The sequence below is a fragment of the Anguilla rostrata genome, chromosome 10, assembly GCF_018555375.3.
Source record: "Anguilla rostrata isolate EN2019 chromosome 10, ASM1855537v3, whole genome shotgun sequence".
Taxonomy (NCBI): Eukaryota; Metazoa; Chordata; class Actinopteri; order Anguilliformes; family Anguillidae; genus Anguilla; species Anguilla rostrata.
The window spans coordinates 40,883,036-41,171,393 of NC_057942.1; the positions used below are offsets into that span (position 1 = coordinate 40,883,036).

A 288,358-nucleotide genomic window follows, 5' to 3' on the forward strand; every position below is an offset into this window, starting at 1 on the left:
CAGAGAGCGATGCATGGCTTACGTTTGCACATGACCCTGAAGTTGATTGTTAGGGTATTTCCATATGCTTTTGGTAAATGTGAAATTTACGAACAATTTTTCTTTCATCATCAGATACACTTGGGATATGCACAAAAACATGCGCACGTTTCACAAATCCCACATTGGCTATATGAGGGAAATTTTCTTAAGGAAAAAAGTAAGAGGAATATAAGAAAGGTTTTGTAAATGAGGCCCATTGACTTTTCCAGAGGAACACGTATTAAATGGTCAGGGGCTGGCTGACAATATGGCCAGGCAAGAAAAAAAATATTCCGAACATTGCACCCAATCAATGAGACAAAATTGGTATTCTTATTTATTTCACATTTGTTTGCAAATGTGCAACTGAAATAGGAGTATATGAGACAAAAGCTGCAAGCTGTTCTTATGATGTGAAAAAAATACAAAAACAAAGCTGAAAAAAAAAGTATATGTGATAGAATGTCACTTCAACAGTTTACAGTTTGTCTTGACTGTTCAACAGATCCACGAGGAAAGGGGGCGGAGCCAATCATATGAAATACTCCTTCTGGGATTCGCCCAGGATGTTCGGCAGGTTGGGGTCGTTGTTGAAAGCGGAACGAGGGCTGTCGTCGGCCTTCACCCCCTTCCTGCTCCTACTCTGAAGGGACTCCTTCAGCCGATACAAAAACCGCACCGTTATCGCCAGCGCGCAGATGAAGACGAATATCGTAACCGCGATGACACCTGCAAAACAAAAATGGCGGAGTTGGAGTGACGGTTGGCAGCACTAAAGCAAAGCCAAAGCCTTGCTCCCACTTATTTCAAAAGGAGTTACTGAATTTGAGCTCACTGTTTTAGATCTACTAAGTTTTCAGCACTCAGCTTAAAGATCAAAGAGAATTATGTAACCTGAGACTGATAGAAGGGAGTGCGTCATCTTCTTATAAAATATACAAGAATACACACTTAATTACGCACTTAATTTTCACTGTTTGAACGCACGCAATTTACAGCCCGCTTCTCTAAGGCCTCTTCCACCGCCGTTCTCTTCTGCTGCTCCGTTAATGTTATCCTATTAATTTATTATGCAGTGAAATTTAATTATATGCTATGACTGCGGCATTGTGTCTGTTATTCATGAGCTGCTGTGCTCGGCATGCTTAATTATGAAGAGAGGAAAATGTTAAAGGGAATTGGACTGGAGTGCCAAAACAAAGCGCAAGTCTGGATTTAATGTCAAGACAATTTCAGAGTTCAGAGCGAAAGAAATGCTTTGGAAAAAAAAAAAAATAGATTGATTGTCAGAAAGGGCAAATTTAAAATGCAAAGTGCAGACCAGAGGGTATGCTTTTCGATGTAAATATGTATGTTGATTGTTGTGAACATACACACTAAAATTCCCTGGGTGGCACCGTGGTCAGTCCAGGTCACGTTTGACCCTCAATGGCCCTCAAGATTCTATTTCCTATTCCGAAGGTTCTTTTGATGGCTACAACGGTGAACACCCTGAAACGCATCTCCTCTATAAAAGGGTCACCAGTGGTTAAACGTGCCAATAGGAGAAGTAAGCTGGTTGCCTATAAAATCCCAAGACACTTAATTCTCATTCCACGGCAGTCCAGACAGGACAGGTTCTTTTGTTAATCAATTTGTTAATCCACTATTTTCTTTTTGTCCTCCAATCTGTAAAGCCTAATCGAGTTTCGAAAGAACATTCCATCGCTGCAACGCCAACCGTTAAAATAGGGAGACAATGAACAATGTTGTCCAAGGTGTGTGCCACCAGTCTCCACTCTGCTCTTCACTTCCCAGTCTAGCAGCTGAGCTGCACACTCATGCGCTAACTGTGAAGCTAATGTAGGCAGGCTACAGATGCCCAATCAGCAAAGGGGTATCTCTCATGCATCATCACAACGAATGGTGCAAATCTAATGCAGATCGCAAGGTTGTTTTGCTTTTTGTTTTTTTGTTTTTTTTTACTTATGAACAATATTAAGCAAAAATTGGAAATTAGAAACTCGGTTTTATGTTTAAAATCCAAAGTGAGAAAATTATTTTCTGAGAACACCTCGACCTTTCCATAGCCAATTCAGTCGTGCACTTTCAGGGCTTAGCAGGAAAATAGGAAAGCAGCTAACCAGAACCACAGAATTCTTATTGAAATTCTAACTCTGGGAGCAAGGGAGGTTTTTCATTTTGTTTTGTAGCATATGAGGTATATCAACCTCAAAAAAAAAACATAATAACAACATTTGGAGTGGTGAAAGATCACACAATTAGATCTAAATAGAGAACAATTACATTTAAATAGAGCTCAATCTAGTACCACCCACGGTTAATTTGGGAGCTGCCTAAGGTGATGTGATTTGAGGCACTGCGGGGGGTCATAGGCAATCAGGCTCCCTTCAAGTTTCTGTAAAGTTTTTCTTTTTTTGTTCTGAAGAAAGGAAGGCGTGTCTTCATAAGCTAAAATAGGAAAGCTGTAATTATCAACATAGAGTCAGAAAACATGAGAGATCATGTGGCATACTCAAGATGATTTACGAAATCACACATAAAAACTGGGTTCCATCATGATAACTGAACTAAGCAAGAAAGTGCACCTAGCAAAATACTGCAAGAGAAATGCTTTTCTTTAGACAAACCTGGTGTTCCTTCAAACATTTCAAGGAAATATGCCAATGGCAAATTGCATGAGAATTACAGGAGTACTGCACTACAGTCTGAACTCTCCCATTAAAACTTTATGAGCAGAAAATCACAATTTGATGCATGCAACAACAACACGCATGCAGCAACACACACTTGTATGTATAAAGCAGTATTTGCATTACCTCCTATAAGAGCAGATTCACTCCTTATTGCATCAACTATTGGTTCACCGATATCTTTTGTACCAGAGTGATCTAAAGGAGAAACAGAGGTTAAAAATTGTGAACACTCTTCAACTTTAATCAAGAAAGGTGATTCGTCTTTATATATGTTTTGTTTCAGCATGCAATATACCACAACTTGCGATTTAGTATATATTTTTTTCCATTTCATTTAAGTTTGAAAGCCCAAAGAATGTTATGTGAAATGTGATATGAATGTAAAATTATCAGTTCTTTTTGTTTGTTTCAGGAATTACTACACAGAAAATTCTTAAATGTGAACTGACAATGGACCTTTAACTGATTTTTTCTAAACTGACATTAACTTAAAGCTGAATTTAAAGAAATTAAGAGTAATGCAAAGACAGTCAAAGACCAACAAAAATGCACGTTCCCCTCATAGAATTCTCTCTGAACTATTCTATCTTCTTGTGAAGTAGGGGAGCAATAAAATGAGCAACTGCACTCATGCAATGTACACTAAAGTTTGACACATTCTTGCAAAAAAAAAATAAAGGAGTCTTTCTCCAGTCAAAGAAATCACACGTTGCATCAACACCGCAAAACACTTCAAAGTTCACCTTTTCAATTTTGCAGACATCAGCAAAGACAGATAAAACTGTGACAGGTCGTGGGTATTTTCCAGAAAAGAAATCAATTCGTGAAGTACTTTTGGAGGAGGCTTTCTTCATGGGCTTGCAAGTCAATATTTTCCACAACAAATGCTAGGCACTATGATAGAAGGTTTAAATGCAAATAAAGAGAGGTGAATATCTCACTGACAGAAACTGCTGTCCTGGAGCTAATGTTAAGTGTTCGTTTTACAGTTCAAAATGTGAAATTACTGTGTCACTCTTGAAACTTGTGTGATCCTAAAATGCAAGTATTTCTTTTTTAATAAAAACCTTTAACTGTGAAATACAAGCCTACCAAACCATCTCCAGCAGAGCAATTATTTAAGGTTAATATGATAGCTTTTCCCTCCAAAAAATATCAAGGACGACACAACCTGTCAGCCATGTTTACACCTATAGCTAAGTCACAAAGGATGACACTTGGGAGTGTGTTCACTCCAATTTTGTCCTTAATTTTCATTCACAATTAAATGAAGCATTGTGTTTTTTTCAATACAACTTGGGCAAGTTCATGCTTGGCAAGATGTGTTAGTGCAGAAAGCAAAAAAATGGCTTTAAATCTGAGTTAAAGTAACTGACTAAATCTAACTGAATACAAACTATCATCTCTCCTTTCAAGTCTTAATGATGCTCTTAATGATGGGTCCATTTCTGCTCAAACGGTCCATTTCTGTTTCCATTTCTGATATATATATATCCTCAGTCTCATTTTGTATATTCGACCGGCTGGTCTTCAGACCCGTACCTGAGAGAGACCTGATGGTGTTGCCGTCGAAGGGCCTGGAGGAGAGGCAGCGGGACTCCTTCAGCGTCCCCGTGACGACGACGCGGCTGGAGGGGGGGCGCCGGAGGGCGGCCTTCAGGGGGGCGACGCCGTTGAACTGGACCGCCGAAATGCACCCGCTGAACCCCAGAGGACCGAGCCGGGACAGCACCGGGTCCAGCTCACCGGCGTCTGGGAAAAAAACACACACAATCCAGGACATCGACAGGAGGAAGAGCAGGAAATCACCATGACTGGAGAAAATAAATAAATAAAGGGGGGGATGGTGGTGTACTCTGTTTATTCCCATCACTCTCTTTCTGCGTTCTTAAGCTATTGAGCTGGGATGTTAAAACATATTTTCCAATAGGATGGGCACGCTCGCACACGCACACACAGACATACACACACACGCACACACACAAGAAAAAGAAGAAGAAGAAAAAAAAAACAGGAGCACTTCCAAAGTTCACAAAGTTTTTGTTCTGCCAAACGTCACAACACTGAGAGGAACGTCACAACTGAGAGGAACGCCTAGAAACATACTGTGAAAGATTAAAAGAAAACACTTATCCAGGGGAAACAAAATTAGACCCTTAAACTCAAATTTTAAAAGTATCACTTCCCTAAAAGCACTGCTTAATATATACTTGAGGTGGGGAAAAAAAACAACCTGAATATATTTCGTCCAATTTAGTATGTACAGTAAGCCCAGTCAGTTTCTTATGTTGATCATTGATAGGCCCTGAGGGGACTAACACCAAAGTTTGAGAAGGTGGCACTTCTGAAGAAATCTAACAGTGTCACTGGCGCTAACACACGTGGTTCCTTATGAAACTAAAAAGAACACCTAAAAAACTATACTGAAGGCACATAGAAAAAGAAACATACTCTTGCTCTTGTTTTTACACGGACTTGGTCTAGTTTACATTTCAAAAAACATATTATACATAGCGAACGTATAATTTTCTGAAAATTGAATACAATATTTTTTGAGGAAATTCAATTTCAAGAATTTTAATTCAATACAATTTATTTGCTTTTACACAGCCAGAATCCTTGCTCACCCAAAATCTTTCCAAGAACAATAGACTTGATGGAATTGAGTTCTACGTCAGACATTACTGTGAATTCTTCAGCTGGGAACTGGTCAATCTGAGAGAGAAAGAGAGAGAGCAAGAGACAGAGAGAGAGAGAGAGAGAGAGAGAAAGGAGAGAGAGAGGGAGAGGGAGAAGAATTTTGAATAAGCCACTTGCTTTTTCTATTTTATGGAAATCAGTTCCGACTGATCAAGGCAAGCACCACTACAGAAACTGGAACAAAGTAGCAACAAACAGTACTGTCTGTAATCAATAACAGGCAATAGAAAGGAGAGCAACAGGCAACGTTTTTTATTTTTAATATCCCCTGTGAAGACATTGTATCAGCGCGCCGCAGGGGTGTGATGTATTACCTGAACAGTGAGCGTTTCCGACTCCCGCCCAAAATGCACCGCGTGGAGCAGCCCGTCTGCCATGTTTCTCTGGCTCGTCTGAAACACCTCTGCGTCTCGGTCCTCTTGCAGCTTGTATATGACATTCAAGTGACCTTCAGAAAGAAACTCCTCCGTCATTTCATTAAAACATTAACTTGGGATTATTGTAAATCTATAACATATTAGTAAAATAATCAAAACGAAAGATATTTCCCACAAAAGAACACACGAAATAAGGTTAATTTAATATTAAACCAGTCCTTTGATACACTTTCGAGGAAGATGAATACTTAATTTGTTTTTAATATCATTAATGCACAGACAGAATGTATATGAAATCTAAAATACACAAACTACCAGAAATGTAATTCTCATCACCAATGACGAATACTGGGCAGCATTCATAGAAAATGCAGTCGTGTGTGTCATGCCAGTCTAATACCCCATTGTGATTCCCTGCACCTGCCCACCTCAGGAACTAATTTGACAGTTTATCTCACTGACCGCCTAGAAAACACATTAGAGAGCTTCCAACTCCTGGTTCGGCGGTTGCATCTAAACACAATGCATGCAACATTCAAATCAAATTTCTTGTCACAGAGTGACTTTGGTAAGATTTTCCCACAGTCAGGGTGGAAATCATTAACACCCCAAGACCACACTTATAATATTATGCCATTATAGACAACCACCCCCCCATGGTCACATCTAATCCCCCCAAAGAGGAGAAGGCCATGCATTTTAACTCTCTTAACATGTTATTTAGAGTGCTCATTTCTTTCATTTAAAATTAGACTGGCAAAAATAACATTTTAATCGAATCCCCATTAATTTTTCACCATCAAAGGAATCCGCTGTCATCCATTTGCAGTGGTACAGTATATATAGAACTGGAAATGCTGTGATCCCAGGAGTGAGCTCACCGTATCGGTTGAGGAGCGCGGCGATGTACTCTCGGTGGGAGGAGCTGACGTACAGCAGCGGCGCCGGCGACTGAGTCGTGCGGAAGCTGAAACTGACGCTCTCCCCTCGAAGGCTCGTCGTCGAGGACGACTGCGCGCTCCCGTTTCCGTACAGCTCCTTTAAGTAATACGTCACGGACGTCCCGGATTCAAAATAACCGGAGACCTCTGGGATGGGGATTTGAGGGAATTGGGGGGGGGGGGGGAAAACAAAATGGAAGAATGGTAATTGTTGATTTTGTATTGCTCTAAATAAAACTGCTTTAAATGCTTCCAATGTTGCAGTCACTGTTTTGTCAGCATATCTGCAATCAGTTTCACCAACGTGCTTCTACATTACTCCAAGCATGCTATCCCTGCTTTCCAATTCAGGGAGGAAATGAATTAATGTGCGATTAATAAATGCACTTTAATGTAAGCGAGCTGGATATTGACGCATACCCTACGGAGCCCTCGCAAATGACCTGTTCATTGACCCCCCCCCCCCCCCCCACCAAATAGGAAAACCCAAAATAAGACTTATTGACTCAAGGGCACCACTGACCAGCTGGCTGGAAACTACTCAGAATAATAATAGAGCCGCAAGCGGACAACGCGTGACCTTTTTTAATGCAAAAAAAAAAGTCAATCGATAGCCTACATTCCAAGGTTATGCGTTAGTCGATGAATACGCGTAATAATGAACGCGTTAGCGCGCGGTACCTGTCGTGCAGAACGGGCCCGCGAACGCGGACGCGCCACAGTCGCACGAGAACCCGGCGTCCTTCTCCACGCACGCGCCCCCGTTCCGACACAGCCCGCCGTACGTGCTGCAGTGCCCGGGGCAGCCGGGCCGCACGCCGGGCGTGATCTTGGCCCGCTCCTCCAGATCCAGGGTCACCCCGTTCAGCTGCAGAGACCGAATGCACCCCAGGAAGCCCTTCTGTCTGGAAGCGGTGCCTCCTGCAAAGGACAAGATGGAGGTGTTATTGGTTGCACCGCATCAGCGGGGCCAGCCCTACAAACGCAAATGTCTGTGAGTGACTGACTGACTGACTGAGTGATGAAGTTACCCTTGTCCGAGTATGAGTTACTGGTCACGGATCACGTGTGTTAGGTCCAGCCATATACTAGGTTTCAACCTGGTCTTGTTTTTCTCAACATTTTATTTCCGTGGAGGGCACTAACACTATGGATATTTTGTTTTAGAGAAATTTTTACCTTCCCAAGAAAGCAAGTTAATGTGAAATCCATTTAGCATTTAGTTAATAAATCACGATAACCCATAGGAGTGAAAATGTTCGAAAAGTGACAATCCCTGGTGCCTGGGCAGCTATAACTGTAAACTACAGCATAAGGAAATAGGAGTGTAGCAGAGAAATGAACATCAATCAAACAAAAAAACAGAGAAATACAGGATGGCGCACACAATAAACCAATAAAATCGGCCATTGTTTAAACAGGTTGCAGGAATACATCATGAACAGACACAGACTTGCATGTTGAAAGTGAAAAGTAAATGGACATGCGATAAGAAACATGTTATTTATATATTTCAAGAGGTGCATCTATGATCTTGAACTTTGGCCTAATTACCTGAAAATCAATAAGGTTCTGGGAAACAAGAAGGATAACATTGGTGCCAAGGTCCATCAAAATCCATGAAGAATTGACCAAGTTAGAGCCAGGAAACCAATAAACTATTGGAAGCTTCTGGGACTATGACCTTTAAACTTGTAACCCTGACATTGAAATCCATATTTATATCTATGTCATACCATATCATGTATCATGGTTCCTGTAAAGCCAAACACAACTGTCACAATAGGACCCTGTGACCTCTGTGGAATAATTTTTCACCCAGTTTGACCCAGTAGCATTTGTTATCCCATCTCATTTTCGTAACGTCCTCCATCACTTCCAGAAAGCAGAGTGCGGACTCGCACTCCAAAACACCAGCCTCTGTCTGCTTCTTTCCACTCACCGATCCGCCCAGTTATTGTGTCAGAGAAAAATCTGCACGCAGATCGCAGGTCCCCCTCTGACCAGAGTGGTTGCTCTTGTTCACCGAGACAGAGACAACCCCCAAGCAACCTCTACCCTCCCTCCCTGGGCGAAATTACAGCCCTGTGGGGTACTGGCTGCTGTCAGTGCTGGTGCATTCAGGATCTGAGACCGAACAAAAGGGTTTACCACACACTGATATCCAGTGTATTGGCGGGATCAGATTCCACACACACTGCTAGCAGTGCTCGAACATGTAAGCTGCGTTTGAGATGGTACCAGTGAAGGTCCACGCAGGCGTGAATTAATGGCAGCACAGCTCACAGCAATGCCTCTCAGCAGAGCATTAAAAATGAATGTGAATTGAACTGTGTGACAGGGGAATTTATTCAGACCTGGCTTTGTGACACAAACGTGTACTTACATTTCCACCGGTTAGCGTCACATTCGCTCGCGGTAGTTCCGTAAAATTTAAAGCCTGTTGGCGTTCTCGCTCGATGACTCCTGACGCTCTGTTGAACATTCAAGTGCTCTGAGTCGCCTGCGTTCTTCCCATTGTCAGTTGCCCAGCGTCACACTAATTCAAGCTGAGTGGTCTGTTTGTTTTCATAACACCCCCCTCCCCCCCCCCCCCATGCATATTTTTACCTGATCTTCCAAAGGGGCTGCTGTAATTGGCTTCATTCACAACAGAGCCTCTTGAGTTCTGGCCGTGGAGTGCATTGAGCTCCAATTTAAATGGCAGTCATTGTTCGGGCAGTGAATACCATTTAGGGATGATTTGAAAACATTACTTGCTGTGCTGTCCACACAAAATTAAATACTTTCGTCTTCGTCTATTGTTGTCGAATGAATTTATATCAAATGCATGCATTGTAAGACAATGTTTACTTATGACATTTTTTTTTTTAATCCAATGATGAAATGATGAAACGAACCCATGACCGTCAGGTGACAAGACCAGCTCCGCACCCATTATACTGCACTGCCGCTTCTACTAAAGAGTGTCTGTCTAACACAGGGGGAAATAATGTCCCTACCTACAAATAATTGGCTGTTGAGCTGCAGGTGAATGTGCCCGTCTATGGGCGCCTTCTGCGTCCTGGCGGGTAACCGGTCCACCTGCAGCGATGCCTCTTTCAGGTTCCTCTCAGCTTTCACGCGGTGCCACTGGTCGTCGTTCAGCGGGGACGGGGTCACCACTCTCATCTCGAAAGGGCCGTTTCCCACGTCGTACGAGAACAGGACATCGCTCGGCGCTGTAGAAACGGAAAACATTTCAAAGCGTCTCGGAGGCGGACATTTTGAAATTTTCAGTTGAGCCGGTTTTATGGAAGGTGAAGAAGGTGGAAAAAGACAGACAAAATGCCTGAATACCGTACGACTCTTTCTGGAGGTCTACACAAAGTTCTCCACATCATCCAATTTGTGAAAGTCTTTGTGTGACACCATTTGTCACTGTCATTTCACTTTGTGAAAAAACACAATGTATGAAACAACAAATATTAGTACATTAACTAAGTTAGATGGACTGTTTTAACATTAGAAAGCAGTGATGGCTCAAATCAAGGGAGGGACACATGTTGTAGTGTTGAGGTCTGATTCCTAGTGATGTTTATCTACTGAAACCACAGCAACATTAAAGTTCTCATACAAAAAATGTGAGTTTAATAGCATTCAAGCTGTTAAAATATATCAGGAATATACAGCAGATGCTAGAACACTGACAATGACATACTGTGGCTACAGAAAACTGCTAATTGATCCTAGAAAACCATGCTTGCCCACTGATGAATAATATTCTTTCAAAAATCTAATTTTCATTTGCCAAAAAAAATGCTTCTCTGACAAATCCTCTTCCAAAAATCTAATTAGTTCAAGCATCTCCTATCTTCCCGCTTGACAGAGTTAAAAAAAATAAATAAATAATTACAGTTCAAAAAATTAGTAGCGTCTTAATGCCTAGCAAGTCTCCTATGCCTGGAATGCACTGTATTTAAATTCTGATACATGTTCTTACTGTCTAAACATCAAAGCGACCTCACACCATGCGATTGCAGAAAAGAATAATGAACTTGTAGCCTCTTCTCAAAACAGCAGGCATACTCAAAATAATGAACAGAGAAGCCTGGCACAGGTTAAGCAAATTAAAATATGACTGCAAATATTATGAATTAATAATAATGAGTATGAGTATAACACAATGCAGAGAGGCTCACAGAATTCTCACCCCCAACTCTCTTCTCACCGTTCTTGCTATTTCCCATATGTTTGACAGTAAGCCTCTGTGCTCCAGCACTTCGCAAACGAGCTATGCCAATTACCGTTAAAAAAAACATTAGTGTCCTTCACACAGTTCACTCTTCTTCACCGTCCCCAGCTTTAGTCTAAGGCTTTTCTGCCACACCACAGGTCGGCAGAATTTCATGCTCCACTGGAAAAAAAAGTACGCTTCTCCAGCTTCTAGCATAGTCCGTGGTCTCATAAGTCTTTTGAACAAAAGAAAACTCAATAAAAGTTTTTTTTTTTAAGTTCGTCAAACAGGAACAGGCAGCCCTTTGCTCATTTTCCAAATCGGATAGCTTGAGAGTGCCTGGCCCAGTCCAAAATCGCATTACCTTAAAGTAATATAGCAACTCAGGTGTCATAAAGGAAGTACATCTGCCACTGCCCGAGGGGGGGAGGGGAGATCAACTGAACCGAAAAACACGGTGGTGTGCGGGGCAGTGAAAGTATTCAGGCATCAGACAAATCACAAAATTAACAAATGAAGCTGCCTATTTGACCAGCAATTCTTTCCCATAAGTAATGTAAAATCTCCCCAAGCTGACACATGACATTTAATGCATTTAAATGCACTTATTAATAGTAAAATTGCAAAAACGAAATGACATTATAAAATGCGATCAGAATTGTTTTTCATTCTTAGTTCCTGCAATAATTGGCTAAGTGCACCTATTAAAGCACACCAAACGCTTTGACATTTAAGTTTAGCCATTTCATTTTTATAAATATCTACTCATATATTTTTCAAAGAAACTTGAATAAAAATGAAAGATTAATCTCCCATTTCAAGTTTAATGACTTGATTCATAAACTTTATAAACTTTTCAACATTAGATGAAGAAATACGAAATATATGAAAAGTCCTCACAATGCTTAATAGGTTTCCTGCGTACCAGTTAAGCCCATAAGTGTTCCAAATAAGCCTACCTCATGAATTATTTACAGATTTTTATTTCTCATTTATTTAGCATAATTTAAAAAAAATTAAAGATCAAATACAGGGTCTATGGAATGTCTATACCGCTAGAATCTTTTGGATATTTTGTTGTGTCAGTGCCATATCTTTTCCCCCACTTGTCTACACCACACGCCACATAAAATCACATGGAAAATCACATTAAATGATTACGTAAATACAACATAAGAACATATAATGATGAGAACAGTCTGCATTACTGATTCCCAACTTTACAGCCAACCGATCCCCCCCCCCCCACCCCCCAATCTTTTAGGAGCAGTAATCCTATGACAGCTTTTTTTCCTCAGTCTTACAGTGGCTTCCATGCTAGTGCCTCTCTATCTCTTTTTCTACCTTCCCTTCCCTTTGCTTTTCACTTTTTGATTTTGACCTCTGTCTCTCTCTTCAGGGCCACAAACCTCTCAGCTGTTTCACATTCTCGCTGTTTTCAGAGTTTCCCTTCCCACAATCCTCTCCTCCACTTCTTGCCTCATTAAAAACACTTCTCACCTGAGGATGTATCCCTTTCAACATTTTAAACCGGCTTGCATTACAATGTGTCTCGAAAAACTCTCAGCATGCCCCAGGCTCCCAAAACAGTCTATTCTGTCTCTTTCTATGTTTTCAGAGCCCGTGCCTCTCCACATCCTCTGCTCTGAAATTGGATTCGTAACCTTTCAATTACCCAGAATCCCCACTCTCGGCCTGATCAGCACTGAAATCTCTCTTCAGTCTTTAGCAGATAGTTTGATATCATGTTAATTGTAATCATCGAATGTTAATGATGTAATGAGAAGGTGAGCGTAAGCAATTAACTGAAAAGCTTTCAGCGTTGGTCATCACTTTAAAATGAATATGGGAAGCTTGAGAAAAGTGGGTTTATATACTGTAATCTCTGGAAAATAAAAGTCTTCACAAGCCTGCTGAAACTAGTCACTTTTTTTTCAATGTGCCAAAAAAACAACAGCTACCTCAGGATACTTGCCAGGCACGTAGAAACTGTAAATAGCCAGGGGGTACTGACAATGAGGTCTGGGGGGGAGGGATGGGGGGGAGGCTACCTCTTGGTTTCTGAGGAATTTTTACAGAACAGCTTGTAAAAAGTGAATTTGGGGGTGGGATGTGTATGTGTGTGTGTGTGTGTGTGTGTGTGATTGCTTCCTACACCATTGATGCTGGGCATTGGTCTTAAAACCCATGTCCATGATTGGTACATATTTATATAAATTAATCTTATGTTCCTCCCTTGCGAACAGTAGTTGAGACCAGAGAAGCCCTTACAATACAGTAAATTAGGTTGGGAAAAAAAACGAATCACAAAAAAAGATGTTATTTTACACTGTTCGGGACAGCAGTTCATCTAGGGCTCTTTTCTCACCTGCAATTCACTCGTTCGATATCGTTCGGTTAGAGTGACAGAGCCGCCTCATCAGCTGTTTATCACAGAGCCCTGCCCCACTAATCCACATCAATCCCCGCTAATTACTCACAGACAATGACTGACCGCGAAGTTCCCACACTGTCAAGCGCGGCCTCCAGTGGGCAGAACAACATCAGACGTGCGCCAGACGTTTTTGTGCGCCGTTGGGCGAAAACGTTTTTCTCCGTTTTTTTTTTTAAAAAAGTGACATTATATTCCCTGTACAAAAATTGTCTCAGACCTCCCCAAAATGTCAATGCAGTGCTTAGGCCTTGTGTTAATAATAAACTAATTCAGAACCTTGGTCTGTCACGCTGCTTGGAAGCGTACTTTGACAATGCTTGAATACCTTTTTGACTACTCCCACATTTTTATCAACTCTTAGATAAGCGCTGGCCAAAAAGCGAACACACAATGCGATCGTTATTGCATGTCAAATGAACTGCATTTGGCATCAAGCTTTTGAGAGCTTCATTTGTATTCTTTCAACTTGCGTTATCAAGGACAAATACCGTTACACTGATGAAATCAAGGACCTGTCCCTCACCTTGGATGGTACCACAGTGTCACCACAGTTGTTTTTCTGCTAATAATCTCAGAGTGCTGCTGGACAGCAATCATGGCAGGCTGTCGCACGTGCAGATTTTTCCCGGTACAACCTTTGGAGACTACCTACTCAACCCAGCACACAGTCCAGGCGCTGGCCGTCGCCCATCTGGACTCCCAGAACTCCCTCCTCTCTGAACCTCCCCGTCTCTGCCCAGCTCATCCAGAATGCTGGTGCATGTCCACGGCCTCCCCAGACTCAGCTACGTCTCGCCCCTTCTCATCTCCGTACCCTGACTGTACCACCAGACCTCTCCGCTCTGCTACATTTGGGCTAGCCTGCTCTCCAAAACTAATAGTGAAGCAGTAATGCATTGATAAATACAATTGGCCGATTCCAAAATGGAGAGCATTTTTGCAATGACCTTTCAGACAACAGTGCACACATGCATACCCTTACGTACACACACACACACACACGTATACGCACACACACTTAATGTATACTCACAGCTCAGCTCAATCCGAATAAAATCCTTAATTCCAAGATTTTCCAAAAAAACACCGGACGAGGCGGTGGTTTTGAACAAAAATGATATATCAGCGCTCAGCTCGCCGTGGAACGTAGGAAAATGCAGATAGGATGTCTCTTTGTTGAAAAAAGCTGAATTCCAAAAGTTCTCTGATCAGTAAAACACAAAAATAAGTAAATAAGACATTGTATTTACATCTGATTGACCTTGTACTTTATCACCATGTCTACTGCTTATTGATAATGAAGGATGATGATAATGAAGGGTAATTATAATGAAGGCTGCTATAGCAATTACATTACATTACATTACATTACATTACAGGCATTTAGCAGACGCTCTTATCCAGAGCGACTTACACAACTTTTACATAGCATTGGTGAGGCTTGCACTGGTTGTACAATCTACTACAGGGAAGCAGGTCACGAGTTCAAAAATCAAACTGACTAAATATTTTTTTTTAAATAATGACTAACCATACATCCCATCTATCCATTTCAAAGGAATTACATTTGAATATAAAATTGGCGAATTATTCATAGATTAATATTCATCAGCCAATAAAAAAAGTAAGAAATGTATGACTCACTGTCGCCATGGCACTGTAGATGCCCTACTTTGAAGGCCGCCTCCGACCCCGCCCGGTTCAAACCGCCAAAAGCGATTTTGGTGATGGGCAAATGGTCTCTAAACGACAGAAGGCCTGAATCGTTCGTCCTGAATTAAAAAGAAGGAAACTGTTCTGAAGATATGTCACCAGTGCATGCATTATTTTACAGTCTTTATGTTCTACTCATTCCGTTACAGTTCTGCCATTTCCAAACAATCATAATAACACTGAAAGCCAAAGAAAAACTTCAACTTCACTTCCAGTTAATTCTAACCATGCCAGCCGAGGATGATGTGTGGAGTTTCTAATGCGAACCGAAATACTTTGAATGCACATTTACACTGATGTTAGATACTGTATATAAAAGAAATGCACATTTTTAATGATAAAATGCCGCCAAAAAGTTTAATAAGGACATTACAAAATGTTTTCCAACAAGGCCGCATGTTTATACCGAGAACTTTAGGGATTTCTGGGAACTTCCCTTGGGGGGGTGAAGGGGCAGGGGAGTAAACCTACCATTGCTTTTCGTCGGTGTCACAGGTACAGTGCCGGTCCGGTCGAACGCAGTCCTCCGGCTGGCCGCAGGAGCACCAGCGGGGGCCGGCTGCCCCTCCAGTCCGGGACCTCTGCGCTCCGTCCCCCGCTCCCACCCTCCAGCTGAACTGGGCTCCATCTCAAAAACACACACAAAGCCTTACAGCGCCTCAACGCTAGCCGGGACAGGGCCGCATCGCGAATGCAAGAGCACCAGCAATTCCATCATCAAAATCAATATTTCATATTGCAGCTTCAATGCGTCAGTCAGCCACTCCAAGTTCCAAGTAGAGGACAGTCTATTTATTCTCCTGCTTTTTTAAGGAAACTTTTTTGCAGATCAAATGGTGACTTTTAAAGAGACAGTCACATAGTTCTACTTAATTACAATAAAATAAAATAAAATAAATCGCAAAACAATGTGCTTTGTCCACAACTACCAAATCAATTGATTGCAATAATTTTATTTACATATTCTTTTTCTATATTGACAAAAATAGCCCAAAAACAAACAATCAAAAGTTACCAAGTATAAAATATGCAGAACAAAATGACTGGGTGAATTATAATGATCATTCTCAAAGCATGTGTATGTTACGAATGATTTATGATTGATGTGGCTTATTTAGGCTCCTGCACACCAAAAAACAACTGGCAACAACTAAATAAATCTGGCTCTAGAAAAAAAAGGTGACTTACCAGGTGAGTTTAAGAGCCCCGGCTGTTTGCAGTAATAGGTGAACTCCTGCCTGCAGTGTTCTGCTTGATTGATTATGGCTGCAAGCTGTTCAGTGTTGACAGCGTAACTGAAGTAGGCAGAATGGTGATTTGTCCCTTTGTAGGATTTTAATTTGATAAGTTCGGTGTTATTGTGCTGCACGACTGTCCATGCTTTATCTAGAGGAAAGCACAGAAAGATCAAGTCAATTTAAAACAAATTGCAATTGTCCACATGAGGAAATCTTTTTCTTTTTTTTCATTTTTAGAGAAAAACACACGCACACACACATCCACAAATAAATGATGCAAGATCAAGACAGAGGAAGAATGAAACGTTAAAAATGTCAAACAAAAAATTCTGCACCTCGTGATTATAGCTCGGAGAAGAAAGTTCATTCACCACACAGAAATAAAAAACAAGACCCAGTGCAGGTTGAAACGTCTTTTTTTTGGGGTGGTGAATGAGTCTTTTTTGGGAGCAGTGTAGCAGTGCTCATGTTGCTCATGTCATGCAGACTTTATTCCTCATTCCAGAACACACAGAGAGATTTTTAATACGTTACAAGTAGAGGATTACCTAGGCACCCCAAAGGGAGTGATCTAATCCTGTTGTAAGGCTCTAAGCTATGTATATAGCTATATGAACTTTGCTCTTTGCGTAACTCTCGAATTTCCGACAGACTGTATAAGTAGTCCACTCTGCAGCATTTAATGGTATTGCCCACCAAAAAAGAATATTCTTTTAAACTGAAACATGCTGACCGTGCCTTTATTTATGAAGATTCATATTCAGTTGCAACAGTAGTTTCAGATACCCATACAGCAAAAGATTAATAAAAATACAATACTGTTCTTGCCATTGATTTTTTTTCAAATTTGCCAAACACACACTTACTATGTTCAGGGTAAATTGCAAATTCAATGCGCATACATTTTACAAGCACACGAGTTTCAGTCCCTGTAAACGTATTCAATTTCATTTAAACATACATGTTATATAAAGTTGCCATTAACAAAAAAAACCCAATCAGTGTACAAGTTAAACCAGTGGTCTCCAGCCCTGGTCCTGGAGAGCTACAGGGTCTGCTGGTTTTCATAGTGACTCTGCACTTCATGAATCAATTAGAGACGTTGATTACACAGTAAACTCAACTCACCTGGTGTCTTGGGTCTCAACCGGGTGCTGATTTTAAGGTGAAAACAAAAAACCAGCAGACCCTGTAGCTCTCCAGGACCAGGGTTGGAGGCCACTGAGTTAAACATACGCGTGTGGCTTGCATGATGTAGTTATCGATGAGTCATACTTAAGCAGTAAGGCTCGAGAGGCCGTGCACAGCATACCTGTCATGTTGCAGAAGACCAGCTGTGGGCCGAGCGGTCCGCTTCCATCCACGTCGACGTGATAAAACCCGGACGTGTTTCCTCTGTGCTTGTACGCCTCGCACGACTGTTCGTAAACGGCTACAGAGAACGAGGGGGAGGTTTATGAGAACCCGGGGATCAGGCAGCAACCATATTTCAGTATCAAAGGCCATGCTTATAAATCACACCAAACAAACCACGCAATGATGCAAATTCAATTTAGGAAAAAAGCACTCTTTATGAGCCATTTCAGTATCATAGCACCTGATAGACATTAACGTGACAAAAAAAGGAGATCGAAATGGGTAATATCCAAATGCCAGGGGAATCATACAGGCTTCCTATTTGCGAACATAACTGAGAGCATTTGCTCTGTCTGAAATGGCACTGCACCATCTGTCTTTTATTACAAAGTGATGGAATGGCATTACGGTTAATCTAAAGGTGAGAGGTTACCAGTCTCCCGTGTGAATGCCAGGGCAACTTAGGATCTTGGCACTTTCACACACACATCAGCATTCAACAAGCGCAGGACCTTTTAAGTAAGCTCAATCAGTCAATGATCATTAACGCCCTCTTATCTCGGTTAATGCGAAGGAATCTGTTTCATCAGCGCACAACGAACGTTTTAAACCATCGCTAAATACGTGAGCCGTTACATTTGACAGACAAGAGCTCATTTCCCTGCGAAACCACTTCACGGTTTTTTTAATGACCGTGACTCAAGCATATTGAAATTGCCGCCTGGGATAATTATCACATATTCTTCAGGGCCATTGATTTCATCCGCTGAAGGGCTGTCAAAATGGCCGGGGCATCAGCCGGGAGGAACTAAAGAATTAAAAAACGAACGGGAGGATCAAACGAGAACCCCGCTCTGGCGTCCCGGTTTTCAGACGCCTGTGAGGATTCTGGGAGATACGTACAGCTGTGACACGTTGCCCCAGTGTAGCCGCTGTCCGAGCAGTTGCAGTAGAACATGTTCCAGGACTGCGAGCACGTTCCTTGATGCTCGCAGTAATTAGGCGAGCATCTGTAAAAAATAATTTAAAAAATAAATAAAATTTAAGTGACAGTAGGTATGAACCAAAATGGTATGTAAATGTGAATTCAATCACATTTACTGTAGCAACTCTTAAATGTCTGAAATCTCAAATTTTTGTCTTTTTTTGCATGTTGGGATGTTAAAAAATTATATGTCTATACTTCTAAACAACAAAAGAACTTTCAATCTTATTATATTTTTTCTGCAAAGTAGTTAGTGAACAGCCAATTAATTAATTAATTAAATAGTACAAACAATGTTGAAAACAAAGAGCACAGTAACTATTCAAAATGCATAGCTGGCTCCACCAGACTTCCATCTTAGAAGTTAGGCCTGCCATGTTTGCTGTTTATATTTCAATTAATATACTGTGTCACACCACATTTGTGCAAATTTATACAAGAAAATGTGACTCCATATCTACTACTGACCTATCAATGATGCCACATGTGTCCATCTGCAAGTCACTGAAGTTTCCGATGACAGTTTGGGGCACTTTGGTCAAATCTACAAGATGGCCGTCAATGCTGATGAGTCTCATGCACCCTTGAAAAATGGCGTAGGGGTTTCTGCATTCCGTCTTATATGTTTGCTCGGGGCAACCTGTAAACAAAATGACAAGCTGTTGTCGAGAGAAAAAACACACGTCTCCTCGGATACCGAATCACTGAATGGTGTGTGAGACAGTCACCAAATTTTAGGCATGCCCTGCAGGCGTAGTAGTCTGTGTCTGGTTGTGGGAGGCACATTGTTGACTACTGATGCAACCGTTAATTACAAATACAGAGATGTGAAGGGAAAAAGTTCATAAAGCAAATCCATTACGTCCATAATCCTTTTTTCTTTTTTTTCCCAAAACATCACAGAAAGTGTGTGGGGGGAAATTTATTTAGCACAATGCTGTAAAATTAAATGAAACATTTGTACATGACCTTACTGTTTGAGGTCTCCAAATGAGGGTGGAGGGAATCAATTTATAATGGGGGCATCTTCAAAGGATTACATTCGGTATACCTTTGAGATTTAGAGAAAAGTTCTCTGCAGTGCGACACAATTTCGTACCTTATTATTTTCTATGACAGCTTCCACGTTCTTGCACAGTATGTAGCCTTTTTAAAAACGCATTTAAAAGAAACAGGGGACAATCCTCCCTGTGTGATCACTCTGTGACTGTGAAAACATTGCCTTACCAGTTTAAAAACAAACTGGATAATAATAATACCTAACTATCAACAATCCACAGATGTCTTGATGAAAGTAATTTGGTTCTATAAAACAACACATTCACTTTTTAATCTGAACCTGAATGCCTCGCTGTTTTTCATCGCAAGGCGTCGTGTTAAACCTGTAAATGGTGAGACCGTGAGATCGCAGCATTTTTTTAAAAAAAAACATTAAAACATAGTTAAAATCGAGGAGAACGCTCACCGCCAAAAAAGTAGCTGTTTCCAGGGGAAACGCGGAAGGGGGAATTGGCGTGGGCAACCAGGGCTTTCTCTCTGTCAACGGTTACACGAACCAGCCCTCTCGCCACGGCCAAATCCACAGAATGCCACTGACCATCGTTTAAACTGGATGCTGTAGGCGGAGAATCAGCAGGCTATAAATATACAGAATTATGCCCTCGGCCTTTTTGGATGTGTCAGGCTAATTATACACAAAAACAGAACTCTAAAGAAATCTGTCGCACTTATGATAACTTACATGAGGAAAGGTCTGTGATAAACAAAGAGGAAATCAAAGTGGTGGACACAAAAAGAAACGTTACCGTGATAACGTAATGTCATTCAAGTGTAAATCGGGATGTTCTCATAAAGATTTCTCACAATTTTTTCATCATTTCAACACCACTGCACTATTTGCAATTATTTAAAAGAAGTTAAATGTATTTGGAAATAGCACAAAGGAAAAAGCAAAACAATGCAAAAAAAAAGTATGCTACTGTTACACTGTTTCACAATATATGGTCCCAAGGCATCTAAGGCTGTTCCCTGAATTGCTTTCTGTAATCAACTTCACACTTAAGCAATACGTCTGTATCGCTCAGTTAACATCTCTTGAACATCTTCCTTTTTCCAGCTTTTTTTCCCCCATAATTTCTCTAACGGCCAAACATGCAGCAGTAATGTTCCATCGTTGCTGTGCCGTCCAGTAATGCAGGGGGATAAAGACTAGCATGTGCGTCAGCTGAAACACATGCAGCCAGCTGCCGTCTGTTTCACCCCACTTCACCCAGTCAGGGCATCAAGGTACCGCCTTACCCGTGCTGCCGGCAGTGCCGCAGGTGCCTGATCGACGGTCGATAATACAGGGTACGCCCTGCCGAAATCCTGTGTGTGTGCGTGTGTGTGTGTGTGTGGTGTATGTGTGCGGTGTGTGTGTGTGTGTGAGAGAGAGAAAGAGAGAGAGAGAGAGAGTGTATATGTGTGTGTAAGAGAAAGCGTTTGTGTGTGTGTGTGTGAGAGAGAGAGACAGAGAGAGAGAGTATGTGCGTGGGTGTGTGTGTGAGAGAAAAAGAGTGTGTGCGCGCGCGTGTGTGTGTGTGTGTGTATGCGTGTGTGTAACTGACGATCCAAATGAGAGCCAGGGATGGTGTTTAGGTCATTTCTGTCCTTTGAATACTTGCGGTGTGCATCTAATCATAAAACCATTACAGGCGCCTTTCAGATTAACATTTTAGCATGAAAGAGAGGATGCACAATGGCATTTTCACTAGCTCTTACTATGAGCTCTTCGCGCCGCGAAGATTCGACAAAAAAAACCAGCACGACATTTGAGAATATAAGGCACAGGAACACAGTGTCCTATTAAACGGCTTACCAGCTGTGAGTTCCGCCAGGACTCTCCCCGACTTGCCCATCCGTAACCTGACTTTACCCTCGCCGATGTGAAGCCAGAACGTTCCGGAATCCTGCCGCAGTTCCGTGGTCATTAGCAGTCCTTCTCTGTTCCAGGTTCTGAACTGCAGGCTGACGGACAGGCCGTCTTTCTCCTCCTCCTCCTCCTCCTCCTCTGCCCCCGCCGCCGCCGTCGCTGATAACTGGAGGTAGCTCTCGGTGCCCATGAATGTCACCGGGGCATCGGGCCGCTCGGAACAAGCAAAGGTCACATTACCCTGAAAAAAAAAACAAAAAAAAAACACACGTGGCAATTATTGTGGCTTCACAAAGGGAATTAAGACTAAGATTTAATTTGCCCTGGGGATGGGGTGTAGGGGGTTTGGGGAGCGGTGTGTTGAATAGTAGAATCGTAAAAATGGAATGAGTAAAAATCTCAAGTGATTCGGGCCCACTTTAATTTCAATTCACAGGGATTTATAAGGTTGGGGGCTTATTTTAAATGTAATTCGGCTGAAATATAAAATGGCCGTTCGCGGTTTTATAGAGCCCGATAGTGGCGCCCTTTAAAGAACTCTCTAAAGGCCTGCGCCTGTTTGTCCTGCCAGACATCAATATCCTATTATCAGGGGAAACGTTATTATCCCCGCAACATATTCGGCGGTACTGCTTCGTAATGACGTCGGGCCGCTAATTCACCATGATATCTGTTTTAAGACGAGCTGAAGACTTGTCCCCCCGCGCGGCTCAGTCATTTATAGCACTCACCTTGAGCTCAGGTCTGGCACCGCAGTCAGAGGTTCGAGCATCATTACATAGCATGACATTACAGCGTTCATTAAGCAGAGGCTTTTACCCAGAGCAGCTTTCAATATTGGCGAAACATTAATACACTCACTTGTGTGATAAGAGCAACAGTGCCAGTTTCAGGCTAGTAGTATTCCCAGGCCAGTGAGCAAAGATAAAGCAATAATATACTTAAGAAATGATTTTTAAAAACAAAGCAATAATTTGGGTTAACTTTGATAACCAAGAGCAAACGTACAAACGCTAAATGCGTACAGACTACATCCATAAAAAGTCATAAGAAGAGAATTATAAAATCATAAAAAGACAAACTTAAAAACCATAAATATGCCATAACCTGAGTTATTATTACAAAAGGTGAGTCTGCTGCATGGTGGGAATGGAAGGGGGACCAGGATGCCACCTGATGAAGCGGTCTATGTCAGAAGATTGCCTGTGAATCCACACTGGGCAGCTCATTCCAGCACCGCGGGGTCAGTACAGACAGACATCGTGTCTGGGAAGAGAATGCACGGAGAGAGGAGAGGAGAGCCAGCCGCCTCGACAGCGCGGAACAGAAAAAAAATCTGGCAGGAGAGCAGGGTTTAAAGATTGACTGAAGGTACTGCGAACCTGTTCCATTCAGTGCCCCGTGGGCCACTAATGAAGGTTCTAAACTTTACGGGATTCGTAGCAGGCGGCCAATCAAAAGAGATGAGGAGAGGTCTGACCTGAGCACGCTTGGGAAGATTGTAGAAACGTCCTGCGGCTGTGCTGTATTAGGAGCAGGGGTTCAGGGGCACACACAGGGAACTCCAACAGACCCAGCATGAGGGTACAAGGGCCTGGATTACGAGCTGAGAAGAGTATCTGGTGACAAAGGGAAGTTGTCTTCGGATTTACTGCAATGACACAAGAGCGAGGAAGACAGCCGGTGATTTGGATTACCCTATGGCTTCTCGCATAAGACGAGTTCTGAGTGAGCTCTCCTGTAGCAGCTAGGCTAATCCTTTGAAGAGGAGGTACTTTGGAATGTTTTTCTAAATTGCAAGACAGTGCTCTAGAACTCTGCCGCTTTTAACTAGCGGCAGCGATTGTTACGCAAGCATTAGAATGTTCGGTTAGGAAACAGTCCAATCACGCATCGGGGATCTTGCGTACGCATTAAAGGGGGTAAAGGAGAGGCCTGGCAATGCCCAGGGACCTGGGGAGGGAGACAGTGCAGCAGCTCGGCCTCGGCCGGACTGAACTTAACGAGGACCGGACGAAAAGGGCCTGCCGTGCGGCCAGGGACTGTCCTTCAGGCGAAGCCGAGATGTGAAGGCAGGGCTGAGAATCAGAAGGGAGAGAAAGAGAGGGAAAGGGAGGGAGGGAAGCTCAGTACAGTCCGGGCACGATGACATAGCGAACGTACGGCGGGCGACGAGAAACCCGCGAGAGAGTGCAGGTGACAGAACAAAGAGCGGGAAGGCGTCTCCACGGACACCCGAGCAACGGCTCGGGCGCTAAGACGAGCCGCCGTCGACTCGGCGAAGAGCGGCGTCTGAGACGGCGTCTGCTGCAGAAAGGTCCGGAAGGATTAGAACCGAAAAGGGGGCGGGGGGTGGGGGCGAGACGCTCTCGCTGACTGAAGTGCTCCGGTAAGGAGGAGAAGGTTGGCCTCGGCGGAGTGAGGAGCCCTGAAGCCAGACTGGAAGGGGGGGCGAGGAGGTCACTCCGTGACAGGAAGTAAGAGATTCTTTAGCTTCTGTTATTTCATTAGCCATGAGCAGACTACCGTGCAAAAAAGTCCATATTTGGAAGGAAAGAAAATTGTTTGGGAAGGATGGATTGCCCACAGTGCATGAAACCAAACTTCTCTCTCAGGGCAGAGAGAACTTTATACAGTCAGTCTGTTTACAAAGTAACTTTAACATTTACAATGTTTAGACTGAAGGAAGGGTCAGACAGTGCCCTTCGAAAGCATGGTAACGGTAGAGTCAAATTTGAGATCACCAAAGATGAATATGTGACAAAAATATATGCTTTACCATTTTGCAGAAACAGCTGTTTTTTTGCTGAGTCCCCCCCCCCCCACCCCCATTTACAGGAGTGCAATATTAAGCTAGCGGGTGACTGACAGGTGTTAACTGTTGCTCATATGTTCCTTTTCGCACGGCTTGTTCACACATGTAAGAACAGCGAGCGTCTTGGTCTTGGTTTTAGCCTTTGTTTTCATCTGCAGAGATTGTGGCTGAAGTTAGAGACACGCGCCACCACGAAGACCAGGAAACTAACTACGGCCGAAAAGCAGCTAATCTGTGAGCTGAGAGCAACTGAATAATTCATAGAGATGGATAACGCGGAATCGCCAACAAATACACAGACGAGCCAGATCTAGAACGGAGTTGACAGACGCGACCAAAATAAGCCTTTTAGCAAAGAGATGAAAAGCAGTGGAGAAAAGGGAAGGAACAGCCCATGATCCAAAGCACACCCTTTCATCTGAGAAACATGGAGGAGGTGCGCTTATGAAAAAAATATGAAATATGAAATTTGCCTTTTCGCATGTGAAAATCACAATTTCACACGTTGCATTTAAGCATTTTCACACGGGAATTAAAATACTCACGTGTCAAAAGGAAACGTCACGCGTGAACCCCAATTTTCACGTGACAATAAAACACGTGACTTGCAATAGCATAGGTTATGTTTCCCCACTCTGGTCTTATAAGTGGGATTATTTTTATAGTTCACATAGCTAACTGAAGGGTGGATGACATGGTGATATATCTCCTTTATGGACAGGCATTAGCTGTCTAACAAACAAAGTTGGTAACAGAGGAACTAGCAAATCTGTGCATATTTCCTGAGGTACATTTGAATACATGTACTGGCGAAGTGAGGAACATAACCAATACAATTTGTAGAACATTCCAATTTGGATAATTTTATAGGACAATTTGCAAGAGGATACAGTTGTATGTTATCACATGAAAATAATTATTTTCATTTTTTCTTGTCAGCTTGGCCGGTCCAGGTTTTCTAATATGAATCGAAACAGTGGGTTCTCTCTTCACAACAATGTATTTTTCAATAAGTAATTTCATCCCATTACAGTGTGCTGCAAGCAATTTCCTGTTTACAAAGCAGGAAAGTGGCGAGGAAGAGACAAGAGAGAGGAGGAGGAGTACAAGAAGATGAGCCGCTAAGTTTCGAACAAAGTTAGTCATTTGCGAAGCGAAATGCCTTTTCTGCTACACTGCATTATGCATGTCTTTGGTCCTCCAGGGGTAGTAGTGAGCATGCTTTGGTCTTCTGAATATCCTCTCCTTCCTAATCTGCTAGAATTTAGGAAGCACCTGCCAGCAGTGGTGTGTGTGTGTGTGCAGTGTGTGTGTGTGGGCATGTGTGTGAGTGTGTGTGTGTGTAATTTTATGTGTGTAATGTCATGTTGCATTTAAGATGAGGTGTTTTGTGCATCTGTCGATTGTGTGCTAGCAGACACTATTTCCAAATTATATTTTCACTCCCACATAAAGTTATTGGGGAGGAGATTTATATCAAATGACACATCCTTGCCAAAGGCTTTTCAACAGTGTTTTTTTATACTGTACATTTGATCTGTTACTAATTATTTTTAAATTAAATATCTCACTGTCACAATGTGATTTCTGCTTTGTGGTGCCTCAAAAATTTAAGACTTAACAGCTGGCAATAATTTCATTCAATCCTCAGGATCATTAAGGATTTTTGAGGTTTAACCATGCTTGAAATACCAGACAGGTGAGACACTACCCTGCTACCACAAATATTGATAATACATTTTAAGGACAGCCAATACCTTGTAGTATTCAAATAGTACTTTTATAAATCCATTCTACTGCTGTTACCAAGCCTTTTCCGTACATTTGTATTATGATTCACATAATAATCCTAATTATAGGCATGTATACCTTTTTTTTGTATTTCGAATTAACAGCACAGTACATAAACAAATATGCGAACGGTTGGTTCTTTGGAATGTCAGACAGTGACAGCGAGTCAATATGCAGATGAATTCATTAGCTGTGGCTGGACTTACCGTGACAGACACCTGATTGTTCTGCTTGGCGAAGTCTATGACATTTACATCGTTGTAGACCAGGTTCTCCAGACACCCTTGGAAATTTCTCCTGGAAAACGTTTCCAGCTTCCCGTAGTCTGGGGCACCTCCAAAGCTGAGCTTGTGAAAGAACATCATTACAATGTTAAATTTCCCAGGGGCAGAGTTCTCTGCATTAACATTCATTAAAAAAAAAACAGGATTAAAAACAGGGCCACATAGTTATAACTGTCAGTGGCCTCACGGTGGCGATTCTGATAAGCAAGAGTAATACGTCTTGAAAATTGCTATTTTATTAGCACCTGATACCAGTTAATAACCCCTATAAATATTATTTAATATATTTCATAGCCACATTATGCTGAACTAAATCAGATATTTCCCAAACTGCATTAAGAACTTTGTACATACAGGCATGCTTATTCATAACTCTGCAATTATGAATTATGAAAGCATGCAACGGGTAAAAATAGTGCACAGTTTACCGATGAACACTGAAAAGCATGAAACTGACCAGAAACAACACACCTCATTATTTATATCCGAGTGAGTGGAGCCGCCCTTGATTTCGAACTGACGCGTGATCCTGTCCACGGTAAAATTGACGTTTCGGTCGATGTACTGGACTGCCACGTAGTGCCAGTGCTGGTCATCCAGCAGGCTGCCCATGGTTACCACAGAAGCATCATTTGACAAAGTTTTCCCTGAAAAAAAAAAAAAAAAAAGATGACATAAATAACATTAAATTTGTACTTTTTCACAAGCAAATACATAACCGCATAATTCAGATGGAACACAGTGGGAGAGATTTTTTTTTAATGTTGCAAAATGCATTACAAGAGTGATGATGATGATGATGGTGATGATGATATAAACAACTTCTTCCATTCATGGCATTAAGAGGCTGTTGTTATTGGTTGTGTGTCATCATTAGGGCTTAATGATATCAAATGCACAGAGCAAGCCGTAGCCGTTTCTTTCTGTTTTTTATCTACAGACCTATCATACACACCAGCCCCTGGGCCCCACATTTGTAACCTACAAGGCCTGCTGGAAACATTACACGCATTTATCTTCAGTAGGGTCTCATGACCACAGGGACTGTACACAGTAAAATGTCCAGTGTTAATTCAACTCTTAACAGACAACATTTGGTCCCACATTCCAGAGTGGGACCAAATGTTATCTCTTCAGAGTTGAATTAACACTGTTAAGAGTTAACACTGGACAATTTACTGTGTAGGGGGAAGACTACAGCATCCCTTACAATCTCTCGGACCATCTCAGACAGACTGGAAAATGTTTTGTTTCTTCATGCAGAAACGGCTGATAAATTTAGCTCCCAGGACACACTGAAGGCAAACCAGAAGAAGCTGCTTCAGCCATCTGCTTATTTATTTCCTGTTTATTTTTACTTTCACTCACTGTTTTTGCAGCAGTGATCTGATGCTGATACTGAACACTTTTGATCATGCGGGTGCAACAGTCATTTTTCACGTTCGGGGGCTTTCAGTTGCATTACTAAAGACAAAATATTAGTAATCAGACACAGGAAAACCCGTATATTAATCTGAAGCATAAAATCAAGCCATTGCATCAGGGCTGCCCAAACCTGCACCAGGAGATCTACCGTCCTGCAGGTTTTCACATCAACCCTAACACAGCACACCTCACTCAACAGCTAGAGCAAGGCTGCCCAACCCCGTTCCTGAAGATCTACTCTCCAGTAGGTTTTCACTCCAACCCTAACACAGCACACCTCATTCAACAGCTAGAGCAGGACTGCCCAACCCTGATCCAGGAATAAGTGGATATAGATAATGGATGGAAAGATGTTCCTTCCCCATATGACAACAGGTGAACCTATTGAGGATAATTGGGCAGAATTTGATCATGGAGAGCATCAGTCCACTGAGAACTAATGTTTTAGCAGGACCCATAAGTCCTGCTAATTCTTATACTTGCATGAGAACAGCAGAGGATGCTTAAATGTAGAGAACACAAAACAACTAGAAAAGCCTAATATTTTTCAGCTTCTTTTTACTGGGTTTCCAAATCAGTTTTGCCTGTATATTTAACCTCCGAATAACTTTTTTTTCTCTTTCAAAAGTAGGGTGAGTGTTTATATTTTCAAAAATGCAACCGGTGAGCTTATTCTGAGATCCTGAGAACAATTCAAGCACTATATCTCACATTAAGCACAACAGCTTTATTTCACAAGTTCGTTTCCCAGATGTCAAGACATGGCAATGCTTCCTTATTTTTTATTTTTTTTAAATAGAAATACAGGCCCCGGCAGATACATAGATTTTAGGTAAATGGAACTGCGTGTCATTAAATTGTTGGTTCACTGGAGCCAGGGCCCCGGGGTCCTGGATTTGTAGCTTTCCCTGTCATTTAGGACATCATTAAGCCACCGGGTTCATATCGGTTTAGTTACAAAACCGCCCAAAAAAAAAATCGCCGTAGCAACCAAGTAACTGGCAGCAGAACATGGCTGTGCGGAAGGAAGAATGAATGGTTTTCATCGCAGAAAGAAAACAGGGAAGGTTAGAGGCAGAAGCGCTGATGTACAGTTAAATATGTTTCACAGCCGATTTAGATATATATCCGGAGCGTACCCCCTGAATGCTCCCAGCTTCTGTTACATTTCCAGCACAGCTTAAGGGATTCAGGTAAACGTTCCGTGGCTTTTAAAATGCCATTGCTCGACATAATGCAATCGTGCTCAGTATGTGAGCTTGCGTCTCCGACAGCGTTCTTCACCGAAAGTAATTTGCTATCAGGGATTCTGTTAACATGTGAACACTGATAAAGAATTACCAGCCGCAAATACAGAGAATAAAAACACACATCAATGTTCCCACTGACACATACTGTACTGTACGTACTCTTTATAATTGTTTTCTCACCATATACCACAGTACATGGCAAATAATCAAATGTTTTTTATAGAAACATACAGTTTTGTTCACTGATATTACGCAAATAAAAAAATGCTCCAATTTATGAATACATTTTCTTTAATTGTGTTTACACAATAATACACTACTAAAAGAAAAACATTGTCTGAGAAGGATACTATTCACTGTACAATGATAAAGATAAATACGTTTATTTATACAGTGTATATATATCAAGTATAAATATGTATATATCAAGCAAGTTATTTTTCTTGATTTGGCTCTGCACTCTACGATTTTGCATTTGTAATAGAAAAATGATGAGTGCACATTCTCAACTTGTATTTTAAGGGTGTTCTTACACACTTTGGTTTCAGCACATACAAATTACAACACTTTTTATACATAGCACCCCCCCTCCTCCCCCCCCCCCCAATTCTATTATGCCTATTATTATGCCTTGGTATCTGTGTCTATTTTTTTAATCAAAGCTGTGACACATAATTCCATGCAGTCTGCACGCAGACACAGATGAGAACTGTTAAGAAGAATACCTATTCTTAGCAGAAGCTTCCCTTCCAGTAACTCCAGGGTTAAGACATCTCCATGCTGTCCGTGACCGTGTACGAGGGTGCCAGAGCTCTGTAGCGTTTTGAACTTCATGGAAATAACATCTTTGCTTGTTTGACTTGCCTTTTGATCGAACCTGTAGAGCAAGGAGCTTCTGCCATCAAAACTTGCCACATCAGACTCTGCAAACAACACATTACAAGTAAAAACTCCATAAGGTGCAGCAAGGCCTATTTTCACACAAATTATCATGTGCGGAAATGAAAAGTTCTCAGCAAACCAGAGCAAGAATGAGTGCTTCCGAAAGTGTGAACACATTATGAGAAATAAATATCATATAAATTTATATCACTCATCTAAGTTCATAATTTAATGAATAAAGTTATTTTAAAAGCAATCATATAATCGCAAACACTATCACACATTCATTCACTCGCGCACATATTGAGTTTTTAAATCATTCATGATTTGCATTACTGGCAATACACTGTGTGTTGTCGGCATGGAGAAATTAATATATTCCTGCCCTTTGTATCCATTTGTCCCATTTAACAGAGGCAAGATCTGTTTTGCCGCTGGTTTATATTTTGCGCTTACAGGGTATTTTATGGGCTGGGGAGGTCAGCGTGTATCAGGATGCATTGTTTTATAGGCTGAGAACTGAAGGGTAAAATCCGATGAAATACCTGCACTTGGAGCAATACTTCAAGGTCACCGCATTTTAAAACTCTCCGTAAATTGTGTTCAGGTTTGAGCCTGCACTGTACAGTGGCTCATCAATTACGCACAGATGACAAGTGATTACTGGAAATGGTTCCATTAATATGGACGGCATAATACTGGCTTTCTAATATTGGAATGATGTTGTGCGCACTCCCTGGGAGAAATAAGCACACAAGCGCCTGCACAGGAACCATAGCATCGTATACCCAGACGATGCATCTCCCTGCACGGACTACGCAGCCGTACTACCAATACCCACCTCATTAGCTGGCCTTTTATAGTTCTCCTACAACAAAGCACCCCCACTGGGTTAATGCGCGCTTGTATAAATAATTCATACTTCAACTCATACCGAAGTGAATGTATATCCTGCATCAAGAGACATTGACTGTGGTGTCTAGACAATGCAGCTGCGACTTTGAGTGTGTTTCGGAGAAATGCAGAAATGCGAATATGTGGTAGCTTACTATAATCGGCACACACACTCTCACACACACACACACACACACACACGCACACACACAAATAAGACTAAGTAATACCATTGCGTCATCCTATATCATTTCCTGTAGGTATTTTTTTGTTTTTCAGCAGGAGTTGGAAAGCCTGCAGTGGCTGACAGAAAGAGCCAATATCACGCATGAGGGAAGCTACAGCCGGCTTGCGGTCGGAAGCGTTCTCTGTACTTACCGTACGAGCACCCGTAGATTTCGACCCGCAGGCCAATCCTCCCGTTTGCGTTCCACTGAAGGGGGACGAATCGCAGGAACCGGGCGATCACCGGCTGCTGTAGCCGGTACTGGACAACGCTGTCTGCGTTTGAGTTTCCCACGAAACCCTGCGAATCCCGAAAATACGTGTTCGTTAGGGGTTTATCTTTTCATCCGTGCAGAAATGTCTACACTTTCAGTGCATACGGGGAAAACAAACATTGTGCGTGAGGGTCTGTCGTCTGACAGGATTGCGCGCACAGCTCAGGGAAGACTGAATGAAATTTAGGACCAATGGAAGTTTGCACTTCTGAGGAAAAGGAGGGGGTTTATCTTTGCCCTCCCAAACTGATCAAGGACACTGTGCTGATGGGACAGGTCAGGAGGGGAAAAAAAAGAATGATAAATCATAATTTTCCAGTTGTTAAAACCAACATGAGATACTTTCAGAAATAGTGTTTTATGAGCATAAAACAACTCATTGAATTAAGGCAACTCATTAAAGTTGAATCTAGGTTTGAAATAATGAGCCCTCGATTCTATAAATGTTTCGTTATTGTATGTGAATTTGGGTCATGCTCCATTGGGGTGTGAACTTATTTCGCTAAAACAACATTCCTTTCCTTCACCTTACAAACTCCACAGTCCGTAACTTCAATTTTCTAAACGCGACTGTGCGTGCCGCCTCTGACAGCAGACCGCATACTGTTTTCAGAAACCCCATTTAGAGACACATAAACAAACCTGGAGCACGAACGCAATTACCATCTTCCTGACAAACAACTGTATCTTCTGTGCCCTATTAGACGTTAACTGTGGTGACATCCAAAGACATGCAGGTTAAGCTACTTGGGGGGGGGGGGGTGTTGCTGAAAAAGAAAAGAGCATATGTGCTCTGTCAACCCTGTATAAATAAAGGTCAATAAATAAGTAACATGATAATGTGGCACGAAGTACCCTCTTGTGCGGAAGCTAGTTATTAATACAGCATGTTGTCAGGTAACGTTGTCCATGACTGATCTTTCATAAGCACTACGCAGACATTCATAAATCGTTAGCCTACTATATGTCAATAAAGGAAAAGAGGCAAATGGCACGTCACTTGGTATTTCATGGTAACGTCACCAGTAGTGACATAACACACCACATGTCTATTTGTGGAAAAATGACATTAGATTGCATGAATGATTATATAGTGCTTATGAACATGCTTTATACTGCTTATAAAGCAGTAATACAGCTCTTATTAAGGGCCAGTCATACAACGTGTTGCCTATTACTTTTATTTGGTGTAATGCACATTCCTTATATTGACTCTTCTATCACGCTTGCTTATATTTAAATCCATGTTCAACAGTATAGCACACAAGAAAAAACTACTGCAAGCAAACTAATATCTCTTGTTGATATTTACAGGTGCTGAATTTGTCATTTCTTTCCAATGAAGAAAAAACATATTTCTGTTGAATATGATAATTGCTGGCTGTGATGAATGGCTGAGTGGTTATTTGAGTGATCTGCATGTTGTTTCCACCAAAAATAATTTTTTTTTTTAAAGTACAGATTAAACATAGGCCAAACAAGGGAAAAAAAAAAAAAACGGTTTCGCAAAAACATCTGACACAGTCATTCCTACTGACACAGTCATTCCAATTAGCGATGCCTGAATTGAAGGCAATGTAATGACTGCAGTGTCTCACAATTACGTGCAATCCACTGCAGTTCACAACAAAAGAGAGGGTAGACGTAAGTGGTAGACTGAAGATAAAACAGGACCCAGAACGACTAAGGCGGCGGGCACCTGAAAACGAGAAGGGAAATGCCTGGGAATAAATCCAAGGCTTGCGACTGAGAGAAAAGCAAAAGCTCAGAAAAGCAAACACGAGACTAACAGCCCAAGCGAGTTGGATAATGAACATCTTATCTAACCGGCTCACATAAAGAACTTACATAAAGCATCGCAGAGCACTTCGGATCACAGACAGATGTGCTTCTAAATGCTGCGCGTAATTTGCAAAGTACAAAGAAGAAGAAAAAAAGAAAGAAATAGCTTGTGCATGACATTTTCAGCTTGGGTACTGACGGCTATCAAATTCCTCGCCAGGATAATTGACTTGGTATGTTGGCCCTGATGAAGGTCGTGTGAGGCTGCAACGCATAGGCACATAAAAAATTTTCTTGCCATGTTTCCGCCATCTATCCATTATCTATGCCCGCTTATCCTAGGCAGGGTCGCAGGGGGCGCTGGAGTCTATCCCAGCGTGCATTGGGTGAGAGGCAGGAATACACCCTGAATAGGCTGCCAATCTATCAGTCACCATTCATCACACACACTCATACCTATGGGCAACTTAGAGTCCCTAATTAGCCTACCAGCATGTCTTTGGACAGTGGGAGGAAAGCGGAGTACCGGATTTGAACCCAGGACCTTCTTGCAGTGAGGCGACAGAGCTACCCACTGCACCACCATGCCATGACTGGCAAACTAAACCCTTTCTGGGTTTAGTTTGCCAGTCCTCTTTCCTCCTCTTTCCAAAGAGCACCTTTTTTGGCCATTATCTTTGTCTGTTAGCGTTCCTTCTCTAACTTCTTCTTTTGCACTCAGTAACTTGGCCCCTTCACTTTTTGGTTAAGCACCTGTTACAATGTCTGGCCTAACGGTCCGTCTGCCTCCAGACTGCTCGTGCGCGTGGACTGCAGGCAGCTATTGATTGCGGACATGCATTGATCGTTGGGTCATTGCCCACCTGTGGCGAGCACTATCCATTCATTCTGTATCATGCCCGGCTCTATTCAAGAATGATTCCTGATGAAAAGGTTGCTCACTTCCTCTCCGTATGGTTTCTATCTTTTCATCAGTTGCTGAGCAACCACTCCATAGTTGTGATTGTTCATTTTACTCAAGTTGAAGTAGACCATCTCTAAATAATTCAAAATGCAGTAAATTCAGCATTGTGGCTATTCTTGACTCAAATAATATGCTAATGGGAAGAATCACTTCTAATTTGACACATTTCTAAAGAAGAAAAAAATAAGAGAAAAATGCAAAGACTGTGTTACATAGCACTCCAAACGTCAACCAGCATGTGTGTGCGCGTAAAAAACTAAACTTAATTGTGTTTTAATGATTTTACTAATAATTTAATCACACGATTATCAAACTAAATGGGGTTTAAAAAAAAAAAATGAAGTCCTCTGCAACTGAAATCTAATACACTATAAAATGTAATAATTCTATTTGGCACTGCTCATTAATCTGTTTTGACAATTTACTGTCCAACCGCCTTCAACTCTCATTGTACAAACCCTTACTAAAGCTGACATAAGTTTAATACATTGGAATTTATGCGTATGGTGATTACCGAGGTACCAACATAATAAACATGTTCCCATTTCATACGGAGAGAAGTGTAATGCACTTTTCCATGTGATTAAATTTATACAGGCTTATGTTATGCTTATCAATGTAATGGCTCTTTAATTGCATCCATTACCTCCAGGACCTTCTTTATGGCGAGATAACCACATCCCACCCATTTTTATGACAGGCAAATGTGTACTTACTCCATCATGGGGTCCTCTGTACCCAAACCGCATTTCAGAAAGAAAGCAGCCCTCTCCTTCTTGCATAATTCATGCTAAAAGCATCTTCAATGCCTCTGAATGGGTCAGTTCTCTTGTGTGAGGCAGAATGTTAAGCCGGTACAAATTATGCCGTTTCGTGCCGAGATCGTTCACAGAAAGCATCTCATTTACTTAATATGCCCCTTGAAAATAAGCCAGAGGCTAAGATGCAAATTCCCGACACCGTGCCTGACAGCCCTACTCTTTCACAGCCAGGCGGCTATATCCCTGTTAGGACTAAATGCGGTTAAGGTGCAATGGAAAAAGAAGAAAGAAAAAAAAAAAACTACTCGAATGTCAAATATTGTCAACTTAAATGGAAGCGAAGCAGGAATGATTGACACCTCCTGCCAGCAGTATTAAAGCGTGATGTGGAAAGCTTTCATGATTTTAGTGGTGTTGCAGAAATTACACGTTAGGAAGCCGTCTAAAAATAGGAGCCTTTGAAAATTGCACTTTCCGCCTTTCACAGAGTAATTAATATGTTTCCAATAAATGTCATTTTATGTTCTCTTCAGAACCATTGTAATGCGTTCACATGTGCATTCACATGTGCATTTTAAATGCTTTCAATGTGCGACTTGAGCTAAATGGAACTTCATTAAGAACACTAAATGTCTGCAAGATCAAAGATACTAATAATAGCGAGTGTAAGCATTTGGTATGCTATAGAATAGACCTACCCAGTAACTGGCTGTCTAAATTGCTACATACTGTATACTCACCTATTAAATGAATGACTCATAAAACATTATATTCCTCTTGCCATAGATAGAAAGAAGCAAAAATGTGATGAGACCAGGCTGGATCTCATGAGCCAAATGAAATAAACCAATGTTGACTAGGTAATGTAGCATGACGATGTAGCATCAGCTCTGATAAATATTTTGTATTGTAAAGTCCAGACACTGGGGCACACACCACATTTTCAGAAACGATTCCATTGATTTGTGGTCGGCTGCAATGGGCAATGCTAGACACTGTCTCGAGAGCACAGCAGTGTGATTGTTATGAATGTGTTGTGTGCAATATCCTTTCCCACATACTCGGGGGATTACATTATATTTATACCAGTTATCACAGGTGTCTATCTGGTTATATGCACTGTAATTCTGCTACCAGAGAATAAAATTACCATGGCGTGACTGTCATCTGCAAGAGGTCATCAGAAAAAAGCGACATATTTACTTTTAATACATTTAACCTGCATTTACCCCGGCATTAAACATCCGTGGAAGTCGCGGAACTCACCCAAGTGCTTCCCTCTTGGCGATACTGTTTCCAGTTCCTGCCGGAATCGCTGAACATCAGGAGGTAACTGGTCACCCAGTCTGAGCTGCCATATCGCCCCTGGGTGGCGACAGCTCTTATCTCAGTCCTTTGGCCAAAATCAATTTGAAGCCACTGATATCTGTTAGACTCCAGTGGGGACCATCCGCCCGCGCCTTATAATGGGGAAAAAAAGAAACATGAAATGCTCCAGGGGAACGGAACAGACCTTAATTTTCAGAGAGGGCAGGGATGGATTGAATAAAAACAATGGCACTGTTTGGTTTTCAGAATGACACAACTTTTTTTTTTTTTTTTTATAAAGAGAGCTGTTTTGCTTCAGAGAGAAGCGTCGAGATGAGATAAGATTTTTACACACAATACAGTAAATGACAGATACAAGATTCAAGATCACAGACAAAGCATAAGACTTTATGTGGCGTATCAAGCACTATGTTAGGGTTCCACAGATGGATTTTTCCAGAAATAGACACTTTGGGAGTTTAGTATTTGCTCCAAACTTCTGAAGTCAGCATCATTACATTACACTACATTTATTTGGCAGACACTTTTATCCAAAGCAACGTACAATAAGTGCATACCGAAGGTCATTGGAGCAATTACAAAACACAGGTCCGATAAGGTACAATACTCATTTTGTACAGTTATTCATAGTCATGAACACATCAAGTCCAGTCCACACATCACAGTATCAGACGCCTCATCACACAACAAATACATGTAAATATTATTAATCGATAAAAAACGAAAGATTAACCAGTAACTTGTTATTGATGACACTGCGACCTGAGAATAACGCTGTGGACAAAATTGGATTTTAAGATAATTGGATGGAGATCTCCAGACAAAAATCGTGGGTTTATAGTATTTCCTAAACACAGATTTAGTAGGAGAATATATTAGTTCAAGTTTCTTTCCAATAAATGTTAAAAGGTAGAAAATGGTCTTAGGAGTTTCAAATAGAACATGGAACGTGTCCACAAGCCTGTATCCAGCATTAATCATAACCCTTTCACCACACGAACAGCTAAAATGAATTTAAATGATTTTGTCATCCACCTCACCCAACTATAGTATGGCTTACCTGTATTTATCTATTACTGAATGCACTGTATGTGCTATATCCGAAATCCATAGTGACTTTTAAATTAAATATTGATTTAGACTATGATTTACAACTGTACTGAGTGAATACTGGTAGCTTCTGATGTAAATTCTGAATTTAAAGACTGCATGTACTTTTCAGTCAAAGCCATATAACTTTGTTCTGACCACACAAGCATGTTGTTTGGTTTAGGAGGGAGATGGGAGGCTGCTGTGATTTTTAAAAATTGATTGATACTGTATGTCCACAATGAAATGGCATTTTTATTCTCACACAATATGCTTGTACACAGTAAAATGTTCAGTGTTAAATCAACTCTTTCAGAGTACATAATGGCTCCCTTGGACTCAACTGGAGTTTAATTAACACTGGGTATTTTTTTTTTACTGAATACTGAGGCACCAAAGAAAGGGAGAAAATGGTGTATCCAAAAGCACAAGACTGCAACAGCAAACAGCACACAGTCAAATGTCCAGAGTTAATTCTGCTCTAACAGTGTACACAAGAGTCCGATAGGGACCATATGAACTCTGTAAGAGTTGATTTAGCACTGAGCATTTCACAGTGTAATCCTTACACATTACAGGTGTGGGGGGGGGGGGGATTTATGGGTGAAATAATTTATGGTGACTCTCGAGTATCATAATAATGGGGGATGGTAACTGTACAGAAGTACGCGTTGATTCTGTAAATGGAAAACCTGTGCATTATTCCGCTCCAGGCTATCAATTTAAAAGAACAGTGGGCAGCTTTGATTTAAATTTGCTGTCAAGCATGAATTACAAGTTACATCAAAAATTCCAATTAGTTCTTTTGCCTTCATACAGATTAGTATGAAGTCATATACCAGGCACAATGACTGAACTTCCTTCCTTTATTGGAGATCATGCACATACCCTTAGATTTTAACGATCCACAGAAGTCATCTAGCCTCTAGGCAAGGTAACTATTGCAAATTAAAGTGAATAAATGTACTGACGTCTACTTCATGCAGATATCGCAGGCATTATTGTTACAACACAGTAGCTGACTTCACTACATGTATTATACTTGCAAATGAATATCCTATGCAAAGCTATTTTAACTAATCAAAGGTGTATATGTAAATACTTTCATGTACTGGCCATCCATAGGTAATGAATTAAAATTAACCTTGGCACCACTTAGTGTAAAGTCAGGTAGAAAGTATGGTAGTGTATACTTGTACTTATATACTTGTGCGCGTGTGTGTGTGTGTGTGTGTGTGCATGTGCGTGTGATGTTTATGTTGAAGTTATCACACACTCCATGTAAACTCTATTGGTACTATGCTTTTCCACAGAAACTATATTCTTTTACATGAACTGATAAGCCAGTGTTGAAGGCGTTGGTGGTGCCAATTTGTACACAAAATTTGTACACAAACTATTATACTGTCTCTCTATTGGGTTTCGATATATTGGTGTGTATCTCTGGTCAGCCTTGAGTAAACATGTGCAATAGGCTTTGTGTTTGTCTCAGAGAGATTTACTTTTCAAGTATATCTAATCTGTGACTGTCCTTCCTTGCAAGGTGCCGGGTGATAAATATTTATCAGCAGAGTGAAAAATAATTAAATGGGCATAACCCATGGGATGCGGAGAGCTCCCAGTTCAATTCCCCCGTCTTGCGCCTCCTACCCCTCATTATAATGTATATGAATGAGAGAGGATAATAAACACTGCTTTCAAACAAACCAAAGCAGGTTGCAAATGCCAGTGAAACGGCATAGAGTTCTATGTGCTGTATCTATTTCTGAATTAAATTAATAGCACTGCGCAGCCAACACAGAAAAAAACTAGAAATACCGCCTCGCGGATATAAAATGTCATCATTTTATCCTATTAAACATTTGTGTGAAACTTTGTCATAATTAGCATATGAATTCTTGAGTTATGGCCAAAAACGTGTTTTGTGAGGTCACAGTGACCTTGACCTTTGACCTTTGACCACCAAAATCTAATCAGTTCATCCTTGAGTCCAAGTGGACGTTTGTGCCAAATTTGAAGAAATTCCCCCAAGGCGTTCCTGAGATATCGCGTTCAGGAGAATCGGGACGGGACGGATGGACGGATGGACAACCTGAAAACATAATGCCTCCGCCCACGGCTGTGCCGTCGCGGAGGCATAAAAAGCACCGAAAATAACGCTGAACCTTCAAACGCGTTGTCAGTATGCAGGGCCTGTTCAGAGTGAACCACAGTGTGCAAGAAACAGGGAATACACAGCAGCTTCCTGTAGAGTGAAAACATCCTTTTCCCCCCCCTGTAATCGGGGACGACATCTCAGGTACCAGTGAAGGACCCACGTTTGTGGGGGCTTAGGAGTAATCTCCCCACATTATTCTAAAGCCCAGGACAGGGCTCCACATTACACAGTAAATCTCGCCGTGTGATGTAAAATGAATCTGCACTGAGGACAAATTGGAAAGAAAAGAACAAACATAGCGCTGGTTTTATTGAATGCTCAGGCCCTGCATCTAAATGTTTGCACAAAGTGTATTTGCTACTGTCCGTTGCGTTACAAGAAAAGTTGATTTTTACATATTCGTGACATTTACTTGACATTCCGGATAAAAAATTAATTCACAAAACTGAAGCGTTCACACTAAATAAATATCACCCCCTAGAATGCAAATGTGTTTAAAAACCACATGAAAGGTCCGTTTTACCATTTAGGTGCCTTGATCTGTTGATCAGCTATTCATTATATGATGTTACAAATTCACAACAGGAGATGTAAGTTCAAGAAGCATTTTAAATTCAGCATTCCCTCGGACTCTGCAACGAGATAAATAATGTATCGCCACCGGTTTTGAAGTGCCCGTCTTTCGCCACGGTACCATTTCATTTGTAATACATTTAATTTGTGTGACACAATTCACACAGCGGATGCGCTCGGTGACACAACAGGTGACGGTGTGCGAGAGATTTACCCTCATCTTGATCTGCGGTCAAGAGCTGGATAATATTTACAATAGAATATATGAATACGGTGCCTTTCATCTTATTTTTGGATCTTTAAGCACTTCAAAAAAAAAAAAGGTGGTGGTGGGTGTGCGTGGGTGTATATGTGTATGTGTGTGTTTGTGTGTGTGTGTGTGTGCAGGGAAGGGGGGGTGGATTCATTGCAGCCTCCACCCCCACACATCAAAGTCATTCTTATGCCAGAAAACTTGCCACACATCTGTGGAGAGAGTTATTACATCGATTAAACTGGGAAATTATCACTTACAGATGCCCAGACTAATAGAGTCGGTGTCGGAATTTGGCCCGGACAGAGGGGACCCCTTTACCATTTGTTATTAGTGTCATGGGATCATTTCCACAGTAAACCTCAGGAGCTCAGGTTTAACTTTTAACCTCGGCTTTTAACCTCCTACAGCACATGACATCACTGCTATTTCTCCTTCACTGTATTGAAAAATTTCAAACAGATATACTGCGGCTCTGGTCAGCATAATTCATCATTACGAAGAAGCAAGCTTTACTAACACTGAACACAATACGAAAAACGTAAGCACCATTTTCTTGACAAGCCTGTACGCTCAATGTTCAAGTTCTATTAACGACCTTTAATCATACTCACCATCTCTTCTGTTGAGCTTGGCGAATCCAGGGCCATGTATGTTGGACAACTGTGACGAGCTGTTGAACGAAGACTGAGGCAGACTCGAGACAAGATGGCCGTCACAATTATCTGTTCGGAGAGACGCAAAGAGCCATTCAACAACAGAGCCGCATTGCTTACCCGCACTGTTTACATCTGACAAGGTAAATTACATGGCAAAGTCATAAAACTACATATTTTCTCCCCCTACTCCTGTGTGGCTCAATCAATAAAGGCCCTTACCCACAAGCACAGCCACAGAGTCTTGCCTAAATGGCGTGGATATGGCTAGTTTTAGCCTGGACTACCATATTGGACCATGTGCCCCATACTGTGCAGAGCCCCGGGCAGCACAGGGCGCGTTTGGCGGGTCCGGGTGAGCCTCACGCCGCTGAAATATGAATGTTTTATGATATTCATGAAGTTGCGCGGCGGAGTATTCCGGAGTGGGCCTTATCATTCCGGAACCCGACCGTCCTTGTCAAACGGGCCGAGCCCGGGGAAATTCAGAGACTTTCCCTCAGAGTAATAAAACGCAGCGCAAAAACGGTGTCGCAGTGCGCCTTTTATACAGTCTTGACCCCTAAAAGACATTAATAAAGATGTGGAATAACATTTGTATTCCTTCACGGGAATGTCGGTGATTTCGCTGTTCAGAATTTGATCGAAAAGCGAACTTTTTTTAACTGATCTGTTCAGTGAAACTGAAGTTGTGCCGTTGCTGTTGCTGATATTTTTATGACAACTGCTGAAGTAAATTATACTGATACAGTCACTCCATTTCTGATTGCCACTGTCTTAGCTACCTCTTTCAACATTAAATATATAAATACATGAGGAAGATTGTGCTTAAAGGGTTACTGCATAACTCACCAGGCACTGAATATCTTATTTAATTTAAATCAAATGCAATTCTTAACTTTGCTTTCGAATTCACTATGGACTTCCCAATGATCAAATTGCCAGTGTACCCATGGGCAAGGCACTGAACCTGAATTGCTTCTGTAAAATATCCAGCTGTGCAAATGGATTATATGTTAAAAAAACAAAAGTAAGCTGTGGAAGTCGTTCTTGAACTAGAGCATCTGCTCAATTAATAAAATGTAATGTAATGTAAATTAATACATTATTCTACCATTATAAAGTATAATATGCCCTTAAATAATCACTGGAAAAACAACAAGACTTTGTAATATTGTTTTTTTCACAAACAATAAGACTTTTTTCCCCCCACAGAGGTAAACATAAATGATCATTTGTGAGGGATTGAAAAAGCAGCACTTTTTAGTTTCTTCAGCAATTTTAAGGATTGTGCACACTATTTTTGGGCTGAATAAAGGTCATGATGTATATTTCAGTAACTATGCTGGGAAAAAAAGCTTTTATGTACCTCTAACCATTATTTTAAGTACTGTCAATGTTGGAAGGGAAGTGTGGAATAATACGGAACATTTTTCACTCAAGCAAATTATCTTTTTTTTTCATTGTTCTGTTTTGGGCAGAATTACTGTTCGGTAGGCTGAAATGACAGAGCAGTCCATGAGACTGAAAATAAGGAAACATTTGGCTCATTCAGATGCTTTTATGAAAGTATTGTATTTTCTCAGTCTCTGAGTTCCCTTTTTTCCTGTTAATGTGTGTGTGTGTGTGTGTGTGTGTGTTTGTGTTTTTGTGCTGTTTGAAATATGTGGTTTGAATACTTAAAACATGAGGCTTGTTAAAATATAGCACTACAAACACAGGCTCGCAACTTGAAAGTACATTTGATGGTGGCTGTATATTAAAGACTTCAAGTTCTTGAAACAACGTGTTTGGACCAACAATGCCTGAATATAGTCTCAATAAAACAAGGGCCATTCTGTCTTTGCTCATAATTTGCATTACCATTTTCAAGGAGTAATATCCATTGGAATTATTATGGGCCTAACTGTGCAATAATGTTGTAAGAACTCAAACAACACTCCCGCATGCAGCACGGAGGTTAATATTTATGACAAAAAGTATGTAATTATGTATGAGACAAGGAGCTTTGGAGTCTATGAAACCCAACTGGAATATGACTAGGCCAGTTACACGTTGATTATTATAGTAAATGAAAACTATTCGCAGACTTTAGTCTCATATTTAATCAAACATCATCTTGGGAAAACATTTTCCAGGTCCTCCTAACAGAAACTAAGATGTAACATAAAATATATAATACATAACCACAGCCCATATTCCGTGAGCAGACTTCACCAGAAGCAACAATGGAAAGAAAATAGCCACTGGGTAATTTACCCAGGAATCTTGTGAATAAGAACATCCATCATTATGTGGAAATTCAAGGCAGCATACATGCTCATTTGCTTTAAATTGCCTCCACATTAAGAAACACAATGGCCTGAATTGAACATTCATCATGCAAAAAAAAAAAGTTAAATAAGTTGCAGTTAAAAATTATTTATGAAATATACATCAGTCCCCATCTTCTGCTCTGGCTTCAGAAAAATGTGGACATAGCCTCTTTCTCCCTGATTACTGCAAATAATCTTGCTAAAACTACTTCCTTTTCAAAAACAAAATATACATATAAAAATATAATATAATATGAGTCAAAATTTTCATTAGCTCTACCTCTTTCTTTCATTCCTTTAAGCTTCAAGTGAGGTTTTGATTGCAAGAAAGGAAGGGACCAACCACACGGTGTGTTCCTCAGCCTCCATGCAGGCTGTTAGGCTATTTAACTTTACTCATACACAGGAACATAATTTCATAATTGTCCAGAATATGACTAACTGTAATATCCTCTGATGCAACGATCCACCCTTCGGGAACATGAATAATGTAATTTTCAGTTAAAAAAATACTCAGGCAGCTGTTACCTTGACTGCGATCCACACCAAGTCAAAGAAACTGGTGTGAAAATTCTTCACTAATTGTGAGTATAATTAATTAGCAAATTAATCTATTAAAAATAGATTAATTTGGCACTTGGTTCTGTCTAATTCAGGTAACAGAAGAAAAAAAACAACCTCAGTGCCACAGTTCTACTAACATGGAAGCCGTCTTCCCACAGAGGTGCCATCCCACAAGCCAATCACATCGCTTGAAAAAATAAATGTCCATCTATGGTTGTATCACCTGAGGGGTTAGCAAATCTGTACATACCTAAAGTTCCCTTAAACATAACATTAATCATTATGAAACATGTGTATGCCGTAGACAGATGTACTTGTGTTTCTACCTGTGTTTCTGACGGACTGTATAAATGAATCTCCACATGAGGACAAATAAAGCTCTAATCCAATCTAAAATTGCCAAAGAAAACAATAACCACTTGAAAATCCTCTCAGACACTATTATCCTGATATTTTTTAATAGCTTGCCAGGGGATAGGCCTATACACATACAGTACTGTATCTAAAGGAATGACAGTTAAATGTCAGGAATTAACTGATGAACCAGCAAAAAAAGGAATGAGTGTTATGTTGTGCAAATAGGTCTAAAAGCTTTGCGGTCAGTTTAAATGAGACCCTTTGCATCACTATCTGTCAATATTGTTATTCTAATGCACATGCATACAAACACACTCCTCCTACACACTACACAGTAACATTTCCAGTGTTATTCAGATAACATTTGGTCCCACTCTGGTTTGGTCCACAGTGGGACCAAATGCTATCTGTCAGAGTTGAATTAACACTGTTAGAGTTGAATTAAAACTGGACATTTTACATTTTTACATCTTTAGTAAATAAATCTGACAGCTTCATAATATAATTCTGACCCTGAAATGTTTCATGTGTTAATTCAAGACAAACGTAATTAATCAGTGTCAACAAAACACAAGAGAGTGCAAATTAAGCATTTGTTCATGCCACATCACAGGCTATTCTGATATATCAGCTACTTGCACATTGTGTTGAAATTAAAATCAAATTAACAACTCATTAACAATTGCTGGTTTTCTAACATAATAGCAGAACAATGAACTTGCACTGACATAAAAATCACTGAACGCTGTGTTGTGATAAAGTGTAAAATAATATGCCACGTTAGCATTTTCTAGAGCTGTTTTCCTGTGGAAAAAGTTCTGTTTCTGGTAGATGTCAGCATGTTTTGTTTTTTTCCCGGAATATTTCTCTAGGATAACAAACTTGCTTTTATTCACTTAAAGAACATCAATTGGACAAATTGTAGGCCCACACATTAAGCCCTAAACATATGTGGGGGAGAGCAAACAATCAATCAGCTCTTCTGCATTATAAGGCTCACATTACCGGATTACAGGAAGTATCCTACACACACTTTTACACACACACACACACACACACACACACACACACACACTTGGCGCTTGCATCCTGGAACAGCCGTTCTCTTTTCAAAGGTTCCTAAAGGAGATTCTAATGTCCAATGGGGCTGTAGCAATAAAACTGTTAACAAAACCACACAGGTTTACCAATGAGATTCTCGTTTCTAAATGCGTCCTATTTACAATCACCCAAGCAATACCCACAAAATGACTTCCAGAGTCAATCATAATTGACCCAGATGTGCAATCTCTTCAATACTCTGATCGCACATCACAGTCAGTTATGATCTGGGAAATCTAAACCAAGCTCTAAATAAGATATTTTAGTTACTTCATTGGCATTTAACTTGCCAATTATTAACTTGTCATTTCTCTGATATGGCAGGGTTCATTTTATAAATATAATAAAAAATGTTTCTATTTTCTATCGCTCCCTAATTTGAAATCAACAAAAGCGCCTCCAGTGATGACACCGTTCCAGCTGAACGGGCGTTCTCTGATGCGCTTGCCAGAATGCCAGAGACGGTTTGAAACCACAGGCCACACGGCGCTTGAGAAGAGGGCTAATCTGAACCTGAAGACAGCCATTAATCTCGCCGATGACAGCCGATGGCCTTTTCCGATTTTCTGGCACTGCCCCGGGATATGAAGGGTATGAGTGCAGGGGAAAACCTGCTACACCCTGGGCGGGGTACACCCCAGGCAGGGCACTGCCAGCAGTATTGCGCTATCGCCTCCCCCCCCCGCGCGTCGTAGTTGGCTAACGACCTGCAATGTCTCAACCAAAGGGCCTAGCCTTGCGCTTGTGTCATGTGTATATTTTTAGCCACTTGGGAAAGTCTTTGGGCAGCCCTGCTCTAGCTGTTGAATGGAGGTGTGCTTTGTTAGGGTTGGAGTGAAAACGTACAGGACGGTAGATCTCCAGGAACAGGGTTGTGCAGTTAGGCTGCCACTCGGGCAGATGAACCTGTTATCCCATCAGGATATGAATATAATATGTTTGTTGTCAAATTAATTCATAAGTTTCATGAGAGATCATGTTGTTATTAAAGAAATAAAACAATTAAGCGGGCCTCTTATTAATGCTTGTTAGGCCTGTCCTGGAGGACTATAATCCAGAACCGGGGGGCGACATAGCTCAGGAGGTAAGACCGATTGTCTGGCAGTCGGAGGGTTGCCGGTTCAAACCCCGCCCTGGGCGTGTCGAAGTGTCCTTGAGCAAGACACCTAATCCCTAACTGCTCTGGCGAATGAGCGGCATCAATTGTAAAGTGCTTTGGATAAAAGCGCTATATAAATGCAGTCCATTTCATAATTGGGATACAAATTTGTGCTTGGCTGGGAAAAAGCTAACACAATCCTACAGAGAGAGAAAAACAACATTTCGGGAGCCGTCAACAGCAACTTTGCGGCAGCAGAGCTGAACTAAAATAATCTCATCATAAATTCGACCATTAATTTTCTCAACTTAATCTCGATTTAGTGTTATTTATTCCAATAGTTCTGATAGCTGGATTTCCTGAGCCTCAGAAGAGGAAGAGAACAGCTGTGAATAAAAAAGTCTTAAGAATTCAGTTTTTTAATCAAATTTGAAAGATAAGATATGAGTGCCAACCACGTTGAGCTGGTAAAAACAGTCGCAGTCAGAGTGGGTCTGCGTGAGAATTTATATTCCCTGTGTGCCAGACAAGTTTAAATTAAGTTGTTGTCTGCTTTGCTCAAGCTATAATAAGATATAGGCTATAATTTACAATCCTGTAATGCAGAACATGCTTGGACTCAATCAACATTTGTCTTTAAAATTTAACAGCCGGACAAACACAATGACATTTTCATAAGCGCAAACATGTTTTTGTTCATCTTTGCCCTAATCGAATTATGATATGAAGAAAAATAAACACTTGTATAAAATAATGAGTCAAAATTGATTGAATCTAGGCAAAATGCAAATCAAGGTGAGCCACAAGACTAAGGTACCAACTGAGTGAATTAATTCATAGCCGGCAAGCCATGACATACAAAGAATGGTCATCAAGGATACATGATATAATATCGAATTGAAATAAAATGACACAAAAAAATTTTAGTCATCACATATCACATGTGGAATGAAAGAGTAGAAGTGAAAGTACCTCATAGCTTGTTATGGCTGATTGAGCCAGATGCTGCTGAAATGTATAGTTCCCCTGGGATCCTCGACATGAATTTTTAAGCGTGTTTATAGAGTTAAGCTCAAGCTAAATAAGCACATACCGCTTAATTGCGAGCGACTCACGATGACTGCGCTGACAGGCATGTTTATATAGGGCTACTGAAACGCCTGGGTTTTGGATAACGGTTCATGTGCAGGGTTATGCTTGAGGTTAATGGTAAACTGCACTGCATGACAGGCACATTCAAACCTTTATGCAATATTCCACATGAAACCCAGACCATGAGCAGTTTAACCAGGCACAAAAAAAAAACAGCATTTCTACACAGCGGAGCCAAATTTTATTACGCAGGCAAAGCACCTGCATTTCCCACAGCTCCCAAAGTTATTTGTGGTTTCAATTAATAATTTTTATTTGTTATGGATTTTTGTTTTATTTCAATCTGAAATAACACTGTCTTTTATCGATTACTTTCACTTAACACAGATTTGATTAAATTCCCATTGATTAGGAAAATTCCTTTAGAACTCTTCAATTAAGTGCTCCCCATCCACAGTCAGCCAAGGGCTCTGTTATCCACGTTGGTTAATACACACATTTCAGCCACTGACCGCCATATCGTCATGCCATAAAACATTACACCAATTAATAATAATATTTCCAATGGAAATGGGCGTAATAGCAGTGCTATACCGCAATCTCTATCTCGCAACATTACGCATTTTAATAAATAACCACTTTCAACAAAGCAAAAGCTTAGGACTTGCAGACACCACACGTGTGAGCTGACGACTGTCACGGACTGATGCGTGCTGTATGACAACCCAATCTTTTTTTTTTTTAAATAATCACATGTTCTGAAAGCAACGAGCAATGTGTGAGCAATGATTAGTGATTGGACAAGCCAAAAAAAAAAAACTGTGTGTGATTATGTTGGTAATACTGGACTCAAGCATATCTGGAGGTGCACATTTACCACTAAGGTATCAAACATCCTGCAGTCTTCTCTTTTACAGATAAGAGTAAAATACATTCAGCTACTCAGAAGCTGTCAACTTATGGAAACTGGAATCTGGGCACTTTTTGTGCGCGCCTGCTGGTGACTCACGAAGGCCCGACAGAAAGCTTCAGCATTCTTGGCCTTCGACAGCTCTGACAGCACGGGAAAGTGAGAAAGGTCAACTTTTTTCAAAGCCCGCTGATTCGATAAGGCAGGTTTGGCAAGCTAAATAATGGTCTCCCAGCCCTCTAGAATGTTCCTGTCGGGCCTCCAGAGGCACTGATTTGTCACGTCGTAAAAAAAAAGGCATAACATATCTTAAATGTAGACCAGCGACTCTCCAGCTGATTAAAGGGGATTTTGCGGTTTCTCTTCGATTTTGGTCCTCAGCTTCAACAAAGCGCTCTTTAGACCTTTCCGCGAGAGAGACGTACGCCGCAGCGTGCAACAGGAGAGTCTCGAGTGCTTCGCTTTCACGGCACCACAAAAGGCTGCGTTGACAGCTGATTTACTTTACGTGCGAGTGACTATTCCAACAATCGTCATAAATGCTGCCTCGGGGTCCCCAGACAGTTATTTTTCCTGTCGGGACCTGACACTTAACAATGCGGTGAAATATTGCGCAGGCACAAACAGGAGCCTTTACATTCAGGGAGCGCTCTCCTTTGTTTCTACACGCTAATGAGGTTGCTCTATCACAACAAAGCACGCAACATATTCAACCAGCTCACTATTCTTTTGAATTTCTTTCCTTTAAAAGAAAATGTCCCTTTGTGGTGAAAATACTCAACGGCTGGCATCACTAACGTGTGGTGCAGTTTTAAAATATATCTCACCAATGTATAGTATCACGCAGACTATGATGTTGTGTGGCATTTCTCTGTCTTGATTAACAGTGGGAATCACGCAGAAGCCCTGGCTATATTTATGCTTGTCATTTTAAATTTAAAAATAAACATCTCAAAAGTTGACTGGCCCATTTCCAACACCAGTTAATATCATTCCGGAGAAGAGATCCCATGACGTTCATTTGAACATTTAAAGGAAGTTTACCTCCTGAAGTTTTCTTAATTTGTTAGGCCCCATGTTGCTTCTCCCCCCCCCCCCCCACCCCAAAACAAAGTCAGTCAGGCCCATCTGAAATCTTTCTCTCAACGTGGAACCACAATCTCCAACTGAGGATCTTGGAGACAGACTGCAATTCCGGGGAGGGAGGAGGATGCAGGATAACACTGAACCACTGATGGCGCACATTCTCGACTCAGAGACTTCGGACCACGCGCGACACTAGCTGACTTGTTGCGAGTTGTTTATTGCTTTTGTCTGGCCTCTAATTAGGCATAGGGTGAGATTCACATGAACCAAGCTGCTATGTGATAGCCGCTAATATCTCCCCAACCCTTAATTGTACACATACAGCAACTGTGTGTGTATGTTGCCATTTGTTGATACTGTGGCTTCATAATAGATAGAATGTCAACATATATCAACACCTGCATGGAACACAGCATCAAAAGATATTTCCCAACCCTAATTCTGGTACAGCATACACACGTGGTGCTACCATAGTGCTCTTGCGCACATGGTGATTTTAGATACTGTTCTCACGAAAATGCACAGGTAAATTAAACACATCCAAAGAACAACTTTTGGCTAGATAGTAAATAGCTCTGGACTGTGATTTAAGTTTTCACAGGAAAGGACATATTTAAAGAACACATTTGTATTCCAAAAAAGCATTAAAACACAATGGGTTTGTAAAATCTACAGCCTAAATAAAGTTTCTCTTTAGGTAATGAAAAGTTTGTTAAGTTTTAGGGGTGGAATTTAGAACAGTGGACCTGAGAACAATGTCCAGAAGCCTAGTGACTCAAGCACGCATTCAATATACTGTCATAAAAACATACATGTTCTGAGGCAGTTCCTGGGTCCTAATAACAGAGTCAATACTGCAGTATTTAAATTATTAATTTTTCGATTAAATATTAAACCCTGCATACTTGACAATTTAGCTAGATGATGGCAGGCTATGTAGCATTATTAAATTCTTCATTGTGATAAGAAGATCACATTTGTGAGGATGTCACTGAGAATAATTATATTTTTGATCAAGGCACTAGCGATGTATTTGATTTGCAAGGGCAGAAATCCATATTACAGCTTGGAAACAGGGGAGTACTTGAGTTTAATTCAAGATGGGAAAATAAACCAGTAACTTGGATCTTTAGCTATGCTGACTAACATCTTGAAAAAGTTAACATTTAAATACAGTGCAGTCTGCTTTGTAAGAATCAGTCTTGGATTTGCCACAGAACAAATGGAATGAATAAGTTTGTATACAGAAAACATTTTCATCAATTACAGGCATATTTCATTAAAATAATATAACTGAATAAAGTTTTGTTTGTTTTAACACAGCTTTAAACTAAATAAAGTAGTTATAGCATTGCACACTGAAACAAAGTGCTGTACAGAGAATGTATTATGTTGATTATTCTACAGTCTTGCAGAAAATTTTGATAAATTTCACATCATTACTGTAAACAGAAATGATAGCCTAATACATTTAATAAATGAATGTACTTCATGCACTAGGCAGTGCCTATGGAGTATTGGTTGCTAGGGAATTATATTTACTGTGTTAGTTTCCCCCAGTTTTAAAGATGTAAAACTAACATAGTAAATATGCCCTTGTCTAGTAACCATTACTCCATAGTGCAGAGGTCTTCATTCATGGTCCAAAGATCTTCATTCATGATCCCGGAGAGCCACAGGGTCTGCTGGTTCTTGTTTTCACCTTAACATCAGCAACCAATTCAGACTCAAGAAACCAGGTGAGAGGAGTTATCCGTGTAATCGATCACTTTACTTGATCAAGCCCCTGTCGACTTTCCAGGACCAGGAATGAAGTTCACAACCATAGTGCATGCACAGACAGTGTAGAGTGTGCACATCAGTTCACAATAATGTCCACTACCAAATACTTCCTAAATATACTACAACATGTTTTGACGTCACTATTTTACACTTTATGTTCAAATTTACGATAGTTTCGCTGAAACAGTAGAACATGTATAAGTCTTACACTTTTCCAGCAAAACCATGATAAATCTCAAAATTAAATGGAAAGTAAGGATACCACAAAAATTCATTACAGAGCTAAATAACTCTTCCAGGGTAATCACCTAATCATGATGCATGGGGACTAAGCCAGATAATGAATAATATTCACAAATATTCATAAAAGAATGGCAATAAATTTCAGACAAAGTAATACAAAATATGGTGGGTGAAAGTGTTCTACTCCAAGAGCAAAACACCATCTATAAGGAACTTGTCAGACATACTATGGTAGTATAGATTCCATTCAAATACCATTCTTAAGAGGATTTATTTAAATACTAAATATACCACAGACAGTTACAAAGTTCCACAGATTGTATGTTCCTGATACAATATCACACATTTTTCCAAGGCTTATTTACATGTTGGATTTGCAACCATTTACATAATTAGCACCTTCTTATAAAGTGCAGTTTTGTATTTGAACAAAACGTTTTACACATCTATGGATCTTAGATGTCAGGGTTGAAGTGTTTGCACACCTTATGTGCAACATGCTACTAACTGAATCCTATTTCCAATTTGATCAATTTGCATCAAATTTGGTATGCAAGTACTAGACTATGTGTGCCACCATCTCGGTCAGTTAAACCCATCAACTACTCAAAAAGCACCTCAAGTATATTTGCACTAATAAGCACGTAAATTGGAATTAAATCATGTTTTTTTCATTTGAAATTTACAGTTATGTGTTCAAATAATATAACCACTAGAGCCATGACATTTAAGATTATTTTAGCGTCACTTTTTCACAGAAGATATCCAGAGTTTGCAACCTCTCTGCTTGCATTTGGGTACCAATGGCATGGCTAAAAAAAAAGTAGTGTGTCTGTGGAATTTAAGGATCAGGAAACACAGATTTTCAGGTAATGCTGAATCCTAATTGTTCCACATTTCATGAATGAATTCTCTGTGAATCAATTTGTACATTTATAGGCGCAACAGCAAGCAGCAGTGTGGCACTGTAGAACAACCGATATATTTGCTTTGCGTATTAGTGCATAGATAGTCAGAAATTTACATTTGTCTGAAGGTGAAAGGTGAAACCAAGTCCTTGAAAGATTTTACTGTAAGCCAGTTAGTACTATACTGTAAGTACAGTAGTACAGGCAGATGCAGGATGTTGCGTATGCAATAAGGACATATCTCAATGTAACCTAATCTAAATCTGCCTCTCAAGAAATAACTGCTAAGACAAAAGAACAAGAGCTATTTATATTGGAACAAAATTCAGGCTTATTCGATTCGTGATAAAGTCGACAGAAGCGTTTCAGCATAACTAGCCGATGCTCTATTGGCAACTGTAGGCTATATATAAAACTGTATGATGTTACCATAATGGTTAAAAAGGATCAGGCATTCGCAGAACCTCTATCCACAGCTAAAACGGCAGCATTCATTGTGAAAAGGCAATATGCCAAAAGCTTTAATCTTTCCAGACACAAACACATTTGTGGCAAACATAAAGAAGCAGAGCAGAAAACTGGAAGTAATTGTTTTCTGCAGGAGACCAAAGAGCCAATAAGCTGTAGACAAGTGATGACTCCCAACCAGCACAATGCACATTTAGCAGAACATTCATTGGAGTTAATGCCCAGCGCTTTCCATTTGTGACCGGCAGCAAAACCAAAAACTACACTGCAGATTGATGCTACCAGTTGTTTTATAAATCTCTCTTTCTTCCCACAAGTTCAGGCATGAACAGTTTATGGCGTAGCAGATATTTAGAACTGAATCTTAATGATTAATCTTCAATGTATCACCAAAATCAATGGATAGTCTCCTTTTACCCCCAAAAAGAAACTTCCCTAGATGTAGGCCATGGAAGCCCCAAACTGCCATCTTTAAACTAAGTTGAGCTGAAAAAAAATGTGTTAATAACAATAACATATTTTTTTGTTTGGGAAAAAAAAACCCTCAGTAGTGTTATCCAAATGGCAAGTCGTCACCTGAATTGAGAAGAGAATAGCACATTCATAGTTGTGCCCTGCAATGGACTGGCAAACTGTCTCTCACTCAATGCATGCTGGGATAGGCTCCAGCACCTCCCGCAACCCTGACCAGAATAAGCAGTTACAGATAATGGATGAACGGACATTCATAGATACATTGGGCCTCATTCATGAAACATCTGTACGATCACATTTGATCGTAAACTGTGAGTAAGAATGTTTCCAAGAACATTTCAGCATTCACCTTTTTTTTTTTTCTTATCTGTATTTGTTAATGGCTGTTTCCTTATGCTAATCGCATAAACAGGATTGAGCATAAAATTTAAATCACATGCACCTGGGATATGCACAAACAAGGTCTGCACATGTGTCAAAGTTCTGAAATGCCTCCATCAGCACTGTACAGGTTTGATAAGTTGTGAATAGTTTCAGGAGGTCCAGTGTTGAGACGTTATGAAGATGGAACACTTGGTGGCAGCAAATTTCAATGTTAAGTGTCTGTTCAATTTCTTTCATGTTAATAATTCAATAAAGGAATATTATTTTCTTTTGCTCATGACAATGCATTCACAAGCTAGCTGGATACCGACTGCAGCTAAACCACTGGCATCAAACCACAATCATCAAACAAAAATGATTTTGGGAGAGTTAACTGTATATTCACTAAGATTATTCATCTAACTAGAGTAGTCAGTGATACGACAAAATGCTTATTTTATATATGACTGCAATCCTGAGTGTGTGGGTGCTGGTGCCAGGCAGGATCAATATTACTGTTTATATTGCGAAATGAAACAGTTTTTTCACAGCAGCAAAGCTTTTACAGAAATTCCAAAACAAATAATAACACACTAATTTATTTTAATCTGCTAACGTACGCTTTTTTTCCAGCAGCCGTGCTCATTACTGCGGGTAAAGCGCATCGATGTCGAGCCGATGGCGCCGTTTCAGTCAAAGCCCCATTGACAGTCGACAATTATATCCAGTATTATTGCTCTCGGCGCTAATGTTGCCCTGAGAGAGGCCGATTAACGCAGTTGAGTCTGCTGAAAGTGTCAGCGATGAGCGAGTTCTTCCATGAGTCACATGGTTCATCAGCTGTTTTGTTGTTATTACATCACTGGAAGTGGGTGGAAAGGTAAAGCAGTGGGTAGCGCGATCACCTCACAGTGCCAGGGTCCCAGATGTGGGATCAGACCTCTTGAGTGTGTTGATTTTGTATGCATGAACGTTGGGGGAGTTTTTTTTTTTTGTTTGTTTGTTTGTCTGTTTCTTTGTTTTTGTGGGCTTTTTGGTGTGGCACTCCAATTTCCCCCCACAGCCCAAGGTCAGTTTCAGGTTAATTGGCATATATGCATTGTTATGCACCTGTATGCCCGTGTGTGCCCTGTGATGGAGTCACATCCCTTCCAGAGTGTGGTCTGTAACATTGGTCGTGGTCCAGTGCTAGGATCTAGTGCTAGTGGTGTTACTCAGTAAGAGTGATCCTCTGGTAAAACAATCGATCATCAATCAATCGATCAAGGCAATTTTTTCATGTTCACATTTTCTCTGCGCTTTGAAAGAAATTTAAATTTTGAACATAGCATCTTCAGTGATTCATGGTTTCAGTAAAATAGGCAATGAATTTAGTTCTTTCTATCATAATAGCACAACTTTAATAAGCAGCTAATATTCACTAGTTATAGTAATTTAAATTCGTATCTAAACGAGCATCTACCATTTTGAACTACTGAACAGACATTAGATTTTATGCCTAAACTATTTAACATTTACTTTGAACACACTATAGAGAATCATACCACAGTTTTTTCTTTCTTTCTCTCTTTTTTCACTTACGGTACCAAACGATTTATTATTTCCTTCAGGAACAGCATTTCCGGTTGTCTCTGCACGAGGCACTCAGTTATTGATTGATGAAACATCACGAATTGATCCGAAAGGATCAATGTAAAAAAAAGGAAGATTATGTGACTTTATGTGGTTTTGTATACCATGCAAACCGCGCATAGAACAAAACATTCACTGATCAGTACCGTTATATAGAAACTGCATTATAGCTATGTTATAATAACATTTCTCGTGACTTACTGTGGCTCATTCTGTAGACGGGTGAACAAAACAGTACCACCTTTTTGCTCAATAATGCGACAATCAATGATTTAACTACTCTGGCGGCAAAAACAATTACTGTCACAACTGCCCATTAAAAGGAACTTTATATTGATAAAATTCTTCAGCTTGGAGGACGTTAAATGATCTCCGCACCGATCTCACTCCGAAGGAAAATATTTGTCCTGCGGTATGAAGACTGTGCTAAACAACTCGCTGAAAATTAATAATTTCTGTAATAGTTATTCGGTGTTTTACGAATGTCATTTTAATGCAGTGTTTTGTCTTATTATTATTATTATTATTATTATTATTATTATTATTATTATTATTATCCTAGTATGCGGGAACGTTAACACAAGAAGCCATTCTGGCACATGCAGCGGTCCCGAATATGCAAATATATGTACAAGAGATTGTGGGGGTGGGACTAAAGAACATATAGTTTTTGTCAACATCTGGGAATATTCTGCTAACGTCCATAACATTATTTGCAATTTAAACAACTTCTTCCCCGATTACCCAATATTCTGCGCTCGCAAATAAACCGGCTACCTTTACGCAGAAAACCATGCGTTCAAACTCAATATACAGTGGCTCGCAACATATTCATATTAGTAAGCGCATATATCCATACTTTGTGGTAAGTATCCACGTTGCACACATATGTATACATAATACAAATCGGCAAAGTGATTCCAGGAGTAACTGACATAGAAATTAAGTTGATGAAGAGCGAACTTATTTCCCTGATATTTAAATACTTTCCAAGCTTTTTCGATTATGGTTCAATGCACTGAATGAACCGCAGTGAATCAATATTTTTAGAATAGCGCCGATACTCACCATTTCCATATGCTCCGGTCAGGCAGTAAGTGATACAGGACAAAAGTGCAAACATCCCGGTGTGCTTTTCGAGAGCAAAACCCATTTCCAATAAAAATGTCACGAGAGGAGTCTCTTCCCTTCTCTCGCGCCTCTACGCGTATCGCTCTACTGCCTTACCCCAGCGCGGCTCTCTCACGCCATCCTGCTGCTGAATGCATTTTAATATACTCTGCATGTTCCTCTCAGACACACCTACGGTCCTGCCTCCGCCGAAACGACCCAGGCAGAAGTAGCCTACTCCGTTTTGTGAAACTGCGCTGAGAATTGAGCTGTTTTAGTGCGCAATTTCATGATATATTGCCCTGGCTAAACCCCTTGATAACAGTGGACCTCCGCAAGATGTTTTCGCGACGCCCTCCAGAAAGTAGGGCGATTTGACGGCACAGGTGACACGGTTGGTGAAACGTCTATATATTATTTTTCAATTCCCCCATTTTCAGGAACTTGGCTGGCTTGCGCAGTTACTGTGACAGGTAAAACGAAGTCTCAGAAATTACTGACAGGAGAGCGATATGGAGAAGGGCTTGAGGCAGTCGCTTAATTGAACACGTTGGTAGACAGTTTCCAAGTTCAGCTTCATCGGTAAAGTGGATGAGACCAAGGATAATCGACTGACCAAGATAGAACAATCGAAACAAGTGAGTGCAATAAGCTCTTTGGAGTGTGGGTCACTTGTGTCAGTGTTTGCTGTCAATGCCTTGGGTAGCAGTATCTCTCCAAACTTCCTTTTCAAATTGAAGACATTTTATGTCTATTTTGTGAAAAATGGGCCCACAGGGGGCAAAAATACGGTCAACGTGTCAGGGTCGAAACAGGATGAGGATTTAATAGCCTTGATTAAAAATGTCCCATTTAAATTTCCCCCCTCACTGGCCTCGCAAATGTATGGCTGGACACAAGACTTTATGGCTCCCCAAAAAAGCAGAATGAATTCTGAAGTGCACTGAAGCATCTTTTATGCTCAAGTTCAGCCAAACGGCTCCAAACTCTTTGGATCATCCTACGGCAAGACGGTGAACCCAAACATACTGCGAAAGCAACAAACTGGTTTTTCAAAGCCAAATGTTAGAAGATTCTTGATTGGCCAAGTCATGCACCCAAGCTGAATTCAATTCAGTTCTTATGTTTAAGGCAACTAGCCCCAGAAACAAGCAGGAGCTGAAGATGACTGCAGTACAGGCCTGGCAGAGCATCACCAGAGAAGATAGCATAGGTGTTTTATATGTATGTATATATATATATATATATATATATAAGCAGCTGGCATTATAGCTGTATTATAGCTATCGAATGTGACAATGTGTGACATACATACTTTCCCACTTTTGCAGTGGATAAACAAGGCAATTTGACTACACCTAATGTACTCATTATGCGCGTGTTATTTGTAACGTGCTGTATTTATTAGCAGGTGTCTCAGCATTGCCGTCATGACTGTCAGGACACAGACAGATGTGCATACGTGTCGCATTTACAGGTAAGAGCAAAACAATCTGACGGCTGATCGGGTTGCCACGGGGATTTTTCGCCCCGGGAAGTAAATGCTGGCTTCAGACCAATCAAACCGCAGCATATTCAGAATTCTGACTGCTCATGACGGGGGGGGGGGGGGGGGCAATAAAATCCATTACCAGGCAGGCGTGAGACACCAGACAAAAACCGGAGGGAAACCAAATCTCAACAGCCTTACTGAGAAAAGCTTCATCAATGGCTTTATAAAGACATCAGGTTTGTATACACACACATAGCCTTGAGTTCTCCAGCACACTGACCCCCCTTCTGTGTGTTTCTGACAGTCTGCAGCACCACATCTGAACCTCTGCACCCCATTCAGGTGGTCCTTCTTTGGCCTTGGTTCAGTAAGTGCAACGCAAAAACACACTGTGAGATTTCCAGTGTTCGTTTAACCCTGGGAGATTACACACGAGTCAAATAGAGACCATACTGTGTGTGTGCTCTGCAAGAGGTGATTTAACACTGAACATCTTACTGTGCCTAACACAGCTTGGCGAGTTCAGAATTCACCATAATGTGTTGTCTCAAGGTCTCAGTTGCCAAACTGAGTTAATGAAGAAAAAGAGAAAAATGTAAATTAATTTGTAAGTCAAAGTTAAGGTTAAATATTGATTGCATAGAGACCATACCACCCTCCGTCTGTTTGTTTGACACACTCACTATTGGAAGCTAAAATTTGAAACACTAAAATTTAGTTAATTACATTAATATCACTCTGAATTGCAAAAATAATTATAATGAGACAGGGATGGCAGATGATTTTACTATTTTTCTACTAATGATCTGTTGGTGAACATACCAGGCAGTCTGCAAACTACAAAAAATATACAGCAACAAATTTGCTTGTGCGATGGCCTTGCAACTTAGTTCGCAACAAAGGTTTGATGCAATTATAATTTATAGCCATAAAGTGTGGAGCTAGAATAGCTGAGGATCAGGAGAGGGACCACGCCTCAGACGCCACTTTCAACAGCGAACAGCTGCTCAGTAAACAAACCGCCCGCGTTCACTTGACGTTGTGATACCTCACCTCGCGCGAACGGCTCCTTAAGACCCGCCGTTCTAACCTTCCCCCGCATTCCGTGCGCCCCGCGGTCGTGACGGCAGTCCCGTCGTACAGATGGTCCGCGCCGCCCGTCTCTTCGCGCAATTAAACACTGTCATTCGCAAATTCATGAGATTTAAATAAATAATAAATACATTTTAAAAAGAACATCTTGCCTGCAGGACATATCAGAGACCTCAGCTTGCAGTTTTTGGAAAGCTTCGCTGATGATTATCAACTTACCTCGCAGCCAAGGGAAAGCTGGGAATCGTAGTCAATGTCAGTTCTCATCCTTTCGCTGCCCTGCATTACAGTATTTCACATTTAGTCAGACTAATTAAATCAGACAGAATTAATTTTTAAAAAAGACCAGCAGTCCTATCCCACTGATTTACCACCCACTCTTATGTACCCAGTAGTCATTTTATTAGCTAACCAGCTTGCTTAGTCTAATCTATAGATTTACAGAATTTAATAGCAAATTATTAAGAACACAATGCCTCTATCAAAGTTAAATATTTCTGTTAAAATATTCCATCTCTCATATTAGCAATATTTCTTTCTAGTAAGCAGACACTCCCTGTCTATACACAACAACATTGTTTAAAATAATGCCATAATAAATATATTGATACTCATATCTCATTGTGAAGGGTGCGTATTAATTCCAGTTAATATTATCAGTGCAGGCTAACTGAGAAGTGCTGTAACAATTACAGCAAAGAGGCCGTACAGCAGGAGCTTGATGGATAAGTGAATGCTTAATGCACTGGGAGCCAATGAATATGGAAATTAAGAGGCTGTTTGAAGAGGTGAGTTTCCAGTCTGTCAGAATATGGCCAGTGCTAGTGCGGCCTTGCCTGCTGTACATCTCTCCTTCCACCACTAGGGGGCAAGGTCAGAGAAGAGCCACGATTGGAGTTGATAGCATGACTTCATAAAACAAATCACAATTTGGGGGTGGTAAATTCATAACTGGAACAGCGGTAAGAAAACACTGTTGCTGAGCATTTGAATCACTTGGAGGGTTTCCCTGCTTTAACTCCAGGAATAAAGACTTCCCTTAGATAAAGCAGAATTAAATCATTTCTACCCAATGCCATTTTATGCACCTTAACCACATCACGCGCAATAGCGCAAATGTTAATTAAATGAGCCTTGGATTATGTTAGCTTCAATTATATTAGAACATTTCTCAGTTTGATTGCATTAGCATTTATTACAAAATCAGGAGGTCACGGGAAAAAAGTACCATTATCCCACTGTGTGGACTTCCTTCAATTTTATCTCTCATTCCCACTAAACACTGCTGAGAAGCTGTGAAACTTTCACTCCACTGCTCATGGTTGATTTTTCCCTTCTGCCACGGTTTCATCAATATCTTCACACAGAAATACCACATCAACAGGCCAGAACTTGCATCATGTTTGGTGACCAGTCCTTTATGATCAGTCATTGACGATCAGGTGAATTATGGCAGTTATGTATTCTTAAAACACATATTTGAAAAGTGTTTCAAATAAAAGTTTGAGGAGGTGCGACTTCCTTGGGAAAGCTCAGCCTGTCTGGTTCAGTCTTCATAGACTGTATTAAAGGTGGAAGATTACCCATTTAATTTTACTGTGGTAAAGAGCCCATTACAGACTTTTGGCTCAGAACCGCCTCTAGAAAATGAAATGGAGGTGAACGCATTATACGTGACAATCACTCGATTCTCGAGAGAAAATTGTTTGCGGTTTTGTGCTCGGCACACACTGTCCACCCCACTCTATGTCATAACTTTTATCCGTGTAATCAGTCCTTTATTCTTATGAAAAATTGTATTAAGAGTGCTGAAAGCGTGGCTCCATTTGCTGCTATGTCACACCCAGCTTATTACAGAAAATTTCTTTGCAATGTCTTGGGGTTCTGCCAATTCGCATCTTCAGTATGAGAAGACTAATGATGCATGCGCTGGACATGAAGCCAAGAATTAGATATGCAAGCAAAGTATGGGTATCACCGAACACCAGATCACTAGGGGCTCAATAGGACACAATGAGGCTTATAATATGCAGAAAAATACAAGTTTATTCTCAGAATGAGGTGAGACAAAATGTCTGATGGCATATGGTTAACTTCTGTTGAGAAGTTATGATGAAGAAATTCATTCAATCGGTAAAACACACAGTCAACCATCCAAAATGCTAAAATTCAAATAAAAAAATCTTAAGCCAACCAAGTTCAAATACTGTATCTGCCTATTGCACACACAAACAAGTGTTTGGTCACATCAAAACAGTGATATCTAGTCTGCTTCACCAGTCCCTATTGGCGTAATGATTGAAGGATCCTGCAAAGTTTCCTTGTTTGATGGTGAGGAACATTTGAGGTGTCTTCCAATCAAGATAATTTGAATAGCCTAAAGAATAGAGAGAACAACAAGCCATGCTACTGCCTAAATTCTCTCATTTTTGATCACAGGAAAAGGTTTTTAAAAGTTATTTCATGCTAAAATGAACCCTTGAACTTAAACTACTGTAAGTAGGTAGGTGTGTATTTTTTTAATCCTACGAAATGTGATTTCTGAAAGCTGGTAATTGTCTGTGGGGGAAAACAACTGTGCTTAAGCAGCTACAAGTGCCTACTGAACTTTGTGGACACACAGACCGAGAGTCAATCAAAATTAATGTTAACTTCGAGATAAAAATAAAGGCAAGCGCTATTTTATTTTCCCCAACTGTAGTGATTAGAGGACTTGCCATTAAATGTTTGTTATGACGCTGACAGTTTTATTTTTTGTTAGTAAACACTGAAGACAAATGTTCCATTTGAAAACTACATAGCTGTAGTGGCACACATGAAGTAATCACTCTTCATTGATGACAAAATTGTTTGGTGGATTGTCCTATCACAATAATGTTTAACCACACACGACTTGACTACACATATGTGTAGTTATGCTAAACCTTGAACAGACCTTTCCGGTCGCTGGTGTCAATGGAACAATGAATGTTAAGCACAATTTCAAAATATAACAGGCATAGTACAGTTCTCAGCAAAGACACCGTATTGCATTAATGTACAGTTAGCGCAAAGTTGACAGGTTAAGTTTTTCTTTTCAAAGCAAAGTTTTCCTTTTAAAAGTTAAGTGATAACCTGACAGCGAAGAACAGTGGAATTTACAACGTGTCACATTCGGTCCGACAGGGAAACGGATTTGTCTCGGTCACGCCGGCTGGTGGAGAGAGCACGCGCACCTGGGCTGCGTTAACCAATCAGCGCAGGTGCTTAAAGGTGTGTTCCTCTCCACAGTCCAGGGGCCGGGACCGGGAGCACACACCGAGAGAGCGAGATTGAGTTTTTGTACGTTGGTGCACAAGTCGGCTGAAAAGTTGGCCAGCTGATCCCAGCAGACAGCTGAAAAACTGTCGCTGGGTTTTTACTTTCTTTTGACTTCGTTATTTTAGTTTATTGTTTTAGTTTATTATTTTCACCCAGAACCCCTGAGGAGGAAAGTTGACGTGTTCATTTATTTGATTTTGTGTTTGTGTGGGGTGCTCTCTGTCTCTCTCTCCATGCGGCAACCAACAGTCCCGGAACTGCCGCATCTCCCCCCCAGGGGTGTCACACCGGCGTGTGACTCAATGATTATTGTCTATGTTCCTCAACGGAAAAAAGTAAATTTGGATACCAACAGTTAATTGTGTAGTTAGCCAGGAAACAGCCCAACATTGATCGTTTCCCATGTTCTTCCTGAACTACAGTACTAACCCCTGTACTATTCAACATATGTACTCTGCCCCTCAAATAAAGGCAAAAGATGGAATCACGGTATGTCTTCACAAAAATAATTAATTGGACTGCTAAGCTCCAAATGGAATTAAGGATAAGTCTGACATCTTGTATGTAGCGGAAACAGAGGGAACGCAGCATTCCCAAAACCAGAAAGGCTCAAATGGCCAGTGATTGCTTTTACTGTCTCGGGTATCAGAAAATATTTTAAACGAGCTCAAGGGTCATGCTCTGGAACTGTAGCTCCATTACCCTTCTCCAAAGCATGACAACCCAATGAGTGGTGATTTTGCTAAATAGCTTATTTTTTTTCTTTAATTCCACTAAAATTCACTGAGTTACCACTTGTCACATTGTTTGATTGTGAGTCAAATTTAGAGACAGAAGCCTGGGGTACATACAGCACGTTCACATAATGTCAATAGTGACTAATGACTTGACTCTCGTTGGAATTAGTAATTAATTTTCATGGTACATTAAATTAAATTTGGTTCTTACAATGCTCATGAAACTCATTGTTTGTTTCCAGGTTTATACGTTTCCAGAAAATGTTGAGAGGGCCAAGGAAACTTTTCGGGAAATTATTGATTTCTAAATCTAGTTATCTGATATCTCTTCTCATAATATTTACTGTAAGCCAAACCACCGTACATATATAATGACATCATGGATCAATTCAATCAAATAATCTCCAAAGCAGCAACAAGATGGTAAACTAATCACCATCAATGATTAAATGTCAAATCCGATCACATGCGATCTTCAGCAAACAATCTTCCCACCAGTCTTCTTATAAGTGGTTCATCTCATTATAGAAGGCAACTCAGAGTTACTTTAGTGGTGTACGATGGAGCAGTGTCTGAAACACAGTGGGAAATTTATGAATGACTGAATCCCCTTACATCAAAATGGAATATACTGCAATATATTGTGAATGCATGCACTTTCTGGAAAATATAGTCATAAATACAGTATATTTTACAGCAAAGTATTTATTTAAATGCCGTATATTGCAACATGAAAGTTGAAGGTTACAATACAATGTGTATATTTGTGAAGTTTTGGAATCCTGACAAATATATTTGACTCGTATTTTATATTGATAATTTATTTTACAAAATATATTTTACAATATATTTGCCGTATTGTGCATTTGTGCAAGTGTCAAAAATTCCAAGACCCACAAGAGTGAAAAACAGCTCAACTGTGAGTACAGGATGTCACAGTAAACTAATTTACCTCTGTCCTTAAGGCTTTCAAGGTATGTGTCCATGAACTCCTTATCCTTGAGATTCTGTCTTTTTTCACTCTCTTCCGTTTCATCCTCTTCTACTTCTTCGGCATCAATTGGATTATCATACAAGGTAATGAATCTGAAACAAAACACTTTGCATCAATCAAACATGACTGCAATCACTGAATACACATTGCTTGGAGTGCTTGAAGTATACTGTATCAATAAACGGCCACGACAGCTCCCTTCCCCTTATGAAAATGAAGCTCAAATATGCAATTGAATTATTTTTAACTGTGTTACAAAAAATTTTGAAGTATAATCACTTCATAACAGGCGATGTATTGTTACAACATAGGCCGACAGTAATTTACAAAGTAATATTCCAAGGAAAGAAAATTTGAATTTCTAAAAATATGCATTTTTACTCCAGTACACTCATGCGGCCGCCAAGTTTTGCACAGCACCATTGATTTTAATGGACATAAGTGTTTTCCACAGGAGAAAAAAAAAAGCCTGCAATGCCAAAGGAAGTGAGCGTTCAACCTCCATTCACAATTTATCTAGCGAGAGAGTCGCCGTTTACACAGTATTAACAAGTGGCGGGTCGCAATTTATAGCTGCAGCACATTGAGCTAAAGCTCTCCTCAAATTCTCCTTCCCGACCCGATAGCGCCAGGTGTTGGCTTCCGCACGCAGTCTGTACTTCCTGACCTTTCTCCCGCCGATATCAGCTCCTACAGCGTCTGAGAACCAGTGACCTTTCCGCCCGAGGAAGCACTGGTCAGCGTTTCATCGTTTTTGTAAAGGGTAAGCCAGGTTTAATAAATGACGGGCCATCATGTGTGTCTTTTTCGCGGTAAATTGAGAGCGCGCGCCGAACCGTTCCCACATGGCGCTTTCCTTCCGGAACGTTCCCGCGCTCCCCTGAGCAAAAAAAAACGTCCGACGGGACTTCGGCTGAAGAGCACGTCGCGTAGCACCGCCGGTCGTCCTATCAAAGCGCGAAGGCATACCGCTTACGATAAAGCTTAATTACATTCTCAGCACTCTCCAGATTTCCTCTTTCTAACTCGTTAAAAAAATCTCATTTTATGAGATATTTCTGCCGGTGGAACAGAATGCATTTCGCTCGGCGTCCATGGTTCTGTCGAGTGTTCCTCGTGTTTGAGGAGCTAAATTGCCTTCGGCTCAAGCCTGTGTTTGCTTCCGCGGAGCAAATCTTTAACAATGAGCAGAGGTTTTACAATGAGCAACAAACTGGAGGGAATTGATACAGGTGGCGTTCAGCTTGAGGCAGACAGAGAGAATGCAGGCAGATGATTAAAAAGCTGATAGCGGTACCGCTGTGTCGCTAAGGTGGAAGGTGAGGATGTTGTGGCCCCTGTCTTTAACAGTTCATGTCAAAGTCATATTTTAAGTTTTAAAGGCTCAACAAAATAATTTCAGTAACTGATTTAATTAGACCTCAATAAAATCATGACAAACAAGAATCTCGTTCCTTCATTCGTACTGCAGCCATTCACCTGCAGTATTAACAAACGGAGGACATAGCTACTGTAAGTACGTGACACCAAAACGAATCCTTCCGCAATTCCCTTTTGCTAGAGGGGGTTTACACAATGGAACAACACATTCTATTATTGGCTCTCTCATCTGTTGTTCTCAGAGCCTGTGATCGAAAGACGACAGCCCTGCAAAGTATAATGTGAGCAGCACCAAGTTAAAATAAATATATAAAATCCAGGCTCTCACCTTTTAGACAGGTTAAAAAAAAAATGAGGTCTAAAACACTTCCAAGCTCTCTGGCACCACAACAAGGGAGAACATTTTTTGAGAGCCACCCTTCCAAATGTGCAGTCGACCGCATGTCACTCAAATATGGAATTAAAATTAAGTTTGAATTAACATAGTTAACTTGTATACTAACTTGTACTAGCACACCAGTTTATTCTACCAGTGTGAATGTCTATAATGCAGAGCAAATAATTATTTATTTCATACGCAAGTGTTTTCTTTTTCCTCTCTTGACCCGCCTCACCCCTTCCCCCCCCAGCAGGACTCTCACTCTGGGCCCTGACCCACAGTGTGGGGTGTGGAGGTGGAGGCCCTACCCTCTGAAGTGCTATTTTGGAAGAGAGGTGCATTAAAGTACACTTAAACCCACCAGTCCATCGCTCAGGATCGACAGCAGCAGCTGAAATGCGATGATCAAGTTTTTTTTGATTTATTACATCCTAAAAAAAGACTGGCATGGTAGCACCAGGACGTCCATTCAGCTCTTTCTGCTAACTCCTCTCGTGTTGTCTAATTATTTCTGATAGCGTTGCCTTCATAGCTTGAATTTAGTATTCTGCATAGTATGCGTAAAAACATTAGAAAAACGGGTCCTGCAGGTCACTCAATATAAGGGAAAAAAAGCAGAGTTTACTTCATGAGCCACACAGAAAGATAACTTCAGCTGCCTGCACTTTAATAACCCAGTTTTTTTTTTTACTTTTCTTATAATGCAGGGGGACCTTGGAAATTCTCGAGCTAAGCTCCAGAAGCCATTCATCTTCCCTAACGGCTTCACGGTACAGCCCGAACAAAAGCTACCACAACAACGGTGGAGTTAAGCAGCAGAGGAACGTCACACCACTCGCGTTTATTATTATTTTGCGTCACCTATTGGCTCCATTTATTGATTTAATTTTCTTTAATAACAATATTGAATTATTGCAAACAAGACAATCTGAAAAGCCATGCATATTTATCATGATATGCAGGGACCACATAAAGACAAATTATATTACGGAGTACTCGGATTCTAGGGTTTGTTAGAACGATTGATGTGAAAAAGGAATGTATTGAGTGTTTGCAATTGAATTCATGATTTTTTCAATGCATACTCATTAGGACTATGTGCTCTTTACAACTCCAAAAATTAACTTAGCTGGTGAACACTTGCAGGTGAGAAGAAACCAATTAACACTAAATTCAAGAGTTATAATCATTAACTCCCCACTGCACATATAGTTGATGTCATTTACATAATGATTTTTTTAAATAGTGATTCTGGAGATGATCTAAAAATAGCTCTATACAGAAATTGTTGCATATATTTGCTCAAAGGTGTACTTGAATGAATCCAGTTATTTCTTTGTCCAATAAATATGTGAATTCTCTTAGGAAATTTATGACAAATGTAATTATTTTCCTAAATCTCCACACATTACCAAGTCTGTGGTATTAAGACTCCTGACTTGCTGTGCGCAACTGCTGATTGCCAGAAGCTAAGCTTGTATTCATGTGTGGACATGGGGGAAAAAATGCTAATATTTCTTACTGCTGGTCAGCCTGCAATTCAACACGGTATAAATATGTTTGGCTATTGATCTTATGGTAGTAAAAACGTATTTTGAGTTTATGGTTCCATCCGTTCTGCAGACACATTTTACTGACCGCTGTATATAATTTCAGTTACGACAGAAGAAGAATCAAACCAGACATGAAGAAAGGCAGCCAGTCATGAACAGTGCTGGATATTCCTCAGTATTTATGCATATGCCTGAAACAAGACTGAACTATTATGCAACATTATAATAGTGACTATAATTAGTCAAACGAACTAAACATCAGAAACATCCTGATGCTTTCATTTTGGATCCTTAGGATCGAATCTGGGTTTGAATCCGGCCTGGGCCTTTCTGTGTGGAGTTTGCATGTCCATGTGGGTTTCCTCCGGGTACTCCGTTTTCCTCCCACAGTCCAAAGACGTGCTGGTAGGCTAACTGGAGACTCTAAATTGCACATAGGTATGAGTGTGTGAGTGAATGGTGTGTGTGTGCCCTGCGATAGATTGGCGGCCAGTCCAGGGTGTATTCTTGCCTCTCGCCCAGTTGCACGCTGGGATAGGCTCCAGCACCCCCCATGACCCTGACCAGGATAAGCAGGTACAGATAATGGATTGATGGATGCTTAGGATAGAAATTGGCCAGTTCTGCCATGCCGAGTGTTTGACTTCAGTGTTTTATTTCATTTTATTTCATTTTATTTTCATTTTTTTATTTCATTTTACTTCAGTGTTTTATTTCATTTTAAATCTCATTCATAAGCTTTATATGTGGAATATTTCTTAAACAGACCCTTCCTCTTCTTTCTTGTGAAGGATGGTTTGTGCAATTATATATGAATTCATAAAAATCCAAACAGCCACACTTTCTGGCAACATTGCAATAAACATTATTTTGTTTGATTGGGATGATGAATTCGATGTGTGCAACTTATACTAATTTGCAAAACTTCATTTTAAATGCAAATTGTGTCCTTTATTCTGAGGTAGATTTATAAAAGTTTAGTAAACATCTGAATCTGGAGGCAAATCTGTGTATAATTAATATGCGTTTTGTGCATACTGTTGTTGAAAAAATTAATTATGATTAATTCAGAAATAAAATGCTGTGCATAGTGATGGTAAAGAACAGGAACAGACTACAGGCATGGTGTGTAAAGCATTTTTAGATAGTGTACGACCAGGCTCAACTAATAAAAAAATATAGTTTCAGTTGATTATTCTTTGGATAGACTATAGACTTTTTCAATAAATTCTATAGACCTGCCAGATATTCAACTCTGTATTCTCAACAATGAATGTTTGTTTTTTTGTCTCCCTGCTCTAATGTTTGAGGTCAAAACATTACAATTAGATGATCTCCTTAGAAAAAAAACAAATCATTAAGGGGCATGACCGAATAAGATACAGTAATATAGCCCCGTGAACTCCTGTGAGCCAATAGAAACAGCCGGTACTTAAGAAGCAGAGAGGCTGGACGGAACATGGGAACTGGGTATCTGGCAGGTCTATATGTCATCCTCACTGCACAGCCAGCAGAGAGATTCATTGTTACCGCGTCCATGTTCGCATGTGAACGTCCACGGTTGTGTTTTTATTCCGAAGGTTGTTCTAAAGGTTTTGTTTCATAAAAAGGCACGTAGCGATACCCGTGTTGTCTGGAATGTGGGAATGTGACCATCATGATAACATGAACACCACATGAACTATTTCTACTTTTGCACTTCTTGCAGTTATGCAGTGCAAAGCATATACCCATCATTATGCATACAAATAAACATCTCGTGTCACTGCAGGTTTCACAACAGTCCTGACAGTTAGCAGTGGAGCTGTGACACAAGGATGCTAAACAGTGTTAGCGCAACTCTGAAACCATCAGCCATGGGGCTTCTTCAATATATACTGTATATATATTCTTTTTAATGAGGACCAAAACGTTAGCATAGCTGATCAGTATTTCTTGACTGACATGCAAGTGTCTCTATGAAGTGTCAAAACATCAGGTTGTTCTTACTTAATGGCTGGATCACTGCAAAGCTTTGATGGAAGACAGACCAGTAGGTCACCACTGACAACGAGCATCTGAAGAGTAGATATATTCGTCAGCTCCATGGGCAAGTACGTCAGCTTATTCTTATGAAGAAACAGTGTCTTCAATTCTTCTAACCTAAAAAAAATAAAAAGTTCCAAGTAAACATATTGAGAACTGGTAACTTGTTGAATTAAATTTACTGTGTATTATTTTCTACAGTCACATTTTTGTTATTCACTTTTATTTGTATGAGATAATTCTACCAAAGACCAGAGTTAATGTATTTCATATGACATGAGCTGTGATCTATTTGCGTATCAGTTCAATGACCTACAAAAAATGAAACTCTTGTTTTTGTAATCTATAGTAATAATAACATGAATGCGTCATATTTGTAAAACAGAATTGAAGGCATACAAGTGACTCACAGTGTTAGATACCATTCCTTTATACAGCTGAATATTTACCAAGAGCCTGGTTAAGTGCCTCAGTCAAGTGTACAGTGGCAGTGCCCCACTTGGGAATCGAGCCTGCAACCTTGGCCTTACAAGCCCAGTTCCCTCACCATTATGCTAACTGCCACAAAAAAAAAAGCACAAGCACGCACTGTGCATATTAAGAACACACTGTGTGTACGCATCTTGAGTTTATTTCAGGTTGGATGTTCCTGCTGTACCCAGCAGAATTCAATTGTGTACTCTCAAGCAGAATAATAAGAATTCTGGATTTCAATAACGTTGGATTGAGTGAATCTATTGAAATAGACCGACGTGACCTTAAAGGAAGCTGAAATCTGCGAATATATTACCAGCTTTGTTTGGACGCAGCCATGAATTGAATTATGAAAGCAACATACAGTGTCACCTTCGACTGAAAAAGCAGGTCCTCGGTTTTTTCTACACACACACACACCTTTTAGCGATTTCAGCATTCCCCAAACTAATGCTCACATGAAGACAGAGTTATGGACAGATGTTAAATGAATCGAGGACACAGTCTGTGCGGCAACCCTAAGTATGACACTTAATTATTTCATTTAGGTGGGGCTATAATAGTAATAATAATAATAAAGCTTTAAAGATCAGCACAGCTACAAAATGCTGTATCTAACACACTTCTGATATATAGTTTCAGAAGGTCTTGCGTTCCTGCTTGCTGGGCAGCACCTTGGACCTGTTCATTTGGGCAGCGGGATAAACCTCTCCAGCGGGACAGAAGAAGAGGCGGGCGGTAAAAGCGAGAGGCGCTCGTGTCCCCGGGAGTTTCACGCACCTGTCAATGTCCTGGGGTAAATCAGTCAGCAGGTTGTTACTGATGTCCAGCCACTGCAGGCTCGACATGCGCAGGACACAGACGGGTATGCAAGAGAGTCTGTTTGCCGACAAATCCAAATACGTGAGTTTCTTCAGATTGCTGAGCTGAAATTTCAACACAAGGAGAAATCTCTTTGGCATCAGGAACGATGCTCGTGCTAGTTGTTTGCCCACGCTGCATTACAGAACTGAAACGCCGTGGGGATTACAATTAACCGGGAAGAAAATTCCTTTTCCCCTTTTATAAGCTTTATTTTTTTTAACCAGACACTTTATTGAGCATATGAGCGGGGATTTATTGTCAATGTGGTTAAATCTTAACATTCTTGTACCCATTGAAGCTTCCTTCAGAATGCCGTACCATTTTATCTACGCATGATAAAGAAACGGGCTGTGTATACTATCAAAGCTGCTCCAAAAAATATTCCTTGACAGTTTCAGGAAAGGGTAATGGCATCTGCTGTAGAGTACACAAAATACACACAATATTAAAAGATGGATTTTATTGCTGCATTGGTGCTTCGACTTATCCAGAAACCCAAATTGCCCGTATTTAAATTTCAAGTCAAAATATTCGTGTGTTTAAATTGTACATTAATCAGCCATTTCACACGAGCTGACAGCTTGGAAATTAGACTTTTTATCTGCAATTAGCTTATTTCGTAAGTATAAAAGGTGACTTGTCAGGTAATCTTAAGGGAATGAACATTAATGCGTCTCCAGAGAACTTGCAAAACATCTATTAGACCTCAATGTTACTTTGAAAGTATAAATAAAAAGAATCCGTTACCTCAAATGGCAATTCCTTGATATCAAGATTTGCAATTACTTCCAGTCTTTCCAGTTTCTCACATTCTCCAAGTTCCGGAGGAATATTTGACAGCTTATTATAACTTACATTCAGCTCCTTCAGGCTAACCAGTTTGCCTATTAAAAAGACACAAGGAGATCAAAAAGGTTTTGTGGAGTGAATATCATTATCGGAAATTATTCTCACTTCTTCCCATCAGTCTCTCCTGTCTGCTAATTTTCTCAAGAATGTATTACCCAAACAATACTGTTTTTATTCAGTGTCACTTTTCCCCCCCAAGTCAGTAGCAAGTGTCTGTGTACTCATTTTGAAATGGTGTGTGCGTGTTTGTGTGTGGTTGCATGTATATGTGTGTGTCTGCATGTGTGTGTGTGCGTGTGTGTGTTTTCAAGTTACATTTTTACTAATCATTTTAATGAAAAACTAAAATGGAACACTCACATTGCTTAGTTTAATTACTGGAAGAAAACTCATTTGAATCTTTAGTGATTATAATTATTATGATATAGTATTCATGGTTAAGTAGAGAATATTGAAAGTGTTAAAGCATTAAATAGATACGTTGATCATAACGTGGTACTTGAACCCCTCTCTAGGACATGACACACGCGACCTAAAACTGTCCAGTAAAACACTTATCGATTAACAGAACTGAAAGCAAACGCACTTGATGAGATACTGCATTTTTAACAACGCAATATGAAGCTCTGTGAACCATGAGCAATACTTTCATTGTGCTTGAGGAATACAGACAGGCCTACACGGACCTGCACTCACCTATTTCCACTGGAAGCTCCTCAAGGTCATTTTTGGGCACGTCCAGCACCTGGAGCTCTTGAAAATTCTCTATGTATTTTGGTATCTTCTGAATTCTAGTCCCTCTTATGTGCCACTGTCTAAGGTGTGTCATATCTTCAACGTAATCAGGGAGTTCCTGAAATATAAAACAGTAAATGTTCCATTTTAATATCACTTTCTCAAACACCATTGATATTCACAACCACGCTTTCATGGTAAATTTATGGTAAGTCAAAGAAAATGAAACATTTCTAAAGAGCAACACAGCACAGATTACCGGATATTATTCTACCATGCAAGAATTTTACACTCTGGTCATTCCAGAGTTGCATTTCTTTATTATTTTTTATTTTTTGGTAGTCGGTAAAACGACCAGTAATTTTAGTGAGAATTACATCGAAATAAAAATATAGTTTTTGTGCAACTCTGCTAAGTGCACTCAAATCTGAACTCATGAAGAGAAAGGTCAATACCGTCCAGGATTCATCATCCAGCTCAAAAATAAATCTCTGTTCTTCGATTTGAACTTTCTGGTCTGAATCTGAAAAGGAGAGATGGACAAGTGAGAGGAAATGCCCACTTGCAGGCCTGAAACTCTATCAGAGTTGAGAGGTTTTCTGGATGAGAAGTACCTGCTCAGTGGGCCATTTTGCTGTATTTTCCCCTGAATAAAATGTTCTGTCCTGATGGGAGATTTGCATCAATATGACTGAAATATAACTGGGAAAACTTTCATACAGCCTGAGCGTTTTCTTATTATGGAGTTTTAAATCGATGAACTCATTGGAGGTGCACTTTGGTGGAGCTATCAAACTTGCCACAACTGCAGTGTTTTAAGGTTTTTCCCCAATAAGTGAAAAAAAGGCTAAATTTCCATATTTTTCTCCTGTACAGTCACAAAGGTATTGTCCATATAGGCATACAAAATCGGTTTCCACAGTTTTAGGAAAGACTGACATATTCAGCAGCTTCCACATGGTGAAATTGAGTTGCACAGCGACGTGCATACTGCAACTGTTTATCTAGGCTCAGATATCATGGGAAGAGCCAGAGCCAATAAAAAATGAGTCTGTTGATTTCTGTCTCGGTGTAATGGAACCATGGTGCTGCCAGAAGCTGAAAATGAATACATTTTGTGCATACCCTTAACTCCAGATAGCGCAGTATCGAGTGTAATAATGAATATTGTCATATGCAGTGGACCAACAAACAAATAAATAAGTGTTTTTTTTTTTGTTTTTTTTAAACACCATTGGGCCTTGCCCTTCTCAAACAGAGATTGTATTCTATAAGAGCTGCTAGACACTGGCCAAGGGCCACACCATCCAAGCTGAACCGATTATGTTCTGCTGAGCGAGAAGTTTCAGCCTCGGTTCAGTCAACATCCGTCTTTAGCGAAGACTTGCAGGAGAAATAAATGCGTGTGTTAGTACCTATTTTCTCACAAACGCGGTTTGACAAGCTCAGCGATCTGCAAAAACACTTGCAACGCTTGCACTTATTTGTAAATCAAATTTAGGGATAAAAAAAAATTGATTGAATCCAGGCCTTTTTTTTGTTTTGTTTGCGTAGTTTAGGGAAAACTCAGACTTGAAAATTGAATTGAGATCAACTGCCATATGAGGTGTTAAGCTGTCCTCTTGGGTTTCGGTTACACCCTAAGGTTCCGGTTCCAGTGAAAAACACCTTCTCTAAAATGGCGGGTGAAGGCTCTGCTTGACTTGCCTGCTTCAAGAGATTCCCGGTAGGGCTGAAGGTTCGAGACCCCATTGTAGTTCCTTGTATCAGACAAGGGCTTTCTCTCCAAGTAGTGTTGGAGCTCTGAGATCTCGCTAGGCTTCATCGTCTTGCACGTGAGGCGATAGTGCCATTCCTGGTTGATCCTGGGATAAAAAGAAAGCAGGTTACTGCGTTTCCGGGGTTTTAATAAACTCGCAGAGTTTTAAGAAACCCACAGAGTACACCAGCACATCGCAATTACAGTCTGAGAGACTCCCATGGACAACGTTTCAGCAGGTTGAACAGAGGTCACACAAAAACAGAATTTTATGCCCTAACCATGTCAAAGCAAGGCTACGTCTGAAACGGATTGCGCAATATATGTAACGCGGTGGACCTTAGGACCCAGAGTGTATAACCCTGTGCGGGCGCAGCGTAATTTATAGAAGGTCTGTTCGTGCCAGGGCAGGCAGGTGGATGTTCGCGAGGTTCAGGTGAACCATCACCTGGTTCGGTCACAGGTACACGCTGCCCAGCACGGGAACAAAGCCGCACCAGGTATGGATGCCCTGGGGAGATGAGCGGTGTTTTTTTTTTGTTTTTTGTTTTAAAAGAGAAGCGCGGTTGCGGTGGCAATTGTGCTGACAAAACACAGACAACAGCGGTCGCCTGCTATCACTGAAGGACCCAGCAGGAGGGCTGATAGAGAGATAACCACCGTGTTTTTGTCCCCCTACACGGCAGTTAACTGCATTTTCAACTCTGGAGCTCGAAATCTGTGCTATTGCTGTACTCACTGTATGTCCTACATATAATGCAATGCGCCACGGGGGAACTTTTGTTACTGAATGTCTGTGATGCAATATGGGTTATTTAGAGTTCGATACAGTGTTTACCTTTAAAGTACGAGTAACTTCCACTAAGATTGTACTGTATTACGGGCCAAGTGCAATACAGGATAATACAGCTCAAGTGTAATGTGACTGGGGTTATGAAAGAATGAGGTGTTAGGTGCAATGTACTGTACTTACACTATTAATTTAGGTTCCTGTAGAGCAGGGGACTCCAATCTTATTCGCAAAGGGCCGGTGTGGGCACAGGTTTTTGCTTTAGCCTAGCAATTAGACAAGTGAATGTATTCAAGGTCTTGATTCAAGATAATTAATTAGTTGAATCAGGCATCACGGTGCCTGGGATAAAACAAACAACCTGCACCCACCATGGCCCCCACTGCTGTAGAGGGTACACCCTTTCGGGACAGTGTGGTGGGAGCAAGGTGACACCCCAAGTGAGGTAGCACTCTGCATGTCTTTGCCCCCCCCCCCCTTCCCCCAACTACACCGATGTGCTGAGTGGGACACTCCCAGAGCTCGGAGTGGATTGAGTACCATTCACCAGTCTCACAGCTGGCAGAGAAACCCCATTTACGGGGGGCATAGGACACCTCTCTTTGATTTGTTTCATTCATATCGCGGGCAAACGCAATATACTCACCCAGCCACCGCGGTTATCCGCGCATTATGTTGTTCTAGCTACTTATATCCCATTAGCTGTGTTAAGTAGGGTATATATTATGCACCGGAGTGTCCCGTACACTCAGACTGTGAAATGAGGCATTTTGAACGAGTGCAACACCTTTTTCTGCTTCCAAGCCATTATTGTTTTTACTGTTCCTACTCGTGTAAAATAAATTGTTTGTGTAATACTGCAGCCTCTGCATTTCTTTAATCCTCCCGTGCACACAGACTTAACTGCTTACGAGACCTGAGCCTTAGCACTACATTTCCAGGGATCTTCCACCTCTGCAGGAGGGTAGTGGCGTAATGGATTATGGAAGATCTGTCAAAGGCCTACTAAATGTGGTCCAATTTCTCACCAAGAAGCCCAGAGTAAAATAGTTATAAGCATCATTGCACAGTACATTTTTATTATTAAAACACCATCACCCTTGAGTTCTGTATACCCGCATAACCCCAAGGTTATACAGGTGACCAACATCACACCAGCGGGAACGAAGTCGATCTTCCGGGACAAAACAAAACTGAGCCCTCGGAAACATCACAAAGATATTCTCACATCGTCAGAGTTTCCATGCAATTGTCACTTCCCTTTCATAAACTTCACACGGACTCTTCACAGGAAATCTGCATCGGTAATAGGGCCCGCACCTTAAATCACAAAATAGTCTACAAACATTGCACTCGACATACAAGCCATCCAATAAAGATAACAGTTATATTCCAATGCAATATAGTTTGCAAATGTTTTATTGTTTTCAATACCACTAACAATGAATAAAGGACAGAGTAAATCATCTAAATTTGCACCCATAATAAAGTCACAGTCATACAGTAACAGAGAGACCAAACAGAGGCGAGGAAGAAAGTTTTTAGGGGTTGACAGAAAAGGTTTGGGTAAAAGAAACTTCTAAAATATAAGTAAATCATGGGACCCAAGTTTTACTCTTTTTTTTTTTTCACAGAAATAACAGAGCATCCTCCTTGACTCCCCCTCCCTCCCCAGCGACATGCCGAGAGCTATGAGTTCTACACTGCTGTTTCTGCTTTTCCCTGGTCATGACTAGACTGCAGTGAACAAGGCTGCATGCCAAATGGTAACCTGACACATTGCCGTGGTAACATCACCTACACGCTCACTCCTTCCCCTACCAGATCACTCACCTTCCCTCATGCTGACAGAGTCAGTTTGGGGCGGCAGCGTAGTATAATGGGTAAGGAGCTGGTCTTGTAACCTAAAGGTCACAGGTTCGATTCCCGGATGGGGCACTGCCGTTGTACCCTTGAGCAAGGCACCTGGCTCTTCAGTGTACATAGCTGTATAAATCGATGCGATGTAAATACTATGTTAAAAGCTGTGTGAGTCGCTCTGGATAACAGTGTCAGCGAAATGCCTGTAATGTAATGGTAGGTACTACAGTGTCACCACTAAGTTTCAGAAGAACTGCAGTGGTGCGGGGGAACCTAAGGCCCTAGTGTTGGCCCTGTGGGGATGGCACTTCCACAAAGCCGGCCTGGTCCCGAAACTCCCAGCTCCGCGACAGCGCCACACGCTTACTCCATTGTCTTTGGATTAGTATGCAGATGACACTTTTGCACCTGTCATGTCGGATCCGTCCAGATGGAGTGCAGTGCATTGTGGGCACTACATTGTAATGACACTGCACTCTGTAACGTTTCAACGAGACGTCTGCTGAACACTCAGCATGCTCAGGCGCTGTCACTGAACATTAACGGCACATTAACATGCAGATTAACCATTTACATGCCATTACTGACCATTATATCCCATAAAAAACTTCTATTTGTTTTCAAAAGCAACCTCATTCAACTTAATCTTCCCTGAAGTGCACGTGCATGAGGACTCCACCAAGGCTAACAGAGAGAATATGAATCCATGTTTTCATTGATTTTCCACTGCTTAACGGGTATTGAGACATCTCATCTCATAAGATGACCACCAAGGATAAGGGGATGACCCAGGATTCAGTGTCAAGCTGTAAATTCATTCCACAAAATATGCAAACAAGAAGGTCCAGTACTACAGTAACAATTTAAAATGTATAATACCGCAGAATCAACTGCAGTGATAATGAGTTATATTTGAGTCAATTAAATTTTTAATTACATTTGAACAGACAGTATTCAGTTTGATCCTTCAGTAAGAGCTAGATTAGTAAAATAATAAGATCTTGAGCTTTTCGATTTAACAATGTGAAACTGTTATGGTAAACTCGTAGCACAAGAATCTCACAGTATAATGCTTCACAGAGCATCCCCTGTTTTGAAATTCAAAAAGATGACTGCACTATACTCTGAAATGAGAAAAGTGGCCGCATCAGTTACCGGCTTAAGAGAAGCAGGAGCCTAAAAAACTCACTGCGCAGGCCTTGGACCAGGGCCTATTCTTGATGATAATCTGACCTGTCATAAGCAAGTCTCCACCACAGGAAGACACATCCGGCGGGAGACCAGCATGTGATGAGAGCGAGTGATTTTATGAATGTGGACAGGGGCTTCTGCCTGAGTACCAGACCTGCTCCTGGTTGAGCTGAAAAACACGAGCATAGCAGTCTGTTCCTTCCGCTCCTTTGAGGTAGCTCGGACTCCACGAAATAAAACCGCATTATAAAATATTCTGAGACGCCCTCTGCGCAGAGAGCAGTTATCAGTTAGCAAACTTCCAGATCTTTTTGCTGTAGCTTAAAAAATGATGAATACAGTCATAAAATTCTAATGATGGCAAGGCTTTAAAACCGTCCCATGACATTTCGGGGGAAGCGGAACAATGTGGAGACAGAGAAACGGAATTTGGCAGAAGTTCAATGAAATGTAACATTTTTACCCCGGAAAGCCGTCCCGTCACACCCCAGGAAGCAGGCATACGTGAGATCAGCGATCGGTGACGTGGTCGGGAATTCATTTTGGGGGTTGGGGGTGGGGGGGGTCAAAATTCTGAGCCGAACCGATGAACTTCAGGACGAATGGAATTGTAAACCGAGCAGGGGGCGGGGGGGGGGGGTGTGTGCAGGGGCGGGGGGTTTGTGGTGTGTGCAGGGGGCGGGGGGGGGGGTGTGTGCAGGGGGCGGGGGGGTGTGTGGTGTGTGCAGGGGGCGGGGGGGGGGGGGGGTGTGGTGTGTGCAGGGGGCGGGGTGGGGGGGGTGTGGTGTGTGCAGGGGGCGGGGAGGGGGGTGTGTGCAGGGGGCGGGTGGTGCAGACAGATTGGCGAGCCGGGGTGGGGGGGGGGGGGTTGGGGGGGCTCACCTTCTGAATATTTCCTGCCTCTGGGGGGTTCAAACCCCCCTGCCTGCATCTCTGTATTAGATTCGAGAACGAATGCTCCACGGAATCAACGCTCTGGGACTATCTGATGCACAGCCTAATGATGCTTGTAGCATTCTATATTAATCCCACTCGATTTGTATGTCTCGCCTTACGTAACACCGCAAACGGCGAGAGAATATCAAGTTCGCTGCGACTTCAGGACACGGGAGTAATCTCTTGGCAAGGGAAGGGAAGTCATTCGGTTCTGCACAAAGAGAACCAACGTCAACAAAGCAAGGCCATGCATCACCGTATTTGCTTAGTATTTCATTTGCCATACAACTGCACTTATCCATATGCTTATGAGAGCAGTAGCATGCTTCATTTTGTAAATTGCTCTGTGTAGGTTTCTGATAAATGACCGTAATGTAATATTCATTCATTTCTTCGGCTTATGTAATTTCCCCCTTTTTACGACTGTGAAGATTCATCACGCTAACCATCCTCCCCTGTGCCTTAACCACCTGCACCTGCACGCACAGGACTGCAGTTAAGCATGCTCACTTCTCCAATCCACCACGAGACTGTTAATTTTTTAGTGCATATTTTACTCTGCTACAAGCCCCACAGTGTACTGCAGGAGAATTAGCGTGTTACTTGTGAGTGAGTAGGGGACACTTATACAGTAGTTACACATAGACAGACACACAAGCAGGCAGGCAGGCAGGCAGGCAGACAGACAGACAGACAGACAGGCAGGCAGGCAGGCAGACAGACAGACAGACAGACGAGCAGGCAGGTAGGCAGGCAGGCAGGCAGACAGACAGACAGACAGATAGACAGATTGATTGATAGAAGAAGAAGAATGGGAAGAAGAAGAATAATAGAAACAAGAAGAAGAAAAGGATAAAGAAGAATAGCGAAAAGAAGAAGAAGCAGTTTAGCCCTGCTAGCTGCAGAGTCCTGCACACAGTGAGCTAATGACAACCCCGTCTCTAATCTGTTTGACTCAGTCTGTGTTTACAGGCTGAACCACACGGGCGCACGACTTTGCACTGCGAAAGAAACACAGCAAGGGCCAGATTGAATTCTTATCATCACACAGCTTGCGCTGTTCTCTTTCTGTACATATTTATTTTTCATCAAATGTATCTATTTGATGGGGATTCCTGACGGGTAATGGCCATAGGTCTCTGCAGAGACAATGGAAGACCTGTGTGTGTCCCATGAAAAATTTATCTCAGTCCTTGTGCATCCTATATATATATATATATATATATGGCCAAAATTATCCGGACACCCCTTGGACTGGGGCCGTCTTTCATGGTTTGAGCAGTGAAGGCAAATCTTAATGAAATGACATTCTTGACAATTCTGTGCTTTTTGGCAACAGTTTGGGGAAGACCGTTTCCTTATACAGTATATATCCCTTAAATATAAATTGTACAGTATATACACACATGCATACATAGCCCCATTTTTTTTAAAGATGCAGCACAGAATAATTGCTTCGGTGCGAATGCAGAATGTGCAGCAGTGATGACAAGCTCACTAGGGCAAAAGTTTAAGCTCCCGTTTATGAGACAGCTGATATTTTTAACGGTGACGGTTTTCAGTTTTCAGAAAGAATCCGTTTCTTCCTTTGAGCAACAATCCAGCGCTATCGTTCTGCAATCTCGTCTGAGAGCACCGGCGAGCACGCAGAGAGCAATTATAGTGTGACGTTTAGCATCAGTGTACGCCATTCTTTCACAGGCCCGATGGCCCATCGGCATCACCTCTCTGAAAAAACACAAGCCAACGTTCAAACGCTCATCTTTTACCCAACCACCCATGCAGCCATCATTTAACATTAATTCAACTCCAAAACCAAAAGTCTTCCCCTTTTGAATATATCTTCCCTCCATCTATTCACCTCCGTTTCCCGTTTTCTGCTCTTTCGCTCTCCGCGTCTCTCTCTCAGCTCGTTCTGCGAGACAGGAGCCCGCAGCGAATCAGTTATGCTGAGCTGGGCCCGGTGCAGATGGTGTTTTTTTTTCCCCACCGCTAAAAGCAGCTATATTTCTCCCGAATAAAAAATAGATAGGAAAATAAATGAAGCCCTAGGACAGAGTTGTCGCCCAACGCGCCCTTACTTAGTGAGGGCACTTTTCTCCTGTCGTTCCTGCTCCTTCTTCTGCCGCTGCTTGTGCTTCCTGACTCTGGTCTCCCAGATACCCCGTATGAGTGACAGGTCATAAACCGGGATGTCAATGCTTTTGGTCGCCCTCATCATGACTTCTCCTGTCGAAGAAAAAAAAACAAGAGTTAGTTGGTTACGTCTTGGTGATCCGTGGACACAACCCGAGAGCTGTTTCCAAGAATAATTAGCATGAAGATAATCTGAACTGTTGTATAATGTACAATCAACAGAGGTGGAAAATTCAGGTTCATAAAGTCCACCATATTATTTTGTTCCAGTTTGCTAATTAGCACAATTCTTCAGCCAGGAGGTAGAGCTAATTAGTGAAATCATCTTGGCTGAGTTCATGGGCGGAAGAAACACATGACAGAGCTCTCTGACCCCTGGACTTTTCACCTCCGACAATCAATGAATCCAAAGCGCACAAATAAACAATATTTTTCTCATTGTTATAATGAGACAATATGCCGGCACATTTCATCAAATCGTAGATGTGTGTGTTGCTGTAGTGCCATTATCTGTGCTTATCTAATACACCCCCACCTTAGCTATAGAAGCATTATAAATTTAGAGATGGACATCTTCATAAATTAGTCACCGCTGTACTTTTCAAGCATATGGTCTGCCGTTCTCTACGGAAATATTTTCATCTGGCATTCAGATGCCAGCGGGTCTGCCTCTCCGTTAAAAGTTAGTGGTCTGAGTGCATCAGGGTGCATGCAACATGAAGAGAAAGTGTTCATAGAAGACAAAAGATTTCATCATTTGTCGCTGAAAATGTGAACATCTGAAGCTCCAGAGAAATGTAAAAAATCACCGATAGAAACCAGATAGGAAATATTGTATCAAAGAGGTTCAACGTCTGCTGCACATTGCAAAAATGCAACTTGTGCAGTGTAGAGTATAATCTCACATAATTATATAAAATACTCTACAGTTCACAAGTTGGCATATTGGACAGACAGACATACATACAGACAGACAAAATAACCCAAATATTTGACTTTCAATATCAAAATCAGACTGCATGAACGGTAACTATTGTATATTATTACTTCGAAGTGTTATTAGACTGCACCAGAACTACAGAACATAATGAAAAAATAGAAAAAGAAGACAAAGAAGAAGAAGAAGGATTTAAATGGCCCAGTTAGGATGATAATGTGACATAATGAAGTCTGTGTTCACAGGTATCCGTCCATTTTAAACTACAGTGATAAGTAATGCCTCATGGTATGACTGGCAACCAAGTCTGAAACTAAAGTAGAAGCACATAAAGAATTTAAACAGCGTCACCTAAACGGATAAAGAGAGAGACTATGACATGTCAGACTGCAAATGACAAAGACGGCGTTTTTTCGTCTACCCAGAATAAGGAGTGAGGAGGGATGGAAGGAGAACACCCACGCAGCATCTTAAAGAGGCCAGACATGAAAGATAGATCAGCCTCTTGCAAACCCTTGGAAAAGACGGGAAGTGCGTGTGAGGGAAAGACGTGTCCAGCAGTAAAGATAACTGTGACTTTGAATTCTGCAGATATCAAGGAACAACGAGGAAACTTCACAAGAGTAAAAAAAAAAAATATATATATATATATATATATATATATAAATATATATATACTTTGTCTTTTAAATGGGAGCTCTGGAATTGGAGGAAAAAAGGAGATAAAACATTTCACTTACACCACAACCACCGCAGACTATTCAAAAATTATTTTCCGCACAAACGCACCTGCAGAGGAGGAGAATGAAACTAAGATGTTCTCCACGGGCTGGTTCAAACAAAACTTTGCATTATTTACTCTTCCTTTCAAGACTGCCGGAAATGTTTCTTTTTCTTTTAACAAACCACCGCAATCAAAGAGAATTCAAAGGGACGGTAAAAGACACAAATCTCCTATGCGCAAGCATCCAAAGGAAGGTTACATACAACAACAGAAACAGCGACAACATCACAGACACCTGCAGTATTACCACAGGGATATATTTACGCGGATGACATCACCCTGCTGTCGAGTTAACGCAGAGATACCGTAGGTAAGAGGACAGACGGACAGACAGAAAGCCAGGAAGAACAGACAGATAGCCTGGCTTTTCAAATAAACAACAGCACAAAACCTGAAGCATATGACCCATAAAGATCTACTGCAGGGATCATCAACTCTGGCCCTCAAATCCAAATCCAGCCCTGGTTTTTTTTCCCCCCGGGTAGTTAGTGCTACTGATTGGCCAGACTGTCTTCACACCTGACTCCCAGGCAAAAGGAGGGTGGAAAACCAGCAGTTCTCGGCCCTCGAGGACCGTGAGTTGCTGATCCCTGATCTACTGTATCATTGAATCGCCATGACATGGCCATAGAGGAAATGAGATCAGTGACCGTGAGGACGGGCTGTGCTGTAGACTAATGAAGGACACCAGTCCAAAAGGACTAGGAGCCACGCTGTTCCTCCTGCTGAGTGGGAAGCTGTTCCTCCTCCGTCCCAACGCTACGTTGGAACACAAAGTTGGGAGCCACCCCCAGTCCCGGGCCACCCTTCTATCTAAACAAAAACTTTCGCAAAGATCCTCAAAAGTTTTTAGGCCGAGGATCCGGAAAATGGGCCGAGACAGTTAGCCGAGGAATGTCGGCGTGAAATGACGCCCTGAGCATAAACTGCTGTGATGGCGGGCACTGGATTACGGGACGGAAATTGGTCTGTCAGAGGTAATGGCGGAGCTGAGCAGAGGAGAGAGGCGAAGGCTCGAAAGACTGACAGAAGCATTTCTTTTTCTTTCTTTTCTTTTTTTTCGCGGCTGTTGTCGAAGCCTCGTGGGCCTCGAGTCGTCCTCAGCAAAAGCCGGGATTAAACGAAAAGGCCAAGCACCCGAGTCCCCCCTAAATGAGCGGCCCGACGCTCGCCCCCAAAAAGATAAGGAGTTAATCAATAACCTGAGGCTGAGCGATAAATGGCGGGAGATGGGAGACTGGAGAGGAGCGGTGCTCAGTATCTCACCAGCTGGGATGCAGCGGGGGTGGGGGGGGGGGGAGGGTGGGGGGGGGGGGAGAGGAACGGGCAACAGAGCTACTCCAGAGAGGCTGAAAAACGCACAAGAGGTCAGGTACACCGACGGAATTTCAACCAGAATTCCCAAATCCCCCCCCACACAGCACGGACAGTGCACCAGGGAAAACGCTGCTGCTACGAGTCCTTATGCACTCTCAAAGGCATTACAACATGAAATATAGCGCGCCCTATTTTTAAATGACCTCGTGGACGTTAAAAACATAGCGTTCCGAGACGGGTTTCCAGTGTCATTTTTAATGCCTATGGAACACTCGTTCTTCTGCTCTAATATGCCTTTTTTCTCTTGCTTTTTACTTATAGTTCTACTTACAGCAGTTGGAAAAACAAGGTAAACCTGTCACCTTGTTGTAAAGCACCCGACCCCAAAAAAATAGAAGCAACGTCAATCAATTCTGGCCCAAAGTATGCTTTAGAATGGGCTCAAGTGAATGCTCAATCGCGATTGTTCAATTAAGCAAAAATAACAAGAGCATCGCTTACCAAATTTGACGAAGTGATTCTTTGCTCAGTCTATCTTCACTACCTTGTTTACAGGGGCAATAAACAGCCCCTGACCCTGTGACTCAGCTGTGTTTAGCACCACTGTGTGACCAGGATGCTATTTTTAACCTCTGAGATACTATTCCCCCCCCCCCCCCCCCGAGTCACACTCACTCATATCATGCGTGTGAAACTTGATAAATCGCGCCCGCCCACCGAGGCCTTCCTTTTTGGTGAATGATGAAAGATGTTTTCACCCGATGACATCAGTTACTGTCCAGAGGGGACGATGACCGCATTCCTAAAAACCATTGTCCCCAATGACATCGATTGCTGTATAGGGGAGCTGGCGACCAGACTCTTAAGAACCGTTTTCTTTTTGCTGTCTTTAGCAACGGCAGAATTTATATTCCTGGGCTGATTTTATGGATTTCAGAATTATTTGCTGACAATAATCACGGTAATTCAGAAATGCGACTATTGCAGAGGATGAGATTGACAGGACGTAGCCGTTAAACCACAGCAAACAAGGAGAGAAGCTGAAATAAATATGCACAGCACGAAAGGAATTTTCTTCATTTTGCGAGTTTTATTTGAGCGGGGAAACTCGTAGCCTGTGCAAGATCCATCATACTGTGTTTCTGCATGTTGAGAGAGAAAAATCTCTCAGATATTCACATTTTCTTTCTCCCAGTAACATTTACAGTAGGTGCAATATGCCAGAATGTAAAATTACCAATTTATCATTGCCTGTTCATAAGCTTACTTGTAACACAGGGATTATAAATATCCATAAATCCTTTCGCACGGTGTCATATTTTAGACCGGGTAATCCATTGCAGGCTGTTCGGTTGATAACGGATTCTGGTCGTCCCGTATTGGGAGTAATACAGCCTTTCACCCGGTGCCTTCCGGATTGAGCCCGCGTCCCACAGGGACCCGCTGAAAGGATAATACGCTCAATGAAGACAGCTGGGCAACTTCTCAAGCTCAGACTCGGGGCACCACAAACATTTCCGCAAAACCCATTTCTGCTGGCCGGGGTGGGAAAACGTAGCGAACGAGCCGGTAGCTGCGTCTCGCACAGGGGCCGAGTAATTTCATCCAGAGTCGCGCTTATAGACTACATCAGCGGGTCATATCATATATCTGCGGGCTACAACTTCCTTCATGGAGATGTGTGTGTGTGTGTTTTGTACACAAACATGACCGAGTCGTCATACAGCGCCATGTCAGAGGGTTCTTCTTCACTGTAGTTCCAGCATTCCAGACTGGAAAATCTGTGCTTTTCTTTTCTGTATTTCATGCAGCAGGCCATAAAAACAGATACAGCTGGAGCGTATTCACAAAACTGTGCGGCATAATACCGCCAATCAAAAATAATTACCCGGTGTTGCCATGAGTGGTAGGTAGAGTGCCACTGTGGAAACAAAGACGATCTGTGTTTCACCCAATCGCATCGAGGCAGGTCTATATTTGGCATTTTAAACTACGGTGGAAATATCCAGACAGCCTTCTTATGCTATTACCTCTACCTGCTAAACCATATTTCTGTACAGGTATAAGACACACCACACACCTTCACGCTCCTGTCAACAGTTTCCGGAAGCTTCTATGTATCTGTTCAGTCCCGCTATTGTGGCTTTCTTGGACAAGGGTCAGTAAACCCATTCTTACAGCCAGGCATAACCCAACTATAGACTCAAAGCCCGAGCCCGATTGTAAATTCACACAAAGCGTTTCAAATGCAATTTATGCTATTTATGAAGAAAAACACATCTTTTAGAATGGGAATCATTCCTTCCTGAAATAGTGCAGCCCACTGCTACACAGGCAACAGACGCTTTTTTTTTTGTTTGTGTTGCCATCCATGACTGCGAGAGCCAAGGTGGCTGGAATATTTCCCAGCGTAGCCTTTCATGCGCCGCTAAACCACTTAATTGCCTCTTAAGAATAGATTGCTTTACAAAAACACCAGAACCTTTTCACAACCCGAAAAGCTGCCGACTAATTTTAAGTCCACGCCTAAGAGTGGTTAATGAAAAAAAAAATTTGGCACAGAAGAGCGTGCATTCTCTGTCTGAGGGTGACGTTCCCAGCGTGAGTCGGGATGTAGGGACTACAATCGGCTGCTTTATTTTAGTGTTTGTAGAGATTGCTCCCTTATTTCCGTGTGGAATTTGTAGTCGCGACTGAAATGTTATTTGCAAGTATGAGAGGGTGCATAACCAGCCTGTGTGCTCTCTGAAATTCCCTCTGAAATGCTCTCTGAAATGCTCTCTGAAATGCACTCTGAAATGCCGTCTGAAATGCTCTCTGAAATGCCCTCTGAAATGTTCTCTGAAATGCGCTCTGAAATGCGAGCCATCAGCTGCTGCTTCTTTTCCCTGGAGCTACTGCACTGGAGGACTGCACAGCTGGTGCAGACAGGTTGCAGCTTCCCAAAAACGGTAAATGCACTGCATTTATATAGCGCACTTTTCAGCAACCACAGCACAAAGCATGTTACAATGAATGCCTCTCATTCACCCACCCAGACACACACACACACACACACACACACATGGCAAAAGGCAGCCACGCAAGGTGCCAACCAGCTTGTCGGGAGCAATCTGGGTTAGGAGTCTTGCTCAAGTGAACTTTGACATACTCAGAACCAGGGTATGAACTGACAACACTCCGGTCGCCAGACAGTCGCTCAACCTCCTGAGCTAATGCCCACCCAACAGCAGGCAGGTTGCAGCTAGCCAGCTGTGCAGAAGAGATGCTATCTATCAATGAAGCAGTGATGCCTGTTTCATAGCAGAGCCTTGTTTCAGGGCCACAGTAGTACAGTTTGGATTGTGAAACCCCACCCCAACAAGGGAATAAGTGCCTTAATGGAATTATCTATCCTTACAATAAAGTCAAAACAACAAATTCTAGATTTTCTAAAGAAGTTTCCCCTTGGGAAACATGGTTTGGAATATTTGATGGGTAAGTGAACACAATTTGTTTTACTGTTCACTAATGGGATTGCTTCATCTGTACAGATAGACACCGGAAATATCCCTCAAATGAATAACAATACTATTAATGTATACCAACAAAATAATTATTTTAAAGAAATTACTCTGTCCTCTTTCAATCGCAACGAAATCAATAGCAAGTTAAAACAAAGCAACATCAGAGATCAAACAAGACAAAATGAGGTTCATCTGTGATTGTCTTGTGCTTTACTAACCTTGCAACAGCTTGCGTCAAATTGCATTTGGGTCTCTTGTGCAAAATAAAAAAAACATTGTATTTTTCAGTACAATACTGAACATTGAATTTCATACAAAACAGAATTCACTTAACTTAAAAAAAAATGCTGTGACCCATAAGCTGAAATACAAAGTCGTGTTAGATGCCAAATGATCAAATTGCATCTTTCCCACAAAACCTAAGAGGCACAGATGTTCAAGCCAAGTAAGTCAAGTTGAACCAATCAACACTCTCCATATGTTCTAACGTGAGAAAAGCATTTGTTAATAGGAAACTAAATTAATTTTAAAGCCCGGCAAATTCATTAATAAGCTTAGCGAGAAAGGCAGAATTTAAATGGTGGCAATTTGTTTAAGTCAAATGATGCTATTAGATGTGACCTGATTACTATGCGGTGGGAAACGTGATTAATTTGCTCAACATTCCATTGTAGTGCACGTTATCACTTCGCAGCATATGGGCGCATAATTTTTGGGTATGAAAAGAACATCTTTAAACTCGCCACACGCCAGCGACTGGGCTGTTTTAACACATCACAGACCTTAAATAATAGAGGAGCCTTGCTTTCACAGATACTCCTGAGAAAAGAGCGAAAGTACTCCAGGATGAAAATACAAGAAAAGACACCGTCTCATGTGTATTTTTGAGAGGATGACTAAACACCACAGTCAGTTTAAGAAATAAGGGCGAAATAAGAGCCAATCAACATCTTCTCCATCAAGTACTTGTGGCTAAAATAATGATATAGCGCATTTTGTTCAGAAAATTATGTGTAAAGGGTTATATCTAAAAGGAATCAAGAAAGGGTGTTTGATTACCTAGGCTACGTTTAGACTGTCATGATCTGACATCACCTGCTTTGAATCTGTTGTGAAACAACATCTAGTGTTGAAATGGCAAAAAAAAAAAAAATTTTATACCAGAAAACAAATGTTTTACAAAGACAGCCAAACACATTCGTATGCAGTATTTGATTTTGATTCAGCTTCAATGTGACCTGCGCATGGACGGGCAGATTAGATTTATTTGCATTTTCTCTACAGTATCCATCACTCTCCATGCACCGCTTTCCTGTAGCACAAGTGTAGTATATTTCATCGGGCCATTTTGGAGTGCTGGGTGATGTCATAAGGCTGAGCCTTGATTGACACCTGCGTGGGGCGGGTGGTATGCAGCCCTAGGACTGGGGACGAACCGACACGTAGGCCTGTCTCCCATGGCTCTGATCCTTTGTTATATTGATGAATAATGGGTAAATAAACTTTCCTCAGACTAAATCACTGGCCACTGCTGCCAGATATCATAGCAAGGAGAATATTTCAGAGTGTAGCGTGTCTGAACGGACAGTACAGGGCCACATACAAGTGTGTGACACAATGTGGAAAGTCAGATTTTTTAAAAAAACTGATCAGATTACAAAAAAATCTCAGTTGAGCCTAATATGTGACAGATTAAATATAGACCTAGAAATTTGACATGAGAGAGTTTATGCACTGTTCATATTATGTTTACTGCCTTGTGTCATGTTACATTTGATAAGACCTATATGTAATTCTTTGTTTGTCAATCACTTATTCAATATTATTAGTGTATTATTAAATTTAGGACGAAGCATCACAAAGGTTGGACAAAATGCCAGTCCAATCCACTTATGGTACAGTATCTCAGGGTGTCTGCAAGTGGGTCCTATATAACATACTGCCCTCTAGTGGATTTAATCCCTGTACTTAGTGCATTGTATTCGGCTGATTGCTCATGGCTAACGCTGTGGTTTTTCCATTGAGCTGAGTCCCTGTGAAATCTTAATTTCCCAAACTTATATAAATCACTTATATAACTTTAAACAGAAAGCAAAAAAAATTGACAAATAGACCTGTTTGACTCAAAGGGTATCATTACTGTCACGCTTGACTGGTTAATCAATAAGATTTCTATGTAATTGTTGGGGCGAACTGTGAGAAGAAAGGGATTCAGCTGCTAGCACGAACGCTAAGTTAAAAGTGGCTAATGATACGGCCCGTGGAAAGGCACTTGCTACATACTCTAAGGGAACATCTGATGAAAGATATTTCATACAGCATGAAATATCAAGCTCACATCCCACTCCTTGAAATGGCCTCAACCCAGTGAGCAAAAGCCCAATTTTAGAGGGAATCTAGATGTCTAGAGGGGTGGAAATCTCAGTTGAGAGATGTTTTGACATAAACGGACTAGGTTAGCTCAGGTTAGCATCAATTTATCTCTTCAGTTTCCACGTTTTCTAGCCAGCTAGGACATGGCCAGGCAATATCCAGGTAAATGCTGAGCAAACCAAGTCAGTTTATGCCAAAACATCTCTCACCCAGGATTTCCACCCCTCCAGACGTCTAAATTCCCTCTAGATTCTGGCTTGTGCTCACTGGGAACAAGCTTAAATAAGATTCCCTGTCGGGCCAGGAAAACTATTTCAGTGACATGATTGAAACCTGTTCATGACGAAAGCCCCTTTTTTGATTTATATAATATTAAACAAGATTCAAGAGCTGATTACTTTCTGCTCAGTTCACAGGGTTTGTTCAAGCATTGTTATTAGCAATCCAAGCTGGACAAACTTGCAATATTAATATTAAAATTTCAATCACCTAAGCATGACTATACCTGAGTTATTTATTTAATATGTACTTAACAAAATTGAACCTACAGTGAGCTCCATAATGTTTGAGACAAAGACACATCTTTCCTTGAATTGGCTCTGCACTCCAAAATATTAGATTTGTAATCATAGCCAGATTCTCAGCTTTTATTTCAGGGTATTTTTATACACTTTGATTTCACAGCGTAGTTAATACAGCACTCTTTATGCACATGTTTAGTACTTTGTCGCATATCCTTTGCATACAATGACTGCTTGAAGTCTATGACCCATAGACATCACCAGGTGCTGACTATCTTCCCTGGTGATGCTCTGCCAGGCATGGACTGCAGCCATCTTCAGCTCCTGCTTGTTTCTGGTGCTATTTGGCTATTATTATACCATCCAATGAGTTTGGAGGCATTTGCTTGAACTTGAGCAGTTAAGACGCTTCTGTGCAGTTCAGAATTCATTCTGCTGCTGCCATCAGCACTGCATCTGTGAACGTTAGCCAGTACCTGTGGCAGCTATATATGCCCAAACCATAAAACCCCCGCCACAAAATTTCTCAGAAGAGGGGAAACGAGACATTGAATCTTAGGCAGTTTCTTTTGGCCTCCGCACTTTGCTCTTGCCCTTGTCATGCTTTATGTATAAGGAGTAGTGTAATTTCCAAATGGTGAAATCAAAATGTATGAGAAAAGAAGTACAAAGAGAAGTACAAAGCCAAATCAAGAAAAAATATGCCTTTGTCCCAAACATTATGGAGCTCACTGTATATTACCAATATATTTTTCGTTGGAAGTGCTCTAAAGAAAAGCTGGGGAAAGCAGATTTGTTTTAAGCCTTGATTGGTTTAAGTAAATGTCAAACTCTTTGACCTTCTTCATTAAACGACAGGGATTAGGAGAACACACAGAAATCTTGAAAATCTACAGAAATACAATGAGCCTTGTAATGAGTTAAATTAATAAGGATCACAAAAGTCAAGCAGAACCGGCAAGGATTTGAGATGGACTCTTCCCCTCCTCAGGAGCAACAGTGCCCAAACTGATTTCTTTTTTTTTTTTTTCAAACCATTTTCAATGGGCAACCGACCCCTCAGTAAGAGCAGAGGCACTCGGCTGAAAGACTGGCAGTTTGCAGCACAAGGTAGACTCCTAGTGCTCACTTCAGGACAAGCAGGCTCGGAGAACTATTTCCTCCCGATTTAATGTGACGACATTACCCTCCTCGACCCAGAAGCACTGCGATGCGACTCTGCTTTCGAACAACAGGCTATTTCTAATTGTAAAAAAAAAAACTAAAAAAAAATTTAAAAGCAAAAGAAAAATGTCTTCATTCTCCATTCTGCAGTGGATAGGGGGAGCTGGGTATCTATTGAATTTTTTTTTTGCCTAACAAACTACCGGGAAGCCGTAAAGCATTTAATCAAAGTGTATTAGCAGTCTGCAGTGAGGCATTTAGCTTAATCTACAGCTGGGACCTCTGCAGGCTCTACAGTGGATCGATGAGTGAAGCAGAGAATACACAATGCGCTTTTGTTTCGCCTTTTTGCTCCCATTTTGAATCGTCCATTTGTACTCAGCTTCCATTTCACCGCTGACCCACCCACGTCCACACAAACAGTCACTCTTCTGCAAGACAGGGACCATCTTCCACGTTACAGGTCCCACAAGCAGAGACAGAAACTCCAGGTTCAGCAAGTGAAAGTCTGCTTCAGGATTTTAGTTCTCTGTCTGTTTTTTGTGTAATTGTCTCACAGATATTGCTCAAAATGCATTGCTTTGGGCGGGCAAGGACAATGCCCTAGCATTGACTACTTAAATCAAAACAGTGGTAATGTGTGTCACCACCTGTGGCTTTACATCTGTTCAATATGGAGTATAACTCAAAGAAATAGCCTACAAGATGGCGTACTGTTTCCACTAAACCTCCTAGAAATGGTCCTCTCACATTGCCATGCATTAGTGTGACCTCTTAAGATGAATCAGAAGCCTGTTCTCACCATTTAACAATAACCTTTTCTTTTTTTTTCTTCGGTTTAACAAGTGCTCCTTCCTTTGTAATAGCTTTTGTCGAACGGCAAATTTCGCTGGGCAGCTGGAAGCATTGCTGCACCAAGTTTCAGCAATAATCATGGCAAATGTGCTGAAAAGGCTTGCAGAAGCCGTGTTTAAGAGCTTTTGTCAAGGTTGGAAATCATCCTGTGTGTTCCAAGTTTGAAACATACAGAATCGTTCCCAAGCTTGCTAACCACGTCTCATCGGAAACTCATCTCCTGTTGTGCCCCAAATAGCATTTTATTGCTGCTGTTTGTCAAGTTTATATCACGGATGTGATTTCATTTATCCCCTGAAGCGTCTCTTAAATTCCCCAGAGCTTTTTTTTTTATTGTTGATGATGTTAGCAAGCTCAGCCATTAGCACCGGAGCAAGAGGATAAAAGGCTACTAAACATGTAACCACAGCATGAAGTATTGCTGCAGGTCAGAAAGCCTTGTGTTAGCAGCTGTGACAAGGCCTGAGAATCATTGCAGCGTTGTAGAATCATAAAAGGTGACATAAAATAAGAGTGAGTGTGTGTGTGTGTGTGGCAAATGCTCAAATCCTCTGGAGATGCTTACAATTCATCAATGGCAAGTTAGAATGAATACACATCAAATGGGCAAAAAAAACACTGTACTCAATATTCATAAAGTTTCCAAGCTCTCCTGGGAGGCACAGTTGGATTAGAACCTCTCCCCGCCTTCCGTTTTCAACACATGCTCAAACTACTTTCACACCAAGCTGACTTGAAATTATTTTCACCCGGGTGTACTTACTGCATGTTCCAGTTGCGATTCTAAGCCGTCTATTCAGCTGAATTAACAGCACTGCATTGAGTATGAGTGGCTTAAGAGTGGAAGAAGAGAGCTGCTTTCTACAAAATCAACCTGCGTAAATTGTAATACAGTACCCAAAAGTGCCAGGAACCATAATAAAACAGAGCAAATACCATATTAAAAAGCAATATATAAAATTACCGTATTATCTCATACTTTATATTGTTTAAGGGTGAAAAAATACAAAAGTTTAATTGAATCTCATTTTAAAAGGTGGTCTCCTTGAGAAAAAAAAAACAAAAAAATTTTCAAGAGAAACCTGGACAAGACAGCACACAGTAGCTGATAGCATGGCGGTATAGGAGTGTGAAAAAGGCGGGAAATCTACACTTTAACACTTCTGAGAAAAAGCTGTTGACAATGTATGCATAGAAAAGAGAGGACTAATTTAAGCCGTATTTAAATGAAAAGCCGTTTTAAATGCAGGTTACTCAAGGACTAAGGAGCAAAGTAGCTAAAATGAGTGGAACAAGACATGAATTTCTCCAGAAAGCTTCAAATTACATGAATAATGTATTGTATTGAGTAGCCTATACTTAAATATGTGAATAAAACATTTAGGTTTCAGTGCATTGAAAATAAGCCTTAGGTTCTACAGAATGAGAACTTTTTATACCGATTATTTTTTATTAGAATTCCAAGCCATCTAAAAATCTTGGAAAGCTTGTTTCAAGGTTGGCGCTTGTACATGTGTGAACACATATATGCACATATTTATATTTGGTTACAACAAATGTTGGGAGGTTTTAAAATTAATGTGACAAGGGACTTCACAGTTGTCTAAATGTCAATATAAGGATGGTTATTCATGAATATGTCACAGTACTGAGAATGAGTCACATCAAACAAGTATCTAAATGAGTAAAAAGAAAATATTTCTAATTTTTCAGATCAGCATTTCACTTTTAAAAATGAAATGATTCACCTCAGTCTCATTTTTGTATTGTATTGTATGCTGTCAACTCCTACACACCCGGAGCTATCTGTCAGTTAATTAAAATGGCAGAAAAGCTTCTCACCTTCTTTTGACTCATTATCACCCATTTTTATGGTTATGTTCATTTTAAGCAAGGCCTACGGGCCAGAATCAAAATGCTGGTGATGTATTTCGTGATTTTCGGTTGTCAGCGTATTGTTGAAGGGCCAGGGTCTCCAGAAACGGAGGGGGGGAGGGAACAGTCATCTGACTCGTAGCCTCCTCCCCCTCCTCCCCCTCCTCCCCCTCCTCCCCCTCATCCCCCTCATCCCCCCCAGCTGATCACCTCATCCACTGGGACATTGCATTACAGTGTGTTTAGAAAGACACATGTTTTCTCCATGTTTGGACACCTCGCTTCTGTCATGATTCCAGTGCTCTTGGCAGGGACGCAAAAGGCATTATCACGTGGTCACATGATAGGGGTCAGGTCTAAGACCGCAAACGAATGCTTGTATATTCCGCAGCTCGTACACAACCCACCATCTCCACAGGCTGTGATGTGCGGTGCGAATTGAGAAACCAGATTCAATAAGCTCGACTGTATTTTTATGAAAGTTTTCACAGAGACTCTGTCATAGATGATGCTTCATAGAAAAAACAGGAAATGGGAAAATTGGAAAAGGCTGAGCCTGGACCCCAGCAAAAAAAAAACAAGTGATGAAAAAAATACCCAAAGGGAAGAAACTCTCATACAGTGGAGAGAAAAAAGCTCCACGGAGGGTAGACATTTTGGAGGAACCTGGCGGTAGAGAGGGCAACGATCCTCCACTGGAGGGCCAATAGGTAAAGAAAATCAAAAGTGAAAGAAAAGGCTAAAGGGTATTATGAAGGTAAAGAGGGATCAGAGCAAATGGTCACCGTGATTGGACAGACGGAAGCAGATAAAAACAGACGAGCCAATCAAAGCATATTGTGTATTTCTGCATGCAGTTCAGAAGAGCGTGGTGATACATCTGGAGCTCCAGGTTACCATGGCGCTCTAGAGGGCATGGGCTGTGGGATGTGGAGTGGGATGCGACCTCAGACAGGGACCATGAGGCACAAGCCCCAGGGAAAAGAACATAAATGGAAGTGGGTTAGTGACTAGATAATTACACACCCGTTTAAAAGATTAGAAGACAGAGGCGGGTACATGACCTGAGAGCGATCCTGGACAGGAGCAAATTAGAGCGTTCACACGTAGTGACCGAGGGACAGAGCTGTCAATCATCTCATCTCACCTGACAGGCTCCACGCTTTGATCTACCCTTCCCCGCACACCTTTGGCTTCAGGCGTGACTAAAAAGCCGAGCTTTGTACCTGACCTTGTAACAGAGAGTGCACCTGATGCTTGAGTGTGCTGTGGTCTGCCGTTTTTTCTTTTTTTTCCTTAAAATTTACTTCAGCCACTTCAGCCTCAGGAAACCAGGGAAGGTGAGTGATCTGGTAACTTAGAACATCTTCAACGGACCAATTAAGAGCTGAAAAGCAACTAAAACCACCAGACCATGTGACCTGCGAGACCTGGGACTGGAAACCCAGCTCCAGTCAAACAAATCACCCTCAATTTTAATGCTAGTGCAAAAAAAACCCGCAATAACCAACGTTTCCAAGGATATTATTAGAGGGCGAAAATTTGCATTTCATTGCAATCTAATTGCCGTGCCCACGGCGACGAGAGCCAGCACATTTTCACCAAACGTCTTCGCAAACTTAGGAATCCAATTTTATGGAATTATAAATAATCAGTGCTGCCAGACTCTCAGATTTTACATACATGTGCAGTGGAAATAAGTTGGGTGTTCCATCAGAACACACCTTCTCCAAGCATGCGTGTTTATATTTATTTTACTATTTTATTTTATAAATCAGACATTGACATGTGTGTAATAAGAATGTAACGCTGCATTTTTATGTACCATAGGTGCAGATGGACAGTGATCTCATACGAAGCTGCTGCTCTTCCAGATTCCCCGCATTCTCCCCTCTCTCTACGCTCTGCTTCTCTACAACTCAAAAACTGAAACGGGAAAAACAATAGAAAGTCTGATTGGGGATTCATTACCTCCACTGGTCTTGGCTTGCTCATGTGAGATATTATAGATTTTTCCTCCAAAAGGCTTTTTGGTGCCAGCCTGCAGCACAAAAAAAAAAATTGCACTGTATCACAGTCAGCCCGAATCTACGGGGACTTCAGGCACTTTCATACCAACAGCAATCAAATATAGCTCTGCTCACGTTCAGAATACAAATACAGGGGGGCCTTTAGCTTCTGTGCTGCCCGAATGCATCTGTAATTGGATTCTGTAGCAGTCACAGCTGGGACAGGTAATAATCCGGGTAATGAGTTGGGTATAGCACTTTCACAGGGCTGGATGGCAAAAATGATCACTTAAGACTATTTTATCGTGTTAAATACTAAAGAAATGTATTGGCGCATATGGAATTATACATTTCTAGTAAACAGGTTATCACCAGTTTAGATTCTAACATGATTTATAATAACATAATAATATGACCTAATAGGGTGGCACCAATAACAAAGTAGCATGGCAGGTAGGCATGAACTGCTAAACTTTCTTAATATGGTGGATTCTGGAAGCCAGTAAGTATGGAAGTTAATTGTTTCAATCAGAAAGTGCAGTTTTAAAAAAAACAAAACAAACATTATTTCCACCATGATTCTACTTATTTAGAAACGCACAAAGCTCATCCTTCCTCGCTCTCTGTTCAGCTGCATTACAGAAACTCGGTTGTGTACCGCTGTCAAAGAGGGCGACAGTCATGATGACGACGGGGCTATTTTTAGAGCGACGCATCATCTGTTTCTATTAGGGAGCTGCCTGTGCCCACAGATGCCAGCAAATCCGTACTGTGTAAAAACCCCAAAATTCCTGCGGCGCGCACAGGTTTTGAAACGAGCTCCCTCGGTTTCCGTGGAGGTGCAGCAACCAGCGCTTCCTGTGAGAACCGCTCAGCCGGGTGCCCTTTTCGTTTCGGGACACGGGCGCGAACCTGACCCCCGCATCAGTTGTTGCCGGCGGTAACATGACCCAGTAACCGCAAGCTATGCCACGCCGATCTTTCCCCTCCGCTTTGTTGTGCCAACATCTTAAAACCTGACGCGAGCCAATCAAATCACATTAGCGGTTATGTCCCCCCTGTAATACCAAACAGCGCATACAAGACCGCTCTTCTCGCTGTTTGGAGCCAGATGATTAAAAAGGGTTGTGTGTGTGGTCTGGGGGTGGGTGGGGGGGGACAGGGGGGTGGCAGGGGGGGGTCAGGCACACTAGCCTTTGTGCCACCTGTTTGGAAGCACCACCACATTGTTGTGCGTCCTCTTTAATCTCAGCGTTATTGGCCATCACACGTTCGCGGGACTGGGAGGAATGGCCAAACTTCCCCCGACTCCTCCAATCTCCTCTCAGAACAGGGCCCAGTCACATTCAGAGCCCCCGTGCCAGCAGCTCGTAAAAATACAGAGCCGCAGAGTTGCGCTCTTCATTTTGCGCCGTATCGATATCGATCATGAGGTCACTTCCTGTTATCCCGCGACAGGGCACGGCACCCCCTCGCCCTCCCAGCCGTCAGTTAGAAACACTCCCCGCCGCAGTGAGTATTTCGCTTTTTTTGTGCATGCCACCATTTTTATTTAAACTCTCCTCGGTTGCCTTTTACATGTAACGAGTAATCGTAGGTTGAGAATTATTATCAACACCATTTGTTGATCATAAAAGAACATTTCCAGATGTTTTCAGAATAAATACAACAGGAATAGGAAAAAAAGAGATCTTGATCTAATGTACCTGTGATGTCAAAAGCTCAATCAGTGAATGCCATTGTTATATATATTAAGTGTAAGCGTGTGTATACTGCGTGAAAGGTTGAGAAATGTTTTTACATCAGTCATCATTGGCTCAGAAGGAAAAAAAGATTGGTTTATATTTTTCAGTCATTAATTAATTTCAGAATGACTTTCTTATTGGTTTTAAGTATGATTCACAAATGCAATTTTATGATAAATATGATTTTGTCAAATCAGGCCAGCCTGATTTAATGCTTATATTAATTGGTAATACAGATAATGCAGATAAACATATTTTCTATTATCTCAGCAAATTAACTTTAATTGGATTTAAAAAATAGCCTACTTCTTTTAAAAATAAGTACACGGTGCAATTTAATGTTCTGAAAACTAGTCGGCCATATTCATTTTTAACAATAATTGCAATATTTTTGCAGTGCTAAATGTCATAAATAAACATTTTCTAAAATAAAATAAGGTGAACACAGCGATATATGCATTAACATGCAACTTGTTACTTAAGTCTGCTACTTCATATGTAGTTATCCACAAATAATGTGCTTTAAGTTGTATTGTACTGTCTGCCTCTTCTTGTTAAAATTTTAATTACACAAGGAAGTATTTACATTGATAAAAAATAAATAAATAAAAATACGGAAATATGAATTTAAATATGATCTCCAAACAGTTATTGTACTGAATATTTAATTGCCATCACATTTCTCAGAAAACATTTAAAAACGATAAATATACTCAAGGTTCTGCTTAAAAATTAATTCATTATCCTACTGAAATGGGGACCACAAATTTAAACTCGTATTGTATTACTGTTTGTCCTAGAGAATGAACGTGGCACTGATTCATGATAAATATGCAATAAAGACTTTCTGGGAACGGAAAATTGAAAATCATTGGCAACTGACTGAGGGTGAACAGTCAAGGATGAAGAACAGTGCTCTGAGCAAGTAAGCGCTTCCTTCTGTAGAAATGCCTGACATCCTTTCATCCTCCCATGTACGATACACAGCCGTGTGTGTGTGTGTGTGTGTGTGTGTGTGTGTGTGTGTGTGTGTGTGTGTGTGTTTCTATGGGATTCCTATCCTCTGTCATTCAAACAAATTGAGGGCCTTTATGGATCTCAAACTTTATTTAAAATGCATATGTATGTGTTTTAGATTTCATCAACTGCCCACTGTTTTTTTTTTAATTTAGAAAAAGTGAGTTATAACCTGAATAGTAAAGGTTTGTTTTTTTTTTTTTTTGTTTTTTTAAAGTTTGCTCTGTAGTTTAAATTGAACAGAGCAGTAAATAACATGTTTATACAGCTCTGGCACTTGAGAGTAAGAATGCTAGCCCTTGTGTCCAGCAAATCAATTGGACCTATTTCAAAGCCCTCCAGGAGGCTTGTATGCACTTGTATGTTCACAGCACAGCTGACACAACCCACCCTTAAGCTGAGGGTTAAGTTAATGAAGATATGTCCCCATTACATGTTGTATTACATGCAAAGCAACACTTCCCGGGAGACGTAAGACATTAAGTCTGTTAAAACGGGAAGGACAGCTGAGAAAAGTTAATTCGGAGGGAAACAAAACCTGTTTAAACCTCATTTAATATCTGGACTGGTCTACGCAGACTTTGCAGCTGTTCGAATCCATCCGAGTTTCCAAGTGGTACGGTTTCCACGGTTACCAGGGCTACCTCACCCCCGCATCCTTGAAAGATTAATTACCGGCGAATAGTGATTACTAGTAAATACTGAGCGTGCACCAGATAGCTATCGGCGTGTCCAGTCACCCCGCTCCGTGCTGAATGCAGGACGGGGAGAAGTTCAGGGGGAGTCCGAAGCGATAATCAGATAGCGCTGAGTAATTTTAGCCACGCCGCTGTTGCACAATAGCCGGCCCCGCGAGAAGGTCAGGGGATTATCGGACTGGTCCTGTAACGAGTTCAAACGCAATAATCCCAAATCAATGCGCGTCGGGCGTGGCGCGGGGCGCGGGGCGCTGGGCGCCGTGGAAACGGAGCCGCCCGCCCGCCCGACACGTAACGAACGCGGGGGCCGAGGACCGGCCAGCTCCGGGGGGGAGGGGGGGGGGGCTTCCGCGACCCCGCCATTTTTCTTTCAGCTCTCCGCTTAAGCCACTCTTGCGCTCCCCGAGGCCAGGGGGGGAAGGGAGCTGAGCCGACGCGGTGAAGGGAATCATTAGACTCCGCTGATCGAAAAGCGCTTGACTGGAACAGAAGGCCGCAGACCTGGGTGGCCTCCAGGAGCAGGGAGGATTTGTTCTGCTATAGTACATTATATTTAGTAAATCACCGGGATTCAGGGCCAGCCTAATGATGGTTTATTCATAGGATTTTCCACTCCGAAAACCAAGAGATCACAAATAGGAAAGAGAGCAGAAGCGCATATATAAGATGCTCCACACGTATCCATTGGTTTTCACCCCTTGTGACTTTTCAGGCACGCTCCTCGCATTCGGCATTCGTAGCATCTAGCCGCCGAAACACCGACTCTGACCCCAATCAAGCTTCATTAAAACAAGCTCATAAGGGCAGCAAAGGAAGTGACATCACGGTGAAACCCGCGCATCTCAATTCTCTCGACGCAGGCTCCGCGGGGAGTGGTCCAAGAGGCTGGAGATCCAGACGAAGCACCTGAAGAAGGCTCACGAGGAGAACATGAGGAAGGCCCGGCTCCAGATGGAGAACGAAGCCTAGCGTCGCACCGCCCATACCGCCAGTACCGCCAGTACCGCCACACCGCTTTTCCATTCCAGGCTTTGCAACGCCCGCCATTTTAAATGTTGCTCGCAAAGGTCGGCTGCCGATGATGTAGAACAGGGCTTGTGGCTCTGGTCTTATGGGCCCTGTATCCCCAGTAGTGCTGTTACAAGTCACAGAAACAAGAATATTTCCCCTTCGCTAAATACAAAATAAATGTCTCATTTACCGAACTCCGCAGAATGAAGTAATGGCCTAAATTTATAAGGGTATGCAAACTGATTGCAGCGGTGAAAATGACTTCCCTTGGGTTTACTTAGGCAGGGGGGTGGCATATATTTCTCTTACTGTTAAGAACGATAATATTTCTGCCGCAGCCAGCTACATAAATTTACAGCGGCATAATCAGCTGACCTTGTACTTTCGGGAATGTTAGTTATTGAACAATGTATCACACATTTCTGTCACTAGGGGCTCATTTGAGAAAAATATTGAACAGATTTTAATTGAACCAGCTAAGAACATACTACATTGCAAAAACCAGACAAAAACCCATTAAATATTACATGACAAGTTATGCTTAATAATTTGCAAATCGTAAACATATAACATATCTGTGATGTCATTAGTATTAAATTAAATTAAGTTATCCAATACAGTGTCAATATTCTCCCATGCATTTGAAATACAAATATCCAATCTCTCTTTTCTGTTGTTAAGTGTTCCATTTCCCCTTTGTTACAGGCAGAATTTGACTGGCTAAATTCCCTGTATTTATATTATTTAGCATTAGCTCAGTAGCAACTTCTCTGGCCAATTGGGTACAAGTTGGGCACTATGTTCATCAGCCCATCTAGTTCTGCTGTCCTCTGGTTTACTGACTACACAACCCAGCTGATGGACTGAAGAGTGAAAAGTAGGGTTTACTTGCTACACAACCCAGCTGATGGACTGTAGAGTGAAAAGTAGGGTTTACCAACTACACAACCCAGCTGATGGACTGAAGAGTGAAAAGTAGGGTTTACCAACTACACAACCCAGCTGATGGACTTAAGAGTGAAAAGTAGGGTTTACCAACTACACAACCCAGCTGATGGACTGAAGACTGAAAAGAAGCTGCATGTGATCTTGATGGACATGGACGCTACTTCTCTCGGAAGACGTAACCGGTGATTTATGTAGTTTGGAGTGAATTCAGTATTCCAGGCATCTGCCATTCATACATTAATAGAGTTGGAAAACATGAAACACTGACAAGTACTGACAAGCCCTGCAGCTAGCCAACACAAATGATTCACAGTCTGTAGGTCACTGATGAACCAGTTATGCGTAACCATGCAATCTCTAAAGTATTTGTGTCTGTATCTCGTTACAAATGAACTAATAAAATCAGGCCAGATTATAATTCTCCCTCAGACCTCCAGAAAATTTCCATTTTAAATAAGACCCTGGCTCAAAAAAAATTTACACAAATTTGACCATTCTGCCGTCCTGTTGTAAGCCAGTGTCCTTGATCATTATCCCCAAATTAGCCTGATTATAATTAGCCGTACACTTGAGACCTGTACATACAGATGGGCTTGACATTCATGCTTTATGAACTTTAATAATGTCAGGTTATATGGGGAAACAACAGCTGTGTGAGCTTCTGATTATTGTGTATTAAAAAAGAAATGCAATTGCAAATGATTACACATACAATCAGGTGACAGGCTGGTAAGTCCTCTATTCCGATAACAATGGCAACGACTGAAATGCACTTGCATTACAATGTGCTGTTAACTGTGCTTAGTTAGAAACTTTTACTGTGTTATGACATTATTTCTTTGGAAAGAGAATAGATTTTTCATTTGTAATTGAATTTCAGGCTGGCAGGTGATATCTGTGGTATCCTCAATGTTGTGGACACCTGGGCACTTAAACTAAATGATTTGTGGAAAATGAAGTTCAAAGATAAAACAAATGCAATGAGCCAAACCTAAATTGCATTAAAGGAGGATATTATGGAAGTCTGGAAAGCACTGGTCTATTCAATCAAAATTTCACATCACGGGCAAATGATCTTCCCTCTGCGTATTAATTCCAAATGATACAAACCCATCTCAGAACAGTTATACATCTGTGGAGTCCATTTGTCTAAAGTTGCGAAGCTGATGCTAATTTTTGGGCAGGCTAAAATTCAATCACCGCTCAAATCTGACTTTCTCTGGTGGCATCAGCCATAACCCTGCTACCATCTGCTCTCTTCCACCTAATAAAAATATCATATTTGACACACATTAAAATATCTTTACCACAGCAAGTCAGTAAGAGTTTGGCTGTATAATGTCCCACTTGCGAAATGATCCATTACCCATAGTTACAGCATTGCTTTGTGTCATCAGTAAACAACATAAATAAACTAGAAAGGACACCTACAACATGGCTCTAAATAAAAATTTACTAAAGTTGTCTCCACTAAGCAAAGCCTGCAATTGTTGTTTGCTGCTCGAGAACTGCATTAGGGATTGTATGCTAATGTTTCGCTAATGCTACAAACGCTGCGGAAAAAAAATCAATTTGATTCAGCGCACCCACCTACCTAATTAGAGCAAATGGCCCTCTTGCCGTTGCAGCAGTAGACGTGAAGGGCGCCCACAGTAGCAAAGTTTTTTTTTTTTTTCCAAACAGGCGGCGTTGTGCGCCCGACAGGTGGCCTGAAGGGCAGAGTCAAGTACACAGCCCGCGGTCGCCGCCGGAGCCGGAGCCGCAATGTCAGAACGTGTTTACGGCTCTGTCAGAATCCGCTCGCGCGGTGCCAGGGCCCTGCCCTTAAATACCGACTCCCGCCACTTGCGCTGAAAGATGCTGTCATGAGACCAAAGAATGTGATTCACGGCACTGGCGTGAATGTTGGAGAGCGCACACACACACACACAAACACACTCACAAATGCGCACCCACACTGTCATCATGAGCATAAAAATTGAAAGTAAATAAAGATGAAGCATTTACTGCTAATGCAATTCAGCCCTGGACGTTGACGTACTGTCAACTCCGTCAGCATGTTTAAATAACTCGCTAACAGCGTTTGATCGAGTCCCGGTCGTCACTTAAAACGGTCGAGGGTTCTCTGGTGTTGACTTTCACCTCCAAATAGTAAATAGCCTACCGAACATTCACGGCGAAGGAGAGCAGAGAAAGTCAACTGTCTTGATTACCGGAGTGCAGAGGGTACAGAATATAGGTCAAGATCCACTGGCGGGTCATGAAAGGCCATGCGGTGAGTCACAAAAGGCACGTTAAATAAAGATTCCTGTATATTACAGAAAACAATTTATCAATAAAATTTAACTATTTCATATTTATACATTAATACATAAAAAAATATTTAATTACACAGCATTAGAGCCCAAAGACTTTAGATTCAAATTTATATTAAAATCTACATTTTCAATAATTTATTTTATTTTTTTATTTTTTTTGGGGGGGGGGAGTGTCACGTGTTTGATTTTGCTGGTGAATTAGGCGATAAGTTAAGGAAGGCTGGAAAGCACAGATACGTAGTATGTATGCCACAGGCTCCACTGATCATATGAAGACCAAACGCTAGCTCCCAATACCTGTAACAGTTTGAGCTCTGGAAAGTGGTTCGCCATTCAGACCTCTGCTCATAAAAGAGCAAATGAACTGGCTTATCTCCAAAATGGCTGACCCAAAAGGGTAATGTGGTTCCTTTGTCAGAATACAAAACCAAGGTTCACCATTTTCAGCAAATATGAACATGCATTGATAATTTCACAGAGTACTTTAAATTCTCCAGATGTAAGAACTTGAGCGATAGAAACAAGGCACTTTGTTCATTTGTACTTCAATGCTATGATGTCAGAAAGGTCTAAAGGTTCACTGAAAAACCTGACTGAACCTTAATAGGTGAAAATCTGCTATTCATTCTGCCTTGGAATGGCACTCAAAAATCTGAGAGGACCACTCAAAACAAAGGCAAAACAACTGTTCAGGGGATTCAGTTGTAGCACAAGTTACATTGTGGGACTACATACGTGTGATTACACTGTACGTTCATTGTAAAAGGTCAAATAGAGTGGGTTAAAAAGGTAAAATAGAAAAGGTCAAATGGAGAGGTCTGTGAAATGTATTTATTTATGAACTACCGTTGCTCTCAAAGCATCTGCTCGCACGGTTTGAGAGATAAATTAACAAAACGATGACGTTTCGAAAACAACTGAAAACCCTTTCAAAAGCTTTCTAGGAAGGATAAAAGCAAAATAATAATTACATGTAGCCATCAGACAGATTGATCATTTCCATAGGTAAACTATACTGGCATAATGCTCCTGACGACCATCGATAAAAATTAAAAAAAACAACCATGAAAGAAAAATAAATAACTCCCCTATGGAGATATTTATACTCCCCCAGACCCCCCCGTAACACAAATATCTTTTCCTCCTTTTTTTGTTTTTAAACGAATGCCAGCTATGTGTATGTCCTTCATGCTCAGTGAACATGGGAATCCAGCATAAGGGACCACTGGGAACTTGTCACGGTGAAACGCGGAACAAAAAAGCAGGACGTGTTACTTCTTCTTCTTCTTCCCCTTCCTGCCCCCCTCGCCCAACTGGGCGCTGTTGTCCCCCGCCCCGCTCTTCTGGGTCCTGGTCTTCAACTTCGGAATCATTTCAGCCACGTAGAGCATCACGTCTTTGCCTGTGGGGAGGAAACGTGTGGAGTAAACTGTAAGAATCCGGGGGCGAACGACGCGATTCGTCTAAATGAATCGTTCCGCAGAAAACGCTCCGCAGTTTCACAAGGAAACCGTAACGTCGTCGTTCAATACGAGTCCAACTGCTTATTAGATTGTAAACCAGAGTGAGCGTCATGGCAACTGAAATGAGAAAGTGCTCTGTATAAGTTCGGGTTAATAATGCATGAGAAATTCTGAAATCAATTTTCAAACATGCATTTTTTTCCACGTTCAGTGAATTTTTCAAACAGTGCAATAAATTATACTTCTCAGGGAAAAGGGGTGTCCAATATTTACGTTTCACCATAATGCAGCAAGGCAAAATATATTAAGCACTCAGAAGTAACTCTTCATTGAAAATGAATGGAAAATTATAGACAGGCTGTTGAGAGGGAAAATCTATATGGTACAGAGCATCGACTAGCAACTGGCTCAGCAAAAGACAATGAACTTTGCTAAATCTATTTCCTTTGCTCTAGCCATTTGTGCATCTCATAAAATAAATGTCTGTTTGGTTTACAAGAGATTCACAGAAATGCACTCCAAACACAGCAAACAAACAGGCTAATACTTTCAGTTATCCCTCCGAAAATAATGCAGTGCCATCCTCGGTCAGGTCGCCTAATGGCAGCTTTTTAATTAAGATCTCAGATTCTAAGAAATGAAAGAGCAAAAGAGCATGTTATATGACGGGTAAATTTTCAAGTTGTGAAGTTGAAGTGTTGAACAAGCACGTGGAAAGCCTTTCCCGGCATCAACTTGAGATGACCCTCCTACTGCAGGAAAAACATTCAGAAAAGTTCCACACGCAACATTTTAGTTTAGATGATGCTAAAAGACTCTATATAATAAGGTTTCAGCATATAGCATTCAGTGAAATGGTATCATATGCTAATGGAAGTTACATTCCTAAGTCCACAGCATCGCTCTAGGTGTAAAAGTTAATTAAAGAAGAACCACCGCTCAGAACCTCCATGTTCCCTATATACGCATCACCGATTGCAGGAAGAAATATTTTTGAATTATTTTGGTGTGACTGAACTTGTCTATCCAACAGGTTAACAATGAAACAGCAGCAAATCGCCTTGTATCATTTCATTACACAGTTTCCAAACTGCATTAGAACCTTCAAACACAGCGTGTGCTTAAACCCTTGCAATTCTAGGTCATTCTAGGAGAACTACAGCTGTGAGTATGAGCACATAGTCTATACCCATATGTTAATAGCAAAATAATATGAAATCATATCCCGTCTCCTTCTGTAGTGCCAGTGAACCTGGAGTGTCGGAGCACTTTCTAGAAAAAGCAACTCACGCGATGAAAACTTTTCCTGGCACAGGTTTCCATCTTCCTCCTTCAGCTGGACACGAACCCTTCCCCGAAACTGCGCGTCCCGGTTCCACTCTCTGGGGTACATCTTGTTCTGGAGCCAGAAAGAGACATGTTAAAATCCAGAACCTTCCCTAAAATGCCCTCCACAAAAAAGCACTGTAATAATAAATTAGAATAAAAAATACAGATCTATACCTCAACCAGAACGTTCAATCCAGCCGCAGAGAGGACATCCCGGATTTCAGCACATGTTGGATTTTCCACTCCCTGTAGAAAAAGGAAGCACATGAAATGTCTGGGAGCCAGGTATGAAAGAGCGACACATCTTAAAATGATTCACAATTCCAACGAACCTGAGTCTTGGAAATTAAAACCCATAATGAACATTAAGAGTTTCAGATATTTGAATGACAAATTTTAAGTAATTAGCAATACTTATAAACACAGCCAATATTATTGTATTTGTTGTATTTCACCTTTTCAGATGGTATTCTTCTTCCTTCTGCTATCGTTTTCTTACTGTTGACATATGCAGGGTATATGCACATATGCCTAAAAAAACAACAACAACAAAAAAACACGCCAAGTTTCAGAGACGTGTATTGGAAACAGCACTGGGTTTTAATGAAATGACTTAATTCGACAATAAAAATAAGGTAAATATAGGGTGATAAGGTACTTTCCATTAATACAGAAATTGGCTATGGTAAAATAGGCTCGGATTCTGGTTTACTAGTTACTGAAATCCCTGACGCCTAACGTCGTAACGTTCCCAACACTGTAGTCTACAGTTAACACGATCCGCAACATTACGTAACAGCTAGATAAAAAGCCCAATACAATATGATGCATCGATACTAACTCACAAATGAACGAAGGTTCAAGCAATACTAAAATAAAAAAATACAGATTTAATCCAACTTCATCCAAACAACCAGTTAGTTTAAGCGTTTGCTAGTGTGACGTGTCGTAAGACCGCCCCAGAGTACACGAATTTAGCTAGCTAGCTTTACCAACAAATGCAGACCTACCAAAACAGCTAGTTAGCTTTACATACTGGTGTTAGTTACCTTAAATGCAATGTAAGATCTAAATAAGTTCCAGTGATTTGTAGCTAGCTAACTAGTTACTGTTACCGTACTGATCGCCATTCAATAAATAGTGAGCCACCAAACGCTAACAAACACAGCTAACGTTAGCTACGAACCTACTATCTGTAAACACGTTTTACATTACCTTTCTTTGATGGCAGGGTTTGTAGTCAAATGTGCCATTTTCCCAATTCTAACGCACGTAGTAATACTAAAACCTACTGGCTATCATTAAAACATTTGTCTATACCACCTAATGATTGCAACGGACTAGCTAGCAAGCAAGCTAGCGACATGTGTGTTTTACTACAAGACAATCGACCATAGAATAATCCTTCACCATTGGACAGTTTATCAACAGGAAGTAGGTATCTTTCGCTATGATTGGTGAATTGGACTGTCCTTTCTGAGGTTTGCCGGAGTCACTTCTATGGATCGCCAAAGGATCAAACAAAAAAAGTATGTGTCCGTATAAAAATAGAGGATCTTTAAAAAATTGACACATGGTTCCGTCTTTAAACGAGCTATGGAATTTATTTACCTACATAATTGCAATAGATCTCGCATCTACACTAGCGATAAGCACGTTAGAAACTCTTGTTCTTTAACATGTGTATATGTGTAGAATGTAGACTTTTAAAATACTGGATTAAAAATGAAATCATTTTTAACGTTGTAGGCTACCCACTTGGGTTTTTTTCTCGCAGACAGGTCTCCAGGCCAAAACAGTGATGCAGGGCCAGCAACATTTTCCAATAGGCAGGTACAAATAATTCCACTGCAGCCTACTCCAAGCCAAATATGCAGCCATCCACAAACATATTCATTACTGTATTTATGGATCCTAGTCGTGGATCTAAGACAATCCCTCTCCCACCCTCCTCCCAGCATCCCACAAAAATAACTAAATAAAAAATTGAAAAATGTATGGATGGATTTTGGAAAAGGGTATCTTCAGGTACATTTAAAAAATATCTGCTGTTTGTTTTACAGGTGGTACTAAATGACAGCCATGTCACATAGATGTTGTTCTCACCAGACAGTTTTCCTGTCCTCAATTGTGGAGAAATGTGATTTGTAGAATAAGTGTAGCACTTCATTCAATAGCTACTGTTTGCCACCAGAGGGCACAAATATTCATGCAAAAATATTAAACATCTTATGGCAGAGTTTCAGCCGGTCAAGTGCAAAACTTCAACCCAGTGGCTAAGATTTTAAACAGGTAGTTCCTATACTTTAGCAAATACTAATAATTATATTTAAATATTCATGAAAGAAAACAACCCAATACATATTTCGGGTACAAAATGGTACCACCGGCCCTGTTCTCCAAAATGCCAAATATAAACAGATAGGGATTGTCAGTAGAAAACAGAGAAAACGTCCAACTCAACTCTTGAAAAAACACTAATAACCCAGTGTTTTAAAAAAATCTGATCACCAATAAACCACAAAGTACCATTAACATAGTCTACCTGAATGTTCTAAAAATGCACAGAAGGCAACTTTACACCAAAATCTTAGTGTTTATTATGCTGCTTTACAATAATTTGCAACAGTTGTTTTTCTTAAATAGCCAAACATATCCACTTTATTGCGTGAAGATAAAAATAAAACAAGTGTCTCAGTAATTCACATATTGTATGTTTTTTGGCAGAATGAAAGCCTATTTCAAATAACATGCTTTAACAAAGACAATGATTAGGAAAGGGGAAAGGAAATTTAGGTTTAAAAATAGATAAAGCATACAGCAATAATTTATTTTCTCATGTTCATTTCGTTCTAAGACACAATGAATGTCCTATTAAAAGAGCAGCCATTTTCCTCAAACAGAATACACATTAACAGCAATAGTCAAATGATCTAATTTCTGTTAAAATCTATGTCCAAGGTAACACACCTCATCCAAGTTTTTCAAGGTTACAGGTATTTCCTTATGTTCAGAGCACGCACAAAACAGTGTAAATGTGTTACACTACAGCTATCTATACACATCATGTGACCACAAATGTTACTTCAGGAAGTAAACCATTAGATCAGTTCATGCAAACACAGAACGGGTATGTTTTTTATTGTACTGTATCTGCAGCAGGATCTTACTTTACTGGCCTAATGGAGATGTCATAAAAACTTCAATAGCTCAAATGCTTGAGCACTATAGTACAATTTAGTACAGTACATCTCAAAAAGGTCACTTTTATTCCATTTTTGTATTTGCCAAGCAATTACAGGTACTTAAATTAATACATAAAAATCTGTACAGTACAAATATTCTTACAACACCTTCCAAAACAAGATTTTACTCTGACAACCTGGTGTGCCAGTCACAAATCTACAAGCAAAAATCTACACGCTTCCACAGTAGTAACCCTCAAGAAATATTTACACGGTTTCCTTTCGTTGCGCCACAATGGTCAAAAGCAGTAGTTGCAAGAAAGCGTACAGTAGTGATCCGATCCTAGAGCTGTCTTTGTTTTACACAGAGGTCACAAGGTAGGATCCAGACAGGCGTTTGGGACTCTGATTCCCGCTGGATTCAACATTCTCTCCTTTGGAGTCGGTCTTGGCGTTGCCGGACACCGGCGTGGGGATCTGCGATGGCCGAGCGGTGGAGCCGTCTGCGCTGCTCTTCCTAGGGCTTGGGTTGTAATTGAATGGCGTGACTCTTGCAGCCACAGTCCCACTAGGGGAGCTGTGCTTGCTCGAATTTGAGGAGCTGAAGGGAGTGCGTTCAGCAACCGGGGTTTCATTAGTCTCGGTCACTGTTCTTGGATGGCTTGCAGCTTTGACGTCAGACCCTCTCTTATCGTGACCATCACCGCCGAATAAATTCAAATTACCCTCCGAGCTAAAGATGCAAGTAAGTGCGTTTTCTTTCACAGTGGATTGTTTGGGTTGTGCTTCGTTAGCAATTGGAAGCGTCATTTTGTCAGGCAGACTGTCAATAACTGGGGGTGTGTTACCAGTCGGAGATTTTCCTGATCGGGGGTTGTTGATAGGACAGTCTTCGATTCTTACCCAAACATCTTCGGCCTTGGATACAGCAGGGGCCATATTATGGACCAGTGACTTTGAATCTGCATCATCGGATGGATCCTTGGGTTCACCACTCAATGAATTAGGAGCATCGCCGTCCTTCGTTTTCCTCCACGTTCCTTTTAAAGGAGTGCTGCCATCTTTGCTTTGCTTCGATCCTTGAGGTAGACTCAAGGTCAGCCTTTCATCTTCACTTTTTGCTTTTTCACTGGACTCTGAAGAAGCTGAAAGGATGGAGGAGGAACTCCCTGTCCTCTTCCAAGTGCCAACTCTCGGTAGGGAGGTTGAATGTTTGCTTTTCTCACGTTTCCATGTGCCAGATCGGTTTATTGGGAGCCTGGATGGGCTTTCAGAGTGAGAGCGGGCAATGTCATGTCTATTGAGAGATCCTCCATCTCTGTTTTCAGAAGAATGCTGACTGCGAGGAGATTTCCTCCAAGAGCTGCCTTGGTAAGGCAAAGTCAGTGACATATCTGATAATGATGGACTCGACAATGAGTGGGATTGGGATCGAGTAGGAGACAGCGGCCTAGCAGATGGGGATAAAGACTCAAACGAGGCAGACTCTTCTAATTTCCTTTTAAGTGTAGGGCTAGGGGATTCCTTGATGAAAGTGGACTGACGAACTAAAGTAGGCTTCTCAGATCGATCAGACTCACTTCCACTGGACTTAGATGACATCCTCGACAGATCCTTTTTTGATGAAGCTGTGGCTCCAGACTGGTTCAGAATTTTTGAAGCAGATTCGCTCCTTGGAATTCCACTGGTACTTCTGGGCAACCCACTTTGCTTAGTTGGAGTCTGCTGACTTAATGGTCTACCAGGTGAAGTATATGCAATTCTGCCTGTGCCCGGTGACTTGCTTGAGGTTGCATTTGGGGACAGCGCTCTAGGTATTTGGGATAACTTGTTGGAAGGACTGATTCCATTTCTTCCAGGTGAAATAGAGGTGCGGGCAGGCGATTGCACAGGTCTACCCAAAGGCTGCTGACCTGGTTTTGAGGGATTTGAGTCTCTTGAGCCTGCCTGAGAGGGAGTCTTAGCCGACCCTCCTTGGGAAGATGGCTGCCGACTAGTAGGGGAGGGATCTGATTTCAGAGGTGGCTTCAGATTTCGTGGCGAGTTACCATACATCTGCCCTTGGCTGGAAGCTTTTGAAGCGGCTCCCTTAGGCGGCACTTTGTTTGGAACTGGACTAGTGCTGGGCGAACTGCTCCTCACACCAGGAACATGAATCATTGTCCTTCCACGCGAGATCATGGGAACCGGCATTTGCCTCTGCTGCGAGCTCAGATTCTCAGTGCTTGTCCTTGGTTTCCCAGTTATAAGACTTTTGTAAACTTTCTTTCCTCCCTTGAGGCTCTTGGCTTCCTCCTCTCTCTTTTTTGATTCTAAAGTGCTGTTTTCACCAGGCTTCAATATTCTCGGACCTTTGCTAGAAGCAACTGGTTTCTCTTCTGGATCTCCCACCAGATGGAAAGGTGATCCAATTGAGATGCCGGATTTAAGAGAGAGGATTGAATCGGAATCAGAAGAGGCTTGCCTAGAAAGACAAGCAGCTGCTTGATTCAAACTGCTCACTATAGAATTTGCGCCTTCTTGAATGGCTTTCCAGTCAAATGATTCAGAATCTGGAGAAAGAGCTTGCTCTGAAATCGGACTATGCATGTCTGGGAGATCCAATGTCAAATCTAACTCCTCTGATAAAATTCCACCCATACGTTTGTCATCAGTCATTTCATGACCGTCTTCCTTATTTTTAGGTTGCTGTTTTTTCTTTTTAGGCATGGCAGAACTGATGCATTCTTGCAGAAGATCATCTTCTGAATCAATGCTAAGCGAGCTAAGTGAACTGTTCCTGGAAAAGCAAACGGGTGTATCTTCAACATGAAAAGCCTTTGGAGCGTAACAAGTAGCCTGAGACTTGGATGCCTCAACCTGGGTAGTTAGCATTTCCTTGTGACTTGAGCTTTTATTGTTATTCTCTTGGTCAATGTCACTCAATGAACTGAGAGAGGAGTTTCTCGAAAAACATACTGGTGTGTCTTCAATAGCAAAATTCTGCTTCTCATCTGGCACTGGCCCAGTGTTTTCTTTTGATGTTTCTGACAAAGGTACTTCCTTTTGCGGAGGTTTTTGATGGTCCTGCGGATACACACGGGACCTGCCAGGAGGTGGGTGGCTCGAGGACTGGTCAGTGGGATTCTCAGTCATCTCCTTTTTGTGCTCTCTCTCTTTTCTGAGTTCATCTTTCTCTCTTGACAAGTCAACATCTTCATCTTCAAAGTCTAATGAACTTAAGGAGTCATTGCGTGAAAAGCAATAGGGGGTTCCCTCAATCGGAGTATAATGATGAGGGGAATCGAAAGCAAACCCTGGGCGCACCCTGTCATCAGAATTTGGAGGTTTTTTAGTAAATTCTCTGGAAGTCATTTTGGTGTCTTGCTTATCTCCATTCTTATTCTTATCAGGGTATGAAGCCTCGGGGACAAAATTGCTTGACGGATCGATACATTTCATCCTCGCTCTGTATTCACTGCTTTGTGGAATTGGCTTTACTGGAGAAGTTGGCTTCTTTGCCATCTCCTGTTTGACTGGACCAGTAGCAGATGTAGATGCATGTTGCACATGATCAATAACTTTCTTTACCCTGAAAGCATTGTGACTTTTACCTTTTGGCATTGCAGAACTGATACATACAGCAAGTATGTCATCCCCTTCTTCATTTTTCTCATCCACTGCAGAAGTGTTGGCAGAAGGACTTTGGTTGGTATCATTTCCCTCAGTGCTTCTCCCCTCTGGAATTGTGTCTCTTTGAAGGCAGGATCCCATGCCGGCTATAGCACTCTCAGGATTTGAAAACTCATTTGGAGGAGACTCTATGGTGAGATCACTAAGAGACGTAGCAGTTGAAAAATTAATGGGGGTCCCTTCAACACAATATACTCTTGGCATGTCTTCCCCATGATTAAAGCTCACATGCTTTTGTTGCTGCCCTCGATTCTGAGAAGGAAGCAGCTTATATACAGGCAGTTGACTTGGTTTATGGGCTACTGGTGGAGGTATTCTTGAAGTGGCTGAAGGTGGTGGCTTTTTTGGTTTTCTTGAGGACTTTGTAGGCATGGCTGAGTTTATACAAGCTTCTAATATCTCAATATCATCATCATCAGAATCACCAAGTATATCTTTTTCCGGTTCATGGTATGCCTCTGCCTTATCTTGGTTCTTGGCTTCCTTGGTATCCTCTTTATCAGGTTCATCGTCATTTCCATGATCATCTTCATGAACAGGAGGCATGATCCTCATTTCAATGTCCTTTGGAATGAATGGCTCGTCAAGGCTCAGCGCACTCAGACTTGAAGCACAAGAGAACCCATCCGGAGTACTTTCTGTAGCAAAATGTAAGAGCGTGTCACTGTCTTGAAGTACCTGGACTTTCTGGACAGCAGAATTCACAGCTGCACGTCTTGGAGCCAACTCCCTCTTTTCAGAGCGAGGAGGCGCTTTCGCTTTGTGTTTCATTTGGGCCGTATGCTGCGGAGGTGGTGTTTTGCTTCGGCTCGGAGGCATCGTTTGCCCTGGGCTGTCCGGGAGATCACTTGGACTAATTATTCCACTGACCATATCACTGCCTGGTTCACTCTGTACTGAGCTGGCAATGGAGTGAGACTCAAAGCTGTCCAGAGAGCTCACAGATGTACACCTGCTGAACATCAGAGGTGTTTCCTGCAAATAATGTTCAGGAGGGCTTTTGGGTGTCTGAGCTCCACTTTTTGACGGAGATTTAGAACCAGAAGAAAACTCAACTGCTTTATGTTTTGACCCATCCGACACACCCTGATTTCTGTGAGATTTCATTCGTATGTGCTGTGCAGTTGACTGGTTCTCAGGTGCAGGCTGACTGGCACCGACAGCCCCTCTTGCTTCCTTGTCAGAAACAGGAAGGGCTGGGTAGTTACTTACATTTGAGGATCGTTCTCTCCCTTCCATTTCGTCCTCTGCGGACGACAATGATGACAGAGAACTACCTCGGGAAAAACAGATCGGAGTGTCCTCAACACAGTACGTCTGTAAAGTTTCTTGATTAATGCCAGAGCCTTTGCATGCTGAAGTCTTTTGGCCTGCACGCGCTGACCCAGATTGCGTCTGAGCTGAAGAGGGGTGCAGTTTTTGTCTTGAGGAACCCCTGTATGGTGTCAAAGAGGATGTCCCACTGCCCTGGTTAAGATGGTCTTTTGTTGAGTTTTGAGCAGAGGAAGATTTTGAATGGTTGTACATGACCTTTTGGGAGGAGTGTGTTTCAGAATATTTTAAGCTGTAATCAATTGGTTGTTCCACATGATGGTCTTCTTCGCTGTACTTCATGCTGTAATTGGTTGGCTGGTCCTCATCCGGTTGTTCCTCTTCTGAATACCTTTCACTGTAATTGGTTGGCTTGTCGTCCTCATAATCATCAATGGAGCATATGGTCTGGTTGATCTTTGTTGTCACTCCGTGACTAGAACTGCCTCTACTTTGCTCAGAGCTGTTAGAGCTCCTGGATTTGAAACCACCAGAACATTCAGGCTGCACAAATCTAGGCTGATACTGTATTGATTTTTCTTCACTGTCACTATTGCTTTCTGTATACAAAGGGTAACCTTGGCTTTGCGACTGTACCGGCTTTTGATCAGGCCTTTTCAAATCACCATCAAGATGTTTAGGCCTTGCCCACCTTTCACTTTGATTGGGACTTTGCCTACCGGAGTTTAGCTGTTCGTCCGAATACTTCAGGCTGTAATTTATGGGGGTGTCCAGGTCCCCGTCATTATCTTCCATATGATTGGCACTGTGTATCTTGTGGGCGAGGTCAGCTGGATATTTTCCGTAGATGCAACATTTCCCTTCATCGTCTTCAGAGTACGAGTCAACTGACGGCTTCATTTGGCCTCTTTTACCATAACCGTCACTGCTGCCAACACTATTCAGGCTGTCATTGGATGCCCTATATTCTATTTTTGGCATTGGGCACGGCCTATTAGAGATCTCTGGTTTGTTGTAACTGTACATATTCGAGGTTGCATGCATGCCAGCACGTCTCATGCCACTCATGTCGTCTTGCATGCAATGCATGTCCTGCGCGGAACCAGGATTTCTGTCCTCTTGGCCAGCGTATACACTCTGCACTTCTTCCATAACCGCTGCAATCTGTGCAGTGGTGGACGACACCTGCATTCCCATCCTCTTGGAGGGCTTGTCCGAAGGGGCACCGGGTCCACCTGCCCTCCTTTCCCTGTCAAGGCTTTGATCCCTCTCAGGCCTGGAACCTTCCGAACTTCCTGCTCTGCTTTCTCTGGAGGAGGAACCGGGCAGCACCGGAGTGTTCACGTACGGAGAAAGAACCGGCATGTTGCCGGGGCTGAAGCCACCGTCTGCCCTGCAAACGCCTTCACTGTTGTGGCGCCCGGAGTCCAGGACGCACTCGCTGTACACGTTCTGCTTGTTCCTTGGCTTGCCCTTGTGAGCTGCTTTCGGGCTCAAGTTGTCGATGTTGTCAAACGTCTCGGTGAGATGTTGCGAGTCCAGCTCCTCGAACAAAGCTTTCTGTTTTCGGACGTGGAGGGAGGGCAAGCTGGATCCCGGGGACATGATGTTAGCATCCTTGTATTTGGCAGGTCTGTTGGCCATGAGGTTTCTCAAAGCCGCAGCACTACCCATGGCGATCATCTTGTGCTTGGAGTGGATGAGGTTCTTCAGCATGCTCACGGATCCCATGTCCCACAAGGCTTCCTGGTCCTTTACATTTCGGGCTGAAAGGTTCCAAAGGGTTCCACATGCATTGCTGACAATGGTCAAGCTGTGAGACTTCAGATGCTGAAGAAGAGTTTGGAGGCAGCTGTTTTCTCTCAGTATTTGCCTGGAGGGGTGGGGGGGAATAATAATAATTATTATATCTCAGTTTTTTATAGGAAAAATATAAAAGTTATTTTTAAAAAACCAAACATTTTACTTTTAAAAATGAATACTCTGAACATTTTGACCTGTCAATGCAAATACTGAAGCGCTATTACTCATTTTACATGGATTTTTCACACATCCTTCTCCGTATGTCCAGAGAAGCAACAGGGCAAATTAAGTTTTATTATTTGTAAGTTGTAAAAATCCATACACAATAAAGGCATGTCCATATCGAGCGTCCATATCCATATCACTCCCTTTACAATATTATTAATACTAACTTCGGACGATACCACTCACATACCTGTGATCCTCATTTGTAGCAATGAGACTGGACACATTTCGTAAGATTCCTCCACCGCTTTCGATTATGGCCAGGGTGTTGGTTTGGCTTCGGTAGGTCAGTGTGCTCACTAAGAAGGCCAGCGCCCCGTCCACAGCACAGATGTCAGCCTTGTTCTCAGTGCAGTGTGCCGACAGGTTCCACAGGGCACTGAGTACGCTCTTCAGGGTGGATTCCTTCAGAGAATATAAAACAAGGACAAATAAACATCTTTGACTGTGATCAATACATGAATGCAACAAGTGCTGCATTAGCTGCTCAAATGAGTTCCAAATTTTAAATGTCCGCCCCCCCCCCCCATCCCCCCCAGATGATTTAGCAACTTGGCTGAACAAAATAATCCACTCTTTAGGCCAAGTTGTAAAAGTAGACGGTGTAGTTACAGCATCAAATGTAGCATGAAATCAGTAAATAAATGAAAACCTTTTTAAATGTTTGTGAAAAGACATGGAGCACCTTTTTGACATCCAGGGCACACTCCATTAGAGCCTTAACGCTCCCCACTTCCCGCAGGGTCTGCTTACTGTTCACATCTGCACGCCAGGACAGGTTCCTCAGAACACTGGCAATGACCTGCATAGCAACGTATGGAAACATCACAGGGCCGAAGTCATTGACTATTTCAAGTTCCAATATTTATTTTACATTTTATTCATCAAGCCTTCAGACATTAGTACTAATGCACACATTCCATAGAATAATTCATAAACATTTTTTCTACTATAACTGAAACCACCACACCACAGTACTAGTGCACACTATTATCTGTATTTGTAACTGGCTGAATTAAAAAAAGTTGCAGGTTACAGGTGTGAGTTCCTCTTCATTATCCATCAATGTGGAATTAAAGCCACTTAAAGAGTTTGGCATTAAGATACCAATATTTTCATCCTCGTTCTATCTGAGGTCCTTAAAATTCAGATAGGGTGCGTGATGGGGTCCCGATCTCTCTGTAATATGTTTCAGGCAGGAGTGGCCTCGAGGGCTCGAGGACAGACGCGCTCATACCTGCTGCAGATCCTCGCTCTCCGATTTCAGCTGGGCCACCATCGCCCTCATGCAGCCCTTCATGGAACACAGGGTGGACTGCGGACAGAGACGGAGGCCAGGGGGAAGGTTAACTACCCGTCCGTTACACTTCTGCAGAGCGAGGGAAAACTTTGAAAGCCACCCACCTTGTTGGCCACGTCTCCGAACGTCAGGTTGGTGAGTGCCATTCCTGCATAGCGTCTCAGAGTCACGCTGTAGTGGTCACTGGTGAGCCCGTACATCTCACAGTCCACCTGCAACAGCTCCCCGATTGCCTGCAATCCTCCTGGAAAAGAAGAACGTCACATCATCTTTCAAACAGTGTAATCTCTCAATTGTGCCTGTGCTTTGTTCAAGAGACCTATCCTAATACACGTCTTTAATTGCAGGGCGAGAGCTTACCCAGCTCGTTCATGGCGTGTCTGTGCTCCTCGTCGAAGGAGAGCTTCATGAGGACGCACACCGCGGGGCAGATCTGGTGTTCCACAGGAGAGGGCACTGCACGCCATAACGAGAGAAACCACTCAGTCTAATCCGGGGGACATACGGGCGCTAATGTACCAGAACCTTTTTTACCCATCGGCTCCAGGACCCAAAAAGGAAAATCCTCTTTACTCAAACAGAACAATTTCTCTTATAAACGGATGAGTGAAAGAGGGCACGTACTGGGATTGGTGTCGTGGTCGACGCCCTGCTCGTGTGCGCCCTGCCACTCCCAGCAGGTCTCGCAGTAGGCCCGGATCTGCTCCAGCAGGTGCAGCACGCGGATCTCCCGCCGCCCGCGCTTGTCGTCGGGCTGCGAGTGGACGATGTTGTGCAGGGCGGCGCTGGCCCGCGCCCGGGCGTCCTTGCTGCCCCGCGAGTTGCCCAGCAACACCGAGTCCTTGTCGTTGCCGTGCAGCAGCTGGATGAGCAGCGGCAGGCAGCCGGACTGGCGCATGGCGATGCAGCTGTCCTGCGAGCTGGACATGGCCAGCAGCGTGCGCGACATGTCGTCCTTGTCGTGCGTCCCCAGCATGGAGAGCAGGGAGTAGACCATCTCCACCTGAGGGGAGGGGGGGGCGAGCAGGGCGTGCGTTAGCATCGCTAGCAACATAGCGGAGCAAGTACGACTGCATCCTAGAACTCATACAGGTCTCTAGAATCCGTTCAAAATCCATGAGGCAGTGTTTGTGGATTTTGTGCGTCTAATGTAGCAAACAAAGTATGTCTATATTTATGCCTATAGTACCCTGCAGTAGATCTATAAGATCTATACAAAAAAAAAGCAAACCAAACGTACACGTTTAGGAGCATTCATAGTTCAAAAACATGCCATTTTGAAAGTTTCTGAAAGAGCAACGGTAAAAAGACAGCCAGATATCGGTTAAAAATGCAGGTTTAGTAAAAAAAAAAAAAAAAAAAGCTGTGTAGCAACCTGGGGCTTGGAATCTTCGGTTACCTTGGTACCCAGGTGACTTGTCAGTCTGCGTGGGACAGAGTAACTACTACTACAACTCATATCATTGGCTGCTTCGTGGTCCAATCCAGCACTTGAACTCTGAAGAGACACAAGCCACAAATAAGGCTCTGTCAGTCTGCAATGCAGTATGGGATGCACTCAAAAATAACAGCTTAGCACAATCAACATCAAAGGCATTGTGCCATGGACGTTTTGGACAGTGATATGCCAATATTAGGGCCATGTCACTGCTTGCCATGTTTCTAGGCATAACTTTCTCAGACGATTAATTTCAAGTCAAATCTTTTAACAGAAATCTATTCTATGACAGAAGTATAACTCAGTCTCACCTAAAGCAACATCGTGTGGAACATGCCCTTCAGCCACAAGTATGAATTTTTATACTTTACAGACAATATTATTTAAACCTTTAGTGTGAAAATCCCAGATGATAAATGCAAACCTGATACATAAAAATAGTCTGATTTTCACTTAAAGAAGATCAAGGTGTCTGTACCAGCTTTTCATATTCATGGTAAATTTCACTTGCTGCTGTGTTTTTTTCCCCCAATAGAAATCAAAAAGCTGACATATAGAACCGAAGAAACAGCGTTTAAACTTTTTTAAAACCATTACCAAGGACTTGTTATCTAAGGCATGTTATCGGGGTAAAAAAGGAAACATCTGCATTTCCGGCAGTCCTAAATTATCACCAATACCCTCCGGAGAACTGCTGAGGTTTGTTTAATCTATTGAAATGCTGAGCGCATTTGTGCAGTAACAAATCTTGCTGCATACACACAATAATGCTAGGAAAATACAATCAGGAGCAAAAGCTCAGCACCCGGACCAGTACTTGCTGGGCTAAAATCCGTGCGAACAAATAAAACAAAATCCCGGCTTCACAGCATCCATTTTGGTTCAACGTCAAGGTAACAACCATCCATCTGAGTGCATTCACCGCTGATCACTGCCCCGCCTTCTCAACATCATGATTTGTCATTTTCACTGTTCCGCTCAGATAGGCTGCCTCGAGTGCGGCAATCACAAGTACGTGATTAGAATGTTCTTAGCTGAACATTCTAATGCTGATGTCACAATCACTACAGGCGACTGGAAGCAAAGGGAGTTCTAGAACACTAACTTAGGGGGAGGGGAAAAAAATTAATTAAAAATTCCAAAAACCCTACTCTTAATATAATTTTTTTTTTAAACAAAATGGTGTAGTGTAGCAGAATCAAGTCTGCTCCCCCAGTCCTAGGGAGTCAGCTGGTCCTGCTCACTGAGCTGCCAGGCTGACGCCGTCTCGTGGATTGTGTGCTGTCGGACGCTCAGACAGATGACTCACTCACCTGACCACACCCCTGGGCGGCCACGCCCGCGTCACATGATGCCTGCGCCGCCTCGTTCTGTCTGTCTGCCTCGTGCTTGCTCTGTGGCGTCTTCTGCAGCGAGGGCGAGAAAGAAGAAGGGGAAAAACAAAATGGATTTAGGGTGTGGGGGAAAATCGCCGAGCCGCAACCACGGCAACAGCGGCGTCAGCGTCTGTCTGTTGCCACGGCAAACTCGCCCCCAGCATCTGCTCTCCTGCCCTACTCCCTATTCATGGCCTAATTACAGCACCGCTCAGCCCGCGTGTTCAGAGGGGGGGCAATCATGTGCCAGGAGGTTTATCTCCGTCCAGATGCAGAATGAAACCTGACACACGCATGACAAACGGCACCCCCCCCCCCCCACCCCACCCCACCCCCTGCCCCCTCATCTGTTGGCTTCTGCCCCCCCCCCCCCCCTTCACGCAGAAACAGGAATCAAATTAAATCGAAGGGAAAAAAAATAAGTCTGGGTCTGTGCTCCAGCTCAGTCACATGACGTGACTGCATCTCTTCAGGCAGAGCTCTTCAACTGTCAGCTATAGAAGGTGGCGGCACAGCAACAGAAATGGATAGAACACACACGTGCACGACACATCAAAAGGAAACAAAGAGAACAATAGAATATAAAACATTAGACCTGGTTCAGTATAATGTGGAGAAATTATACAGCCCGACCCGGGCACAACAATCTGAAATGAGCAGGGTAAGTGGAGTCCTTGAATTTTTAATTTGCAGAGTGATAGTGAATATTAATGAGCCAAGGGGTTGTGCGGACGATTAGCCCAGATTCAGGTAATGCCTTTAGCACTCCTTAAAGGCTAAATGACTCCTTTTAATATGGCCTTCTACTGCATTTCAAAATCATTTCTGTTGGCCGCAGCGTCTTCCTCGATGTGATGACCCTCTATTTTATTCACCAGGCAGTGGCGTATAAATACATAACTGATTTGATAAGTAAATTGCACCCTTGAGCATCATTAGCACAGGAAATTGCCCTACAAAACAAAACATTACGGATGCATTTCATTTCAGTTCCCTGGATAAAAATCAACCTGCCAATGTCATGTCCCAGTACTCTCAAAACCGCAGTTTTTTTTCCCCCTCTTTTTCTTAATAAAGTCTATCCAAGATAGGAGATTAAGAGTGACAACGAGACTCATCCAGGAGCCAAAAATCATGACAAAACACCGCCACACACATCGAGTCGAGCTGGTCGAGCCGAGTTCAGGCGACACACAGTCCACCCCTTTTCCTCCCCATCACTCCCAATTAAGTCAAGTGTCAGTCCCCAGACACGATTCACTGTGCACTAACTGTCAAGCACGAATCGAAACTGACTGCACACAAGCCAAAGTACAAAAGGGGTCCAAGAAAGTTCCTCCAGGTCAGAGAGATATGTGGCAGAGAAAAACCAGACAGCACTCGCTAGGATACTTACTACTGCTCCACTACACTGTTCCAGGATCTGATCTCAAGATTAATGAGCCACCAGCAACACTGAGTGAAAAGGACAAGAGACTCTCCAGAATATTACCTCTGCGTTCTACAGATTTTTTAAAAAGTGTGCCTCTTAAGGCACAAATCACAAAGGCCTTCGAGGACTGTGATTCATGCCAAATACTATAAAAGCACCGCAATAAAAAAGGAATGCGTTTTACTTCAAGGTAAGTCAACGCAATGGAATTCAGTCTACAGTTTGCTAGGGTAACAAGGAGACTATCTCCGGTTGCTACGTACCTCCACATCCGCTGGCTGGGACTGCCTCATCCGGAGCATGTCCTTCTCTATCTGCTGAATCCGGGCCACTCTCGCCTGAAACCCATTTCAAAAGACATCACAACACCAACATAAGCTCATGTGCATTTTAAAGATAAAGGTTCAAACATAAGGAGGGTGAAATATGTGCATCATTCTTTGCCAAATACAGTTACTTAATTACACATAAGTAAATCTCGTTGATAGCGGGGGTTTTAGTTTCTGTGGTGGTCTTGTTCCTGATCCTATTTTCAAAATATCACTCAATTTCCATCTGAAATATTAATAGTGGAAGGGGGTGGTAACACAGTATAAGCCTCCCCCAGATTCAAAATCTGTGTGGCACCAGTCCTCCTCTGCCGAACCTTCCCCAGTGGAAAATTCGGCGGCCATTTTAAAAACTCTCCAGCGCAGCGAGGACCGTGGCAACAGCGAACTGACCTGTGCCCTCTTCTCCATGTCCTGGCAGGTGCCCAGCTGCTCCTCCATTGCGGCTCTGATCTGCCGTGCCTCGTAGTCCAGCTGCCTGCGCGTCATGTCCGTCTGCATGGAGAACTACGGCAACACGGCGCAGCTTAGGCTAACGGTTTAGAGCCGCCTGCACATTTCACCCTGTCCTGTCAGCAGAACACAGAACTCTGCAGGGTATGGCAGTTTGTTAGACTCCTTCTCGGTCTGTGTGTGTGTGTGTGTGTGTGTGTGTGTAACACTACTGACTGCCACTTGAGAGATGAGCGCTCATATCCACAGCCCCGGACTGAAATGAGCCGTAATGCAGAGAGACCATCAGAGTAATTACACACAGAGAGTGTATTCCAGTCCTGCTATCAGCTAATGAATTTTAATGCGGCAGAATGCAGTTTTCAGTGGAATAACTGCCTGTTATTTCAGCTACTTAAATTTCATTACCACCATTTTAAAATCCAGATAGACGACAGGATACGGGCCTATTTGGTAATGAATGCATTTGTACAAACCAACATCATCGCTGGATATTTTATTTAAAACCCCACCATAAGGGGGGAAGAAAAGGTTATTAATGATGCGCTGTCATGCATAAAATATACTGTCAGCTGGCTTGCTGTATGGCCAGTCCTCTATGGGCAACAGACACCTGCAGGTAGAATACAGCAATGCAGCAGTTCCTGCTAGAATAACCTGCTGGTCTACCTTCAAATCTCAGCCCAGCTGTCCCTCTTACAACCGTCACATTAACACCTTTGCATACGTGCTCGCACACGCGCACACACACACACACACACACACACACACAAACGCGCCCACACACTCTCACACACACACACAAACGCTGACACACACGCACACACACACACACACACGCACATACACACATGCACGCACGCACGCACGCACACACACACACACACACACATACACTCACGTTTTCCGTGAGGGGAAGGCTGTCGATCCTCTTGGTGAGGTTCTGAAGCTGAGCATAGTACCAGTCCTTCTCCTTCTCCTCCTTCTCCAGCTCTGCCATCAGCAAAGACCTGCCAGCAACAAGAGCGCAAACACACACATGCAACATTAAGGCATGCGGCTGACTGAAATTAATCATTAATGTTCCACTGCAGTCACTCCATGCAATGCTGAAGTCATAAAGTCTTAAAACGCAAACAAAGCATCCTGCTGAAGTTTACCAGGACGTGCCCTTCACTGATGCACACGATGTTCCTTTTCACACCACGACCTACAATCAGGCTGACGCAGACATGAGTCAGAGGACAACCGTTATGTGCGCCTCATCAAGCGAACTGCGAGCGCCGGATCGACCAGCAGGGGGCGCTGGTGCGCGATGAGACGCTGTCATCCCCGGATGCTGAAACCCTCCCTCCCTATGGGGATGCCAGACGCAATTACGCATCGCCTTCAGGGCTGCGTTTGGCACAGGTGCGGTCCGGATTCGCTACCAGACCACAGGGCCCGTCCATGCACTAGAAACAGCGCCTTAACGGCATGAGCCACCCAGCGGTCCATTAAAGGTATTCCTGACTGACATTTCAGTGACGGTCAAAAACAGCTGCAGTCCACATTGGAGCAGGTATGTTGCTTTGTGCTACTGTGAAGCACTTGAGCTCCTGCCTCCTCTACAGCAAGACCATTAGAAACACAGAACAACGCCCCCGACTCAGGACAAAAATAAGTAAGTCAGGGGCTCGGAAATAATGCGGTTCTGTCGCACGCATGAACGCCCGTGGACTGCAGCGGTAGCAGCGGCCCGAATTCTGGGCCCTGGGTAAGGCGGCCCTCCGCCTGCTGGCTTTTCGGAGGAGGCCGGAGTGGTCGAATTGATGTTGAGGGGAAACGAACAGCTGCAAGAAAATTCTCTCGGCGGCTACATTTGTGCATCGAGGCAGCGAGGCCTGTCCAAATACATCAGCACTGCGCGAGTGTTTTATGGGACCGCACGTTACATCACATTTCTGTGAGCTGCGGTCCTTCTGCAAACAAACGTGAAAGCCTCCACAGGCAAATGAATGCCTAAAGGCACTTTCAAACAAGTCATGTTACCTCAGTGAGAGCTGTTTTAATGCAAGGCTTTTAAGGCTCCGCGTCTACCCAAAAAAAAACTACTAGGTCCCAAAAAAATAAATAAAAAATGTAAAAAACATGAATACACAATCTACAAAGACAGGAGTAACTGGCCTTCGTCCACAGGTATCTCTGGGGATATTATAGTGAATTATTCCATCAATATGAGTTTAGATACCACTCAGCACCTCTGATGACATCACGGTGAGCAAAGTCTGTGCATCATCCCACGCGCAGACAGAGCTCGCCTTGTGACTGAGTCTCCTTCATCCTACGCCTGGCGCTACGCTAGTGAAACCGCACTCGGGTCTTCTCCAAACTGTTGCCACAAAGTTGGAAGCACAGAATCATCTAGAATGTCAAACTATGAAAAACAGCCCCAGACCACAGAGGGGTGTCTACATACTTTTGGTCATATAGTGTAAGATACATCATGTCACAATTACATGCCATCACAATGTCGTGATGTCACTTAGGTGTCTGCAATTCCTTCAGCTCAGCACTACCCAAAAAAGATCATTCCCATAATGCACGGCTCTCGTAAGCATTCAATGATGACCACATTCCTGATGACCCATTTGTGACGACCACGAGTCCGATGTTCGAAACGGTAAGAGACAAAGCCGACGGCAAGCGAACGCAATCCCGCAGCCCCGAGCGCGGGAGCGAATCGGGACGAGCGAACCGAAACACGGAAACCGTCGCCGAGCGCGCCAGCCGAAACGCGGCCCTAGAACAGGCGCGGACGCAAACTCGCCTCTCCTTCTCCAGCTCCTCCAGGAAGCCGGCGTCGTCGCCGCCCCCCCCGTTGGCCATGGCCCTCCTGGGGAAGGAGCCGGCGCTGGAGGGGCTGCTGTCGCCCGACTGGCCGGACGTGGAGCCCTCGCGGCTGTCGTACGGGTGCGCCGGGCCCTTGGGCCTCAGCTTCACGCCCGGGAAGTTGCTGGCGTCCAGGTTCATTTCTGCAGAGGAACACACAGGAAGCAGGTAAAAGCAGGGGACTGTTACACTGTTACTCTGTTATACTGGTGTTTAGGACTCCTGCGTTACACTGGGGACAGGATCTGGTTTGGAAATCCATCTTATTCAGATACAAAAACCCTACAGAAATATTTAATGAAATCTGTCAAAAAACATTCATTGTCATTTTTCGTAAGAAATAAAAATGTTCAGAAGAGCACTTAATGCTGTGTGTTCTCCAGAGGGAACAAAAAAAACAGTGGGGAACAATCGGCTGCTCTGAAAATACTAAGAACCCAAACTAGTAAAGCAAGCCATAGACAGGTGATGATTTCAATTTAAATGTAGCAAACCAGGTTCCTCCAAGAACATCCAGTAGTCTCCACTAAACTGAGCCAGCCTGAAGCATGGACGTACTCCGCAAGTGTCAGGTGACTGATTATGTCCTTTGATCATTTGCAACAATAAAGAAGTCTAGATGTTCTGAACCTGTCCTTGTAAAATAATATTGTGCTCTTATAAAAGGATATAATTCAATCACAATATACTGAATGTACACTATGTAGTACATCATACTTCCTGGTTCTGGAAAGGCCTAAAAACTTAAGAGGTACAACCATCACAGCTAGTGAGGATTAAATGTCAAGTGTCTGCTTGAATGATCACCGCACAAACTCTCGACATGGTACTTAACCTCCTGCAACAGTAACGATGAGTCAGCGTATAGCACAGTGGAGATATATGCGCAGATCAACCTGCTCTCTGGGTGATAAATACAGAACAGGATATTTCAAAGCCACCTCGTCCGGCACAGCATCACGGATTCCCGCTGGTGCACCTTTACCTTTCAGTCTCTCGAGCAGGTCGATCTGTCCAGAAGATCCCATGGACTCTTCCTCTATGCTGCCCTGCAGTTGCTTCAGCACCTCCTAGCACACAGAGAAAGGAGAGCGGTCAGCGTGACCCGGGTACACACTGAACACATGGACCGTAAAAACACACGTGTCCAAAACGGCGGTCCCATTCGCTGCCTGGGTGGGTACTGATAAACATGGGCGGCACTGGACTGGCCTGGCAAAGGAGAGATTTTTCATGCATGATGTGTGTCTATGTGTAAAGTGTAAACTACTGAAAGGGGCACCTCCTTTCTCCTCTTATTAAATGCATTGCAGAATTCGACATAGTCGTTCAAAATCATACAAGATTTGCACTTCCTGAAATAAACTAGTTAACTACACTGTAAGAACAGGGGATTGGAAGAGGAGAAGTCATCCGTGCCAACACAACGGAACATCTGGCAGGAAAATAATCTGAGGCTTTATACCAAAAAGCTTGAAGGGGGAGAAAAAAAAAAAAAGAAGTTGACAAATGTTTTCATCGCGATTCCAGTTATTTTGCCAAGGCCGTTCACGCAGCGTGCATAGCCTGGAACTGGTACAAGCATCGACTAAGCGTGCCAGTTCAGCCCTGATGGGTCCACTGGAGGTCAGGGGTAGTCTGCTTTCTTAGCACGCATCCTCTCAAGGCCATTCTCTCCCCAGCAAAAAGGTTACCCAACCACGGTGGTGTTACTCGAGACAATCACATAAAATACAAAGAAAAAAGAAACCATTTCCTGCATGCTCGTGTTCGGAAAAACTCAACAAAACAGCATCACGTGATACAAGCTATTCAAGCAAACTGCTCGATGATGGTAAAGCTCTGACTGTATTTCGCTTATCCTCACCCTGCACTGAATCCTTGGGAATGCAGTGAGAATGCGTTTAATCCAAAGGCTGCATTTAAGTCTGCAGGGTTAAAAACAACAAGGCCACCTATCATGTGACCATCTAAAGCCCTACATCTGTAATTATCTGTGGCACGTTATTCGCCTGTAAGTCCGGATAGTCATGCCAGGGAAACGGAGCTCAGATTGATATTAAGCTGCTGTCCTGCATATCCAATTTCAATGCCTTTTACTCACAGGGTCATAAATACATTGCTGGCTGCCGGACGGCGCTAAGAGGCTACGTGTTTTTAATACATTTTTTTTTTCTATGTAACAGAGCAGAGGCTTATGATAATCTGCTTAAGGTAGCCTACATGTCACAGAAACGCACTTTGCGTAAACACGATCACGGAAAAACAGGATGAGGAAACTTGCATTGCAGTTCCAATTTCCAAAAAGGCCTCCACAACCGCACAAAGTACCCACGGCTGCTGAAAAACAAATCTAACAAATCACGCGTGACCACAAGATCACGATGCATTCAGGCCGGCCTGCAATCAGGTTAGGCTGCGCTGTGTTCATCAGATATCCCTGTGAGTATACAGTCAATAGATTTGTTCTATACTTTCGAACCAGAGTGTTTTTTGCGCCCAAGGCTACTTTTATAATAAAGAAACTGCAAACTGAGTGTTCTCCCTTAGCTCTGTAATTCATGTGTTTCCCTGGCTGCTTTTATTGAATACAAGGCATTTTTCCTTTGGTTTCGGGCATAAACAACAGCACAAAAAAAGCAAGTACTTTTCAGACTAATTTAACTGGACAGTGGATCTGTCAACTGCTTTTAATAAAATGTGAGAAACCTACAGAACAGTTATATCCCCACCCCCCATTTTCAATGCACTATTTGAGGCTCAGGCTTTTCTGATCATTTGTCTTTTCAGCAGCATGCAAGACAAGAGCTGATCCAAAAGCTGCAGTGTTTCAGTGTTGCAGAGCCAAACCACATAACTGTCTGCAGTGAGAAGCATGTTCTGTCTACACGTATGCAGTCTGCATTACTGTCAAAAGAATCCTATACATGACATTTAAAGGCCTCGTAAAATATCTGGGAAAAACCGATTTCAAGCCTCAAAATTGCAAGTGCAGAATCTCACACGCTGAAATTATCCGAGGTTTATAACTACATTCGCTTCAAAATTTCCACAGAAACAAAAATACACAAACCACCGTCTATTTCGAATGCATTGTCCGCAAACGTTCAGTCAGCCTCGAAAACCAACCCTCCCATCTGTCTCTCCCTCTCTCTCTCTCTCAAGGGACTCACCGCAAGAGACGCCGCCCTCCTAGTAGCCCTTGTTACCGAGCAAACAAATCATTTCTGCTGATGTCGGCGCGTCGCCCTAGATTTCACGTCGTAAATATGTCACTTGCAGACAGAGAAAATCCACCGGCGCATTTCAACAGCGGGAAGCCGGAATCGTCGCTCGCGATTCTGCCTGTCAACACGAGCCGCTGCGTGCAAATCCGCGAGCCGCTCGGCTTCACACTGGAAGCTGCGAGGCTGCGCCCTGCGTTCCGCGCGCCTGCGACGACACGGCTCTGCCAACCCCCACGGGAGCCTGACCTCAGCGATGTGCAAGATGACCCCGCGCCCCTCTGCCCTGGTCCTCTCGCGTCATTAACAGTCTGCCTGGCAGCCGAACGCGTCTTCCCGAGCAGGGTTAAACACAAGTCTTTTATTCTGAGCTTAATTACACCAGGAAGCTCACAACTGCCATGTGATCTTTTACCGAGAGGGGGGTGGGGGAGGAGGAAATCAGACAACCGCTTGCTTGAGATGCCTGTCCTATATCCAATGAAAACAACGCACTTCTTACTGTATAATATTGACATGACTGTACTCCGCAAAAATATACCAGACATGTTACGTTAAACATTAGCCTGATCAACAGACTGCTGCAAGTTGCCGTTAACTGCTGCAAGCTTAAACAAGAGCGTTGAATTTAATTCAGTTTCGTATTGCAACAGTTCGCAAAGAACAGTTCACCACGTTTATTCGTTTTTTCTTTAAACAAGGACTTTCAAGGCACATTACTGACAGCAGAATACAAAAATTATACTGTGCTACTGTATAATTAAAATAATGTGCAACATCAAGGGAGAAAAGTGAAAATGGCCCAAAGAACTGTATGCTGTGCATACAGTCTTGCACAATATAATATGATAAGAACAATTGACTATTAAACCCTATTAAAAAGCCTTTTTCAGTAGCCATCCCAACAATGCAACTTTGTTTCAATCTATCCCTTTCCAGCTGCTGTAATGAACTGAATGGAACAAGAGGCAAGTATAAGGCTAGGTCTTCATCAAACTTGATCATTTGGTCAGAAACTTGAAATGTAAGGGTACCAAAAGAAAGATTCTACAAGCAGCTGAAATTGCACTGCTTAACATCACATCAAACACCCTCACAACAGCTCCCCACCCCACCCGCCCCACAATATTTTCTACTCTAAAACTGAAGGTTAAACTGACCACCACATTCCCTCGCACACAGGAACATCTCAGTTGTTGAACATAACCATGTTTGCAGCCTGTGGCCTAGAACAACACCCACCCACACACACTTGCACACTCAGGTGTATCAAAGTTACTTGAACACAACCGCACTGGAAACCTGCGGTCTGGACACACCTGGAATGGAATTCTAGCAGAGGTTTGACCGTTAGGAGCCTCGCCCCCCACACCCCCCACCCCTCCACCATGTCCCTGCTCAGCACGTCACTGGAAATTAACCAGCATACCCCCCCGTCGTCTTATCCACTTACCCTCCTCACCGACTCCTTCACCGTTTCCAGAGCCAGCATGACCAGCCTAATTTGATGCAGCCGCACCCCGCCCAACATCCAACCAGCCCCACGCTAACTCGGTTATCGAATGACGGACGGCGTTTTCCGGCAAAAAACAAAAACCAGAGGACGTCGAGCGGAGAGCTCTGCGTTAGCGCGCTATATGTAGCGCAGCTGCTGGCTACTGGCTTATGGCGAGTGAACTCCCAGCCGTGACCTCGGCGTTTATCCGCCAGATGGAGGGGAAATTAATAGGGGACGGAACTGGGGAGCGTTTATTCGCCATAGCCGCAGGAAGGGGCCTGACTGCAAATTAAGTCTGGAGCTCTACCGCCTGAACGCAAGTAAACAATGGACAGTAGCGAGAGATTACGTCATTTTAAAACACTGTAATATACACAACCGTGAAGTTTACACTATTATTTTTTTTTTATATGACACACGTCATTACCTTTGGGGATGAACATTTTTCGGAACATTACCATTAATTCAATTCTCATCCCGGCTTTAGCAGATGTAGATACAGTGCAGCCCCCTGAAGCAACCATACAGAAGAGTACATAAAAATTAATCTGGAAGCTACATCCAAATTATTCTAGAAATCTGCAGAAAGGCCACAAACTAACAAACATGCATAATATGCATGAGCAGTAGGATACACACTGACCAAAGAAAATACATAATTTTTCACCTACAGGCACAAAAATAGTGCTAAAGAGTCAAATGACCAATTGAAAATGGTAATCTCAACAGGCTGAGTTAGCTACAAGTTTGAGGCGCGAATCAGTTTATTAAATGGAAAAAGAAACGAGTCACAGTGTAAAATATTCCTCCAGGTTTGTGTGGGGGGGTAAACCAGACAAATTAGTTGCCAAAACGACAAAAACCAGAATGCACTATGAGGAGCAAAATAAAACATTCAAATTATTACCAGTAGAGGGCAGCCAATCAACGCACACAATTTCTTCTCCCGGTAATTAATGAATATTTATGCGAAATGTTCCAATAGAAAGCTGATGAATATTAATGCGGGTGTCGCTCCATTATAGACATCCCTGCAGATCCAGTGCTGCTGCAGTGCCTTGCTGCTTTGGGCCCCACACAGCATGCGTTCGAAGTGCTAAGCAGCATATGCTGCTCAGGTATGCTAGTGATGCATGCTGAGGTAGCTGCAGGCTGTTAAAGGAGAACACAGAGAAGGCTGTATACTGGGTAGGTATGCTTAAGACTACATTACCCAGGGACAGCCCAAAGGAAGGGAAGCAGAATCAGTAGTGGTAGGAGGCAGACCTTCCTGGAGGCTGCTATTGTGTGTTGTTTACGGGTACAGTACACGTGGATCTTGGACCACAGTCTCAGAGGAGCATCAAAGCGACGAAGGTGAGGAAGAGGACGGAACAAAGACAGAGCAGAGGAGGAGGTTTTAGCTCACAGGAGGACTAGGAGCAGGAATGACTAATCTGAATGGCAGGTAGTGAAGTGAGAAAGTGCTTAACAGTGGCAGTAATAGACTTTGAAATAAGCAGGCAGTATTAGGCATTAGACATTATTAGAGTATTATCACAGAGCTGTGATAATGGCGCCAGTGCTAACGTAGCCAGTGGTGTACACCTTCCGGAGGGTTACGCAACACACCATGCAGAACGGAAGCTGCACATCCAAAGACTGTTCACCCGCCAAGAGCTATCCGCTAACTCAGCTGCCGAAAAACCCATTAGCCTACTTTTTTTTCCTCTTCTTGTTCTTTTATTTATTTTTTTTTTTTTTTTTTTAAACATCCGGGTTCCACTTTCTGCATCAAACGCCATGTAAAGCCACACAAACCACAGCTGAACATTACACTGCAGTGCCACCCTTGCTATTATTGCCATCGTGTTCAAGCAGACACCTTGAGGGGGGAGGATGCAAAATATCAAATCACATAACCATAATTTAGCATGCAAACAGAAACAACACAATTGGATGCACAAGCACGCATTGACACATATACATGTATGCATTACATGTACAGTTGCTACACACATATTACCATAAGCATGGCCGCATTCAGGGTACACTGGCGTCGGTTATATAAAAATCAGAGCACAAATAACAGTAAAGTACATTTCATAGCAGAATTTAACGTGGAACCGTTTGAGTTAAAAATTCAGAAATCTTAAAATGTGGAGCGGGTGGCCGCCGAGCCCCCTGGGTAATTCCAGCCTAGCGCTGAGCGCTGTAACAAAAGCGGCTCCCCGTTGCCGGGATATGGGAGCCGTGGAAGCAGGTGACAAGAAGAATTACTTTCATCATCACCGCTAATGCGCTCCTCTTTTCCTGAGCCGCCTTCGGTAAAAGCGGCGAGGGAGAGAAAGAGAGAGAGAGAGCTTCTTTGAAGCGAAACGCTCCTCCGACGCCGTTTGATGTGCTAATTGAGGGGTGGTCGGCTGCGTCTGACAGGGAAGTGCGCGCAGTAGCCGTTTCCAGCGCGTGGCGGTTGCTCGAAGGGGGCGGACGCACGTTCGCACTCCGCACACCTGCAGACGGTTCTCCGTCTCTCCCGGCCCGTAATAAATGTACCAGAATTACCGCGCTGTGGTTTCGTTTCAGCAGTACGGGGTTATATGTAACGAGCGGGGATAGAGACGCAGCACACAAGCGGACACGCGGTACTTTTTCCTTCTCGCTTGCTTGCTTATTAGCCGGCTCGTCTGTCGGGCACAAAATCGGAGGTCTGCAATTATGCCGACATGTCCACATCATTTCCCCTAACTGCAGGACAGAAGCTGCAAGCTCTCCACAGGCTCCGCAGCCCGTTATCAATGCTATTAAATGCTACACGGGGCTATTTGCCATGAGCAGCTGCTAAAAAAGCATCAATTCTGAGCAGTGCTCTACACAAGGGGTGTTTTCCATGAACAGCAACTTAAATTTGGCTTTGTTTAATAAGGCAGGAGAGCAGCCCGTCACCCGCCTCAGACTGAGACGCTGGAGCTAATCTCTCCTGCAGGGATCAGCGTAAGGCAGGAGCACATCCACCAGGAAGCCATCTTCCCCGAGAACACAGTCCTTACCCTCAGCATCCTGTAACACATTACTGACAACACATCCAATATAAAGAGGCTGACTTTGTGTTATCTGCTAAAATAAGTGCTACCTCTTCTGTTTATGGTCAATGTTGTCACAAGTCATCTTTTAAATAACAGGATCAGAGCTGTTTTCCAGAAGTTCAGCTTTCATCACCCATTATGCAGTCACTGAAAAGACCAGACAGGAAAAGCAATTCAAGATAATCTGACTAATGGCTCTGCACAAAAGATGGGCTGATTGATTGATCATTACAATTTCCTCCATTTTCCATGCATGGAAGTGTTCTTTGCTTTTAACCGATGACTCCAAATGGTGACTTAAGGCCCATTTGTCACACAAAAACGTACACACAATTTCAGTGACAATACCAGACGGTCATGTCATCTTGACTGACCTGCCAAGCCGTTTAAGAGGCCTCTGAGCAACCAAAGCCAGGCTAACGGCTCATTTTCCATGGGATGAATGAATGAATCTGGACCTCAGAAAGGGAACCCCACTCGTGTCCAGGTTCATCCATTCATCCCACCCTCGGAAAGTGAACCACTTGCACGCGCGAAACGGGACGCTTGCTTCCCCTCGCCCACCTTCATTGTGGAGGCCTCGGTCTCGAGTTTGGTCAGGTGGTTGGAGTTGTCCTCCAGCTCCTGCCGCAGGTTGGAGTTCTCCATCTTCAGGGCCTCCACTTGCTTCAGCAGCTGGTCATAGGAAGCAGCAGCCATCTTGGAGTACCACTTGACCTGGGCGACAGATCAGAAACGCACCGTTTTTCATCCCTCCGTTGGGTCATAGCTGGGTCAATAAGGCCGAAACTCAACAGTCATCTGTCCGTAACCTTGATGTGGAAATTAACTAAGGGATTACCTTCTTCTCAGTGCACACACAATTTAATTCATTACCTCGGGCAATTCCTTAATTGGCTCATTTTCGTTTGGGAGAAAATGATAATTAAAGTGTTCCAAGTCAAAAAGTGTTTTAAGTCAAAAGTTGAGGACAATTGTTGACTGAATCCAGGCCTAAGACTACTGAAGTTCTCCATAATTTGTTAAATCTTGGGACAGATTTTACTTCGCTTTCCAGAGAATCATAAAGCAAATCAGAGGAGATTTTCTATTCCATAACACGGTATATCATTTTCAGAGAAAGAGAAGAGAAAATGTGCCCAGCTACAGCAGCCCTATTCAAAATGGAAGGGAGAGGAAAAAACTGCCAAATTGCAGCCTGAGAAGCGCTGTCTAGCATTTTCCCAAGTGCATCCAATCAGTTAGCAACAAGAAAATGTTCAGTGACATTTATTTACAAGGGGAGAGGCTGAAAACCCAGAGTGAATTCACAATTTAAGTAACAGACTGAGACAGCATGTAATGAGAAACAGTATTAAGGGGGGAAAAAAACTGCTTCTGAAATCTTACACAGTCTGTATTCGGGCAGATTCTGGAATTCTACAGCAGTTTACTTATTGCAGACAATCTCTAGTTTGTAAATAATTTAGGGCCACTTCACTGTAAAGCAACAGTTCTGACTCTAAAGCAGAACAGCGCTAAATTATTTATATTTTACATTATATTTGCTTGAGTTCAATTTGCCAGTCCTGGTGGCAGGACCTTCCTAATGCAGTTTATTTCCTATATATTTTCTAAAAGACTATATTTTCTGTCTATTTTCTAAAATCCCAAGTCTGAAATAAATAAATGCACCTTTATAAACATGTCCTAACGTTCAAATAATCAAAATATCCGTAGTATGGGATAACATACAACCAGGACCTGTTGCCTTGATCTCAAAGACATATGACGCGATAAAGCATTCAAATATGCAGTGCCTACTGGTAACAGCCAACAAGAACACTGGATGAAGAAGACAGAACAGGACTCCAATGCCCAGGTCAACATTCTGAGGTGGGAAGGGGGGCGGGGCAAGCCTACACCCCGCTGCAGCCAATCACTGTCACCAGGTTCCTAGGTAATGACACGCCAGTGGGAGACCTCCACTCAACTCCATCCACAAAATGGCTTCATTGATTTTACACTGTCCAGTGGCCTGGGGGGCAGATGGTGACGCATTTAAAGTGCCTGTACGTGGCCCTGGAGTGAACCCAACCCTCACCTCAACCCTCAACCCTTCCAATGGTGCTACGCAGCTTTCCTAAGTACATACTCTCCCGAGAGGATAGCTTTCTAACCCCTCAAATCAGAATTATCAGTACTGCTCAAAAGGTCCCAAACACTAACAATCTGATGCTAGTGCTGCTTAATCTGCTTAATCTGAAGCCAACATCTGATGACAGTAGGCCCCAGGATCCCTGGTCAATGCACAACAGTGTTCCCTTTGCATGAATGTGCACTGAAAATGTATTGCCAATCCAGGCATTACTTTTTGAGATATGTTTGGCCTGACAATGGCGCTACAGGAGAGGTCATGGGATCACCAAAATCAATTTGGTTTCTTCCTCTTGGGGACATGAATGTGCAATGCAAATTTCATGGCAATCTGCCATTAATTTTCCAGATATGTCTGTCAAGGGAGGACAGACAGATGGATGGACGGACAGACGGACATCATTACATAACCTCCCTTGGCGTGGGTAAAAAATGGGGCAAATCTACTGAAAGTAGTTCCATCAGAAGATGCACATTTTCATGTGGACCATGCAGGATTGTGCTCTTACTTACTCTGACAGCAATGCTAATTCTTGCAACAACAACAAAAAAACCTATTTAGGAGCACGCACAAGAGTAACACCATATGGCAACAAAAGTTGTCAGATTTCTAGAGTTGAAGTAAGAATGTCGTGTCACTGTGTTACAAGCTCACAAACAATGAAGTCAAAGGTGCTGAAACATCCAATTTCATCACTGACATAACCTACAAGCAGCAGGGTTGCGAAAGGTTGTCTTTTGTTGTGATGAAAACATTTTTTAAAATGTTTTTGCATGATTGTGCATCATTTCATGGTAGCACATGAGGATACAAAGCCAGAAAATATAAATCAGTTGGAAATGAAGGACAGGAAAAAGTCAAACACAGAGGAAGTAAACTGTGATCTAATCCACAGGCCAATTAACCAACTAATGGTAGTTAGCATTAGCTTTGAAGCTCAACCAGCCAACTGTTAACTAGCTAGCAAGCTGTAAACATAACAATACAATTACAACAAAAACACTGCATTAATAAAACACAGCATTATTAATGTATTCATCTGCAGTGTTTAAGAGAAGAACTCCACAGCTGCTGCCTTTTCAATATAGCCTACAAATTATGCAAACTTTGGCCTTAAAGTGAATGTCATTTATAGAAGCAAACTGTGTGTAGCAAATTGAGGAGAAAAATCACATAAATGGCACAGAATTCCGCTGGATCAGTTACATTATTTACGTGACTAGCTAGCGTAATGCAGTAGCCTGCTGGCTACATGTGCCAACTGCACTTTATCTACAGAAAGCAGAGCATGTAGGAGTAATGGCAGATACATGCTCCCAATGATAAATAAGCACAGCAGCTCACTCCCAAGGGAAGCTACATGTGTCAAAGACTCAAAGGACAATTAATAGCAGAATTCAGATGTGAAATATTGCAATTCCAAGAGATTTAAATAAATATGTGAGATACCTTCTCCATGCAGAATTTGTACGATCCGCAATGTGCTGTCATACATAATAACCAACCTGTAGGTCAAAATATAGCCTGAAACACAGTAAGCGTGGTCTTTTCATGTGGAGGACGAACAGGCCTGAAGTCAGAATAACGTACTATTGGAATTAGGTGCTGAATACTGGAGATCGGCTGCTTAATGAATTACACATCACCAGAAATGTAAAGGGTGAGGTACTACTGCACTTACTATCATAAACCCAAACATAAAGCAAAATGTCATAATGCAGGAGAGTAGTGAGAGTTAATCTACAGACCTATGAAATTAAAAATGCATTATCCCCAAAGCACTGCAAGCAGCAACGCCTCACAACTAATAGGCCTCATTAAACCACTTTAACCCAGCACAAGCCAGACATTTTTTTTCTTTTGGGTTGACACACAGGCTAATTAAAACGGTGAACACTTCCAATAACAAAGGGTTTGCAGCAATGAGGCAAACACGGCGAGAAGAGGAAGAATGGACTGCTTCATAAATAATGCATCAGCACGTCCCAAAATATTTCCCCAAAAAGAAAGCAGTCGATTAGTAAGACGCCTCTGCCCGTGTTCGCACGGGTTTCCAGGCTCGGTTTGCCTGCGTTTGAGCCACGGTTTCTGTGGAAGTCAGGTCCCTGGGATAAGAGGATCCCATTTTGTGACAGAGCTTCCCGATCAGCCGCTGCAGTGAGCGGTACGGGGCGCCGCGTTCGCTGCCTCCTGCGAGGGCCGACACCGCGCGGTTCGACCGCTAACGAAGACGCAGGGCGTGCAGCGGGAGGGTGGGGGGGTGGAGGAGCAACGCTCTCCCTCACGCGTCCCGCGACGCCATGCAGCCCGGGACCGAGCGGGACGGGCCGGGGGACAAAGAGGCGAGCGGCGGCGGCAGCCCCACGCGCGCGTCTCGGCGCGTTTGGGGGCGAGGCGGGCCCAGCGCTAACTCCGCGGCGCTAACCCCGCGGCGCGTCCGCTTTGTTCCGCATCCCTGGCGCATGACAGCGGGCGAGACCGCGCTACAGTACCGCCGGCCTCGCGCAGCTCGCCATAAACATTTATCTTTAACCACCCCCCCCACACCCCCGCCGCCACCCCCGCTCCAGTAGCATTTTTCCTTTAAGCACAATGAGTCCCTTTTTTCCCCCTCAGCCCTGCCTGCCCACAGATAAAGACAGCGGAGGAGAGGAGGAGAGACGCCCCCACACACACACACACACACACCCTCTCCTCTCCCCCTCTCCTCTCCTCTCCTCTCCCTCGCTCGCTCACAGTCCACCGAAACAAAAGGCTCCAGCGTGCAGCCCCCTATCCATTCAGCCATTATTCCCCACCCCCGGCCCCCAGAAAAGCCGCCCTCGTCAAGGAGCGGAAAAGCCGCCGCCCCACCCCCCGCCAAGCCGTCCTCCCCAAAAACCAAAAACCTACCCCATTTCGCTGTCCGCCTCCATTCTATCTTCCCGTCGCTGTGTCGGGGAGCGCTGGCGCATCCAGCCGCTCCGCGTCACGTGACCGCGCTCTCGGCCAATGGCGCGGCCCGGACGGCGCTGCCGCGCGGCTCCGTGGCCAATGCGGGGCTGGCCTGCTTCCAGCAGATTACACAGCTGCTTCCCCCGAGTCAATTAAGCCTCTGTCTGGGAGTGGCGGGCGCAGCGCGATCCGGCAGATGTCTGGCGCGGTGCCAGCCCGTTCCAGCCCCGCGAAGGTCACGGCAGCTGCCACCAAGCCTCTCCAGTCAGAGCGCCGCAAAAAAAAACTAAAAATCACAAGACCGGACCCACCCTAAACGTCACGTTCCAGCATGAAACCTTTGTTTCCTACGGTGGGCATAATACCGATCTGATCTGATCTCAACTGAGTTTTCTTATCGGGTCCGTTTGGGGGTACTGAGGTTGATAGGCGGACGGTTGAACAATGACCCGATCTGAATAGGATGGAATTGCTCACTAAAAGCCTGAAAAATGACTAGCAGTAGCTGCGAGGTAAGCAGGTTGAACAGAAACATCCCTGGTAGGACAGAATGACAGCCAGTCAGATGCACTAAACAAGGGTACAGTCACCATCAAGACAGAAATATGCAAAGACATTTCAAAACATCCCTTAAAATCTGGAATCAATAAGAATTCAACCATTTGAACAAGCAGCATTAAACAATAACCAAAACTGTGACAAGCATCCCAAACATACTGATCTACAAATGACTTGGGAAATTCTGCAGTCCTTTTAAAACCTGCTGAACCTTTCCTTAATTGTTGTTAAAGTGGTTGGGGAGGGGTCAGCATCTAGCATCGCTCAGATATGGAGAGGGAATGTTGCTGCCTCAAACAGTGAATGGCTGCTGGGTGGCGCATCCTGTTAAGGCACTGTTCTTTTGCGTGGATGTTAAGGCACTGTTCTAGTGCGTGGATGTTGAGGCACTGTTCTAGTGCGTGGATGTTGAGGCACTGTTCTAGTGCGTGGATGTTGAGGTACTGTTCTAGTGCATGGATGGATGGTTTGGTATCATATTCCAAAACGTGTTTGTGCTAACTGTACCTGGATCTTACGTCAGCCAGAGAAGGGAGGGTCTAACTTGATGAGGTTTACAATGCATCACGCACGCCAGTGACCCCTGCTGGTCAGGCACCAGTAAGACATAAGTCAGGCGTAAGAAACTGTTTGTCTGCTGTGTGAGCTTGACCCTAAAAAGTGCAAAGTGATAAGACACTGCAACTGACATGACATACTTCTGAGGAACTTCATCATTTTGCTTTATAAAATAACATCATAAATGGCTTATCTGATCTACTTAGTGTGATGGATCTGCGTAATTCAATTGGCTATAGTATACAGAATCTATGCATCAGTTTGTACAGTGTTTTACATCTCAAATATAGATTAATTCTTAGACAGTTAATCTTAATATATAGCCCAGTAAAAATAATTAATCAGCCGATTTGTGAAATTTTTATTAATTCTGAAGGAATCCTATCAACCATACTTGAACCTGTGATGAGGTCAGTCACTCCTGCCAGCCATCCCAGCCTGCACCAAAAGCTTTTTCAAAGGACGGCAGCCGACTACACAAACTAACGGTTTTACAAAAAAGCTGACCTGGCCAAAATCGCACACAAAGGACGTTCGCGCAACTGGATGCCACTTTTGTCGTCTCGCTTCGGTCTCTGCGGCGGTGTTCGGTTACGCTGGCTTCAGTTCCGCACTCAGTCTCTCCCAAAGAGCAGCGGAATCTGTTAGAATTCGCAATGCCATAAATTCCCCTGATGTTAGCAGGAGGGGAAAATAAATAAATAACCAGAGCGCTCTGTAATCAGCTTCTCCCAGACTGTAGATCCCAAACAGCTTTAGACAGCGTGTCATCCGAAACCTTTTAGGCAAGCCTCTTCAGGGCCCCGATAAAGTAATCCTAGGCTGTGTTCCTTTCTGCAAAGCTAAAAGCTTGTTTAATAATTCCATCCTTTTCCAATGTATCCTGAACCTCCTTCTGATAAACTGAACTTGCACATTCAAAATTGACAACTATCTAAGGAAGTTATGTCTTAATTCGAAGACTGATATCAATTGAAGCTGGCCAATGTAAATGATAGGATATCACAAACTTTATTATTCGGGTTCTGCGCCACAGTCCTAATAAACACATCTGTTAGAGGATGCAGGCTACATGCAGGCTTTCCTGGGTTTCTGGAATTTCAATTTAAACACAATCGCTTCGACCAATTTTCCACTCTCTTTACTCCCTAAAACAGTTATTAGCTACATACCAGAATTCCCTGGTAATTTCGTACATCCTGAACCTCACTCCAGCTCAGTTCCTCCCTTTCAACAGGACAGAAATCACAGGAACAGGAAGTGAGCTTGGCCCACAACTATGCAAGATGACATTTAAACAATGGTTTACTCTTCCTTTGTTTGCTAAGTGCATTCAATTTAGGACACTGAGAGCAATATTATGGCTTAGCTATTATCATTTTTACAGCCCTAGCCCAATAATGTGCGTACAGTATTTGCTTGGGACAAAGTACAGTTGTACAGGGAAATTGAGCAATTTTGCTCCGAAAAAAAGCAAAGAGACTGAACAATGGGAATGAAAGCACTCAAAGACACTCCAGTCTGAAAATAAACCACAGCATCTAATCTAGAACATTTTCCTGAAGTTCAACAAATCAAAATTGGAAATCTGAAGTTCATTTGGTTTGTCACGCAACAAAATGCCCGTCGACAACGAAAAGGTGACAATGAGAGAAGTTGCTGCAGCATGTCTCCCCAAGACAGCGAAAAGGCGTGATCTCAAGGGCAACCAATTCCTACAATATCACTCGCCACTGACCGAACAACTCGTTATGTAATTTAACATATACAGCGGCCTACATTTCCGAGGATAGTTTGACAACTGCCAATCCAACTGACCAACGCGTTTCTCTTACCGTGCTAAAAAAAAAAAAAGTGGTTTCTCATTGGTAAACAATGCATGTGATCCAGAGCACAAAGGTGAAACCTGTAAAGTAAAGGTCTCTGAAAAATACTGCCAATTTTTAACTATCTTACTAAACAATGAAATAACCCAAGGAAGCATAAAGGCTGACATCGCTTGTTTCTTTCTTTCCTATATAAGTATACATATACACATGCAGACACACACACGTACATTTAGACATCCTGTTGCTGCCCTGGGTGTTGCAGTGGGCATTTGCAGACCGTCCAATTTAGGAGTCCATCCTAAACTTAACCTGTCTAACAACCGAAACACAATACACAACGTTACCCTTCAACAAGATAATATCAAGACAAGAAAATATCCTTTGCTTGTGGTCGTAGATAACGTTAGGATAAGTCATGCAAACGTAAACCGGACTTAAAGGAACATTAGTTAGCCAAGTTACCTACAGGTTGATAACAGCTACATTTCAAGCTAGCGAGAAAATCGATTTTTAAACTAGAAGGCATCGCTGGTTTTCTCGTTAGACTATCAACCATAGCTACATTGCTAACAAGAGCATTACTAGCTAGCTACGTGATACGTTTATCTGGACTACACAGTTTACCAACTAACGTCATAAGTTACCTGGTAGTCCAAGTCGCTCGCAATCTTGCTCAATACTATTGACAATAGTCAGATATTCCTACATTCAAGTTTAGCTTCCAGGACACAGTAGCTACATTCGTGTTCAAAAGTGTTTCCAAGTTTCCAACACTGCACGGTACAATAGTGTCAGTGTAACAGATCAGGTAATGTTAGCACAGCGAAGTTAACTTTTACCTTTCCAGTGTAAACTAACGTAGCTCGACGAGCTACTGTTGCTCGCTAGCTAATGTTAACACTCCTTAGAAAGCTGTCCCCTTTTTGACTTTTGTAAACACATCATGTACCCAAAGAAAATTGTTAGAATAATACTTTAGCCCACCTAAGGGAAAACAATATATCCCCAAATAACTTCTGTATCCACCAACCCCGCTAAATGACCCTGAACGAAACTTTCTTACTTTGTCTGCCTCCGATTTTTTTCCCCAAACACCTCGCTGAGGTCCCACTCCTCCGCTACGCCATATTGATGTCTTGAATGCTACCAGATCGCGCATGCGTGAAGACTGAAAAAGCTTCTGAAGACGTTTTTTGATTTGCGCACAGCTTTCTAAAATCAGTGCTGTGTGGTTAGGGCAAAGAAAAGCTATAGTTAGACAGAAACTGTTACGGATATGGATCTGTGACTATTCCGAGCTGTCACTGTACGTCCTTCAGTAGACAATCTCTCAAAGGTACAGTATCTTTGCTCAGCACAGCTTTTGTCTCCAATCCTCTTGGATAAAATGTGCGGTATTATATTGTGTAGAATGAAGATGGAATCGAAAGAAGATCTTTTGGCAAGGCTATATTTTATGTGCAAGAAAAGAGAGTTAAACTGGGAAAGAGTTTTTTTTTTGTATCCAAGGGCTTTTGTATCCAGTGACTGCATTTCACACTGATGCTGACACATTTAGACTGGTCTTCGTATGCTTTGCTTCTGAATAGCGGCTGAATAGGCTGTTGAATTTAACTGCAAGAATCATTACGGGCTATTCAGCATGGGGCCATTTTCCCAACAAGACCTCATTAGTAGAGGCAAGGACTAAGCCACTGGGCAAAAGGCTTGGAATTTAACACAGTGGTTACAGTCTTTAAGGCGGTGCTTAACAATTCCCAACTGTATATGTCCGTCGCATTCAAATCCAAGCCTCCTCCTGTAACAGAGACACGAACAGTACCTGGGCTACAGCCAAGCTGTGCTCTGAATGAGAGCTTCTTCAATTGACTTCAAGACCCCCCCCACCCCACCAACTTTGACTGAATTCCTCTCTGACATTAAACAATAGACAATCTCAAACTCCCTCATATTAAACACAATCCGGTAAGTTATGCCTTTGAAGAGCTTAGACAAAACACCACTCCCACTCCTGATATTAATGGTTATCTGGTCCACTTCGTCCTCTGTCCATAATCCAGGGTGGTCATCCTGGATAACAAACTTGCCATTCGATTGATCAACATATAAATAACATGGTCAAAGTGTCATATTTTCATTTTAGGAACACTGCACCTTCTGGGCCATTTCTTCTTCTCACCTCTGCAGAACCCTTTGTCCACGCCTAATGCTCGGCTATTGCAATGTTCCCCTCTGTGGGTTTCCCCAACAAATTGACTTCTTCCTTCACAGACAAACTTTTTGGCACATAACTGCCACCCTACACAGAGTACACTCCCTGTTAAGTCCCATGCAGGCATATTAAAAATCCTGATGCTGACTTTGAGCTCTCTAAATAATCTGGCTGCACTCTACATCAGTGACGATTGATTGATTGATTGATTGATTGATTGATTTTGTTCCATTTGATAGATGCATTTATGTATGCATGTATGTATGTTCCCACTTACCGTCTCCGTCTGATTATCTGTTTTAAGTTCCCTGGAAAGCAAGTTCATGATCTGAAATGATTTCCTGGCAAAACAAATCAATCCTATCTAAATTTATTATATGTTAATAATTAACTAGTAAACCTATTAATGCTAATGTTTTAATGAACTGATATATCTTGTAAATATCTTACTAATTAGCTTTTGACAGTAGAAAAACATGTTATGCAATACCGTGAGCATTGGGGCGAGGTATAGGAATATACCCTGGACAGTTTGCCAATCTATTGCAGGGCACACACACCATTCACTCACTTACTCGGACCTATAGAGGCAATTTAGACTCTGCAATTAACCTAACTGTGGGAGAAAACAGGAGTACCTGGAGGAAACTCATGCTGGCATAGCAATAAACCACCAATGGCAGTATTATAATGATAATGTGCCATGTCCAACATAACTTTACATTCCACTGCATGTTCCAAAATATCTATTTACTCAATGCTGTATCTAAAAGTCTTGTTATCTTAACATGCTTTTCTACATGAGAGCCATGTCAGCGTGTTTAAGGTATATAAGGGAAAATATCATATAATAAAATGTAAATGTGCAGTCAAATAAGAACTGACGTGTCTTTACCATGCCATTTAAATGAAGCAAGCTTGCACCCTCCAGTGGTAAGACTTTGTTAGTGCCAGTCAAGTTACCTTGTTTAACTCAATGTCATGAGACCGGTTGTTTCGACCCTGGATGCCGATTGGCTGAGACCGCGTTCTGCAGCGTTTGTAAATTATATACAGTAACAGTTATTCAAACAGCCTGTTTGTTAACAATATCACTCCACACACAAACAGTTACTTACAAAATAACATTACAAAATGAATAATAAATATTGTGGCATCAATTGTGGCGTGCAGTTTGCATTTAGAAAAAAAATCCCTTCTGCTCCACGTATGTATTAAAATGATACTCATGTGATGTAGCATGGCCAAACCAGGAGCCATAAGCCATTTCTGAAGAGCAGAGATAATGAGATCAAATGGGTCCCTTTTAGGCACTGTTAACGAAGCATCCACTAGAGGGCGGAATGGGCCTGTTTTTTAGGTGTTGAGACCATTTTTCCTGTGGCTGTGATATCTACCACAGGACTGTGCTGTTTGCTATGTCTGAATGGAAGATTTCCGCTGGCAAACATACCCGTGTTGCAGAAATTTTCCTATGTTTTGACAATGAACTCGTGACTGACAGGCTTATTTCGCAAAAACTGTAAGGAGTTCCAAACCCCAATATCCATTTCAGACTTCTTTTTTTGTTTTGTTTGTACAAGTCAATGTTAAGTTCAGTGGATTATACAAATGAGTTGTTTCAATCTTCTTGTTCATTGTAGCATTAATACTACCAAGTCTGGCATCATGTACCCCTCCAAAAAACCAACTGAAATCATATACACTCTTTAGTAAGTCTTAGTGTGTACAGCCAGCTTGATGTTTTAGGAAGACTAAATGAAAATTGAAGAGAAATATTTTTTGTCTGAAGTAAGTAGCTGTGTGCTGAATTTGATCCACAGGTTATAGTGAAGGTCTGAAGGTCATGGTAATTTCACAGTAAGTAAATAACGAAAATGCAAAAGACACATTTAAGACCTTGCATATTTATTGAACTACTGCAATTGACAAAATACATGGTATACTTGTAGTGCTTTATTATTACTATTAGAAATAACATACTGTAAGTCCAGAGATAATTGCAAGCCTTTTATGGGATTCGTTTCAATAAAATCACAACCATTTAGCTATTAGCATCACATTAATCCAACACCTTCAAATACAGATATATAGCAAAGTTTTACCAGTAAACCAATATAAACTGTAGTGGCCAGAGCAAGGTCTAAATTTAGTCCTGATGTCCAACTTTTTCAATTTAATTAGGCTCGTTTGATTTAACAACAGAATACTGATCAGTATTTGATGGATTTAATTTGACTGTACTCTGTCCATGGACAAGTTCATACCTTAAAACCTTCAATTACTGTTGTAAACAAGTTCTAACTTAGCATAGATGTTAGGATATGTAACATAAATGATAAAACTTGATATCTCAAAAAGGTACTGAACATATAACTATTACTCTAAAACAAATCTCAAAATATGACTTTATGACAATAAACATGACTTAAATACACCTTAACAGTTAATACATGCCTCAAGACATGTCTTAATTGATTTGGGTTGGTCTTGATTCACTCAACAGCTCAGTCCACAGCTGTGGGCAACAAACTATTGATTGAACAGCTAATCTTAAGGCTGAATTAATTGAACTAATAAACAAGAGCAAGCTTTGGAACAACTGTTTTTTCGAACTCATTTTAGTTGCTCAAACATGGCTCAAATAACACCTATTTCACAAAAGACGTACAGCAGGTAGCTGTCTTCATGTGTCAAATCCAGAACGCTAACCAAATTACACTTTAATAAAACCCAATCGGCTGGGCTCAAATGGCCACAAAAACCATCACAAAGAGAGGAAACTCAGTTCATCTCAGTTAATGCAACTAGAGCTTTACTGTTCGTTTGCACATGCATTTTCACACCTACAAATCACATTACAGGAGCCACGGCCCCAGATAAGGTACATCATGTTTAGTACACAAAAATATCTGGACTTGCAATACTTACAAAGCTGGTGTTTATTGATTATACACAGTCGTAAATATAGTAGTCTATATCAACAGTATATATACCTATAGTAAACAGACTTGACGCCAAACTTGTTTAATGCTGTCACTTGCTATGTACAAAACAGCTAACATTGCTATTCTAACAGGGATAAGTCTTAATTTCAGATATAAAATTAAAGAAAGAGAACAAGACATGCAGCAAATAGGAATTACAAAAAGGGATAAAATAAAAACAGCTAGAAAGTTCTGTACCAGGGTAAAATAAGACAACCTACAATAACCTAATGTGGGCTTTCAAGTTGGTTATCATAATGCAATAGCAGAGGGTACAGATTATGGAGACAAAGACAAAACTGCTAAACAATATTTCTTCAATATAAATTTAGTTGTGAAAAATAAGCATTTTTTCTTCTCCTAATTTGTGATTATTTTCATTTTTAAAAGTATTACTATTAAAGCATAACAGCAGAACCCATTTAAGACATGAGAAAAGATTGTCCCTTTTGATTGTTAATCTTTATGCTACATATCCATCTCATTTGGAGACTGTAACATCCTTTGACAGATATTGTAACATACCTGATGTAACAGTTTAGGTTTAGCATATCAGGCACTGTTATGGGGTACTACTGTAACATTAGTAGCCATGGTTTCGGTTATGGATATGGAATCGTATGGATATCCCAAAGTGTGACATCATGGGAAGATTATCCATACTTATGCAGTGTCATAGTGTAAAAACCATTTTAAGAAACATTTTTAAAAAGCTGAACATATGGATGTGCTCAATTTATTTATTGTACAATGTAACCACTCCTTACATGTGTCATTTTAATATATCTTGTCTTTTTAAACAAAACTATTGTTGTAATAACTGTAAGATTTTAAATCACTATAGACTGATACCACTACAGTTGCAACCATACTGTGACTACAGGAGGAATATTTGAAAATGATCATGTGACATGATGTGAAAACCACCAACTTTTAAAAGTTGAGTAAAATTGGAATTTTAATCCTAAAACTCATTGCATTACCATATACAGGCAAACTACTCGATTGATGCTTCCATGCCAACATAAATACTAATCTTTCAACCTCCAAAAAAATCATCTCTAAGTGAATGCTGTGGTAAGGCTATAAAATCACTTATCTTAGCAGATAAAAATGAATGCTACAAAGGTCACTAAAATAAAGGAGAAACACATGAAATTAAATGTAAACTGTATGAAAGATACTTCAATCGATAACCACTCATTCTACCAGTGTTTACAATAATAGCTAGTGTGCTGTTGCATGTAGCTCGACTGCAAAGAATTTGAATTTGTTCATCATATTTCATGCATATGAATACTGTACTAGTCCTCCCACATAGCTTGGCTGGTTAGAGTATCTCACTAATTATGCATTTGGAAATAGTTAAATTAGATCGGCTATCCAAGAGGGAAAACACTCACACACTCCTGGTTCAGTACTGGGTCAGGCATGAAGGCAAAATAATGATAAAATTAGAAAGTGCTGAAAATGTATTATATTGGATTGCTAGCTATTAAAGGGAAATGGTACCAAGACTGCAGTTTTGTGATTGCTCCCATCCCCACTTTTTTTCAGGCTCGATCTTGCAGCTGCCATTTGCTTTTTGCTTTTTTTTTTCTTTGTCCATCGCACACCCAATGAGAAAGCCACACAGAAAGCAACAGAAAATCAAAGTCAATCCACACCAAGTTACGACCATCTAACAAAGAACCCAAACCTTTCTTAAAACACGAAAAAAGAAACGAAAAAAGAAATACCATCGGAGCAACCTTACCAAGGAGCCGATTTTTTAAGTCCAAAATAGCACCATTCATCAGTGTCTCAAATCCGTGGCAGCATCTCAGTCACTTACCACAAGGAAACAATGCATTTCTACAGCTAGTCTACACACAGTGGCATACATGGCTAACATAGAATTATACTAGCAAAGTTTAAAAACAAATAAAAACACCTAGACATTAGTACTTTACTTAAAAGAGGGGACTCTCAGCCTTAGTAAAACTCTGTAAAGAATACGCAAAAAATAATAATAAAACATAGAAACTGACCCAACTGTTTGGGTGTGGTAAGTGGAAGACGTTCTTCTCAAAGACTTTTAGGCCTTAAAGAGCCACTTGTGGGGTTTGTAAACAGAGATGAGCAGTACGGTTTGTCTGGTCCATCGGGAATTTGTGTGCATTTGTGTGGTTTTGATGTTTGATCCAAAAAACTGCGCATCATCAAGGCTTAGAGTCCCTAATATACCTACATGTTATTCTTTACAAATGTGAAAAAGTACAAAACGTCCCCAATACCATGGCCTCGCCAATACCCACACATCGAAGCTGACCGGGACGGATGGTTCTGGAAACGCGCGCAGGAGCGGGACACCTGTTGCTTCGTGTGTTGGTTTTGGCGGAGGACATGTTAGAGAGCCAGGAGCTAAGGAGGCCGATCCTTCCCCCGTGACCATTATGCACAACGCTTAAAATCTGCTCTACGTCTTTGCGATAAACTGACCACAAATATGTACGTCAAAGGGCAAAATATCCCCAATGCTGTGACTACCCACGTTAATAAAAATCAATCAAAACACACGGAAGATACATGATGGAAGGAAAGCATGCGGAGGGAGGCCTGTTTTTTTTTTTTTTTCTTTTGCTGGTTTGGGCCGCAGACATATTTAGCCGGTGTCTGGAGACAGCAATGTTGATTTAAAGGTACTGTATCTGGCCAGCAACAGTACCCCGCAGCCACTGCTGTAAAAACATGAAAGGGCACAGGATTTAATGCTGATACGTTATTTACTGAACATGACAAAAACATGAAGGCCAGGTTTTCTTTTTTTGTTTTTATTTTCTGGATCTGGATCGTATCCTGTGGTGTGTTTCAGAAGACATTTTGTAAGGCTGTTCATGGAACACCAAAGAAATCTTGTAAGAAACGTGAATGTGTATTGTCAGTATTTTCATTTAATATTTAAATTAAATATTCAATAATTTTCTTAGTGGTTGTTACAGTCATCATAGGAATGGTGTGAATCTGCAGCTTATGGTCTGAGGGAATCATTTAAGGCCTGGGCTTGTCTCCAGTGTCTCAGGGTAGGAGTGCCGATCAGAGATCAGGCTTTTCCTGTCCACATCCTAATCTTATTCATTATGCCACAAAATACAAAACTGATCCCAGGTCAGCCCTCCCATTTTGGGATGCTTTATGAACATGTCCCAAAAGTGGCATGTAGTGATCTGAACCCAAGAATCACAGATTCAAATCCTATGGTTTGTGTCACCATCTACTGCACTTACATCACTTCAGAATGAAAATAAGTCACTGTAAATGTGTAACAGAATGTGTATGCGTCAATAAATGCTTAACACCATTAGCTACCCTTGAGGTGTAACTAACTGGTAGTGAAATAATGGGGCAGTGTTCCCCCTAGCATGAATGCTAACGTGATGTAGAGATGGCCTCAATGCAATAAGCCCTCTCACCCCCCAAAGCCCCATTTACCTTAGGGAAACCTCCATTGCTGGTTTTAGCCGAACGCTTAAGCTGGAATCTAAAGAAAAGGCAGATTATATAAGAATTAGACACGATAATAAATGGATATATGCATATAAATTATATATATATATTATTTACATATATATATATATATATATATATATTATATATATGCCTAATGACATGGTCCTTTCACTGTGGGATTTATGTTGGTATTAATGCTTGCAAAAGACCTGTAAAATGTAATGTACAGAACAGTACTTTTCCTGGTTGAACTGGGTATCCTTGGTCAAAAGTGGCCATTGACAATTACAAGAGGCATGCATTTTTTATTTTTATTTTATGAGTACTAATACATTTTAAAAAATCACATTAACTTTAAAGGCATTTCAGTTTCTTTTGTTGCAGGCTCTTATCACATTACATAAATATGACTTACGAATATAACATTCCACACATTGCATGAATTCCAAGCAGTCCTGTAATGCCATCAATACATTTATGGCATTACCTGTGGGGGTTTTGTCACAACTGTAACATTGTTTTTGATATCACTTCTACAAAATGTTTCACTCAGGTTTTGTGAATGGATTGGGTGTATCATTGCCAATGTTCCAAGGTCTTATCCTAGTTACATAGTTAAGAATTTGCATCTAATTAAATGTCTTGCTTTGTATGCTAATATTGGCACCAATCAGCACTATATCTAACAACTGAACATGAGCTGATAACATGCAAATAAATGGGCTTCATGACAAAAATCTAAAGCAATTTGAGAAAGACCTGTAATCAGGTCTCTGGCAATCTTAATGAATGGTTGCAATTGCAAAAACCAATAGGTCCAAATACCTTATCGTAGTTAGTTACATGGACGGGAAGACGCAGGTAATTAAATGTCTAGCTTTTGGATGCTAATATTGACACCAGAAATATATTTAGCAAATTAACACGAGCTGATAACATGAGAATAAGTGGGCTCCACGACAAAAACTTAAGCCTATTTGATAAAGATCGGTAATATAAGGCCTCCTGCAATCATAAAGAACGACTGCAGAAGCCTATAGGTCCAAATTTGAGTCAGTATCATTTTCAGCCGTGTCAAAATCCCCGAGATAAGAGGCACTTCACACAAAGGAAACATGGCTTACAGTCAATCATACAGTGAAGGGCATCAGTGAGGAATGAGGTCAGTTATTCATAACTGTCAAATTGTGTATTCACATCTGTGCCTTTCAGACTTGGCGGTCTGGCCGTCTGAATGTCACGTCCATGAATGTATTTGCATAGCTTGAAAAACGACGGTAGTATCTTACCCTAATTGTCCTCAGTGACACTTCCGGGACTGCAGTGTCTGGGTATTCAACCCAGGAGAGGACGCTGTACGAAAAAGGAGTTACTGCATATTTCTGAATAAAAATGCATAAGCAATTGTTGTCACACCTAAAGCAGCGTTTCTGAACAGAGCAATAACGTATACATTTTCCACGGAATCTCTTTTGATTCAACTGCAGTTCAAGCATTTCTGGTCGCGCCGATGCAGAAACACTTACAACTGCAGACTAGGTATGACTTCATCTTTTTAGAGTCTAAATATAGGGCAGCGCAATCTGTAAAACCGTGTACCTGTGCAAGCCTAGCAATTTATCATGGAACAAAGGAAATTCCACATACTGTTTATTGTCAAAATTAGTCAATTACCATGATGAAGATTACCTTAAAGGACCTCTTATGCGTATCGATTTTTTTTCTTAACCTTGTCATTGCCAAATAGCACCAATACCTGGAACAGTCAGCTAACAGAGTGCAAATGAACAATGCATGTAACCACAACACAATGAAGTTGATATTGCCTGGCAAAGCAATCGCATATAAACCCTGAACGACAAGCCAGCCCTGCGGAAGAGAACGCTTGTGAGATTTTTGTTAGCGTTCCGATGACTTTTACCAAGTAACGTTATTCACTGTGCATGAGTCATCGCAAGCAAAACTGGGGCATCTGGCCAGCTAGCTACATTGCTAGACAGAGGGAAATTCAAGAGATATTCGGGGATACTGCTAACTTAACGTAACCTTAGCTGTCCAAGTGACAGAAATACGCTAATTTAACTTAGGCTATGGATTCTGCAGCACAACCATCGGAACACCAACATACATTGCTCTTAAAATATGTGCAATAATGTAACAGGCTTTTTCCAATATTGCAACACTTTGCACTTTTCAAATACAGTCAATTACTTACCACCATACTTGCTGCTTCAGAAGCACCTCGACTTCGTGCAGAGAAAGGTCCAATCGGCTGGGCAAGAAAGAAGGAAAAACCAACTCCCCACAAAACGAGCGAGCAGTAGTCCTGCCCTTTTGGACGATCTGGTTTTTTGGGGACTGGTCTGATATAATCAAATTACAAATGAAAAGGGAAAAAAATGTTTAGCGGTACTGGCCCGAGGCCAAAGTTTTAGCTTTGGCTACAGCAGTGACAGACAGTAACTTACCGTTGGAATAGGACAGCGCAGAAATCCAAGGATTCCCCAGTCTCTTGAAGCAGACAGTCTCCACCAATAAGGGAGAAGGCAAACGGAGGTAACCGGCACTGCTGACTAACATTTTTCTGCACTGGTGTACGATTGGACGAGATTCTGCACTTATGGTCCAATGAAAATACACGGTGACCACCGTCTTTGTATTCGATTGGCTTATGATAGACCGACCCCCTTGCTTTTTAAGCAAGTTTTCCCGATGCACAGTGGCATACAGTCATACGTAATTGGAGCCGTATCGGTTACACTGAAATAGCCGACTGTAATTATATTCAGGCGAGCGATAGAGGAAAAGCATGCACATGTTTGGTTAAACTCGGCATTGCATTTGTTTTAATGAAAGGGCAAACGTGAGGTTCTTTTACAATGTGTCAGGCTACTGGCCAGTGTTAGTCTACTGGACAGCGAGATTGCTATTAGGCTTATTATTACAATTGTAAAACGTCAGTGTGTAAAGAGCATTTTTAACCCACTTTCTGATTTTAGCTTTGTATAAATTCAATTGGCAAAATTGCTAGCTGCTCATTAATGTCCTATTACCATATTAATACAGCATTTAATGTTGTATTCATGCTGTATTTGCCTTAATTACTTTTTAAAAATTCTTAATTACATTTTCTTTTATTTGGGTAAATAATAATAAATTTAATATGCCATAGGACTATTTAACGTTAATGCACATTTTAGACAAAAAAAAATAGTGTGCATATTTCTTTCATCACTTATTTTCCATTTTTTGTTTGTAGGAATTAGACTACTGCATTGTGTTATAAGACAGCAGTCCATATCAAATACTGTATATATTTTTTCCATACAACATAATTTCCTGTAGAAAAGGCCGGTCCAAAAGCACACCAAGAAGACATTTTCAAAACTGAGCACTACATAATTTCTAAAATGATTATGACTTCAAAGGTAAGCAATCTCACACAATACATTCTGTAGAAAGAAGCAGACTAGATTACTAGGTCGGATCTCATTAAAACCTTCTTCCCGCAGCATAAGTATTACCTGAGAATATTGGGTTATGGAAAAAGCTCCAGGCCAACATAATCTGAGGTTAATGGAGTAGTGGGGTTATACCAGTGGGACTGAGTATTTTCTTGAAGTCCCAGGTCCATTACTGAGCTTTACTGATGCCCTGACGAAGGTCTTGTACCGAAAGCTTGCCATTAAAAAACACATTCTTTGCAATACTCTCAGTGTGCCCTCAGCCTTTTATTACATTGTACGGTTCTATCTTTGGTTGCACCTGAGCAGTTGTCGGATGTGCGGACGATTCTTCCACCATTACTGAGCTTAACATCATGTCTTCTCTTCTGTAGTTTATATATCTAATTAGATGCATAAACACACACACACACACACACACACACACGCATGCACACGCACATACACACGGCAGCTCATATTTGCCTTCACAGACAGTTGCCCTAACCGCATGTGAATGTGAAGAATGTGGTGAGATCATTCTAAAATGGAATATTGCAGAAGTTGCCATAAAGACAGAACCCGTGTTATAAAACATGTATATTTATTTAACTGGCTGTTAAATACAAAAATGTCTATAAAAGGAGATTCAATATCAAGAGGTGAAGATAATTGCGTGTCAGCATTTATCAAGCAGCTCGAAGCAGTTTTGAAAGATACATACTTTCATTTGTGTTCATTCCCTCCCCTGATATACAAAGTCCAGAGGAAAAAAATGGAGTTAGTCAAAATTAAGTGTCCTCTTGAGGCATTTCCATGTCACAAATAGCCAGAAGGGAACTAAAATTGCCATGGGGCCAGCTAAAGTAACTGGAAGGTATAAAACACGTCCCAATACTTTTGTTAGTTACAACTGGTTTGTTCAGCATTAGTTTTATGGTGTAAATGAAGAATTATGCCACTGTACGAAAGCACTTGCAACTACCTTTTGTTTTGGACCTTGTCTGAACATGTAAGTGCACACAAGATGCATTTTTTTGACAAGTTATGGTGCGAACAGTGTTTGACAAAGGGCTTCTTCATTTTCATTAAAACCATGAGCTGGGATGCTTCAACTGAAAAATGAATTGCTTCTGAATCATGACATGTAAAAAAAAACAAAAAAAAACCGCAGGCAAAACACACACACAAACACACAAACACACATAGACATACACACAGTAATTATTACATACTCTTAAGATTATCTACAAAAAAAGAATGAATAGAAAAAATGGAACCTTTTTTCCTTGAGAAATGTCTCAGAAAGAATTTTGATGACATTAACAAGCATTTGGGGAACAAAAATATTAATAAGCAAGACGTCAGCAAAATTCAAAGAAATTTCATAAGGGGCTCATGGGCACACGTTAATTGAAATTGAAGTTATGGCACATGTTATTTGATTCTGCTTTCCCTCCATAAGCATAAGATTTCCTTCATTATCACCAAACGCGGAGGCTGAAATGTTCCGTTTGAACAGACGGTGGTTGAAGATGTAGGCCTACTATGCACCATTTTCCCCATGCGCTTGCATGGAAATCCAGGAGGACGTGTCAGTGCAGTGAGACAGGCTAATTGCTGCCACCTGGTGTTTAAACACTTTAAACATCACCCTTACTTATTAAAAATAATGACAATTTGTGAATTTTGGTATTTATACAGCAAGGATTGGGCCTGTGAAGGAGCTTACTAATTAAAACGGAAATCTTTTCATCTTGTTTATAATCCCACGTATTACGAAGTATTTTTTGATTTATAACCATTTGTGATAATATTCTGATCATTGAAATCATTACATTTTGTGCTAAAGTCTCAATACTGATGAATATGCATAGTTTGTCCCAATATTGGTAACCATTTAAACATGGGGTTCATGTGTGGGATTTTAAATAACAATTTATGAAGCTTTCTGCATTTGTTCCATTTCTGCCATTTGCATATCATGTCTCCAAGATGGAGCAGAAATACATGTCTGAGGAGCGAAAGGTCCTAAAATGGTTACCATATTACATCTTTCTACCACGAAACTTCACTAGCTGATCAATGCATTACAGTCAGCTAAGATTTAAACATTTCAGAATCTGTTTTCTACCTAGCGTGCCACTTACAGAAGGCTAGCCTGGATGTAAAATGTGCCATGTGTAAAACTTACAGTAGCATACGCAAAATAAAGCTTCTTGCTGCTCCTCCACAGAGCTTTCTGGCTAGCGTGAACAACCTGCTTGGTATCATGTTCTATTCCCTTGGTTTAAATGACTACCCACAATTTTATTAGTTGCATTATAAAATAAAATGTGAGATTTAACTGGTCTGATTTGACTAAGTTTCTGAAATTTCCAGTATTCATTGCAGTGACCATTAAATTGAAATGGAATTAAGAGTAAGCAGCATTCAAAATCTGGATGCAGAAAATTAGTCAATTTAGCTAGTGACACCTAAGTATGAAATATATTACAAATAATGTGCAAATGCTTTATTTAACTATACTGCACTCTACTGAATAATTAAGCATAATGTTTAAGCACGTTCGTCTCATCAAATGAACCTGAAAAACCCTTCTTTACTTCACACGACCATGCAACAATGTTCAATGAATGACAAAGGGAACGGCAGCCCATTAACCTTCAGTGACTTCACCAAAACAAAACATTTCACACCGCACCTTGAAAAGCAGGAATGCAAACACACGACTGATCTTGTCCGAAGAAACTTTTATTTTCTTTAACCAGACCTCAGTACAGAATCGTAACAAAGAGGAAACACAGATGAAATTTTAATTTTTTTAAAGCAGTAAAATGTGCAGGTTGTGTCCTCACTGGCCACAAAACCGCCATTTTGATTTGTGTTAAACCAGGCCAGAAAGGCGCCATGTTGATTTGCATTAAACGAGGGCAGAAAGACGGAAAGCAGGAACAACCAAAAGTTCGGCCACAGAAGCCTCACAACCGTTACTAATGGACTGAATATAACAGGTCAAAGTGAACTCAAGTCCTTTTTTTTCCAAGAAAACCCCAAAGGGAACAAGAAAAACTAAAGAAAACCCAGTTATATCCTATATAGTGACTTGCATTTATTTAGAAAGGAGAATCATCTCCTGTTATACACACTGCAGGACGGTAGCCTGTTTTAAATTTTTTTATTTTCTGTACAAGAATTCTGGCTGATAAAGGCGGACAGAGCAGAGAAAAGGCAGGTTCAATAAGGTGCAAAACTACGATGTGAACACGGCTTGTTCCTGCTGACTCTTCCACGGAATGACATGTGCGCTTAGCTTATTTAAACATTACTATAGGACTCTGAAGGTCGGTGAGAGGCGTTAAAAGGGGGGGGGGGGGGGCATCAAAAGGTTACATTTAGCACCAAAACAATTTACAGCATAATACTGTCTGCACCAAATGTTTCATGTTACTAAAAACATATTATAGTTCTGTACCATTTAAAAGTTTCCGCATTTGAAAATTCACGCTGATCAGATTGATTATTCCATTCCATACAACTGCCGGCCCAACGATTTGGCTCCAAGCGGGCAACCAATTCATGTTCACAAATGCAGACCGCAAGGATGAACTTTATCTACACTGTATTTTTTTGGATAATTATTAAGTGAAAGGTAATAATGCAATGCACAGTACTATACCTGTACAGGACTACCAATGTTTATAATATTCATGCTAAGAGCTGTACAATCTTAATGATTGCATTTGTCAAAGTAGCAGACATGGTAGTTCTTTCAAGCAAAATGGAAAAAGGAGATTTTTTAAAAAGCAAGAACATATCTCCATTCCAGCGCCATTCTGCAGTAAAAGTGATTTGCATTGTGGTAAAATGACAATATTACCTTTCTAGTAGACAGATTACACAAGTTAAACCGTTTCAAGAGCTATTCAGCTGTCAAAATGAGTTAAAGATTAAAAAAAAGTATTTTCCGGCCAAGAAATAAAATGTTTAATCGCATGTCTCCGGTACACTGTGTTATATAGTAAAACACTGGAAATGGATACGAAAACACTTGGCTAAAATGGGAACAAACTTGATGAAATGAACGAACATGAAAATAAACTGGGGGGAAAAACAGTATTAATATGTATGAACTATGACTATGAGGAAGAAATATTTATTTGGGCAGGTCAATTAAATTAATTTGGTACTTTATTTTCTCATTATTTAATAATTATTGGCATTGTGTATGATTCAGCACAAAACTCATGAACAACATACATTAATTCCTCCATGTTAAAGACTTGTAAGGAATTTTCTGATACAGAAAAAACATGAAATAGGGATGCAAAGTGACATTCTCATCTCCCAAGTGACCATTTACATCTTGCTGCTTTCCCAAAAACCTAATTCCATCCCCCTCTTCAAGGAATAAAAAAAAAATGCTCGTAAAATTACAAACTGACGTTAGAACCAATCCGATTGATGTTTTTGACATGAGACAAATAGCATGCAAAAACCTGGAGAATGCCCAGTCAGTTACAATATCATTTGCATCTATGTACAGTGTCCTAACCATTGAACTTTGGTCCTAACATCAGTGGGAAAACTACTGGTAGTATGAGCATGTGGGGAGGGGCTTTTTAAATCACGATTTTACAGGACTATTATTGGCTGCAATGATGACATCATCATGCATAGAGGAAATGAGGCTGCAGTAAAACCTAAACTAATAAAAAATCAAAATAATGACTTAAATTCTTTATAGTGGACTTAAGATCCAGTTGCAGATAAAAGAAATGTTAAGCATACTTTTGTGACAGCAATACCTTCTTGACATTTTGACACATAAAAAGATTCTACTGAACGCTGACATGACCACGAAACGAACACAAAAACCGTTCAAGCAAGAAAAAAAAAAGCATACATTAGGGATATCGAGAGGAGGGGGGTGGGGGTTTGGGGGTGGGTAACATATAAAATAAAACTTCTCTCATGAAAAAATACCATTGCATAGCGGAATTCACATTAAAACCGAAAACAAAAAAAAGTACGTTTTTGGTAATATAGGTTCAATTACTTTGCGCTGATACACGTTGTCCTCTGATTATGTACAAAGTGACATGTACTGAGTCCGCTTCAAGTCCTGCTCCTGTTCTGATTGTCCATAGTCGAGAGCAGGCTTAAGTCTGCCCTATAGGCTATATACGCTTCTCTCAGAAAATAGAAAAAAAAAAATGCACTCTTGCCAACATCGTCTCTCCTGACTGCGACGCTTGAATTCCAAGTCCATCCAGGAGTCCGTATTTCGTTGGGGGAAAAAGTGCCGTCTTGCTACATTTATTATTTGATCCGAGTTCGTTAATGAACACTTGACGCAAGTGCATGGACCACTTCCAACACTGAACAAGCTTTTCTGAAACTGGCGTTTGTGCCTCACGCAGAAACCGAAGGGAGCACAGCACCAAAATGAGCACCGCAGGAGTCGTTGACTCCGACCCTCCAGCCGATAAAGCTTAGAAAGGAACGGAAGTGAGCACCACTGGCAACAAGCCGCCATGTTCTCCGAAGCTAACAGCTTCGGTGCTCTCCGCTGGAACTTGTGCGTTTCCCGTAAAAAGCGCGAGAGGCCGAGCACTCTCCCTCTAGTTGGACGCTACTCAAAATGTCTGACTCAAAATGCTGTTGTTGTTGTTTTTTTCCAGCTTCCGCCATTGTTGTTGTAGTTTTTTTTTTTTTTTGAAGCGGTCAGAAGAGTCTCGAGCGAAACGCGAGGGCGGGAAAACTCGTCCGGCTGAAACGCTTCCGTTAGCTCGCGAGGCTTCGTCGTCGGCTGTCCGTCCGTCCGTCGCTAGTCCCGAGAGGGGGGGGCATGGCGAGGTGGGGGAGATGGAGGGGGGGGGGGCGCGCTCACCGCCTCTGGTGGGCATAGACGGGGTAGGCCAGCGTGACGTTCAGGGAGTCGTTGTGCTGCACCAGCGAGGTGTGCTGGTAGTGCAGGACCAGCTCCTTCAGCGAGCCGTACAGGTTGTAGGGCTCGGCGAACCCGAATCCCGTGGGCGTCTTGTTTATGACGCAGTGCTTCACCTCACCCTCCACCCTGCAGGGGGGGAAAAGCACAGAACGGAATTTAAAATGCATGGAAACCCACAATCGGTCTGTACTATAGTCTGCAGGGCTACCCAGATTTGCTCCTAGTAATTACACAATCCTGTAATTGATTATGGTAACTGAAAACAGGAATTTTGGGACCTAGGTGATTTTTGTGTTCAATTGACTAACTTAAGAATGCAGGTTTCACTGAAATTTTTAAAAAAAACCCTTCAGCACTATAAGGACTTGTGATTTTTCCCTTTGAGCAAACAATCGGTCAATCGGGTGCATTTACACTAGTTTACTAGCAGACTACGGCTCAATTAACAGTTTATTAGGTGTTATAAACGACCGTTTCAGCTGGAACTAATTGATAGACACCATAAATTACTATTTCAGCAGGAGGATAAAAAAAAGAGAGAGGGAGGTCTCCCCATGACCGAGCTTGTGAAGAATTGTTCTGTACAGTAAACTCCATCTTTCCATAGGATAGAGAGGGAATTAGCAAGAGGAATGCATACTGCCCCGTTCGCCAGTCACAGAATAGCTCATGTTGTTTAATGAAATAATAAAACCGTGGGAGCCAGTTTAATTAGACGTTTACACATGAGCGTCGACTCGGTTCCCAATATGTATGTCCAAACAGCTACACTCCACAGGGCTCATTCATAAACACATACTTCTCAGAAAAACAAACCGGATTCTTACTTTCTATTACTTATACACATTAAATGACTGATGATTTATGGTAAACTTGATCATTTTCAGTGGCCAAAGCTGGCCTTTAAGACCACCAGTCTTATTTTAGTCTGTCTTTACTATGTCTTTCAGTCACTATATTCCCCTTTAGTCATCTCCTCATCTATTAATTTTTTAATAGATAACTTAGTGTTTTTTTCTGGCCCCTTTGGTTGTTTGTCTGTTGCACACATTCTATGTTCACCGAACAGTCAGCTAAAAACGGCACTTTTTAAAAAAAAATGTTGTTTTTTTTTTTTGAAAAGGAGCGGGACGTACACAACGCTGCAGGCGTAGCAGCCGGCCATGCTGCTGTCCCGCACCAGGAAGGTGCCGTCCCGCTTGCCCCTCAGCAGCGTCTCGGCCTGCTGCCGTTTGAGGTTCCCCAGCTTCCAGGTGCGCTCGTCGTGGTGCGGCAGGTCCTCGTCGTCCTCCACCATGGAGTACTGACTGTGGGCACGACAAAAACACACACCTGTCCGTTACTTTACCGCTGCTGGAAACAGCAGCCCACCAAAACACCATGGAACAAACAACGGTGCTGCCGTAAAAAGTGTTACACAGTTTAAGAAAAAAAAAGAAGGGGGGGAAGGGGTCAGCGGCTTGGCGCCATGACGACGGAAGGCGAGCGCGGACGGAAGGGGACGCTTACTCTTCCGTGTTCTCGTTCTTGATTCCCAGCCACTCGTTCAGCTTCTTCTGCCGCACCCCCTTCTGCGTCAGCCACCTGCGACGGAGAGAGATGACAGGGTCTCAACCACAGAGAAACTCATTAAATATCTAATGAAGAATCTAATCAGGATGCGGGCTGCGGCGGCCATCTTTGAAAATTCAAGCCGGCAGTTAGTCATCTACAGAGATTAGAAACAAGGGCTTGAAAGTCAGGTTTCCGCATCGGAAACAGACCAAAAGGTCACGCGTGGTTCTCGTGTCGTTTAACGGTAACGTCTGCGTTTTTCAACAAACCGCGTCAAACCGAACTGAAGACTTTATTTGCCTTTTCAGGGATTTGCTTTGCATCTTAAGAAGAGGCTCTTGTTCACATACAGTAAGCACACAGTGCTACACAGGCATTCACACAACAGATCAACAATACAGACTAAGTATTAGTTCAGTGTCAGTGCGTCAGGGCAGATGACAGGTAAGCAGTCAGCTCCCGGTTCTCCTCAGCATACGGTGTCGTGTCCCTGTGCCGTGTCCCTACGGTGGCGTGTATAAGACACGTTAGCGTGTAACCGGCAGCCTGGTGGAGCGCGGGGGAGGCACGGGGGAGGCGCGGGGGGCACTCACATGAGGTACTGGTCGCGGGTCTTGCGCAGCTGGATCAGGTCGGGCTTGATGCTGTTCATCTTCTTGTCGATCTCCCGGTACTCGGCTGCCTGCTTCTTCAGGTCCTCCTCCAGGCGGCGCTTGCTGTCCACGATCTCGCTGATCCTCGACTTGAGCTTCTCGTAGTTTCCCATGATCCTGGGGGAGGGAGGGGGCGGGGGGGGGAGAGGAGGGGAGGGGCGGGGGGGGGGGGCGAGGACAGAGAGGACGCGGTTAGCACGAAAACGCTCGCTCACAGAGTGTGCAGCGAGCGACGGGACGAGAACAACGCCGTTGCTGAAATACGAAAAGCCCGTTTTTGTCTGCGAAGGTCCTACATCTTTCTTTTCAATATTTATCAGAGTTTTAGTCTCCTAATCGCTCGTGTAGCTTACAGCTTTGTAGTTATGAATTCCACTGCTGTCCTATACGCCACTATAAAGCTGTAAATGAAGCTTCATTCCAGCATGTTAAAACTGAGTGTTTATAATCCAAGTAGTGACAGATGTACAGTAGAAGTGCAGCAAGTAGCAATTTAACAAAAAAAAAAGAATAAAAAAGCTGACTGCACACGACGCATTTCTTCAGGTAACCATATGCAACAGCGCATAAGAGACAACGCAGTCCATTACACATGCCACAAAAAACATTACGCTGATTAATGCACCCGGTGATTAGTGATCATGTGTAAAAGCTTACTGGACTCGCTCCAAGAATTAAAGCGGCCCATATCGAAGAACAGCCCTGCCCAATCTGACGCAGCTCTAAAAAAGTACACCGTGTTCCCAACTCATTTCTTACCCTCCCACTTCTGTTTTTCTCCCCGGATACAAATAAAAGGCAAGACGGAATATGTCTTTACATAGCAGATAATACGATATTTAATATAATATAATATTTTTTTAATGGGTAAAATTCTTAGCGTGTTTGTACGATCAATGATTGCACAGGGCCAGTATAAACACATGCAACACAGCCAGCAAATGCATGCAATCTAGAGGTGAAACCACAAGAAGAAATAATACTCCTTTTTTCAAAGTCAGTTCTAGGAGGCCAAATTCCAAAATCTCACAACCCAAGTCCACCATCGTAAGAACAGCTTAAAAATGGGTGTCAACAGACCCAAACAATCTTACTGGATATTCAAAATGAACGTTTTAACGTTGAGACTGTAAGGTAGCACAGGAAACGGCCATTTAAGGAAAACGTGTGCTTTCTTAAAACACATTTCAACGCGGGAAGCGCCGATTAAGTCCATTAAAGACAAAATGGCTGCCAAAAAGAATGCCCAGAATGCCACGTAGATGCCATCTGAGTTTCAACATTCCAGCCAGGCCGACATATTCCGCGGGAAAGGAGAGCCGCCGCCTGTGGGCCTACCTCTGGATCTCCTTCTCGTTGCCCTCCCTGCGGAACTTCTCGATGTACTCCTTGCTGTACCGCTCCTGCGTCTGGCACTGCTCCTCGAATATCTTGATCGTTTCGTTGAAGGCCTCGATGGCCGTCCTCTTCATCTGGATCTCCTGTTGCGGAGAGGAGGTCGAGGGTTAGTGGGGGGGGGGGACGATCTGCGGTGCCCCGAGGGACGGCTCATTTCGGGGTGAGGTGGGGGGGGGTGAGGGTGTGGGGGGGGGGTTACCTGTGAGGTTCTCGTGTACTCCTCGTACAGCCGGTCGTACTCCTTGTTCTTCTCCTGGTACTGCAGGTGGTACTCGTGCAGCTTTTTCCCCACGGCTTCAATGCTGTCCTCTTTCACCACCTGATCCTGCAAGCCAAACGACAGAACACACTCCTTCAGAGCCGCAAGAGCCAGTTTCGCCACGACCCCGTCAAGAAGACAGACCCGCGAAAAGGACATCGCCTTTCGTGCACAATTTAGCCAGGTGCATGATCAACCCCTTTCAATAAACTCATATCCAAATCAAATCATCTCGCAGGAGAAAACGAACAGCGAAGCCACGTCGCATTTCAACGGCGGGGCGGAACGCGGTTAAGGGGTGCGGAGCCGGGGGGGGGGCGGGGCTCCATACCTGCTGGTGCTTGGACACGGGGTACTGCAGCTTCACGTCCAGTTTGGGGTTGTACTGGGCCAGGGACTCGTGCCTGTAGTGATTGATGAGCTCCACCACCGAGCCGAAGGTCAGCGGGTCCGAGAAGCCGTACTTCCCGTCCCGGTGGAAAATCTTGATCAGCTTGTTGTTGCCCCCTTTTCTGTAGGCCAGATTACGTACACGTTTACATTTCACCGTTTAGCAGACGCTCATCCACAGCAATTTACACACCTGCTTTGTTTTTTTTTTAGACCTACAATTCATTTTTACAGTTGGATATTCACTGAACAAAGTCTAGTCAAGGGCTCGAGTCAATGGTGAATTGGCAACGCCCACCTCTCAATCAAGCCTGAAATATCCGAAATACAAGCCTTGTCCCCTAAAAATTATACAACACAGGCACTCGTTCATTAAAAATAGATTCGGGCAAAAAATCTCTTGATTTCTCCCTACTTTGTGTCTGAAAATCACATACCTGAGCGTGAGAGTGTAGTCCCCGTGCATTTTGGTGGAGGCATCTCGGACCAAAAACGTACCGTCGGCTGTGTCTCTCAGCTTCTCGTTCACCTCCTCCCTTTAGGGCACACAACGTGACGAGTTAGGGTAAGAGGACAACAACCTTCAGACAATATTTATTTCAAATGCCAAAACGGAAACGTAATTCCAGTGAGTTGTCATCATTAAGCTTCTTCCGATCAGGTACAGAAGGTCAACTGAACTGAAGAATAAAGTTGGAGGAAAATTAGGTTGCCAGATGTACAGAGCCAGTTTGACCAGGATGCCACGGTTACACCCTTTTGAAAACTGCCGTTAGTTACCACAGAGAGGCAGGACCTCAGGGTAACATATCACCCAAACGTGGGAACCCTTCTCCAAGCAGTGTCCAGGTCCCTTCACTGGGTCACTGGACACTGCTTAGTGAAAGTCCCCCTCAACTAGCACAACAACAAGACAAGAAAGCTGGCCTTCCCAACAAGTATGAACCAAGCAGTTAACCTTTTGCTAATTTCGATTTATGTCCTCTGTTAGCAGAATGATGGGACATGAATGGACATTAGCAAAAGGTAAATTCCATACAGACATCAGGAAGAATCTTTTTCCACACAGAGGGTAGTCAATGTGTGGAACAGCCACCCAGGGTCATGTAGTACAGGCAGAAACTCTGGGGATTTTCAAGACCAGGCTTGATACGGTGTTAGATGCTATCTAGTCTGTAGGTAATCAGAGCACTCATTTAGTCAGGAAAACGGTGCGCATTGCTTGGCTGAACGGCCTGTTCTCGTCATTAGGTTATATCATGTCATGTCATGTTATGTTAAGCCCACTAACTAAGACCACTGAGTTTCAGCTATTTGGCGTGAGAAGGCAGGTACTGCTTCTGAAGAGACGCCTGCATCGATCTGCACGGCTGCAAATAAGGCTCAAAAGTGATACTCTGAAGTCCAGTTTCCTGCTACACTGATCGAACTGCAGTTAAATGTGTCTTTACAAGGGATGAGCTGTTAATTAGATGGAATGAAACCTAACGACTTGAGCAAAAACTTTATAATCGGCCTCGGTGCTTATTGTAAGCCTCCAACGAAAGCGTTCGCTTGAATTTTCAATTAAGCGACAATAGAAACGGTTGGGGGGGGGGACAACAAAAAAAAAACAGAGTTGGATTACGCTTGCGGTTTTTTTCTGCTCCCTGACCATGGTGAAAAAACGCGCGCCATGGCGATTAGGCCCGGACAGAGCCGCTCCGCCCCGGTAACGCGATCCCCAGCGCCGCGGTCCCTGGTGAGGCATTAGTCTTCATTTAGGGCCCCTGATGAGCTCTGACACAAGAATACTGTAACCGTACATGCCTGTCTATTCCCGTCAACCGGCCCCCGTCTCGTCGCCATGCCGACGTGCGCGCCGCTAAAATTCAATTCCTCGCTACCGAATCGGCCACGGACCCCGCCGCGCCCCCACCGCCCACCCCTCGCCCCCGCCCACGCCCGGATCTCCCCAGGCCTACACTGCTGGAACCCTGCAGCAAACCCGGGCCTGATCGAGGGCCCCAGTGAACCATCGACTCGTCGGCTCAAACTGGAACACTTTCGCTGGACGGGGGGGTGGGGTGGGGTGGGGCGGGGGGGGGGGGCAGTGGTGAAGCGGCAGATCGCGAGCGCCCGATCACCCTCCATCACAGCTGTTGCCGCGCTCCTGGCCGAGCCGATTTCTGTCCTTTATGTACGGTCACTTTCGAGCACGCCTCAGATGAAACACAGCAGAATCCAACGGACTCAGGAAAAGAAAGAGGAAAGCAAGATTCTCCCCCAAAAACAGGAGCGGGTTCCGGAGTCTCGCAGACGGACCGGGACGCGGCGGGGCGCGGGGGGGTGGTTGGGGGGGGGACTTACCGGGAGATATCGCCCCAGTACCACTCCGAGTCCTGCAGAGCCATGTTGCTGTTGGTTCCGTTGTTCACGACGACGGGGGCCTTCGGCGGTTTGGGTGGCAGCGCTGTGGGGCGAGAGGGAGAGACAGACCATAATAAACGAGGGTGTGAGTATCCGTGCGCCTCTCCGGCACGTCCAGATCTACCACCCGCCATTCCTCAATATGGCAAACAGTCTCCTGAGAGAGACACCTCCATGAGATAGACAAAAAAAAGGTTTTTGGCAGCTGGAATCTCATTGGCTGCAACAGTCTGACCTGATCGTGAAAAAATAAATAAATAAATAAATAAAAAATAAAATAAAAAAAAGGTGAAGAGGCTGCAACAGGAGATTTACAGATGAAAGCACATTATGCTGCTATGGACAGAAATTAAGGAAACACTTCGACGAGGCATTTTTTATTGCAGCCTTGAATCCCCCCCCCCCCAAATAAAAAATAAAATAAAAATAAATAAATAAAATACACAGGAAAAAAAAGGCTCGGGAGCCATCTTAAAAAGATGATTACATAAAAGTAAAACATCCGCAGCAGTTTGCTCCCGCTCTCCCCCCCCAACACCCCACCCTCTCTCCCACCCCCTCCAGCTCCTTTCCACCTGATTTAAGTGTGATGTTGGAAGAATGTTACTGCTCGCCGGAGTGCCAAGCCAATGAAAAACAGCGACTCGCGGGGACCTGGCATTGCCCACCCCCGACCCCGGAGGACGACGCCGTCGCAAATCACCACAACGAGGGCAACTGTTGCCCGAATAAACCTCAACTCCGCGCGCCGCGCGACGCCGCGCGCTTCCCGGCGAAGAGGACGGCGACCGCGTGGGCGAAACGCTAACCACAACATTAAACGCTTCTTCCACACAAAAAAAGAAAAAGGGAACGGCTCGGGATCGAACGGAGATCGAACTGAAGCCAGGGAGTTCAGTTTGTGGAAGGGAGAGCACCGGAAACATCGCTTAACTGGAAGAAGAAGAAAAGAGAACTCCTCTTTGAATGGACGTAAACAAACGCATCGGCATACCTCATCACTACAGTAACTAACAAACGAACGACAAGCGCGATTAGCCGCGCTGGTGGCGTTTACCTGTGGGAGCCGGCTAGCCTCTTCGGCAACAGGAGGAAGCAGAAATGGCAGGCTATTTTTAAACTGGCAGAACTGTGTTCCCTTTGTCTACGGTGGCCATTCCGCATTACCTCACAGGTAAGCCGCCGCAGCACGTCCGACCAGGGGGGTTAATTTAGCCAAGCCAGTGCCAGTCGCCCCAAAAAACGCCACGGCCCGTCACGTTAACACAGACGCTTACAGTAACGCGCACAAAGATTTCCTGCTGCGCGCACACCCACAGCAGCCAAACATAAATAGAAGCCCCCCGTGCCTCAGAACAGCGCAGCTCTCAGCGTGCAGAAAACACTCGACTGTTGCCTGCGACCACAAGTTAGGCCAGCCCGCTCGGACGCGTCGACGGCAGGAGGACGATTTCCGACCCTCTTCCCACACGCTGCCAGGCGAGGGGAAACGAGGATCCCTGGGAAACGTCAGGCTCCCACGGTCGCTCGGACGGACGGACGGACGGACTGCAGCATTACCTGGCGCCTCCATCTCTATGTAAAAGAAGAGGTCCGAGCCGAAGCCCAGTTCGGGGTTCGGACCGTCCGTCTCCACGGAGTCCATGTTCGGGACCGTGTCGTACATTGAGGTGGGGGGGGGGTAAAAGTGCTATCCGGACACGCAGGAGCGGTGTGGAGACCAGAAGTGCCGTTTCTCTGAATGGGTATCTCGGAAAAATAATTTTTAAAAGCCATAGAGGACAGCTCAGTAATGCATTACATCACATTCTTTGGCCAATCGCACGCCGGGGCTTGTCACCAGACCCCTCCCTGCCTCCCTGCTGCATCTTTCATGTCCTCTGAGCAATGATGTCATTTAGAAAGCTCGCCGGTTTCTATTCCTCCTCCTCGCTCGCTCACTCGCCCGCTCTCTCTCTCTCTCTCTCTCGCGCCTGATCTCACACTGCGTGCAAAGCCCGGCTGTGTGAGAAGGTGCGCGCACACACACACACACACACGAGGCGCACACACAACAAACAACCTCACACAGCAAGAGGCACTCAAACTACACGCACACACAAAGGCACTCTCAAACACTCACGCGCACACACACCCACAAACACACACCCACACACGCGCGCACACACCCACAAACACACACACGAGCACATACACACACCCACAAACACACACAAAAGCACTCTCAAGCACTCACGCACACGCACATACACATACACACACACAAACACACACACATAAACACACACACACACACAAACACTGACCGTTCCAGCGTCCCGCGAGTGGGAATGCATCCGAGGGGAGAAGGAGAAGGAAGAGAGGGGAGCAGAGCCCTCCGTTTGGCACACAGGGGGAGGGACAGGCACCGAGCTCCGTGCGCGATCCTGACAGCACGCTCTCGTCCGGCCAGCCCCACCCTCCCGCTCGCAGTCGTCCGGCCACAGTGGCACTTGACAGAAAGTGCTCAGCTGTGCATCACGTACCGCCGCCCGGCAACCCGCGGTCGCTAGCAGCTCAGCGTTTCGCACGCAACGCGCCCCGGGCAGCGCTAGCAGCTAGCCTTCCCACGCACAGCGCGCCGGTCAGCCTAGCAGCTCAGCGCTTCGACAGAACAGCTGCGCGGTCAGCGCTAGCAGCTCAGCGCTTCGCCACGGCAACAGCGCGCGCGGGTCAGCGCTAGCAGCTTAGCGCTTCGCCACGGCAACAGCGCGCGCGGGTCAGCGCTAGCAGCTCAGCGCTTCGCCACGGCAACAGCGCGCGCGGGTCAGCGCTAGCAGCTTAGCGCTTCGCCACGGAAACAGCGTAGGTGGGTCAGCGCTAGCAGCTTAGCGTTTCAGTACAGCAAACGCACGCACGGGTCAGCGCTAGCAGCTTAGCACTGTGCCACACAAAACGCACGCACTAGTCAGCGCTAGCAGCTTAGCGTTTCACCACGGCAACTGCGCAGATGGGTTAGTGCTAGCAAATTAGCATTTCCCCATAGCAACCGCGCATACGGGTCAGCGCTAGCAACTTAGCGTTTCCCCACAGCCACCGCGTATACAGGTCAGCGCTAGCAGCTAAGCATTTTGCTACTCCAATAGTGGAATGTGACACTTTTAGAACGATATTCAGGCTGCAGCATAAAACATTTCACAGGTGATTTTAAAGTGGAGATGCACAAGATTGGGGTGGGGGGGGGGGGTGCATCGGCCGTTCTGCCCTCTCCCAATACACGCAAACTGAAAAGGAACCCCTTAAAAGGAGGTGAAAAGGCATGGCTTTTCAGAGGACCGGAAGCCATCTTGTGTCATTTATTTGAAAGAATCCTGCCCCGCCCCCCTCTCACCCCCCCCTTCACTGGAGAGTAACACTGTTGGGGTCAGGCGTTTGAAATTACCCCCGTAGAGGCTTCTGGGAGCCTGTTCCTTGACCGTTTCTGTGGCCGGATCAGTCACCAAAAAGCGGTTTGTCTTACTCCCCTGGCCAGGCCGCACACTACCCCAGACACGACCACACAGATTTATTTTCAGACTGTTATTTTCCATTCACTCTGCACCTCTGCAAAAATAGAACTTTAAATGTCAGTTAGAAAAAAGAAAAGAAAAAAAAACCACAAACCGACTTAATATCCATTTGATTCACACTTTCTCAAAAAAAAGTCAACCGTGCCCATTCACTTACCTTGAAAGCCGTGCATCTTTGTAATTTTCAGCAAATATCTTGAGTTTTAATTCACAAAATCAACTTTTTTTTTTTCAACATTTACTCTTCAAGTCCAGAAAAAAAATCTCTTGCTTGCACTTCGAAGTCCATTTTTTGTAGTTACTGAAAGGTGACCACTGTTTGCCTAATATTGAAAAGCGAGTACGGTTCACCTGATTAAAATCCGAATGTGGACAGAGGGATAAAAACGACTTCTTTTCGGCTAACGAGCGCGGCGGTAAGTCGCACGGGCCTGGCACGCCCCCATGCTCCTCCCTCTCCCGGGTCGGCGGGGAGGCGTGCGATTCGCGTGCACGGGTTCGGGTATTTGCTGATCTGGCCCCTTTGGGCCGGGGGAGGGTAGAGACGGTCACGATGGGGGGGGAGAGGGAAGAGAGCACCAACATGATAGCTGCCAACGCGATAGCCGCCGCCGCCGCCGCTAACAAGTGCTCGCTGAGGGCCAGACTGACATTTCCAGCCCCGCCCAACCCAGAGAGAGGCGCTTTGTGACCTTCTCAAAATAGCCACCTGTAACGGCCGGGTGCCTGACTCACACACACACACACACGCAGTACATCCATTACACACACACATGCACACACACACACACAACACATACACACACACACACACACACACACACACACACAGAGTACACCCATTACACACACACACACATATACACACGCATACATACACACACACACACACACTACACCTATTACACACACACAAACACACAGATGCACTCACACGCACAGAGACAGACACACACACAGACACACCTTTGGACGGGGTCCACGCTGAGCACCGGCCCCGGTGTGTAAAGCGGGCGAATGTGGGCCGCAGCCCCCCCCCCCCCGGAGCGCCGCCGCGGAACTCAGGAAGGAACTCGTGCACTTCAGCAGAAATAGAATGAAAGGGCTCCTTGTGTCTGCCGTGCCCCTCAGCCGTTTGCCCTGCCCTGGCTGTCACCGGCTCCGTGTGGCCTGCCTCCCCCCCCCCCCGCCCAACCCCCGTCCTCCCAAACCTCCCTCTCACCACACCCCCCCCGCCCGGGCCAGCCTGCAGGTGCGAATTCAGACAGCTGAGCGTGTCTCCTGCCAGTCCACGCTAAAAACACGTCCCCAACAGGTAATAAAAGGCTTAAAGATGGACAGGCCAGACGCAGCCTGGCCACAGTGACATCAGCACAGGCTGAGGCCTGCGCCACCGTTTCTGAAAAAACTGCAACGGCGAACATTTCCAAACGTACGTGTCCATACATATACGCTCAACGTACTGCCTGGCTCAAACTGACCTGCGCAAACGCAAATGATAAAAGGCAGCCCTCGGCCCCCCCTCCCCCCCGCAGGCAAAGGAGATTATCTGCTACCCAATTAAAGCTTCCAGTTTGTTAGCGACGTGGAAGTGAGTTCACGGACACGCCGGTCGATTTCAAAGTAAAAAAAAAAAAAAAAAAACCCCAGCCCAAAATCAACACTGGTCAACATTTGTCATTAGATTCACAAAACATCTGCGCTGTTATTTTCTTTAGCTGACAGTCAGGCACTTCAGCGTACCAAGCCATTATAAATAGCCACTTCTGGATTATGAATTATACGCTATATATAGCTGCATTAGACACAACGAACGATGTCGAAAGGTGCTAAAACTTCCAGTGAAGATGGCCTAATCTTTCAAGATGGACACTATCAGCAATTCATTTTTGCCATACACATTTTCCTCACCCATCTATCAATTTTCAATTGTACATATTCACTTTCTACAAGTTAAGTTTTGAATGTTGTCATGGTGATGAAATTCCATTAGCGTCTAAGCTTTCGCCTTCTAAGCACAGAACGCCCATCACACACAAAACTGATTACATCATTCAGGAAGCTTCCATCCATTTTCTACAGGTTTGTTTTTTTTCAGTGGACAAGCACATAATATACATGTACAGAGAGCTCTAAGTACATTGTACTACAGACAGAGAAACTAAAACATTCATCAAACTTGCATTTCATTTTACTCAGCCCAGTTTCATTCCAGATTAAAAATGAATTTATCATCAGGAGTAGGGGGAAAATGGGGCTCTAGACATTTAAAAATCTGTTACTGAACACCATACTGGCATTTGGTCTGATTGCCAGGCTAAAAGAACAAGGCCCGCAGTGCATAGCTGGTATAGCATGATGCAATACTTGCAATGCATGATTCAATCCTCTCTTAAGGCCACAACGCTGGTCTACTTAAACACAGATCAACCAGCAGGCTGTGTAACAGCGTTCCCCAATGAAGAACTGACACCTGGCAATTTACCATTGGACGTTTTTTTTTCCCCTCAGCCCACCCCGAGTTTATCTTTTGAAGGCCCATGATGAAATGCATCAATGATGACAGAGCTTCACTGCTACATTACAGGGGACACGCAAATTTACAGCGCAATCGACAAATGCAGAACAAAACATTTTTTGCAAGGGCAAAACCAATCAAATGACAGCAGGGAGTGAAGAAATGTTGACGTCATACACCCCTCCAAACCCAGTAACAGTGAAAAGGGAAGAGGATTTATCACCAGTAAATAAGAGAGTAGTAAATAAGTAAGCACGACTGCTCACATCCCATTGCCCGTGTTATACTGCACTGGATCTCGCCTCAATCGCGACTTTCACACTGCTACTGCACAGGTGAACAAGCACCTGACAGCTTGCAAACGCTACGGTTCAAATGTACTGTATGCTAAAAGGACAGAGCAGCTGCAGTGAGAATCTGTGGTAGGGGATGCAAAAGCCATTTGCATAGTCCCTCTGGTACCGTGCAAAAAGACAGGAACCCGCCACTGAGGCGATTCATTACATTCAATTCAGTTACAGATTCAAGCCTCCTCTAGTACGGTTTGCTAAAATTTCAGTGCAGACAATTCTAGATCTGTCACCTGTCATCTAGGACTTTTCATGCATTGCTTACCTCTTCAGATGCTTGCACACATTCACGCACCACTGTTAAAAGGATGCAGCAAAGCAGGTATCATTTCTGGAAAAAAGTTTTGTAGCCTCAAACGTTAATAGCTCCCGAAACTAACCTTGGGGGGTCACGACCGTACACCGCGAAAACAACCAGCAGTGACAGCATGACCCTTCACAGACAGTATGACTAAAACATGCGCAATGTTCACTGGAAACTCGAATTAACCGCAGTCTCCATTCAGCTGATCTTCCTGTGCACAGCGTTCTTTTGAAAGAACTTCCTGTGCGCAACAGATGTCATTTTTTCCAACGGCGGGTCAAATACGAAAAATAAAAAAATAAAAAAAATTAGCTGCATATACACAACTGCACTGTGTGCATTGTGTACCATGTACCAGAAGGAGGGGATATGCTCTCTATGTAAATAATGACACCCCAAGTTTCCATCATGTGGTGCTTAAACCGCAGGCGTGAAGGACTTGTTGTATCGACAACAAAAACAAACAACATCACAAATAGAGCGATGCACGTCAAAGTAAAATTAGGGCGGCATTTGAAGCAGAGGCTCGATTAAGCTCCCACGCTCGGTCACGCCGAACGGTCATTAAAAGGGTTTCGAACCCGAACTGAAACCAATCACAAGGCCCGGATCTCCAATCACATGAGCCTCACCTAATGGAAACTCTCACCACCAATGAACCAGGCCAAAAAAAAAAAAATCGGATTAAAAATCCCCAACCCCTCATTAAAGGAGTAACATGGTGGTTGAACGTGACACTTCCCAGTTGTCTTTAGGCAACAACAAAACAAATGTGCATAATTTTTTTTATTATTCAGTCATCTCAATGTACTTTAAAACGTATTTTTCTAAGCCTAAATGTCCCACTATAAAAGTTCACCCGAACCGTCTGGGCGTGCTAATGAGAACTGTCAGCTATGATTGACAGACCGTGCCCCGTTACCATAACTACCCCCATGATAAGCGCTCTTTTTGGGAGACTTTTCACAAGCTAGCTAGCTTAGTAGTATATCAAGTATCGATAGATAGCTAAGATAAGGACGTTGACTTATATCCAATTATAATTTTTGCTATCTAGCTGGCCAAGTTAAGATAAAAGCACAACTATAACGTCCTCATAAAAGCAAACTAGCTAGCTAACGTTATCGATAACATTGCCTTATGAAAGCAAACTACCTAGTTAGCTAGCGTTAGCTAGCTAGCTAAATGAATATAACCAGAAATAATCTAATAGTCCTTAAAAGGCACTCTAATTTAAGTGAACCTAACGTTAGTCAAATATTTGCATTGTCTTGCCCATAAGCCAGCGGCGCAAACTATGGGTCTCGAGTTATCCATGGGTTTACGGGGCGTGGAAAGGGGAGTGGTTACTGTGTTCGTGACGCACCAAGTTGACAACTTTCTCAACCGGTTGAAAATAGGACGATAAATTTAAAACGCATATTTCTCCAAAAATACAGAACGGACATATTTAATACTTTACTCATTGTGTTTCTTCAATGCCTCTTGTGCAAATAGCACATAAAACCGAGAAAGTGTGAAAATCACCATGGTGCTCCTTTAAGACCGTCGTCCCAACAGAAAGAAACCAAAATGCAGACATTAGAAAAAAAGAACAGCTTGTTAAATTTGCTACACGCTACAGGGGAGACGCTCCTGGACTCCTGTATGTTAATCTGCGTCTTTCGGCAACGGAGAGCACCATGGTGATTAATCACCGAAGAGCCGAACACTCTCATTCCGCTCACGCATCTTGGAAGGCCTCGCAGTCCAAAACCATCTTTGATGTTTCCCTACGAGCACTTCTAATAAAGCCAGGCCTCTGTTTGAAACTGCCCTTCCACATTCACTTCAAAATTCAAAATTCGACCCTCTTCCTGCTGGCAAAAATCAGGAACACACACCACTCCTGCACCCGAGGGACTATTGCTGGCTTTTGGCCCTAGCGGAATGGACACACCGTCCCATGTAGGAAACACACTGACCAGTGTAGGGGACACACTGTCCTCTGTAGGGGACACACTGCCCTGTGTAGGGGGAACATGCTGTACTGTTTACGAGACACACTGTATAGGAGACACTCATATTTGTGAAAATTTCCAAATGGTATTTTTAAACTCATCAAAAACCCACTTCAATTTTTAAAGTAAAGCAGCCCAGTTCAAACAAAAAAAAAAAAAGTTAATCAAGTCAAATCAAGAAAGCCTGCAGTAACTTCTTTAATGGCAAAAAGGAATGAAATATTACCTGGAGCGGCTTGGAGTTCATTACACTCGCTAATGATCAGGACTTCTAAGATCTTGACGTGGGACTCCTGGCTGGGCTCGCAGCTGGAAGAGGACAGAGGAGAGGTGAAATTAGTCCAGACGTCTTCAGAACGGATCGCGAGCCGCGTTGCGCGAGAGAGCGACGCGACCTGAAAGGGTAGAGCGACCGTTACACAACTCGGCGCTGGAAGTTCCTGCGAAATACGGGCAGGCTGAAACTTTTAAACGCCGCGCAGTGCGGCGAACAGAAACTCCGCGAGCGTTAGCGGCATGCTAACCGTGCGCTCGCTCGCTCGCTCGCTCGCTATCCGCACGCGGTATACTGGCCCGCCCGCCCGCCCCCTTACCTTGCCGTCTGGGGTCCGAAAAGCAGGGGGGCGAAGGTCTCCGCCAGGGCGCGGGCACTCAGCTGGTTCTTGGCCCCGTTCTGGCACACGCGGCTGAAGTGGCGCACCAGGAAGTGGCAGGTGAGCCAGTGCTGGGCTGGGAGGCTGGGCGAGCGGCCGATTCCGCGCAGCAGCTGGGCGCACTCCTCCGGGCTGGGCACCTCTGCGGGCACACGAGGGGTGGGGTTGGGGGGGGGGCGGGGGCGAGACGAGGGTTACGCTCCCACGCCAAGAGAGAACGCTCAGAAACCTGCGTTTGGGTGCGGCGAGACGGGCGGGCGAGCGAGCGAGCGAGAGAGAGAAGAACCGAGAGGACCCCGTGACGCACGCGGCGGTCGCTTCGCCCCAAACCGCAGAGACGTCGCGCAGCGCCCGCGAGCCTGAGCACGAGGGACGCTCGCACCCCATTGGCTGGCCGGGCCGCAGATGCAGCCGATAAGCTCTCACGGGCCCCGCTTGCACTTCTCACCAACCACACACTTCCTGCTTCGGGCCCATGTGACAGACAGACAGGAGGACACAGAGAGGCTACAAATCTACTGATGCATACTGCAGGCTGCTTTGCATGCTAACTCACAACCTACAGCTCTAATGCTTTGTTTTCTAGCTCACCAAGACGACAGTTCCCTTGACCTGTAGCACATAGTTCACACTTGTAGAGGGGAATATCCACAAACTAGAAATGTCACAGACATTCATTTTTCAGCCTGAAGGGATTCAATATCAATTTCTACCAATGCACATAAATGAAAATGGGCACTTCTGAAGACAGAATGTGGATCCAGCACGACCCCCAGGATCGCTGCCACAGCACTAGAAGCAAAGCCGCGTCGAGACTGTGGCTTCTCTGAGAGATTTCCTGCGAAAGGGGGCTCATTTTGAGCACGCCCTCTCACACCCCCCCCCCCCCCGATCTGAAGCTCCAGCTCCAGCCCACAGCCTCCCCCTGGGGCTTCAGAAGGAATGTGTACCCCAGCTTCCGCAATATTAGGAAAGCAGAGGCTCAGCTTCAGATCAAAAGGAACCAGGCTGGGCCTCTTTTTTTAAAATATAACAACATGGCAGCAGCTGTGGCAGACCTGCGGCTTATATTTCCCTTGAGGGCTATCTAAATCCTTCTTTAAAAAAAAAAAAACAGAACTTACTGGAGCCCTTGTACCAGGTTCTGTGTGTACCGTCTGCCTGCGAAGGCCCTTTTGAGCTCACCTTGTACCGCATGTTCCATCTCGCTCTGGACCGTGGAAGGGATGACCGGGCTGGGCAGGTCCTGTAGGTACCTCCAAAGTCCATCGCACAAGGTCTGGAGGTCCAGCAGCTCCAGGTCTACAGACACGGTAAACACGTTTTCTGTTAGGACTACGCGGTCATGTTCATCGCCGGCCACCGGGCGTGCTGTACACAGAACTAGGCATGTTACGCTACATGGCTGTGATCCTGGGTCAAATGAAAGCTTCTTAGCATGTGTAGCTACTTTCCAGGCTTAATTCTCTATGTGTGTATTAAGCTGGAGTCAGATAAACACAGGCCTCCCACTATCTACCAGTGACGGCTGGATATCCATCCACACATTATCTATACCCGCTTATCCTGGGCAGGGATGCTTGGGGTGCTAGAGCCTATCCCAGCATGCATTGGGTGAGAGGCAGGAATACACCCCGGACAGGCCGTCAATCTATCGCAGGGCAATCACACCATTCACTCACACACTCAGAGTTTCCAATTAGCCTACCTGCATGTCTTTGGACTGTGGGAGGAAAGTAAGGGCAGTATAATCAGAGGCTAATCTAGCTCACCACTGTCCAAGATCTGCCTGACATCCAGTCCACCCCCAGCGGTGAAAGTCCTGTAAAGAGCAGGGCTGTCCAAACCTACGGGTGCGAAGAAAAAGAAAGGTCAGTGGTACCAAACAGACCCAATAACACAAGCTGTTTGAATTTAGTCACTGTGATTGGCTGGATGTTTTCCATCGGTCTCAAGCTCCGCCTCTCGGGGCTCTCAGCACTAACCTTTCCTCTCGATGGCCTCCAGCAGTCTGATCAGAGTGGGTGGGGCCATCTCGGGCGGGGCAAACTGCTCCGTCAGGTCCAGTGACGCTGAGGCTGTGGAGGAGGGGCAGAACAGGAAGATGTCAAGATCTGCCCATTGGGAGTGCATGGCCATTTAATACACAAGCAGATATTTTCACCATTTCAGGAGGGGCCAGGCCAACTCTGAGCCAACGTAGCGCAAATGCATTTCAGAAAACCCAGGAGGCCTTAGCCAAAGTCTAAGGCTATTAAAACTATATTACAGTGGTTATCGTTCACACACACACACACACACACACACACACGCACCCCACACACACACTGTAAGACCACGATGGCCACTATAAGACTGTTCTGAAACGAAAAGCAAAGAACATCAAGTAAACCAAACGCCTGCACCGGATGAAAAAGCCCTGCTCGCTGTACATTTCAATACCCGCCTGCATCCATCTCCACTTAATCAGTCCCCACCTCACTGTCAATCGAACCCGCTTCCCATGAGGGGGGTGTTGGCATGTGCCGCGATTGATGCACTGGGCATGCGACGCGGGTAAAGGCGTTCAGAGCCGCCAAGCCCATGGGGCTGGGCCGGGTGTGCTCAGAGGAGTTCTCTGGTGGCACGCCCTCAAAGGGGTGCTGGGTCGGACCGTTAAGGCACTGGGTCGGATCGTTAGTGTGCTGGGTCAGATTGTAAGGTTGCTGGGTTGGACCGTTAGGGTGCTGGGTCGGATTGTAAGGGTGCTGGGTCGGATCGTTAGGGCGCTGGGTTGGACCGTTAGGGTGCTGGGTCGGATTGTAAGGGTGCTGGGTTGGATCATTAGGGCACTGGGTCGGATTGTAAGGGTGCTGGGTCGGATCGTAGGCTGGTCGGTAAGGGTGCTGGGGTGGATCGTTGGGACGCTGGGTCAGACCGTTAAGGCTGCTGGGTGGGATCAGTTTCGCAGGGTCAGACCTAAGGCGCTGGCGGGCTATTTCCATGTTCGCTCAGGTGAGCTGAGCGGGGCTTTATTTATCCCTGCAAAGGAGAAGTACGCTGGCCTTCCCTGACCCCAGTTTGAATTTATGAATAGAGCCCCTGTTTAAAGCCAGTAAGTACTGCCTTCCTGACCCAGCGATTAGCCGAGCCAGGGGTAAGAAACATAATTATGACTTTTACAAGCCAATTATTATGTTGACGAGAAAAAGTTCCTTTCCCCGCTTTCTTTGCCCATTACCGGTTGGTTTTGGAACGTCTACCGTTTTCATCTGCAATTCAGTATGCAAATTTGGCCCAATTACATCCCAGGTGGCTGTATTAATGCCTTTTTTCCATTTGCATACATTCACTAAAGCAGCATATACGCAGTAGATATGAGGCTTATTCCAAGCATTTTATTTAGGCTATTTAGTAGATAAAATCTAACATTGGACACATATATAAGAACTTATATCAACTGTTCTCTTTTTTATTTTAATTTAAATTTAAACTGTAAAAAACAACACAAAATCAGCCCGTGACACGGTGAAAAAGCTAGTCCCCCGCTGAGCGGCCATCACAGGTAAACCTGTGGCATCCATGAAAGAAGGGGGGGCGCGTCCCTGACTGAAAGGAGAAAAGAAAAGAGAAAAAAAAAAAACGTATTCAGAAGCGGAGCTTTGAGGCCAGTCCCTTTGTCCCGACTCAGAAATCCCCAAACTCCCGCTGCACTCCCCAACAAGGTTCCGGGTCGAGTGCTGCGATTCCAGAGTTAGAAATTAGCATTTTGGGTAGAAATGTCCCCCGTTTGCCCTCAATGAGCCATTAATCCACTATTCAGAAAAAATCACACGTGATCTTTACTCATACAATGCATGACAGGCGCCTTATGATTGCGATATTGGGCCCCACTGTAAAATATTATGGTTTTACTCTGCACTGAAAGAATTTAATAGGGAAATTCATCATATGGATTAGGAGAATTACTGTAATACATTCAGGACAAAACTCCATTATCAGGAAAAGGAAAGCAAAGGGAAAAACTTTGTAGCTCAGAGGCTGAAGAGCTGAAATCTCAGTTTCTAATGTACTTCTTTGTCGTTTGTACCCTGTACTGGTTCAGGGCGACTAACTTCAACCTCTTCTCCGAAACGACCTTCAGTTCACTTGTCGAGAGCTTCAAGCCCATTTTACATCCAGTCAACTTTCAGTGTTTTTCGTAGAAGACTTACACAATACTCCTCTCCATTGAGAGACTGTTGAGTCGAAATGCAATTGTCAAACAAACGCTTCACGTTTTTCTCCCCCCTCAAATTAAAAACACCCTCAACGGCTCCAATTAATTGCCCTGTCCGTAAAAAGGGCCACCCTGTGGCATCTTGGGTACGGCCTCGTCCCTGCAGCCCAAAGGCTGTGGGCCTAATGCCAAGCCAAGCAAGGGGGATGAATTAGATGTCCAATTAAACCGCGAGGCCCTCTACTTTGGAGCTAGGCTGAGCTAACGGCTATGCGACAGGCTAGCACTCCGGCGAGAGGGCGCGCGTGTAGGCAAAACAGCTCTTGGCCAAAACCGCGGACGAGATTAGGACCCCAGGAAGGTGGTACGTGCACTGCAAGAATCACAGAAAATTACTGAAAGGATACCAAAACAGGGCAAAGCACGAAAGCAGATTTAGCCCAAAAAAAATTATGTAATATATGTGAAATATGTAAACAAAAATGAACGATGACGGATCAAACTGCATGTCTCAAAAGCCGCCGGTGGCTACGGCAACAAGCACATGCATCTCCCTCTGCTCCCCAATGGACACATACGGTCTACTGCAGAGCAAGTGTAAACAAGGCTGTGTGTGCAGTATGTGCTAGAATAAAGGCCCAGTGTTTGAGTCTTCTAAAAATGCTTTTATCACACCAGCCTAAAAAGACACCAAAATCTTGAACATTTACCCTTTGCAGCTCAATTTAACCAAGAATTCCACTTCAAAAACCTACAGAGAGAACAAAACCCCCAGCTACCTCCACACCACAGGACAAAGAAAGCAAAGCCTGTTACACGCTCATCTCAAACAGAGCTGGAAAGCTGCTTTACAGTATCTCAGAATTCATTGTTTGCAACCTTTGGGAAAAAATGTCCCTTCCCCCTGAACTGAGAGAGAGAGAGAGGAGGAAAAAAAAAAAAAAAGATCCAGAAAGTACCGTAGTTGCTCAGAATTGATTCAGACCGTTTCCCCCCCCCCCCCCAGCTGCATTCCAAGCCAATCGGGCGGCTGCGCTCCCGAGCGCTCGGCCAATGGGAGCTCTCAGTTACCCTAGCAACCGGGAAGAGAGGGGGCCCCACGAGCCAGCCAGCCAGCCAGCCAGCCAACACGAATCCGCAGCTCCGTGCCTGCGTGCGCCCGCTCTGGAGGAAAAGGAAGCACAGCTGCAGCTGCGGTGTGGAAAAGCCTGGCTCCAGACGCCTCTGTCTGCACACCCTGAACTTCAGACGCGGCCAGGGCCGTCAACGGCTCGCCATTATTCACAAGCGGGCAGGGGCGTGGGCAGAACCCACAGCACTCCTGTGCATTAGGGGTATGACATAAGCCCTCACATATTTCATCTGAGACATTATCTCGCGCAAGCCGATACTGCTGGCTCATTCGGCCACCATTTTATGAACAGTCAGCGTTTAAAAGATGCAGAAGTGACAAGTGTTGCCTCTTTCAAAAAATATAGGTCCTAAGCAACAGCTACCATATGCATAATAAATATGACCGTAAATATTTTCTAAAATTCCCCACATCAGAGGTGAATATTCCATGCTGGGGTTTGCCCCTGCTTGCAAATCATCCACACGTTCCGTGCAAATTCCGTGTGCTCGGTGTTCCGACTCAAGGCGTTTCTTCCCAATTAACAGGCACACCCCCTGGGCAGGAGACACCTTCCCTAACCCCTGACCCCTGACCCCTGACACCCCTTCAGGGACTCCACAGTGAGGGGGTAACGACCGCGTGAGATCTGCCCGGTCGCCGAAAACGCTGTTTTTACGTTGCGCCAGTCTCTCACGGAGACAACTGAGCTGGGCGTTTTCGGGAAGTCTCACTTCTGTCTCGCGGTATCTAGGTTGCGGGCAGCCGCTCGGTCGTCGCGCAACTAAGCGACCGCGGGCCGCCCGTCGCCACAGAAGGCCCGGCTCTGTACCCAGGGGGCGGGCACACACACACACACACACACACACACACGCACACACACGCACGCACACGCACACACACACACACACAAGCCGTGCGGCTCCACCGCGCTTCGCCGGGATTGGGCACGTGTGAACCAGCTGCGAATCGCAGTAAGCGTTTAACCCCCAACACGTAAACTAAATCACGCAGGACTTGAAACCGCTCCGAACTCTTAAATTCATACATGATGCCACTGTGACACACAAATGGGAGGGTCCCCTGGCATCACTAAAACAGGAGTCGATTGGTCCTCGGGAAACGAGTGACACATAACAGGAACACTGTTAGAGTAAGGGTTGATAAGGAGAAAAAAAAAGACCATGGTTTTCTAGTGCAGGAGATTAAACGTTCCCTTGCTTTAACAGCCAAATGCATTCGAAACAGCCCAGGTGACACAGCAGGCAAATAAAGATTTAAATTCAAGCGACAACAAAAAATGCATTTCTTCCTCCCATGTACATATTACATAACATGAGCTATAGGCAATAATCATTTTTCATAACAAGGCCTTTATAGCTAAACCAACATGCTTGAGTAAAAGCTTTCTATAAATATTGCAGCAGAGCAGATGGTTCTGGGGGCTCTAATATGTAAGCACTTATCTAAACTAAAAGTGCATCGGAAAAAGGCGACACCTGACGAGGCCTAATGGATGGTCCTGTGTGCCGCACCACAGTAATTCGTCCATTTTGAGCATGCTCAGACACACACTTTAGTGTCATCGTCTGCTACAGACTAAAAGCAGAACATGGCTATTTCGCATCTCCAAATGGAGCTCAAGTCAATTCGGTAGGGGAGGACTGGGGCAATGTCGCCACCTGCAGGCCAGAAGAAAACTGCACCAACGGGGCGAAAAAGAAAGCAACGCTCTTAATTTAAAGAGAACATTTCCAACCTGATGAAAACGATGACACCCGATACATTTTCTTAAGCCATAAATATCTAATATCATATTTCTATTATTATTATTCAAAGTTCCATTCCCTGAACATATGGATGAGCATAAAAATACAAAAATACAACCATCAGTCCCACAGCAAAGCTGTTCTGACAAAATGTACAGTAAGAGCAGGCAATAAATAAATGAGTAAAACATTAAGGGTTCTCCTAAGTACTAAACGGGAAACCCTTGGGTCCAGAGAGCAGACTGTCAGAGACAGACGCTCCACGTCTGTGTGTCTGAGTGGGGAGGGGGGTCACTGGGGTGGATTCCAGAATGGGTGCTTAACTTCAGGCACTTCAGCACGCTAATTAGCAAGCCCAAATACATCCTGAACGCACGCATGAGGGGACTTCCAAAGACAGCGCGTACGCAAAATGTACGGTTTGGGTGGAGGCTAGTTAGCAGTTTGGCTGAAGCTGGATTCCACCACAAGTGTATCTTCCATTCAGTTTTTTTTTCCCGTTCTTCCAAACAAAGGCCGAACAAGTCCCTACACAACTGCAGTAAATAAGCCGTACAGAGCTTTAAGAAATGCTGTGCAATAAAGCAGGGATCTTTTTTTTTACAAATATGAACGGCATGAAACAGTTATGCGAATCACTGCCACCGGCAAGTATTCAGAGCATGGAGTTGGACCTGATTCCTTCTCAAACAGTTTCAGAAAGAAGAAAGAACCTGAAGAGAAAAAAAAAAAAAAACTAAAAAAACTACCGTACAGTACTTTAGAAGTGCCACTCCTCGCTCGTGCTGGGCCACATCGATCAAAGTGTTCGGCCAAGCAAGCGACTCCACATATTGTCCAGTGATAAAGATTGCATAAGACACTGCTAGCTTTGCCGGATCAATAACCAAATAATGCCATTCCGGAGAGGTAGGGACAAAGAGAAGCTCATGCATATTCAGGCCGGATCACTCGGATTCATCCATCCGGATATTTGGTGAGAACGTCCAAAGAATGTGCCGGACGTCTTCTACGACCGTATCGCGGCCGTTACGCAATTCTGAAACCCCCCCCCCCCCCCGAGCGTTGCTGCGGGCTCAAACTGAGACGCCACGCGCGTCTAACTCAAGTGTTCCTCAGCCCCTCAAACGCGCCTCAGACAAGACTCTTCTCATTTCTGGGAATGTGGAGGTCTGTTCCGAGGGAGCTCGCCCGGCGGGCGCGCCTCAGCTCCAGCGAGCTCGGCCCGTTTTTTTTAAAACTTCAGCCTCGAGGGGGTAAGCAAAGCGATGAGCGGCATGTGTGGGGAGGAACACTCCGGCGACACCGTTCCTGGAAAGGCGGCGTTACCCAACACGTTTTTATGAGGCTCGTAAAAAAAAAAAGGGGAGAATGCGTGGCGTGGGCCCGCACCGATCCCAAAATAACCACCGGCCGGGCGACGCCCCCCGCGCGATCGCACTACTGGCTCAGTTTTACCCGCACGCGTTAAAACACGCAGCGGGCCAATCGCGTGGATGTACGCACGCAGCGGGCCAATCGCGTGGATGTACGCACGCAGCGGGCCAATCGCGTGGATGTACGCCACGCAGCGGGCCAATCGCGTGGATGTACGCCACGCAGCGGGCCAATCGCGTGGATGTACGCACACAGCGGGACAATCGCGTGGATGTACGCACGCAGCAGGCCAAACCGGTTGGGTCCGGTTCGGTCTTCACGCTCGACGTCTCGTCTCTGAAGCGTTCGGTTCCGCGGTACGTGTCACGGTAGCGCGCTCGCTAACGAGCGGGTCCGAGCCGATTTCACGGAAGCGGTCGTTCCGGTCTCGTTTAGAGACGCGCCCGGCCGGCGGGAACCGAGACGGAACGTCGAAGAAAAAGAAAAGCGGGTCGATGTTGTTTATGAAAAGAGCTGAGCGTACGCAGCAACCACAGGGCCGAAGTCGTGAGTTTTTACGTAAACAGAAAAGAGCGATGCTGGACTCGCGCGCGCTTTCGACAGGAAACGAAGACTTAAAACAGACCGGACTGGCCCAGCTGATGTTGCTTATACTTTAAACAGGCCATCCACTACTGGACTGAGAAAAGACACTTTATAACCCTGGCTGGAAGAGAACTAACTGAAGATGTGGAAGACACCAAGGCTGTAATTAATCAGGGAGGCTCAAGCAGCTTTACAGCGGCTTTAAAAATAAATTTAAAAAATAGGGGAACAGCCAATCCCAGAGAGATAAAACTGACGACGATAGGCCAGTATTTTTAATTTGGTTCCTAATTCCACATCATGACTCCACACAAACAGGTTCATTTAAGAAAGTGTCCAACATAATATTTACATTTCGTGCAGCTTTGGAAAAGCACTTCCTCTTCACAATGTTTGAGGAAAATTTAAATGTGACCACAGGAAGCTGTGGTTGACTTGACACAGAATGACCCCTACGTTCCACACTAGTTCATGACCCCCCCACCCCCAGCTCTGAGATAAAGTCACAACAGGCACTCCCCTTCACATTGGTCCTCTACAGCTCGACTGTGAAAATTGCACAATTTTTTAAATAGATAAAGATCAACAAACAAGTAAAAACTTGAATAAGAAGACAAGAAACCGTGCAGGCTTATCTAAGAGACTCAGTGGAGAACAGGTTTTGGATAACTGCAGTAGACATTCAAGATAGAGCCCCATACACACAGCAGCAAACACTAAAGGCTACTGGTAGCAAAAGGCTACGGGTTTAAATAATGTTTCTATACATTCTTCAGAAAGGAGTGGAATCTCAGCTGAAGATGGAATTTAGCACTGAAATTCTGAGAGTGTGGGGTAATCTAGTGTCTTTGACAAGAGCGCTATGACCTGTGCTCGCAATAGTTCTCCGGGCTCTTTTAATATAACTGCGACCTAAATCCTAAAAAAAGAGACAGTTCGGCATATCATTAAAGATTTATGGAACTGTGGGTAAAGAAAAATATGCTGTTCAGTGAGAATTGAGATTTCGGCCATTGCTAGTCGACTCCAGTGTTTCCTAAAAGCATCCAAAACCAGTCGGTTAACCTACTTCTAAAGCAATTATTTCTGAAGATTAGGTTTTGGATTATGTTGATTTTGTGCATGCTGGGGATTCTGACAAGAGAGACATTATCCCTGCGCCCTTTGTGGACGTTCTTATCAAATTCCACAGCGCTTTTGAAAAAAAAAAAAAAAAAACACCACAGCCGCTAAGTTTGGTGGAATGTGAACTGCTCGGCGGAAACACCGAACTCCGTACTGAACTGAACGGGCTTCAGAAAAGCCCATCTGGCCCAAACATGAAGCAGAAGGGGGCTTCACAGCCACTGTCCGGTCCACGTTTAAGGGTCCGTCCTCTACCCGGGCTGCAAGGGAAGGCGCCAAATGCAGGCGCGTGTTCTCTCTCTCTCTCTCTCCCTCTCTCTCACACAGGCTCGCTCTCTCTCTCTCTCTCTCTCTCTCTCTCTCTCTCTCTCCCTCCCTCTCTCTCCCTCTCTCTCACTCTCTCTCTCTCTCTCTCTCTCACACACAGGCTCTCTCTCTCGAGCCGGGCGGCCATTATCTCCCTCAGAAATCTGTTCAAGGCAGCAGATGTTAGTAGGAGCAGCACAGAAGGGGCCCCCAGAAGAAGAAAAGAAAAGAAGAGCGTGAGAACTGGCCGGAGAAAAGGAGAGCGAGAGACGGGTGGATTTTCTCCAGCGCCGGAGAGAGATGAGCGTGCGGCTCCACCGCGGACGGTCCGGCGCGTCTACGGTTTCAACGGCGGCCGCGTTCGGCGTTTTTTTTTACCCGGACGGAGGCTCCGGAGGAGGGGAACCGCGACTGAACACAAACGGGGAAAACGCCGAGAGGATCTGTCGACGGGTCTGGGGCTCTCTGCTCTCCCCGGCAGAGTTCAGAGGTCAAAGCCAACAGTTCTCACAGTGCAGGGAGAAGAGGGAAAGGGAAAAGGACAGCAGATTAGATTTGGGTTTTTTTCATTTTCCCCTCTGCAAAACTAGGAAATCCTTTTCACAGGTCATTAGAAACATCGAAACCCTCGAGACGATGTATTTCAGTGCAACAGAACAGCAATGTTCCCTACCAACATGACTACCGCACAAATCATCACAGAATAGGACTCGATTAGACGTGAAAAGAGGCCAATTTTATGGATGTTTTGATGGATACGGCCATTTCTGAGTCTCAATTGGTTGCTGGTGTGAAAGAGCATCACCAATGACCAAACACAAGTGCTTAAATCACGCAAACCAGATACACAGCTTTGTTGTTTGAAAATAAAAACAAACTAACTAGTGCCTCTCTCATTTTCGAAAATGTATTCCTGCTCAATTCATAAACCTGAGTCAAAGATGCATGACTCAGACGAGTAAAGATTGCAGCCTCAGCATAAAATGCTGGAGCACCGTGATGCGATCAGCAGACTTCCTGGGTAGGAAGATGGAGACGGGCGGGGGGGGGGGGCTCGTAACTCTAACATGCTTCAGAAGGCAATTCCTCTTGTCTATACAGATGGGACGTGCAGCCACTGCAACTCCCCTTTCACCATTATGTGCACTCTGTGTACAGAACCAAAATCCACAGACGGAATTCCGCTGCGTTGCCCTGGAGGTTCACCAGGGGAGGTTCAAGGCGTTCTAGAAGCCGAGTGCCGCCGCTCCAGTCAACGGCCAAAACAAAGGGGAGCCAAAATGGCAGCTATCAGTCATGATCAAGCAGCGATCACGCTGCGCATGCTATTAAAACCAGGCACGCGCTGGCTACTTTCTCCAGCCAGGAAAAAAAAAATTAGAACCAGCAACCACCCTACATAGCTCATTTTCAACACTGTGACCGTGTGTGGCAGGGTTGCGTGCAAAATCAATGCACGCTGTTTCATGAGAACAGAGGTTAAACGGTACTAGTGAGAAGGCGGCATAGGTTCGTGTTACTAAACATGGCCACTTATAATATGCATGCATTCAGCAGAGCAGTTCCCTATGGTTGCAAGCTACATTTAACAAAGCCAAACGTTAAGCCAACAGGTTTCCCATGGAAACAAGATGCTTGGCTGGAAATGTGGCAAAACGGGCTGAATTCACAACGTAATAAAACTATACGTGCCATTTTCCAAATATCTGCTCTCCAGTGAATATGCTAATTCTTGCCATCATTTTCATAACTGTGTCAACTCTTGTACATTTCTCCCCTTGTGATTAAAATGCCTGGCACAAACTGAGGAAGAGCGATTACAAATTTAAGGGCCCAGAATCAAACTGTTGCTTCCAAAATGCTAGAGGAGAACGACAGGAAAACTGAACGACAGAATGCATAAAGAGCTGGAGTTCATTTTCGGCCACCCCCTCACCCCCCCCACATCACCCCACCTCCCCCCCCCACATCTGCTGCCCTGAAGGCAAACCCCTGTGGATTAGGGAGTCCAGAGGAGCCCCCTTACACACTAACCCCTTCCCCCTCTCTCCCTCTCTCTCTCCCCCTCTTTCCCTCTCTCCCCCTCTCCCTCCCTGTGAAGCCGACCCAAGGAGCATTATGAAAACAGAAAAATAAAACGGTGAGGGAAGGGGGGGGGGGGCGCTGGCGGGGGAAGAGAGAGGATCGGCCAGATCCTCCAGCGGACAGCAGTAAATCACAAGCGCTCTGAAGCAACGGGAATTCAACACCCAGCCCCCAGTTCCTAGAAAAGGCCCCTCAGTCAGCGGAACAGAGGGGCCCTTTTCTCCAACCCCCCCGGCCCCCGGGCCCCACCACTCCCAATGCTGCATTTGCACAAGCTCCAAAAACCCCGCTCCACCACTCAACAACCTCCCCAACACTGACGCCCTTCATCCTGCTCCCCCCCCCTACCCCCCCCCCCGTTTGCAGAAAGAGCGCAAGCGTTTCGCCATCACGCCACAAATGATTTCGCTGGGTAACGAGGGGGACCTGGGCTGTCGGGGGAGGAGAGCGAGCGGCTCTCTCTCACGCGATCGTCTCACTTTCAGCGGCGTTCGCGTCTTCTGCCGCACCCTTTTCCACGTGCTGGATGTGGGCCGATTTAAAAGATAACCCCTCGAGCGCGCGGGGGGGGGGGCATGATAAAAATATGACGGTATGCAGCCAGCATGCAATCAGAGACATGCGATTTTGTTCCGGGGAACGCGAAAATGTTGGGCTGCTCGAAATAAAACCGAGAAGTTAAAACACGTTCGCTCAGTTAAACTGTGCTCCAGAGCGCAGAGAGCACACAGAACAACAGCCACCCGACCGCAAGCTACAGCTAAACGGCGTAAAGCTCTGCCAAAAGGAACTGCGAGCGGGCCCGTAATAGTCTCCCGTTAAAACTTTTTTTCCAGGCCAATAAATGTAACCGAGCCGTAGGGGACCTCGCATTCACGGTTTGTTTATGTCGCACGCACAGCAGACTGGTCGCTCAAAAAAAATTATCAGGGTCTGCCAATCCCCCCGTGTGGGGGGGGAGGAAAAATGTAAATTGATCTTGTGCACATGAGAAACACGTGAATTACATGCACTAACGGGCGGCTGCCGCACTCAGCACTTTGACCGCGACGTGATCCACAGGCTGGAGCTGGGCTGGCTCCGTTGCTTCGGGCTAGCGTTAAGCAGCGAGAGGAATGCAGTGGGACAGCTAGAGCACACGGGACGGCCCGTTTAGAACGCAGCCAAAGAGGGAGTCATCAATCGCCCCCGATTATATCCATCAACAGAGAGCAGGCAGGCCACGCTGCAAATTACACACCTAACTGTGCCGGACGAAAACCAGCGGGCTAGAAGGGAGAGTTCTGGAAAACTGTTTACTTCCCGCAAGAATGCCAATTAAAATCCCGTAAATGCTGCTGCTTTTTCCGTGGATCCATAAAAACGGCTGGTTGTCTAGACAACGAAATTGTTCACTTACAGTCACACTGCCAACAAGACACATCTCATTACTAAATAATGATGCAGCTAGATTTTGAGAACATTTATTAATGATTTAAGGAATGTATCCAGTCTTCCCACAGACAGAATGGAGACCAAGACTATTTTTGGCAGTCCATGAATATAAATAAAAAATGAGGGACAATGTAGAAGTACAGGAGAGGCAAGGAAAACCTTTAACCCTTTGCAGAGTATGTTTTTTGGGGGGAAAAAGAAAAACAATTTCTCCCCAACATTCTCAGGTAAGTGTTCTAGAACCTCATTGTTTCAAATATCAGTAGTGGCTGCTGCATCCAGTTAAGAACATTCTAATCACATTTTTCTCATCTTACACATTAGCCCTTTGAAGATAAGGTTTTTCAGAATGTTTTTTCAAAGATTTAAGTCAGTGTTCTAGAACTCCACTGCACCATTGAGTTACCAGTAGTGATTGTTACATTATAAATAGTGTTCACTTAAGAACACTAATCATGTTTGTAATTTTACGTCTTAAAGGGTTGAAAAGTTAAAACTAGTTTAAAGATACAAATGTAACAATGAAATTGCTTTGAGCTCCCCTGAAGTGTCAATGTCATAAAGATCATTAGAATACGCTGTGAACACTGTTTACATTAAACCCTTTTTCACACTGAAATCCTAGACTACAATCAGCAAGATGACATTTTTATTTGCCTGTTCAGCAGTTATTACGTCACTACACAATATTCGGCACTTCAATGACATGCAAATCAGAAGTGGGGCATTTTGATTGGTGCAGCAATGTTACGCAATAACTGAACAGCTGAATTGGTGAATTAAAAAAATCAATTTGCATTTAAATCAAATGCCAAAAGCAGGCAGAAAACCAATCACTCTGCAGCAACGCTGTCCACTGTGCACACTTGCACTGAAACGTGCGACTGCATGTTAACTGCCGCCTTAACTTTTATACACAATAACCAAATTTATAACTTCAGTTTCTGTTTAGTAAATGATTGGACCACACTTTAAATTCTGATTGGGAATACTTGTCATTCTCCCCCACCCCCCATTTTTCCCCCCTTTTCATATAGGTAGGATGGCACCAGCATATTCAAAAACCACTTTTCATAGAATACAGAGGTCCATGATTCCACGAATTCTTTGCGAGACAATCGCACGAAGTTGCTCTCATTTTGCATCTCGATTAGAAACCACCCCGTAGGTCCGGTCTTCAAAATGGAGAACTCCCACAGGCGCTGAAAAACTGGAACGACTTCACGCCGCAATTAGAATTTCTCGTCAGGCACCAACATCGGCGCGGACGAGCGGGCAGCCAGACTCTGTTCAGCTGCGGACGCTAGGCTCATGTGAGCCTAAACATCGGTCAAACCCCGTCACCTATTTAGACTGGGGGGCGGCTGTGTAGCACAGTGGGTAAGGAACTGGGCTTGTCAGAAGGTCATAGGTTTGATTCCTGGGTAGGACAATGCCATTGTACCCTTGAGCAAGGTACTTAACCTGCATTGCTTCAGTATGTATCCAGCTGTATAAATGGATGCAGAGTAAATGCTATGTAAATGTTGTGTAAGTCGCTCTGGATAAGAGAGTCTGCCAAATGCCTGTAATGTAATGTAATAATGTAATGGGGAGGGCAAAAAGGGAACCGTGTGGTACAACACATGGTACAGCGATGAGATGATAACCGAACCATTCTTGTGCACCGCCTGATAAGGAGTTCACCGTGTCTATTTTTATGTTGGCCTACAAGTTCGACCAGTTATGATTTCCTCACTTGACTGCTGGGTGGCTCAGCCGGTTAAGGCTCCGTGGTTTGCGACTGAATCACGACCTCGACAACGCTGACTGTGACCAGTGTCCCCCAGAGTAACCCCATTGGCCAGGGGTAGGGAGAGACCCGTCTCACTGCTCTCTAGCGACCCCTGTTGGTTGACCGAGTGTGTGTTAAGCTGCACATGAAGTGTCTTCCTCCGACTTCACCCCGCACAATCCCGACTCGTAGACCATGGCACAAACTTGGCATTGAATGCACCAAAGGAGAGATGTGAAGGAGAGAATACATTTTTTTTTTAAATCCCTCACGTACTCTCTCAATCCCTGTAATGTTATTGTGAAAAGGAAAAAAGGGCCACTTGTCATGCACTGTCTATTAAGATAAATTACACGACCACTGGATCTGTCATTCAGTTTTTGAGGCAGAAATTATTTGTCCAAAATGCTAAATGGACAGACGCTGGAGAAAAAATTAATTTAGAAAAGTATAGATGGTTTTTTTTTTTTTCCAAGAACCGGACAGTTAGATTTAGGAGGAGTAAGATGTTCTAAGCGCAAGCAGACGGACAGGACCGAGGACCTCGCGGCTACTCACCCTGCTCCGAGTCGGAGTCAGCCCTGCCGGGACCGGGGGCCATGGGGAGGGGCCGGGGGGGCCTGGGTTTCGGCGTCGGGGGCGAGATCCTCTTCTTCCCCACGAACTCCACGTAGGTCCCGGGGAAGTCCCCCTTCTCCTGGGTGGTCTCGTTGAAGCCGGGGAGCCAGCCGATCTCCTCGGGCTTCTCCTCGAACCCCTCGCCGTAGCCCAGGGCCACTAGCGCGCCTTTGCTCACCACCAGGATGTCCCCCACGTGCAGGCTGATGTCCTCCTCCCTCTCCTTTCGGTAGTCGTACAGCGCTCTGTACTGGAAGCCCTCCGCGCTCATCTCGATAGCTCGCGGTGCGTCGCAGTGAACGCTCCAGAAACCACTCGGAATTACTCAAGAGTCCTCGTTTTTTTTTTTGGCTGCGCCTGCCTATTTTTAAACTCCTTCCAAAAGTACATGCGATTACAAACGTACGCATGCATCCGAAAGCAAAAAACCCGAATCTCACGCACGTCGTCTACTTCCCTCCTCCCCCCCCCAACCCCTTAAAACTGGATTTTTTTAAAAATAAAAAAGTATCTTCTGTTGTTCTCGAGAGACGATCAGTTCCCGTGAAACTGTTTCAGGAATTCGGTGGATTTGAGAGTCCAGTAATCAGCGGCACCTCTGCGGCGCGTCAGACACAACATGTCCATCTGTCTGCTGCATTCCTGCCGCTCGACCGCAAATGCATCCCTGACCTAGAAAAAGAGGAGGAGAGAAGACATTTACGATGCGTTGCGTAAGGGGAGCACGCCAGCCTAATGGAGAAACATGCTGATTTAGCCCACCTCCAGGCGCACCGCGTTTTGCCTATTCCAACTGAAGCTGGGGGAACATCCAGCATTTTCATTTCGTTTGAATAAGCGGTGTTTTCCAGGAACACAGAAGACACACGAATGCATTAGCGACTATGGAAAAGTCAGGGGCAGGACACCTAGACTGAAAACGCGTTGCTGATTTTCTGCATTTAATGGAAGCAACGTCAGCCTTAATACATGCACACAAGGCACTGCACATTGAAAAATAAAACCTAATATCAAAGTTACATGGGAACTGTATTTTCCTGAATGACTTGGATCCAGTGTTATTGTGCTGAGAACCCTAAGACATACAACACAATCCATATACAAGGACGCTGTATTTCAAATTACGATCTGCAGGACCTGTAGGCTTAAATGCATGGAGTGGCCACCATCTAAACCTCAACTAAATCTATGACATCGAGAATCTCACATGCCTCAACATGAACAGTATAGTCTTTGACGTTGCAAATACATGAATGTTATGAATTCCTATAATCTACACAATGCTAAAATATGACATTTTATTTCTTTAATGTTATTAAATATTACAGTCTAATATAACAAAATGTGTGTTCACCTCTCAATGAAGCCTAGTTAAATACTTTTTTTAAATAGCCACCTGCTGAGCTTACAAAGAAAACTATTAATAACTTCAATGTTCTTCAACAACTTGTACTGTATAATTTAAACATGATTTTATTACACAGACCTGAAATGCACAAAAGATGGGTGTCAAAATAAAGTTTCAAAAGATCAGCTTCAAGAACAGAGCTTTTAGATACAAATGTGAAATGCGCCTCAATGCCAGTCTCAGCATTAGCTAACCATGCCATCCCCAAAGAAAAGATGAGAGTATTATCCAAATGCGTCTTAATTCAGACGGAATGACCCACATTAGCAGTCTGCGTGTTATGTAAAGGTTGGTCTAAACTGAAATAAAGCCCAGTAGCTAGAGAGTGTAGATGTGTTCGCGGATATCCATGAAATCAGTCAACAGGCCAGCAAGAATCCTTTGTTTAAGTTCTAGCATTTTGTTTACCAAGAATGCGATTAACCCGATCTGCATTCATACAACTGCAAACTAGCCAATGCTTTGATATTAACGTCAGCACATCAAAATGGAGTTGCTGCTCGAATCGCACATGACCACACAAGCAGCTTTAGCCATCCAGAAAACTAGGGAAACTACACGTAGCATTCCGCGTGACACTCCGTGCGTGTTATAATTCATTTGTTCACACAAGAGAAACGTAATATCCATTCCTAATTATGGAAAGGAGTGGGGCTGAAAGGGGAGAACAAGTCGGGACAAGTTCACTGGAGCCTAGCTGACGATGTCATGAAAGAGCTGACAGCAAAACATAAGCAAGTGTTAGCCAGATGGCTAACCAGCTAACGTGCTGCAAACAACAACAATAAACAAAACAGAAAACTCTTCGGTCGTCCCTGCAAACTAAGCAGATCCGGGACTATATATCAAACTTGCTGACTTCTCTAGACAGTGTTGTCAGCTTTTGAATTAAAATTGTTAGTCATCTTGCAAACTTAAACTACCTAGCTATCAATCCTTATGCGGATTCCCTGTAACATTAATGAAGACATGCATAATTTATCAGAAAAGCAACACAACAAAAAAGCAAAGAACGCGTGAAAATAAAATAAAAATACTACCTAGTTGGGCAATGTGTATTCCTATTGCCACGAACGCAACAAGGCAACAATTAGCTAGCTAATATCACAGCTACTGTAACAGGCGTGCGTGCGTGCAAGGATTCAAACGGCTAACAAGCTAGCATGCATTAGTTGAGCTGGCAACACAACTGTTTAAGTTAACTAGCATATATTTCAGTAATAACCGATATAAAAGATGCGTTTGTTGAGAAAAAAAACTACTTAAAGTAATGCATTTCAATTACACAGAAAAGTATTTATCAGCTGCAAAAAACGCGTTCACCACATTGTAGTTAGCGAGCTAGCTAACTCACTTGCACGCAAGGGGCCCAGGACCGTAGGAATGTGTCTTCCGTTCCTATGATCCACGATTGCAGCTGAAGAACTGAACAAAAGACCCCAGCGCTAAGTAGATTTTAGCGACGTCTGAGAAGTATTTTCTGATAGCTGATTCACAACTTAGGCGTTGGAAACGTAGTGTTCTTTTCTAATTCCACTAATAAAAGTGAGCTTTACCTTAAGAGATCCGCTGCAAGCGACTCTCTTTCTTTCTTTGCCCGAGGACACAAGTGTTGCCTCACTTGCTACCGCAGCCAGCCAGCTCGTACGAAGGAAAGGCACGTCAAACTGCGCACGCATCAAACTGGAGATACGCCGCGCCCTCGCTCCAGCTCCCAGTGGCGACGGCGTACATGTGGAAGGGAATGGCCGTGCTCAGGCAGCGCTGATCCGCACGCAACAAGAGTTTGGAACACCCACGCCACACTTACATAACTGGTGCACGTGAACTGCCTTTGCGGTCACCATTTCACAGTAAGAAATCACGAAATGGTAGCTAGTTTCTGTGCATTGATTTGTACAGCATATATTACATTACAAATCATATAACGCATGTTTCATTCAGCATAACATTGCGTGACTGAAAAGGAGACGAGAATAGAGAAAATATTTTTTGCATCAATAATTTAAATGAAGTAATACTTTGACTTACGCTCCAGTTTTTGCACAAATATTGCATGTTTCAATGTTTCAAAAAGCATGATGATCAATATATAGATGATCATCAATATATCATGCTTTTTGAAACATACAATATTTATACAAAGACTGCTTTTTAGTCAAATCGGCCAAAGTATTACATAATTTAATGTATTAATGCTAAGAATATATATGTAATTTTAAAAATTCATAACTCACACTTGCTACATTTTTCATCAACTGTTATTAAAAACTAAATAAATTATGAACCCATTTTTATTAATTTCAAATAGTTCCAGAAACAGTATTATAGAAAATGATAGATTTTCAGAACAATGACAATGCCTGAATAAGAATGAATGAATTACATATGGAAAACTTCATAAGTATATTTAATATTGATGTGAAAGGAATTGTGTTTATGCAGTGAAAATAATAATCAGCTCCTAAGGTTATGTAGATGTACCCACATTGATTCCTTGCTTGTAATTGCAAAAGAAGATTGCATTCTGTTGAGCTTCCTCCTTAAATAATTTTAGAACACATGAGAACCTTACACTTTACGTATCACTCCAAAATGTGTGCAAGCTTTGCAAAGATGGCAAAATGACTGAATGCCACAGTAATTACAATTACTGATCTCTGAGGATCTAGTCTTTGTGCTTTCATCCAAGATCAAGATCAGGACACTGCATAAGATAGTCGATTGTAGGCCGTGTGAAGATTGGGTTAAAAATTCCACCAGGTGTGCTAAAACAGTTTGTCAAACTACTCCCTCACCTGAATAGCTGGACAGCTGACATCTAAAAAAAAAAAATCTAGCCTGAAGTGTAGCTGATTGGTCGTGTGTTTTTAAAAAACAGGATATATGAGATAACGAGAATAGAATTTGTTATGTACAAAATTAATTTTGTACGTTATCTAAAATGCATAATTTGACAGCCAAGCATGCATCTCCTTTTCTGTTTTTGTTGTTACAGTTCATCCCCATGGTGCAGACAGCTGAACACATTCACTGGAGTCATAAATGACAGATTTTTTGTGATATGTGTCATATGTATTCAGCAAGGTATATGGCACTTATGTTAAAATGGATACAAATGTACAGCCATATGGTAAACTGTTGCCAAAGCAGTATATAGTCCATTGTGCCAATTAGTGTCACAAGCAATCGCTCGCGACATTACAAACGATCCACTCGTACAGCTGCTAAATTGACTGTGTGTCTTCTGGGTTTTGACTTCAGGTTTGCTGTCAACCATAGTAAAAAATAAAACATTAATAACAACCATACAATTAAAAAACAAATGTTAACAAGCATAGCTATCCCAAATGTCCAAGAGCATTAGTTTATTTCACATTTTACAAAGGCTACATCAGAATTAGAGTGAATATAAACATAGTCTGGAATGTTCAGTAATGCAAATCGTTCGTTTCAACTTATAGTGTAAAAAAATGTTTTCAGTTTCGCAATTTAAGTTTTAAAAAGTCATGACACTAATGCCATGTTTTTATCTTATAACTTAAAAGTATGTACACTTCAATTAGTATTTTCTATCACAGAAAATAAGCACAGATACAAAACAGATAGAAAAATAAATTAAAAACAACAAATGTGGCAACGTAAGGGAAAAGACAGTGGTTATATAAGGACATGAAATAGGAATGTTAGATGACCACACTTATACTTTAATTCCTAAATGACGTGTTAATGTAAAATGTAGATAGCCTCTTTGCAGTAAATATATATATACCAGGAGACCTCACAAAGTTCCCCTTCACAGTTGTTCTGTATCAGGCACAATATAGCACTCATTTACTGTGGACATTTTACAGTAAGACATCAATGTTCCTCATCCTGAAAGAAGAGGGACTGTCACCTTGATCCAAATCAGGGAGGTGATAAAGTTACATGAATTCAAAAGAAATCAAAGGCCATGAATTTTCATTAGATATGAATTTGATATGATTTTTTCCCCAAGCAGGTAGATTGTTTTATGTAAGATAAGCTCATACAACAATGTACAAATAAAAATGACCTATCCCAACAAGCTCTTAACTACAAGTTTTTTTATAAACTGCAAGAGATCACAAAGATGAAATGATGAATGTACTGTTCGCAGTTGTGTTATGAAGAAGAGAAATAAAATAAGGTACATTAATGACTGAAATGTTAATGTGCACTTAATTTAATAATTGAAATGATTAAACTAACGATAATGGAAATAAGATTTGATAGAGTGGACCCCAGGTGTGTTTACACGAACACTTAAATGAAAAGTTAATACTACAACATATAGACTCCCTAATGTCTGTCGAACCATTGTAAGTATGAGTCATGAAAGCATTTTTAGTAAAAAATATATTTTCAAAATGACACATAAAATGAGTTTTACTTGGCATGCACTCAAATGAATTATTTCATAACAGCAGTTGAAAGTCTCACATTTGCACCATTCAGTAACTGCAGCTCAGTGTGTCAGTATCAGGTCTAGTGAATGCTGGTCTGATTTCTATTGCTTGCATGTTTATGTCAAAATTACTGGGCACGTCAGACATTACAAAACATGACAAATTTATATTCCATACTCAAATAAAAATCTTTAAAAAACCTCACTGATTTCCTATATTTTCATCATTTAAAAAAGTCCAGTATAAAATCATGTACAATTACAATGTAATTAAAGGGCTTCCAAAATGCATGCTGATGTTTCTCTCTGATTAAAAGCCTCCGAACTCTGAGTTGTGAATAAGACTCGCTCTCTCCCTTGCCGTGGCTGCGAGTGAATATCGCTCTTTCTACAGGGCACGGTTAACAGAACCATATTCACACAACTCCAGGTGTGTGACACGTCACGTCCCACTCCAGTTCCTGGCCTTTTTCACACCAAGACAAAAATCCAGACAGTAAATGTTATTTCAGCATGAAAGAATTTTTTTCTTTTAAACCTCACAGTTTGAATGAGCATGCCGATTTAACCAATGGAAAGCAGTTACTTTTTTTTTTTTAACCATATGTACAACACTGATAAAAATGTGCAGAACATTTCAGTAAAATAATGAGTGATTATGAGCTTCCTAGTTGGAAATTGTTGATTTCTGACTGAAGTCCTTTGTGATCATGAGCCAGTAGAAAGGGCCTGAAGCCTGTACTAACATGTACTAACATTATCTTCAGCAAACTTGCGGCCTACCTCCGTGCCCACTTAGAGTACTTGCTTTGGTTACCTAGCACCTGTCTTTACTGGCTTTGCACTCCACCAGTGGGGTAAATTAAGGCTGAGCACCGTCCCGTCCTCCCGCGTCGTAGCTCACCATCCTCGAGGTCGTTTATCGCATTTCTGAGTCCGGAGATCAGAAGCGTCTTCAGATCCAGAGGGAGAGGCGTAGAGGCCGACTTAACAGGGACTACTTTGGGACGTGTGTGACAAATCAGTGTTTCGTAGTGTACGTGGGGGGGGGGGCACTGCCCAAAAGGACGAATCGAATCGCTGGCTTTATCCCACTGCGTTAAACACGTCGCTCCAATCCAGATGCGTCCGCAGTATCCGGCCACGCATGGCTGCTCGGAGCACATGACGTCTGTCCAAAGCACCTTCGCTGTCAGATTCGGCGACAGAAGGACTGAATTCATGCAGTTCGAATGAATGAAGACTTTAGTCTGGCACTGCAACAGCACTTTGCCTTCCACGACGTGCACAGTGAAGTCCAGGTTTCAGCAACAACAAAAAAACATGAAAATGAAGGCACACAGACTGTTACAAACAATGAGCCCTGCCCCCTAGTGGCTACCTAACATCCAGGCTTAACGACAATATATATATTGTATTCAATGTATAAGACAAATTTCCAAAGATAAAATCTACAAGTCTGTACAGAACGCACTACGTTTGTTTTTCTTTCAAAAAAAAGTAGTCCAGCATTTTACTGGCAATAGTAGTAAAAAAATAAAGCAAGGGTCCACCGATGTGCACCAGATCTGCCCACTCCTCCTTTACCAAAGCACCAGTCTCGTTCACTGCAGTTCAAATACTGCTTTAAAAAAACTGGCTGCTCTGTGTATAAGGATATTAAAGAAAATGCTTCTTTATTTCCCCTCTCCTTTTCCCAAAATCTCTCCTAAAATGTCTGGGCCTCTTCTTCCTCTTGCTGCTATACCGGTATTTCTCTGACAATGATCAGTTCCACAGTGTTGGGAAATTTCTTTAGCAACGAGACCGCCTGGCCGTGATCAATGTTAACAAAGTTGTATCCGTTCGCCTAAAATGAGAGAGAACAGAGTGATCTCACAATAATTGTAGAGATAAGGCAGCCATTGCATTTCAGTGACCATACTGGTAAAGCCTTGTCATTGTACCTGTAGAATCTTGTCTCCTGGCTGCAGGCATTTTGATGCAGGTCCCTCTGGCTGGACCCTTGTCACAAATATTCCCTAGAAAAACAGCGTGTTGTACATTTTTATTAAAACAATCACAATTAACGTCTACATTAATACTGAAACACCAACTCACGGCCCTAACAATACAGTCTTAAAGACTTTAGATTCAATCTTTGCGAATAATAATTCTGAATACCTGAATACAAAAAGACGTTTATCTGTTAAATACAGCAGCTTATATATTTCCAGTGCTTTTCATTCTAAGGAAATATCAAGTTTCAATTACTTGGATTAAGTACAATGTCCATTTGAAACCACAAAATCATAATATATAGTTATTACACACCACTTTTTTTCTTTTACAATGGATATTAAAAGTAAAAAAATGTTTTATACATTATCTTCTGGACGAAAGGGATTGCCTCTGCCTCCTCCTGATATGCTGAAGCCCAGCTCCGGATTCTTCTCAATTTTCACACGGAGCTAAAACGAAAATGAGGCCAAGCCATCACTCTCAGTGATGCGTTTTCAACAGGATTAAAATTAAGCAGTTAAATGTTATCCTGAACGTAAAACTATCCAAGCACAGAATTCAGAGATAAATGTTGAGTGGCCTCGCTGATATAAATGCAATTTTTAATTTTGGCAGAGTATAGTATAATCTTTTTTATTTTTTTTGGATTATTGGTTTTTACTGCGGTTGAATGCCCCCAAAACACTTGCGAGGCCAAATGAATAAAGTAACCTAAGTATAAAACAATTCATCTCCTTTTGGGGGTGATTCATGAGAAAATTAAATCGCAAACACAAATGTGGGTGAAGAGTCATTTTAGTTTACGGTCACGAATGACTCACGACTGGACTAAGAATAAACCCCACGTGGCCTGGAGCAGGCGAGACGGAGACGGGGACGGACGGAGAGGATAACGTTGGCCGCCGCTCGCTAGCCGAATCACGCTAGCAGCAGCACCGCCCCACCCTACCTCCTGCTGCATGCGCTCCAGCGGCGAGCAGGGCGGCCCCAGGGGCTGCTGGGATACCTTCTGCATCAGGTAGTCTATGAGCTGCTCGCGGGACGGGTGCCGGGCCATGGGCATCTGGCCGCAGGTCATCTGGGGTCGCCCCCTCGGGCACATCTGTCCGTTCACGTAAGGCACCTGGGGAAAGCGCGGAGACGAGAGTCGTTTTGGGAGACCCGCGATTCTGGGTTCTGTGACGGTTGCCTTTAAACTGCTCACAGCCCAGAATCACTCAGGGTACATTCGGGCAGGAGACAGAGCGAACCCGGGACCTAATTGGACCTCTCAGGGAAAGATAATGATCAGTGCTTCAAAGGACAAGGGAAAAATACGACATCCGAATTATCCGGAAGAAAACATCCAAAATGTAGCTGGAGTAAATGCGTGTTCTGAACGATAATTATCTAGTATTTGTTTAGAAGTTATGGAATGACTCATTATTTGAAGGTAAAAAAGGAGGAGTTTATGATGTAGTGTAGTATTGCACACTTGAAACTCTAGTGTAGCAAGCAGTTAGAACATTGGGTAAGGAATGCAATTTTTCCCAAAATCTGCTGAAAAACCACACGTGCACTAGTACCAGGGGGGCTATGTTTACTGAAAAAGTGTAAAATCGATCTCCTGGAACCCTTGCCGTGTGCCCCCTGGCACTCATTATGTAATCAGCCTGCACATGCTCTGTATGCCCAGCAGCGGGAGCGATGCGCTCAGTGAATCGGTGCAGTTACACACACTGTCCAGCAGGGGTAGACATAGTACCAGTAAAGGAATGCCACCTCACACAGGCAACCGTGGCCCTCACACCAAGTGCCTGTGTGAGGTGGCTTCCTCAAATAAACGCTATAGAACAATATTTTATCTGCTCTTCCTCGTTAAAAATTTTTTTTTTTTTAAACCAGGGGAAAACATACAATATGCCTGGAGCACAGAGATATGTCTCACTGCAATTGTAAAACACAAAAAGAAGAAAGAGAGGGTAAAGCTTTTGACTGCGGACTAAATGTAAAATATCAGGCACATCATGGCAAAATGAGATGGCAGATATGCATACATGACACATTTCCTGTGCGAATCAGTCCTGCAACTTTACCATATACACACACCCCACTGCTCCCTCAAGAAATCATGTGTTTTCATTTTGCCTGAAAAATCTAGTGAGAATGAATTGGAGCCAAAAGCCAAAAATGACCCAAGTGGGGCAATTTATATTTTACTATATTTACCCACACAAGTATTTGATGGTTAAGTTCGTAACATGAACATTCCAAAAAATTATGTTAATATCTGTGCTTCTCTCTAGATTGCTAGAGATAGTGGAATGGAGATATCTCTCTCCAGACAATCAGACATCCGTGTGCAGACTTTGAAGATTAAAGCTTCTTTAAAGCCAAAGACAAAGCAATTTCACGTTGGGTCGAGAGAGATTGCACAAAGGAAACAAAGACATCTCTGGTGACTGAAACAAATGCAATTTTAAGGCTTATTATTGCATTATGAGGTGAGAAATTACAATTGGTTCAAGGAACGGTGGAGTCTAGAGGGTATTTCTGTTGGCTGGCCGGTCGGAGGGATACTCCAGAAGGCCACAGATGTGAAACGTATCTAGTGAGAAGCCATGGAGCTTCGGTGCGGATAAGACTCTGCTTTAAACTTCAGCCAGAACTGGATCTGCAAAACCAGACTGTATGTCGGGTGGAGATAAGGGAGAGGGGATCGGTGGGGGGTGGGGTGGGGGTGTACCGGTACTCTCTCCTGATTCACGTACGGCTACTTCTCTCCTCATGCATATGCAAACACCCCTCACCGGTGCGCCGTGTTATCCTGTTTGTCTCTCTGTTTCGCCGTTCATGACTATTCATGTCCGCCTAGAACAATAACTCAGACGCTCGCCCGCACACGCGTGCGTGGAGACGAGCGATCTCGCACGGATTTGCGTCCGCGAATCCCAACGCAGCGGCCGTCTACGCCGTACGTCAGCAGATCGAATGCAAGCAGACAGTTTTTTTTTTTCAGACGAGTGGAGGAAAAGCTGTACTGGGATCAATGAGACAGCGCCGCGCTAACAAAACTGCCCGCGCGTTAGCGGAGAAGCTATCGCCACAGAACGGTTCGCCAACACCATGCCCCTTTTTTAACGAGCATTCTCCTTTCATTTAGCCCCGGTAAATAAAACAACAATGGCATGTAATGGTTTTCATCCCACCTCTCCCGGCTTTGGAAGAAATGATTCATCCTAGAGGTTCCTGATGAAAGCAGCGTTCAGAGATCCAGATGAGTTTTTTTTTTTTTTTTGTATTGATCATTGAATTTGAGAGGCTGCCGCTAATTATGATAAGGCCTCACGCATAATCAGAATCCTGTGTCTGAGTTTATTTGTGAGGTCATCACGTTCTAAATTTCAAAGGTGAGTCATTCCAGAAACCTTTGATGTTTTTTCTTCAGTTAACAGAGCCAATAAGCAATTTACGGGGGCTTTCCTGGAAAATGTCTGCGAGGATAGATTTTTACAGAGATGAACAGGCACTGGCCGGAAATATGATCTTAAAAAAAACTGACTAATAACAAGATAGAGATAAAGCTGAGTAATATGTCACAAATTATACATTCGCACAAATTATACATTTTGGGCGGAGCACTCAATGAAGCTAGAATGTCAGCACATGTGGTATTGAGTAACGACAGTTTGGATTTCCAACTCTTTATTTTGCTGGAACACAGTTTGCCAAGAACATGACCTGTTTTTTATGCTTGTTACAGCGCAAGACTTTGGCAATCGAACGGAGAATCGGGGGGTTGGGCGAACACACGTGCCCTGAACATCTAGAGAAACGTGAACGGCTTGACGTCCCGTGTTCCGCTAGAATCCAAGCCTCCACACTTTCTTAGGCCTTACATCGGTTTGTTTAAAACCCATTTAAGCCCGCGGGCAACTAAAGTTGCCGAGGTCTCTACCACTCTTTTTCGATCTGTGAATATTGCCTGGAAGACTATAGATGCTTTAAAAACAATCATCATTACTTGAAAAAATACAATTAAAATTTGAAAAAACATAGCAAAACATGTTCATATGGAAGGGAGTGCAAATGATTATGTGTAAGAAGTCTCTGGCAAAAATCTGGGCATTAATGGGTTAAGAAAGCGAAGCGTCAGAACCGAACCCCGGAGCGGACGCGTACCTTTTCGGTTCTCTTGGCGCCGACGTGGTGCACCATCTTGTCCCTCCAGTCCCCGGGGGACAGGCCGCCGGGGCCGTCCAGCACGGAGTCCTCCGACTGCACGCGGGGGCCACGCCACCTCCTGGGGCTGGGGCGCTGGTAGCCGAACTCGCCCACGGACATGGTCCTCTCGGGCAGCTCGTGGGGGGGCGGCCGGGCGCTCTGCGGGCGGGGGGGGCCGGACGCGTCCATGCTGTACGTGCGGGCCGAGAGGGGGCGCTGCTGCTGCATTCGGTGGACCATCTGCGGCGGGGGGCCCCGCCCCATGGCCTGGATCTCCCAGTAGGTCATGTACTCCCCCTCGTGCATGCGGCGGGCGTCCTGGTAGGTCAGGGAGGCGTTGGAGCAGGTGCTGCCCTGCCTCTGGACGGGGGCCCTCGGGGGGTACCGGTCCTTGCCCCAGCCTTCCACAGACCTGGGCGGGGCCCTCTGGTGGGGCGGGTGGAGGTAAGGCGGGGCGTTGTTGCGGTTGGAGTAGTTGGTGTTGGCCAGGGAGTGATGGGGGGGAGGGAGGTACATTTGGTCGGGTGGCACCGGGGTCCTCTGTGCCCAAAGGTTGTCGGCGGGCACAGCGCTGCTGGTGTACTGGATGTTGTACTGGGGCGGGGGCACGCCGGCGGGGACCGACACCCTCCCTCCCGCGCTGGCGTCACACCTGACCGGGGCCCTGGAGGCGGGGAGGAAGTCTGGGGAGGCCGCCGAGGATCCTGGGTAGAGCGGAACCGCGTAGTCGTCGAGGAGGGAGGCGGAGTTGCTCCGAGCGAAGCTCTGGCCCTGGGCGGCGGCCTCCGCCATTCTGGCCTCGTCTGACCCGCCGCCGCCATCGACGCCGCAGACCGTCATCCCGCCCGCCGGCACGTTGGAGTCGCTCTGGGACTTGACCACGGCGCTGGAGGGCCCTCTTCTCAGGGTGGAGAGCTCCTCCGCCTTTTGGGAGAGCGGCAGCTCGCCGCTGGACGCCACGTCCACCTTGGCGCTCTGAACCACCTCAAACTTCGCCATTTCGTCCGTGTGCCCGTTGACGTGTTCGGCGAAGGTCAGCTTCTGGGCCTGGTTCCCGTTCAGAAGAAGCACCCGGGCGGGACCCTCGTTGTTGTTGTCCTCAGCCGACCCTTTCTGAAGGTCCCCGGTGGCGTAGACGTCCAGGGTCTCTCCGAGGCCGCGAAGCTGCACCCCGTTGTCCGGCAACAGCTGGGACACGTTCATGTTCACCTGGTCCCACCTGCTGTAGGGGTCTCCCACGCCGTTTCTCAGGTCCAGGTCCCCGTCGATGAGCGTCAGCCTCTCCTCCGCGGCGAGCTCAGGCTCGCTCGTCTTCTCGGTGCTCGACTCGTGCTCCTGCTGGGTGTTCCCCACGGGCTGCGGAGACGGGTTAGGCCCGTTCCCGTTCTGCAGGAGGGGCGTCGTGTCCTCCAGCTGGTTCTGATTTTCATCCTCAAGCCTGGAATAAAATTTTTTTTATTTTTTTTAAACAAACAAATATGAGGCACAGCTTGTGTTCCATTCTCACAGGAGAAAAATTGGTCTGTGCAGCAGCGTGACTTCACAGAATATCACCATAAAACATGGGTCTGGGCTTATTGCTTTTTCTGTAAAACCGTAATATGGAGGGAGCACAAAGTCTGTGGGAAAAGGTCAACCGTCTCGTTTATCCACTGAGGCAGAAATATCACCGACATTATAAAATCCAGCTGGAAAAAAAGACTTAAACGGTCTGTGGAATACTATCACAGCGGTTTTAACCAAAACAATTTTGGAAAACTACACCAAGTTATTTATTATTCGGATTGAACGCGCTGCCGGAACTCTCAGACTGAAAGCAGATTGTGCAGATTGTGAAAAAGTGACTTCAAGGATTTCCGATTTCAGTGACGTCCGGAAACAATCACAACACACAACACTTCCTTCATGTTAAAAAAGTGTGAAATTCTGAGTGCTAAATGCTGAGGGGAAAATCCCGCTCACCTGCACTGACGTGTGACGGGCGGCCTAGCCTCCCTCTCAGGTGTGCAGACGGAGATGTCCGGGCTGCTGTCCGTGGTCATCGACACGGTGTCGGACATGTGCGAGGGAGACGAGCAGTTGCTGTTGTTCTGGTTACTGTTGGTCATCGCTTCGTCGAGGAGAGAGTCTGCATCTTTACCGTCATCTGTCGAAAAACAAGAGAACGATTTCGTCAAAATGCCCTTTAGATGGCATTACTAAATCAGGCCCTAAATGTTTACTCAAAATATAGCATGTTGCTGGAGATCTACCTAATTTGGCACACCTGATTCTACAACGTAGCAGCTCAACAGGACCGCTAGCTGTTGAATGAGGTGTGCTTTGTTACGGCTGGGATTGAAAACCTACAGGAAGGTAGATCTCCAGGATCAGGACTGGGCAGCCTTGCTGTAGGGCAGCGCAGACAAGTCTGCTGTACGCTGCGTGTGATTGGTGCTTGCTACATTACCTTTCTTGTCCTTGCTGAGCGTCACCACCTTGGGCTGGCAGTTGGAGCTGTCAATCAGAGGAGGACGCATCTCCGCCATCTTCATCTCCTCCTTCCCCGACTCCTCAGGCTCCTGCTGAGGGAGCAAGCGAACAGACACACACACAGCGGTATTTAATTGAACTGCCGTGAACCGCTATCTTCAGTAAGACAACACATTATGCGCAAATCCGTATCCTCATCTTAACAGAACAAAAAGTTCAGCGCGCGCGCATCTTTTATGGATGAAAAGACGGAAATTCCTTTGATCTTCGCGTCTCTGTTTTTAACTCAAAGGCTCGAAGCATTAAAGGAATACTTGCTTACATCGCTTATTGAAGATGTGTGCGGTGGGGAAAATTAATAGACGCCTTGAGCCGGGAGCACGCCGGAGGTAGGCGACTGATGGCGACCATTTTACACGCGCGTTGTCCAGAGCCGTAATGGACTCCGTGCAAATAAATACTTCCTGATGGACGTCAAGCGCTTGTAGAGTTCAACTGAAACCATGCTGCCGTCTGACCTGAGAAGACAAGGCTGAGCAGCTCGCTGCTCTGTCAGCTCAGCCTTAAATGAGGTTCGAGTTTAGCTCTGCAGGTAATTCTGATCTGTTGTCGTGACTACAGGAGAAAGGCCCTGTCCTGCTTCTGCGGCTTGGCCCGCGGTCACCGTGATAAACTACAAACGTGATTCAACAAGAAAATGGCCGCCTGCAGGCTGGCGTGTTTGCTGAGGCAAATCAGTCATGAAAATTCAGCCTGGCTGCCTTTCTGCCTGGCCAGAATGCATTAGACTGTCTATCTGTAGTTTTGAGATGAACCATTAGGGCTCCGACAATGCAGAAAAACACTTGGAGCGGGGGGTTACCCCACACAGCATAGCAGTCCTAATTATAGCTCTGTGATGTCCTGTTATTTCATCCGTCACAATAAAAGGATGTGAAGCAAATTGCTCGCGGTCATGAGGAATCCCACGTTCCCTCCTCAGCTTCGGAATAACAACAAAACAAAAAAAACGGGCGTCGCAGTAAATTATGCGCCTATTGTTTCCGTTTTCAAAACTACTTCCGATGTCTGTTTTGGCGTCGCAAACACGATCCACATAAGTATGTGACCTTGAATACCCAGCGTGGATCATCCACCCTCCATAAAAACCCGTAGTAAACAGCCGATTCATTACCATGTGCACTGAAAATATGTATCAAAGGTCAGCTGATATAAATAAACGTCCGTGAAGGTCCAGATTCGTGCGTAATACCGTGGGAGGCTGCTCGTGAGTATCTGCCGTCCCGTTGTTGAGGGTCTGTGGGGCGGTTTGGACGTTTGGGTCGTCCGGCGTGTCCACGGGTTCGGGCGTGGGCTCGGGTGTGCTGGGGACCTCAGAGCCGTTAACAGCAGCTGCTGCTGCAGTTGGATCCCCTTCCACCGTCTCCCCCTGGCCTCCGGCAAGTTCAATTACCTGCAGGTTAAATTAAAACACAGTGGTAAAATGAAACGACTCCTCGGGGGGAAAGGGCCTCCGAATGCAGTGTTTAAGTAAGATTAATCATGAATTCCAGCGAGCACGTTGCAGTGCCGTTCTGGAGCATTTACTTCATTATCCACACCTAAGATTAATGAATAGAAAGTACAAAAAGAAACAGAATTGATATACACAACTATTAATAAATGCATGGCTTTTTAGAATATTAAATGCATGATTAATGCCCTAAGTCAAGTCCCTGTAAGCACGTTTACACCCAAAACAGTTTTTCTTTTTTTTTCTTTTTTAACTGAAGTACTCTTCAAAAGAGAGAAAAAATTCCCTCTGCATTCCTGGAGGAAATACGAATCACGGATAAAAAGGCTTCCCACTAATGTCATGTTATTGGAATGTGCCTTCCTTCACAGATAAGTGAAGCCCATCTCAAAGCTGAAATGCCCTGCCTTGGCCCTGGAATCAGAGACTAGCACAGGCAGGCAACGCGGCGCCGCACACCTTCACTCCTACGTCCTGCAGACCCACTTCCGGCAGTTTGGCCTCTCTGTCCGCCTCATCCCCCGAGCCCTCCTCCTTGCGCCTGTGGGCGATGCTCTGGGCCGTCTTCACCATGTTCTTCAGCTCCTCGGGGTACGGGGTCGGGTAGCGCTTCAGATTGCCCTCCTGCAACAACGCAGAGACGCGTAACCATGACGGCAGACACTCTTTTGGCGCGCGGCGTGGACGTCACGGCAACGCATCACAGGCAAGAAGAACAATCGCCTTTTCTGACACTTCCAAAGAGAGACGGCCTGTGGCTTCTGAGAACAGTGACAGCGGCATTATTATAGGCAAATATGCACTGGTTTCCCGGGAGCACGCAACTGCAGCCAATCAGATCGGGCTCAGCGGTCAACACTTCCTGGAGAGGCGCGAGGTGGGTTCGAGGGGTACGCGGGAGCGCCACACCCCGAGGAAAGGAGCTTTTTTTCGGTACTGACCCGCGGAGGGGCCTCCCGCTCATCCTTGTCCTCGTCGCACTCGAAGGCCACTTGCGCCTTCTGCTTGCGCGTCTCCTCCCACAGGGAGGGGTTGAAGCTCTCATTGTCAGAGACGTGGATGTCTGGGGACAGGAAGAAAAGTGCGGAAACAATGGCACTTAAATAGAAGGCAAGCGTATTACATCAGTGCAGAGCAGCAGTTCATTAACCCTTTTTTAGCGTAGGTTTTATGAATGGTTTGTTTCTTGTTTTTTTCAAAATTCTAAGTCAGTGTTCTAGAACTCCGTTGCTTTCAGTTACCAGCAGTGATTGTGACATCTGCATTAGAATGTTCAGCATTCAACATTCTAATCACATATATGTGATGCCTTGAAGGGTTAAAATACTGCTTTTTTCAGCCATCCATACATACAGTATAGCGCAAAAAATACAGTGCTTTTAGTTCAGATGATTAAGGGGACCCAAGCATGCATAGAGTTTGGAATGCAAAGACTGGAGAATTTTGATTGCCTATGATTTTGATCTAGTCACAGATGTAATTAAATACTAAATGAATGCTCTCGCTGCAGTAATCTAGCATCTCAAATGGTGGTCAGTTTGCACAAACAGCCCAATGTGTTATTTTGTACAGTCTAACAGCCAAAGTGCTGAAGCCAGGTGTCCAGAACTACGGATCGTTCTCATTCAAGAGCTCGCAGCTGTAAAACCTCTCGACACTCATTAGTAACACTTCCTGAAAATTCAGCGCTGTGAATGACTGCAAGAATAACAGCCCACATGACTGCAGATAGCGTGTGCTTAATGCAATTAGACATATTTCGCATTCCACAGAGGGCCAGTTCAATCACTCTGAAAACCGCAATGAGATTCCGAAAGGGAAAAACATCTAACGGATATCTAACCAACGGTCTAGCCGGTTTTCATTCGGGCATGACTTTGACAGGGACACAAAAAAGGTGTCGTTATCTGGGCCTTGTTCGACTGGATGTGAGGTTTCTCAAAATATGTTCCAAGACAGAATAAATTATGTAGGTGCTCAAAAATAACAAGCGTCTCTGCAGGTTATGACTGGCAGGGAAAGGCAAGCGCAAGGCTGTGCGTTCTCATTCGCTTTAAAGGATGAATTTTTTTCTTACCCCCCTTATTAAGTTATTCCCTAAGTTACAGAGAATACTTTTTAAATTATTATTTGTCTTTTTCCACTTATGATTTGGCCATTACATTACATTACAGTTATTTGGCAGACGCTTTTATCCAAAGTGACGTACAATAAGTTCATATCGAAGGTCATAAGCAGTGAGTGCTGAGACCCTTAAGTGATACAGGAAGTCTGATTTTGCCTGGCCACTCACAGTCCTCTGTCCTCGGTTGCTGTGGGAACATGTAGTTTGTGAGCACAGTCTTATGGGTCTCCTCATCCTCCTCCTTCTGCAGGGGAATGAGTGGCTTGGACTGCAAGAAACAGGAAATGATGTCACTGAGTTTGAACATCATTATGGTAAATTATCACTGATTTCATGCTCAGAATACATCACACTGTTAGAAATGTCATATCACCATAAATTAAGAGCCTTAGAAAATCGAACACTCCATGGTCATTTTGTGATAATCTGTGGTATAAAAAGCCCAAGAAATATTCTCTGTTTTGACACATTTTTCAACAAAAATTAAAAATCAATAAGGTTCCTCTTACTTTTTCATTGATCCTGGCACCACTGACTTAAATCACCCCAATAAGCAATTATTCTGCTATTCAGCAATTTATTTTGCAGAAATGAGAGACCGTTTCTACTACTGAAAAATGATTCAATGCTAGAATGCTTTACCTCTAGAGCACTTGTTGTGCGAAATTAAAACCATTTATCCTGAATCGAGTGTTACAGTGCCAATGAGAAACTCAAAAAAACTACTCAATCCAAACTGCTCCTAAATATGGAAACGTCTTGGTAGAGGACAGATACCAAGTGAGTGCACCTTAAGACATATTTTTATGAATAACAAAAGACAAAATGAGGTCTTCGCACGATGACTCTGTGACTCTGAGTCCCCACCTGGTTTTCGGACAGCCACATGGCAGTCAGCCGGCTCAGCTTGGAGAAGCTGAAGGGCAAGTTCTTCAACCTTCGGAGGGCAACGGAAGGACACATTACCACAAACTCAACAGCACACTGACACACACACACACACACACAGCAACGGAAGGACACATTACTACAAACTCAACAGCACACTGACACACACACACACACACACACAGCAACGGAAGAGCACATTAACACAAACGCACCAGCACACTGACACACACACACACACACACACAGCAACGGAAGAGCACATTAACACAAACACACCAGCACACTGACACACACACACAGCAACGGAAGGACACATTACCACAAACTCAACAGCACACTGACACACACACACACAGCAACGGCAGGACACATTACCACAAACTCAACAGCACACTGACACACACACACACACACACAGCAACGGCAGGACACATTACCACAAACTCAACAGCACACTGACACACACACACACACACACAGCAACGGAAGGACACATTACCACAAACTCAACAGCACACTGACACACACACACAGCAACGGAAGAGCACATTAACACAAACTCAACAGCACACTGACACACAAACACACACACAGCAACGGAAGGACACATTACCAAAAACTCAACAGCAGACTGAAACACACACACACAGCAATGGAAGAGCACATTAACACAAACGCACCAGCACACTGACATACACACACACAGCAATGGAAGAGCACATTACCACAAACTCAACAGCAGACTGAAACACGCACACACACAAACGATCAGCTGGCTGAACAGTCCATATTATACAGCACACCTGCTGGAATCTGAATGAAAGCACAGCGCTAAGAGGATTATACTTTTCAACCTGCCGAGGATTAGCCAAATGTTTCCTTTTTTATATTTTTGTTGTGCCACTGACTAAACAACTATGCATGTATGGCCATTCCCCAAGGTGCTGTTCTAAATTAGGAAATATTCACATGGTGTGCAAATTTCTCCAAATGAAAACTTTTATTTTTCGCTCATAAAAATTCAGAGCTATATTTTAATTGCTTGGCATATGTCAGGTAACCAACTAAAAATGCAAGAGTAAAGCATCTGAGTCAGGAGAATGGGAGTTGGGGACGTACTTGTTGTCACTGAGGTTGATGACTTTGAGTTTGTCCATGTCTCCCATCTCCTCTGGCAGGGTCTCCAGCTTGTTAGAGTGCAGAAACAGTATGGTCACTGTCTTCCACTTCCCAATCTGCATGAGAAGACATTCAACACACATGTATTACCATACGGATCTGCTACTATTCATGTTAAATGCATTGGTGAAGACTCCTAAAACATCTCTCTTTTTCCCTGAAGATCCTCTGTCGATTTGAGCCCACACTAGACACCAGCGTGCACATCCATCAATACGTGTTTGTGGCAATCGATGTTCCTTTTCACTTGTCAGTTCCCCTAATGGAGTAGAGTGGTTTTCATGATGGAGGGCTACGCAACTTACGCCACGCAGTACAGACAGATCACAAACGGCTGGCTGTTTCTGCAGTAGTTTTTGCCTGATGGCACAGAGTGTTCCCTGCTGAAAAAAGCCTCTCTCCCTGAGCTAAAACATGACCAATCACGTGCTGCCCTGTGGGGACAGCCAATCGCAGTTGGTCACAGCACTACAGCCATATTATTACCTTTTCTGGCCATTACTAGAGGCCACAAGATGAGATGAGATGAGAGATCTTAAAGGACTGCTGGAATTGAGCAGAACAGAATCATACTGCTTGTAGAGGGGCATGCGCTCAAAATATGCCTGGAAATTGGTTGAATGACCAAGTAAGCAATGATTTTTTTTTAAATAAGCAAAATACAACACTCCACCAAAACGAAACTGGCATCAGAGTATTAAGTAGAGAAATTAAATGCGCTCCAAAAGTATGGGGACACCTGAACATATGGACTTGCTGAACATCTCATTCCAAAACAATGGGCATTAACATTTTGCTGCTGTAGTAGCTTCTACTCATCTGGGAAGGCTTTCCAGTAGAGGGGTAGAGGTCAGTCACGTTCTTCCCCACCAAACTCAGCAAACCATTTCTGTATTAACCTTGCTCTGTGTACGGGCACTGTCATGCTGAAACAGGAAAGGGCCTTACCCAAACCTTTTCCACGAAGTTGGAAGCGCACACTTCTCTAGAATTTGATTGTATGCTGTAGAATTAAGATTTCCATTCACTGAAACTAAGGGGCCAAGCCCAAACCATAAAAAAACAGCCCCAGTCCATTATTCCTCCTCCAGCAAACTTTACAGTTGGCAGTATGCATTCCGCCAAGCCCAGGTTTATCCGTCAGACTGCCAGATAGCAAAGCGTGACTCATCACTCCAAAGAACGTGTTTCCACTGCTCTACAGTCCAACAGCGGTGCACTTTGCACCACTCCAGCCTACACTTGGCATTGTGCATGGTGACCTTAAGCTTGTGTTGCAGCTGCTTGCCCATGGAATCCCATTTCATGAAGCTCTTGACGAACAGATCTTGTGCCAACGTTGTTTCCAGAGGCAGTTTGGAACTCGGTAGTGAGGACAGATTTTTATGTGCTACACGCTTCAGCACTCGGCAGGCGAGTTCTGTGAGCTTCTGTGGCCTACCGCTTCACGGCTGAGCTGTTGTTGCTCCTACATGTTTCTACTTCACACTAACAGCACTTACAGTCACCAATGTTTGTCAACGGTGATTGCATGGCTGTATGCTCGATGCATTTTATGCACCTTTTAGCAGTGGGCATGGCTGAAACAGCCAACACCACCAATTTGGAGGGGTGTCTGCGTACTTTCGGAAATGTAGTGTATGTCAGACAGGAGCTGAAAGGTGCAGATCTGGTTTGCGCTGGGGAATCCTTCCGAAGGCTGTAAACCACACGAGTTTTTAACGGGCAGGTTTGGCCGCGCATGAGGCCCGCTATCTCGCGATGACGCGCTCAGGACCCTGGAGCTCACCTCAGGGGGCAGCTGGGTGAGGAAGTTGTGGTCCGCGGCGAAGGTTCGCAGGTTTGCACACTGCCCCACGGAGGAGGGCAGCGCCTCCATCTCGTTGAAGCTGCAGTCCAGCTCCTCCAGAGCCGTGAGCCTAGAGGGTAGGAGGAGAACCGGGTCAGAACCTCCGCAAGCTCCAAGAGAGCTAGCGTCCGTCGTGACAACGACAGACACTAAAGAACTGAGTCCATTTTCACAGCAGCTATCTCTTTCGATTTGATATTTATTATTTTAAAATGTGTTAAGAGCCTCGAGATTGAGAGAATGCAAGGGGGGAAAGGCCAGAGCTCAACAGATCACTATCAGAGTAAGTCCTTCGCAGGGATTTGCTTCTTTTTTATTTTTATTTCTTTTTTTTTTTTACAAGGCATCAAAGTCAGTCAGTTAATTCACATGGCTATGTGTTCAGAATCTTTCTCAAAGGAGAAGGCTTAGCGTGTGTTAAATAGCAACTGTCTGAGAACTCAGCGAGGAAAAAGGACTTCTTTCCGTTTTTAAAGGCGAAGTTCTGATAAAATGCCGTGTTTGAAATGAGGTTTATGGAGTTTGTACACAGCAGCTTAATTTGAGGGAAGCTCCTTATCTTCAGAAAGAAAAATGTTCAAAGGTCATTTTATTAAAATACACCGGCAGGAATTTGAATGAAAGCACAACCCAAAGGGGATTACATTCCAACCTGCCAAGGATTAGTCAAATGCTGTTTTTGTTACACTATTAGTTCAACAGCAAGAAAGTAATACAATTTCCATACTGACACATGATGGATATTTCCTATGGTGATGTTCCAAGGCATACAAATGAATATTAAAACAGTGTTAAAATTACCAAATGTAAAAATCTGCTGTTCCAACAGTAGGGGAGCTGGCATGAAAATGTATTACTTTAATAATGTAAAATACATAAAGGTATGTACCCAAAGTTTCGAGCAATTAACCAAAACCTTCACCTCAGTGAAAGTCGAAACAGGTCAAATCAGTTCATCATACCAATTAGGAAAAAGACTTAATAAAAGCAAACGTATGCCGATAATCCTTTTCTCCTGCAGAGCAACAACGGCCAGTTTGGTGTTAAGAGGCTGGGGAACTGGGGCGTGTCGTAAATTAGACTACGCAGTTACACAATAGTGTCGTAAAAAAGGACCAGGGGGGCGGGGGGGGGCACACCTCTCTGTGGCCCCAACTTGATTGGCACGCCGACTCCATGCCAATGTGCGGGAAGTTGAGGGTGGTGGCAGTGAGTCATGCTCAACACATCTCAGCACTTCCTGTTGACCTCTGCGCACTCGCAGGGAGTCTGCTTCCTGAGCACTAAGAATAGCCGCCAGACATCCCACAGAAACCCCACTGCTGGCTGTGTGTTTTTAATTTACAGCACATGGGCCACCTTCTCCTCCTCAGCGCTGACGAATGCACGTCGAGCCACGCTAGAAAATCTGAGTTCCAGTACATCTCTTCTTGAGAAAATGACCACAGTGTTTCCCCCGCACCTGAAATCCCCAGATGCTTAATGTGAGAAATTAATAACGCTCCACAAATACTTTGATTGGATTAACAGATGTGGAGGAGAAGTACTCCTTTCAGATCTTAATCACAAGGAAACGTAAAATCAAAGCTTAAGCAGGCTTATAATTGGTCTGGCTGACAATCCGCAAAAAGGATTAAAGTGACTTCTTTGCTACATTTTTTTAATAATCTGTGCACATCCACTTTTCATAATCCTGGTTTAGAAAACGCAAGCGAAACATGTGGGACAATTAGTCTATTTCTAGCCAATCGCTTTAACGGATCGCTAGAGAAAACGTGTAAATCTGAAGCATCCTATGGCCCGTGTGTTCCATTAGCGCCAGACCAGCGCTAATAATCTGTGGTCCTGTCTGACCAAGGGACCCAGTGCTAGATAAACCTACAGCATGAACACAAACGCCACTCAGCACAATTACCGGCCTACTCTGGCCCACTTCAGCGACAGCGGATTGGGCGGCACACCTGGACCGGAGGTCGAGCGGGAGTCAGGCGGTGCGGTACTCACCCGCCTATCGAGTCCGGCAGGTGCAAGAGCTGGTTCTCGTCCACTTTCAGCGCGGTCAGTTTCTTCAGGGAGCCTGTGGAGCAGGAAGATTAATTAATCAATGGAGGAGCCGCAGGCCGGACACTAACTGCTATTGATCGGGTTTGCTTTTCTCCAACAGACTGAAAAATTCAGGTGCGTCATCGTTTTTTTTTTTTTGTTTGTTTTTTTTTTTTGCCAGATACAAAAAAAAACATAATTCCATTGCAGACTGAAACTGTATATTTTCTCATTTACACTGACAGCACATAGCAGTGCCAACTTTCTGAAAAAGAAAGAAAACTTTGCAGAAAACTAACAGCCTCCCTCCCTTTCGCATGGCATTTCACGGTAAATGGTTTTTGAATTTCATTTTTCCTTGTGCTATCAAAACATGGCAGATAATAGCCTTTCACTTGTCAGTCAGTGCTGTCACACCATGCACAAAACAGCAGAAAAACCTTTCACACATCTAGGTTCTTGGGGTTTCGTGACCTGGTTCCGACACTGTTTTGTTACTGCATTATATTCATGGACAAAATATACATTTTTATGCTGTTCACTCTGATAAGAGAAGGAAAGTGTATATTTGGTCACTGGATACTGGAACTGTCATTAAGATGGTAGCAAAGATTTGACCAACAAAAGCAAAACCATGAAGTGACATGAATGTTTAACAGAGGTGTTGGCTACAAAATCCACAAGATTCTGCTTTCCTTTTCAATTCGGTTATCTTAGTTGATAAATCAGAGGGCTATGACTGTATAACAACCTGAGCCGCATACTGCCCCAAGCCCCAGGCAGTTTGAAGAGCATCTTTGAGGCCTACCACAGAACTAAGAGCTGACACCGCAGGCACGCTGGAATCTGGTTTTGATCCCATGATGCCGTTCACCTCGCGGACCGGTGTGGGAGAGGATGAGTCATACCTTAGCCATTCACTGTGCCGCCATCGTTTGTTAGTGTACTGATAGAGGAGAGTAGATTTGTGGAAGCGTGTGGATGGATGGGCGACAAGTTTGACTGATTGCGTGGTACTATCATGCTCTGCTGTTTTTGTAGGCGCCATTCATCACAAACACATGATCACTGGAATAATACCCTCATTTGTACCTGTCATTGATATTTACTTTACGCATGGATTTCAAGAACATGTCATTGTCCTGATACTGCTATGGCTTCCTAATTGTTGTTTTGTACATATTATTCTTAAGTTTCCCAGCATAATATATTATTTCTGCATGCATTGCTACTGTCCTGTGTCAAACGGTGTCATATCCACCTAGACTGCAGTGACCATAAGAAGACTGTGTAGGTTTGACAATTTGTTTTTAAATAAATCACTGGGAGAATTCGAGCAGTGCGAAGACACAGTCCTTTTCCTCCACTGGATTGGAACTAGACACAGTTGTACAATCATAGCAGTCACAGTTTTGAGTTTCAAGTTTATTTACTTAAGACAAGGGACAAGGCACATTAATACACATAATGTAAAATGTGCCCGAAGTTGCCATTGGGGCTCATTTTCATCGGGAATGGAAAAGCATGACAGAATGGCACATACACAGCAACCAATAAGCATCAAGTCCCCAGAAAGCACACAGAATCACACAACACATAGCAGCACATTGAGCAGATAGAGCACACACAGCAGCACACAGCACTACATAGAGCATAAGGTACCAGCAAAACATATACTGTGTAGCACACACAGCTCAACACATAGCGTAGCATAGCATATAGCATATAGCATATAGCACAGTTCCACATTGAAAGCTAGCACAACCCAGTCACTTCTCCATACAGAGCGCTTCAGAGGCCCCCGGTTGCAGTGCGGTTAAACAGGGGCACTCACCTATAGACCCGGGCAGCTGGGCCAGGGCGTTGCTGGACAGGAGGAGGTCCTGCAGATTCTCACAGCCAGAGATCTGCTCGTCCACCTTCTCGATGTTGTTCTTGGACACGTCCAGGTAGGTCAGCTGCTTCAGGGCTCCAATCGTCTAACGACACAGAGGAGGAGAACACAGGTTTCTGCTGGTCAAATTCAGGCTAATGCTTTCATTTTAAGACAAACAAAAGCAATGTAATTAAATATGTAAATACATTTTTTTTTAAACACCAAAATCAAATGTAAACATAATCAGAATCACTTGTAAGCCTTTCTCGCCATAAACTACAATACAAAACCCACATGCTCTCCCATGGATGGATAAATAAATAAATAAATAGATAAATAACATCGTATGTGAAAATGGGACAACCAGCTGGGACTGAATTAGACATTACCTCCTCTCTGCGGATACGCCAATGTCATCTGCTTTAATTACTGCGTGAAATTAATTAATTAGGCTCGACGGGAGAGACGTTGCCAGGATTTAACGGTGCACCGTAAGCTCTGGGGCCCTGGTGGCCCGTGGACCCGGACCCGATTTAAACGGGCCCGAAAGCCCCGATCCAATTGGTCCCTGCGTTCGTGTGACACATGAGCGCTCTCATTGATTTAGCGGAATTCCACAGGAGGCTCTCTCTGGGGCCCCCGACGTAAAGGAGCTTAACCACATGCTAATAAATGCAGAGGGACTGATCGCGACAACGAAGGTCAGCGGAGGCCCCTTGGCTGGCAGAGGAGAAATGATCGCGTAAAAAACGTTCAGCTCCTGAGCATCACGCACGTGCCTAGTGAGAGAGAGAAGAGAATCGCCTGTGTGTGCAACACGGCGATGCAGCTTGCTTTGAACAATCCACCCCCTCTCCCCCACCGTTTTTCTGGTAGTGGTCAGGACAGGCAAATCTTGTCCCACAGTGCATCGGGCACAGCCAGCATTAGTAGCTACAGTACCCAGCTTCTCAATAAAGAGCAGACTTGCATGAACCCGGTACCACGCTGTTTACCCAAAAAAAAAAATCAATTCAGCTCAAAACTACAGCACTTGGCTGAAAGACACACTCACGCAAGCACCCTGTTAGCTCCAATCAGACGCGTATACTGTAGCACATACCCCCGGCAGAGATGTCAGCCGGTTCCCATCCACCCAGAGCTCTTTCAGTCCGGACAGCTGCGGCACAACTTCTGGCTAGAAAGGAGAAAGAAAAAAAAAGATCAAAATTATTTCCGAAAATACCATCGCGCGCTTTGGCTACGCGCGCCGCGGCTGAGAGAGAGCTCGAACTGAAAGGGCCTTCAGGACCCTTCCGGGGCTTTTATGGGGCCTGGCCAACAGCCGTGGAAGAAGCAGTTTAAAGTGCCCACTGGTGTTTGGTCGAGAACCAGGGGGTTTATTATTAAAGAAAATCAGCAAGCACTTGCTAGCGTAAAAAGATCATAAAATATGTACCAGTATCGCAAAATTAAAAATTGTTACAACCCCCCTGTGTGTCTGTATTTTAATTGGTTTGGCCAACCGTTGTGAAGAACAGGATTGTTATGAACCCCTGAGTGCTTCGTCGCCAAGGTGACAGAGTGACACTCACCATCTCTGAGATCTCGTTGCTGCCCAGGTCCAGCCTCTCCAGCTGGGTCAGTTTGTGCATGCTCCTGCAGAGACAAAGCAGAGGGCAGGAGTGTCTGGGGTGAGTCTGAGGCTGAATCTGGACCTAGCAGAAGCACCTGATCACCACCCAGAGCAGAAACGCCAGAGGTATCCACACTAAAACCAAGCTGCTGATCAGTATGTTCTGCCTGACCGTATCCAAAAATGAATCCTAAAGTCAATTACATGCCATACGCACATAAACCCTTAAAATCTGTCTTCAGCTAAATTGAATAACATGAAACTGAATTAGGATAAATGGGAAAACAAGTTGTGTGAAATTACCACATTCAAAGGATCTCATAAATGAGTGATTCATGATACATTTTCTAAATACTGCAATGCCTTTTTTTCTTACAAAATTCACCAGATCATAAATAATACTGACCATGTGCTTACTGACTCTCTTCTGATGAGTCAACAGCAATTCTCAACACGTCAAATAAACTAAAATAAATACACACTGCAAAGATTTGCTTCAGGTATGTGTGGTTATGCACGCGTGTGTCTCTGTGTGTGCTTATGCGTGGGCACATGTAGCTGCTGAATTTTTTCACACGCTTCCTCAGCATTGCATACATGCTGGAACACACTTCTTTCACATTGAGCGTTACCTCCCGTGTTCAAACCAAACAGACCCGAGATCCGATTCCTCACCATTTTCTGCTGATGGAGCAAACGGGGGGAGCCGAAAGTGCACTGAGCTTAACTGCGCCCACTGCCTGTCCCCGGTCTTCAGGGTAGTTTCGCAACAGCACCCCGAAGCGCTTTCAGACCCTTCACAATCCTTCGGCTCCCTCGCTCAGCGAGCCGAGCGAAAACCTCGGCAGCGGTGAAATAACCGCCACTGCGTGCCTAAACGGCGGATTTGCGCGGCCTGTCGCGGCACGCAGCCTGGGAAACCATTACGTAACCCTGCGGAATTCGATTCCTTGGCACGGAACCCCCCCCCCCCACCGGCGCGGGGCCGTTCGATTCACGACCGGCTTTACCAGTTTTCTTTAGGGGGTCAACCGTTCGCCGGCTTGGAAGTCACGTCGAAAATCTTTTTTATCCGAGAACAAGTAGCAGAGTCGTAACGACCGCTGAAGTTGTTGTCGACTTACTTTGGCAACGCTTTCAGCTGGTTCTCCCTCAGCTCCAGAATCTGCAGCTTGGTTAACCTGCCGTGCAGAGAATTTATTATGACAGAGAAATATTAGATAAATATAAATCCATTAAACTAAAAAAAAAAAAAAAACAGAAAAGAATTAAACGAGACCAAGACCATCTGGAAATATGAATGACACCAGCAATAGCATTATTAGCACTGCGAGAAATGTGTTTTCCACTTGTTCACACATCAAAAAACGATAAACTACGTGAAAATCAAAAATGAAAAAGGAGTGGAGTACAGTGGGGCTGTGCAGCTGAATCAGCCAGGAAGTGTGAATATAATATTGCTGAGGATCAGGTTTCTTGCCAGGGGCTTTAAGAGAGAGAGAAAAAAAAAGAGCAGGTGCATCTTTATAAAATGTCAGGCCCAGGACTAAACAGCCATTCAGCGCCTACAGCTGATATCTCCCACTCTTAATCCATGGACAACAGAGCCCAAAAGCATCTGCTCCTGCTGGATAGCACAAAGAGGGCACATACACCCCTGCCCCTTCTCAGGTTAGCAGAACCCCCCATCCCCAACCTCACCTGCCAAAACTGGCGGGCAGGAACTCCAGGAAGGCGTCGTTCAGGTAGAGCTGGGTGAGGCTGATCAGCTGAGTGAATCCATCCGGAAGCCTGGAGTAGACAGGATGTGCATCACCAACCGGCCAATCAGAGCAAAGCACCATACAACAAGCATGTGCACAACCGCACTTATTTATACCAGAACACAGTTAAGCATTCTAAAACAGCGTAAAAACCCCACTGCATGCCTAATTCCAATGCAAAACACCTCTGAGAACACATGAACAGGCAATTGTTCAGTTTTCTGTGGCAAATTGCGGTTGACTCAGATATAAGATGCAGACACAATAAAAGGAAATAGACACGGACTTAAGCATCAGCTCTGAAAATCTGTCTAACAGCATTACTCTGTGTGCGTGCTTAAAACTGAGTTTGTAATGGCCGACTTACTTGGAGATGGGATTTACACTTGCTTCGATAATAGCCAAGGCCTTGCAGTTCTTGATATTTTCTGGAAATTCCTGAATACCTATAATGAATCAGATGAAACAGACAAGATATGTCCAATAGTAATGGGCACAATTTATCATTAAACACAATATTACCTTCCCTGCTGCAAACTGCTCCGGGCAAAATGAGCACATTAGTATCTCCGACCATTTTAAATGAGCTGTCGGTATTAAATTCAGAACTTTTATGAGAACTTTTTATGAAGAATTTTATGGTCCTTGATTAGGTAGAAAGAGAACATACTAATCCTTTCTCTTGCAATGTGTACATTGTACAGCAAAGCAACATCCACATGCTAATCTGAACTAAATCCTTTTAAAAAAAAGGCAGGAAATGCCATTTAGTTTCAGGGGCAGGTACAGACAAGTTTCCCTGAAAATGAAAGCATTCTGAAGAGCAAAACTTCCGAGCACATTCAGACAGGGGAGCTGCCTGCGTCAAGTTCACTTTCAAAATTTAACAATCTATTCTGTGCTGGCCTGAGCATTTTCTAATGACTTCTACTTTCTTTTAGGACCAGCAAACATGCTTATATTACAAAGAAGACAGAGCTTATGCTTATATTACAGAGAAGATACAAGAAGACAAAGTATCAACAAAGGGTTTCATTTTTAATGTAATCTCTCTTAAAGGTGCAATATGACTGCAGAGAATTTTTCCATTCATACTGTGCTCATGCAAGCATCGGTTATAAAAACCAGTACATCTGCAAGAAAAGGGTGAATTCTCTAGTGAATACTCCCTCAGAATCTGAGGTCAAGGAAGTGATGTCATGTCATACATTGAGCACAAAAACAGAGCAGTTGATTACATTCGGTTGCTGAGGTGTAATAGGAGAAAATACTACTATTTTGGCACGTAACTACCACAGGGGTTATCTGTGTCCTCAGAGATGGCTTAATAATTTTAATGCAGGCAATTTTGTAGAGCAGCATGAAAATTCACTGCAGTAGAATGTTATAATGAGAACTCACTGTTTGCCCAGCTCCCCGAAGCACAAAGCAAGAACCACAAACTAATGCATGGGGGAAGAAATACCCTTTTCCTAGAGCCTTCCAGAATAACAGAGGCCCTTCAAAGGAAAACTTTATTTGCCTCCCACTCCACAGATTGAATTTACTGAATTGTCATTCCCAATCGTCTGCCACTCTCATTGCATTCCATCTGTCCTGATACCAAAAACACTTTCTACTACTTCACTCTACCACTTTCCTGTGCAGTGTCACACTCTATGGTACCACGACAGTTTACAGACAGCTTAAATCTCAATTCTGAAGGGCTGCACTGACTTTGTCCTGAAAATAACAAAAAATGAAAATGTTTGGTTATGAGTACTTAGGTCAGCCAACAGCACTGATGGCAAACCTAGAAAACAAGACCAGGTCAAAACCTAGTATATGGCTGCACCTAACACACTTCATCCGGCCGACCAATGGTGTAACTGCATAACTTGGCCGACCAATGGTGTAACTTCATCACTCAGTCAGATCACTCAGTCACTAAGTCACAGACATTCGCATTTGTAGGGCTGGCCCCGCTGTTGGGGTCCAGCCAAAAATAACCACTGTATTAAGAAGGCAGGAACCCTTATCCAAAAGAGGGCTCCAAAAGTACCAGTACCAGTAAAAAAAAAGCTATTCACAAAAGACCAAATGCAATGCAATCTCTCAACATCTCATTCCACACTTGGTTTAGCCAATCACACGGCTCGCAGCTATCTACTTTCAGACTGTTTTTCAGAATCTGCCGTCAGCACGAAGGTTTCTTCACGGGTGCCAACTTCGCTGAGTGTCAACGCCACAGCGCTGGGATCTGAGATGGGGCGCTGGATGAAATCCCTCCAGAAATATGCATTACCGTTAATGCCGTTTACCGTCCAGCTCCCGTCCAGGACCAAAAAATCAGAGCGGGCAATCTGCTGAACAGCGATCCCCATACGGTCATGCCTTTCAGTGAATTAATCTGAAATACAACAGCAACGCTAAATATGCTTTCACCTTGATTGCTCCCATCCAGTTTCCCGAAATTCAAATGCAAACACTGATTCAAATAAAGAAATAAATATATAAAAATAGGGTAAATTGGGTATGAAGCAATGAATTTAGTAACGTACTGCACCTTTGGCGCTGTGGATTAATCTGATATGAGAATTGCTGATAAGGATTACTTTCCAAAACTCTCTTATTAAAAGTTTTCTGGAGGATTTTGTCTGGGGTGTTAAAATACTGAACTTTTTATAACACAAGTGAATGAGCTCTACATATACTGTGTTACCAATTCAGCCCCCAGTTTAAACAGCATTCAAAATCTCTCTCCCTGCACCCGATGACAGCCATGTGAAACAAGTCTGTCCTGTTAAGGATCAAGCTCTGTGACACTATGCGTCAGAGGTTGAACACAACAACATATAACAAACAGAATATAGAATCTAATAAACTTTTCTGACTGTAAAATATTTTCAACAAAAGCAGCCTGGTTTAGAATTTTTAAGCTTGTTCAATTTATACAACAATGCATATTTGATGTCAGCTCTTGTGCAAACTTGAAAGGCATGTTTGGCCGTGCTGATCCATGTTTCCATAGCGTTGCTACTTCATGGTCATTAACTAGAGAATAAGAGGAGTTCACCATGCTCTTCAAATGCTCTTGTTCACATAAGCTGATGGAGAAGCATTTCTGTTAAAACTGATTGACAAGTACGAAAACATTGCATGTGTGAGCCACCTTATGGAATATATAGCACACTACGTTTTGCACCAAAACAAAATGCTTCATTTTAAATTAAGCATAATTTTACACAAAAACATGTGCAAGTAGGGACTGTATTTGCAAGTCCTTTTTGTTCCAAAACAGTGGTAAAGTTTAGAAACACAACAACACCCATGCCTCCAGCATAGCCGTGAACCTGTTTAGCCCGTGTCTGACATGACGAGAGACACTGGGCCTCATTCACGAAACGTGTTAAGATCACATTTGATCGTAAACTGCATGTAAGAACGTTTCCAAGAACATTTTGGCATTCATCATTTTTTCTGTATCGGTATTTGTTCGTGGCTGTTTCTTTATGCAAATCACATGAACAGGATTGCGCATTATAAAATTTACAGTCAGCAGTCATAATCTCATACACCTGGGATATACACAAAACAAAGGTCTGCACGTGTCATGAATCCCATATTGGCTTTTCATAGGAACACTTCTAAGACCAGAAGTAAGAATAATTTAAGAAATATTCTGTGAACGATGCCCATTATTTGTAAACTGACAGGTCTAGGGTAAAGTTCAGGAGAAGCTGAGGATATTCTCCATCTGCTGATGTACGGTCTTAGAACACGAGATATTAAATGTCGAATCTATAGGATCTGGGGACCTGTGCTGTAAGTAGATTTGGCTGGATTTGCCGATGTTTCATTTCAGGCTAAATCATTTCACGATTCAGAAAGATTTGTCAGTCCACTAAATAGCTACCCTGAAGTCCTGAACAGCATTTAACCATATCGGAGTGAAACTCGCCCGGAATACTCGTGAACAAAATCAATCATATCGACTTAGCCATCAAGATCGCAAGATTTGAACACAGAATCATTTTACGGAGGATGATGTCGCCTTGTAAACCTAATCTAATTTTAAAATACATTTTCTTCTTTTTTCCCCACCACCTTGCCTCGCACGTTACCGCGGTGCCACCTGCAACATGTAAGGAGACCTGCAGCTGAAGCTCGTGCAGTCCTCTAATGTGCGATCCCGCGAACCCTATTTTCCGCACCACGAGGCGCGCGCATCTCTCACTGACAGCCGGGAGACTAGGGGTGCCTGGCACGTCGCTGATAGAGAGTTTATGCGGCAGTAACCCCGGCATACCGGCCCAAATTAAACCCATCCCACACCGGCGGGAAAAAAAACAACAAAAAAAAAACAATTCTGTCTTGGTCAGCTTGGGTTCAGCTAATGACACAGCTGGAGCTGTAAACTGTCATGTCCCAAGTACAGGGTCTGATGTATTGTTTTATAAAATATGTTAATATTTGAAAAAATAGCTTGTTCCATTGGAGCTACTCTTGCAGCCTAATTGAATGGAATCTAAAGAACACTTATCTGAAGCTGTGTATTGAAGTGGAATAGAATAGAATTACTTTTCCCAGTGGGAACTTAAGGACATTGTGACCATTATAAACACAACTCACCCCGCTAGGTTAATTTGATAGCATTACCAAAACAACAAAACGAAACAAAAAAACATTAGCAGCACAGTCTAGTTGCTTCCCCTTTTCATACTTGTCATACAAACGTAGATAAAAGACAAATATTACACGTAAGTATGACATGTTTGATTTCTCCATGCGGCATTTTAGCGAAAGAAGGTATTAGAGGTGAGCCAATCCGAGTATTTATAGCGGGAAACTGTATCAAAAATGTGCTCAAGATTACCAGGGCTTAATTTATCATGGGAATTAAAATAATTTGTTCTAGCTAAAAGAAAACATGTTTTTGATTTAAAAATGAGGATTGCAATACTACAATCTGGTGCCAGTAGCTAACAAATCAGGTCAGTTCACGAGGTCCCACTTAAATTATTTAAATCCCGTATCAGCAACAGGGGCGAGAGACGCGTTTTAAAATGTGCGTTAATCCCGCTCATCCTCTGAAGCGCACGCGCTCTGTCAGTCGTGTCGGCGCCACTCTCTTCTCCTACGATGCCTAAAGAAGTCTTCATTCTTATTGCACAGTTTTTAATTCTTGGGGGTTTTTATTCTTAATTTTTTGTTCTATGTTTGAGCTGTTGGTGCAGCAGGAAGAAAATAATTACTACTATGAGACACTTCATTTCACAAGACAAAGCCTACTTTCTTTTTCCCCCCAGTGTAAGCTGATTGGTATTTGTCCTGACGGGACACACAGTTACACAGGTCAGCAAGGGTCAAGAAATAGATCAGGATTTTTGGACACTAAGTAATATGCATATGAACAATAGAAGGCCCATCGATTGGAAAAATCAGCCTTTTTGTTTCTCTAAATCCCAGCCATTTGCCCTCTGCAAGGCTTCACCCTGTCTTAAAAATGAACAAACAGATGACAGAGAGGTTTCAAGCAGAGGTGGGTAACCCGGCTTCAAAGAGTAAAAAGACTGACCATGTATTTGCTCCACCAACATGCACTAAACAAGCTGATTACAATAATTAGTTCTCCTAACATGGTGAAGAGTTATGCTAATTAGAATCAGCTGGTTTAGTGCATGGTGGTGGAGCAAATACATGGTCAGTCTTTTTACTCTTTGAAGCCAGGTTACCCACCTCTGGTTTCAAGCATAGTTCAAAGGTGCACATTTAATTTTATTTCATTTAATTTATTTATTTGGTTTGCTTACTGTTCTTGCTGACGTCCAGTTCCTTGAGATTGATAAGGTTTCCGACGGCTGGCGGTATTCCCGTGAGGTCGTTGTCCGGCAGGCTCAGCCGATGGAGCGTCTGGCAGTTGAACAGGTGCTGTGGAACGGAACGTAGAGGAGGGGGGGGGGGGATGGGGGGGGGAGAAAAATGGCCCGGAGTCAACACGGTTAAAAAAAAGAAAAGAAAAAAAAAAAGGGTGTTTCATTTTCGGAGGGCCGAAGCAAGGGCGACCGGTCCGATCAATTCCAATCCGGGCGGTCGCGAGGACGATAAACATCGAGACGCTGAGCGGGGCGGACTCGTCGCCCGACGCCAGCCCACCGAGGCCGGGGCGGAGGGAAATTTAATCTGGCCGTCCGTGAGCGTCCTCCAGCTAAAGCATTAGCCCTCAGCCCAGCGACACGCCCGAAAGGTCTGGGATAAATTCTGACCCTGAAAGCACCAAGCATGGCCGGCTGTCCTATAAGGATGATGCATAGTTGGCTGTTGTGATAAGGCATTTTAAACCAGTGAAAAAAAAGTGGTTGGGGGGGGGGGGGGGGTCAGATTAGGCTCTGTCCCACAAGTAACTTAGGTACATTTGGTTATACTTTTTGGCTGGACAGCAACAGCGGATGTCTGTGACCGAGTCACTGAGTGATGAAGTTACACCATCGGTCAGCTGGATGAAGTGTGTACGGTCCAGCCACATACTAGGTTTTGACCTGGTCTTGTTTGTTTAACTACTCCAGAAGCACCAGTAGAGCTATAGCAGTGCCTCTGAATGGGGTTTTTCATGTGGCAAACTGAGGGCCACGTGCTCAGCAGTGTACTGAGCCTACAGAAACAAATTCTCCGGGTCTCTGTGACCATTTATTTTCTGCCAACAAGCCCCCGGCTTCCTGGCATTCAAAGCTGTTCTCACTTTCTTTAGGCAATAAGACGCTCGACAACCGCGGTGTGGCCCTGACGCTATAATAACTCATATTCCGGGTGCTTTCAATATGTCTGGATAGATTTTGGCTAGGTGTTGCAACCCCTGGTCATGCTAACCGAAGGCTGCTGTCGGAGGACAGTGTTTGGTGGGGAACATCTTGTCTGCTTTGCGACAGCTGGCCGTGAACAGTGACAGCAGATCCATAACTGTTGACAAAAGCACCGTTTTCCAAATAAGCCAATTTTTCCCAATGTCGTTTTTTCTGTAAGTCCCTTGTGTGAAGCTCATCACCATTGGCTATGAATAAATCAAATAGTCAAACTAATTACAGAAACTTTTAATTAATGTCTAAATTTGGTGAACTTCATTTTTCAAATTATACATGCTGATTGCTGTTTTTTTCCTGATTGAGGCAACAGCTTCAGGTTGCATAAGGACAAGAAGCAATCGGTCTTATTTCTTCTTGTTTTGCAGTGCTTGGAGATAAAGGCCATAGACTAAAAGAATATTTAGATTTGTGAGAGTTCTGCAGCGGCCTGACAATGCGACATTGTTTTGGGTGGCGAATGACAAAAATCCAGGCAACAAGAGGGGCTTTGTCACGAAAAGACTCTGGACTCTGACTCTGGATTTTTGTGCCATTGTGGATCTCGACTGCAATTGGATCTTGGGGGTGGCGGTGGGGGGGGGGGGGGGATGAATGCCTCAGTGTAACGGACTGTATTTGACACACACGCGAGCCGGAGCCTTACCTTGGGCAGCTCCTCGATCTGGTTGGCGTCCAGGTAGAGCTCCTCCAGGGTCTTCTCGCAGCTGAAGATCTCCTTGGGCACCTGCTCCAGGCTGCAGTGGGAGTAGTCCAGCGCGGTCACCACCTCCTCCTCCCCCCGCAGGCATCGGCACGGCACCAGGCGCACGAACAGGCTCCGCTTGGCCGTCATCCTCCGGCTGCTGTGGGGGGGGGGGGGGCAGATGAAACGGGAAGGGGGCAGACAGGCAAGAAGGGGAGAAGGGGGGGGCATACAGGACAGGAGGGGGAGGCGAGAAGGGAGGGGGGGGTCAGTGTCCAGGACTAAGTGACAGCCGGGAGCTAACTGCAGCGGCACTGACCGTGCCATGCCTGCAGAACCCTGCCTGGTATTTTCAGTGACCTGTCAATCACGTTGCAGTTAAGTGCTAAATGAATGCATTACGTTTGTCCTCTGACATAACCAATAACCAGGAAGCAATAAGCCATGAAAACACCAGTCTTATCATTTCCCAGAGGGAAAGAGTGAGAGAGAAAATAAGGTTGTGACACACCCATTTGTTCAAACAAATAGTCATTAGACAAAGCAATAATAGGACACAAATAATTCAAAATGCAATCAACATCTCATCATCATTATTCCCCCTTTTTCAGGAAACAGATAATTTGCAGGTTTCAATGGGAGTGCATTGTGTTGCAAAATGTACTAATTAAAACCATACAGGGCGAGACAGAGCAAGAAAGAGAGAGAAAGGTAAAAAAATATGCTGTCTGTATTAAGGGTAAATTTACAGGCCTGATACACTGTTGTGCAAAAGCGACTTTTTGTCCAACGCTATTCTACAGCACACACACATTGCTTCCCCTCCCCTCGTTCCCCTGTTCTACTTCACGGGGGTCAAAGGTCATCTTTAAAAGACATTCCTCAATCTTCAGCATTTCATCCCGTCAGGACAGTAGCGATTGCAATTTGCCTGTCTGTGGAAGCAATTAGGAGAGGAGTCCGTCTGAGTCACAGTCTGGCGAATCACTCCCGCGCTATCTGCAGGGACATCAGTGGCCCGACCGCAGAGCCACTGCCAAGGCTTAGCGGAGGACGCCATTTTGCCCCCAAGCACAATTCAGGGGAATCGCCTGACGAAACAGGGACATTAACACCCGCTCAAGCAGACACCATATTGACTGAACATTAAGCACTGCACTCACAAACCACAAACACATCCCTCGCCCAAAAAAGGTGAAATAAATATTGATTCGCCATCTGTGATGAATCACGTATTTAAATCATTATTTAATATCCTTTGATATATTTAATCGGCTTCGCATTTAAATGAAAAATTCTGTCTTCTTCCGTATTTATTGCAAGATATTGGATATCCATATTTCTTTGAGTCTTGACTAATTAAAAACTTATCATCCAGACTGAAGAAAACTACATAAAACCTTCAGCTATGAAATATTATGGTATTGCAAATATTACTTTGTGCATAGTTCAGATAGATTAACTCAAATGCGCTGGTACATATAGATCGGAAAAGCCAACTGAATGAAATCCAGTAAAAACAAACATCTTAAAATCTATTTAAACCATCTCCTTTCATTCCAGTATTTTATTATTTTATTATTATATAAAATGGCCCTTCAAACTGATTATAAACGTAGGTGTTCAAAGGAGCACCACATAATGATGTACATTTAACAAAAGACACATGGTATGAAATGTGCCAATACAGTCCTGGTTTGCCTTGTCCTTGCTGAAAAATACACTGAAATAATAAATACGAGGAATAAACACATTGAAAGGGCTATAATTTTCCACACAATAGGCGTAAACGAGCACGAGGAGCACTTGAAGCTGTTTTTTTATTCCCCGTTTCCTTTCAGTCTGATTTTTGATGATGCTTCCGTGCAATGGACCGATGCATCCAATTAGCAGAAAAGAGTATTTCTAAACAAAACTGTAAAGTCTATAACCATTTATCAGCAAGGCTCTGATGCTTCTAATTTATGTTTGATGACACGGCTTGATCTGCCCAGACAGAAAAACATTGCTGTAAAGAATGAAACCCGGAGAAAACATGCTGAATAGCTGATCAGATTAACATGCATGTTTCTCCGTCCAATGGCGTGCTCCCTTTAGGGTCACATGACCACATGTGTCAAGGTCACCCGTATCATTATTAACGGCCCATTCAGGGTAAACATGCAGAACCTCAAATTTCGACTTTCCCTTTCAATGGGCAGCTTTCCTGTGATCTTATCTCAGTCTGAAGGCCTCCTAATTAGACAGCATATATTAGAGATCAGCCTGCCCGCCCTCAGTTCAAGCCGTTGCCAAGGCGAAAAGACGGAATCTTCACTGTAGTATGCGCGGAATCTTCAAAGCAGGAGTGTTCCTTCCTTCCATGTGTAAACTCCAATAAAAGACGGAAGACTGATTACTACAAAACAAAGTGTGACTTTTACGCAGAGTACTTGCTCAACGTTTGTATAGTTTGGGGCTAGCAGCAATCCTAGGTGCACATCCACCAATTGTTTTGTTCAGATGTTTTACCCATCTTTCTGTTATTTGGCCAAAATGTCTGAAAACGTATGAAACTGGTCCACGTGTATGGCAGGGGAGAGGTTTCAATTCCTATCTCTATACTGTCCTATTCCTGTCTGTCTCTCGCTGTATCCCTCTCAGACAAAATGTCACTGAGGTGGCTAACCGTTACATAATGAGTATTGTACCTTATCGGACCTGTGTTTTGTAGTTGTCCCAATGACATTCGGTATGCACTTATTGCACGCTGCTTTGGATAAAAGCGTCTGCCAAATAAATGTAATGCAATGTAATGCTGAAGCAAGGATGCAGAGTTTGTAATAGTGCCGTAGCACCTTCTTCATGGCTTCCAAACGCCAACCACATCTGTAAAAAACACAGACCACCTGCCACAAGCCCCTTACAGCACTGATGTATCTGATAACTCTGTCTAATGGCCGACGTCTATTGATTTTAACTACGGGCTGCGAGGCAGCTGCAGAGGAACCCATATCAGCGGTCTGTTCCTCGCTCAGTGGTCTGTTCCTGTCTCCTCGGTCTGTTCCTCGCTCAGTGGTCTGTTCCCGTCTCCTCGGTCTGTTCCTGTCTCCTCGGTCTGTCCTCTGCGGTCTGTTCCTGTCTAAGCGGCAGAGGAGCGGCTCCCCGTCGGGCCCGCTCGCCTCGCTACGGCCGAGCGGAAGGAAACGGAGAGGCGTGCCGCCGTAAAAACGGCTAAACAGCCAGCGGGAAACCCTACAACACCGACTGCGGAGCGAGCACACCAGGTCTCTCTCTCTGTCTCTTCCTCTCTCCCTCCCTCTCTCTCTCTCTCTCACATAGTCTCTCTCTCTCTCTCACATGGGCTCTCTCTCTCTCTCTGTCTCTCTCTGTCTCGCTCACTCTGTCTCTCTCTGTCTCTCTCTCTCTATCTGTGGGAATTCAGTCACTGGCTCAATACTAGGGAGAAGGGAGTCTCGCAGTCACACAGGATACCCCACCAGACACTTAAGTGCACTTCTTTGTTCGGCAGTACAGAATCGTGTGTTACCTGAAAGTTTTTTTTTTTTTTAAATGGCAGTTGGTAGAAATGTTGAAAAAAAAAAAAAACAACAAAATATTTGAAAAAGCTTACAGTAAATTCCCAGACCAGATTTAGGCCTTAGTGTGTATTTAAAATACGGGTTGGAAAACAGCCGGTTGCTCAGGTGCACTGGGGTACACTCACACAGACGGTTAGCACAGTACACAGACAGCACTGGACTGCGGCTCAGCGGGTTTAGGGCTGCTGTCGTTTTACAGGCGGCCCGGGTCTACTCCCCTGCAGGGGCAGCCCCTGGAGCGGGAGCCTGCTGGAAGAGGCGCTAGGCTAACCGGACAACCAGACGACCGCAGGTCCAAATCCGCCCTGGGGGGGGGGGCGCTGCCCTCGTACCCCCCCAGAGCGAGGCGTAACCAAGCGCGGAGTCAAAAAACCCCACGGGCCTCGCAGGCGTGCGTCACACTTTCCACACGGAGACGAGATTAGGCTGTGGAACCCACCCCCCCCCTCCCCCCCCGGGGGTGCGATAACTCTCCCCCCGGGGGTGCGATCACTCCCCCCGGCCTCGGTCTGAGCGGCTGACACATCACCTTTTTTTTTTTCAGCAGGCTTCTCATCCACCGTTTCTGAGGCACGCTTCGGGAGCTAGCTATGCAGCTACCGAGCTGGCCAGCGCGTCATATCTCAGCTGTGTAAAACCGCCCGGGCAAAACACTGCACAGCGAAGGCACTTTGATAGGTGACAAAAGAGTGGATTTATATTCACGGACCATAATGGTGTCCTGTCTGCAGAGGGCTGTAAAGGAGTCTCTTTGTGTGACCCGCTGCTTGTTATTTAAGTCGAGTTCCTGAGCAGCTATGCACATCTGCAGGGTGTGTATGTTCAAATGTTCGTTAGCCTAGTTCCTAACAGTGCAATATGCCAAACAGCATTCGTCACTATGTGAAATAACCTCATCTCATTTTGAAAACATTCCAAACAAAAGTGTTTTTTTCCATGACAAAAGCAACTTTTTTTTTTTACTAACTGCTCCTAAGTAGATGACTAAGCTATAATCTCAAAGATACCCAAATCCTTTGAGACAGACTCTCTCCAATTCAAGCAAGATAAAATGCTACCTTCTCACGAATCATTCCACTGTGCTTTTAGGAACAGGGTTGTGGCATTATATCAGCATATGAAAATACATCTGCACTAACCGTTACATTGACAATGGATAATGGATTACATGTGAAAAAACAGCACCTTGCTTAATGTGAGCACTCTATTTCTCTTAAAAGTTCAAACTCTAATACATGATGGAATTGCAATACAATACACACATCAGACAGCATATGTAAAACGTGTTCACTCCATTGGCCCAAGGATTCATTCATTCTGTAGCTTGCAGGAGCTTGAGTCTGTTGCTAAAGACTGGAGGGGGTGAAATATGCTTGCTCCTAAGTTTAGAGAGGGACATACCAGAACCACCCCCCCCCCCACAACTACACCTGTGGTTTAGCCTGGAGCCTACACCTGTGGTTTAGCCCGGAGTCTACACCTGTGGTTTACCTGGAGCCTACACCTGTGGTTTACCTGTAGCCTACACCTGCGGTAGCCCCTGAAATGTCAGACCCCTGAGATTGTGAGAAGGTGCACTCCCCAGTGCAGAGCTCCAGGCTTGCGTGTTAACTCAGTGGGCGAGCCCGTTTATTGCCTTTCCCTTCAGTTCTGACCCTAGCCAGCACTTCCTGTAGGAAAAGGCCTCTCTCTCTCTCTCTCTCTCTCTCTCTCTCTCGCGCTCTGCTCAGGAGCATTTAAGTTTCCACAGATAAGTTAGCGACACACCAGGAAACAGCCACGGTGGAGAAACAACCCAGAACTCTGTGCAGCCATTCAAGGGGAAAGTCACCGAGGAGTTATATGGTGGTAACTCTTATTGGTGGAGGAACTTTAACTGGAAGATTCACAACTTGATTGGCAGGTGAGGCACACTTGCTGTACCACTGCCCAAGCTCCTTAACTTTAATGGATTCCTGCCTGTATACATGTAAAATATAAAATACATTAAAAAATAACTTATTTATTACGACCACTCATTTGTTTTGCTGTGGAATATGGAGCTACAGAATAATATTTTCACTGTATTCTTTACAGATCTGATGGATGGCTTATAAGAAACAGTGAACTGTGCAATCAAACAGGGCTTTAAGGTCCTGTATTTACACTGTTACTCAACACCGTGCCTGCACAGAACATTCCCAATGTCCAGCAGCAGGAGACCAGGCCCCCAGATGGGGATGCATCTCGCACTGCATTCTGGGAAGTCCCTCCACTTTCCAGCGCATCACACAAACCCAGACAACTCTCTTCCATCGACTTCATGCCAAAGCCTGAAAACATGCACCATTTAAGGGGCGATGTTCACCATTTAACGGACTTCCCGATTTCTAAAAATACATATCTGTGGAGGACACCAGGAAAGGGACAATGTCTCCTCTAACAAGTGTTTAATGAAGTGGAAAAACTCCAGATGTGGAGATCTGTTGTCAAGCGTGAGAATGATCACTGTACTTGCACAAAGCGTCCAGCTCTTTGTGACCATTCCAAGCGCTCAATCAGACGAACATGATATTTCCAGCTCAGGCCTACTTCATTTGAGGTCTCACAAGCCAATATTCTGTAATCACTTGACAAATTGAGGGTTACAGATGTTGTACTGTGAAATGGCTCATATGTTGTACTTGTAAAACAGCTGCTGAATCTTAACAAAAAAAAAATGTGTTTTACATTTGGTTAAATTTCAAAATGGGTCACAAGGATTCGATGTTGCAATTGTTTTTCCAAAAGAAAAAAAAATCTAATTTGTTTATATTGGACAAATCATATATGTAAACACAAAGAGTTTACACATCTACGAGTACTGAGAGCAAACATTCGCACACTCCAGGGTTAGCAGGGATTCCATCTTTAAAAACACAGTACACAATATGCTATCATATGTTTTATATATTTGATCCCACACTAAAAAATATGCTCATCAAACTAAGAAGCTTGGATTAATTCAATGTATATAACGCACCAGTCAATGAACAAAACCACTGAATAACTGAGATAAGTGTTATTCATAGGCGATAGGGGAAAGGATATAGTGAGCATTGTACAAAAGGAGAGTTTGTTCTAGAAACACTGATTATTGATGCAGGACTGAAAGCCAAATTTAGGCAAACTTTCAATAGACCAAAAAAACTGGAAAAAAAAGCTACTGGCTCACAGACTAGTTAGGTCATCTTTAGTTAATATGAAGTATTTTCACATAGTTGTGGCGCACATTATGTACAATACAAAAATTGTGTGTCACACTGCAAGGCGAGTGTATGATGAACAAATAACATGACTCCAAATGCTGCATGCTCATACTGCGTCAGTCAAAGAATGCACCAATGTCACACACACACACACACACACACAGACTCAGTCTTATTGCGGTCTTACAGCCAATAATCTCATAGCGCTGTGGTCGGCTCCCCTTCGTGTCTACTGCACAGTGAAGATGCAGAAGATATTCATACTTTCGTACATTAGAACTGTATTAATATTATCCAGATGGTATATTTATTATTCGAATGCAGCCAAATGTTTGCTTTTGCGTACTGTATCTGTTTAAAGTGGCCTGTGGGGGCTTTAGTCAGTTCCAGGACCAGCGTAGGTTCCAGAAAGCTGAAACCTCAGTGAGTTCAACAAGTTTAGGTCCGTCTACTCTGGGTTGTTTCTTTTCTCTAAATTTACTGTTCCTGTTATGATATGATATTATATGACCATATTTCCTTGGGTCTTGTTCTTTGGTTTTGTGGAAAGTATGAGTGCCAGGCTCTTGAGGCTCCATATGCACGCCACGGTACCACATAATTACATACGGAGAATAATGCAAGCCTCAAAATGACTCCATAAGGAGACTACTTGTTTCACTGTGGGAACAAATATTTGAATCGATAAATATAGGCATAAATGCTTGTATGCATGCAACTGCAATCTTGTGTGCACCGTGAGAAGGCCAAATTCACATTTTTAAAACTATTATTTTCTGTAAGATGCTCATGATTTTGGTGCAGATGAAACAATTTCAGTAATGGAAAGTATTTGTGGAGTGATTTGTGAAAAAAGCCCACGAGGCTATCCTCAATCCAAACCCTTTTATTACCACATATAAAAAAGTTCTGACACCAGGACATAATAACTTCAACCGGGTGCAACAGCAATAACATAAAGAGGCTTTTCACAAATGGTTTTTGCACATTAAAGTATAATGTACAACTGTTAAAAAAAAGCAACTACGACTATAAATTTTGTAAATTCACCTTTAAAACCCTGTTTTGAGAAGCGAACTGAAATACACTGGAGGCCTCCCCGTTGGCCACAGTTCTCACGTGCGCCATTATTCGAATAAAAAAACGGTCAAAACCCTGCCAATGCACGCCTCAGATTTTGGCCGCTCGCTCTAACGTTCCCAGTGGGTCTTTCTCAAAAGGGGATTCGAGCTTTCATCACAATCAGACCTGTTTCGAGGCAGACGGAGAAGAAGCCGTTTAACACGACCGGACCACGCCCCCCCCCCCCCGCAAAGGGGAATCAAAGGGAATGAACATGTGAGAAAAAGAAGGGAGAGGCACTCCCCAGGTACTTTATCACACCATTACACAACCTGTTCTTTCTGCATTCCAATCTACACCTGTAAAAAAAAAAAAAAAGCAGCAAACTGCATTAGTAGCGCCACAATTGTTGAGCAGGTCAAAGAACTGCGGCTTCGTTTTATTATTATTATTTTTTTAAAAGGTCGGCTCGAGCGTACATGGCGAAAGTCACTTCTCGTTGGCAAACAGAGAAACGCGTGCAGCAAAAACGTTTTGGAACCCGTCTATCGTGTTTAATGAACGTCAAAACTGCGGGCGGGAACCTCCCAGTACAATTACCGATGCTGTCTCTTTGCACGTGATTGAAAAAGTGAAGTTGATGAACATCCTGGTATCCTGCGCTGACGGCCTCCTAGCTGTATAATGGCCGGCGATTTGAGTTACGATATCTTTCTTAAACAGAAAGAAAACATACGTCTTCGTTCCAGGTTTCACCCATGACAGGAATTACTGCGCAAATTGAGCATGTAGTCATTCACGCAGCGGCGCGTTTCTCGAGCACGGCTGTGCAGGAGAACGTCGGCCGCAAACGACCAATTTAAAACGCCCCTCGCCGCAATTCGGTCGGACGGCTCGGAAAGTGAAACGCGTGATTTGTGCCTGTTGCGACAAGGTGAATAAAAACGTGCTGGAGAACAACAACGACAACAACGAACCAGGAAGTGGACATCATTCTGCCGGAAAAAAGGGACACATTTCTACCCACTTAGTTGAAGACACAGAAAGGCGTTTTTCAAATTTGTAACAGCCGAGCAACGTCAGTGAGGCAGAGAAATCAAATACAGGAAGAGACAGCGGAGAGACTGAAGAACTTTTATAGTTCAGACCTGAGGGTGAACTTTAAAAAGCATCAAGACTTGTGGAGGCATGCAAGAGTACAGCGCGTTGGCATTTAGGCCTATAACTTTAACCTGAGAGAACAGTATGTTCAGTAGGAACAGTGTAAGCACTTGTGATCTGGAGAAACTCGTGCCACTTCTCTAAGCAATGTTATGGGATTTTTTGTTAATTGATATCCTGTTAATGAATTATTACTGCAGTAGACCACTAGCATTTCAAACATTTGACACACCCAATCTTTACTTAATTAATCCTACTATGGACAGCCTGTGAATAAGAGCTTGAATGACAATGCCAATGGTGTTTTGATGAACACATTCAGCCAATGTATTCACTGAAAGGACATTAAAAGGGTCTTCAGCTTTTGAGCTGCTTCAATGTATAAAGAAAGGCAAGATGGTGTGGGGGTGTGGCTTAATCGGTTGCCAGATTTTACTGTATCACAACAACTACGAAGGATTAGGCCTGCATCGCCTGCATATACAGCCTGCTCCTCCACGTGTTCCTGCTCAAGCAATGAAATGAAAGAGGTGAGCTGTCCGTCTAATTCTGCCGACAGGAGCTCTCCCGGGAAGATGAGGCCGACAGGAGCCGCGACTGGATCGGGCGGCGTCGTTCGTGCCGTATCCTTTGGCCAATGAGATTAATCCAGCCGTGATGAGAACGCTGGACAGAACTGCTGTCGCCCTTGGGGGAGGTTTGTCCACCCCTGGCAACCTTGGAAGGGGGGGTCAGTCTGGACAGCCCGCCGGGCCAGAGAGGTGGAAGACTACAACTCCCAGGAGGCCGGGGGAGGGAGGCTGCTGTGGACGAGACGTGAATACAGACACCGTCCTTGGCATATTTATGCACGTGTGCATTGGCCTATATGTTGTACCGCTGCATTCTGGGTTGTTATCGCCGTTGCTCAGGAGGCCTCCACCTCACCGCAATAACAGCGGCAATTTGTCCACGTCGATATTCCCAGCCATACCACAATAAATGCCCGGTCTGATAAACCTTATCAGCTGCTTCAGCATTAATTACTCATTTACATAATGCCTGTCCCCCTTTTACCATGGTAATTCATAACAAGACCCAGAATGCATACAAATTCATTAAAAATGTAAGAGTACTTACATTATGAATTGCTGTGTGTGCGTGCATGAGTGTGTGTGTGTGTGTGTGTGCCTGCAACAGCTATGCATGACTTTGCATGGCGACACGGCTCAGCTGGTAGGCTGCAGAACAGAAAGAAGAGGTGGCTGACACAACTCGCTTCAGAAGATACTGCTTGTCCGCCCGCCCGCCCGCCCGCCCGCCCGCCCGCACTTTCCCGAAATGATGGAGGACGCTGCAGTTGTGGGACAGGCCAGCAAATGTGACGGAGCATCCCAGAACGGGAGAAGAGAAAACAGTGATGGATAAAAATAGACATGTGTGCGTGAACTCTCCAACTCACAGTCAACAAACAAAATGCCTGCTCGTGTCACGGCCAGCACACACACATCGCTGACCTTACGCCGAGCAAACACCACTCAGGTTAAGAGAGAGATGAAAAGCTCGTTATTCATGAGGGGAAAAACAGAAAAAAAAAGCAGAGTTCCTGGAAGCCTTGATTCCATGGTTGTGCAGCAGCTACGGCGGCCTTATACGCTAAACAGGAAGTCGGCGGGAAATGGCTCTTGATGGTGTCAGGAACAGTCAAGCAAACAGCTTCGCCATCTGCTCTATACATTATCACACTAATCAGGACTGGTCTTTATTTAATGGACAACAACTAAAAATAACCCCAGATATTTCTGGGGATCACCTCCATGTCACGTGTGGTTACTATACGATTGCTGGACTAAAACGACCTAACAATTTTGGAACCCATCTTAAGAGGGTCAGATCTCCTTCCTTGTCAGGGAAGGACAAGTGACTTTATAAACATTTTCAAAAGATAACAGCAGAAGTATGCCACACCATACTGTAAATTCATCAAGTTTTGCACTGGGGTCTGCTAAATATTTTATACTTGTTTCATCAACGTCATTCATGTGGCCTTGTACTGGGAGATTAAGCAGTACCTTGACCTGTAAAGTAACAGCAAAGCTGATCATAACCGGCTAGGTGCACTTAATATAAGTTGTACTTATTTCCAAAGAATTCAGAAACACACTAAAAGAGAATCCAAAAACTCCAGCCCTGGGTAACATTGTAGAGTTTGAGGTACTGCTTTTTCACTCTCATATCCAACGGGGAGTCACTTCGACGAGCTTTTCCATCCAACATCAATAAACGTTCCTGTCCCTTGGGCTTCGCCGGATATGTTTTCCCCCTCTGCCAGGAAAACAAAAACAGAAACACAACTGGAGGCCGTTTATCGCCAGGGAGAACACGCACTCCGCATTCCTTCCCCCGGACAGCGATGGGGTCTCAATCGCGGTTTTGAAAATCGCAGAACCAAAGAAGCACCAAATGACGGAGTTAAGTCTGACGATATCAAGGGAAGTTATGGAAACCTAAAAAGTACAGACAGTCCTGCTCTTTCGTCAGTGCTGATAAAGCATTGCTGGAGCAACCGCAGGGGTGGTTCAGCGAAACGTCAACAAAGAGGTGGGGGAAAAAAAATATATTCACGAATCAAGGTCAGATCGGCAGTGTAGAACACCGCCAGCGCTAGGCTATCGTCTTCCGTGGTGAGGCCCAGCGCTCCCTAACGATCAAATCAAGTTCGATTCCAGTCCCCCGGGCTAACGGGTCGCCCCCTCATTGTGCTCTCCTGAGTGAAAAGGTTAATTACCCCGGGATTACGCGCCAAGCGAAGCGACCAGTGGCAGTAGATTTACCGCCGAGGAAAGTGACACGGTCATAACACACACATGAACAGACAGGCCTGAAACATTCCTATGCAAATCTGACCTTTCCCAGCCAGCCTTGCGCTGAGCCTGCCAGCTAGCAGGGATCTCTGTGGCTTCCTGGATTCCACTCCACTCGCTGTTCTGTGATTGGACAGTACAGTAACAGGGCTTTAGCTGCGATGCTAACCCGGCTATGGGCTGCACCGCTGAGAAATGATGTCTCTCAAAACAAATAAACAGCAAGTGCCTGTCTGAGAAGGACCTGAGGGTGAACGCAATCTACCAGCTGACCGTGCTTCACGGAGAACACATACTGTACAAATACAAAAGTTGCCCACTGTTTCCTGGTTGCATCCACCAAAAGCACATTCTTTATACGAACTTCTGCTTTAATGAACCCACTTTCCAGAGAAACATTGCAGGGAATTAATAATGATGGGAGAGTGAAGTAAAATTCAGTCTGTTATCCCCAAGCTGTCATAGAGAATGGCGAGAAACTGAAATAAAATAAATATGATATAACAAGGTTATGTGCTTTGTTTTCCATGGAATATAAAAGATAAAATTGCAAAAAAAATTTACTAATTGAATAATCTGCTAAATTTGAGAAATCTAGGGAGAAATGGTCTGTATAATTTTTTTTTTTTTACTGCTACACACAACTACAGAAACATCTGCTTCTGCTTAGTAACCCCAATCCACAACTTCACATTGCATTCCTTTAAAATTAAAACTTATGTTGAATGTCATCTCTTCCAGATCAACATTTTGCTTTCCAGACAAACTTTGCCCTAAAGCCGCCTGGCGGTCTGCTGGACACAACATGCATAATAAGGGGAGGTCAAATTCCAGGGTTAATAAAAACAGGGCACCCTGGTTTCCCTCTGTTTTCAGCGGGGCAAAATCGGCCCTTAAAAGTATTACACGGATGAGGGGGCTCCGTGACCCACGGTATCGTGCATTTTCTGAGCGAGACGTCTGTCAAAACAGACGGAAAAAGAACACACCATTAACGTCAGATGGATTTAAGATGATCTTTAGCCGGGGAACTTTTTTTTTTTTTTCTTGCGATTTACAAAATGATGGGAATTCAATGTCAACCGTAAACACGCCACCGCGATGTTATATGGACGTTAACGGGGGGCGCGGGTCAGCAGAGGTCAGGCGCTTCGCTAAACTGTGGATTCAGATAAGTGCTGTGTTGCCAAGCAGCAAATGTACCCAAGTTGCTGGGCCATGTGAAACAAAGAGGAAGACTATGTTGGCAAAGCTGTTAAAAAGTTCCACCAAAAAATGTGCCCCCAGAGATCAAAGCTAAATTTATGAGGAGGGTCGACTAATCATGCAAGCTTTCCTTATTCCTCACATTGCTAGAATAGTGTCCTGGATTTAGCAGATTAATAAGCATAGACCATTCCTGTGTACCAATGTCACATGATGAAAACTGCACAATAATGGAATTTTAAGCTGGCGCCTAAATGTCTGAACTTGTTAAATCCTTCTGAACAACTGAGCATTCAACAAACTCAACTGAAAAAATTTTAAACAAATCACCTTCCAATTTTTTGAAAATGCATTAGAACCTGCTGCAGAGTTGCATAACAATCCAGCTACACTGTGAGCAGGTGTATGTTCAAAAAAAGAAATCTAAAAAAATTCAGGGAGTCAAAGATATCACATTTCTTTTTTGGGGCCATTTTGAGAACCCCCCCCCAAAGGAGCCATATTCTGTTTTCTTCAGATATGACATGGATGTGGAAAAGGTGATAACATGGCAAGAGCCAATGAGAAGGAGCAAGGACTAGCCTAGCGATCTGAATGGCCGACGGGCCTCGACAGCAACCACAGGCAGGCGTGTCAACGTCAAAGCTCTCCATTCTCCCTCTTTCAAATCCAATTTCAATTAAATCCTATTTTATTTGTATAGCGCTTTTTACAGAGAGCTGTCACACAAAGACACTTTGCAGAGTAGCAAGGCAAAAAACAAAGCAAAAAGTACAAACAATCTGGAACAGTGGTAGACGTGACACAAATACACTATTGCTCAGCTGAGCTCTGGCTTACCGAACTGAATTTTCGTAGAGAGCTGAAATACTGCAGGGTGCAACATAAGCCCTTTTACAACCGGTTGTTGTGAGCTGAAACCGAGCTCCCTGGGAAAGCATTAAACAGAAGAGAAAGCCAATATTTGACTCAGCACAGAGAAAGCTTCCACAATACCCAACACAGGCCTCGACGACACAACGCATGAATCACCAAATGTTGCGCTACGTCATTCTATACATACGCCATTGTGCATAGAACAGTCCATAAATAAGTGCTAACCAGTGGACACTGTTCATGGGCATGATAAAGGCCTATACCTTTTACATGAACAAAACAATGCAATGGCGCTGTACGTCTTTTACCTCCTGCAGCTGCCGAATCCAGTTCAGACAGTCGCTTGAACGAGCGTCGAGATGATGCAATACGTATCACAACAGTAGCAAGAACCCCCCCATTCCCGCTCAACAGGAGCAGCACAGAGCAGCTGAATGCAGTATTCAGGCACGGCTGAATATTTCAGATGACAGAAATCTGTAGCAGCATCAGGGTCCACAGTCAAGAGCATCTGTATTGTGAGGTAAGCTGTCAGTGCTTCACCACAATCACTGAATTAATAGAAAAATAAAAACATTTTTTATGTCTCAGTAGGGCAGCCATTCCCATTTGAAACTGACGGTTAAAAGAAAGGAGGCAGGGAATTGTGGGAGGGGCTTCCAAATTAGCCTTGTCAGCCAGGGTGATTGACGGGCACACGGTAGCCCCCCCCCTCCCCCCCATTCACCCCCCCATGGAGTTCAGGAAGCCTTGCCTCTCCACCCTGTACTCGTGCCATCCAAGAAGGAGCCAGACCCCTGCTCATTGTTTCCCATAAATATTTAAAAAGCAACAAAAAAAAGGTCACTCACAATTGCCCTTTTTTGAAAAAAAAATTATTTGCAAACCCCCCCCCCCCCGGTATTGTGCATTCAAATTTGGTTCACTGTGTCGGGCAGGGAAAAAAAACGTACTGGCCAGGAAAAGAAGTTACGACGGGCCGACAGAGAAGTCCATTAGTCATCCCCGCGGCTGTCAGCCGTTAGCCAAAGCCAATCAAGACAAAGAGTTTACGGCCGCGGCGGACCCCCCTTTCCGCTCCCCTTGGAGGACATCGCCCTGCTCTCCACAAACACATAAATCACCGTCCCCGCCGCGGTTTACGCGCCGCGGTACGGGTGCGCCGCAAAAAAGAAGGGACAACGAGACCGAAGCGTCAGCAGCGAGGAACAGACAGCTGTAATAACGAGGCGACTATTGATTTGCGCCGGTTTAATTTACTGAAATTAATTCGGGGGCCGATCCATCAAGCGCGCAGGCTACGTGCGCGCAGCCAAGATTTTCAAAATTAATTTTGGACTCCGCGGCTGAAAAGAGGCTTACTGGGTATTAATCTTGTCGAAATTATCCCTTTAAATAGGTTGAATGAAGATTTAAATTCATTCCGACAGTACAGCGCCAAGGAATTATTACAATATGGCCTGACCGAATTTTTAACCAGTGACAGTTCTAGATTTAACCAGGTAAGACAGTTGGCCAAAAATGCTGAACTGCACTATTCCAGAAAAAAAGACCAGAAAAATGTCTTTGAAATAACATCAAACAAGTACAGCATTTTCTTAGTGATCTGAAAAATTGAACAGCCAAAATCAGCCAATCACCAAAACAGAAGAATAAGGCTTCTCTACAGCCTGAACTTTCCAATACTTTGATCCTGACAGCAAGAGCCTTCCCCACAGAACTCTCAAATTCCATACTTGAGAACAGCAATCGGCTCTGGCACACATATTTCAGAGCTCGCACAACGAAGGGAGATCCATCCAAATGCCAAAGGCAAGTGCCACAACTCCAGCCTTACTCCATTTAAAATGCCTTTTGTCTTTTTAAAAACACTAACGAAGCTCAATCTGCAATACAATTGGAAACCGCCTAGCGAACAAGCACAAAAAAATAAAAAATTCCTAAAATAATAAAAATCTCTCTCTCCGCCTCTTAGTCAGAACTTTGCCAGGGGAAAAGAGAGCATGTTTTCCAGGCCTTTGAAATGCCAGTGCACAAAAGGAGTAGGAATAAAAAAATAAACATTTTTGTAGAGGGGCAGGACACGAAACCACCCCGAGGAAGAGGAGGAACTGTGCAGCCTCATACACAACAGCCCGATAAGGCAATCAGTCTGCAGACTGCAGGCTATACAATCCACTCGCTATAGAGATCTGTCCATAGCAACAGAGCCATTTCAGCTAGAGGCATGTCTTATTGTGAGCCAGTGTAAAAGCATTTATAAGTGTATAAGTGTATGTCTTTATTTCAGGACTCAGTGTGAAATCAAAAATGGATGAAAAATGTTGATGGAAAGGACAATGGAAATGCAACCTTGTCCAATACGCCTAGCTTAAAGAGAATGATAAGCACGCCTTCCTGGGAATTGTTTGTGTCTGAAGCTTCTGTGTCTGACTACTCGGTTTTTATCAGTTAATTTGAGTCCAATGAGCTTGAACGGCAGGCTGGATTCTAAAAATACAGTGAAGATTGTTACATCTCCCGGGAATAAGAAATGACAAAGAGTGTGAGCTTTTGGTGTGTGAGCCCTGCAACGCACTGGCAAACTGTCCGGGGTGTGTTCCCGCCTCTCACCCAATGCACGCAGGGATAGACGTCCCGCGACCCTGACCAGGAATAAGCGGTTATAAGATAATGGATGGATGGACGGATGGATGGATGGATAGATAGATGGATGGATATCCATCCTGTGAGGCCCATTTAGTGAGCTGACATCGGAGGACCGGCAAAGAGCGGCCGTGTCCTTGCCATCGCCTCGTCAGCGTCGCCATGGAGAGGCCGTGGAGACGGCAGCAAAGCGGAACACGAGCTGGGGAGAAACGGGCTTCGCTCCACCTTCAGCCGTCTCTAAAGGTTCAAGGACAGTTTTATGGCCGCAAGTGTGCGCCAAGGCACTGTGGAATTCCATCAGACAGAGCGGGAACACCCTGACGGGACATGGGGAGAGTGAGGCAGTCAGGCCTGTAAGGCTCTCCCATCTAAACGTGGCTAGGAGCTTGCCTCAAATTCATTTAAAATGATAACCGACATTAAAGGAGGTAGCAGACCGAGTAAAGTTATCCATTTAACTACATTAACACGCACTAGAGGTTTCAGACGCGGGTCACTTAACACGTTCAGGGTTTGGGTCTAATCCGTCTCCATGAAACAGTAGCCTGTGTTCAGTCAACACTGCCCTTCAATTTGAGCGCTGAACTCGCCAGCTCAAATTGTGCTATAATGTGGCTTAAAGCTGAAGTGTCTAGCAATGGATGATTTATTTGAAGGATATATGTCTACCAGAAATGCACTTTGGGATCTGAGGTAGACGTCGCGCCAGTGGAACAAAGTTACAAAATGAATTGTGATGGCTCACGCATACACCTTCCCTGGAGAGATTCAAAGTCTATGAGGCATTATACAGATCCTTTTCGTACTCAGATGTTTAAACCATCATCTAGTTTGCATCTCTTATCCAAAAGCAGTATCACTGGCTTGGGTTCACAGAGTTGGAACTGTGGCCCACATTTATCAGTCAAACAAATAAAGGAAGATAACTGGAAAAGAATAGAGAAGATAAATACAACTCTATGAATAAATATTTTGACGTGCATCATGCAAACAGTACTCTGCTGTCAGTGCCAGATCAGGCTGACGCTCAGGCTTGGATCTACATTGCAAATTGTTCAGTGTTAAATCAATACGGACAGAGAAAATTTAATCTCGTAAACTCTGTGAAGAGCTGAGTGAACTCTTCTTGGGAGTTTTTTAATGCCAGACAACTGGTTTTCTGAGCCTTTTTTGACTTCTTTTCCAGTAAGGGGTGCCATTTTAAACACAACTAGAGTGAAACAGCGCTGTGACTGTGGCCATCAGCCATGTTACGGATATGTTTTGGGAAGCCTACGCGATGCAGGCGGTAGGTTTAGGTAACAGGCTGGTATAGGCAGGCTACATGCCTGTGTTTGTTTTGTATCGCTGGTGGACGGGCCGCTGACTTAAACCTGCGAGGACTCCGGGAGCGGGGTCAAGGACGGGACAAGGGGTGGAATCCTAGCACGAATAAATTAAGGTATTAGGCAGGCTGAAAAGCAGAGATCTCATGAATATTAATAGCATACCAGTTAATGGACAACCACCGCGAATCCGAAGGCCTGTTTAGCGACCGCTATCTTGGCGGGAACATCAGCCTAGCTGGGTGAGTGCAGCCGCAGATCACAGCCCCGCCGTAGATCTCACCCGGAGCGGCTTCTCTCGTTCCCCGCTTCGCTGTCTTTTTGGAAACCCACCGCCAATTAGTCATGGGCTCTAAGTGGGAACGCGGAACCGAGAACCAGTGGCCTACCGAACAGCGCGCCCGTCTCCCGGGAACCAAAGCGCTCTGAGGTAATCCATTCTCTCAGAACTAGAACAGGAGGAAAATAAGACCCGGGATAAGTGCGGTGGGAGGAATTAACATCGGGAACGAGTTCTCGGGCTTCACACAGACAGAGATAATGAGCTGAAAGAGGGGGAATAGGGGGACGGTGCAGAATGTAATTTATTGTGAAATGTGGTCACATCCATCTCAATGAATGGAAATAGCGCTATACGTACAGACGTTTGAGGCGTCGGTTTAATGGACGCAGATTAAAGCAGAAATAGCCTATCGGTGACACTGGTGACAACCTGGAACGGCTCAAATTGCTAAGCGTGATACGTGACTATTTTACTATGGACGAAGCCGCCGCGAGGGCTGGCTTCCACCGATTCGGTGAGCAGCCCGAGGCCGAGTCTGTAAATAAGCATCACCGTGAGCTCGATGCGCCGCAATTTTCACTGCAGAAGCAGAGCGGCGCTCCACATTACGTGAGCCAAGCACATAACCTTGTTTCACAACGGTCACCAAACAGCACAGAAACAATAACGGACACGGTAAGGCTTGAAATAATTACCCTGAGCCCTGCTTCCCCATGTCACAGAAAGCACAGCTGCTTTAGCTCGGGAAAATAAGTGTTTCCTCTGAGCTCTGCATTCAACAACAACAACAAAAAAGCCCACTCTCTTTGATGGACAGAGATACCCTACGGAGAAAGCATTGAATCAGATAACAATATGCCATAGGCATGCAAGCAGAACTGCATTTTTATGCATCATTACATCCCTCTTCCTTTATTCATGATACACCGTGCCATTTCTCCTACAACAATCCTCCCTACTTCAGGCCAGCACGACAGGAGGCTCCATATTATCACACACAGCAGAGTCCAGAATACGGGCCAGAGCCTGAAGCCACCAGGCATAATTTATGACGGAGGACTACTGCAGCGTTCTAAAAGTTTCTTAGTCGTCAATCGGAAGAAGGTGCCTTTTAGTTCCTGAAAGACCTCTGAGTTCTCTACTGTCAGGCAATAGTTTAATGGCTGACATTTTCTTTAACCACCAATAATTTCCACGAGGAAGAGATATACCCCGCTATTATCTGCTTTAGGGGAAAAAGGAGAATCTGATCACCTCCTGTTAGTTTTGCACTGTATAGAGCACTCAAGAAGAGGTAGGTTATACGTTGTGGAAAATCAACCTTCCATAAGCCTACTGTAATGTACACACTTGAAGTAAACACCAATAATCATTCCTTACACATTGGTATATGACTAATATGGCTTTCATTTTTCTGTGTAATACTTAACAATTCAGTAAAATACAAAAAATTGGTGACTCTGGATATGTGAAATATAAAAAATAGGCTTCAAGGACAGTGCCAATTGTCATAACCCTGGATTACTTCCCACTGAGATCCATAATAACCACAATAATCATGTCTGATGCACTGTGCAGCTTTAAAAATGACTGTTATCGTTGCTATTATGATAGTGAAACAAAAATGAGACAGATTCTCCTTCAGAAATGATCTGGGTCTACAATGTTCATTCTCAAACCTAAAGAGAAAATAGTTGAGATAAGGGTAACAACTTCATGCAGAAAAATATGTTTATCAAATATGCGTCTCAAAGATGGGGACAAAGTGCATCTGAAAAACTAACAACATGGTAGAAATAATCCAGGATGCGACTGACTGCCTTTGCCACATTGTGCGGGACCTAAATCCTATGACACATGTATCATATTTCTATAAATTTTGGCCCAATCAATTAAGGATAGTGATTACTGAAATGATTCATATTTGATCAAAATGAGAACTGACGCAAAGTGAAGGACCACAAACGAAATGTTACCCGGAAAATTGAAAATGAATGAATAAATGCTCTTCCTTTTTCAAAATGGAGCTGAAGACCAGGGGGGACAATGACAAATGGCGAGCCTTATCTTCCACCCCCAGAACTTCACACAAAGGCCGTCCTCTTAGCACTAATCAGCAGTTTCCATTATCAAACTGTCCCCTGATTTATTGATGTACCTGGCTTAACCCATTCCCATCAACCTTCAAATTCCTCTTGCTCTTGCTGCGACTCCTTTGTGACGCATAGGAAGGGGGTGTCCAGTCTTATCCCAGAAGGGGTCAGAAAGGGGGCAAGCTTTTGTTCTGACCAAGCACTAGAACACCTGATTCAACTCACAAACTAAAACTGTGATCTTCAGTAAAGATACTTAATGTGATGTCATGAGGAGCTTAAAGACTTCACGCGCTCCCGGCCAATCTCAGATAAGACAGAGACACCCCTGGGTACAGGACCAGCCCCCTACAGCCCAAGCATAGCTGGCACAGTAATGGTAAATGGGGAAACTCTGATCAGATTTTGATTTGATTTAGCACAAATAAAATATAAAACAGAAACAGAAGAGATTTAAAAACAGTGAAAAAGTGCAGGGAGAGGCAAGAACCCCAAAGGGCTTATACATGGCCTCACCCTAAATAAAACGACAACTCAACAAAAACTCGGGAGCACTTGGGTGTAGATATCCACCGTCTGCCTGCTGAGGTCACGGAAGACTAGTCCTCACTGTAACTCTCTCCCCCCTGAGCCACATCTCTTGGCGCCGTCCCAGCTGCAGAATTAGCTGTTGGCAGGACCTCTGGACTCTGAGGCAACTGGGCTGGTGTGGCAGGAGGAATAATGTGGCTTTGAAGGTCACGATGGATTCCTCTCTCTGTTCCGACTTTCACTTAACTCTGGTTGGTTGGGGGGGGGGGGGGGTCTTAGGATGTATTTGTCATGTAATGAAAAGTTTTTTCTTCAATCTTTTTCCCCTAAGCAAAAAGCCGTCAAGTGGCAGAGATGAGTCACTGCCGTTGAGCAAGGTGCTCAATCTCAGCTCATTCAGTTAGCAGCCGGGCTGCATAAATGCATGATGGGTAAAAATTTATGCGATATGATTCCACCTGGAGGGAATCTGTGAGGAAAATAAATAGTCAAATTCTGCTGACGCTCAGTCATTCTGAGAACCTTTCACGCTCTGCATTAATGACTCCCCTGAAAAATGCATAAGAAATAAAAATAAAACCCCGCGATCGCGGGCGAGCCGTTGCTGCCGGGCAGATTGAAGTGCTCAACATAAAACTGAAGACCATCGAGCACCTGTTCCTTTCCTCGAGCTTCTCCGTTGATCCATCGGTGCTGAGATTAGCCACAAGACAAAAATTCCCAGCAGGAAGTCGATTGGGTCCGGAGGGAGCGCTCGATGTTGTGCAAGCCACAAAAATTAATACGAAACAAGATCGTACACGATTGCACCGCACCCTGTTTTGCGAAAATCTGTCACCAGTTCCAAAGACATGCGAATTAAACAGCGGGCAAATAAGAGGCCGTTTCTTGCTAAAAGGGATGACGCTCTCCTTTGAAACTGAGTGAAAGGAGCCATCTTCTCAGCTTCCACAGAAGCAACCCACACAAATGCAAAACAGGGTGCCTGGCAACAGCCACTGGAAAAAGTGATTCAAATTGGACAATTTTCCATTTTCTGAAAGATATTAATGAATATCCAGCGAATACAATAATGGATGCCTAGAGGGCAATGCTCAGTGGTTCAACAAATCACATTTAAAAAGGAAAAATCTACCCGGTTATTACTCGTATCACAAGATATAATCATAATCAAACCAAAAAAGGTAACTTTTTTTGTGTTATTATTAAATATTATCTTTACGCATAAAGAAATGATTTTTAAATGCTGCAGGCAGAACTCATGTTAACACCAACAGAAAACTGTTGCCATTTGCTAGAATGCAGAATCTATTTATTTGATGGGGGAAAATACAAATCAAATCTGCAAACAGTGTGTATAGTGAGTGACTATTCCCAGCACTTGTACTATTTTAAAGTCTATTTTGTCTAAACATAGTGTGGTGACAAATTACACACCTGTGCCGGTTAACTAGTCCCAATGGAGATAATAGAGGTTTAATTACACAGTGGTAAATGTAGACACACGTCAGTTGCAATAACAACTTCCCAATGAGTTAAGTGAGGCATATGCAGTACCAATAGCTCGGGGTCCGGGACATAAAGTAAATATGGCATCATATGGCATCATATATAACACATGTATAACGCTCCAATTGACATTCCCAAAACAAACTTTTCATTGCAATCACTAGGACTGAAAAAATTGTTGTTTTTGGAGCCTCAATAATATGTGAGCATTGCACGTTTCATACTCCCATACTACTACAATGAGGGTCTATCAATAATTTGGCCCATTCAGATTTATCATACTTCACTAAATATTTAAGGTGAAATGAGGATTAAAGTACTGTGGAATGAATAATAAAAACATGAAGCCTAAAAAGATAGGCATTGATCCAGAAGCTTTCACCGGTGTTCAGGCACAAGCCAGCAGGAAGAGGAGAGAAACACATTAGCTGATTTCAGGATTTCCAACGACTTGGCTCGCTCTGAATGTGTGTGATGCGCTGTGACATTTGATGAGAGCCGCTAGCAAAAAGATGTCAGGGGCCGCCTGCTCGCTCAGGGGGTAAAACTTCAGTTCTTTTTTTATCCCTTGCGACTCTCTGTCCACTCATCAGGTTCCCAAAAGGGGAACTCTTTTTTTTGGCTTTTTTCAGCTTTATTAGACAGAATAGTGTAGAGAGACAGGAAGAACTAGGAGGAGGAGAGAGGGAGAGACACGCGACAAAGGTTGGCGGTCGGACTCGAACCGGCGACATCGCGGCTCGCAATGAGCATGTGGAAAGCGCTCTACGGGCTACGCCACAGGACGCCCCCACCGAAAGGACACTCCTACCGAGCCGCAGTGGAAAACGCCGCACTTTTCACCCTGTTCAGTAAAGATAAAACAGCCTGCGGTTCAACAAACGGCCTTTATTTACTATCTGCCTGTCAGACTTGCCGAATTTAGACACCTCACATACTGCTGTCAAAGCCTGGTGCGCAGATGGTGAGAGACCCAACGAACTGATGAATATTGTTTGGATTTAAAAATATAGCCTACTTAAAGGCATACTATGCAGGAGTCGTTTAGCCTTGCTAAGGTCCTGTGTTTACAATCAAAGAAAAGTCTCCTCCGCCTTCTTCAACCCCGTCCACTCACCCTGAGTGCCCGACTTAAGTCATTCTCATCCCACCACCATCCCACACGTCGCTTTTCATACCCTTTGTGAACTTCAGCTGTCGCCACTGAGGAAAAGCAATTCCAAGGTTGACAGTTTGTTTTTGAACGAGCCCTATCGGCTTGTCGTGTAGCTTCGCTGTACTTGCGCTTCTTCACCTACGCAATTGCAGTATTGCCAGCTACAAACGCTCTGCTGGAAAATGATCCCACCCCAACAGGCTCTGTAGCCACGCCCTCCAGTCCCCTCCCCACATAGAAAAGTGCATCATGCCCAGAAATGTCCCAAACACATTTTAGAAGAAGAAATACACAAAGGAGCGCCGATACGGCAAACGTAAATAAATCTAAATAAATAATGTACATAAATCATTTTCATTAAGCAAGGAAGCATATATCAATGACGACCACAGAAATATAACTTGACCACCTGCAGAAGAAATGCTGGAGCTTACACTTTCTCGAACAAGCTTCTCGTTTCTCACATGGTAAGCACACACCCAGCAGCCCGACCAACGGTTGCATCCAATTATATGATTAAAAACTGTCAGCGGGAAGTTTTCCTCTCAGCCTTGGTCGTGGCAGAATGGAAACGGCAGAACCTGAATTGCCGGAGATTTACTACGATGACAGCAAAATGGCACCTCCCCACTGCCTCCATACTCTCCGGCAATATATTTCACCAAGGCCGTTCCCTCTAAACACGGCCTGTTGGAGTCTAATCAGGGAAAAAGGCCACAGTGAGCAGTGGTTAGCATCCACCACGGGTGCTGCATGCAAAAAGGACAAAGGTTTGGCTATAACTCAGTCTAAAAACAAGTCAAATGTACTTTTTTTAAGAAGGTACACAGGCTAGGTCTGTGAAAAATGTGTTTGTTGCTATAAGTGTTTGGTAATGCACATTGGAGTGTGGGTTTACCAAAGAAAAGTCATCGACTTGCTGTGTGCTGGGTAAAATACTCATCTGCCTTTTTTTAAATTCAAAACGCCTTAATATTCAGGCTTCAATATGAGAAGCATGCCAAATCATAACTAGGCTATGTAGGCCCAATACTACTGATCTTTTCCCAGAGAACAAACCCACAGTGCTCTGTTTGGCCAGTTTCATGAAAGCTATTTGCACGATGTTAACTCCATTTCCAGATTTGCATTGCAAAGACAGATCTCATTTCATCCTGGCAGGAAAAAGGGTCTGAAAAGCCCATTCTGTTGTAATGACAAGAATTTTGCTCTGTTCATAAATGTACAGTTAAAGACACCGTAAAAAGCAAAGAGCAATTGCTCCTCAACAAGAACAGCGTATGAGATTCTTCAATTTCGCTATGCCAGGATGTTGAAAAATATCTCATTTCTCAGAGAAATTTTTTTTCCCTTGACTGAAACAGCAACACAAAACAATCCGCTTGAAAAATATCCCAGCATGATCCCAGCATAATTCTTATTTAATAACTTTTGAGAGTTGCCCTCTGTTGAGGTTTTGAACCCAGCTTTTCATTGTTATGCAATGTGCTTTTTATGGAAAAAAAAAAGTCTTACAGCTCACAAAAGATGGAATGAGTAAGCACAACTGCATGTGGCCTTTCTTCAAAGTTGAAGGGCAACAAAGTCAGCCAACATGCTGATGGTAATGAAATATAACCACCGAAACGAGGAAGCAACCATGTAAAAAGGAGAAAAAAGCAACATCAAAGCGTTCCGTTAGGTGAGTTCTAATAAGTTGATGTTTTAACAGACTAACAGACCGGAACACATCACAATTTCCCTGAAAAACCCACCATCAAGATTTGGGCCATTGTTTATCCAGTCACACAGATAATGGAACATAATTTTAAAAAGTATGGCTTTTTTCCCTTTCTTTTACTATACTTTTATTCTTGATGTGTAGCCTTTATTGGATGATAGGCCTATAGTAGCTTATCCTAAATCACACAACCATAACTCTTGTGAACCTTGTTACAATGGGCTTGAAAGTTCTAACTACATAAATAACATCACATATGATTCCAATGCAATATGTAATGTGCTGTCATGAAAACATGAAAATTGTTCTTTGGATTCGTACTGAAATGAATTCAAAAAATATAATATAATGGACATGTTGCCAGGAGGACAGAGCAAGTAATTTGCACTAAGACACTTCGTTCCTCCAGATCTCCCATGGATGGTAAGCAATGAGTTTGCTGTTCAGTAACAGATGAATGTATCAAGACACCGATCGTTGACGCAGATGACAGATAATACAACAAATGAGAAAGCCTCAGCAAGAACTTCACGAAACAAAGAAAGTAAGATTTGGAAAAATGAAAACGAATGCAAAAAAAAAAACAAAAGATTTTAGACTGTGACGTCATTACCCAAGTGTTAAGCCGAAAGTTCAAGTTCTTAATGTACTAGATCAATTTTAATTTTATTGTTTCTGATAGTAGGCAATAAGCTACCACAATGTCATTTGAACAGGTAACAAGCTACCTGTGGTAACTTTCACCAGGTTGTTACCTGAGCCACCTGCCCTCCTTCCCATAACGGGATTGTAGTGCTAACGAATTTTATTTATATATTGATATAATTATTTTAGATGAACTAACTTCTTTCAAACATACTGAAAGAGGTAACCTTAACCAGAGGAAAGCTTTATTCTTTGACATTTTAGGAATTCCCATTCACCCACCCCGCTTATTGTTTGCCAGGCACTTGCTGTAAGAATTCTCAATAGGGACGTGTTCTACAAAGCTTTGCAATCAGACACTTCAGTGCATTGATTGAACCTCAGTTTATTTGTCTTGGAAACACATAGGTTAGGCTCTGTTTGGTCTCAATTGTAAATAAATAAATAAATAAATAAACAAACAATTTCCTTCCGAAATCACTTTACCGGAATATGATCTTTTCTTTCTTGTAGTAGTTTGGCAAATTATCATTTAGGCTATCTAAACCAATCATTTGCCAACCAGTTCCAACTAGCAGTTGCCGCATTCAGTTTAAGCCATACAAAAAACTGAGGTCATACAGACTGATTCCAATCCGGAATCTGATGACGTATTTTAATAGTTTATCCGAAAATGCTCCACGTTGATACCTATTTAAAAATGCAATAGTGCTTTCAAAATCCAGCACAAATTTAATCCCATTCAGCTTTCAAGCGAACGCATAATGCAAAGAAATCGTAGCTAGGAAACTTACAGGAAAGAGAATGGCAATAGGTTTTATCGTCACTGATAACTGATTCAGCTGGCTAGAATAAGACAATGTATAAATCACTAGGCTAAAGAAATTGGCTACTGCAAATAACAGACGGAGTTTACCTTCTCTAAATACCAGGTTGCTGGGTATTTAGGTAGGTTGGTGAGTCGCTTTCTCTCACATATATTGTCCTGAAAAAATACTGTCCCGAAAGTGGTTTAAATCCACATGAGGTTTTCTTCTTCCCAAATCAAATTTGTACTGAATATATTATTTTAAAACGCTCGTTTGCATCCACTCGGACGTAGCCAGCTAGTTGACATGCATTATAGTCCTTCGCTCCATGTACAATGTCTTCTCAAAAGTTGTCTTTTGTCTGGCCAAGTTTTCTTGATGCATCGAATCACTTCCTGTATGCAAAACCAAAAAATGTATGATTCGACTAAATGCGCTATAAAAGAAGGAAACAACCCTCTAGCCCATTACTCGTACACCGTAAAAGCTTAAAAGGTTTAAACTTGGAGTGAAAGTTAGCCAGTATCCCAAAATCCACAACGCGCATGGAAATACAAAAGGGGAAAAAATGTCCACCGCCGACTGCCGTTTTCCAGGACGAGTAGGCTCTAGCGTACTCTCTCTTCGGTATCAACCACGAGCCAGAACCAGAATGTATTTTTCTAAAAGATGACTGCCGCAACCTAAGACATTCAGTGCAGACCCCCGTCCCGTCACCAAAGAACAAAAAGTCAGGGAATCCACGAGAAATTCGGAAAATAATGGGAACAACAGACTCAGTGGTACCCTCCTACCACGGTCCATCCATCCACTATCATGAGGCAAGCCTGTCCACACACAGCGCTCGCGCTAGAGCACATCACGCTTGCAGCAACTTGCAGCCGCTGACATCACAGGTTGTGCTGCTGTCGCCCGCGCACCTTTGCGGCAGTTGTGGAGCACACAGAATGTGTAGCCAAATGCTGTTTTAAACCAACAAGTTTTTCCTTTCGGATTGCAAAAAAAAAAAAAGACTATTCTGATGAATAAATAAGACAATAAGAATAAACAGTGCGGAAACGGTGCATACAATCCAACACTGAAAAGCAGGCTGTTTCACATGCACATTAATTTGAATGTCTGTCTGTGACACTTTTTGCAATCATGCAAAATAAATTCTTTTGATAGGCAAATGGTAGTAGCTTCAAGCAGATCTCTGTCATTTTAATTGTATTTGATTTACAAGTTCGCTTCTGTGTTTTTGAAAATCGCAAGAGGTATGTGTGTGTGCGCGTGTGTGTTGAGGGGGGTTCCTGTGTGAGGGCCATACCCCAGATTGGGTCCAATTCTGTGATGCTGGATGCTTTCTGTTCGGTATTTGATCAACAGCATTTGTTGTCAACAACAACCCAGCAGGAGCAACATATTTCTTTATCCAATAAGGTGAATCATCATCACCATCATCAATCACATTGATTAATGGTGAGATCAATCAAGACATGTTTGAACACAGTATGTATGGTGGTGACATGACCACACTGTTCAACACAGCATACTGTCACATGACTGGCTAAGAAATGCCATGGGGTAACTGATGATATCAGGTGTGGTTCAAGCAGAGAAAAAATAAATCAGCAGCCCTTGACTAAAGCAATTATAATACATAACCTATGGTATTATGATATGTCAATGTGTTTTGGCTTCTAATTAACCACTCCTTCCCACATATATTGTTGGCCAGATCTACACTGCATTTTCGCTGGCTGACCACTAATGATGACCATAAATTACCATTAAGGGTTCAGCAGGAGACAGTGTTGAAGCGAGAAGCACAGAAAGAAGAAAAATGGATTTTGTGCAGTGGCTCAGCAATTGCTTGTTATTGCCAAGGTCTTTAATTTGCGGGTACTAGTGACTGGGCAACAATAGTCAGCACTACCTTTAGAACCAGCTGTGTCATATCTATGGTTAAATGGATTCCATTTCGGATGGTGTGACACTGGGGAACGGAATCAGGATACTGATTTCAGCTCCTTGGGGCCACATTACGATGAGCCGTTTTCACAGTTGTTTGAGATGCATGATACATATATGCATGCAGTTAAAGCATGTGTGTGCACTTCGTACTACACATCCTTTCAATATTTTATTGCCATATTGAATATACTACAACAGTGGCATTATTTTATAATGACAGTTGTCAATGGGAGGATTTAGGGCCTTGAATTAATACTTCGATCACTTGGCTTTTAGCACTACAGACAATTCATCAGTGTCAATAGCACAATGCTGTTCTCATTTATTTTTTAAAGCTAAACTCACGACAGCACAAGGCCAGTGGACTATCTCATGGATTTAAAAAATGTGTGTGAAATTCTGCATATGACCTCCCTCTAGTGGTCATATTTTTTAAATAGCTGTATCCAGTTTATTTTCAGCTATTGTTGTGAATACAACACTGCAGTTTATAAAATAAAAGATTTATTTGCACACTCAATGGTTACAAATAAGAGCTGGCTTTAAAAGTCATCATTATTAATTTAATAATATTACAAATACCTTTTATAAAATATAAACAGTTCTGTGGAAATGGTATAAAATACAACACAGCTTGTCAAGAAAAAAAACTGATTGAGCTCGACAGAGGTAGAAAAAAAGACAATACATCCAAGTGTTTTCATTAACTGACAAATGTTTGTCATGTCAAAAATAATTTACCCAAATATTGTACAGATTAAATTAAACAATTGCAATTACTTATAAAAGTAACGTTTTTTCCCCTAGAAAATTCATTTCAAAGCAAATGCCTTTCAAAATGTTATGCTAATTCACATGAATAAATTACAGAATTAAAACACCCATTATGTCAGTTCATGACTGTGAAAACACATTGCTACAAGCTAAAAATGGCACCTAGTTTATGAACAGCTAAACTGATCTGTCCGGACAGGCCAAGCTCTCGTTTCAGGAAATGGCCGACATATTCCGAATATAAAACATCACAGAACACCCATATCTGTGCCAAATTCCTCTGAATGTTGGCGTTGCACGTTGGGAGCTTGGAGTGCCTCGTGGCCTGGCTCAGCGCAGTCCACACACGCTCCAGATCGCTCATAACGCAGTTCAGCTCTCCGATGATCCACTTCGCTCGCTGCAAAGAGTGGAGCCCAAAGCGCTCCACGACCTTTTGGAACTGTCCGGAAAACGGCTGAATTTCTATACTCAGCACGCTCCCCAAAGAGACGACGCTCCATGATCTTTGCCTTCTCTCCCCTGAAACGATTTCATCGTCGTGAGTTCTGGAAGCTGCATCCTCTGAAAACACTCGTCGACGAGTGAGAGATTGTTTCACATCCGCCGTAGAGAATTCCTTCAGGCCCTCGACCTCACTGCTGCATCGGGCTGACAGTAACGGCTCGCAGCACCACAGGTAGAACTGGATCTGCTTTTGTTCTTCCACAGAAATAACAGGAGGAGGCCTTTGAGGTTTAATCGGCAGCGATTTGTCACTGCCAGACGGGAACCATGGGGTAAACTCGGGTAAAACGCGACATGGGAACTCCTCAAGGGCCTTCTCTGCCACATCCACCAAGTCATGCAAGTCGCCTTTATTGCTTTTGTAATGCAAAAATACATCCATAACAATGGCAGTGGAACTACATAGCCTAGCATTTGGATAGTGTGGCTAGCTGTTTATCTTTAAACCAGTCATTGAATTACACCACGATTCCATCTTGCAGTGCTTGACAAAGTTAACCTAAAACAGAAATATAGTGAAACTGTTAGCAGCCAGTAGGGAAAAAAACACCTGCCAATCACCCATTCTTTAGCACAATCATAAATACATAGTGTGTATATAAAGGGTAATTGCCTTGAAAGCAGTTAGCGTTTTGATGTTATTTGACATAAAAGTCAAGGCTTATAAGGCCACTGCTAAGACTGAGTGTGAGCGCAACTTCTCTAACCACCATGAATTCCACCATTAGACAGCCAGTCGCGAAGCCTCCACAATGCGAGTAGCCTAACTGCTCGCAGTCAGCAGAAATCCGCAAGGTAATCTCAGGGCTTGTGTGTGGCATAGCCAACATCTGAATAAAAACCAATAAAGATAACAGTGACTTAAAGTCGCCTAGGCCTAAATGATGGATGGTCTTATTGTAGTTATTCGGCCTACACCACAGGATATCAAGGCTCTGTCAAAATACAACACAAATTCTTTAGTAATGATTAACCAGTTTATCCATCAACAATAATTTGTCGGAGCGCACAGAACAGTATCCATCAGTCTGGGCTTGAATTTGAATTGAGGTGCACTGTTTGTCTAACAATGGCTTTCTGCCTGTCTGAGCAGAGTTATTCATGCGTATCCGTTTCCACCATGTGAGCACACTCCTCAGTCTTACAATAACACAAGTTAGTTTCTGCAAGGATTTCAGGTGTTTTACACATGTTGCACATGTAAATTCGCCAGATATGATCCGCATACTGCAGTCCTGGCAGATCATATCTGGAGGGAGGGGGTCATTTTATTATATAACTGCAATTTAAAACACACCTCAAGGGGAAAATAACAGAAAACATATGTGGACTTGGGATTCTACTGGTGGATCAGAATTCTGGGTTAGCAATTTGCAATGACATTTGCTATTATAAATAGCAAATACTCGTTAGTGCTGTCAGTAATTCTGTAGATGCTGAAAGGAAGTTACTGGCAGCCAGGCATTCACAGTATACTATTAAGCACAATGTGTGTCATAAATGCAGTATAGCACATTTACATTTGAGGAGTTTACACTCTTAAATATGTTCTCAGTTTCAGTTCTTCCGGTCAGATGGTGTGAGCATGGTGGAGTAACCCGAAATCAGCACTACACTGCAGACCACAGATCGCTGGATTAATACAAGAAAATTGAGGAACTGCTATTTACCACAATACCATGTATTTTTCAGTGAGTAGGACTTGAAAACAACTACAGTATATTTGATTAAATTGTGGAAACGGTGTAATAGATTATTAGGAATAATCTTCTCTCCCACTTTGAATGATAAGGTTACTGTAGTCTGTGTGGGTGTGCTTTATGTTCACATAAACCCTTACCTATAAATATTTCATTTGTTACAGAATAAGGACACCGTAGGGTCATATTCACACGTATAAGAATGCATGCTCTGTAGAACATTTTCTACACTTAAGACGCTTATTAGCAAGGCTGCGTGCACTGACAACAAACATAAACATAAGACAGGCTAACGTTAGCTAGCATTGATTTGTGATATTTTTCTAGGCCTACAGAATGCTATATTATTAATTGAACTATGTTCGAGTCCAGCACGTAATATGTCCACAAATGCTCACGAGATGGCAGTGATACTCTCTAAATAGTCTGACTTTTACAACTGCCAGGACCACGAACCTCAATTTTATATTTTAAAATATAACGTTAATTTACACCACAGATACCCTAGCATTAGAAAAGTAATCGTAAATGGTGCAATTTAACCTATGTAACGTTGGTTGCCTAGTCTAGCTATAGCTAATATACGGCACTCAGCTTCCCATTTACCGTTGAATCGGAGCAAACGAAAAAAGCTCACATTAAATGAGAGGTAACGATCAAGCTAATGTAGTATGGCTAAAACGTTAGCTGTGACTGAAAACAAATTAATTACCTTTTAATGCCAGTTTTCCTGAGGCAGATTACCATCAACCCTACATTTTAATTCGAAAACACTTCCCACAACTCACTTCCGGGTGTTTCGTGACGCAGTGGCGCGAAATTCTGATCCACAGATCTGTAACGTGCGTACATCGTCCAACGACAGTTCGGGAGAATTAGTATTATGATATATCGATCAGTGAATGCGCAGTCCATGGCCATAGCTAGGCTATGTTACTGAGCCTATGACCATACTGGTCCGATTTCTATAAGAGCCAGAAAAGATGTATTGTAAGTTCTATTCTTTCTGTCTTTTACTCATTTTTGTGTAAAATTGGAAAAAAACTATTTTGTATTTTAACAAAACTTGTAGCTATAAATTGGAATAATGTAGATAAATGCTGGCTTTTGTTCAATATTCAAATTCATGTTGAAAATATTATATGAAAGGGTTATACAAAGTTATCCAATTGTATCAGTTCAAATACCAATTATCCGTCAGTACATGTTTTACTCATGAGATGGGTCGACATAGTCGTTGTAGCCATTTTCTTTTTATTCAGTTGGTTGGAATGTCTGATTTTGATGGTGTTTCGGCTGGTGAAATGCTTGTACCCGTTGTATTTATGAAAGCAATCACCACTCATATGAGCCAGTTTCAGCAGTGTGTAGGGTCACGATCAAAAGTACTTTATTTGTTCAAATACACCAAAGATGCAATCACTGCATGACAAATTTACAGGAAAAAAAGGAACAGTAAACTCAAATGGTAAGATCAGGCAGTAAAAGGGGAGGGGCTAAGGCAGGCCCTTAAAAATGAAAGCAAAGATGAGCGTTTGCAGGAGAGGTAAGTTCATGGACTGGAGGGAGGGTGTAAAGCTTGTGCATTGTTATAAAATGACATCCTAGTTAACATGCCCAGCATTGCTACAACTCAAAATGAACAATTTGCCAGTGAAGTTGAAAATATCAAGTTGGTACATTTTTCTTTTTTTTTTTTTTTTTTTGAATATCATACAATCCAGAACAGAAACAACGTTACTACCAATAGCATACAGCAGGCAATCTTTCACTGTTGAGCTGAAAGCCATATGGGACACTTGCAGTACGGCAACATTGGGCATTTTGTATATGTGTACTAATGCTTATATGGCACATTTTGGTCCATGTTAGTGCTTTAATGTTATAACATATCTCACTGATTTGATTCTTTTTAATATATACGCAATCAAGATTTGTATTTTTTATTTTATTTTTTTGCTTTTGACATATTGCTGCAGTCCTACACCAAGCCAACTGGGGGCGCTGCAGACTCTTATAGGAAGTAGTCAGGGGTGCGGCGGGTGACGTGGGGCTCTCCGCGGCGAGGCGCAGGGTCAAACTGAAGGCTGTGGGAAAGAGGAAACGCAACAGGGTCACGGAAGGTCACATGGGCCCCACTTGTCAAGACAACGTAGAACGGCAATTTAACACAATTCACTGAGAGCTTGGCGAAAGCACAATCACGCACACACACACACACGCGCACATGCACGCTCACAGGCATTCACGCGCACACATGCACGTATAATGCATACATTAACACTCTCTCATACACGTACATGCACACATTTCCCATGGAGAAGACAAAATCCATCTGACTGTTAATATGTAAATGACAGTGTACAGGGAACTTATTACAAAACATCTACATATTCCCAACGTGGCACCCATCCCATTTTACGGTTGAAGGTTTTCACACCTGGTTCCTTTCCCCAACAAGCAGCTGAAATTACACTCTATCCAGTGTCTCCGTATTCAGGGTAGTTGAATTACGGGCCCTTATTAAGAAGTTACACCGTGTTCCTAATTAGTGAGATGTCAGTGAGACGACTGAGGAGATTAACAATGAAATGTAATTATTGCGGCCTCAACCATTAGAACTCTGCACAGATTGGCACAGGAGAAATCTCATCAATGTGACAACTGCGGGACGGAATACGGTACCTCCCAAATCACCAAAACACCTTTCAACATTACTTTTGTGTTGGGAAGCAAAAGGTAAACCATGACTCAGTGAACCGATTGTCAATTTGTAGACACTTCTTCTGCGGTGTCCTCTACAGCAGAAGAGGCCTGCCCAGGCGAGTTCACAGTGTAATCGACCGCTTTAATTGATCAATTAAGAGGCGAGTAGCAACAAAAACCAGCAGGCCCCGCGGCTCTGCAGGACCTGGGTGTGCCATCTCTGCTCCATAATGTCAGAGATAAACACTCTGGAGGATTTAAAACCGGGGATGTGTATCGGTATTAGAAAGGCCTTTCGTTTACCACAAATCAAGAATATGATGCAATGCAATCTGGGCTTAAAACACCCAGTACTGCAATGGAAGGTCTTCTCTTAAAGGGACAGTTCACTTTCTGGACATTTCAGATACATGCAGGAGTTTCTCACGACCTGCCTGCTTCACAGTGGCGGGCAGAGACACATTGGCCGGTTTTGCGGTTTAAAGCAATAGAATGCCCTTCCAGTAGCTCTAAAGCAGAGTGAACAGTGAGGGTGGCCCTCACTGCCATTACCCCCCCCCCCCCCCCATCATTTTTAATTCCACGTGACAGAGGTAAGAGGTGCAGTTAATTAAATATCTGGGTCACAGAGATCAGGCAGTACACAGGTACTTACAAAGAGTATTTAAGAGTATCATCCAGTTCCATGATGGCAGCCTGGTTGCCACAGCGATAGCAGTAGTTTGGCGCACTGAAAATGGTGACCACGTTTCGGTCATGGCACCAGTTGTAGCCCTGAAAGAAAGAAAGAAATAAGTTTAAAAAAAAAAAAAAACATTGGCAAATTAAAATCCTGAGAGTACCTTTCTGAAATACCTTTCTTAACTCTTCCCAAATGTGTCAGAGAATCCAGTGCTCATGGCTACCGAGCGCAATGAGGGCTCGTTTTTGCAATAAATGTGGCGTGCAGCAGGCCAATACCTGCAAGACTCAGGAGTTTTTGGAGCATATCCAAACAAAAGCACCATTTAATTCCAGCTATCTGTGTGCCGGGGACCTCGCTGGCCGCCGGGCGATCGCCGTCATTTCCCTGCCGTGTGTCGTTTCAGCGGTGACAAGCAGGTGAAGATGCTCTTACATCAGCTTCAACGTGCCCCTGACTGACAGGAAATGGCACAACCACGTGTCTCCTTGCATGACAGTGAACACATCCTTATCATGCAAACACAGATTTGCATTTGAAATGTTGAACTAGTGCCACGTCTGCTGGCACACTGAGGTGCGTTGTGCTGGGTGATCAGCTTTCAACAGTACCAGACCCCTTTCAACAGCATTAGAGGGCTAACCCTCACTTAGCACCAATGGGCCAGCAGTTAATACAGTATGGCAGAGACGGCCTTGTGCACTGCATTAGCCATACATTCAGTTATCTGAGGGAAAGCCACATAGAAAACATAATGAAACAGAAACTGAAGGAGACTGTTAGTTTTGTTACTGCTGTCAGCTCAAGTCAAGGTACAGCTGACTGACAGAACTGTAATATAAGGAATTTGAGTGTAGTCTGGAAATCATGTTTGAAATGCAAAAGGAATGCACTTTGAAGAAGGCAATGGATTACTCTCCATAACCTGCATATATGCCCAAATAAACGACCATCTTTTCCATCCGTTTTAAAGTCACTTTTTCTTTAAGAAATGCAATGAAACAAAATGGATGAAATGAAAAAAGAAGCCTTTTTTGCAGATCATTCGTGAAGTGTGTGCAAAAGCAAATTTCTTGGTTCCTCGTCCAAAAACCCATGCCAACTAGCAACCCGAGAACGACGTGACAACGAACGCTGGCATCCCCTCAAATCAGGATGATGGGCTGGATTCCACGGATTTCATCCGCATAACAGGATAAGGTTCTCCTCAAAAAAGAACACTTTGCATTGCCTCAAAGCACGGTCCTTTCTACATTCTGTGTTAACGGGAAAAAATAGAAATTTGCCAAAACCCTGAACTAAGGGAGCCTTCTTTATTCCAAATGGGTGAAACTGGGGTAAGTAAGAGGCACATTGGTAAAGAGATCCCATGGTGGAGCACAGAAAACCCAGGTGGGCCAACTTTGTAATCATCTGCTTTCATTGAGAAAGTAATTGCTTAGTAACAGCCAACATCCAAGTCCAGAGTTGCACGCCCCCACACTAGATACTTGGAGATCTATACACAGATAATGAGGTCAGTTGGCCCACATTTACCTTTGGTCCAAAAAACGATTAAAATGCATGAGAAATGTCTCCCATGTGCAAAACCCTTATCTAGCACCGTAGTGAACACAGGCAACCTAACAGTTCAGCGAAAACGCACCCAGACGGGCAGATCTCGTAGCGCTCAGCCTCATCGGAGCGAATTCAAAGTGTACACAGCCGATTCAAAGAGATCGGCGCTCGTCCCTCTCCACGAACTCGAGGGTGGAGACAGGCGCACTATAAATAAACCTCAGCAAACAGCCCTCCTGAGTGATTTATTCCTGTTAAACAGCGAGCCCCCGCGGAGCAGACAGCAGGGGGCGCTCTGCGTCCCACGGAGCCGACGCCAGATGACTCCCCTGCCCCTGCGTGTTCTGGCAACGCTTCCGATTGGTTCAGCTTTCAAAGGAAACCTGTCGGCCAACCGTGGCGAGTCGTTCTGTTTGGCACACGGATGTGATTCACTGAGTACAGCGAGTCGAACGGGGAACGAACGACCAGCTCGTTTAAACTCGCATCGCCCTTTGGGTGGCTGATCACTGACTGTCTCCACCAGTTGCAACAGGCAACGCCATTTTACTAAAGTTTTTTCTTACTTAAAAAAAAAAAAAAAAAAAAAAAAAGAATTATGAATATTTCAGATTTTGGGGAGAAAAACAAGCACTAATTATGACTTATTACAGTCAATGGCTTTCAGAAACCATGAAAAATATAATAAAATAACTAAGCTGCAATATATGTGATAAAACTTCTCACCATAGCGAATTAATGTACCAATTAAGAACAGAAGAGCTCCTCAGCTACACGTGGGTGAATTTTATATTCTTTATGAGATGCAAGGATGTTGGAAACCTTTTAATTATACCATTATCTTTCTCAGGCAACAGCACAGACACAGACCACACTGCTGAGCATCTGCCCCAGCACTAGAGCTAATCTCCTTTAGCGAGCTTCACCCATCACCATCGGGGGGGGGGGGGGGGGGGGGCAGACAGAGGGGACCGGACGCACCTCCATGACCAGCTGATGGGCGCGGGACACCAGGGTGAGCCCGTTGGCGTGGTTGAAGGTTTCGGAGATGTCCTGTCCGAAGGTGTAGCCGGCGCCCCTCGGCGAGATCCCCCAGCCGCCGCGGTCGTCCGGGTCCGACCACAGGAGGTCACACATCGGGCCCTGGAACAGAGGAGAACGCTCGCTCAGACTCGAACCCACAGCATGAGCCTCTGAAGCCTGCTCAGAATCGAACCCGCAGCAGGAGCCTCTCGAGCCCGCTCAGACTCGAACCCGCAGCAGGAGCCTCTCGAAACGCGTTCTAAAATGGAGCCTTTGAAAGCCACTGAGGTTCTCTCGACAACAACATGCTCGTAAAAAAGGATTCGCACCGCTATATCAGGCTGTGTGAACTCCAGGAAAAGGCTGGTAATTAGCCAGCAGGGTCTATGAATAGGTCTGCAATTTTAGCAAAGGTATTTTTAGTGAATGTTACAGCTGGGACACGGGCAATTAGCAATGAGGTATGGAAATACACCCTGAAAGCATCAAGACATGGAAATAAAGGTTTTTTTTCTTTTGTAAATTGGTTATGCTTATAACCTGCTTATATTAGGTTTGCCACAGCAGGATTGTTAATTCTAAATATTAACATCAAATTTCACAAAGCCACACAAGTAAGCTGTCAATCAGGTTCCTGATGAACTTCTGCCTGCCCAAAGGAGAACTACAGACCGAGTCGATTACAGGTGACCAGTCTGTCAGCTCAGAAGCCCCGCCCAGTTTACTGTGTCGGGCTGGTCATGACCACTCATAATCCTGAGCCGTCCCCTCCCAACTCAACATGTACAATCCTGTACTGTACTTCAACCACTGACCCAAATCGAAAACAGGAGGGTGCAAATTAAGGGCTGGTTCAGCCACCACGTAAACACTGCAGCAGAAAGGGTAGAGGCAGCACTTTCTGCGTTCGCAATCAAAACAGAAAAGAAAAAGAAAGCAGGAACTCTAAAAAACCAGGCTTTGCATGGGCGGAAACCCGGCTCAAAAATAAGCACGTGCAAATGGTGGAGCGTTAAATTTAAATCATCCCACTAAATAGGCCTTCATTTGAGATGCATTCAGAAAACACCCCCGAGCACCACTTTTCCCTCCCTGCAATCACTGAAACATCTGTGATTTTCAGGGAGGGAAGCGTGGGGTTTGACCTGCACGCTCGTGTTTGCACTCTCCACTGTGATGATGATTGCAGTTTTGCTGTCCGTTAAAGTGTGTGTGTGTGTTTTTTGTTTTTTGTTGCAAATGAACTGCAAACGATAAACAGAAGAATGTGCGTTGTTGTGTCAGATATACTGTAAAGGACAGTGATTTGTCCCAAGCCTTATTCAGGCTGGATGGTGGCTTTCGGTTTGGCATGAATGAGCTATGGGCAAGCTTGTTTATTTAAAGCACTTTGTTGCAATACAATGTGTTTTAGCCTGTAATACAAAGGGACACAACATATCACAAAACACGTAAATCCATCACATTGAATACTTCTTTGAATACATTCATTGAATGCTATTGGGCACCAATATCATATATTTATTTATTTTTTTACTACAGAAACTATGTACTCTCCTTAAGGTGGACTATTACAGCTTCTGTTATTTTTTATCCTTTAAGTGCAGGATACGTCATTCTCAGGATTTTCATTTTTCTTCAGAATGTGTGGTTTAATAACTCTTATCTTTAATTTTTGTTAATTTAATTCCCTGAAAGACTGAATTCAGAATCTGACCTGCAGTTACACTAGCATGGAAAGAATGTTTGGGGGGGGGGGGGGGGGTCCTGGTGGGTCGTCACCATTCATCACGGTGGTGCTGACGGAAGGGCTGGCGGAGTCAACAGACAAAGTGCAAGTGAAAGCACTGGGCTCTACTGTTGTCACAACTTAAACAGCAGCAACCAGAAACAAGGAACAGGTAGGAGGAACTAGAGCTGGAATTCTGGTTCAGCGCGCTTTGTCTGTGTGCTCGGGGTGAAACTAGGACCAGACGCATGAGTGCATGTAGGCACGTAGGCTATGCTAATGACATACAGCTCAATATCCACTGTAGAGAATTATAGCTATTTGGCTATTCTACTCTCTAAACTACTATTCTTAATCTGATGTCATCTTTTTAAAGCTACATCCAGCATTTTAGCCTTCTCTTGTACACTCTCTGGTTTGATGCCATTTTTCTGACAATGCTTTGAACTGGATGGTCCAAATATGTGCACTGTTCCCACACCTTTTAAAAAATAAAATTCAAGAGCTTTTCAAGGACCATTATCCAGAACGCTCCACCGCCTAACAGCTGATGAATTGCTGAAATGTTCAATTCGTTTCAACAGTTTATGATTATAACACCAACGAAAGCTAAAAAATCCAAACACTTTCAGGCACTTTATTAAAAGCTCAAGCACTTCCCACAGCACTAGAAATTACATTCCCCTGTGGGAAGCCTGTGTGTATTATATTGTGACAGATGCACCAAATCTGAATGTTCTGTGAGTAATAATATTTTAAATAATGACCTACATTTTGTATCAGAGGAACGTGTTACTGTAGGTGTCTTACAGACCTGAATCATTCATTAGAATAAATACACAAGGTAAAGGTGAGTCAGCGTTAGACGAATGGCAATTATACTGAAATAACACTCCACAGAGATAATGGTGTTTCACAAACTGCCAGATGAGGTTTCCTTTTTTAAAATCTGTTTTAACTAAAAGATAAGCTTGTGAAAAATGAGGATGAGGATGGCTGAACGGATCTGCTCCTGCACGATGACTGACCTCATGTGGAACTTCCTGCAGGCGGTCCAGGGCCCGGATGTGATCCAGTGTGTCTATTGAGGGCGAAAGGCCTCCATGCAGGCAGAAGATCTGGTCAGGGAACAGATGATTGGTCACTGGTCACATTGGTTACCATTTTCAAATTTCTCTCGTTGGTCAGTTACATGATGCTTTACAGAGACTGGTCTGAAATTATAAGTGAGTTAAAGGAAAGTTGATTGTCAAATGGCGATTTAGAGTAACAACATACCACGGCTACTCTGTAAGATTGACGATGGCCAATCAAATGACCAAAAACTGTTTCTGATTGTTATGCACTTGTAACATTAACACACACTGGACTCTGAGATAACCACTTCCAAAAGTGCAGAAGAATCTTACCAGAGGGTCTTTCATTCTAAACTCTAACTGACAAAATAGGCATCCAATGAATTTTCATTCAAAGGCTTTTTTCAGTCAATACTTCCTACACATCCTACACAGAGAGACAAAAACAGGGACTCCATCTGCTAGGATGCCTTCTGTCCACAGACCTGGGGATCTATCCATCTGGACACAAAATGTGTTACGGCATTCTTGCAGTTTCATTTGTTAAAAATGTGTGTAGAGCCTTCTAATCTCAGCAAAGAATGAGATATTCAGTGCAAGAGAGAGAGATTTCAACTGATTTTTAAAAAAAATTTCAATCTGGTTTTAACTGGATGTCAAAGCACCAGAGGCCTCACCTGTCCGTCTACCAGCGCGGTCAGCGGGAGATAGTCGAAGAGGTCGGTGAAGTACTTCCACACGTTGGCGTTGCCGTACTTCCTCAGGCACTCGTCGTAGAAGCCGTACACCTGCGTGATCTGCCGGCTCTCGTGGTTGCCTCTCAAAATGGTGATGCGCTCTGGGTAACGCACCTGGAGGAGCAGAAGGGGTTAAACGCCTGGCGTGACATCATCGCCTCGGGAGCTCCGCAGACAGAGACGCCGACGGCCCGCGTTCCCCTCACGCCTCGCCAGGAAAAGGAACCGCTCCAATTTGATCTCGTACGATTATGACATGAGGGGACTGTTACTATGGCGCTGCAGTAACACTATGGAAACAGTGATGACATTTTAGCTTTTCTGTTGAAGTCTTACAATCTGGTTATGCTCTCAAAAACAGATAACGGCAGACTTTTTTTTTCTGCAAAGCGGAGACAGAATACATAATGCTGGCAGCAAGAAAGGAAATACTCTCGCCTGATAGGATTTAGATTCAGGTAACACGTTTGGCCTTTGCCTGGTCGTGATGACAACCAAGAGCCAAGAGGTCCAGACAACCACACTGCTCTGCATTATCCAACCAACAGGGAGACAAATCAAGCGACAAGCACTCTCGACATGATGCACTCAGAATGAGAAAACAAGACCCTTGCTTTCCCAAGCTATTTTCCCCCCCTCTGAGGACCTTGTTTTTCATGTTGCTGAACCTACCTTTAACGCTACAAGAAGTGTGACGGTCTCCACTGAGTAGTAGCCTCTGTCTACGTAGTCGCCCATGAACAGGTAGTTGGTGTCGGGCGACTTTCCCCCGATCCTGAAGAGCTCCATGAGGTCGTGGAACTGGCCGTGGACATCTCCGCAGACCGTGACGGGACAGCGGACTTCCTGCACGTTCGACTCCTTGGTCAGAATCTCTTTGGCCTGTGGTGGAGGTAAAGATGGGTCAATTTACAGCATTGGCTTCTGCGACCAGACCTGGGGTCAACTGAAGTTCTGTAATTTGCAATGGACGCGGTCTGGTGATTTACAGTCAACCACACATAACAGGCTTATCATCTGACCATATAACACCGGGCACAGAAACTGATTGAGTAGGTTACAGTACTATAGGAATACAACAAATGGAATATTCTCTCTCTGGTTAGAGTGCATTTTTGTGCTTTAAAAACACATTACCACAACACAAATCACAATACATTAGTTTACGCAGCTGCTCTGTCTCAAATATTAGGCAGCATTATTTAATTGTTTACTATCTTTTTTCGTACTACCTTTACTAACGTAACAGCTATGTTGAGTAATGCCGACTTGCACCGTAGCCGAACAGGCATAAGCTGGATAAAAACACAGCATTATGGGAGATGCCAGCTGAAATTTGCAGATGGGCAATTAAGTCCTGAATTGTGGGCTGTGTAAAACTTAATGTGTAAAACAGAACATTACACTTTCGGATACAGGCGCGTATACACACACACACACACACACACTCAGGATCATATTGCGGGACTGGCACAGCAGCACCCCTTCCAACAAATCTTTCTTGCCAAAAACACTGAAAATTCAAGACAAGTGAGGATGAGTGATTTTTATACAATTTGCCATATGTAAGCTATCCAAAAAGCAATCCACATAGAGGTTTCCTAAAACAAAAATGAAAGCCTTTAGTTTGTCTGATAAGGTCAGTGAATTTGCTATAGCAACGTGCTATAAACTAAGGCACATGACATTACTGACAATTTCTTATCACCAGCAGATTATAATGCAGACATTTTGAGGTTGCCAGGTTACTCACTAAATATAGGCTAGATGATCTGGTGTGCAATTATGTCTAGCACCCACTGGCTTATTTAAGATTTTTTCCGTGATATTGATATTTCATATAGGAAAATTTAACAGTTATTTGCTGTTATTTGTGAACCAAAAAAACATAAATAAATTCTTGTGAAACTACAAAAAGGACAAGTAGGGCAAATAATATGGGAAATGGGAAACAGAAGGATGAGGATGGTACATCTCAATTACTGCATACTACACTACAATAAAAAGCTTATCCAGGAACACATCAGGCCTGAATTATGAAAGGTACATCAACATAAGACAGACACAGGAATACAATGAGTGTTATTCATTGTATTTCCGCCACTAGAATATCAACCTTTCAAACAACCGGGCTGATTTAGATGAATGTGTTTTGCGGGAGTGTGGTTACAGCCAAAGAGCTGAATCGTTAGAGACTCCTTTCAATGCGCGAGTTTATTTTCAGTCACAGATCAAAGACGGCTTTTCTTCCCGTCTCTCATTCAAGTTAAGCAGACATTAATCATTGTTTGCATGTGATGTTACATTGACGTTACTTTGATGTTGCTATGTTACATTTCCAGCACATTTCAGTTTCACTGAGAGAACGCCACAAGTTACCAGACGACCATTTCGTTTCCAGTCAAGTACACACCATCAACTGGGTTGCTATCGAACAACCAGAGAACCGCAGAAGAGTTTCAATAACCCACACAGCGTGAGGCGGCGCTCGTACACCCAAAACGCGCTTAGAGCACTGCATTTTTTAATTCTAACCGACTATAGCAATGGTTCTGAACTTCTGCATACCAGTCAGTTTATTTTTTGAGTTTATAATCACTTTCAGACTGTGATTATAATTCTACTGTGCTGTTACCTCAAAATAAATTAAATGATTCAGATTGGAGAAACATACTTAGGCCTAGTGAAGAAAAATATAGGTTAGCACTTGAAATCATATAAATACAGCAAAGGGACAATGGTCACGGATACTGCATGTTACATAAACAATATGAATCAGCTGTTTTGGCAAGTTTCACTTCCAAACAAACTACTTTGGTAGGTGATATTCTTCTATTTGGAAAGTCTATGTTGAAATTTCCATGTGATGGGATCTTATTTTCATGTGAAGTTGGTGATAGCCATCTCATCTGTGTGTATTTAAATACAAAGGCATTAATTTAACAAGATTCCTTTTATATATATTTTTTTATCTCCGCTGAGAAACAGCAAATTATCGCAAAAACAAGTAGCTATGCACTTAGAAATGCCATTTTTGGCATTTATCAAAACAGAATCCACACAATATTTTGAAACAATTTTGTCTGACACTTGTGAATATGACTACAATGCACGCATTAAAGACAATCGTTTCAATGAAAAGTCAGATTTGCATCATAACTATTTGGAAGCTCCCCGTATGTTTTGTGTTCCCCTGAGCCAGCCTTTAGAAAGGTTCATCGTTTATACTCCGACCTCGCTATTACTAAAAATGCTAAGTTGCATGGCTAGTAGCGAATAGAGTTGTTATGTAGTTTGTTTTTGTTTTGATCGTAAAAACAGTGATAGCCCATTGGCTAACGTCATTTGTTATGCAGCCGCTTGTTCTGCAATTCTGCCTTGGAAACTCGGAAATAGATCAATTGTTTAGCTATCTAAGACTAGCCTACCTATTACATTATACAAGACTAATTAAATTGCCAATTAGAAAAATCATGAACACAACCATCTATTAAGACAACGCTAGAGTCTAGTTAGCACTGGTAATCCGGTTATATGGCTAGCATTAGATAGCTCTAGCTAATGTTCATGTGACAGCTTTAACACATCAGCAACGTAAGGATAGGCAACATTTTGGCAAATATAGCTAGCCTAGCAAGGTACATGCTACCTAGCCAATTAATGTTAGCAAGCTAGCCATCAAGCTGGCCCGCTAATGTAAACTAGTCTAGTAGGCACCAGATCCGCTGGCTGATACAAAACACAGTGCTAATTGGCTGGGCTGTTACGATAGCCATATCTGTCGAAACGCGTTGAATCCGATGGATAGCAAGGCATGGTCATCACAGTTTGTCATAATTGCTACCTAGCTCTGCTAACGTTAGACTAATCAAGTAGCCAGCAACCATGAACAGCACAGGCGTAGTTAGCTAGGCTAGCTAGCTAGCTTAGACCTACCTTTTCGCAAAGCGTCCTCACTTGGTTCTCCGTCAACTGCTTACATTCATTCAGCTGTTCGACCCATTGGTCCAGTTCCTTCGTAAAAGATTTTTCGTCCATTTTGAAACACACACCAATTTTGAATTATCGTAATAAGGTGGTTATATCTGCTGTACTAGCTAGCTTTCGTTAGCTAGATTTTTAACGTTAATTTTACTCCTTCAAGTACTTTGCAGATTGCCTATGCCTACACTGACGTTCCCAAGTCAGAGAAGGTATCACGCTAAAAAAGCGGGCCCGAGCCTTTCAATAACCGTAGTAAAATTAGCTAGCTAGCTAGTGTGGTACTCGGAAGAACACACCGGTCCAGCGGGTGTATCACAGAGGGACGCCGCAAGAACCACACAAGCTGCCTCCCTTCTCCCTCCGACCTTCCAGGGGAACTCAGCTATGTAATGGCCGCCTGCCTCTACGCTCTCCTCCCCCAGTCGTCACTGCACTGGCATTTGCTCACTGCACTAGCGAGGCACTAGCCGGAGATTATCTCGGAAAACTCGCTAGGGAGGTTTTCTGCTTACATCCGTTTAGAGAAGGATATGTGCACATCCACCAAATTTTATAGTACATGGATCTTGTGACATTATTGTTTGTGCAAGAACTAACCTATCCAATTTACGTACAAATCTGTTAATCTGTGCGGCGCCTGTCTGTGGCGATGCTTGCAAAATCACTGTCATATTAAGTGTGAAAGCATATATACGCCCTCTTGTGAAAAAGAAGACTAATAACAAGTGGAACGTGATTATCGAGAATAAAAATGTTAGATGACTAATGGAATAATATCGAGACTGGAATTACAAACTTAAAATGAAATAATATATATAATTTCCCACTTTTAACTATGACGGTGAATTAAATTTGGAACTAGTTTATAAGTCCTATAGCTTGGTATCTAAGGACATTTTAATTGTCATGATGTTCATGGTCTTTGAGTGGGTCACTACTCACTACATTTAATAGGGTTGCAAAATCTCTTTATTTAAATTGTTTTAGTAACACACTGGCTGCTGTTGTCCATTCCATGAATAAGAGTAAATAAATAACACTTTAAGTCTGCGATAGAGACACTTTGTTATCTTCTTGGCTTGACACATATAATTAGCTTGCTGAACTAAAGACCAATGTCCCCTATTGAGAGGACCAATTACAATGTAACTGAGGGGGTGATATCACCCTCTGTTGCATAAACCACCTGACTGGGTAACTGTGGGTATGAGCATTTGTAATGCAAAGCCATAGTTTAATGAATCTTTAAAATTGCATTCTAGAACACAGAATTTGTGTTTAAGCGGCCACAAAGCAGTACGTAATAATTTCTTTGAGTTTAAATGACAGAAAGTTGTGAATATTAAAATTAATTTACATCACAAGATTACATTAAGTAGTGTGTACATTAAATCTGAAATAGGCTATACTCCCAACTGACATTTTGGCGACATATTATTGTAGCCTACCTGTGCAATCAGTGTCATTGACTTGCACTGAAAACCCGGCACAGTTTGAAACTTCTGTCCAGTTTACTGAAGAAGGCCAAGGGTATCTGAGCTGTGCAGCCTATGACAAGTGTTCACGATGATATGTTATTGTGTGTGACCTGTTTGTGTGAACTTTTCATCTGTTTAACTTTCCATTTATTTTCCTGGCCTCAAAATAAGTAATTATACTTTATTGGATTATGAGCAGTGGGTACCATGAGTCACCTTTTCCATTCAGAAAACATGCTCGTCACTGCTTATCTCAAATGTTGAGCAAAAAACCACACATCCCTATTCTGTTCCTGCCTCGTTTATCTGTCTTCACAGCTCTTCCTGTGGCAATGTTCTCAAGAAATAAAGCCAAAATATCTCATTGTGCAGTGTCAGTATTCAAATAGCTTTCAGTGTTGCCAGTTTTTGTTTGTTTTCTGATACACTGGATTAATTTATTTCTTGTTGTTGCTGTTGTTTGACAGCATTGGATGCTGAAGACACAGCACTCCATGGGTCAACTGCAGTGAATTTAGCTGAAGTTTAAACCTCTATACCACAGAACTGTATACGTTTACTTTTTAATTGAGAACATCATGTTTCTTTCACCTTGATTTTGTGCTCTATCTTCAAAAACCGCAGTTTCCCTAGAAATATTTCTAACCCAGTCGTAGGCCAGCACGCCGTTATTCTGAATATTTCCTAATTTGACCTATACCACGTGATTACTTCCCGCTGCTAATTTGGCGTCCTGCAGAGGTGGATTTTTTTTCAGGAGGTAATTGGGGCCTGGTAGGTCTGGAAAGGTAGGGTTTTGTGACACTACTCAGTTTTTGCGCAATGGACAGTGTGTGATATTACATTTTAGTGCAAACTTAATCAGTTATTTCCAATTTACACGTACTACAATTGGCGATATTCCAGCTTGTTAACTAGAGTTAGCTAACTCGTAACTAACGTTACCAACCACCTGGCCAGAGTGTGCAGCTAAATAGCTTGTTCATGTTTTCCTTGACGTTGTGGGATTGCCGTTAGGTAGTGTATTCAGGTAGCTGCAGATGCTAACTGACTTGCTCATTGGCACTTTTGAATGCGGTTCAGTTCATGGGTATTGCTTGTTCTTTTCTCTGTGACAACATTTATCCTTGATATGAGCATTTTATTTCTGATTAAAATTAGATTAAAAATAATCTTGATGGCTAAATTACTTGCTGGTTAATTTAAGTCTGTGGCTAGTTAGCACCGGCTAGTTAAGGTAGTTGGATAAAATGTTTGAAGTCATGTTTAAATATTACAGTTGTTTTTCGTATAGCAGCATTCCATTTTAAATAAGTGGCTGTTGTGTAAAATGTTACTGCCAGCAAATATGCCTCTCTCCCAAACAAGCAATGGAAATCCTTGGTAATTAAAGGTCTCTGTTGAGGCCTAAAATAAACAAAGCCGATCTGCCCTGGCGTCTACTTCTGAAAAAATAATTCATTAGTCTATACAGGAATGTTAGTGCCATAAAAAAAACCTCTTTGATACACTGTCTTGCAATCTTTATGTCCATCTCAGGCTATTTGGTGGGTAACTGTATGACCTTCCCATTCATAATTAAATTTCTCGGTGATAAAAAATCCCCCATGAGTTTACACCTGATTTGAGATATAAATTGCTAGTGGACCTAAATGGGGGGTTTCCGTTTTTCGAGCCAGTTTAAAAGCAGGTGTCCACGGCTTTGTGCTGGACATCTGGGTGGTTTCTGGTAAGGCCTTGTGCTCTGATTCATGTCTTTCTCTCTTGGCAATTTTCAGTATCTTTTACATCCTCAGTTATTTCTCAGTTTTGGTTATAAGTCGTGAGCGCGTTGTTTTGTTGTTGTGAAGCGTTGTATCTGCGGGGCTAATGTGAGTCCGTGTGTTCACAGCAGCGTGTAAAACATGGAGGACTGGGAGCAGGAGCTGGTAAGGTCTGACCCTCTGTCTGTTAATGCAGCTGCCTGTTCACAATTACTCACCTTGTTACAGGTCAAGGGCATGTGGGCTGTGTTCTGGGGAAGCATCGATCAGTACAAAGTTTGATTTAGTCTTTATTCCTTTATGTATTGCAGATTGTGTTCATATTATGTCTATAAAATGAATGCTGTTGTATTTGGAGTGCAGTCCTTTTCTAGAGGGTGTTGAGATTTATATATTTATTATTTTTTGGAGGACAATCCAGAAAGCAGCAGCACAGAAACTAAGGGTGAGTACATCAATTTTATTAAGGATGCAAAGTAAAAATGCTTGCCATAATTAGCTAAGGATAGGAGTTCAAATCAGTGGATGTGCTATGTTGTGATATCCTTGAATGATTTGAGAGAGACTGGGGTGATCACAGTGGCTAATTTAACTCTCTCCCTCAGCATTTGGAAGCAGTTGTTACGGAGAAGGCCAGCAAAATGAAGGTTATGGAAGTCATAATGGTAGGATATATTATGTCATTTCCAGCCAGAAGAAACCTATTAGTCAAATAAAAATTCACTATAACTCAAAATTTGGCATGGGTATGAATAATTTTGGGCTTAACTGGAGCTACTCATTTAAGGATTTGAAGTCCATTTTTTGTGTTCCTTGCTGTTTTAAATGTAAAGAGTTCCAGTCTTCCAATCCAGTTGAGCTCAGTGTGTTTTACTATTGCAGCTCACGTTGCATGTGAATGAGATGCTGGACGGAAGCATTTAGTTCCCGTCCCCGGTGTGAAACAGTGCTGCTCTTATTTAGTGAGCCCAGTCGTTTATCTGATCTGACATTCTGATAAGCATGAACTACAGCTGCAGACTATGTCCTTGGTGAAAACGTCTGACTGCAGTTTGACAAAGAAGTGGAGAAGCATTTTCAGCTGTTGAGAAAATACACACAGACACAGTCATGAATTTCTGTTGACCAGGAGTTATTATTATTATTATTTTGGTTATTGTTTGTTGTAGTTAGTCATTATGATAATCGATGAAGCCATTACAGAACATTTTATTGCAGTTTTGAAATTTATGCATTGTGTTCCAGTGCAACAGTGCACGATAGTTGAAAGATATTACAGTTCTCATTGTGTTCAATCTGTCACTCATTGAGACAAAGTGAACTTATTGAATAAGCTAAATAAAGTCTGTGTGGCGTTTAGATAATGAAGAGAGCTCGTGGAACAGCGGACGAGGTGGATTTGGAGGGAGCTATGGAGGCAGGGGTGAGTTCATTTTCAAAATATTCTTTGAAATTTGAATTTATTCACACTGATCCTTTGTCCTTTAGTCTTCAGTTCTGGTTCAGTTTTACAATGACATACAGTGAAACTTGCCTTCCCCTTGCCTCAAGGTCAGGGTGAAAGTGTAAGAAGCCAAACATCCTGATGTTTATCCTAATTAGCTCAAGGGCTTGTACAGTACCCCTTTTTCAGGATTTCAGTTATTCTTCTTTCCTGAATGAATACAAATGTAAGAATACCGTAACTTTCCATCACGTTTAGACGACGGAGGCAGCTCCTGGGACAGCAGTGGAGGGGGGTTTGGAGGGAGAGATGAGGGTAGAGGTGAGTACATTTTTGCGTTTGCCTAATTTTTTCTAGTCTTTTTCTTGTACATTAGCACTTTGTGTGTCCCATTTGTAGACAGCAGTCTCCTGTAGACTCGAGCCGTTGTAAGGATCTGTGATGCGTGAGCCTGAATCAATGGCCTTGACTCAACCTCGTGCCACTCACTCGTCTTTTACTCTTCGGTGTTTTGCCGATCGCTGTTTCCCGGGGGTCAAGAATGTCTTTCTTGTGTTCAGATGATGCCGGCAGCTCCTGGAACAGTGGGTTCGGGGGGTTTAGAGGGCGTGGCCAAGGCAACGGTGAGCACGTGCATGTTGCCATTTCTTACGTTTTGTACAGTTTTCCCCAATACTTACTTTTAGGGTAAAATACTTCACGTGTTTTATTAAGTCTTTGACCCGTGCCTGCATACTGTAATGGACGTTGCTGGCGATCTTAATCTTCTGTGGTTCTGCTGTGTCTTACCTTCGGCTAAGTGTCAAGGGGAGGCAGATTCAAGGGTTCCACAGGTATGATTCACTATGAGCATGTTTTAACCCTCTTATCTTCCTCTCTTGGGCACTGTGGTGTTCAGCTGGTATTAAGTTTGTGTTTAATGTACCGATTTAGAAAGGTCTCTAGGGGTTACAGTGACCTCTGCCTATAAAAAGCTCCTTTGAGTCAAAGGTTGTGTGTGTGTGTGTTAATAAGACTACATGGAATTCAGTTTTCTGGTTTCAGTCAAGATGAATTAATGATTGTAATCAGGGTGGCAAGTTAAAACAAGTTTTAAAAAGTTCTTAAAATCAATGTTATGATTGACACAGCTTTTGTTTTAGTAATGGCGGTTTTGAAATACGTGACATTGTGTGCCAGTGCAGTCGCCTACTTACTGTAGTTCTTCCTGTGCTCGACCTGTCACTCATTAAGACGCAGATGAATGCGTGGGTGCAGGTTTTTAACAAAGCCTTTCTTGTGTTTAGATCATGACAGCCACTCCTGGAACAGTGGAGGAGGTGTCTTTGGAGGAAGCAAGGGGGGTGGAGGTGAGCATCTATGCTCCCAAATAAATCACAACTAGCCTATACTTTCCTTTAAGTTAAAATGTGGTTAGTTTACTCGTCGTTTGTAATGCAGTGCTATGAAGTAAGCCGATTGGAATATTTTGTCGTCGTCCCCCCCCCATCCTTTCTCCCAACACAGAATGTGACGGCAATGGAAACACTGAAGGTATCTGCATGCTGATTATGGCTAAGTAGCCTGGGCGGTAGTATCACATTATCATTAAATGGAAATGTATTTATTATTCATTTATTTATTTTTTGCGTAAACTGATACGATTTGCTGGAAATGAAATTCTTGGCCAATGAGAAAAGAGCCAATTCAACCTGTGGTCAAATAGAATTTTTTTTCTCCCCCAGACAGTGTGGGCGACTCGTGGAGCACTGCAGGGGGTGGTTTTGGAGGAAGAGGTGGTGGGCGAGGTGGGAGCATTTCAGACGTGGCTTTAAAATGCATTTTCCCCTGTTCTGGTCAAGATTAATTCCTGACTTTTGTTGAGGTTCATGTCACTTCAGTGTCACTTTTCACGTTTGTGAGCGTGTGCGTGTTCTTGCACAGGCGGAAGGGGTATGAGGGGAGGAGGAGGAGGAAGAGGATACAACAGCTCATATTCCTCAGGTATGTTGTTGAAAATGTCAGAATTTGCTCAGTGTGAGTTCTAAGTGGAGGATCTTTGGATGCATGTGGGTTTTTAGTTGGGAATAAAATGAAAATTATATGATCTTTGTGCAAGTGTCACTAACGGCTTTTTTCTTTTACAGGGAATGATGATAACGGGAACGATGGTATGAATGTATGTTGTCTGTTGGCTTTAGCTGAACGTTCACATAGAAAATGACTAAAGAATGTCAATAGCACGTTGGTTGTAAAGGTTCTTGTGATCGCTACGTTTGCAGATCAGGGTATCCTAACCGTAGGGTATTCTTACTGAAAATTAATTTAAATCCTGGTCTGTCCTGTTTCCTGTCTCTGGACACCATGAACAGGCAGCTGTTGAACAGTACTGATGGTTCAGGTCTTTTAGGAGAGTATTAAGTCCTCGGCTGGGGGGGTAGGGAATTTCCTCCTTTTTTTCTTTTTCAAAACCATTGCCGAGTTGCGTCCAGTTAGGTTGGCATCAAGCCCTTTTGCATTGAGAGTGAAGTCATAAAGAGTCTCGGCGAGAGAACTGTGTCCTGAACTGCGGGGCGAGACACGCAGTCGGTTCTGTGTGGAACATCCATCAGTCGCTCGTGGACGTGTTCACAGTCGGTAGAGGAAATGGCGTGAGCTTCCTCAGGATTGCTGTCTGGATCTCCCAGCGACTGCCACCCTGGTGCCCAGACGTCTGGGTGTAGGGGTCTGCTTCCCTGCGCTCATTCCTTCCCACCGCTGGGGAAATTATGGCCCTGGGAGTGTTGGTTTAGAGAGTGTTAGTTTTGGGAGTGTTCATTTTAGGGGTGTTGGTTTTGGGGCGCCCTGGGTGTCTAACTGACAGACGCAAGGGGCCTGACCAAGGGCTGATTTACAGGTACTTAATAAAAAGTGCCCCTTTATTGTCCACACATTAGAGGAGGGGAACCCTGGAAATAAGGGAAGATTTCGATACATCAGACCATCGTGTTTCACTCTGCAGTCTTTTTACAGTGTAAGGTTGGATAAAATTATAATCTTACATTTTTGTGACTTCACCCTTTAACCATCTTTTATGTTCTGGTGTACAAGTTTTAAGAATTGAGAGTTTGTGTGAAGCATTTATTATGTGTGACATGGCTGAGCACATCATCAGTGACTGGGTCTGCAGCTGAGCCTTTCCTTTAGATGTCTCTTGTGAAACAGAATGGTTATCTCAGATGGCCAGTACGATGTCTGTCAGTGTTGTGTGTGACGTGCTGTAAATGTGCTGTGGCGATGCATTGTTTTTAACGGTAACGTTCATGTCTGGTCTACAGGGTTCGGTGGCGGGTTCGGAGGAAGAGGTGGCCGCGGGGGTCGAGGGGGCTTCAGTCAGGGTAATTGAACGTGGGCCCCCCTCCCCCATTATGAATCCATTTTGGATCCTCGTGTCGCAGCTGCACCATTCACATTTGCCCCAGAAGCAGTGCAGTGGAAGAAAATGCACTCAGATACTTTTAACCATGAGCCAGGGGCTCCACACACTACTCAGGAGACAGAACTGAGGAAACTCTCAGCTCTCATTGACTGGTCTTCACCACAGCATCCACACTAGTAGCAGGTGCTAATTCACTGCTAACCTGAGAAACCTTTGGCACAGTTGACTCCCAGTCACTCAGCTAATGGTGTATCTTTAACCAAAGAGCCAAACTACCGATGTCTAGGATATAGGGCTTAGCTTGCTCTGGGGTTTTAGTATTTCAAGAGGCACATCCTTTACATTTGATTACTATGAGGCTGTATGACATTTTCCTCACCTTGATAAAGTTCACTTAAGTGCAACATAAAGCTATATACATTTAATTACAGCGAAAGATCATATTTAAGTATGGCAAATGGATACCTCACTTCTTGGCATGACAAGCACTGTGTCAGCATGTTCTCAAAGCAACCTTGAACAGCAGTAGCACAGACGGGTTACGGATGAGGGAAATATCTCTGGATTCATTGAATCATTAATTGCAAATGTTGCCAATAAATCAATTTCCTGTCTGTTATTTATATCCCCTGTGTATTTCTTTTTAAAAATGACTAATTTATACCAATTTATTGAGAAAAATCTTCCTCCAAATGGAAGAATCTGTTAAAAGGTATATGTGTAACAAAAGGTAGTGCAGAGAAATACAAATTAAGGAGAAGTGTTGGAACATAAAAATGCACCAGGAGCTACTGTATTGTTGCAATTCAGCCACCAGGTGGCAGCCATTGAAACAATATTTCAAGTTTCATCTTGAAAGAAGGCTATGAGCTCATCATTGAAGATGACAGATCTCAAGTAGACCAGGCTATTTTGCTTCTCTAATTAACAGATGGGAAACTGGATCGTGAAAAGCTTCTCTTTGTTTTAGATCGTGATGACCGAGGAGGAGGAGGAAGAAGAGGAGGTAGAAGAGGAGGATTTGCTGGTGGTGGAGGTAAAGTGCCTCAAGACTGGCTGGGAAAATGAGTTTTTCAAATTACTGAGTGTAGGAAGTTTTTAAAAAAATGTTTTGGAAGTGGGTGTGCTTTTCTGGTTTTCTGACTTTTTTAATAATTGAAATACTTTCGCATTAACTATAATTGAATTAATGCATATCTTGTTGCTCTGTCAAACAATTCTTTTCAGTTAGGGATTTCTACAAACCTCTGCTACTCCTTCTTTCAGGTTACAGAGGACAGGATGAAGAAGTGTTCTCCAGAGGTTCAGTATGGCTCGTGCTGCAAATCTTTTGAAAACTGGAACCTTGTGCAGATGTTAACTTTGTTTGTCTCTTAGGGCCGTCCTTTAACGATGAAGGGAAAGGCGAAGCTGAGGATGGTGGTAGGTCAATTTTGCTTAAAGCACTTTGGTTAAATGTTCATGCCTCAGTTAGTAAGTAGTACAGTATTTTTGAGATTTTATGGCAACCAATATAAACTCTGATGACTGATGGTCTGTATGTGGGGTCTCACTGTCTCTCGCTTCTTCAGGTCCCAAGGTGGTCTATGTCCCTCCCCCACCCCCTGAAGAGGAGGAGTCAATTTTCGCTCACTACGAGACCGGGATCAACTTCGACAAGTACGACGAGATCTTAGTGGACGTCAGCGGCAGCAACCCACCCCAGGCCATTGTGGTGAGCGGGCTGTCCATCACACGGAAAGGGGAGTGGCCAGAATTTACATGTAGTGATGATAATAACAAAAATACATTTTATTTATTGGCCTCTTCATTGCATCCTGATTATCATTGTTTAGAATACCATGCAACTGCAGTGCAACAATTACACGGTAGCCTTAAATGTGAGGGACTGTAGGTGATACCCAGGTATCACCTGAAGGTCTGGGCTCCTGCGGTCTCCTTCGCTTGCTGTGCTCCCCCCACCCCCCGCGCGTTGCCATCCTGTGCTGTGTGGTTTTTTTTGTGTGTCTCGATGTCGTCTCTCCTCCCTCCCGGCCCCCGCAGACGTTTGAAGAGGCCGTGTGTGTGTGTGTGTGTGTGTGTGTCTGTCTGATGCGCTCTCCTCCCTCCCGGTCCCCGCAGACGTTTGAAGAGGCCGGTCTGTGTGAAACCCTGGGCCGGAACGTTAGCAGGTCGGGCTACGCCAAGCCCACGCCCGTCCAGAAGCACGGCATCCCCATCATCGCCGCGGGCCGCGACCTCATGGCCTGCGCCCAGACCGGGTCCGGGAAAACGGTGAGCCAATGGGAGAACACCACGCTGGTCACGCCCACACTCTTTCTGCCAGGGTTGCCAGACTCCGATAACGCCCCAAATGGTGATGTTTGAAAAATTGTTGATGGAAGTTTCAGTGTAAATACAGTATGTGCTGAAGTAACTGTAGATGGGAGATTTTAAGTTGGTTGAAGAAGAGTGGTTAGATTTTGAATTATAATTTGGGGGATAAAGCTGGAGTCTGGCAACCCTGCGTTTGGCCCCTCCCCTCCAGGCTGCCTTCCTGCTGCCCATCCTGCAGCAGCTGATGGCGGACGGCGTGGCGGCCAGCCGGTACAGCGAGGTCCAGGAGCCCGAGGCCATCATCGTGGCCCCGACCCGCGAGCTCATCAACCAGATCTACCTGGAGGCCCGCAAGTTCGCCTTCGGGTAAGGAGCGCACCCGCGAACGCGTACCGAAAGTGAGAGCTGCTACCTACACATGAGTAAACCCAGATGAGATTTGTCTCAGAATATCTCTTGGCTAAACCAGATCACAAATGTGAGAACCTGGCTGAGCACAGCTGTCTGTTTAAGGGAATGGGAAAGTGTGGTTGATTACATCAGAATTAGTGTGAGGGTCTGTGTGAAATATCTCCTTGCTGGTTTTGCTTCAGGACGTGCGTGCGTCCGGTGGTGGTGTACGGGGGCATCAGCACAGGCTACACCATACGAGAGGTGCTGAAAGGATGCAATGTGCTGTGTGGAACACCGGGGAGACTGCTGGACATTATTGGACGAGGAAAGGTATGTTCACCAAAAGAAATGAAGTAGATTGACAGAATATGGGACTTTGGGACTTGCCTACTTTCAGTATGAAGCCACTAATAGCTTGCTTCCTTTAGCCAATGAGTTATGATTTGCACAATTAAGAAAAATGGTTGCAATAATGTTTTATACTTTAATAAATTTTATTTTATTTTATTTTTATTTTTTTAACTAGTTATACCCTTTTATTTCAATGACCAGTGTACACTGTGCTAGCCATTGTCTCTCGTGGAATGTTCTAGATCGGCCTGAGCAAGCTGAGGTACCTGGTGCTGGACGAGGCCGACCGCATGCTGGACATGGGCTTCGAACCCGACATGCGCCGGCTGGTGGGCTCCACGGGCATGCCCCCCCGAGAGCAGCGCCAGACGCTGCTCTTCAGCGCCACCTACCCAGAAGATATCCAGAGGTACGCACATGTTTTTCAGACTACGAATGTTGGCAATTGTTTGTAGCAAACAGGAAAAAATATGTTCGCTAATGATAACTATTATGGTAATTTTTGGTAAATATATTTATATTAATCACAAGTTTTTGTCATGAGGGGGATTTTAATTTATACCTCCTTTCACAAGCTTTCATTTCTCTAATGCTGCAGGTTGGCTGCAGACTTCCTGAAAACTGACTACCTCTTCCTGGCTGTGGGTCAGGTGGGCGGAGCCTGCAGTGACGTGGAGCAGAACGTGTATGAGGTCACCCAGTACGCTAAACGGGACAAGCTGGTGGAGCTCCTGCAGACTACCGGTACATAAGACCCCCCACAGCACAAGCACAGGGAGGCTTAGCTCACCTCTGTTTGTTGTGATAAGTTTTTGGCATGATGCATTTGTTTAAATTTAGGTTGTGAAGAAATGCACCCTTCCTATGTGTTACAGGTGTGGAACGCACAATGGTGTTTGTAGAGACCAAGAGGAAAGCTGATTTTATTGCAACGTTTCTCTGTCAGGAGAACATATCTACCACAAGCATTCATGGGTATGTATTCCATTACTGCATAATGATGGAAAATTAATTCAGGATCGTTCTAATATCTCGTGCTGCTATTTTAGTGCAGACGGCCATATTGAGTGCCATTTAGTGACCGCTCACCCCGCTAAAGTGGGTCAGTGCCAGGGAGGGTTCCGTCACGGGCAGTTACCCAATTGAAGCGCATGTTTCCATAGCGACAGGGAGCAGCGGGAGCGGGAGCAGGCGCTGGGGGACTTCCGCTCGGGGAGGTGCCCCGTCCTGGTGGCCACGTCCGTGGCGGCGCGCGGGCTGGACATCGAGCACGTGCAGCACGTGGTGAACTTTGACCTCCCGTCCACCGTGGAGGAGTACGTGCACCGGATCGGCCGGACGGGGCGCTGCGGGAACACCGGGAGGGCCGTGTCCTTCTTCGACCCGGCGACGGACACCCCGCTGGCCCGCTCGCTCGTTAAAGTCCTCTCGGGGGTACACGCCTTCTCTCTTTAATTACGCGCTTGCTTATGAATTCAGTCTGTGGTCTTCAGTCCTGGTCCTGGAGGGCCACAGGGTCTGCTGTTTTTTTTTCCCTACTTTAATATCAGCAACCGATTTAAACCCAGTAAGCCAGATGAGGTGAGTTAACTGTGTCACTGACTTCTTTAATTGATCAATGAAGTGCTGAGTGAAAAACAAAAACCAGCAGACCCTGCGGCTCTGCGGGCTCGGTAATGAAGATCACTGGATTAAATGACGTGAATTCTTCCATAAAAGGCCTGTATTGTGTGACTGCTTTTTCTTTGGCACCGCTCTCTGTCCCAAGGCCCAACAGGAAGTTCCCTCTTGGCTGGAGGAAATCGCCTTCAGTGCCCACGGCACCACTGGGTTTAACCCGCGCGGGAAGGTGTTCCCGTCCGTGGACACGCGTAAGGTATCTGACCTGTTTGGAGTTTGCGCCCACACACTTACAGATGTGGGGAAGCAGGCGGATATTGTAGCTCACGCAAGCGTTCAGTGTGTGTGTGACTGACTGCCCCCTCTGTCCCCTCCCCCCCACCCCCCCCCAGAGGGACGCACCGCCCGTGTACGAGAGCCACGAGGATGGGGGAGAGTCCTGGGACTGAAGGATTCTCTGTGCCACGGAATTCTGCTTACAGGGGTTTTTATGCAAGGGTTTTTTTTTTTGTTGTTTTTTTTTGCATCTTCCAGGTTTAGAATATGCATGAAATTGCATCATCCCAGAAGTACACTGATGGCCAGTTTAAGATCAAATTGCATTCTGCAAAGCAAGCTGTGGGACCTGTAAGTCTGTTAGTGAAGGTTAACATTCTCCTGTAATGGATATGAGTCAGATTTGGGTATGCGTTTGCTGTTTCTGTCCCATGGTCTTGGAACTGCATAACTCACCAGAGTATAGCACCACTTTGTGTGTCTAATTACTTTGTAATGGGAATAAAGCAATACATAGAAAGGGGCTTTTAAAATTATTTTCTGAGAATAGTCTTGCTAATTTAGCTACATCTAGAGCAGGGCTGCTCGACCCTGTTCCTAGAGATCAACTGTCCTGTAGATTTTCACTCCAACCATAACAAAGTACACCTCATTTCACAGCTAGAGCAAAGCTACTTAACCCTGTTCCTGGAGATCAACCGTCCTGTAGGTTTTCATTTCAACCCCAATTCGGCGCACCTGATTCTACTA

The 288,358-nt window shown here is 43.4% G+C and overlaps 10 protein-coding genes and 1 long non-coding RNA gene across 41 annotated transcripts in view; 2 read left to right on the forward strand and 9 right to left on the reverse strand.

The window, feature by feature from the left end:
• Window positions 1-345: 345 nt before the first annotated feature.
• On the reverse strand, window positions 346-56,973 carry LOC135233531 (contactin-associated protein-like 4). 2 transcript variants are annotated; one of them, XM_064297161.1, is made up of 24 exons: window positions 56,457-56,970; window positions 40,953-41,063; window positions 36,203-36,396; window positions 31,308-31,455; window positions 29,879-30,076; window positions 26,950-27,125; window positions 26,401-26,541; window positions 21,535-21,829; window positions 20,143-20,292; window positions 19,146-19,317; window positions 18,596-18,702; window positions 17,649-17,768; window positions 16,287-16,484; window positions 15,570-15,726; window positions 15,030-15,157; window positions 14,419-14,589; window positions 9,738-9,956; window positions 7,417-7,656; window positions 6,676-6,882; window positions 5,732-5,865; window positions 5,345-5,432; window positions 4,260-4,469; window positions 2,841-2,912; window positions 346-750 (listed from the first exon to the last, which is right to left on the reverse strand). In XM_064297161.1, exons 1-24 carry the CDS (start codon window positions 56,539-56,541, stop codon window positions 554-556), a joined length of 3,918 nt encoding a protein of 1,305 aa, XP_064153231.1. In that variant the 5' UTR covers window positions 56,542-56,970; the 3' UTR covers window positions 346-553. The 2 variants fall into 2 exon arrangements, with proteins under 2 accessions (XP_064153231.1, XP_064153232.1); XM_064297162.1 differs by lacking the exon at window positions 2,841-2,912 and having other exon boundaries at window positions 56,457-56,973.
• A 4,135-nt stretch (window positions 56,974-61,108) lies between these two features.
• Window positions 61,109-104,172, reverse strand: lrrc2 (leucine rich repeat containing 2). Of its 4 annotated transcripts, XM_064297177.1 has the most exons (11): window positions 103,399-104,170; window positions 96,348-96,417; window positions 80,990-81,137; window positions 74,080-74,237; window positions 72,828-72,895; window positions 72,334-72,490; window positions 71,536-71,672; window positions 70,705-70,850; window positions 69,415-69,567; window positions 64,072-64,205; window positions 61,109-63,691 (listed from the first exon to the last, which is right to left on the reverse strand). In XM_064297177.1, the coding sequence occupies exons 3-11, from the start codon at window positions 81,127-81,129 to the stop codon at window positions 63,642-63,644; spliced, it is 1,143 nt and encodes a 380-aa protein (XP_064153247.1). In that variant the 5' UTR covers window positions 81,130-81,137; window positions 96,348-96,417; window positions 103,399-104,170; the 3' UTR covers window positions 61,109-63,641. The 4 variants fall into 4 exon arrangements, with proteins under 4 accessions (XP_064153247.1, XP_064153245.1, XP_064153246.1 ...); XM_064297175.1 differs by lacking the exon at window positions 96,348-96,417 and having other exon boundaries at window positions 103,399-104,169; XM_064297176.1 differs by lacking the exons at window positions 96,348-96,417; window positions 103,399-104,170 and adding an exon at window positions 84,584-84,692.
• Window positions 97,632-103,283, forward strand: LOC135233536 (uncharacterized). The gene is made up of 3 exons (XM_064297181.1): window positions 97,632-97,897; window positions 98,931-99,055; window positions 100,706-103,283. Exons 1-3 carry the CDS (start codon window positions 97,814-97,816, stop codon window positions 100,812-100,814), a joined length of 318 nt encoding a protein of 105 aa, XP_064153251.1. The 5' UTR covers window positions 97,632-97,813; the 3' UTR covers window positions 100,815-103,283.
• A 761-nt stretch (window positions 104,173-104,933) lies between the features above and the next one.
• srp19 (signal recognition particle 19) lies at window positions 104,934-108,316 on the reverse strand. Its single transcript, XM_064297180.1, has 5 exons — window positions 108,130-108,316; window positions 107,370-107,445; window positions 107,089-107,160; window positions 106,876-106,984; window positions 104,934-105,524 (listed from the first exon to the last, which is right to left on the reverse strand). Exons 1-5 carry the CDS (start codon window positions 108,165-108,167, stop codon window positions 105,394-105,396), a joined length of 426 nt encoding a protein of 141 aa, XP_064153250.1. The 5' UTR covers window positions 108,168-108,316; the 3' UTR covers window positions 104,934-105,393.
• Window positions 108,317-109,490: 1,174 nt separating this feature from the next.
• Window positions 109,491-144,399, reverse strand: LOC135233532 (adenomatous polyposis coli protein-like). Of its 10 annotated transcripts, none has more exons than XM_064297168.1 (16): window positions 144,253-144,399; window positions 134,622-134,774; window positions 127,256-127,340; window positions 126,209-126,413; window positions 124,301-124,409; window positions 123,340-123,453; window positions 122,881-122,955; window positions 121,123-121,215; window positions 119,747-119,869; window positions 118,996-119,374; window positions 118,732-118,827; window positions 118,476-118,615; window positions 118,309-118,386; window positions 117,757-117,873; window positions 117,262-117,476; window positions 109,491-116,916 (listed from the first exon to the last, which is right to left on the reverse strand). In XM_064297168.1, the coding sequence occupies exons 2-16, from the start codon at window positions 134,754-134,756 to the stop codon at window positions 110,460-110,462; spliced, it is 8,421 nt and encodes a 2,806-aa protein (XP_064153238.1). In that variant the 5' UTR covers window positions 134,757-134,774; window positions 144,253-144,399; the 3' UTR covers window positions 109,491-110,459. The 10 variants fall into 10 exon arrangements, with proteins under 10 accessions (XP_064153238.1, XP_064153237.1, XP_064153235.1 ...); XM_064297167.1 differs by having other exon boundaries at window positions 144,228-144,254; XM_064297165.1 differs by lacking the exon at window positions 144,253-144,399 and adding an exon at window positions 143,137-143,286 and having other exon boundaries at window positions 119,771-119,869.
• Window positions 144,400-146,176: 1,777 nt separating this feature from the next.
• On the reverse strand, window positions 146,177-153,334 carry LOC135233537 (uncharacterized). 2 transcript variants are annotated; one of them, XR_010323861.1, is made up of 5 exons: window positions 153,230-153,334; window positions 152,977-153,124; window positions 152,051-152,114; window positions 150,744-150,792; window positions 146,177-149,992 (listed from the first exon to the last, which is right to left on the reverse strand). It is a non-coding gene; the product is annotated as an uncharacterized LOC135233537 (long non-coding RNA). The 2 variants fall into 2 exon arrangements; XR_010323860.1 differs by having other exon boundaries at window positions 152,977-153,262.
• A 3,606-nt stretch (window positions 153,335-156,940) lies between these two features.
• Window positions 156,941-195,757, reverse strand: LOC135233538 (phosphatidylinositol 3-kinase regulatory subunit alpha-like). Of its 5 annotated transcripts, none has more exons than XM_064297182.1 (16): window positions 195,540-195,757; window positions 192,516-193,247; window positions 178,179-178,271; window positions 177,966-178,040; window positions 177,379-177,495; window positions 176,134-176,335; window positions 175,767-175,849; window positions 166,761-166,863; window positions 164,849-164,947; window positions 164,353-164,533; window positions 163,962-164,087; window positions 163,703-163,845; window positions 162,305-162,481; window positions 161,667-161,741; window positions 161,294-161,464; window positions 156,941-160,283 (listed from the first exon to the last, which is right to left on the reverse strand). In XM_064297182.1, exons 2-16 carry the CDS (start codon window positions 192,844-192,846, stop codon window positions 160,094-160,096), a joined length of 2,166 nt encoding a protein of 721 aa, XP_064153252.1. In that variant the 5' UTR covers window positions 192,847-193,247; window positions 195,540-195,757; the 3' UTR covers window positions 156,941-160,093. The 5 variants fall into 5 exon arrangements, with proteins under 5 accessions (XP_064153252.1, XP_064153253.1, XP_064153255.1 ...); XM_064297183.1 differs by having other exon boundaries at window positions 195,338-195,757; XM_064297185.1 differs by lacking the exons at window positions 175,767-175,849; window positions 176,134-176,335; window positions 177,379-177,495; ... (2 more) ...; window positions 192,516-193,247; window positions 195,540-195,757 and adding an exon at window positions 173,502-173,654.
• A 1,563-nt stretch (window positions 195,758-197,320) lies between these two features.
• Window positions 197,321-257,025, reverse strand: LOC135233539 (erbin-like). 3 transcript variants are annotated; one of them, XM_064297189.1, is made up of 24 exons: window positions 256,247-257,025; window positions 229,425-229,620; window positions 227,735-227,852; window positions 222,310-222,388; window positions 221,881-221,970; window positions 221,304-221,360; window positions 220,139-220,202; window positions 219,667-219,741; window positions 218,523-218,667; window positions 216,650-216,722; window positions 214,586-214,715; window positions 212,737-212,852; window positions 211,594-211,663; window positions 210,895-210,994; window positions 209,543-209,664; window positions 209,061-209,225; window positions 208,341-208,541; window positions 207,066-207,177; window positions 206,579-206,762; window positions 204,575-206,054; window positions 201,363-201,536; window positions 200,776-200,862; window positions 200,359-200,433; window positions 197,321-200,261 (listed from the first exon to the last, which is right to left on the reverse strand). In XM_064297189.1, the coding sequence occupies exons 2-24, from the start codon at window positions 229,611-229,613 to the stop codon at window positions 200,154-200,156; spliced, it is 4,014 nt and encodes a 1,337-aa protein (XP_064153259.1). In that variant the 5' UTR covers window positions 229,614-229,620; window positions 256,247-257,025; the 3' UTR covers window positions 197,321-200,153. The 3 variants fall into 3 exon arrangements, with proteins under 3 accessions (XP_064153259.1, XP_064153260.1, XP_064153258.1); XM_064297190.1 differs by having other exon boundaries at window positions 201,420-201,536; window positions 207,066-207,180; XM_064297188.1 differs by having other exon boundaries at window positions 207,066-207,180.
• A 1,557-nt stretch (window positions 257,026-258,582) lies between these two features.
• zgc:101664 (uncharacterized protein LOC450064 homolog) lies at window positions 258,583-261,981 on the reverse strand. 2 transcript variants are annotated; one of them, XM_064297193.1, is made up of 2 exons: window positions 261,865-261,981; window positions 258,583-259,875 (listed from the first exon to the last, which is right to left on the reverse strand). In XM_064297193.1, the coding sequence occupies exon 2, from the start codon at window positions 259,756-259,758 to the stop codon at window positions 259,012-259,014; it is 747 nt and encodes a 248-aa protein (XP_064153263.1). In that variant the 5' UTR covers window positions 259,759-259,875; window positions 261,865-261,981; the 3' UTR covers window positions 258,583-259,011. The 2 variants fall into 2 exon arrangements, with proteins under 2 accessions (XP_064153263.1, XP_064153262.1); XM_064297192.1 differs by having other exon boundaries at window positions 261,789-261,940.
• A 450-nt stretch (window positions 261,982-262,431) lies between these two features.
• Window positions 262,432-275,140, reverse strand: LOC135233540 (serine/threonine-protein phosphatase 2A catalytic subunit beta isoform). The gene is made up of 7 exons (XM_064297191.1): window positions 274,523-275,140; window positions 271,259-271,468; window positions 270,527-270,700; window positions 269,802-269,891; window positions 267,003-267,164; window positions 264,438-264,556; window positions 262,432-263,163 (listed from the first exon to the last, which is right to left on the reverse strand). The coding sequence occupies exons 1-7, from the start codon at window positions 274,622-274,624 to the stop codon at window positions 263,091-263,093; spliced, it is 930 nt and encodes a 309-aa protein (XP_064153261.1). The 5' UTR covers window positions 274,625-275,140; the 3' UTR covers window positions 262,432-263,090.
• Window positions 275,141-276,745: 1,605 nt separating this feature from the next.
• The window catches only part of LOC135233542 (ATP-dependent RNA helicase DDX4-like), an 11,879-nt gene continuing 266 nt past the window's right edge, over window positions 276,746-288,358 (forward strand). The window contains exons 1-27 of one of the 10 annotated variants that reach the window (XM_064297194.1): window positions 276,747-276,836; window positions 277,940-277,976; window positions 278,223-278,256; window positions 278,417-278,476; window positions 279,172-279,234; window positions 279,514-279,576; window positions 279,816-279,878; window positions 280,056-280,088; window positions 280,542-280,604; window positions 280,762-280,788; window positions 280,980-281,042; window positions 281,179-281,238; window positions 281,382-281,405; window positions 282,552-282,611; window positions 283,623-283,688; window positions 283,919-283,954; window positions 284,030-284,074; window positions 284,224-284,366; window positions 284,774-284,926; window positions 285,180-285,334; window positions 285,562-285,691; window positions 285,955-286,121; window positions 286,311-286,456; window positions 286,588-286,687; window positions 286,876-287,146; window positions 287,481-287,588; window positions 287,725-288,358. The exon at window positions 287,725-288,358 is cut by the window's right edge and continues 266 nt beyond it. In XM_064297194.1, coding sequence (XP_064153264.1) covers window positions 277,953-277,976; window positions 278,223-278,256; window positions 278,417-278,476; window positions 279,172-279,234; window positions 279,514-279,576; window positions 279,816-279,878; window positions 280,056-280,088; window positions 280,542-280,604; window positions 280,762-280,788; window positions 280,980-281,042; window positions 281,179-281,238; window positions 281,382-281,405; window positions 282,552-282,611; window positions 283,623-283,688; window positions 283,919-283,954; window positions 284,030-284,074; window positions 284,224-284,366; window positions 284,774-284,926; window positions 285,180-285,334; window positions 285,562-285,691; window positions 285,955-286,121; window positions 286,311-286,456; window positions 286,588-286,687; window positions 286,876-287,146; window positions 287,481-287,588; window positions 287,725-287,781 — 2,214 coding nt within the window. In that variant the 5' untranslated portion in view covers window positions 276,747-276,836; window positions 277,940-277,952 and the 3' untranslated portion in view covers window positions 287,782-288,358. The other 9 variants (XM_064297200.1, XM_064297195.1, XM_064297197.1 and 6 more) reach the window with 9 other exon arrangements.

Bases quoted from the DNA above. Each gene is read 5' to 3' on its own strand.
- LOC135233531 (XM_064297161.1), bottom strand. From the start codon at position 56,541: ATGGGTTTTGCTCTCGAAAAGCACACCGGGATGTTTGCACTTTTGTCC. The intron at 7,657-9,737 runs GTAGGGACATTA...TGTCCTTTGCAG, and splicing joins CAACAGCCAATTATTTGTAG to GAGGCACCGCTTCCAGACAG. The intron at 4,470-5,344 runs GTGAGCAAGGAT...TTTTTTTCCCAG, and splicing joins TGTTCTTGGAAAGATTTTGG to ACGCCGGTGAGCTGGACCCG.
- lrrc2 (XM_064297177.1), bottom strand. From the start codon at position 81,129: ATGATGAGGGCGACCAAAAGCATTGACATCCCGGTTTATGACCTGTCA. The intron at 72,491-72,827 runs GTATTGACCTTT...TTTATATTTCAG, and splicing joins TGGATGATGAATCCTGGACG to GAACTCCCTGATTACGTTGA. The intron at 71,673-72,333 runs GTGAGTGCAGGT...TCTTTTTAATAG, and splicing joins GGAGCTTCCAGTGGAAATAG to GCAAACTGGTTAGCCTGAAG.
- LOC135233536 (XM_064297181.1), top strand. From the start codon at position 97,814: ATGAGGTCACTTCCTGTTATCCCGCGACAGGGCACGGCACCCCCTCGC. The intron at 97,898-98,930 runs GTGAGTATTTCG...TGTTTGTCCTAG, and splicing joins TAGAAACACTCCCCGCCGCA to AGAATGAACGTGGCACTGAT. The intron at 99,056-100,705 runs GTAAGCGCTTCC...CTCTCGACGCAG, and splicing joins AAGAACAGTGCTCTGAGCAA to GCTCCGCGGGGAGTGGTCCA.
- srp19 (XM_064297180.1), bottom strand. From the start codon at position 108,167: ATGGCACATTTGACTACAAACCCTGCCATCAAAGAAAG. The intron at 107,161-107,369 runs GTGAAATACAAC...CTTTTTCTACAG, and splicing joins GAAGAATACCATCTGAAAAG to GGAGTGGAAAATCCAACATG. The intron at 105,525-106,875 runs GTGAGTTGCTTT...TCCTCCCCACAG, and splicing joins CCAGGAAAAGTTTTCATCGC to GCAAAGACGTGATGCTCTAC.
- LOC135233532 (XM_064297164.1), bottom strand. From the start codon at position 143,232: ATGCGCGATCTGGTAGCATTCAAGACATCAATATGGCGTAGCGGAGGA. The intron at 124,410-126,208 runs GCGAGTTTGCGT...TGTTGCTGGCAG, and splicing joins GAGGAGCTGGAGAAGGAGAG to GTCTTTGCTGATGGCAGAGC. The intron at 119,375-119,746 runs GTTGCTACACAG...CCCTCCCCTCAG, and splicing joins CCGAAGATTCCAAGCCCCAG to GTGGAGATGGTCTACTCCCT.
- LOC135233538 (XM_064297182.1), bottom strand. From the start codon at position 192,846: ATGAGCGCGGAGGGCTTCCAGTACAGAGCGCTGTACGACTACCGAAAG. The intron at 178,272-192,515 runs GTGAGTAGCCGC...CCTCCTCCACAG, and splicing joins TGACTCCGACTCGGAGCAGG to CCTCAGCGTCACTGGACCTG. The intron at 178,041-178,178 runs GTTAGTGCTGAG...TCGCACCCGTAG, and splicing joins GGAGGCCATCGAGAGGAAAG to GTTTGGACAGCCCTGCTCTT.
- LOC135233539 (XM_064297188.1), bottom strand. From the start codon at position 229,613: ATGACGGCCAAGCGGAGCCTGTTCGTGCGCCTGGTGCCGTGCCGATGC. The intron at 209,226-209,542 runs GTCAGTACCGAA...GCGTTGTTGCAG, and splicing joins AGCGGGAGGCCCCTCCGCGG to GAGGGCAATCTGAAGCGCTA. The intron at 200,434-200,775 runs GTATAAAACATT...CTGTTTTTCTAG, and splicing joins CCTTTCGTCCAGAAGATAAT to GGAATATTTGTGACAAGGGT.
- zgc:101664 (XM_064297193.1), bottom strand. From the start codon at position 259,758: ATGGATGTATTTTTGCATTACAAAAGCAATAAAGGCGACTTGCATGAC.
- LOC135233540 (XM_064297191.1), bottom strand. From the start codon at position 274,624: ATGGACGAAAAATCTTTTACGAAGGAACTGGACCAATGGGTCGAACAG. The intron at 270,701-271,258 runs GTAGGTTCAGCA...CTGCTCCTCCAG, and splicing joins CACTTCTTGTAGCGTTAAAG to GTGCGTTACCCAGAGCGCAT. The intron at 263,164-264,437 runs GTAAGTACCTGT...TCTTTCCCACAG, and splicing joins GATACTCTTAAATACTCTTT to CCTTCAGTTTGACCCTGCGC.